Source organism: Chiloscyllium punctatum, chromosome 37 (assembly GCF_047496795.1).
Source record: "Chiloscyllium punctatum isolate Juve2018m chromosome 37, sChiPun1.3, whole genome shotgun sequence".
NCBI lineage: Eukaryota > Metazoa > Chordata > Chondrichthyes > Orectolobiformes > Hemiscylliidae > Chiloscyllium > Chiloscyllium punctatum.
In genome coordinates this window covers 12,489,810-12,778,167 of record NC_092775.1, presented here as the reverse complement: position 1 = coordinate 12,778,167, position 288,358 = coordinate 12,489,810, and the positions used below count along the sequence as shown (strand labels likewise).

The following is a 288,358-nucleotide window of genomic DNA, read 5'->3' as shown; positions in this document are numbered from 1 at the left end:
CATTTACATAAATGATTTGGATGCGAGCATAAGCGGTACAGTTAGTAAGTTTGCAAATGACACCAATATTGGAGGTGTAGTGGACATCGAAGAAGGGTACCTCAGATTACAACAGGATCTTGATCAGATGGGCCAATGGGCCAAGAGGTGGCAGATGGAGTTTAATTCAGATAAATGCGAGGTGCTGCATTTAGGGAAAGCAAATCTTAGCAGGACTTATACAGTTAATGGGAAGGTCCTAGGGAGTGCTGCTGAACAAAGAGACCTTGGCGTGCAGGTTCATAGCTTCTGGAGTTACAGGTGGATAGGATAGTGAAGAAGACATTTGGTATGTTTTCTTTTATTGGTCAGAATATTGAGTACAGGAGTTGGGATGTCATGTTGTGGCTGTACAGGACATTGGTTAGGCCACTGTTGGAATATTGCATGCAATTCTGGCCTCCTTCCTATCGGAAAGATGTTGTGAAACTTGAAAGGGTTCAGAAAAGATTTACAAGGATGTTGCCAGGGTTGGAGGATTTGAGCTACAGGGAGAGGCTGAACAGGCTGGGGCTGTTTTCCCTGGAGCTTCGGAGGCTGAGGGGTGACCTTATCGAGGTTGACCTTATCGGCATGGACAGGTTGGACCGAAGGTTCTGTTTCCATGCTGTACATCTCTATGACTCTATAACTCCCTTATCGAGGCTGAGGGGTGACCTTATTGGCATGGACAGGTTGGACCGAAGGTTCTGTTTCCATGCTGTACATCTCTATGACTCTATAACTCCACTTTCCTGCATTTTCCCAAAATTCTTCAAGCCCTTTGCCAGACAAGAATCTATCCACCATTGCCTTAAAATGCTGCAAAAGACAAATTGACCTTGAAAGAGTTAAATGACATTAAAGGATAACATCCACAAAGGACTGATCCTGGAAAAAGCTAAGTAATGCAGTGGTTATTCTTCAGCTCAACAACATGTAACTAAAGTAGTAAAGTTGACTAACTTCATTTGAGCCTGATGTTTGTGTATGTTAGATATAACATCACTAGATATTAAGTACTATGTAATAAACAGTAACTGCTTATGAAGACTTGACCTACCTGCTAATGAAGACCGTGTGCCATCATCCTTCCTGTCTTGTAAGTAGGATTGGTGGCAGCAAATTTACCCATGATATTTTGATAATTTGGCAACTAACATTAAAAGTCAAAAATATTCAATGACCCCAATTTCCCTGCTGTCTGGGGAACAGCATTCCAAAGACTGTCCACACTTCAGAAGTCAGAAACCTCCCTCATCTTTTTTTTTAGATTATTTACAGTATGGAAACAGGCCCTGACAACAAGTCCACACTGACCCGCCAAAGCGCAACCCACCCAGATCCATTCCTCTACATTTACCCCTTCACCTAACACTACAGGCAATTTAGCATGACCAATTCTCCTTTGTTTTCAGTGAGACACTCCTTATGTGTTCCCTAATTCCAGTCTCCTTCAGTATCCATCCTGTCAGGTCCTTTCACAATCTGATCATTCAGAAGCACAAAGTGTTATTGATGAACCGATCACTGAGCTGACATTAAGAAGATATCACTATTTCTTTCAAAAGCTTACTTATTTGAAAGCAGGAGACAATAGCATTGCTGAAACCAGGGTAACATCAAGGGTGGAACAGTAATTTAGTCATTGCATCGCTGTAGTCTTATCAGACCATAGGGGGTGCTCTCTCATTAGAGAGAGATAAGCAACTAGTGGCGATTTAACCTGAGGGACCACCAGCTCTCAAGTGAGGGAAGGGGTTGAGATGGAGAATCTTGAACCAATGATGGGAATTCAATCCACACTGTTGGCATCACGCTGCACTGTAAACCAACAGAGCCAAACCAATTCCCCTATAATGAAGCAAAAATACGGAGTTAAGAGTTTAATAGTGACTGTATAACCATTGTCAACTGTTGACAGAAAAAGCACAACTTCACTCGTTCTTTGGGGAAGGAAATCTGCCACGCTTTCCTGGTCTGGTCTATGTGTGATTCCAGACCCACGGCAATGAGGTTGACTCTTGAGAGAAAAACATCAATGGCTGGCGAAACTCAGCACGTCTGGCAGTATCTATGGGAATAAAGCAGCGTTTATTTTTGAAGCCTGGTGACTCTCAGTGACTGTTAAGTGCCCTCTGGCTAATTAGGGATGATTTATGTTTAAAGTTGTACTAACTGAAGCACACAATGAAACTGGTTCTTGTAACTAAAATACTTGAGGAAAAATCTGTGATACTCCACGCAGTGTGTCACGTTCGATGAAGGGAATTTCTGCAGCTTGCATCAATTCCTTTTATGGTTAGGGTTGGGATTCTATCACTGTTTAACCTGATATCTCTACCCCTCCCTGCTATTGGCTGTGCTTCAGGTTCTTCCTTCTTATTGTATCCCGCTGCTGTGCTGCCGGAAGAGATCATAGGGGCTTTCCAGGGGGGGGGAAGCCACTTGGGAACGAGTGGCTTTTTAAAAACTGCTCCAGAGTTGGAAACTCGGAAACGGCGAGGGCAACTAGGGACAGAGCGAGACACCATTGCCATTCGACAGCAATGTATTTTAAGGTAATTGTAGAGAAACTGAGCCGCGAGCACACAGACGTAGTTTCTACAGACTGCATCTGAACGTGTCTACTTCTAAATTTTGCTCATTTGTCAGAATTGCTCTCCTCTTAAATAATTTTTCAGACAACTCGTGTTACTAACTTCTTTCATATCCCTGTTAAGTGGGAAAAGAGCAGTGAAAGTTTCTGGAGGTTTTTCAATGCAGTGTTTTGGCAGATCTGTCTCTCGGTTCACTGATTTACTTAAATCACTGGCTCTCTCTTTCTATGGCTAACGAGCCTGCAATAATTTTTATAACAATTTAAAGAAGCTAAACTTTGCAGATGCTGGAAATCTGAACAATGAACACAGTGCTGCGGGTTTTAACATAGAGGGCTGTGTAGGGCTGGCAGTTTCCGTGGAAGCAGAAACAGTTAATATTTCGAGTTCAGTGTGACATATTTCAAGCAGCATTCTTTCTTTTGTCAATATGAGCAAGTGGTTAATTTGATGCCACGTTTTATCTGACTTGTTTTTGGCAGCTGTGGGTCAGGACTGGTGCAGCATTTGCAAGTTCAGGCAGAAGGCTCCCGATACAGATCTTAATAAGAGCCTCAATTTAGTGGAAATCTGGGTCTACCTAACTGAAGATGGGAGCCACTCAACCAATGCCCTCCAGACAAGGAGATCTGCCAGCACCTACCACGTTATTACTGCACCACTCTCTGAACCACCAGGCACCTCCTTGTCAGGGCATATAGAGAGGGCAGCACGAGTATTGGAGGGTCACTCATGTCTAGAGAACATAGAAAACAAACTTTAATATCCATGTCCACTTTTTAGTTTCCTTAATCCATACAAACAAACACAACAGGACCAGCACTAGGCCATTTGGCCCATCAAACCTGCTCTGCCATTTGATCTGATGGTGGCTGAAGCTTCCCTGTTCTGTTGACCCCAAATGCTTGTCAATCAAAATTTCTCTCTAATTCGGCCTCAAAAATACTTTGACCGAACTTTCCCTGCTGTCTAGTGAAGAGTCTTCCAAAGACTAATGACCTTGATATCTTTGTAAAATCTCGGTCACTGTGTCTCACTGCCCATTCTCTCTATCTCACCAACTCTTGGGTCCTACAAGATTAGATGGGATTGTGGTTGACAAAGAGGGGGTTTTAGCAATTTTGAAAGATCTGAAAATAGATAAGACCTCTGTGCCGGATGGGATTTATCCTCAGATTCTCTGGGAAGCTAGAAAGGAGATTGCAGAGCCTTTGACTTCGATCTTTATGTCATCATTATCGACAGGAGTGGTGCCAGAAGGCTGGAGGATAGCAAATGTTGTTCCCTTGTTTAAGAAGGGGAGTCGGAACAATCCTGCTAATTATAGGCCAGTGAGCCTTACTTCGGTTGTGGGTAAGGTGTTGGAAAAGATAGGATTTATAATGACCTGGAAAGGAATAATTTAATTATGGGTTGTCAACACGGTTTTGAGAAAGGTTGGTTGTACCTCACTAACCTTTATTGAGTTCTTCGAGAAGGTGACAAAACAGATGGATGAAGGTAAAGCGGTTGATGTGGTGTATTTGGACTTCAGTAAGGCATTTGATAAGGTTCCACATGGTAGGCCATTGCACAAAATCCGGAGTTTCAGGGTTGAAGGTGATTTAGTGGTTTGGATCAGAAATTGGCTAGCTGAAAGAAGACAGAAGGTGGTGGTTAATGAGAAATGTTCATCCTGGAGCACAGGTACAAGTGATGTGCTGCAAGGATCTGTTTTGGGGCCACTGATGTTTGTCACTTACCCTAAATGATCTGGATGTGGGCATAGAAAGATGGGTTAATAAATTTGTGGATGATATTAAGGTCGGGAGAGTTGTGGATAGTGCCGAAGGATGTTGTGGGTTACAGAGGGACATAGATAAGATGCAGAACTGGGCTGAGAAGTGGCAAATGGAATTTAATGCAGAAAAGTGTGAGGTAGTTCACTTCAGAAGAAATAAAGGAATGCAGAGTACTGGGCTAATTATATAATTCTTGACCGTGTAGATGAATAGAGAGATCTCGATGTCCATGTACATAAATCCCTGAAAGTTGCCACCCAGGTTGATCGGGTTGTTAAGAAGGCATATGGTGTGTTGTTGTTTATTGGTAGGGGGAATGAGTTTAGGGGTCATGTCGTCATGCTTCAATTGTACAGGGGTGTTGCTAACAAAGAGACCTTGGAGTGCAGGTTCATAGCTCCTTGAAAGTGGAGTCGCAGATAGATAGGATAGTGAAGAAGGTGTTTGGTATGCTTTCCTTTATTGTTCAGAGTATTGAGTATAGGAGTTGGGAGGTCATGTTGCGGCTGTACAGGACATTGGTTAGGCCACTGTTGGAATATTGCGTGCAATTCTGGTCTCCTTCCTATCGGAAAGATGTTGTGAAACTTGAAAGGGTTCAGAAAAGATTTACAAGGATGTTGCCAGGGTTGGAGGGTTTCAGCTATAAGGAGAGGCTGAACAGGCTGGGGCTGTTTTCCCTGGAGACTGAGGGGTGACCTGATAGAGGTTTACAAAATTATGAGGGGCATGGATAGCATAAATAGACAAAGTCTTTTCCCTTGGGTCAGGGAGTCCAGAACTAGAGGGCATAGGTTTAGGGTGAGAGGGGAAAGATATAAAAGAGACCTAAGGGGCAACGTTTTCACGCAGAGGGTGGTACGTGTATGGAATGAGCTGCCAGAGGATGTGGTGGAGGCTGGTACAATTGCAATATTGAAGAGGCATTTGGATGGGTATATGAATAGGAAGGGTTTGGAGGGATATGAGCCGGGTGCTGGCAGGTGGGACTAGATTGGGTTGGGATATCTGGTTGGTATGGACGGGTTGGACCGAAGGGTCTGCTTCCATGCTGTACACCACTATGACTCTATGACACTGGTAAGGCCGCTTCTGGAGTATTGTGTACAGTTCTGGTCACCGTGTTATAGGAAGGATGTGGAAGCTTTGGAAAGGGTTCAGAAGAGATTTAGTAGGATGTTGCCTGGTATGGAGGGAAGGCCTTACAAGCAAAGGCTGAGGAAACTGAGGCTGTTTTCACTGGAGAGAAGAAGTTTGAGAGGTGGCTTAATTGAGACATATAAGATAGGGTGGACAGTGAGAGCCTTTTTCTTCAGATGGTGAAGGCTAACACAAGGGAACATAGCTTTAAATTGAGGGGTGATAGATTTTGGACAGATATTAGGGGTAGTTCCTTCACTCAGAGGGTAGGAGGGGTGTGGAACGGCCTGCCTGCAACGGTAGTAGCCTTGACAACAGTAACGGCATTTAAATAGGCATTGGACATACATATGGATAAAAATGGAACGGTGTAGGTTAGATGGACATCAGATTATTTTCACAGGTTGGCGCAACATCGAGGGCTGAAGGACTTATACTGTGCTGTAACGTTCTATATACTATATATTTCCAATCTATTGTCTTACTGTGCTCTCCCTTTAACAATAAATTGTCCTTCACTTCTTCCCCATCTCTTTCACACACTCAAACACATTTTCTCTCTTCTCTCCTGCTGCTAGTGTCTAATAGCAGTAGATGCAGTCCAGGAATTGAGCCATTAAGTTAGGTTGACAATTCACCATAGTACTGCACACCCCCAGTATTATCAGAACTGCCTGCTTTGGCTGTGATAATAAAACCAAGTCTGTCTCTTTAGGTGGGTTTTATAATTCCCGTGGCTTTATTCAAAGAAGAGCATGTGTCTCTGTCTCTCTGTGACCTGGCTAACATTCCACAGTCAGATTCAGATAGGTATTCGTGGAATTGAGTTTGCGGGCTCTTGCTCTGTACAGATTTATAACTGAGCTTGCTTCCAATCAATTGCTACACTTTAAGATTTAGATCTTTCTGTGGATGTAATTGTCCTTTTGATACTATTTCTGTAAAGGAAAGAATTGCAAGTATATAACACCATTTGTACCCACTGGATGTTTCAAAGCACTCTGAAGTACTTTGAAGTATTTTCTTCAGACGTAATGTAGAAAACATGGCAGCCAATTTGCACACCGTATTCCCACCATCAGCAATGTGATGCCAGGTGAACTATATCTTTAATATTAGTTGAGCAACAAACATTGACCAGAATGCTGGTTCCCTGCTCTTCAAAATAACTTTTACATCAACCTGGGAGAACAAATGGATCTTTGTTCCACATGTGCTGATTTCTATCTTTTGGATGATGCGAAAACTGGGTGTGGAAACACTTCTGGATGTCTCAACTTGGATGGCAGTGCATCACTTGGAATTTGAATTGCTGTAGCGACATGTGTGTTGAAGTATGACACCTCCACCATCACCATCCATAGTTCCAATGTTCTTCCCATCATATACTGATTGTTGCTCTCTCACTCTCTGTCTTACCTCTGAGCATTAGCATCTGGAAGGATTTGCAGGTTGATCATAAGAAATAGGAACAGAAGTAGGCTGTTTTGCCCATTGAACATATTCCTTCATTCAGTAGAATCATGGCTGATCCTCATGTTTACTTTTCTGCTCTTTCCCTGTAACCCTTGATCTTCTTGATGGCTCAAGAGTCTATCTATCTATCTCAGCCTTAAATGTACACAAGGACTCTGCCCTGACTCTGTGGCAAGGAGTTCCAAAGACACCCCACCTTCAGAAGATTGATCCTCATCCTGTTTTGTTGTGCGTTGCTTGGCCATCAGGTCTGTAAATGGGACTTGAACTCGAGGCTTCTTGTTCAAAGGCGGGTATGCAACCCAGACAAAACAAAACTGAAAAAAACTGTGGATGCTGGTAATCTGAAAGAAAAACAGAAATTACTGGAGAAAGGTTTAGACCTGAAGTGTTAATTTTGATTTCTCTCCACAGATGCTGCCAGGCTTGCTAAACTTTTCCAGCAATTTCTGTTTCTCTTTCAGATACACTACCCATTGTGCCATGAAACCACCACAGAGTTTGATAGAGTAACATTTTGTAGCTTAGTGTTGAAAGGGACCTAATGTTGATCAAATGTAGAAGCAGGATTCTGGATTAGTGGTGCTGGAAGAGCACAGCAGTTCAGGCAGCATCCAAATAGCTTCGAAATCGATGTTTCGGGCAAAAGCCCTTCATTTTTACCTCGTTTTTACCTTTTTTACCTTTTTACCTCAAATGTAGAAGCAGTCAAGGCAAGGGATTGATATATTTTGGGGGTGTTTGGAAAGTTTGAGTAGGCATTCAATTTGCTCCTGGTAACCATTTCATTATTTAATGTTAATGACTCAACACAGAAGAAATATGTCTGGAAAGGGATGGAGACCGCTTACTATAATCTAAATATTGCTCGGGGTCACTTGTATAACCGCCCTCATTTGCTATATTTAACAGAGTTAGATTTACTAAGATCACATCATAAGGTAATTGGCAACTTCGTCAGTGGTTGAAAAAAAACATGTAAAGAAAATGGTATTGGACTGGAAACAGCCTGGTCACTAGAATTTGAAGGATTGACTTCCAAGTTGAAGGGGAATTTCCTGATTTTTTTTTTTTCTCTTTTTTTATTATGTATTAGCCAGGCTTTTTCAAAAGAGCTTCTGGTCAGAGTTCCTGTGTTTTAGATGAAGTGTAGAAGACATGTTTTGAGGAAGAGCAGCGATGTTCTTGAGACGTTGCTAGTTAATACAGAAGGTTGAATCATGAATCCACGTGCATGTTTGTGGAACCTTGCTATGTATAGTAAGTTGCTACCTTTCACTTTGCTACAGATTAATCTTCCCTAAAGCATTTGGGATATCCTGAGGTCTAGATAAACATGATGACAATGGGAGGTGTTGTTTTTTTTTTGTTTTGCAGTTAGTTATTGATTTTTTTTTTTCACTTTCCCAAGGTTTGGGTTGGAATTGAAAGTCTGATTGCCAGGTTCCTTAATAACCATTAAAGAATAGCAGACATCAGTAAGAATAAGTTTTGGTCATTTGCAATGTGTTTTCACAAATGTACGCCCAGCACAAAAGGCTCCCTGATTTGGAACAGATTGATGTGAAAGAGTCATAAAGAAGTCTGGCCACAGAGTTGTTGGGATGCATTTAATGAGCATGTCTCAGCCCAGTGCGAGGAGGGGATGGGGGTGTTATGGGCCATAGGGCCTGTCAATATACTGCTCCTTGGATGCTGCCTGAACTGCTGTGCTTTTCCAGAATCTGGTTTCCAGCATCTGCAGTCATTGTTTTTACCTAATATCTGGAACAGTTGGTACAAAGTCCCTGAGGACTGAGACAAGCTGAGATCTGCACACTTCAGCCTTCGCCTGTTTGACTGCTCTGCTTTATAGGGTTCGCAATACTGATTGTGTCCTGCAACGACTCCCCCAGCCCCTCCCTCAGTGAAAATTGTGTTCTGGATTACACATTATGAAGTCAAGTCTGGAAACTTTCTGATTTGAGCCAACCACATTGGTAGTCGAATTCCAACTCCCTGTCATTAAGACATGGAAGGACACACTGGGTCCATCAAAGCTGTACCAGCTCACAGTAGAGCAAGCCATTTCCCTGTTCTATCTTGTTAGTTCTGCAAGCTGATTTCCCCCCCTGCTGCCCACTTAAGCTCTTTTTCATATTAGTCTTCACTACCTCCTCTCTCATGGGCAGTGAGTTCTGAGTCACTGCTAATTGTTGTTCTTCCTTGTATTCCTCCTTTTATCTTTCACCCATAATCTGCGTCTCCTTGTCTTTTTACTGTTAGTTAGTGGAAACAGCTTTTCATTGTGTATTTTATCTCATTCTGCCATCGTCTTCAGGAGAAGATGGTAGCATCTTATTTAGAGTTGGGGAGTAGCACCAATACTTCCCAGTCATTGATGACCTGAGCAGTTTGCAGTAAATATACCCTATGTGTTATTCTGCTGTGACATGGTATGTTTCTTCATAAATGGCCTTTTCCTTGTCCCAACTTGTCAAAGATAACATCAATGCTGGGAAGGTTTGCTCACCTGTTTTTCATATTTAATCCCTCGAAAATTGATTTGATGCAAATACATAGCACAGCTGGTGTTAACACCCTTCTGAACACTCGAAGGTACTAGGAAAAGCAGGTTTCCTCTTGTTTAATTACAACATGATGACCAGTTGGATTTAACAAAGAATAGTAAAGCATTCATTAGTTTCTCAGCCTGTCATGATGCCTTTTTTTTTCAAGTTTTAACATGTTTGCTCTAACAATATGGTGCAAAGTCATTGGCAAAAGTCATAATTTCCTTTATTCAAAAAAGAAGTTTTTTGAATATTTTTGTTCTGATAGGCTGCAGGTTCCTAGTTACTGGAACTAATTGTGTTCCTAGCATCTTATATAGGGCTGTGGTGGCCCAGTTGTTATGGTGTTATGCTGGCCAATTAGCGTTTGAACTCAATTGTTACACAATCCTTTTGTGAATCGAATAGAATGCATCTGCTCATTTTGGAGGTGTGTGTTTAGATGAAAATGTAAACAGGAGTCCAAGAAGTTTAGAAACGTACTTTACTCCTACATGGCTTGGCTTGTGCTTGACTCCAATGTTGATTTTGACACTCTTTGTCCCTGAGGGTAACTTGGGATTGTCAGTGTTGGCTGTGTCCCAGGAACAAATAACTTTTATTTTACAAAAACGTATGTTGGCCTGGTCCAGCCCTGACCAACCTGAAATACCTGTCCTGAACCACCAACAACATAAGATGGTGCCACACTCGAGGAGAGTCTGCACCCTGTTTAATGAATTTACTAACATGTACCTGCATCTGTATCTCTGATCTAAAACCAGAAGCGCACACTCTCTGTTATAGACCCCTTTACCTGATGGTGAGAAATTGTGCAGCTTCACAGGATGTGTTCCATCATTACACTGTGTGCCTCCAAGCAAGGAGCACACAAGTTCACACCTGCATTGTCAAATACTGTATACACTCGAGTAATGGTCGAACTTTTTTAAAGTTAAATTTATGGGGTTGACTATTACATGGATACTATTTTTGAGGGGCTGAAATTCATGCCCGTCAAAATTCATACTGTATCGATAGCAGAGGCCCAACCAATCTCTGAACTCAAAGGGAAAAAAGCAACAAATTATGGTAATTCTCAACACCTGGAGGAGAAAACAGCAGCCAGCAGACTGGAAGAGCAGGAAAACAGCAGCCAGCAGACTGGAAGACCAGGAGCAGAGTGGAACAACCAGCCAACTGGAAAGCTGGAGGGGGTCGTGATGGCCAGCACACTGACTCATAAACATTGATCTGTTATTTGTGAAGAACTAGGTTTGACTTTTACATGAGATATATGGAAACTTCCAGGTTATTTGGCCAAATTATAGGGGGTCGACTTTTACTTGAGACCGACTATTACTCGAGTACATACGGTATGTTGAGTTCAGCATGCTGCCAAGGAAGGAACTTTGATTTAAATAGCACCTTTTGGCTGTCCCAAAGTAATTCATTGCAAATTCAACACACTTGTCGCACAGCAAGCTGTGACAAAATTAAAAACACATTTTCAGTGATGTTTCTTTACAGCTATGATGTGGAGGTGCCGGTGCTGGATTGGGATGGACAAAGTCAGAAAGTCACATGACACGAGGTTATAGTCCGACAGGTTTGGCTGAAATCACAAGGGGTGATGAAGGGGCAACGCTCTGAAAGCTTGTGATTTCAGATAAATCTGTTGGACTATAACCTGGTGTCATGTGACTCCTGACTCTTTTTTTTTACAGTCAAACATTGACCAGGACGCCATGGGATCCTCTCTCCCCACTCCCCTCCAAAACAAAGGCATGATTGGATTGTCTGTATTCACCCGGGGAAATTGCTGAGACCTTTAACATCTCGATGGCAATGAACTGGCCAGTGGTTAGTATCGCTGTAATTGTGTGATCTAAGGGCGATTCAGAAATCTGTATGATAGTCCTTTTTTCTTTTTAAGGAGGATTGAGAGGTAAATGGCAGGGAATTTTGAAGTCAAAATTCCAGAGAATGGGATGTGGGTGGTTGAACGGATGGCTGCTAAATGTGGGCTTGAATGATGAGGGAAGAACTGATCTGAGGAGGATAGCTGATGTAATGGAGCCAGAGCGACAGGATTGAACATTATAAGAGCAAATGTGGGGACAAAAATCAGTTATTTTATACAGATATCAAAAATTCAGAAGAATCACCTCGTGAGATGTGACAAGCCAGGACAGTGTTAAATCTGTAGCCTGGCCCACTCGGATAGGTGCAGAATTCCACCTCTGTTTTGGATATGCCTTGTCTATGACTAGCCAGGTTGCATAAGATCTGTTATAGGAATAAGCTGCTGCCACCTCTCTGTCATGTGCTTTCAACACACACTTGCATTTCCTGAGTTCCGATTTGGATCAGTACTTCTCTTGAACCTTAGTAAGATGTTTGGTGATGCTACTGGCAATAAATGGGAGCTGTGTTTGTCTCTTCTCTCGCAGGTGGAATGGGTTGTGTGTCTTGTTCTGCTCTCAAAGGTTCATCTATCCAGCGGAGCCAAGAAACTGTGTGCTGAGCCCTCCAACAAGGAACTCTCATGGAAATTGAACAACCAGGTGCCTCTCTCTGGAGTGAGCAGTGCAAGGCACCTTGAACCCGGGAAAGCATTCAACACGACTCACCAGCACACAGCACAGATAGGCGAAAGGAGCACATCCCCCTGGTCATACAGGTAACTAGCCAAACGTGTGCGGGTGAGGTGGATTGGCCAAGCTAAATTGCTCAGCGTCCAGATAAAAAGCAGACTAGGGTGGGTTAACCATGGGGATTACAGGGGTAGTGGGTGGGTCTGGGTGGGATGCTCTTTGGAAGATCAGTGTGGACACAATGGGCTGAATGGCCCACTTCCACACTGTAGGGGGATTCTGTGCTTGTAATACTCGGCCTTAATCTTTTTGTTTGCAACCTCTGGCAAAGAGACAATATTGGAATTGGCCTGGCACTTTGCAGGATTCATTCATATGATGTTGGCATCAGTAGTAAGGCCCAGTATTTAATGATCGTCCCTTACTATCCTTTTCACAAGATATCGGTGTGTTGCCTTCTTGATAGTCTAGTGGCTTGCCATTCCATAGAGCTAGGAAGTGTCAGCCACACTGCCATGTGAACTACAGCCCTGTATGGGTCAGACAGATTTAGTGACAAGGTTTCCTCACCTTAACAATATTATTGAATCTAGTTATTTCCAATGGTCACCATAAGTTTAGCCAATAATTTAATTTTGTCAGCTTCCTTGGCGAGGTGTGAACCTCTATAGGCATAGCTCAGGGATCACCAGTCTGTTAATGTCACCACAAAGCTACAATTCTCAATGTTCTAGCATGGAGTCAGAAAGACCAGGAACCCCTCCAGTCCAATCTCTGCCCTCTGCAAAAATCAGCTGATTTCAATGGATGGCCAATTTTTTGGGAAGAAGGGAAAGTTAGGAGTGCAGGGACGGGGGAGATACAAGTTGCACGTAGTGCTCCTTTTGGCTGTTTCCTCTCGAGATCCCTCTTGTAAAACGTCCTCAGAAATGTGAAGGTGAGGAGAAGCCAAAAAGCTGAGCAGGTTCACCGGTGATACCAGCGTGCAAAGGTTTAGTAGTCGAGAGTGTGGCGCTGGAAAAGCAGCAGGTCAGGCAGCATTCGAGGAGCAGCGGAATCTACATTTCGGGCAAAAGCCCTTCATCAGGAATGACTCTCAATGAAGGGCTTTTGCCCGAAACATCGACTCTCCTGCTCCTCGGATGCTACCTGGCCTCCTGTGTTTTTCCAGCACCACACTCTTGACTTTAATCTCCAGCATCTGCAGTCCTCACTTTTTTTGCCTGAGAAGGTTTAGTAGCCCAAGCATAATCAAGAATAGTACTTACAAGAGAAATTGATTTAAAAAATAGGACAAAAAAAATTACGTGAGAAGGAGCAACATTTGAGGCTGCTCCACCATTCTAGATCATCTACCATCTAACTCAATGCAGTATTAACTCAATGGCATTGGATGAAATAGCTCTTTCAGGTGGTTGACATGGTTCTCTTACTGTGGTGGAATATTTTGATTGGATTTCACTCCTTGTGTATAATGATAATTGCCCCAAAAAGCCAAGGGGGAGAGGAGGAGTTTTCAAATCAATTGTTGGAATCTGGGATACAGTGCCTGCAAGGATGTTGGAGCACACTCCATTGTAAGTGAGCTACAAGGAAACAGCAAGGCAAGTGGGTCAAACTGGAGAGCTCTTTCAAAGAGCTATCACAAACATATTGGGCTGGCTGAATGGCCTCACGTGCTGTAAAGTATTTACAGTAGCCTACCTAAAAAGGCTACTCAGTCTTTCAATACTTCTCCGGCATTGACATTCCTGAACTTGTACCCAAGGGAATGTCTTCTCCTTTTGGGAAGTCAAAGAGATGCTTTCTACATGACAAAATCCAGCTGAAAGTAGACCGTTCATGCTCTCTTTACAATGGAGGGAACCCATTCAAACAGAGTGGAGCATGTTTCAGTGCAGGCAATTCTCTGGTTGGGGAAGAGAATCTCTTATTCTGAATAAATTCCAGTTTAGACACCCAATAGAAGCCCCACTACAGAAGGAAGCCATTGTGTCAGTGCTTCTTTGTTAAAAGTCAGGAGTCACATGACACCAGGTTAAGGTCCAACAGGTTTATTTGAAATCACAAGCTTTTGGAGCGTTGCTCCTTTGTCAGGTGGACACCCAGGTGCTGCTGCAATTTTTGATTTAAATAATAATCCATTTTGCTGTTATTCCTACCAAAATAAATGACCTCCCACTTACCAACATTGTACTCCATCTGCCAGACTCTTACCCACTCACTTAACTGATCTATATCCCTCTGTAGTCTTTCAGTGTCCTCTGCACACTTTGCCCCCTCTCCCTTCCTTGACAAGAGTCTACTTCTGCCCTTTTTTTAACAAAAGGTCCTACTGCCACCTTTATCAGTTAAAGAATTCCAAAAACGTAGCCCTTCTGTTATGGGGGCAGAGGGAAGAAACGTTACCAAATCTCTCGACTGGATTACTGCTGATTTTGTTTTTAAGCAGTAACTCCTAGTTCTACGTAAGAGGAAACTTGCTCCTCACAACTATCCTGTCAACACAACACCAGATATGTCTCAAACAAGTCATTTCTTGCTTTTTTTAAATTCCTAGTGATACAAGCCTAGCCTGTCCAATCTCTCCCCACGAGACAGCCTGCCTAATCCAGCCATATTCTATGTAATATACTTTTTAAGAAAAACTTCTCTGAACTGTCTCCAATTCATTTGCATCCTTTTTAAACAAGGTGACTGATACTGTGCACAGTATTCCAGATACAGCAACGCTCAATATAATTGAAGCCTAATCTCTCTACTTTGCGTTCATTTGCTGTTGTGATAAATGATAACATGCTATTAACTTTCCTAATTATTTGCTGTACCTGCATAGTAACCTTTAGCACTTGAGAACACGATCATTCTTCTGTATTTCTGGAGCTCTGCAATTTCTCTCTCTCTCCATTTTTAAGTTTTTTTTCTATTCTTCCTGTCAAAATAGACAATTCCTGACTCTGGAAAAAGTAAAATGATGATTTTGATAGAGTAGTTCAAAGTGATGAATGACATTGGTAGCATGACTAAATATAACCATTTCACTAGGAAGAGGGTTGTTAACCAGAGGACGCCAGTTTAAGGTAATTGGCAAAAGAGCCAGAGGGGGAGGTGAGCGTGTTGTTCAGAGTTCAAATGTATTGTTCAAACAGGTGCTGAAAGCGGATTTAAAACCTTTTCAATTAGAGGAATTGGATGAGTGGGAAACCATTGTGGGAAGTGGATATGAAATCTGGGACAAAATTGATAGCTCTTTTCAAAGGCTGACTGGACACATTGGGCAAAAGTGAGGACTGCAGATGCTGGAAACCAGAGTTTAGATCAGAGTGGTGCTGGAAAAGCACAGCAGGTCAGGCAGCATCCGAGGAGCAGGAGAATTGATGTTTCGGGCAAAAGCCCTTCATCAGGAATGGAGGCAGGGAGCCTGCAGAGTGGGGGGAGGGGGAGGAGAAGGTAGCAAAGAATACAATAGGTGAATGGGGGTGGGGATGGAGGTGATAGGTCAGAGGGGAGGGTGGAGTGGGTAGGTGGGAAGGGAGATTGGCAGGTGGGGCAGGTCATGAGGACGGTGCTGAGCCGGAAGGTTGGAACTGGGGTGAGGTGGGGAGAGGGGAAATGAGGAAACTGGTGAAGTCCACATTGAGTTGAAGGCCTGCTCTCTGGACACTGGAGGAGCAGAAATCATGGGCTGTTTGTGAAAGGGGCTGATTTACTAACCACAGTATGGTCATGTATGTGTAGTGTCAGCCTCCAGCAGTGAAGTGGGAAGGTGTGATTTATTTTCAGAAGGTGGAGAACCAACACAACACTCGGGCTGGGCTGGTTTTGCAGGAATTTCTGCTATTACAACATGGATTCTTAAGAGAAAATCAAATAGAACTACCACAGGTTCTCATGGTGCTGTTGGAGCGTGCTTTGAGGATACCCCTCCAGGACCTCCCAATAACTCTCTCCATCTTCAAAACCTTGGGGGTGAGGGGGGGGGTGTGGTGCAGCAAGAGAATGATGACTCCTAATGTGGGAGTCTTTGGCTTGGAGACAGTGAGATGGCTCATTGGGCGAAAACACCTTTGTTCACTTGGAGCAATGGCTGTAGTTTGGGCCCCAAAGTTTCTCTGTTCATTAATAGTTCCTAACCTTTTGTTTTTCCTTCCATTTTTGAGCAAATGAGACTGTACATAAACGGTAGGAAACTAGGCCTCCAAACTCAACGTTTCTGGAGGCTTTTCAAAGTTGTTCACTGGAACAATTCATGCCTGAGGTTGTGAAAATGGTGACAAATATTTCTACAAATGGATGAATGAAGTTAGGCACTCCTCAATCACTGAAACATGAAGTGTGTGGTCTGATCAGTGTTCTGTCGAGTGCTCTGTAAGACAGTGATAGGACTATCACAGTTGGCGTCATTGCATCTCAGCTGGGAAAAGACAGATGTTGGTTAGGAAGAATTGGAGACCATTCAGCCCAATATGCCGCTACTAATGGCTGATCTGTTCTGCAGCTTTGTTTACCATCTTCATTCCATGATTCCTCCTTCTGATGTTGGTTTCAAAAAAAAATGTTTTCAATGGATCTGGCTCCCTCGTCCTCTGAGAAGCGAGTTCAGGATTTCCCCCACTCTTTCAGTGAAGGTGTTCTGAAAAGAGCTAACTTTAATCTTCCACCTTATGGTCACCCACCTGAGGGCATCCAGTTTGTCATTGGCACAGCCACAAAAAATCCTCACTGTGCGCTGATTCTGTTTCAAACCATGACTTTGAAAAAAATGTACCTCTTCCAACCCCTCCACTCGCTATGACCTAAAGCATTGTAACAGTCCAGATTCCATTCACGGTGTGCCAACCTCTTCCTCGGTCATTTTTTTTGTCTTTCCCTTTTTTTCAAACTGCAGAATAAATGAAGATCAAGCACGATACCCGAGGAAGCTAATGGAAGCATACTGCCTGCACAAGGGCTGTCTGGGGCCTGATGGACTGATTGACAACACCGTCATGAGTGTACCCTATCACACAAGTGTCTTGGTGCTGAGGAGGACCCGCAGGTGCAAGCACAAGACCTATATCTACAAACCGGTCCAGGAAAAAATCCCTGTCTTCTGTGTCTGTGTTATGCATAATGTAGCCACTATTTAAATGCAGCAGCCGGAGACCCCAGTAACCTGATTGTAGCGCTCGTTGTCAGTTCCATGAGAAAGTTTTCCTGTAGGCCAGTAATAAAAAGAAATGTGGAATATTTTGATTTATTTTTCTGAAATCCAAGCGTGTGTCTTGTTCTCTTGCTGCAAGCTAGCTCCATGGTTAGGTGGAGGCCAGTACAATTACAACATTTAAAAAAACATTTGGATGAGTATATGAAGAGGAAAGATTTAGAGGGATATGGGCCAAATGCTGGCAAATGGAACTAGATTAGGTTGGGATATCTTGTTGGCGTGGACGAGTTGGAATGAAGGGTCTGTTTCCGTGCTGTACATCTCTTTGACTCTAGAGTCAATAAGGTTCTTTCAGGAAGATTGCTTAAAGCAAAAAACACTATTTAAAGGCTAGAGTTAACAATGCAGTTTGTTGGTAATGATTTTATTAAAAGATCAGTGCCCTTGATATGAATGTTGCTAAGTATATACTAAGCATCCAGAGTTGTTCTTGCGAAGTTGGTAGTGAGCCATCACCATGCATTTTTGCAGTCCCTAATTTCCATTGCATCGTGCTGAAGTAGGGCTAATGATTGAAGGCAAAACATTTCTTTGGTAAGGAAATCATCCCTCAAATCACCGAGTCCCTACAGTGCAGGAGTAGGCTATTCAGCCCATCGAGTCCACACTGACCCTCCAAAGAGTATTCCACTGGGACCCATCCCTGTGACACTACATTTCTCAAGCCAATCCACTTAATCTGTACAACATTGGGCTGTTCGAGGAAACTGGAACACCCAAGCAAAACCCACGCAGTCACGGGGAGAATGTGCAAACTCCACACAGACAGTTGCCTGAGGGTGGAATCGAACCTGCATCCCTGGTGCTGTGTTTCAGCAATGCTAATTACTGAGCCACCATGCCACCCAAAACCTGTCAGAATACCTGCCATGCCTGTTGGAAATAGTTTTTGGCTTGTGTTATGAAACTCCTAGAGTGACTTCAGAAACTGTAAGCAAGAAGATGTCCTGCTGGACCTGTCTATCCTATGTTCCTCTTTGGTGTGTTACAGTTGGTCATCCTTCATCAGCCAGTTAGTTACTGTATTTAACTTCTTTAACATCACCTAAAAACCTATGTATTTAGCACTTTCGGGTTTGAAAGGATGGTGCATTTCCTTTAACTAAAGTCAGGTTTGTATGACAATCAATGTCAGCATTGTGCTAACCATTAGTGAGACACACTTTCAATTCCAGATTTATTAATAGAATTTAGCCACCAGGGTGGTATTTAGATTACTTACAGTGTGGAAACAGGCCCTTCGGCCCAACAAGTCCACACCGCCCTGCCGAATCGCAACCCACCCATACCCTATTCCTGATGAAGGGCTTTTGCCCGAAATGTCGATTTCAAAGCTCCTTGGATGCTGCCTGAACTGCTGTGCTCTTCCAGCACCACTAATCCAGAATCTGGTTTCCAGCATCTGTGGTCATTGTTTTTACCTCATTGATTTTCCCCCTACATTTACCCCTTACCTAACACTATGGGCAATTTAGCATGGCCAATTCACCTTACCTGCACATTTTTGGACTGTGGGAGGAAACCGGAGCACCCGGAGGAAACCCACACAGACACGGGGAGAACATGCAAACTCCTGAGGTGGGAATTGAACCCGGGTCTCTGGTGCTGTGAGGCAGCAGTGCTAGCCACAGCGCCGCCCACAATTTGGACTCCGATCCCGAGAGCATTAGACTGCTTTCCTGGATTACAAACCCAATGCCATTCCTACTATGCCACTGCATCTCTTGGAAAATGTAGAAACATAAAAGGCCGAAGAACTAGGAACAGGAGTAGCCCGTTCAGCCCCTCGAACCTGCTCTACTGTTTAACACAATCATGGCTGATGCCCTCTCGGCCTCAACTCCACTCTCCATAACCCTTCAGCCCATTATTAATTAAAATTCTGTCTATCTCTTCTTTAAATTTACTCAATCTCCCAGATTCCACAGATTCACAATCCTACGAGAGATGTGATTTCTCCTCATCTCCTGTGTTGACCTGCTACCCCTTTTCCTAAAACCATGACCTTTTGTACTGAGCTATTTCTTTGAACCGCTGCAATCCATGCGGTGTAGGTATGTCCACGATATTTCTCTAGAAGGAATTGCAGGATTTTGACCCATTAACACTAAAGGAACAGCATTTCTTTAGGATTTTGGAATCAGGATGGTGTGTGGCTTGGAGGCTTTCTTGCAGATGGTGGTTCTCCCACACACCTTCTGCTCATCCTTCACGGTTTGCAGCTTTGGAAGGTGCTGTCAAGAAGCTTTAGCATGTTGCTAAAGCGTATCCTCCCGACAATACACACTGCTATCAAATGGTTTCAGTGGTGGAGGATGTGAATGTTCAAAGTGGTGGGTGAGGTGCCAATCAAGTAAGCTGTTTGATTTGGCTTGATTTATTGTTGTCACATTTACCAAGATACAGTGAAAAGTGCTGCTTTGCGTGCACTACAGGCAGGTTATACCATACGGAGTGCATCAGGGTAGCAGAACAAAGTGCAGAATCCAGTGTCGAGGATGCGGTGCTGGAAAAGCACAGCAGGTCAGGCAGCATCCGAGAAGCAGGAAAATCGACATTTCAGGCAAAACTCCCTTATCAGGATTCAGGCTTTTGCCCGAAACGTCGATTCTCCTGCTCCTCGGATGCTGCCTGACCAGCTGTGCTTTTCCAGCGCCACTCTCTCGACTCTGATCTCCAGCATCTGCAATCCTCACTTTTGCCTTTCAGAGCACAGTGTCACAGCTCCAGAGAAGGTGATCAACATTAACATCTGTTCAAAAGTCTGATAACAGCTGGGAAGAAGATGTTCTTGAATCTGTTCATATATGTATTCAAACTTTTATATCTTCTGCCCAAAGGAAGAGGATGCAAGAGAGTAAAACTGGGGAGGAAGCGGGAAGTTTAGACAGAGCCAATAGAAGAAAGGCTAGTTTTTGTGATGGCCTGGGCTGGGTTCACAATTTTCTGTAATTTCTTACGGTCTTCGGCAGTTGCCAAACAATGCTGTGATCCATCCAAACAATGCATCTATAAAAACTGGTAAGGGTCATTGTCACTCTGCTGAATGACGTTGCCATAGTAGAGGAGTTGGTGTGTTTGTTTGACTGTAGTATTGATGTGGATGGACCAGGATAGATCTGTGGGTGATATTTACTACGAGGTACTTGAAGCTCTCACCTCAGCACCATTGGTAGAGGTAAGGGCATGTCCTCCACTCCACTTCCTGAAGTCAATGAACAACTCCTTCGTTAATATTGAGGGAGAGCTTACTGTCTTTACACCATGCCACTAAGCTGACTATCTTTCCTATACTTTGTATTGTCATTGTTTGAGATCCGACCCACTACGGTAATGTTCATTAGCAAATTTTTTAATGGAGTAAGAGCTGAATTTGTCCACACAGTCATGGGTTTCCCATTTTTCACTTGGAGGCTCTGTGGCCTCCAGGACTCAAATGGAGTTCAATAATATTAGATCCTGAACATTTTCTCCCATCTCCTTTACTGACCCTCATATCTCAGGTCCTGTCATCACACGGGCTGCTGTTAGCACAACTAACCCATTTCCACCCACTTACGGCCCATATTATCAGCTTTTCCTTGCTTCCAGGCTCACCGTTATCGAGCTCTTTATTTAACTACTGTTCTCTCCCTCTGGGCTCCATCTCCACCAATCCCATACTACCTTCCCCCACCTGCTGTCTTCAGCATTAATACCCTTTTCCTAGCTGCAGTCAGTTCTGATTAAGGGTCACTGGACCAGAAACATTAGCTCAGTTTTGCTCGCTACAGATGCTGCCAGTCTCTCCAGCTATTTCTGTTCTTAGTTTCAGATTTCCAGCATCTGTAGCTCTGCATTTTTTTTTGCAGTTTTGTTTTTGTTTTGTTTCATGCTTTTCATTACATTCCTGACTGTGACTTGCAGATGGTGCTTAGCTTTTTGGTACGAGAAGCTGAATCAATCACAGAATTCAAGCCTCTCCCTGCTCTTATAATCTGGTGTTTATATGTGTTTTGCAAGCTCCCTAATGTTTCTCAGGAAAGGGAATGTGCCATCCTTACCTGGGCTGGCTGACATGTGACTCTAGACCCACAGTAATATAGTTGACTCTCAACTTCCCTTGAAAACTGTCTGGCAAGTCACTCAGTCGTATCAATCACTACAAAACCTCAACAAAGAAATAAAACCAGGTGGATCACCTGGCACTGGAAAAGACAACAGCAGAAACAGCTCTGTAACCCTTGCAAAGTCCTCCACAGGAATATCTTGGGGGCTAGTGCCAAAATTGGGAGAGCTGTCTCACAGACTAGCCAAGCAAAAGTCATACTCATGGAATCATACCTTACAGACAATGTCCCAAACACCACAGTCACCATCCCTGGATGTGTCCTCTCCCACCAGGACATACCCAGCAGAGATAGTGGCACGGTGTTATATAGTCAGGTGGGAGTTGTTCTGGGAGTCCTCAACATTGTCTCTGGACCCTATGAAATCTCACAGCTTCAGGTTTAGTGACAGGAGATGTGCAGGATGCCGATGTTGAAATTTTCTTTACCTTTCCATGTTCGCACATGCCCACTCTTATTTCCCCAAAAATGCCATGCTGTAACCCTCAATCCATGCAGAAGGGTATAGGTGGCCAATAAAAAGAATCTTTGGCCTTTTGGTTCCCAGGAACATTCATAGTTCCATCCTCAACTTCAAGATCACAAATCAGACAACGTTCAAAATAACAAAACAGACAGTGGTGCATTTTACCAGATTTAACAACAATCCCATTGGTAGGAATGAGTGGTAATATTTAGGGATTCTCATTTTAATTTGAAGTGACCTGCCTACTTCAACCTCCAATATATCCCCACTCCTCCAATTCTGGCACTTGGCACACCTTTGATTTTTAATGACTTTATCAAGAAAATTTTCTTGCATTGATGTAAATGCAGTTTAATTTATCTGTCCTACCTTGTTCACTGCTTTGTTCCTGCCTGCCCTGACTGTTTGACTTGCTCCATTTCCCAAGTGCACCAGTCTCAAATTGATGTCTTTCCTCACTATCTCCCTGGATCCCACACCCCCGCCCGACTAGTTTAAATTCTCCTGAGCAGCTCTAGCAAATCTCCCTACCAATTAGTCCCCTTCCAATTCAGGTAGAATCCGTCCTTCTTGTACAGGTCACTTTTACCCCAGAAGAGATTCCAATGATCCAAAAATATGAGCCCTTCTCCCCTGCACCAGCTCCTCAGCCACACATTCATCTGCTCTATCCACCTATTCCTACCCTCAGTAGCTTGTATATTTCCCACAACAACAGCCTTTTAGATCAATTATGTTTTATTTCAGTTCCTACGTGGTCCTGATCACGTTGTTTGAGTGGCACAAGAAACCATTTATAGCAAACACACACACACAGAAATTGCTGGAAAGATTCAGCAGGTTTTTGCAGAGAGGTGCAGAGTTAATGTTTTGAGTCCACTGACCCTTCATCAGAATTGTCAGACCTTTCACGTTTATATCACGCTTTTCACAACCTCACCATGTTTCAGAAGCCATTCAATTCAGATCTTTTGAATTGGGATTACCACTGCAATTGTAAGAATTATGGCAGCCGATTCACACACACCAAGTTCCCACACACGGCAATGTGAGAATTGTCAAGTCGTCTTCTTCCTGATGAAGGGCTCATGCTTGAAACGTTGAATCTCCTGCTCCTCGGATGCTGCCTGGCCTGTTCTGATCTTATTTCCTGATATTTGTTGACAAACAAAATATTGCTTCAAGTCAAAGAGAAGAGGTCCCCTGCCCTATGAAATATTAACAAGGGGGTTAGATTTCATTCACGTAAAAGGTGTTGGTTTAACAACTTATTTAGAAGATGGCATTTCATAGTACAGCACTCCCTCAGAAATGCACAGGGTGTGTCAGCCTAGATTATGTGTTCAAGGTTCTGAAGTTGGGCTTCAGTTCACAATCTGCTACCTCGATGATCAAGATCAGGCCAGTATTCCTGTCCTATTGGTCGTGATATTAGATTAGATTCCCTACAGTGTGGAAACAGGCCCTTCGGCCCAACAAGTCCACACTGACCCTCCGAAGAGTAATCCATCCAGACCCATTTCCCTCTGACTAATGCACCTAATACTATGGTCAATTTAGCATGGCCAGTTCACCTGGCCTGCACATTTTTGGATTGTGGGAGGAAACCGGAGCACCCGGAGAAAACCCACGCAGACACGGGGAGAATGTGTAAACTCCACACAGACAGTCGCCCGAGGCTGAAATTGAACCTGGGGCCCTGGTGCTGTGAGGCAGCAGTGCTAACCACTGAGCCACCATGCTGCCTATGTTTGGGAAAGAGGGTTGACTCCCCAGATAGCTTGATTAAGAGACTATTCTTCACTAGCAATTTGAGAAGCTTATTTTCACATCTCACTTATCACACTGCAACACCCCCCATCACAACTGAAAAAGAAATACACTTGAAATAAAACCAGAAAATGCTGAAGAAACTCAGCAGGTCTGGAAATCTCTGTGGAGGGAGAAACTGAGTTAATGTTTCAAGTCTAGTATTTGGATTGGGTCATACTGGCCTCAAATCGCAATCTCTGTTCCTTTCCCCACAGATGCTGCCAGACCTGCTGAGTTTCTCCAGCACTTAGTGTTTTTATTTCAGGTTTCCATCATCCACAGCATTTGGGTTATAATTAATAAATATATTTATTATGTTGCCATGCAAACCATTAGTCATTCGAGTGACACTAACACAGTGCAATTAGTATAGTCATGCTGAAAACACAATACCTGCCAAATTGATTTTGTATCAGAGTAGGAAAGATCCAGCTGAAAGCCATAAACACATTCAATGGTTTCAGAAATATTAGAAGCAGCACATTGTTGGCATTTCAAGGAAGTAACTTACTAAGCCTCAGGCATCTCACTTGGAGTAATATAAAATTATACCAGAGTCAGACATCCTGAAAGTCTGCAGTACCTAACTCTGGTGTGAGATGGTAGCAGGGAAGGTACAGTAGTTTCTGGGCCTCCAGACAGGGTGGAGTGCATAGCTTTATTATTTCCATTCACACACAGGCTGTTGAGTCTTTATCAGCTTTTCTCTCTCTCTCTCTCTCTCTCTCTCTGAAGGTGTAGCTGTGCGGGTAAACCATTAGAGTCACTCGCACTTTACCTGAAGCATCTAGTTTTGTCAGCATAAAGTGGAATAGTTAATCCTGGCAGGTATACTTTTAAACTCTTTAACCCTCTCAATCCCTTAAATCCTATTGTGAAGAATCCATCCCATTTGGGTGGCTTCCCACAGAAGACAGATCCCTGTTTTAAACGCGAGATATTGGTTTTTCTTCCTCACAAAGTCCAACCAATCTTCCAAATCGGTACCGACAACAGGTATTGCTGGAGAAACTCAGCAGGTCTGGCAGCATCTGTGGAGAGCGAAGCGGGGTTAACCTTTCGGGTCCAGTGACCCTTCTTCAGAACTGGATCCGAAGTAATAAGTCTGCTTTCTCTCTGCACAGATACTGCCAGACCTGCTGAATTTCTCCGGCAATTTTTGCTTTATGTTTCTGATTTCCACCACCCTCAGTTCTTTGGGGAGGCTTTTCTCTTCCAGGCTGGTGGTTAGCCAGTTTCTGCTCTTTCAAAATAATAAACATCGAGCCATGTTTAGACAGCCCTCCGGGGGTGGGGGCATTGTAACAACAACACAACCAAATGGTTCATGGAAACTCCTGAAGAATGAACAGAGACTCATTAAACCAAAGCATCATTATAACATGGCTGTGCACCACATCCTGTGCAGTGCCCACTGGCCTCTATTGTGCTGGGGGATACATAAGACCATAAGACATAGGAGTGGAAGTAAGGCCATTCGGCCCATCGAGTCCACTCCGCCATTCAATCATGGCTGATGCGCATTTCAGCTCCACTTGCCAGCGTTCTCCCCGTAGCCCTTAATTCCTCTAGACAACAAGAACCTATCAATCTCGGCCTTGAAGACATTTAGCGTCCCGGCTTCCACTGCACTCCGTGGCAATGAATTCCACAGGCCCACCACTCTCTGGCTGAAGAAATGTCTCCGCATTTCCGTTCTGAATTGACCCCCTCTAATTCTAAGGCTGTGTCCACGGGTCCTAGTCTCCTCGCCTAACAGAAACAATTTTCTAGCATCCACCTTTTCAAAGCCATGTATTATTTTGTACGTCTCTATTAGATCTCCCCTTAATCTTCTAAACTCCAACGAATACAATCCCAGTATCCTCAGCCGTTCCTCATATGCTAGACCTGTCATTCCAGGGATCATCCGTGTGAATCTCCGCTGGACACGTTCCAGTGCCAGTATGTCCTTCCTGAGGTGTGGGGACCAAAACTGGACACAGTACTCCAAATGGGGCCTAACCAGAGCTTTATAAAGTCTTAGTAGTACATCTCTGCTTTTATAGTTTGCTCCCTCTCCAGGGATACCTGAGTGTGGCTGTAATTGTGAAAGAGGAGCAGGCAGTCAGGAACAATGAGCCCCTCCATGTCCCAATGTTGATGGCCACTTTGGCTAAACTCAGGAGCAGGCCCTTGAGGGGTCTTAGGGGAGGCAATGGCCCAATGGTATTATCTTTGGACTGTTCATCCAGTGAGCCAGATAATAGGTTAGATTAGATTCCCTACACTGTGGAACAGGCCCTTCGGCCCAACAAGTCCACACCGACCCTCTGAAGGGTAACCTACTCAGACCCATTCCCCTACGTTTACCCCTGACTAATGCACCTGACATGATGGCAATTTACCATGGCAAATTCACCTAACCTGCACATTTTTGGATTTTGGGAAGAAACTGGAGCACCCAGAGGAAACCCACGCAGACATGGGGAGAATGTGCAAACTCCACACAAACAGTTGCCCAAGGCAGGAATCGAACCCAGGTTCCTGGCGCTGTGAGGCAGCAGTGCTAACCACTGAGCCACCATGCCACCCCAAACGTTCCGGTGGACCTAGGTTCAAATCCCACCATGACAGATGGTGGAGTTTAAATTCAGGGAAAGAAAATCTGGAATTAAGAGTCGAGTGCTGACCGTGAAACCATTGTTGATTGTTGGAAAAACTCATGTGGTTGATTAATGTCCCTTAGGGAAGGAAACTGCCACCCTTAACTGGTCCGGTCTACATATGACTCCAGACCCACACAATGTGGTTGACTCTTTACTGCCCTCTGGGCAATTAGGGATAGGCAATAAATGCTGCCTAGCCAGCGGCACCCTCATCCCGTGAATAAATTTTAAAAAAGAGTCTCTGTGACTTAGAATCATAGAGTCATACAACATGGAAACAAACCCTTTGGTGTAATCAGTCCATGCCTACCAGTTATCCTAAACTAAACTAGTCTCTCCTCCCTGTGCTTGGCCCATATCCCTCCAAATGTTTCTTATTCATGTACTTACCTAAATGTCTTTTAAATACTATAACTCTACCTGCATCCACCACTTCCTCATGCAATTCATTCCACGCAAGAACCACTCGCTGTGTAAAAAATTGCTGCTCGTGTCCTTTTTTCAATCTTTTTCCTCTCACCTTAAAATTATGTCCCCTTGTTTTGAACTCCCTATCCGAGGGAAAAGACATTTGTCATTCACATTACCTATACCCCTCATGATTTTATAACCCTCTATAAGGTCACCCCTTGACCTCTGACACTTCAGTAAAAAAATCCCACCCTATACAACCTTTCCTTACAACTCAAACCCTCTGGTCCTGGAAACATTTTGGTAAGTCTTTTCTGAATCCTCTCCAGCTTTATAATATCCTTCCTCTAACAGGGAGACCAGAACTGCACAAGTATTCCAGAAGAGGCCTCACCCATGTCCTGTACATCCTCAGCACGACCTCCCAATTCCTATACTCAATAGTCTTTACTTGCCAGCTCGTTTCTCATCTGGATGCAGGGTATTCGGGGAGGGGTTTTTTTTTGTGTACATCAAGCAGTGCTCTGAAAGCTTGTACTTCCAAATAGACCTGTTGGACTATAACCTGGTGTTGAGTGATTTTTAACTATGAGCAGTGAAGTCAGTCCTAGAGATGCCCGGGACATACAGAACCCGCTCCCTTTCTCCACATTCCCCCCCACAATGGCAAATTCAGAAAACCAGTTTAAAAGCCCTCACTGTGGCCCTGATACTCAGCCCTGAGTCGGAGGACCCAGAGTCAGGGGGAAATCTCTTCAGCCCTTCCACCACCGATGCACAGCGGCAGCTGCAAGCGCTATTGACAAGATGCACTGCAATAACCCAGCAGGAATCCTTTGTCAGCTCTTTCTAAATCTGCAGCCACCACCACTTGGAAGAACAAGGGCAGATACAATGGAACAGCATCCCCTCCATGCCATACAGCATCCTGACTTGGAACTATATCTCCATTTCTTCACTGTTGCTGGGTCAAAATGCTAGAACCCTTGTACCATGGATGTCCCTATGGTCTACAGTGCATCAAGTAGGCAACTCACCGCCACCTTCTCAAGGGCAACTCAGGAGCAGCAATAAGTGCCAGTCTAGCCAGCATTGCCTATATCCCATGAAAGATTAAAACATGCACGAATACCCCATGCACAAAGAAAAAAAGATATAGTTCTATAATTTAAATTTCTGCACGGCAGACTAAACTCTACTATGAAAAGCACTCTCATTATATAGTACACTTCCAGACACTTCCTGACAGGTCAAAACCTTTTGACACTACTCGAAGGGTATTGACAAGTTGGATAATTTCTAGGTTTTAAAGCACCGTTTATGTACCATTCTTTTCAGAGTTAACAGCTCCAAAAGGCACCTGATCCCAATCCCAGCTCCCCAATGGTCCTCTGACGCCCACCTCAAAAGGGCATCAAATTCCCCAGCCCCCATTCTTACAAGGATTCCTAGACGCCACTCCCTAAGCTGTCCACGGGCTGACTTGCTGGGCTACTTTAGTTCTCCAAAGGGGTACTTTGGTAACTGAAAAGAACAAAGGATAGACATGCCCTTATCTGGTCTGCTCTCCGTGCTCTGGGTTACAGATACTGGGAATTCCTCATTCCTACTTCACTCCTGGTACCTGGTCATCTCAATGACAAACTGATCCAGGAACTGTGCTTGAGTGAACTCCAGCCCACCCTCCGAAAAAGAGAGATGCTGGGTTCAGGATGGTTCCTGATTTCTTCCAGCATTTTGCCCTGACCAGGGATGGTCTGTGTCATGGCTGAAATTGAGGCCATTGTTAGATCTAGAACAAACAGCAAAGAACACAGAAAATTACAGAAAGAGGCTCTTCATCCCTCCAAACCTGCGCCAATCCAGATCCTCTATCTAAACCTGTCGCCTATTTTCTAAGGATCTGTATCCCTCTGTTCCCTGCCCATTCATGTATCTGCCTAGTTACATCTTAAATGACACTATAGTGCCCACCTCTACCATCTCCGCTAGCAATGCCTTCCAGGTCCCCACCACCCTCTGTGTAAAGAACTTTCCATGCATATCTCCCTTAAACCTTTCCCCTCTCACTTTGAACTTGTGACCCCTAGTAATTGAGTTCCCCCACACTGGGAAAAAGCTTCTTGCTATCCACACTGTTTATACCTCTCATGATTTTGTAGGCCTCAGTCAGGATCCCCCCACCCCCAATCCTAATCTATTCAATCTCTCTTCATAGCTAGCGTCTACAGCCCTACCCCATCAATCAACTTTATCACCTCCTCAAAGAATTCTATTAGGTTTGGAAGACAAGACTTTTCCCGCACAAAACCATGCTGCCTATCATTGATAAGCCCATTTTCTTCCAAATGGGAATAGATCCTATCCCTCAGTAACTTCTCCTCCAGCAGCTTCCCTTCCACTGACGTCAGGCTCACCGGTCTATAATTACCTGGAGTAGCCCTGCTACCCTTCTTAAACAAGGGGACCACATTAGCAACTCACCAGTCCTCTGGGACCTCACCCATGTTCAAGGAAACTGCAAAGATCTCTGCTAAAGCCCCAGCTACTTCCTGTCTCACTTCCCTCAGTAAACTGGGGTAGACCCCATCCGGACCTGGGAATGTGACCACCTTAATGCCTTTTGGAATACCAAAAACTTCCTCCCTCCTTATGCCGTCTTGACCTAGGGTACTCAAAGACCTGTCCCTAATTTCAACATCAGTTTTGTCCCTCTGCTCGGTGAATACCGATGCAAAGTGCTCTTTAAGAATCTCACCCATTTTCTCTGACTCCATGCATAACTTTGCTCCTTTGATCTTGAGTGGGCCAAACCTTTCTCTATTTACTCTCTTGCTCCTTATATATGTAAAAAAAAAGGCTTTGGGATTTTCTTTAACCATGTTTGCTAAAGAAATCTCATGAACCCTTTAGCCCTCTTAATTCCTCATTTCAGATTGGTCCTACATTCCCGATATTCTTTCAAAATTTTGTCTGTCTTCAGTCACCTCGACCTTATGTATTTCCAAGTTTGAATTTGGGGAAAGGTCCAATATCCAGTGTTTCTGGCTGGACAGTATATCTAAGAAGGCTTGCCACTTCACCACCCAATCCTGCTCCCATACCCACATGTCTGTCCTTGGCCTGCTGCAATGTTCCAGTGAAGCTCAATGCAAACTCATCTTCTGACTAGGCACGTTACAGCCTGCCGGCCTCAACATTGAATTCAACAACTTCAGATGATTATCCCATCTTGATCCCTCTGTTTTCATTCTGCTCCGTAATTTTATTTCATTTATTTTATTTATGTTTTTAAAATATTTTTCACTGTTCTGTACCTCTTATTTCTTGAATGTCTCTCTTTCTCTCGCTCCCCACTCTCTCATCACCTTTTTCCTCTCCTCTTCCCCTTTTGCTACCCATCTCCCGTGTTTTCCATGTTGCCTCTGCTTCACCCATCCCCCCATCCCCCACATATTTTATCACACAGCACTGGCTTCAACCTTGGTCATTCACAGCTCCTAATCCCCCTATAATCTCTCTATGCACTGTCATTATCACCTCTTTATTGCTACCTTTGCTTCTGGAGCCATGACTCACCTTCTCTCAACCTAGTATAAATACCTCCCTATTTTTCCCTTTTTTTTTAGCTTTGACAAAGGGTCAGTTAGACTCGAAACGTCAGCTCTTTTCTCTCCTCACAGAGATTTTCTGGCATTTTCTCTGTTGGTTTCAGATTCCAGCATCCGCAGTAATTTGCTTTTATCCAGTGTTTAACCCACTGCCACCTCTCTTCCAGGATTGCCTACCCTGAAGAAGTACTCCTCTTCTCTCCGACAGGATTTTCGTTTGCCTCTCTCCCCCTCTCCATCTCCACTGCTTTCCTTTTCTCTCTTAGTGTTAGACAAGGTATTTACTAATACTGGATTAGTGGTGCTGGAAGAGCACAACAGTTCAGGCAGCATCCAACGCTTGATTTCGCTGCTCATTGGATGCTGCCTGAACTGCTGTGCTCTTCCAGCACCACTAATCCAGTATTTGCTTTCCAGCATCTGCAGTCATTGTTTTTACCTCAGGTATTTACTAAGACTTGCTTCCACAGCCACATTTCCTTCTTCAGTGACTGTCTTCGCCTCTGACTTACTCCACGTGAACTTCAACTCAGATTCCAGCCTGCATGCAGCCTCCAGGATTACAGGTACTTGCACGGTATGCAACATTTTTCCAACTGCTGTTCTCGCCACATCCTAAAAGCCACACTCAGGGCCATGCGCCGCCACATGACAGCACTCGACACCTCTCTCCAGCAGCACCGACTTACTCTCTCTCAACACTGTCCTGGCCCACAGTTTCATTTCATCCTTCGTATTATTCGACGCCTTAACTCCAAACCTTTCCCGTTTCTTGCAGATGTTAAGGAACGCAAGCGTCTACTTCTCATCATCACCCCCTGCCCACCCTCCACCTTCCAACAGTCCCAATCCCTCGAACCCCATCTCTTCCAGCCCCAGCCCTTGCCGTGTGTTCACCATACCCTCTGATCGTCCCCTCTCTGAGGCTGAGCGTGCTGTTCTCAGCAAAGGACTCAGCTTTGTACCCTTCCATCCCCAACTCATTGAATTCCGGGCTCGACATGATGCTGAGCTCTTCTTCTGTCGCCTCCGCCTTCGTGCTCACTTCTTTGGGCAAGAGTCCTTCCCCCGCTCCACAGATCCTTTCACATCCCTCCAACATTCCACCTCTAATTGGACACCCCTGCCAGGACAATTTCCTGCCCTCGATCTTTTCATTGACAATTGTCGACAGGACATTAGCCGCCATAATTTCTCTGCCCCTCTTACCCATTCCAACCTCTCTCCATCCGAACTTTCTGCCCTTTGCTCCCTTAGGTCCAACCCGAACCTTGTCATCAAACCTGCTGACAAAGGGGTTGCTGTTGTCGTCTGGCGTACTGACCTCTATCTCGCAGAGGCTGAGCGCCAACTCTCAGATTCCTCCTCCTACCTCCCCCTGGAGCATGACCACATCACTGAGCATCAAGCCATTGTCTCCAACACCGTGACTGACCTCATTTCCTCTGGATGCCTCCCCCCCCCCCACAGCTTCCAACCTCATAGTCTCCCAATCCCAGACAGCCTGTTTCTACCTTCTCCCCAAAATCCGCAAGAAGGACTGTCCCGGCAGACCCATTGTGTCAGCATGCTCCTGCCCCACTGAACTTATTTCCTCCTACCTTGACTCCATCCTTACTCGTCTGGTTCACTCCCTCCCCACCTACATCCGGGATTCCTCTGATGCTCTGCGACACATTGACAGCTTTCAATTCACAGGCCCTATTCACCGTGGACGTGCAATCTCTTTACACCTCCATCCCACACCAATACGGCTTGAAAGCTCTTCGCTTCTTTCTCAAAAAGAGGCCCGAACAATCTCCATCCACCACCACTCTCCTCCGCCTGGCTGAACTCGTTCTCTCTCTCAACAACTTCTCCTTCAACTCATCCTATTTTCTCCAAATCAAAGGTGTAGCAATGGGTACTCACATGGATCCTACCTATGCCTGCCTTTTCATGGGGTATGTGGAACATTTCTTGTTCCAGGCCTACCTGGGTCCTCTCCTTCAACTGCTTTATCGATACATCGATGACTATTTCGGTGCGGCTTCATGCTCTCGTCCTGACCTGGAAATATTCATAAACTTTACTTCCAGTTTCCATCTCTCCATCACCTTCACCTGGTCCATCTCCGACCCTTGCCTTCCTTTCCTTGACCTTTCTGTCTCCATTTCCAGCAATAGTCTATCCACTAATATCCATTACAAGCCCACTGACTCCCACAGCTGTCTGGACTACAGCCCTTCTCACCCAACGTCCTGTAAGGACTCTATCCCTTTTTCTCGGCTCCTTCTCCTCTGCCGCATTTATTCCGATGAGGCCACTTTCCAAAGTGGTGCTCTTAATATGTGCTCCTTCTTCTCCAACCGTGGCTTCCCAACTACAGTTGTTGACAGGGCTCTCGACAGCGTGCGGTCTATCTCCCGCGCCATGACCCTCACCCCCTCCCTCCCCTCCCAGGACAAGGATGGGGTCCCTCTTATTCTCACCTTTCATCCCACCAGCCTTCACAAGCAAAGAATAATCCTCCGCCATTTTTGTCAACTCCAACACGACGCCACCACTAAACACATCTTCCCTTCCCTCCCCCATCTGCATTCCGCAGAGATCGTTCCCTCCAGGACAACCTAGCCCACTCCTCCATCACACCTAACACCTCTCCCATCACACACAGCACCTTCTCATCACACCTAACACCTCTCCCATCACACACGGCACCTTCCCATCACACCTAACACCTCTCCCATCACACACGGCACCTTCCCATCACACCTAATACCTCTCCCATCACACACGGTACCTTCCCATCACACCTAACACCTCTCCCATCACACCTAACACCTCTCCCATCACACACAGCACCTTCTCATCACACCTAACACCTCTCCCATCACACACGGCACCTTCCCATCACACCTAACACCTCTCCCATCACACACGGCACCTTCCCATCACACCTAATACCTCTCCCATCACACACGGTACCTTCCCATCACACCTAACACCTCTCCCATCACACCTAACACCTCTCCCATCACACCTAACACCTCTCCCATCACACACGGCACCTTCCCATCACACCTAATACCTCTCCCATCACACACGGCACCTTCTCATCACACCTAACACCTCTCCCATCACACACGGCACCTTCTCATCACACCTAACACCTCTCCCATCACACACGGCACCTTCTCATCACACCTAACACCTCTCCCATCACACACGGCACCTTCCCATCACACCTAACACCTCTCCCATCACACACGGCACCTTCCCATCACACCTAATACCTCTCCCATCACACACGGTACCTTCCCATCACACCTAACACCTCTCCCATCACACCTAACACCTCTCCCATCACACCTAACACCTCTCCCATCACACACGGCACCTTCCCATCACACCTAATACCTCTCCCATCACACACGGCACCTTCTCATCACACCTAACACCTCTCCCATCACACACGGTACCTTCCCATCACACCTAACACCTCTCCCATCACACACGGCACCATCCCATCACACCTAACACCTCTCCCATCACACCTAACACCTCTCCCATCACACACGGCACCTTCCCATCACACCTAACACCTCTCCCATCACACACGGCACCTTCTCATCACACCTAACACCTCTCCCATCACACCTAACACCTCTCCCATCACACCTAACACCTCTCCCATCACACACGGCACCTTCCCATGCAATCGCAGAAGGTGCAACACCTGCCCCTTTACCTCTTCCATGCTCACCATCCAAGGCCCCAAACACTCATTTCTGATTAAGCAGTGTTTCACTTGTACCTCTTTCAATTTGATCTATTGCATTCGTTGCTCCCAACATGGTCTCCTCTGTATCAGAGAGACAAAATGCCGACTGAGCACCTTCGGTCTGTACGCAATCAGGTCCCGGACCTTCCTGAGGTTTGTCACTTCACCACCCAATCCTGCTCCCATACCCACATGTCTGTCCTTGGCCTGCTGCAATGTTCCAGTGAAGCTCAACGCAAACTGGAGGAACAGCATCTTCCAACTAGGCACGTTACAGCCTGCTGGCCTCAACATTGAATTCAACAACTTCAGATGATTCCCCCCATCTCGACCCCTCTGTTTTCATTCTGATCCTTAATTTTATTTCATTTATTTTATCTATTTTTAAAAATATTTTTTCACTGTTCTGTACCTCTTATTTCTTGATTGTCTCTCTTTCTCTTGCTCCCCACTGTCTCATCACCTTTTTCCTCTCCTCTTCCCCCTTTGCTACCCTTCTCCCGTGTTTTCCATTTTGCCTCTGCTTCACCCATCAGCCCATCCACCACATATTTTGTCACATATGTGGAGCTTCAACCTTGGTCATTCACAGCTCCTAATCCCCCTATAATCTCTCGATGTACTGTTATTATCACCTCTTTATTGCTACCTTTGCTTCTGGAGCCATGACTCACCTTCTCTCAGCCTAGTATAAATACCTCCCTATTTCTCCCTTTTTTTAGCTTTGACAAAGGGTCAGTTAGACTCGAAACGTCAACTCTTTTCTCTCCTCACAGATGCTACCAGACCTGCTGAGATTTTCCAGCATTTTCTCTTTTGGGTGTACAGTATTCGTCCCTTTCTTTAAGGAAGGATGCAGTGCTTGGGAAATAGCTCAGAAAAGGTTTATGAGATTAATACCAGGAATGGGCAGGAACTCTTATGAGGAAATGTTGGACAGGCCCAGCTTGAAACCACTGGCGTAACTCGATTGGAACATCATGTAAGATCAGGGTGGGTGTTGAAAGGGTGAGCAGAGAAAGATGAGAATGTCGTATTACGGGAGCACACCTTAAAAATAAGGGGCTTTCTCATAGTGTGTTGTGAGACTTTGAAACTCACCCTGAATATTTTCGAGGCAAGAAGAGATAGATTCTTGATAAGTGAGGCAGCAGAAAGGCTGAAATGTGGAGCAGCCATGATGTTATTGAAAGGTTAAGCAGGCTTGATAAGATGATTGGCCCTTACCTGTCTTTCATGTGCATAAATTCCATCAAACACAGTTACCTGTTACACAGCAATGCTGACGAATTGCTGGAACAGGGTAAAGAGGGACACACAGAGGAATGTTTTTTACTTTATTCATCGATGGGAGTTTTACCAATCTTTCATTGATGGCGGTGGACGATTGCCTTCTAGAATTCTAAAATCGATGTTTCAGGCATAAGCCCTTCATCAAATGTCGATTTTCCTGGTCCTTGGATGCTGCCTGACCTGCTGTGCCTTTCCAGCACCACACTCTCCACCTCCTGATGCTGCCTGGCTTACTGTGTTCCCCCAGCCTCCTGCCTGGCCCTCCTGATGCTGCCTGCCTTGCTGTGTTCCCCCAGCCTCCTGCCTGTCCCCCCTGATGCTGCCTGCCTTGCTGTGTTCCTCCAGCCTCCTGCCTGGCCCTCCTGATGCTGCCTGCCTTGCTGTGTTCCCCCAGCCTCCTGCCTGGCCCTCCTGATGCTGCCTGCCTTGCTGTGTTCCCCCAGCCTCCTGCCTGGCCCTCCTGATGCTGCCTGCCTTGCTGTGTTCCTCCAGCCTCCTGCCTGTCCCCCCTGATGCTGCCTGCCTTGCTGTGTTCCCCCAACCTCCTGCCTGTCCCTCCTGATGCTGCCTGCCTTGCTGTGTTCCCCCAGCCTCCTGCCTGTCCCTCCTGATGCTGCCTGACTTGCTGTGTTCTCCCAGCCTCCTGCCTGTCCCTCCTGATGCTGCCTGGCTTACTGTGTTCCCCCAGCCTCCTGCCTGTCCCCCCTGATGCTGCCTGACTTGCTGTGTTCCTCCAGCCTCCTGCCTGTCCCTCCTGATACTGCCTGGCTTACTGTGTTCCCCCAGCCTCCTGCCTGTCCCTCCTGATGCTGCCTGACTTGCTGTGTTCTTCCAGCCTCCTGCCTGTCTACTTCCATAGCCCCTTAAATTAGTGCATTTCTCATCTTAACAATACATTGTTTAACATAATTTCTTCCTCCTTTGCTCATTCCCTTAAAAGTAAATATGGAAGATCAAGATAAACTGTACGTGACCTGTACAAGTAACGTCCTAGAAATTCTTGATTTTGAAATAGCTCTAAACATTAACTTATATTCCATGAGTATCTCAAAGCTGGAGGCTACCTCTGAAATGTAATCACTGCAGTTTAACTGCTCAGAACCAATAATTGGACAATTTAGTGGCTTCCATACTTTGAAGGTGGCAGGAAATTGTCACAGGCTCTTCAAATTAAATGCTTGCTGGAAACAACTCACTCATTCCCAAGCGAAAGTGAGGACTGCAGATGCTGGAGATTAGAGTCAAGAGTGTGGTGCTGGAAAAGCACAGCAGGTCAGGCAGCATTTGAGGAGCAGAAGAATCAACATTTGATGAAGGGCTTTTGCCTGAAACGTCGACTCCCCTGCTCCTCGGATACTGCCTGACCAGCTGTGCTTTTCCAGCACCAATCTCTGGACTCACTCATTGCCAGGAAACTCTTCCAAGTCTCTGACTGCAGCTGCCCACATAGCCACCACAAGGGGGCAACACTCTGCCATGTTCCAAAGAAAGCAATACTGAAAATTTGTTGTTAGCTGTCTGGATCAGAAAAAACACACTTAACTCTGCACAAATTCATGTGTGCGCATTTAAATGAGAACCCTTTTTGCTAATTGGCTTGAATGAGAAAATAATGTACCTCGAAACAATCATGTGAAGTCTAGTAAAATTTGCATAATAAACTAGAACATTCTTGCCTCACGATTTATTATTGGTTTCTGGGAAATCAGTAGCATTAACAAAGCCAGCTAGCTCACTCTCCCATCACTAGCTATCCTCTGGCCTCTTGTATCTCTATGATCTCTACACAGGGATTCATACAGGACAGTGATAGTGTCCCTACCTCTGAGCCAGAAGGCCTGGGTTAAGTCCCACCAGCCCCAGATGCGTGTCATAACATTTCTCAAAGGCCGAGTGGTTCAGTGGTTCGCACTGCCGCCTCACAGATTTGCCAGGTATGAAAGATTGGAGTTATAAAGATAGGCTGGGACTTCTCTTGTGGAGTGTCGGAGTTTGAGAGGCGACCTTCTAGAAGTTTATAAAATAACGAGGAGTATAGGTGGGGATGATGGGAGTTGTCCTTTCCCTCGGATGGGGGCTTTCAAGACTAGCGGGTACATTTTTAAAATGAAAGGAGAGAGATTTAAAAAGAATATGAGGAGCAAATGTTATGACAGAGAGGGTGGATTGTATGTAGAATGAACTTCCACAGGAAGTGGTGGATGTGGGTACAGTTGCAGTGTTTAAAAGATATTTGGATAAGTACATGAATAAGAAATGTTTGGAGGGATATGGGTCAGGAGCAGGCAGCTGGGAGTATTTTAGTTTGGGATTATGTTCTGCGTGGATTGGTTGGACTGGAGGGTTTATTTCCGTGCTGAGTGACTGTACGACTCTATGTGCGGGTTAGGGTGATTAGCTGTGTTAAATTGTCCCGTCATGTTGGGTTAGCCATGGGAAATGCAGGATTACAGAGATGGGGTTGGTCTGGATGGGATAATCTTTGGAGGGACAGTGTGCACTCGATAGGCCGAATGGCCTGCTTCCACACTGTAGAGATCCTATGATTCTACTGTTCATGGGTTTCTAAACCACGGCGACAACTTCATTCACATTGTACCTTCTGGGGGTGGGGGGGGATCGTTATTGACAGAGCAGGGGAACTGCCCTGAAGGTTGGTGTACTGGCAATCTTTGAATCAGACACTGGCACATAATATGAGAGATGACCAAGAAGGTGGGTTTTAAATGTTGCTTAAAAAAAGGTGAAGAGTTTAGGTAGGACATTCCAGAGTTCGTGACTTGGATGGTAAAGGTAAAGTCTTACGAGACTATTAAAGTGAGGGTGGTGGTGGTTTAACCTGAGGGTCACCATGACTCAGGCAAGGGGGAAGGTTGAGAAGGAGAGTCCTTTATGGTAATCTCAACCGTGCAGGAATTGAACCCACACTGTTGATATCAGTCTGCCTCTCAAACTAGCGGTGGTGTTGCTGGCCCAGTAATCTAGAGTTCCAGATGAATGGGGATGTATCCTACATTGGCAGATGGTGAAATCTAAATTCAATTAAAATCTGGGATAAAAAGCTACCCCAATGCCCATGACACTGTCACCTTGATTAAAATCAAATTCTGGGCATTCTGGAAATCCACGAGTGCAGGAGAAACTCAGCAGGTCGGGCAGAGAGAAACACAGCGTTTACGTCTTGAGTCCAGTATGACATTTCTTCAAGGACTGTCAGGAAGCCAACCTGCAAGGCAGCTCCCCTGCTCTGTCAATAGGTGACCCTTTCAGGACCTCAGCCTCCATGTTTGTCACCTGGTTAAAGACAGCAGGCAGGGTGAGAAGGTGGGGAGAGAGAGAGAGACTATCAACACATCAGCAGACCCCACTCCAGCAAGGAACTGTCTGTGGAGTAGAATTAGAATGGCTGAAAGGAAGGTGGAGTGAAATGGCAGTGAGGAAGGGCTGGGTGCTCAGCCTCTTGCCGCTGGGGCACCCTTGGGATCACTGTCCACACTGAGTGGTCAGATTGCCCCTTCACATTGTGGTGGAGTCCTGCTACCCAGCCTTCTCTGAGCATTCAAAGTTCATGTACGACAATGGGGCCACCAAAAGACTCACAAAGTTGTGCTAATTTATCTTCCTGCCGACAACAGATGGAAGAAAGAGGCAAGAGCACTTTGGGGAACTTCCAGGATAATTTCTGCTACTATTTCCCCAGACCTGTTGCTTCAAACCTGTTGCTTTGACTCAGGTTAAATTCCCATTGAAATAACTCTACTGAAGCCAGTACCTGTCATGAAGTCACCCTTTATTTACACATATATAGTCCACTTCACTGACCCAGTTGGCTCAGAGCCAGCTCGTAGAGTGAATAGACTCCTTAACATTCTTGCTTATCTCTGTCAGCCAGGGCTGCCTGGTTAGACCAGGTTAACAGGCCCAATCAGGGAACTCATATTCTATGAGGTCCACTTGCTGACCTTGTTACAATCACTACACCCAGCATTCACTGTGTTTCTCTCTCCACGCATACTGCCAAGCCAGCTGAATATCTTCAGCATTTTCTGCTCTTATTACAGAGCTCCTACGTGCCTCAGTATTTTACTTCTTGAACATAATCCTGGGACAAACAGTGAATCACGGTATTGAGGGATGTGATGGTGATGAAAAGGCAAAGACAGCCGACTTGTTAAGTTCTTTAACATTGTTAAAGTGAATATAACATGCTTCAGAGATGCATAGATATTGGATATTGGATTTCAAACATTTACATCTTCAAAATACCAGTAAAAATGTTCATAATCATTCTCAGGATGTGGGAGCCACTGATAAGACGGTCATGGAGCAACAGGTCATGGGCGGCACGGTGGCACAGTGGTTAGCACTGCTGCCTCACAGTGCCAGAGACCCGGGTTCAATTCCCACCTCAGGCGACTGACTGTGTGGAGTTTGCACATTCTCCCCGTGTCTGCGTGGGTTTCCTCCGGGTGCTCCGGTTTCCTCCCACAGTCCAAAGATGTGCAGGTTAGGTGAATTGGCCATGCTAAATTGCCCGTAGTGTTAGGTAAGGGGTAGATGTAGGGGTATGGGTGGGTTGCGCTTCGGTGGGTCGGTGTGGACTTGTTGGGCTGAAGGGCCTGTTTCCACACTGTAAATAATCTAAAAAAAAAGACCAATTTTATTTTCCCCAAAAGTATTACTGCATAAGAATTGTAGAAGTACATTACAAAATACTTCAAGTCAAACGTTTCAGGAAATGTGATGATATCCAACTTGTCTCCACACAGCATATTCTACACACAAGTTCCTCAATACAATTGTGAAATGATTCATATTTACAATAAGCATTTCAGTTCAGACAGGAATATCACTGGAAATGCAATAGAATTAAACTTGTGTTGGCAGTCTCAAGTTTCCCTTCTGAAGATAAAAGTCAGCTTCCTTCCTGTACTGGGATAGTTGGTGGTGAAAACACTGTATGGTCACTGCTATTGGGAACGTACAGTTGCAACTATGTCAATTTTTAAGCTTTAATAGTTAATCAATTTATTCTATGGAGCATGACAGGTAAACTTGATCGAAACCCTCTGCCACGTGACATAGTTTTAGTTAGACATGTATCTGACAGATGGTGAGACCATATGCTGACTCTTCATACAGTCATAGAGTCATACAGCACGGAAACAGATCCTTCGATCCAACCAGTCCGCGTCGAACATAACCGCAAACTAAACTAGTCCCACCTGCCTACTCCTGGCCCATATTCCTCCAAACCTTTCCTATTCGTATATCCATCCAAATTTCTTTTAAACATTGTAATTATACCTGCATCCACCACTTCCTCAGAAAGTTCATTCCACACACAAACCACCCTCCGTGTAAAAAAAATTTACCTCTTATGTCTTTTTAAAATCTCTCCCTTCTCACCTTAAAGATGTGCCCGTGGTCTTGAAATCCCCCATCCTAGGGAAAAAGACAACTACCAAGAAACTCTATCTGTACCCCTCATTATTTTATAAACTTCTATCCAGTCACCTCTCAACCTCCTGCACTCCAGTGAAAGAAGTCCCAGCCTATCCAGCTTTTCTTTATAACTCAAACCTCCCATACCCAGCACCATCCTGGTAAATCTCTTCTGAACCCTCTCCAGCTTAATAATATCCTTCCTGGATCGTACTGCTGGAAATCTTGTGCTGGTCCTCTAAGTCAGATTTACTTACAGGAGTAATGCAAGGAAAATAGGAACTGCTTTGGATTCAACTGAGATGCTAAGAAGACTGGCATTCAAGGCTGTGACCTTATTCACTGGAGTGAAGGAGGTTGAGATGACCTTATAGAAGTTTATAAAATAATGAGGGGTATAGATAGAGTTTACAGTAGTTATCGTTTCCCTAGGGTGGGGATTTCAAGACTAGGGGACACAATTTTAAGAGGAGAGGGATTTAAAAAAAGACATGAGGGGTAAATCTTTTACACAGAGGGGGGTTTGAGTGTGGAATGAACTTCCTGAGGAAGTGGTGGATGTGGGTACAGTTGCAATATTGAAAAGACATTTGGATAAGTTCATGAATAAGAAAGATTTGTAGGGATATGGGCAGATGGGGCTAGTTTAGTTCGGGATTATGTTCGGCAAGGACTGGTTGGACCAAAGGGTCTGTTTCTGTGCTGTATGGCTCTATGATTCGATGACAAGGAGTATATGAACAAGATTGGTGAGTGGGTTTGAGTGAACAATCATTTGGGTTTGATGACGAAGACTTCCTCCTACTCTATGACTTGGAACTCCCCTTGACTTGATGAGGAAGCCTAAACCATTCCAACTCTCCCTTTCCCACAAAGTCATAATCCTACTGGATCATAGGGTTACTGTCTCACAGGAGAGTGAGAGAGAGAGAGAGAGAGAGATGGCTGGTGGTGGTTTAACCTGAGAGTCACCATGCTTCAGGCGAGGGGTGATGTTGAGAAGGGTGTGAAAACTGAACGCACACTATTGACATCACAAACCAGCCATCCAGCCAACTGAACTGATTGACCCTGTCCCACATGACAAGCTAAGATTAAAAAAGGATTTTGTCTCCCACGATGGACCCCTTCTGGGTCACAGCATTCTTTTCCCCTTTCCATTCGCTTTCAAGAATTCTCCCCACCCTCTCTCTTCCACTTTTCCTTTCCCTTTGTCTCTCACACCTAGTGTCCCCTCCCCTTCCCATCGACAGTCTTTGTCTCCCAACATTCCTGCACTCTCTCCACTCTTCCACCTTAACTGTTCCCTTCTCCCCTCTCTCCACTGCTCTTCCTCCTCCCATCTCCTCCAGCACCTTACTCTCCTTTTCACTTCTCTTCCCTCTCCTGCCCACTCCTTCTCAGTAAAATAGCAACAATTACATTTATGTAGCTATTTTCTGTATTGAAACATCCCAAGACACCTCACAGGAGTATTAGAAAACAGAACACGACACTGTTCGACGTAAAGTGATGTCATGTCAGATGATCAAAAGCTTGATCAAAGAGGGAGGGTTTAAGAAATGGTTGACTGGGAGGGAGTGCAGTATCGTGGAGGAGTGTAGGGGGGGGATTCCAGACCTTGTGCCTATCAGGAACTGGTGATATACATGAGGCCAGAATTAGAGGAATGTCGATACCTAGGAGGGTTACAGAGGTGGAGGAAATTACAGATCGGGAGAGAGGTAAGTTCAGGCAAGGAAATGAAGACAAGCCTGAGAATTTTAACACCATGATGCTGTTGGACAAGTAACCAATGTGGACAGCACACAAAGGGGTGATATTTCTAAGCTGTTATAAGAACCCCTACAGTGTGCAAACAGGCCCTTTGGCCCAACAAGTCCATACTGACCCTCAAAAGAGTAACCTCAACCAGACGTATTCCCCTATTACTCTACATTTACTCCTGACTAATGCACTTAACCTACACATCCCTGAACACTATGGGCAATTTAGCATGGCTAATTCACCCTAACCTGCACATCTCTGGATTGTGGGAGGAAACCAGAGAACTTAGAGGAAACTCACACAGATGCAGGGACATTGCGCAAACTCTACACAGACAGTCACCTGAGATTGGAATCGAACCCAGGTCCCTGGTGCTATTAGGTAGCAGTGCTAACCACTGAGCCACCGTGTCAGGTGATAGTGGAAAGGGTCCCAAGTGAGGCACAGCAGCAGAATTTTTAAAAAACCTCAAGTTTATACAGAGTAGAATGTGGGAGACCAGCCAGGATTGTATTGGAATAGTCACAGCTCGAGGGAACATAGGCACGAAGGAGGGGTTTAGTGGAACCATAAACTGTGATATGGAAAAGGCAGACTTGGTGGTGGTGGTGTGACTATGAGATTGGAAATACATGTCAAGATCAAATGTCACACTAAACCTGAGAGCAGACAAAGCCAGAGTCTGCTTTGGTTACAATGTACCCCGAAATAAACGAGTTTTCCTCTTGGAGGGGTGTGGATGGGAATGGAGGGGTTGCAAGATTATCTTGGCATAACATGCCCAGAAGCAAGACATTAGAGTGAGTGAGTGCCAGTGTGGGCTGACTAGAAGGCAAAAGTGAGGACTGCAGATGTTGGAAATCAGAATTTAGATCAAAGTGGTGCTGGAAAAGCACAGCAGGTCAGGCAGCATCCGAGGAGTAGGAAAATCAACGTTTCAGGTAAAAGCCCTGAAGGGCTTTTGCCTGAAACGTTGATTTTCCTGCTCCTCGGATGCTGCCTGACCTGCTGTACTTTTCCAGCACCACTCTGATCTGAGCTGATTAGAAGGTCTACCGTGGTTCTCCGTGACTCCATCCCAGAAGCTGTCAGGCCTTTTAGCCTTAATTCCTCAAATTCCACCCCATCCCTATAGCCTCACGTTGTCCCCATGCTGACTCAAGGTAAACTCAAGCCTTTGCTCACTCCCCCTACTCTCCATCCTAACTCATTGTCAATACAGGTCACCCATCCACCCCCGTGATGCTTCATACTATTCATGTCACCTCCATTGCCATTCACCTGATATCCACCATGGGCAGATATCAGATGCAGCATAGAGATTGACAAACAGACTTACAACAAGTCCACCTCACCTCTCACTGCTCCACACTGGCTGAAGAATCATTCCTGTTCATTAGGCCCACGCCGTGATGTCTCTCTCTTTCTCTCTCCCATAACCATGACTGAAGCCTGGCTTACCCAGAAAGCAACCAGCTGGTCTGTCAGACTGATTCCAAAAATGAGATGAAAATGGCCATCATGTCTCAGAGAGTGATAGAGTTGTACAGCAAAGAATCAGATCCTTTGGTACAACTTGTCCTAAATTAATATAGTCCCATTTGCCAGCATTTGGCCAATATCCATCTAAACCCTTCCTATTCATGCATCCATCCAGATGCCTTTTGAATGTTGTAATTGTATCTGCCTCCTCTAGCAGCTCATTCCATACACGCACCAGCCTCCACGTGAAAATGGTGCCCCTTAGATCCTTTATAAATCTTTCCCCTCTCACCTTAAACCTATGCACTTTAGATTTGGACTCCCCTACCCTGGGAAATAAATCTTATCTATTTACCTTATCCATACTCCTACTGACAAGTTAATCCTTAAACCCTTACACACACAGACCAAAGTGCACATGCCACTAGTTCAAAAATCAAACTATAAAATAAATTTTAAAATATGCATAAATCACCCTAACCTTACAACTTTACATCATAATAAGCAGTGAAATAAAGCAAGGGCCTGCAGATGCTAAAGATCTGAAACATACACAGAAATTGCTGGAGGAACTCAGCAGGCTCATTATTACTGCTGTGTTGCTATGCCGTTTGGAACACATAGAAAGCTTGTCATGGTGGACGACAAGTCAAGCAAAGGGGGGGGGGCAGCCTTCAGTCAGGAGCCCTGGCACAGCATGGCTAGGACAGTAATAGCACTCCAGGCACTTGGACATGATCAGTCAGGTGTGACGAGAGTCAGTGAGGCTGAGCAGCTGAATCCCAGGCACCTGTCTTGATTCTCTCTGCTTCACTGGGGGCTGTTTACCTCCTGGAATGCTAGGCAGGCTCAATGCTTACATTAAGCAAGGTGGAAATGCATGGTACGGCTGTTCCTGTTGGGGCAGGTGGGGGGTGGGGGGGGGGGGGGGTGGTGAGCGGAGGGTCCCTCAGTGAGCGAATTGGCAGCACAGAGGGCATACAGGGTTCATGGTACAGGGGGTGGACTAGTGAGAGTGAGCGAGGGGAGATGGTGCAAGCAATAATGAGAGTGGGAGAGAGTGAGACTCAGTGGGAGGTGGGGGCAGTGGCAGAGATTGAGTGCATGCGAGGTATCAGAGAGAAGGTGCTTGCACTTACACTGGTGGAGTGAAGAAGGTCATTGACCTTTCAAGCACAGTGCTGGATATTCCTCCAGACATTGAAGCTATACTCCTCAGGGAGGCAATGGCCTAGTGGTATTATGGCTGGGCTGTTAATCCAGAGACCCAGGGAATGTTCTGGGGACCCACCATAGCAGATAGTGTAAGTTGAACTCAGTAAAAACTGGAATTAAGAGTCTAATTAGATAAGATAACATTACAGTGTGGAAACAGGCCCTTCGGCCCAACAAGTCCACACTGACCCGTCGAAGTGCAACCCACCCATACCCCTACATTTACATTTACCCCTTACCTAACACTATGGGCAATTTAGCATGGCCAATTCACCTGACCCAACACATCTTTGGACTGTGGGAGGAAACCGGGGCACCCGGAGGAAACCCACGCAGACACGGGGAGAACGTGCAAACTCCACACAATCAGTCACCTGAGGTGGGAATTGAACCCAGGTCTCTGGCGCTGTGAGGCTGCAGTGCTAACCACTGTGCCACCGTGCCGCCCACTAATGATGGCAGTAAATCCATTGATGATGGTTGGAAAACTCATCTGGTTCACTAATATACTTCAGGGAAGGCCAACGTACGACTCCAGACCCACAGCAATGTGGTTGACTCTTAACTGCCCTCTGGGCAACCAGGAATGAGCAATAAATGCTGGTTTGGCCGGCGATGCCGTCATCCCGTGAATGAATGAAAAAAGACTTCCATGTGTGGGCGGTCAAACCTGGACCAGGTTGGCAGGCTGGGGTATTGTAGATGCTACCCCTGATCCTGGGGGAAAAGACTACCTCCGCTGTGCACCACCCTTATCCAGCAGGAAGTCCAGATCTCTGCCTGTAAAGGAGGCTGCCACATTTCCCTTGTCCACCAAATTTGGGGCTAGATATCAGGAACTGTGCAGGGCAGCCCTGGACAGACAGTGCCTGTCTGGGTGCATAATATCCTTTTAAAGTCAGTACTGGTGCCAAAGTAGGTTGGTCAATCTGGAGATAGGTAGCCCACAGCGACAAGTTGTTCCAGGAATGAAGCATGGTAAGAAGGAGGTAGAATTGGGTGAGAGGGATGCCGTGGAGATGGGTCAAGTTGTTAATGAGTCAAAAGTGAGGACTGCAGATACTGGAAACCAGAGTTTAGATCAGAGTGGTGCTGGAAAAGCACAGCAGGTCAGGCAGCATCCAAGGAGTAGGTTGTTAATGAGCTGATTACGGTAAGATTTGGTGAGAAAATGTGCTGTACCTCACAGAGAGAATCCCTCCAAAACAAAAGCTCCCATGTAACCAAAGGAATGTAAGATTCAGCCCAAAAAATGCCCGTAAATCTTACAGTTAAAGTCTCAAAAGACTTTCCACAGAAACTTTTTAAGAACGAGTGTAATCGCATTCAAACAGAATGCTATGTACAGGGAAATATCACTATCTGAAAGTAGAGCGTCCCTATGAAACCTCACGTAAGCCGAAATGGCGTAAGGCAAAGCAGCATTAATTTATATGGGAACAATTTCGCCTTTTCTCTTAAGAGCGAAAATCCTCTTGGATTTCTTTCAGTTAGCTAAAACAGGTACTAATGCAGGTCTTTCGTAAAAACGAAATGGCGTAAAGTGAACTTTCAAAGAGCAGTGGATACCTGTATTTCCTAACTTGCTGAATCAAGTCAAATGATTAATTCTTGAAACATGTATCGCTCCTACAATGTGGTGTAACTTCCCATTTTGTTTTACAGGAATAATGATTGTTGTATGAGCAAGTCAGGTCACAGTGTTGCTCACAATGAAGGTTACTGCTACCATTGTTTTTAAATGTTAGGAACGACAGGGCGTGCTTGGTATGGCGAATTCGAGGTAAATCACTTCCTGGTCTAACTAGTTGTTAACAAGAGACTGTTTATTGCATTTTAACAACTAGTCACAGGTTATGGTCGACTTATAGAGTCATAGTATCATCGATCACGGAAACAGACCTTTCAGCCCAACTAATCCATGCCGACCAATTTTCCCAAAACTAAGCTAGTCCATTTGCCTGATTTGACCCATCTTCCTCTAATTTTTTCCTATTCAGGTACCTGTCCAAATGTCTTAAATGTTGCAATTGTACCTGCATCAACCATTTCCTCTGTGGGGATTCTTGAGAGAACAGGATGTTAAGTTGTATTGTTTTCTGATCCTGTGCTGTTCTGTTCACAAGTCCAGTCGGAAAGATGTTGTGAAACTTGAAAGGGTTCAGAAAAGATTTACAGGGGTGTTGCCAGGGTTGGAGGATTTGAGCTATAGGGAGAGGCTGAACAGGCTGGGGCTGTTTTCCCTGGGGTGTCGGAGGCTGAGGGGTGACCTTACAGAGGTTTACAAAATTGTGAGGGGCCTGGATAGGGTAAATAGACAAAGTCTTTTCCCTGGGATGGGTTAGTCCAGAACTAGAGGGCATAGGTTTAGGGCGAGAGGGGAAAGATTTAAAAGAGACCTAAGGGGCAACTTTTTCATGCAGGGAGTGGTGTGTATATGGAATGAGCTGCCAGAGGATGTGGTGGAGGCTGGTACAATTACAACATTTAAAAGGCATCTGGATGGGTATATGCATAGGAAGGATTCATTAGAGGGATATGAGTCAAGCACTGGCAAAATGGGACTAGATTAATTTAGGATATCTGATGACATAGACAAATTGGACTGAAGGGTCTGTTTCTGTGCTGAACATCTTTATGACTCTATGACTCTATATCACCATTATATTGGCTTTTGTATCTTCCGCCTGATGGAAGAGGTCAGAAGAAAGTATTACCGGGGTGGGAGGGGTCTTTGATATGTTGGCAACATTTCTGTGGCAACGAGAAGTGTAGATGGAGTCCGTGGATAAGAGGTTGCCTTCCATGATGTTCTGGTCTGTGTTCACAGCTTTCTGAAGACCACATTAGCAAACTGAGGCCTGATAATCAAAATGGAGAAAGTGAGAACTGCAGATGCTGGAGATCAGAGCTGAAAATTAAAATGTCCACATCCAGGACAGCATGCATTGCAAATATCTCATCTAAGCCTCAATGCGTTGTTGTGGTTTGTAGCTCCTTAACAGGTAGCCATTGGGAGAAAGAATCAATGACAATGAGGGACAGCTTTTCATCAAATAAGTATGTGCCCTCATGTTCACAGAGTTTGATGGGCACCAATGGCTCTTGTTATTCTGGTCAGTGGATGGTACAATTCTCACACTTAATACAGAGATCCTCAATGTCTTTGGTGATCCCTGGAAATGACCAGACCCCCTGTGGGGGTTTCAGTCGGTCTGGGTCTCCCTGTGGGGATTTCAGTCAGTCTGGATCTCCCTGTGGGGATTTCAGTCAGTCTGGGTCTCCCTGTGGGAGTTTCAGTCGGTCTGGATCTCTCTGTGAGGATTTCAGTCAGTCTGGATCTCCCTGTGGGGATTTCAGTCGGTCTGGGTCTCCCTGTTGGAGTTTCAGTCGGTCTAGGTCTCCCTGTTGGGGTTTCAGTCGGTCTAGGTCTCCCTGTTGGGGTTTCAGTCGGCCTAGGTCTCCCTGTTGGGGTTTCAGTCGGTCTAGGTCTCCCTGTTGGGGTTTCAGTCGGTCTAGGTCTCCCTGTTGGGGTTTCAGTGGGTCTGGGTCTCCCTGTTGGGGTTTCAGTCGGTCTAGGTCTCCCTGTTGGGGTTTCAGTCGGTCTGGGTCTCCCTGTTGGGGTTTCAGTCGGTCTGGGTCTCCCTGTTGGGGTTTCAGTCGGTCTAGGTCTCCCTGTTGGGGTTTCAGTCGGTCTGGGTCTCCCTGTTGGGGTTTCAGTCGGTCTAGGTCTCCCTGTTGGGGTTTCAGTCGGTCTAGGTCTCCCTGTTGGGGTTTCAGTCAGTCTGGGTCTCCCTGTTGGGGTTTCAGTCGGTCTGGGTCTCCCTGTTGGGGTTTCAGTCGGTCTAGGTCTCCCTGTTGGGGTTTCAGTCGGTCTAGGTCTCCCTGTTGGGGTTTCAGTCGGTCTAGGTCTCCCTGTTGGGGTTTCAGTCGGTCTGGGTCTCCCTGTGGGGGTTTCAGTCGGTCTAGGTCTCCCTGTTGGGGTTTCAGTCGGTCTAGGTCTCCCTGTTGGGGTTTCAGTCGGTCTGGGTCTCCCTGTTGGGGTTTCAGTCGGTCTAGGTCTCCCTGTTGGGGTTTCAGTCGGTCTAGGTCTCCCTGTTGGGGTTTCAGTCGGTCTGGGTCTCCCTGTTGGGGTTTCAGTCGGTCTAGGTCTCCCTGTTGGGGTTTCAGTCGGTCTAGGTCTCCCTGTTGGGGTTTCAGTCGGTCTAGGTCTCCCTGTTGGGGTTTCAGTCGGTCTAGGTCTCCCTGTTGGGGTTTCAGTCGGTCTAGGTCTCCCTGTTGGGGTTTCAGTCGGTCTAGGTCTCCCTGCGGTGTTTCCTCAGCATCATGGTGCGTCTGGCCAGGATTCCAATGATGGGAGAGCCCAGAGCCATGAAATGGACAAAGTAGACATTGTCTTAAATTCTGTTTTCTGAATTTCTCTTTTCTTTATTATACTATCATGGAAGGGCTGTTATTCTGGACTTTTTATTTCTCTATTTGTTTATGTTTCTAATTTAGTACTATGATTTTGTAGTTTTGAAGGTCTGTATTGTTGGACTTTTTATTTCTTTATTTTTCTAATCTGTTTTCCTAAAGAAGTTGTACTCAAGAATCTGTACCTGGGTACATTTGTACTTGAGATGGCACTGTAAGTGGTGACTTTTAAACTTTTCACTGTACTCATGTGAGTATATGTGCCAACTAAGCTATGTGTCAATAAAGCTAATTCAATTAAGGGATGTGGAATCCTCCTGGGTGGGTAGAGACATAAGGGCTTAGTTCTTTCTTCAGTATAATGCTGTCTTTATTATTACACGTCATTTATCCCTTTAAATAATTTAGAACATTACTGTTTAAAGGAATCCCCTCACTTTTGCTGTTTTACCTCTTCCATATTTTGAATCAGATTGAGGTCAGGTATGTCTTTCTACCTGAGTGAGAATTCTTGGTTATGAAGCATGTTTAGATTTTCTGTTTGTTGTCATGTATGCGAGAGTCCCTTGCAGCACAGCTTCAAGCTTAAGTGCTCTGTAACTTGGAGGATGCAGTTGCACTGTTGATATGTTAGACAGCGTTTTATTAACATCAATATCTCACAGTCTCGTTGACGATGGTCTCAGTGCTTAACCTGAAATTCACAAAGTGACCATTGACATTAATATTATCTTGCTGAAATATAAGAACAGGATCTTCTATTTCTCATAAGAATGTTTGGAGTTTCATTTTTGATGTTTTCTTCTGTTGCGTTAAACTATTTGTGCGGATAGCAATTTGATTTCCTGCTTTAGTGCAAGTCTGTTTTTGTGGCTCAGTGGTTAGCATGGCTGCCTCACAGCATCAGGGACCTGGGCTTCATCCCAGCCTTGAGTTTGCATGTTCTCCTCATGGATATCCACCAGGTGGTCCAGTTTCCTCCCAATCCAACGATGTGCAGGCTGAGTGGGTTATCCTTGGGAAATGTGTAGTTACAGGGATAGGGTAGATAGAGGAGGACGGGGGCAGAGTCTGGGATGCTGTTCAGAGGGTTGGTGCAGAATCATTGGGCCGAATGGCCTCTTTCCACACTGTCAGAATTCATGATTCTTTGACTCACTTCTGACCATTCTTTGAAAATGACTACTTGTGTGACAGATAAAGCATTCACTTTCATTAGCTGGGCATTGTTTGAGCTGATGAGGTATCTTTGCTTTGCAATGCTAACAAGGATTTTTAGTGTCTAGTGTCTGTCCTGCCACCATACTAGTTCTCACAATAGTTTTTCCTCGGTGCCAAAATTGATCTTTTCCTCTTAGGGTTGATCTGTGTTGCTGCTTCTGCACTTCTGCTTCACTCACCATCCGAATGGCTTTCTCTCAAGACTGTAATAAATCTGACAAAGACTCATCAACAATACCTAAGTTAATTCGGTCTCTCCCGAATTCTCAGTGGAAGTCACCAGTTACATTTTCCCCCACTAATCCATAAAGATCATTAATGAAGTTTGCAATGGATACTGAATTATTCTATGAATTCATGCTGTTTCAATGATTTTCTTAACTCTTAATTTGAAATATAAGTCCAAGGCTTTCAGGAGTTTCTTCTGGAGGGTTCTTAAATCTTTAGCTTTTCTCTGTTGCTGACTTGTGCTGTATGAGCAGACAACTTAACGCTGAATCTAAAGATCTCACACTGCTTCTCACCATGTAGTATAGGCAGTCAAATCAAATCTGCTGCCTTTCCGTGTTGCATCAGCAGCTACTTACAATGAAGTTGCTGCCACCATTCTATTTAAGTGTAGGGATCTAAGGGTTGTGAAGGAAAACAACTACCTGGTCTTCCTCGAAGTTTATTATAATTAACAAGAGACGGTTTATTGCACATTAGCAATTAATTACAGGTTACGTTGCTACAACACATTGTTATAGATACTTTGAGGAGGATCAGATGTTGGGTCTCATTCGTAGAGATGTACAGCACCCTTCGGTCCAACTTGTCCATGCTGACCAGATATCCCAACCCAATCTAGTCCCACCTGCCAGCACCCGGCCCATATCCCTCCAAACCCTTCCTATTCATATACCCATCCAGATCTCCCATGAGAGCCTAAGCTGTTCCGCCTGCAAGTCCATATAACATCATCATAGTGGGTGGTGTTTACGTCAATCCTGAGAATGAACATTTTCAGCCACACAGTTGGTACAATTGCAACATTTAAAAGGCATTTGGATGGGTATATAAATAGGAATGCAACTGCACAGAAGGCCACAAAACACTTCAAATTTTTACAAATATTTATTTACATATACAACAGAGAGAGAGAGAAAAAAATACAATACCCGATTCAAAGAAGCACTGCATTGAAAGTAACAAAGACACAAAGGTCCATTGCTAATCTTCAATAGTTAGCCACTGCTTTAAAAGAAGCTAGATATAGAACTGTACTTCCAACATAATGTACTGCCCACTCTCCTCATCCAGTTTGTAGCTTGCTTACACTGGAGGTTTTATCCCTTTCTTGTCAGTGGGACAAGGCGCTGGTGTCTTAGAATAAAATCAAAATACTACAAAGTCTGGAGATCTGAAATAAGAACAGCATGGAGCTGGAGAAATACAGCAGGTCTGGCAGTATCTGTGAAGAGAGAAGGTAAGTGAATGTTTCGAGTTTGGTATGACTCTTGATATTTTAGAATGGCCATCTCCATCTTCAGAGACAGCACCTGCTGCAAGGGGTGAACATGGGCAAAGTTTTCCTTTTACTGGATCCTGATGAGCAGGTCACACAGACGATTGCAATGGGCAAACACATACAAACCAGATTTTGGCTTTCCTTTATGTTGAAAGTACCTTCCCTACAGGTTAACCACCGTCCCTTCGACTCAGGGAACAGCTCAGATCAAATTAAGTTTTGGTTTCTCATGAATTTGAGGGCCAAGAGTAAACTTGCAATCAATTACCTCCCCGCTCTTCCTTGCCAGAAGTCTGAGACCACAGCTTCTCGATGCTGACAGTTCTGATCTGTAACGCTTTCTGCAGACACATTGGTGTTAACAATGACTCTTATTTAATTCACCTTAGAATCAGTAGTGACCATGACTTAGAATGTCACAAACACCTGGATTCCACACAAGGGAACTGGATACAGAAACCGAATATTGAACGGGAAATTGTTTCAGAGCGAAGGGAAAAGTCGGAGAATTGGATGGCTCTTACAAAGAGCTGGAACAGGCACATTTGTCAAATGGCCTTCTGTACAGGACTATTTCACTTGGCTAAGCAGGTTTCCCCACACATCAAAGTTACTTGGGCAGGGAGTGGTGGGTTAACTATGGTATGGGTATAGGGTGGGATGCTCTTTGGATGGTTGGTGCTGACTGAATGAGCTGAGTGTATCTATCAGCACGGTAGGGATTCTCTGATTTTACTTCATCTGACTAGTTGCCGGGATACACAGTTGGATATTTTTTATTGCAGATTGAAATGATAACAAACGCGTCCTTAGGGAACTAAGCAGCAATAAGCTATGCCACAAACTGGCAGAGCTAATGTGTTCTTTCTCTGCCCATGTGCTCACAAGCTCAGTTGACTGATAGCTGGGAGAGGTAGCTTGAGGTTAACAGGAATGGGAGACAGCTGCTAGAAGTGTCTATTGCAATGTGGCACAGGGAGTCCTTAAGGGGCATGTGGTGACTGACTGTAAGAGGGTGGGATGGGAGGGGTAAGGAGTGGTGTGGAAGAAAAGGCAATCAAAATCCTGAGGATAGCACAACTACACTATCACCAGAGATTTATTATACGCTCTCTATGAGGCCGGATCTTCACTTTGAAAGCATGTGCAACAGGCAGTCCATTTTACAACTGTTGAAAAGTATTGGAAACAACAAAAGGGAACTATATAAAACAGGCTCCTGACTGGATGCCATTGCATGGGGTCAAGATCGAATTGTGTATGGCTGCAGAGTTCACAAATCACTCATGCCCACTACCAAAATTAAAAAGCTGATATCAAAACCTAAATCTGATTTAGTTTTTGCGATAAAGATGTGAATATCGCTCAATGGTCAAACTCCATTCTCCCCAGGGTTGTAGTTCGAGGCTCTACTACAGCCAATGATGCTACCAGCTTCACCCTACTCCCTGGCATAACCAGGTCACTCAGCAGAACTGTCAACATTACTTATGTTTCAATCATTTGATCACATTTCATTGGCACCAATTTGTATTTTAGCTTGTTTTTAGGATGGGGGGAGCTTTGAGAATTGGCAAACGCTTTGGAGTTCTGGCACTGATTAAAACTCATGGTAAGATATCTGGGCAGGAAGTGCAGTGGAGAATGGCCAGCTGACCATCCAGTTAGTCAGGTTAATTTGCGAATCTTATATTTTTATTCTGAAAATCCAGATTGTATTGATATGATTCATGGATTGGAAGAGGATGGAAATTGAAAGAAAAAAAAACTTGAGAAACCAGAAATTAATTTTGTACAACCTGTAATTACATATTGCACAATTTGGGACAACAAAGTCACCAAACCACAGGCTGATTAATTCTTCACGTTATACCAGCGTAAAATTCATACACCTCTGAGGAAAAAGCAGAAAGGAAACGCTCTGTGGTTTTCCCTCGGGAGAGGATAGCTGTTGTCAGGTTAAAAAGTTCCTGAAACTTCCATCATGTTGTGGGGTTTGGGGAGGATACAAAGATTAGTCAATGTGACTTAATGGAAGAATGTTTTTTGTTAGTATTGCTCACATTGACTTGGCCTACAGGGGCTTAGCTATAGTTGTCATGTTAGCCTTTTAAGAAAAAACATCTACGCCTATGTGTCAAAAGCTGAAGAGATCAACATTTGGGAAAGAGGTGGGAACAGAAGCGATAAATATGGCTTTGGACAATAGTAAATACAGCGCAGAAACAGGACATTCATTCCAACTGCACTAAGCTGGTGTTTAGACTTATTGTGATTGCATTCCCATTAACACCCGCCCCACCTCAGTCTTACTTTCTACTCCTTTTCCTTTCATGTCCTCATCTAGTTTCCTGTTGAAAGCATCAAATTCATTTGCCTCAAGTCCTTCCTGTGGAATTCCACATTCTAACCAATCGTGGAGAGTGAGGAAATGTCTCCTTGGTTCCCTGTTGGATTTGGTTGCACAGTAAAAGAGGCAATATTGAATCAACCCAATTGCTGTCCATCTTTCCTACTTCAAGTTTATAGAAACGAATCAGGAGAGGTGTTGAAGGAAGACTGACCCAGCATTGTATGTTTTACATAGTGCCCAGTCTCCTTCCAATAACCATATGGCAGGCATTAAGAGCAGGAAGCAATTGATGCAGAGAAGCATCCCTCAAGCTATAGACCCTGGTGACAGACTGATGACTGTTCCAGGGAAAAACTAGCCATGGAAATAGCCATAGGCATATTTCCTGTGTTCCTCTTCTGTTATTGAGACATGGGAAAGGTTCTCTCTTCCTCATGATACTTTTATTAAATTCCACTGAAAACAGAGTCCTCTCCCTGATGGTAGGGCAGAACCCTCTGGAATCCACACCTTGAACTGTCTAGTTCATAGATCAACTAAAGGGAGCAGTGTTGAAGGGGAAAGGATTAAAGTGGGAGAGAAGTTTTAAAATATGAAGCAGTTCCTGTGGTCCCAGCTATGTCCTCTCCTCTCCTGGAGATCCTTCACGGCATTTACAGCAATCTGTTTGAGAAATACCGGGTGGTAGTGTAGTGTAGACTATCATCCACTAACGTTAGATGAGTACAAGTCCCACCATGGCAGTTGTGCAAATTAAATTTGACTCATGTAATAAAAATCTGGAATTAAAAATAACTAATAGGAATGGTCCTAGTGAACATGAAACTAACTGACTGCTGGTTCAGTAATTTGCTTTAGAGAAGAAAATCTACCATCGCCACTTGGCTTGGCCTACATGTGACTCCAGATCCACATGAAGGGCTTAACTCTGAACGAGGCATGTGGTTGTATTCAAAATAATGGCTTATCATTGACTTCTCAATGGGCATTAAAGATGGCCTGATTGGCAAAGCTCACATTGAATGAAAATAAAAATGTGTACCCATGGGTTTCAGCAATCTGGTGGTGTCTTCAATAAGACTGGCCCTTTACCTATTTATAATGGATGGAAGTATCATTATCAGAAGCCAAAAAGTGACTAGAAGAGATCTCATTGTAATTCAAACATCTATTTCTAAATGCCCTTAAGTCAATAACAATGGAATTTCACTTCTCCTGACCCCACCTCACCAGTCTGTGCCTGAGAAGATTCCAGAATAAACAGCTAGCTGTTATCTCGGTGTTCCTTTCCTTGGGGGCTACAAGAAAGAGGAATTAAATGAAAGATGGATTACACCTTGAAGGAGTCGGTCAGTCGGTGTGTAGAATGTTAAAGAGAGACAATGACACAGGGATTATCTTTTGGAGAGGGGAGACAAACTGTTGCAAGAAGCTATGCCGACGCTTTCATGACAAGTTCACCTGACAGGCCCTGAGTGCACAGGAAGACAGGAGTTAATTCAACCTGATTACAATCAGAAAATAGGCGATTAAATCGACTGTAGCACAAGCCAATGACACAGAACATTTTTTTTTAAAGAACTGGCAGGGCTTAAATTGCCACATATCAGTTGCATACACAAATTCTTCTTAAATAAAAAAAACATTTAAAAGAAACCCAAAAGAAGATAAAGAATTCAGTAATCACAACACGACAGCTTCACAGAACAAAAAGGGCAGACCTTTAAGGACTGCTTACACTGACGCCAATACTACAATCCTTCACATTAACTGGTCACAAATGAAACAAACACACTGTACTTCTCATTCACTTACAGAGACACACAGCTGAACAGAGGGATTAGATCAATCAGTTTTGTTTTGTTTTTGTAATGAATCCTGAACTATGAGGTTTTGGTTGTTGGCCTAGCACATTAGGCAACCTCCCCTCGACTTTCGGTAAGCCGAAGAGAGAGAGAGTTTGGCTTGGACAGTTTGGTTGTAGAGGATGATAATTTGGTTCAGTTCTCATTTTGGTGGACACACAAGAGTTGTGCAGCTCTAACTGTTCGCTTCCAATCCGATCAAAGTTTGGGATACCCTTTTGTGCTTGGTTTCAGCGAAATCTCTGTCCTCGGCAGGCAAACGTCGCTTCGCGTTTAGAAGTCAAGGGAATCGAGAAGGGGGAAACGAAGGCTCCCAAGTCCTGAAAAGAAACTGTGCCAAGAAAAGGGAATCAAAAATAGCTGTTCTTACACTCTCCATTTCTTGTGAGCAGGGAGCTGGAGTTTTAATTTCTATCTTAGAAAGAAAGGGGATGAATTGTGCTTAGCAAAATAGAAACTGCGAGTTAAAACACAGGATAGGATGGGGAGTGGGGAAATGGACAGACATCATTGATTATCAAAAGGGGGGAGCAGGGACATCACACACAATGGCGGAGCAATACATTTTCACCCGTTCAACTTAGACATTGATTAAGGTCTTCAGGCAGCGATTGCTCTCAATGTAGCAGATAGTAAACGCGATTGTACATTAAAGCTACGGCACAGTGCACAATGGTATCTGGCACTGTAAGGTGGTGACATCGTGTATTTCAGTCCGTACCCTGCTCACTTGCCAGTTTGCTACTTGCTTGTGTGGTTGCCAATTCACCAGGAATTGTAGACTTTTCTCCAGCACACCGCTTTGAGTAACAGAAGGAGACACTGAAAACTTTGGTATGCTTTTCTTCATTTCTGTGAGGACTACTATTTTAAAATCACAGAATTAAAGTTGGGGCAAATGAAATTGAAAGATTGAATCAAATTGGCAAATGGAGACTCTTCTGTGCTTTCCACTTGGAATGGGCAGGCAGTGTACCATGGGAACGGACTTGTTGTACAGTCAATGGCATCAACATAAGGGAAGGATATTGGGTGCCAAGAGGTCATGTGATGAATTCTCCAGGATGCGCTCAAGCAGAGTTGGCAAGAGTGAGCGGAAACTTTGTGACCCCTTGTGGGAGAGTCTCGAACCAGAGGGCATAATCTCAATGAAGGATTGCATGTTTAAGACAGAGGGGAGCAGCCAGTTCTTCCCTCAGAAGTTTGTGAATATGTGGAATTCTTCACCACGGGAGCCTGGTGAGGCTGGGTCACTGAGTATATTCAAGACTGAGAGAGACAGGTTTTTAATAGGTGAGGGAATGAATTGTTATGGGGAAGAGGCAGGAAAGTGGAGTGAATGATTATGAAATCAGATATGATATCACTGATTGGTGATGAAGACTTGATGGTCTGAATGGGTCTACTTACAGTCTTATGGTTGATGGCGATATGAATAGCTCTCCCTGGGTTTCTGTTACACTTTTCTGTTCTGTCAGCTCATGGGTATAGCAGACCCTGGGAGGTAAACCTTCAAATGCCAGACTAACCTTTAACCTCGCTGTACTAAAGAGGGTCAGATCATGCAGTGGACTAAAGGGCAACATTTCTCCCATGCTCATGAAGAAAACCAGTTTACCATTAATCTGTAATCTGTCACTCGGCGCTATATGATCCTGTTCCTCAGATGCTGCCTGACCTGCTGTGCTTTTCCAGCACTGCACTCTTGGCTCTGATCTCCAGCATCTGCAGTGTTCACTTCCTCATGCTCTATGACACAGACTGTAGCAGAACAATCCTGCTTTGCTTTACATAAGCCCAGCAGGGCACATGGGTGCTGCCAACACTCCAAATCCCTCTGGAATCGAGAATCAACTTCTAGGGTATTCCTGGAATCACAGGGGGAGGGGGCACTACTGAAACAGTTTCCCATCCTCAATTTTCTTTCAGTACTTTTTGAGTATTGGGGGTGAGGATGTTGGGGGTTGGGGGGGGGGGGGGAAGGCAAAATCAGGGAAGTCAAAGGCAGGGGTTGAAACCACCAGGAATATATGTAAGCCATGTTGGCTACTTTAAGGTCACGCCTTGGGCTCCACCTCAACACATCAGGATTATTTTTTGTTACAAAATGGAACATAATCGCTGACAAGCTGGGCATCCGCAAGCCTAAGAGATGAACAACAGTCAAATACCCCTCAATCTTATGGGGAGCAATCACAAGGTCATGGTGGGCAAACTCTTATCTTGACACAAACCCTGCAATTTGACCTTTCAGTTCTACCGCCTCGTGGTATCTCAGAAATGCAGCATTATTTATTTAAAGAACACACATTCAGGACTGAGGGAGTCACACTTCGGTTTGAAATAACATTGGAAAAGTTCCACAGCCCAATCCCTGCTGTTCAATGTGCTGCTTGAGCCCTTCAGAGGATCATCGCTTTGTAAGACACAGAGCGATGCTAAAGCCAACAAAACCCTGTAACTCATCTTCCTGGATACACTAATTTGTCCAAAAATACCACACACTTTGAACCATTTTGCAATTAGATAAACAGTGGGACAGCAATTATATGGAGAACTAGCTATTAATAAAAACACTCAGGTGTTACCTGAACCCCTCAAAAATGTCTTAGTCTCTTAAATCGCTCCCAGTTGCCTATTTCTGAGTGGGTACTGCAGTCTGACCCATCAACTGGTTGTCTCCTAGCTCTCATAAGTTAAATGAGATGACTGTCCCTGTATCTTTCTAAGCTTCCATTCACCACATGGTATAATTTGCCAATAGTCAACCACCAGCAAAATGGTACGTCTATCTGCAAAAATGAAAAACAAAGGAGAGACAATCATAGTGTCCAGCTGCATAAAGCCAGTAACTGATCCCCTTTGACTTTGCTCATATACTAGAGACTGTACAGTGCATCAGGTGGACACTGGTTCAGTGGAAGCTAGGAACAACAGCAGTTGTAGAAAATGGAGAGGAAAGTATAGCTGGGCAGGTTTGAATGGTTCTTCTGGGAGATTAGGGTTTGATGCTGAAACAGCAGTCTGATTATCAGTTGGATTCTGGACACTGTCAGCATTGTAGACAGTGGAGCAGGGTACCTGAAGCAGAAAGTGCCACCAGCCATTTGAGGTTTGCAATCTGGCTGGTTGGTACCAGACCAATAAGCAGAAAGCAAGTTGGAACAGTGCATCTGTAGCAACACAAATTCTGGTTTGTGGCGAAATGGATTCCACAATCAGACAGCATTGAATGAATTACGCTTTGGAAACAACAGTGTGACTTTAAGACAGTGGAACACCTGCACGGCTACCACAGAATCCAGATAGTGTTCCCAGAACACCTCAACTCTGAGTGATAGAGGAGCCTTAGAAACAGTGGGCTGCCTCACCCCAATCTACAATGTTCCTTGTGACCAGGTTTATCAATCGTGGGCCAGATTCTTTACTTCTCAAGTCATTCAAAGTCACTGAGGGTCAGCGTCACAAAAGCTGGTTGATGGCTGCCTCTCTTCATCTCTGCTCCCCCGATTACTAGACATGGGGATTAATATTTAAAGTGGTGTGTCTTCAATCCTGTACCTTCATTGAGAGGTCGCCAAATCCTTTCCCACAGGGACACCGTTTCTTGGCCATAACACCACCAGGACCCTCCCAGCGAGAAGTGAAAGAGCGCAAGGGGGAAAGGGAAGGGGAAGGGCTGGCAGACCTGCGAGAATGGGGGCTGGGATGGTGGCAAACCTATCAGAGAGAAGTGGGGAATGGCCTGTAATGTGGGGGGGCGGTGGGGAGAATGTGGCACAAAGACGCAAAATTGAAGAATTCGCACCATTTTCCCGAAACCCGTCGTTTTTTTTAACAAACAGCTGCAGGAGCCCAACTTGAGGTTGGCTCATTTGAGCTGCTCTCTAAACTCTGAAACGTTCAGACGGCCTTGATTCGCTTTGTGTTTTTGCTGCTAGAATAGTAGGCCTCAATCAGTATGGTCATTTGTTGGTTTGTTGGGCTGGGGGGGGCGGGGGGGGGGGGGGGGTGTAGAGAAGAGGAGAAGGGCGGTGTTGCTCGGGGCGACCGAAGAGTGGAGGGATCCTTTGGCCAGCTTGAGTATTTGAGGAGCCACCAATTTCCCAGCAAAAGCTGCACTGAATCCCTTGTCTTGTGTTTCCTTCTGACCTTTTGGGATCAGCAGCAGACCCTCCACCAATGGCCAGTTACTAAACACGTACCAAAAAGGTAGATATCATTGTTAGTTCAGAAACGCCTGCCAAGGGTATCATTCTTTGGCGCAAAACATTAATTTTGTCAGGTATATGTCTAGCTCCGCCTACAGCCAGATAGGAGGGAAAACCAGATACAAGGTGGGCCTCCAGATTTCTAAACCCCCGACAGCGAAGCATCTAAACACACTCTCTCACTTCAACTCTATTTTTGTAAAATTGGACTTCAACAAACAACCTTGTGTGCGCGTGTGCGTGTGTCTGGAGCTTGTCACCATGTGACACAAACTGTCCACTTGCTTTCGGGAGATCACAAAGGAGGTGAGGAGTAACGTCTCGAGAGGTCAGTCGTTACAAAAAGTCATACGAAGAGCAGTTTTACACACACCAAAGCCGACCCAGGCCACCTGCTTCCTTCCCCATCAAGTACACCACCAGAGCAGTCATCAGCCACCGTTGGATCTTTCCGGAGTGTCTCCTTGGGATAGGAACGGAATGGCGTCAGGGAAGAGCAATCAGTGTACAAATCTTTTGTGGGGACAGGAAGACGGGAGATTTCCTTTCACACGTTTCGAAAAGGGATATACAAGTCAAAAGAGAGTCCCTTTACCCCCTTCAAAAACCAGCGACAAACCACATTCTTTTGACATTTCTCTTCGAAGGAATAAGTTCTAATCTCTTGAAAGAGTCCCTTTTTTTTTAAACCAAGAGGTAAAGAGTGTTTCGAGTAAGTAGGATCTGAATTGTTACTCCTCGTCCACTTTGATTGCACAGGTAAATGTTTACATTTTCTTTTCGGACTGCAGAGCAAGACGCAGGATTGTTATGGAGTCAGCAGTGAGTGGGGAGAGACATACAGGAGGACGTTCATGTCCCAGTCCAAAATATTTCTGCAGTCATCTCATAAATGGCAGTGTTTCTGGCCCATGGATACAGCAGCCTGCTTCCTCTGTTGCCAGGAGTCCGACTGTAGATTTTGCTTCTGTGATTTTATTTTTTTTGCTGGCCTACATATCAGTCGAAGCTCTCAAGAGGAGCCTTGAGCCCGAATTGTCTCCCCCTCAATTATGTCTTTTTTTTGAACATTAAAAGGAAAGAAAAGGGTATCTTTAAAAACTGAGGTCTACACCTGATATCGAACTGTGGCCCCAGGTGGGAGTTTCAATTCCAATGTCTCCATTTGACGTGGGGGTGGTGGGGTGGGGGGTGGTGGGGGAGGTCAGAGGTCACGTTACTGCACACTGGCATCTGGAGCAGCCGGTGTGGCCGATCTGGAAGTCACGGTGGACGGGGGTGCCTTCTCCAGAGCTGGGCTCTTCTCGCCTTTGGCGGCCTTTGGACCAGAGCCTCCTGTGGGCACCACTTTGGCCTGAGCGTGCAGGTTCTGGCCGCAGATGCGGTGGTGCTTTTCCCAATCTTTGTGCTGGCAAAAGGAGCCGCAGTAACGGGCCGCATTGCAGCCGCTGCAGGTCTCGCTGGCCTTGCGCCCGCAGTTCCAGCAACTCTGGCAACAACAACAACACGAAGCAGTACGGTTACAACATTTACAAGACATTCGGACAAGTGAAGCGCGGTGGCTCAGTGGTTAGCGCTGCTGCCTCATTGCACCAGGGACCCGGGTTCAATTCCACCCTTGGACGACAGTCTATGTAGAGCTTGCATAAGTTTGGGTTTCCTCTGGGTGCTCGGATTTCCTCCCACAGTCCAAAGATTAGATGGATTGGCCACGCTGAATTGCAGGCATCTGCAGGCTTAGGGGACTATCCATGGGAAATGCAGGGTTACAGGAATAGGGGTGGGAAGTGTGTCCGGGTGGGTTGCTCTTCAGAAGGTTAGTGCGTGCCCGATGGGCTGAATGGCCTGCTTCTACACTGCAGGGATTCTATGAGTCCATAAGTTGGGTGGGAAGACTTGTTACCATGTTGTAAACCTCTATGACAGAGTATGTAGACAGGAAAAGTTGAGAAGGAAACAGGCCAAACACAAGCAAATGGGACTAGTTCAGTTCAGGGAACTTGGTCAGCGTGGACAAGTTGGACTAAATGGTCTGGTTCTGTGCTGTATGACTCTATGATATCAGGGTTAAAGGTCATAGAACATAGAACAGTACAGACTGTTATTAAACAATATTTTGTATGGACATTAATCTGAATAAAATTTTATAAATTAATTTGAAGAGAGGGAATATGGGAAATGAGGTGATGGTGTAGTTGTATGATCACCAGAGTATTAATCCAGAGACCCTGGTAATGTTCGGGGTGGGGTTCTGGTTCAAATCCTGCCATGGCAGCTGATGGAATTTGAATTCAATATAAAAAAAATTAAATGGATAAAGAAATTTTACAAAAACAATTAGGAGTCTAATGATGAATATGAAGCTATCGTTGATGGTCAGAGAAATCCCATCTGGTTCACTAATGTCCTTTAGGGAAGGAAACTGCCATCCTTACCTGGTCTGGTCTACATGTGACTCCAGATCCACACTAATGTGGCTGATTGCCCTCTGGATTTACAGTGATGAATCCACCTTAGTTTCTGGTCAATGGTAATGCACTGGAAACTAATTGTGAGGGGATTCAGTGATGAAGATGACATGGGGCAATGGTTAGATACTTAATCATCCACTCTCTGGGCAAGTAGAGATGGGCAATAAATGCTGGCCTGGCCAGTGACATTCACATCCTGCCCAGCTCAAACTGTGTTTTCTTGCCATGGGTGAAGCCCACGGGTGCTGCTGGGTTAGTCAACTACAACTCTGTTCTCACCTCATGGGGTGGAGGCGCTGATGTTGTACTGAGGTGGACAAGGTCAGACGTCATGCCAGGCTTCACCTGATGAAGGTGCAGCGCTCCGAAAGCTTTCAAATAAACCTGTTGGACTATAACGGAAGGTGTGGTGACTTCTGACCATGGAGGCACGTACATGGGCCAATGATCAGGATCGGGAAGTCTTGGCTGATATATTTGCTCCAGTTGTGCCCTCAAGCCCCTGACATAGTTGAGACCAGCATGAACTAGCCGAGCTGGATGGCACAGTGTGGTGTGAGGTCCAGGTCACAGACCTATCACGCTCACAAGATTCAACTCTACACTTGGGCTACTGAGTCTTGAAACAATCAAGTGTCGGCCAAAAGAGGATTCGCGAATGCTCACCCTGGCACCAACGTGCGCGTGGTCCCAGGAAGGATATGAGAGGGTAGCCTACCTCGCTGGTGTCTTCCTGCTCATTGATGACGGTGAAAGCATCTTCAGCTGCTTGCCGCTTGGCATCTGCTATCTTCTGCTCCATCTTGGCCCTCTCCGCCGTTATCATCTCATACGCTTTCTGCTCGGCCTCGGTTACCGCCTTCTGTAACTGTGACACGGCCTGGCGTTTGACCTCGTTCACTGCCTCCTCTGAACACAGGGTGGGGTGGGGAAGGAACAGACATACAGCTGAATGAGAACAAGCAGGTGCTCAAAATTCATCAGGGGGCTCTGACGAGAATAAATGGGAAGGAACTGTTTCCACTGACAGCGGGGATCGAAGGTAATTATCAATAGAAGTTCAGAGATGGACGGTAAGAGGTTTCAGAGAGTTGTTACATAAGAAATAGGAGCAAGAGCAGGCCATTTGGCCCATCGAGCCTCCTCTGCCTTTCAATGGCTGATCTTTTCAGGGCCTCATTGATGCTCACCATACCCCTTACTTCCTTTACTGTTCAAAAATCTATCGATCTTTACCTTAATAACATCCAACGAGGCAGCCTCAGCTGCTTCACTGGGCAGGGAATTCCACAGATTGACAACCCTTTGGGCGAAGAAGTTCCTCCTTAACTCAGGCCTACATCTCGGAGATAGTGAGATCTGCAGAGGCTGGAGAGTCAGAATCAATAAAGTGTGGCGCTGGAAAAAGCCACATATCAGGTCAGGCAGCATCCGAGAAGCAGGAGGACTGATGAAGGGTCCTGCCTGAAACGTTGACTCTCTTGCTCCTCCGACGCTGCCTGACCTGCTGTGCCTTTTCCAGTGCCACACTCACTCAATCTTCCTAATTACAGCCTGTGATACACTGCCTGAGAACAAGGTGGAACAATACTTTTCAAAAGGGAATTTGATAAATACACCTAGGTTCCTCCTCTGTGAACTGGGAGCTTCCTCGATCTTTCAAAGCCATGTGTGGGGCTTAACCAAAGAGCTGATTCCTACAACACTGGGCGTAACAAGAGGAGCTTGGTAAAAACACTTCTGCATTTGACAAAGAGAGCAATAACTGACGTTTACATAGTACCTTCAATCTAAACAGCATCCCAAGGTGACATATAAATGCATCGAGGCACCATGAGGCAAATGTAAGGAGACGGACAAAATTTGGATTGTTGTTTAAAAAGGCTAGCACAGGCTTGGCAGGTGAAATGTTCTCTTTATATGTTGCTCTGTGTTGGACTGGGCAGGGTTGTGTGGGCGAGGGTCAAAGAGATGCCACTTGTTCTTGGGTGTTATTGGAAGAAGACAGGAGTTTGAGTATTCAAAAAGATTGAAAAGGGCTAACACACTAATGTCAGACACTGGGGATATGTTCCTCTCAAGACTGGAGGGTTTGAGCTAGAGGGAGAGGCTGAATAGGCTAAGACTTTTCTCCCTGGAGTGTCTGAGGCTGAGGGGTGCCCTTTATAGAGGTTTATAAAATCATGAGGGGCATGGATAGGGTAAACAGACAAGGTCTTTTTCCTAGGGTAGGGGTGGCCAAAGCTAGTGGTCATAGAATAAAGGTGAGAGGGGAAAGATTTAAAAGGGACCTGAGGGGTAATCTTTTCATGCAGAAGGTGGTGCATGTACAGAACGAACTGCCAGAAGAATTGGTGGAGGCTGGTACACTTACAACATTTAGAAGTAATTTGGACAGATTAGATTAGATTCCCTACAGTATGGAAACAGGCCCTTCGGCCCAACAACTCCCCACCAACCCTCCAAAGAGCAACCCCCCCAGACCCACCCCCTACATTTACCCCTGACTAATGCACCCAACACTATAGGCAATTCAGCCCAGCCAACTCACCCAACATGCACATCTCTCCGAATGTGGGAGGGAACTGGATAGGTTTAGAGGGATAGGGGCCAAACGTGGACAAATGGGAGCGTTTTGTTTAAGAAATCCTGTTGGCATGTTTCCATTCCATATGATTCTAAATGGACACTTATGTCAGAACACTGGCAGGGTGCTGAGACACTCATTTTGTACGGTGACCTGGAAAGGAAGCCAGGGAGGAGAAATGTTTGCACAGAGTGAGTGTTTCACAGCTGGAATGTATTGCCTGAAATGTGGTGTACCCTGGTTCAATCCAGGCATTTACAAGAGCACTGGATGATGATGAGGGCATGGGGCTATGGAGATTGGCATTGGGTAACATGTTTGAAGATCTGGTGCTGATACAATGGGCCGACCGACCTCATTCTGCTCTGTAACAGATCTGTGACTTTTATTTATACTTCAGTTCTGTTTAAACCTTGCAATATGCTTCCATCCGATGAGAAATAGATAAATGACAGGTGCCCGATGTCATGGTTATTCTTGCAGATGGCACTGCCATGCACAGAGAACTGAATTGCCCAGAAGGTGTCAGGGCAGGGTGACAGTTTCACGTCAGTTCCGCTCCTGGCTGGCAGATGGTGCTTTTCTTCTGCGGGTAATATATAGCGTGACAGTTTCCTTCCTTCTATCCTCTGCTCTTTCTCTCCTCACCTTCCACCTCCCCCACAAAAATGGAACACTGTGCCGTGCACAAAATGCCAAATCCGTGCTCCTCCGGCTGCCAGCTGTCGAGCTTCCCGAATGCCAAAGGAATGACTAAACCGCAAACTCACACTCACTACAAAGCTCTTTCTCATCATCCCCCCTGCTGCTGCCTTTCATAACCCCTCCATCGTTCAGCGGCCTGCTCTCACCTCCTAATACCATGCACCCTCTTTGACCTTTGCTTCATAAGGCAGTTGAGGGCAAAAGCCTGAGATTGCAGGAGAATACACTCGGGCTGATTCAGTGGCAAATGGAATCCAGTCCAGATAAATGTGGGGTGATGCACTTGGGCAGAACAGATAAGGCAAGGGAATACCTGATGACCAGTAGGGAGCACTAAGGATCAGAGGGACCTTGGTGTGTATGTACGCTGCTCCTGTATGGTTTCAAGACTGGTAGATAAAGTGGTAAAGAAGGAGCTGCCTTTATTAGCCCAGGGATAGAGTTTAAGAGCAGGGAGGTGATGTTGGAACTGTTTAGAAACATTGGTTAAGCCACACTGTTTTGGTTCTAATTTGCCACCAAAGCATGTCTTTCGACTGGACTCACCTGTTTTGTGGGGAAGCAGAACAAGCAACAGATTGACTACTTATCGTGAAGCTGGCTGATGATTGATAGACAGCCAAGGAGTCAGGAAAGCTCTCCATATCACCTCTCCTGTTGCTTTTTTTTTGTTTATTCTTGGGGTCTCTTTGGCACAGTGGCTCAGTGGTTAGCACTGCTGCCTCACAGTGCCAGGGACCTGGGTTTAATTTAAGCTTCAGGCAACTGTCTCTTGTGGAGTTTGCACATTCTCCCTGCCTGTTTCTTCGGGTGCTCCAGTTTCCTTCCATAGTCCAAAGATGTGCGGTTGGATGGATTGCCCCATAGTGTGCAAGCTAGGTGTATTATCCGTGGTAAATGCAGGGTTACAGGGATAGGGAGGGGGTCTGGGGCTGGGTGGGAGGGTCATTACAGACTCGATGGACCAAGTGTCCACTATCTGCACTGTAGGGACTCTGTGATTCTATTCCTACCCCTGGCAAGGTCACCGTTTATTGCTGATCCCTGACTAGTTGTTACCTGATAAGGAGCAGCGTTCTGAAGGCTAGTGCATCCAAAGAAACCTGTTGGACTATAACCTGGTATTGTGTAATTCTTCAGATGGTCACGGCCATCAGTTTATCCCATTTTACCATTCCCCAGGTGTGTTGGGTATTTCAGTACAAACCCCCAAACTGCTGTAAATTCACTCAAGTTTGCCTTACCCGCTTTCTTCCAGATCTCATCTGGGACGTAACCCGCTGATGGTCTGTGACCGATCTCCCGATGAAGCTCTGCAGTACAGATACAATTAGGTAGATTCATTGTCCCAGATCCCCGTGACAGAGTTAAACCAGAAAGCAGGATAAAACAGGAAAGTGAAAGGAACCAGCCGATAACTCCCTCCCTTCCCAGTGAAGGGGTGCTTCCAACCCACCAGCTCACTCCTCAGCCTCCCTCAGACAAAAAGCCCAAATTTAGAATTCAAACAGAGGAAAGGTTGGTGCAAAATTGACGAGGTGCCACTGCATTCCTACAGAATAGTTTTCCCTGTGGGTGCAGGGTTATTAAGGGTTACATAATTAAGGTGTGTAGATGGAGGTTAGATGCAAAGAGGTTAATTATTGGTAAGACAGAGTCCAGGTATGCATTTTACCAATCAGACTTTTATTTCAACTCACACTCCACCAATACCCACCCCACTGATGACTTATTCCTCATGTATGTTACATACCTAAATACACCCAGTCACATTCTTACCCAATCATCCTTAATTTACCTATGACCTAGCTCCTGATCCCTCATGACCTCTGGCTTTTCTGCCAGACGTGACTAGATAATAACACGGATGACCCTGGATCTGACTGAGTGATGGACCAGGATTGAAGAGCCACAGCATGTTCCCATCTCTTCAGGAATTGTTGCTCCACTCCTTTGAGAACTCCAGAAGGAGACTATCCCATAGCTGGGAAGTCCTTGCAGCTGCCATTTCTGAGATTTTCAGTCATCCTGCCTTGACAAGGTTGCCTCCCTGAGAGTACTGCCAGAGAAATGGGCTCCCTTCACTGGGAGACCAGGCAGCCATATTAGCTGAGGCATGTTCGAGGAATAAGGTTAGCATGTCAACAGAGAGCACCAGATGGATTACAAGTGGTCGTCACTGGTAGGGGGTTATCCAGACCAAGGGAGCACCTCCCTGTCCAAAGACTGCAAAACCTCTTTTGAGGAAAGGAAGTGGATTGACCCTCTTTCATAGGGATACAAAACTGTCTGGATAGAGTAGGTTTGTGAACCCTGATTGGACAGATTACTGAAGCTGTCACATGACTTCTCATCGCACCCTCACTCTCCCGCTATTGGTTATCCATCAGGTCTGTTTTTAGGTCACGTGACCTTCCCGCAATCAATTGGAAAGCAAATGCACCCCTCATTATTTGATAAGACTGACAATAAAAAAGGAATAAGTTAACTTTATTCTCCACAAAATACTTCTACATTATTTTCAGAGAAAATGCTCCCCCAGATGAACGTAGACATTTTAAAAAATAAATTCATTCACGGGATGTGGGCATCACTGGCTGAGTCAACATTTATTACCCATCCCTATAATCCCAGAGGGCAGTTAAGAGTCAACCATATTGCTCTGGGTCTGGAGTCACATGTCGGCCAGACCAGGTAAGGATGGCAGATTTCTTTCCCTAAAGGACACTAGTGAACCAGATGGGTTTCCCCCAACAATTGGTAACAGATACAATGGTCATCATTAGACTCTTAATTCCAGATATTTATTGAATTCAAATTCCCCCAATTTCCCCGACAGGATTCAAACCTGGGGTCCCCAGAACATTACCCGGGTCTCTGGACTAACAGTCCATTGATAATACCGCCAGGCCATTGCCTATTTTTGAAGAAGGGAAGGGGAATTCTTTTTCTGTAAACCTGCTCAGTATTTAGCCCTCAATGCAGATCATGTAAAGGACCCCCAAATGATCTGGTCATGATCACACTGTTGATTGTGGGCGAGTGCTGTGCACAAGTAGTTCCTGTTTCCAATATTCCAACTGTCTCAGGGAGGAGGTGACATCGCAGGAATGCCACAGGATTGCTAATCCATGAGAAATAGGTTGGAGGGAAAGGCCTGAAGTGTACCAAGCCCTGAATTAGCTTCACTGGGTTAAAGCAGTGAGTGATGGGATCACACAAACAGCGAGAGGTCCAACCTGGCCCTGAGTTGGGTGAATTCAGCGGGGATGACCATGTCAGTTCCACGGTCAGTCCGTAATGGGATTGTGGAGGTGGCGGGCACGGGAACAAACAAGATGGTAAAAGATCAAGGGCAGCATTATCCTAAATATACTTCACCTTAACTGGCACAAGGATGATAACTAATAACACTGCAGGCTCAAAGTGAAAGGGCGCTAGATTTTCTAGCATTAAGATCCCTTGGCTTGATGAGCAAGATCAAATTTACAAAGATATTTAAAATGTGTTTGGCAGCCCTCATTCCAAGTCCTGTGGTTTGTAGGGTTGGAGAAACAGATCAACAGAGTCAACCCATAGTCCACTGGGGGGACACTAAGACCTTTTGCGACAGTGTAAACCAGTGCATTGTGATTCAGTGGTCTCCTTTCCAATTAATCGTGCATTTCCTTAGGAAAGAAAAATCCCAAAAAGAGCTGAGAATGCTGGATATCAGAAATGAAAACAGAAATTGCTAAGAAAACTCAGCAGGTCTGGCAGTGTCTGTGGAGAGAAAAGAGAAAAGTGAGGATCATAGATGCTGGAGAATCAGAGTTGAAAAGTGTGGCATTGGAAAAGCACAGCAGGCCAGGAGCAGGAGAGTTGACATTTCAGGCATCTGTGGAGAGAAAGCAGAGTTAGAGTTTCGACTCCAGTGACCGTTCTTCTGAACTGGAGGAGAAGGGTCACTGGACCTGAAGCAGCAACTCTGTTTTCTCTCACCAGACACTAACAGACTTGCTGTGTTTTCTCAGTAGTTTCTGTTTCCATTTTCTATCCTTTCATTCCCATGCATCGTTATCGTCCATTTCATGCAACCTCGTGCAATCAGACTTATCCGCTCTCATTTCAGATACCTCCCTCTTGGAGCTAGGCCATAATTCTCATTAAAGGCTGAAAACAGCAGCTGAGAGCTAAGGCAGAGAAAGTTCAGTGTTACTCACCAGTCTGAACGGTCTCTGTGTTCCCAGGGCTGAGCTGCCTGAGGTGAGTGCTGCCCCCCTTTCGTACATCCTCTGTGTCATTGTAACGCCTCATCCAGTAGTTTAGCTCCTCTCGGTCAGCTTCTTGGCAACGGCAGAGGACGGCTAGTGAGCGACGAGTCTTCTCCACCATGTCCATGATGCAGTTCAGGAGCTGGAAGGAAAGCGGAGGTTTGTGTTTTTCTCTGCGATCTAGCTCCACCAGTTTTGCTCTGTTTTGGAACGACGAGATAACAGCGAGCTTCCGTTAACTGCAACTCACTTTGGTCCCTGTGCAAACATCTCATCGTCATCAACAGATCCAGACCGGGGGTGCTGCTGAGGAGGAGCCCATTGAACCCAACAATGTGCACCTTTTCCATGGTCATGTCTGCCCTCTGGTGGCCCTGTTGAGGGAGGACACAATATCTACCCATACACCCGGTTTTGCACAACCATTGGACATTGCAGGGGCTAGAGTCTCAGCAACCCTAAAACTACCATTTCATTTGAACTTTCATAGACTCAGAGTCATACAGCACAGAAACAGTCCCTTGGTCCAACCAGTCAATGTTGACCAGACATCCCAAACTAAACTCGTCCCACCTGCCTGCACTTGGCCCATATTCGTCCAAACATTTCTTATTCATGAATTTGTCCAAATATCTTTTAAATGTTGTAACTGTACCCATACCGACCATTTCATCTGGAAGTTCATTCCACACACAAACCATTCCCTGTGTTAAAAAAACGTTGCCCCTCATGTCTTTTTAAAATCTTTCTCCTCTCACCTTAAAAATATGCCCCCAGTCTTCAAATTCCCCCATCCTAAGGAAAAGACACCTGCCATTCACTTAGCTATACCCCTCATGCTTTTATAAGCATCCATAAGATCACCTGTCAACCTCCTACACTCCAGTGAAAAAAGTCCCGGCCGATCCAGCCTCTCCCCAAAACCCAAACCCTCCATTCCCCATCAACCGATTTCCTCTGGGTGCTCTCGTCTCCTCCCACAATCCAAAGATGCGCAGGTCGGGTGAATTGACCCTGCTAAATCACCCACGGTGTTAGGTGCTTTAGTCAGGGGTAAATATACGATAGGGGAATGGGTTTGGATGGTTTACTCTTCGGAGGGGCGGTGTAAACTTGTTGGGCCGAAGGGCCTGTTTCCACACTGTAGAGAATCTAATCTAATCTAACATTCTGGTAAATCTTTACTGAACCCTCTCCAGCTCAATAATATTGTTCCTATTGCAGAGTGACCAGAACTGGACACAACTTTGTGAACTTCTTTACAAGATTTGTTTGACAGTGGCCATTAAAGGGGCTAATACTATTCAATTTTGTTCAATCTGGTGGTTTATTCTTTCAAAATGGATCCTTAAACTTGGCAGAGCAAGTTGATAAAGCAGTTAAAAAAACTTGGGGTTTCAAAAACATTTGGAACATTAAAGACATCATTCTAGAACATAATCAATGGTTAGGCCTCCACTGAACCATTGTGGACAGTTCTGTGGCCCACACTTCAGGGAAAATTGCAATGGATTTTGAAAGACTATAATCTGTAGCATCACTTGACTGTCTCTGAAACCCAGTTTATACTTTAGAAGTACAGGTAAAAATCTCACCAATCAACAAAACTTAATCACCTTCCAGGCTCAGGAACAGTGGTTGAATGTAATACAAACTCCATCTAATTCACGAAGAGCCCTTTAGGGAAAAAAAGTCTGTCACCCTTACTTGGTGCGGCCTGCACATGACTCCAGACCCGCCCACATCAATGTAGTTGAATCTTAACTGCCCTCAGAAATGGCAGAGCAAGCCACTCAGCTCAGAATGGCCCTTGCCAGTGATGCTCACATGCCCCCCGCTCCCTCCCCCTCCCCCAACAGAAAATGATTTACCAGGGAATGCCAGACTTCAATTAAGAGCAGAAATTGGAAACATTTGGACTAGTTTGTCTGGAACAGAAAAGGTGAGCGATGGCAGGAAAGAGGCTTTCAAGATGATGGAAGGTTTTGATCAACAAAGACAAAGAATTCCCTCTGGAGAGTGGGTCAATAACCAGACATCATCGGATTAAAATCATTAGTTAAGAGATCTTCAGTGGAGAGAAAAAGCATTTTCTCTCACGGATATCGAAAGCTTTCCCTGAAAGGGAGGTTGGTGGAACTTGATTCGTAAAGTAATTTGAGATTGGAGCTGACCAAGTATGTGAAGCTTAGGGCTTGTGGGATCAAGAGGAATGGGGTGAAATTGGAAACAGCGTACCATGTTGTATGGTCAGCCACGGTCGTGTTGAATGGCAGAGCAGGCTCAAAGGGCCGAATGGCCTACTTCTGTTTCCTACGTTTCTGTGTGAGGATGAGGATCTCACCGAGTTTCAAGCAGGAGGGATGGATGTGGGGGACAACAGACAAGTGATTTCTCAACAGGTCCAGCAGAGGCACAACTGGCCAAATGGCCTCCGTCTGTGCCATATGTTTTAATGGGCAGGTTTTATTGGCAGGGACCTCCCGGGTGGAAAAGTCGTCAGAAATCACAGGCATTTAACACTCCATGGTGGAGAGGCAACATCATTTGGGTAATAGACCAGAGCTGCAGCACGGGGACACAAGATCAAATCCCACCAATAAATGCAATTGATTAAAAACAGAATTAGGATTGAAAGCTATTCTCAGTGAGAGTGATCATGAAGCTATCATTGGTTGCTATAAAAACACATCAGAATCACTGGAGTCAATTGGAGAAGGAAATCTGCCATTTTAATCTGATCTGGCCTACATGTGACTCCAGACTCAGATCATCAAAATTGCCTCTTAACTGCTTTCAAGGGTGACGACAGATGGGCAACACAAAACTAACTGTAGTGATTAGAACCGGGGGATCTCGTTGACTATGAGATCTTTGATTGGGGTTGTTAACCCAGGCCAATCAGGGAGCCCTGGCTGACAGACAGAACCAGAGGATTTAAAATCTCCTCCATTCAGGGACTGACTCTGAGCTAGCTGACTACAGACAGTACACTGTGTACATTTAAATAAGGGGTGACTTGGTGACAGGGTACCAGCCTCTGTGCAGTCATTTCACTGTCTTTGCTAGCAATGTTCACACCCCCTCCATGAGCAAATACAAATTATTGTGCGGAAAACGGCAAATTCTGGACACGAGAGAGTTAGCTCAGCTAAGGTTCTCATAGCAGGGAGGCGAGATGAGGCGAGGGGGGGGTCCGGAATGTCGGGAGGGTGGGCTGGAGATGATAGAGAAATCAAGAGGTGAAAGAAGAAGTAGGGTGACCCACTGGGCTTTCCGTCCATCCTCGACCTTTCTCTGACTGTCTCAAACTAAAAGCCCAATGGGGAATGAGGGTAAGGGTGGGTGAATGGCCCCACGCCTCGCCAGCTCCAATGGAAAATTGGGGAAAGAATAGAGGCAGATAGCCAGGCCACCCGGAGAATTTCACACTCCTCCCCCAGCCTCTGCAAACCGTCCAATAGGATCGGTAACATCTGTAAAGTTGCTAAGAGAAGGACAAAGAGTAGGAGAAATCAGCACCTACATGATCCAGATGTTTCCATTCCTCAGCCCACTCACGGTCAGTCAGTCGGTGATCGATCATCTCTTCCTGGTACACTGCGCGGGATCCTCCTGTGGAGAAAAAAGGGAAGGATAACGGTCTGGAAGTTGCTGTTATTGAAGTGCCTTCAGACGTGTAAATGAAGGGTGAGTCAATGCTTTGAAGGTTTTGAGTATCCTTCTTCAAAGCTATCGCCAATGTCTCAAATGTTAAACATGAGAAACCTGCGAGGTTAATAGTATCCACCAAAAACCCCTAGAAAGTTAACAGAGTCTACTATGGGAAGTACACTGGAAATCAATCCCACAGTCACCTTGAAAGTTAAAGATTTTAACAACTACGTAGAATTCCCCAGTTTGCCTGTCTCTAGATTCCAGGTTGACAGAAAGTATGGACCAAGTTTTTGTACTTAACAAAAATGACTTTATTACAAGTAATTAGACTCTAGCTTCAGGTAACTGTTGGCAGTTAACTCCACCTTAAAAGACTCCCCCTTACCCACACAGCACAGACTGACAGAAATACACAGAGGAAAGGTGGTGGTTATGGATGATAGGAGGAGGAGGAAGGCAGTTCAGTGGTTCCTATTAGAAACCTTCAGTTTCCTGAAGAAGGGCTTATGCTCGAAACGTCGGTTCTCCTGCTCCTCGGATGCTGCCTGGCCTGCTGTGTTTTTCCAGCACCATACTTTTCAACTCTGGTCTCCAGCATCTGCAGTCCTCACTTTCTCCCAGTGGTTCTTATTCCCAGGGTTGCTGAGTTGAGCCTTGTGCTGGTCAGAATGTTGATTCTCAGTCGTCCTTCTCCGGATGCTTCCGCTGGTTTGCTGGAGGCATAAGGTGACTGGCTCACTTGTACAAGAGTCTCTGGCTTATAATAAAAAGTCACAGCTTATAGCAACTTCAGAAGGAAAGAGAAACTGATTTTCTTCAGGCATTTATCTGCAGAGTACAGAGAAGGAGAGATCCTGGGCTAACACTGGTCTGACCACTTCTATATCTTGTTCACAGCTCCAAGTTGTTCAGCTGCTTAACAACCAATCACAGAGTTGTTTGCAGGCAGATGACCATTGAAATTGATAGCTGGTCACTCGCCCACAAACTAACCAGCTTCTTGTTGCCAAGTAAAGCTCCATTTGTACACAACTCTCAGCTCCAGTTCGTCTGCACACTAAACTTCAATCACAGCTTGGTGGCTCAGTGGTTAGCACTGCTGCCTCACAGCACCAGCGTCCCAGGTTCGATTCCAGCCTGGGGCAACTGTCTGTGTGGAGTTTGCACATTCTCCTCGTGTCTGCGTGGGTTTCCTCCGAGTGCTCCGGTTTCCTCCCACAATCCAAAGATGTGCAGGTCAGGTGAATTGGCCATTCTAAATTGCCCATAGTGTTAGATGCACTCGTCAGAGGGGAAATGGGTCTGGGTGGGTTACTCTTCAGAGGGTTGCTGTGGACTGGTTGGGCCAAAGGGCCTGTTTCCACACTGTAGGGAATTTTAAATAGTTGTGTAAACAATGAACATCAGGTTTACCCACTTTTCAAAACATTTGGGAAACTTTGGTTTTAAAACAGTTCTCTCCCATTTAAGTGTGAAAATAACTCACAAAGAAATAAGAAGACCTGTACACTACATGCAATCTGAATTCATTGGGCATGCATCCTTACTTCAATCGATGAATGTTTGTAAGTCCCATCCTACTCCATTGAGAGCTCTCTTGGACACATTGAAGGTTACCTGGTAAAATCTACAATCCCTCATGGTTGTGTACCGAATCCCGGATGTTTGAAAAGCCGAGGTGATTGTTAACTGGATCCCAAACCAAAGGATGCAACTCGGCATCAATCCTCTTTCTTGATAACAGATTCGTTTACCAAACTATAATCGGCAAAACCAGCCACAGCTGCCATCCATGAAGAACCCAATTCTTCACGGGAACTGATAGCACCGTGCGTTCCTGCCATGATCACCCTGTGCCCATGGGCTCACCGTGATGCCTGTGTCGGTCTCTGTATTCCGGAAGTCTCTGTGGGTCTCTGTACAGGTGGTTGATGGCCACATCGTCCAGGCTGTAGTGCTGGAGGGGAGGAGGGGTTGGATGCAGTTGCCCGTTGGCGGGGTGAGGTATGCCAATGTTTGGGCTGTGGCGCTGGGCAGGGCTGATAGTGCACACCCGCTTTGCTGGAGGGTCTCGGTCAAAACCATTCTCTTTATTCCTGAGGAGATGGGGAGAAAATGTCATCATAAAAATCAAAACTTTCAGGAGAACAGTCCCTCATTCACACACTTATCAAATCACAGAGTCATAGAATCATACTGAACAGAAGAGGCCCTTTGGCCCATCAAGCCTACACTGTCAAAAATACACCACAGTCAGTTCTTCTGTAAAGCGATGGTTGTGTTCTTGTACAACCCCATGTTAGAGCAAAACCGCGCTTTAGAAACAGCGCTTAAAATGTTGGTGCTGTTTTCACGTTCCAGCCAACACGCCTTCAAAGTTCACGCTGTAGAAACAATATCCTCAATTTATCACTCATGTTACAGTGAATTTGCGTTGATGAAATGCACACTATTAACAGAATGACCTGTGCTAGTTAGACTAGTCCTACTTTCCTTCACTAGACTCTTTGCTTTCAATGTTATAACATTTAAAGTGCTCTTCCAAATGTTTTTTTAAGGTTTTATGAGGTTTCCCAACTGAACTACCCTCCCAGATAGTGCACTCCAGATTCCCACCACTCTCTGGCTGAAAAATGTTTTCCTTAAATCCCCTGTAAATCTCCTGCCGCCCAACTTAAAATTGTGCCTCTTTGTTATTGACTGTTCCAAATCTACATGAGGGTAGACATGGCCAGGGTTTAATGTTTGGTCTGAAATACAGTACCTGTGACAGTGCTGCACACCCTCGGCACCACAGTGAAGTGTCAGCCTCACTTCTTTTCTCAGTTCTCCAAGTGGACGCTGAACCCCTGACTCTACGGTGAGAGTGCTACTGCTTAGTCACGGTCGACACGTGAACATGGTTCCACTGCCTTTCCCCGGGTTCTGCTGTGGCTCATGCCACTGTGTCAGAAGGTCATGGGTTCAAGCCCCACTCCACAGAAAGTTCAGCATTTTCCAGACCCATTCAGCAGGTCGAATTATAATCCCTTGGGTGTGGTCCTACCTATTGGTTTGAAAGTTACTGGGAGCTCCCCCCTCCCATTCCTTCAGTGGAAGAGGGAGGGAAATCAACTTTGCACGAGGCCGTCCAACTTGATCAGCTAGAATCCCAGAGGGTCAAAAGCCCACAAGTGGGAGCTGTTGGCCAATCAGGAGCTAAGCCCAAGGCTCATTGTTGGATCTCAGGACACAAAGAAATGGGGTCAGATGGGCTTCAATGGGTAGGGGTGGTTTTCGGTGACCTCTCCAAATGCGAGGCTCTTGATTGGGTATTGAGAGTCTGTCAATGGGACAACTTCCTACCACCTCGGCCTCAGGAGAATCTGATAGGGTCTGCTGTCAGGCTGTGGGGGAACCTGTGTTAAATCCTGGAGCCACCAGTAATTAGCACCAAGTGGCACATTAATGACCCTGATTGGCGTCAGTGTTCCCAGCAAGTGGGATTCCTCCATTGACTTCTTCCTGTTCCCATTTTAATTCGGGACAGTTTTCCCAACCTCAAGAATCAGATGATGCTCCTGGCACATAGCCAGGCCTTCAGGCCCTTTTGGGTGGGGAGCCATTAAATTACACCCACCCTCACCACTGTCGGAGTGCTACACTGTTAAAGCTGCCATCTTTCAGATGAGAAATTGGAACTTTTTCTCTCAGGTGGATGAGAAAGCATTATCTAGGAGAACAATGGGATGATTCTCCTTGATGACCTGGTCAACCAGACCCATAGATTCAATTTACATGAAATCTGTATTCAAACAGAGATAACAGCACCCACTGCTACAGTGCCAACATGGTTACAGACTGGAGTTGTTCTGCAATTGCAAGACCATAGTTTGTCCTCAAGCCTGGACTGTACAGCGGAATACTCTAACGACTTTTGTTTTGACAAAGATAGTCTGTCCGAGTTTGGCAGGCTTGTATTTCTTCTGGCATTTCTGTGCACACCATAGTCATCGCATTGGAATGTCAATCCCTCCCTCATCAGATGCCCACAACCACCCCACCCCCACCACCATCACCACCCTCGTTGGCCCATTGCTCAAACGGCCTGGAGCTGATCCAATCCCACTTAATTCTCTCACCACTTGAAGCAGAGTGGCAGGAAGTATATGAGCAGATCATATAAGGTCTTAACTGTACTGGCTTCACACAACATTTCTTTACAGGACTTGGCAAGTCTGAAAGCTCATGAAACAACATTTATTAATTTACAGTTTTTAAAGCACGTTCTGGGGTCTTTTAAATTAAGTGCTTTCTAGCTATAATGATTGTTTATGAGTAAAAGAGAGAGGTGTCTTCAGGGCAACAGAAATGCCTGTCTTTTGCAATAAAAAGGCAACCAATAAAAACATAAGAGATGTCTTGGCGTCATCACAGAACCCATTTTACTGCCGGAGAATACAATCAGACAATGGTTACAGCACAGGAGGCCATTCAGCCCTTTAAACCCATGCCACCTCCCAGCAAAAGTGAGTCCCACCCACATTCTCATTCCCTGTCTCACTGTAATTTGTCAGCCTTCAGATTCTTATCCAATTGCCTATTCAAAGTCATGACTGAATCTGCCTCCGCCATTCTCCTGGTATCCACATCCTGATTACTCACTGCATCTCCTCATGTGACCTTTTTTTAAACTCTTTTGCCAGTCACATCTGTATATTCCTATAACTGACCATTCTGCCAATGGAGCAGATTTGCACTGTCCACTTTGTTTAGGCCCCTCGCAATTTTGAACACCTTCCCCTCTCCTCCATTGAGCATCACCTCTTTATCCTCATGACTGAAGACCCTCAGCCCTGGAACCTTTCTTGTAAGGTTTTCTCACACCCTCTCAATCTTCCTAAAGTCCGCTGTCCAAACTTGGGACATCCAAAACACCAGGTGGAGCTGTTTTCACTTATACAACCTGTCGCTGAGATCTCCTGGAGAATCACGCTAGACAGGCAGGACAGTTACGCTCACTGCCCATCACCATCTTGCACAATGTGCCCGTTCCCTTCTGGACATCACTCCTCCTTCCCATTGTATTTTAACTCCCGCATGTCTGACCCACCGCGCCCAGGGGTATCCTATCCCCGATCCAGCCGGTTTACCTTTCCGGGCTGTTCCTCTTCCCATTCTCATTGACCTCTAGCAGATCCGTTGAGTTGACAGGGGACGTGGCATTGGCATTGAGCAGGAGGTGTTCATGCTGAGCCAGGTACTGAGCTGGCGTTTGCTTGGCAGAGCGGGCACAGTGCAGTAGTTCCCGCTGCAGCAGTGGCAGGTTGGCCTGGAAAAACAAAAGTCATACACAAGACCTCAGCAACACCTCCATGCATGATCCATTATGCTCCCAATTTCCCCCGCTCACGGTCCCCATGGGCAGCTTTTCTTTTTCCTTGGCTCACCATTATCCATCCTTTCATCCATCTGACTGCTGTTGTCTCTGTCTGGGCTCCATCTCCACTTACCTGCTCATTCCTTTATCCCCTCACCATCCCCAATCTCCAGCACATATACCGCCTTTTCCTAGCTACTCACAGTTTTGAAGAAGGGTCACTATATCCGCAAAGTTAACTCTGTTTTCACTCTATTGATGCTGCCAGACTTGCTAAGTTTCTCCAGCTTTTGTTTCAGACTTCTGGCATCTGTAGTTCATGGTTTTATTATCCATTATTTCTCTAAGTCATTGACTGCAATAACTTGCAGTTACACAGCATCATCCATGCTGTATAATATTCCATGCCACATCACAGTAAAACAGATGATCTGTACATCATCACTTTGCTGTGTGTGGGGGATTGCTGCTTGCAGATTGGCTGCTGCAAGTTCTACATCATAACAGTAGACCAACATCCAGCCAATAAAGTACTTTTAAAAGTGTTTGAAAGGTGCCAGAGAAAGGCAAGCCTTTTTGTTGTTTAGTGTGCTGAATTAATTCCACCCATAAGGTCACCCTTTCATATACCTTGATGCAACAATTTTACAGAATGAAACGTTTTTGTGATCTTGGGCATTGGTTAGGCCACTTTTGGAATACTGCATTCAGTTCTGGTCTCCCTGCTCCAGGAAAGATACTGTTAAACTTGAAAGGGTTCAGAAAAATTTTGCAAGGACGTTGCCAAGGTTGGAGGGTTTGAACTATAGGGAGAGGCTGAATAGGCTGGGGCTGGGGCTGTTTTCCCAGAGCGTCAGAGGCTGAGGGGTGACCTTATAGAGGTTTATAAAATCATGGATAGGGTGAATAGACAAGGTCATTCTCTCAGGGTAAGAGAGTCCAATGAGGTTGTAGTCCAAGAGAGCGTAGGATTAGGGTGAGAGGGGAAAGATTTAAAAGGCAACCTTTTCACACAGAGGGTGGCACATGTATGGAATGAGCTGTCAGAGGAGCTGGTGAAGGTGGATACAATTACAATATTTAAAAGGCATCTGGATGGGTATGTGAATAGGAAAGGTTAAAAGGGATATGGGCCAAATATTGGCAAATGGGACTAGATTAATTTTGGATATTTGGTCAGGACGAGTCGAACTGGAAGGTCTGTTTCTGTGCTGCACATCTCTATGACTCTATGGTACTAAACGCTCACAGACAAACCCTTCCAGCAATGGTATTATCAATCAGTGGAGATAAAATCCCTGGGAGAAAAGGGTCCTTCAATGACAAACTGCGGCTGTGCCATGCAAAGTGGCTGATTAGTGGATGCTTCACACATGCCTCTGTCAACGTGCTATGTTGCCCAACAAGTCTGAACTCCAGCTACAAATCAGCCAACACGATAGAACCAGGATTATGTTTTTGGACACTAGCCCATATTGCCAAGGGGGAGCCAAAGAAAATGAAGGATCTGCCTAAGTGTGTCTTGAGACGACAGTGAAATCTGAAACAAACATATTCCCAGTGACAAGCCAATGAAGTGTGGTAACGTGCAATAAAAAATATCTTCATTTCCCAGGCAACAGGGAGCCAGTTCCCCTTTCTGACTCATTTGGAAAATTTGGATGGGTTTACACAGAATTAAGTCAGATGCACAGCGCTGAAACAAGCCATTTAGCCTAACCAGGCAACACTGTTTCTGGCTACCTGTCTAATACCTCTGTGTGTGATTGAACTTTGTTGATAACACTCCTGTGAAGTGGCTTGGGACAGTTCACCCCATTAAAGGTACTTGATAAATGCAAGATGTTGTTCTGTTCAACGTGAACAGGAAAGATTTGGAGTGATTTGGGTCAGGAACAGGCAGGGGGGACTAGTCGAGTTTGGGATTAGGGTTAGCATGGACTGGTTGGACTGAAGGGTTTGTTTCTGTGCTGTCTGACTCTATGAGCCTTTTCCTGTCCCTCTTTATCACACACGATCAGCATATAAGGTACAGTGACATCATCACAATCCTGGGGGGGGGGGGGCGGCAGCCTAGGTTCAAATCCTGCCTTAGCAGTTGGTAGAATTGGAATTAAGTAATACTTTTTAAAAAAAATCTGGAGTTGAAAATCTTTAAATACTCATCTGGTTCACTTATGCCCTGCTAAGAAAAAAAAAGTCTGTTTTTATCTAGTCTAGACTCCAGACCCACAGCGATTTGGTTGATTCTTAACTTTGGACAATTCGGGATGAGCAAGGAAATCTTGACCTAGCCAGTGATGATGACGTCTCGTGAATAAATTACATATTTATTTCTAAAACAAAAACAGAAATTGCTGGAAAAGCCTAGCAGGCGTGGCAGCATCTGTGGAGAGAAATCAAAGCTAACATTTTTGGCACAGTGACCCTTCCTCAGAACCAGAGGGACATTAACGCTGCGATCCTTACATTCCATTGTTTGGGGGAAAAGGAATAATAAATGGAGTTAGCCCTATCGCAGGCTTTTAACAGAAAAGGTGCTACACAAATGCAAGATTTTGTTCAGCAAATTTCACATGGAGAATGTGCTTTTGGGAGCATTATTTGTGCTTTTAAGTTTGGGCGGAAAATGCTGGAGTATCTGACTGCCTGAAATTTCATAACCCCAACTCGGGACAAGGGTTCCTGAAAACTTTTTGATGAGATTCATTCCCCAAAGAGGGAAGTGAGAAAGAGAAAAAAGATTCTCACAGATGGACAGACACAGTGGCAAACAGACACACACATGCATGCGCAAAGGGAAGACTTTTTAGAACAGAGATATAGAGAAACTTCTTCAGGCAGTGTGGTAGTCTGCAGAATTCACTGCTACAGAAGGCTGTTGAGGCCAGGACATTGAGCATATTTAAGACTGAGATAGATAGGTTCTTGATTGCCATGGATCAAGGGCTATGGAGAGAAGGTGGAAGATTGGGATTGAGAAACTCATCAGCCATGATTGAATGGCAGAGCGGACTCGATGGGCTGAATGGCCTAAATTCTGCTCCGACATCTTATGATCTTACACACCATGCACACAAATACATACACAGACATGAGCACAAAACTACATGCACACAGATATGCACACACATGCACACTGACACATGCACACAGACTCACATGCATATACAAATGCACACAGTCACACAGATATGCATACAGACATGGACATACACGCATACACACAGACTCACACACTAACAGATACACACAAATGCACAGATACATGCACACATGTCCAGACACAGACATTCATGACCACACATGCACATACAGATGCAATCATGCACACACTAATATATCACACATACAGACAGATACAGATACACATTTGCAAACTTAGCTCAAAATCCCATTTTAATAGCCAGACACAGTTTGATATTATGCAAATAACTGCACTCCAGCGAGCTTCCCTTTCTCTTTGGTGAGATCAGAGCAATTAAAGCTGGGTAATGTTGATCGGAATGGGCCGCAAAGTCTTGCTGGTGCTAATGTCAGCAGTGGACCCAGTAATTGAAATGGTTTCCATTAGCTTTGCAGCGAGCAATTTGACATACTGCAGATTGGAATGGGAGTCGGAGGGTTACATTAATGTAATGAAAGGCAGGCTGAAGTGAAGGCAGTTACAGCTGCTTCCTCTCATTGAGGATTCAGCTCAAATATCCAAACACATATGGTCTCTGTCATTTACTTTTCCCTCAGAGGGCGGATGCTATAGCGTTGAGCGAGAAAAAAATCCTCCCGTTCAAATGATTGCCACTAAGTGATATGGAGCCCATATGGTGTGTGATGCTTCTACAAACAAAAAAAAAGGTTGCAGCACGGTTTCAAACTCATGCTCTGCAACAGACATCACCACCACCAGCATCCCCCCTCCCCGTCTCACCAACAACACTCCTCCTCTCCCCCCAGCCTCAGGAGGGCAAGTCCCATGGTAAACATCACTCAGTCAAGACGGTGCTAAAAATCTTGACTGCGGGAATAAAGCAAAAAAAAAGTCCCCACTCCAACAGAAAGTAAAATAAGGTTAAATACCAGGAATAAAAATTGCAAATCGATGAAATGAGGCAGAGAGAAAAAAAAAACAGTAAGAACTGAAGTCGCTTGAGATCAGAAACAAAGGTAGAAATTGCTGGAGAAACTCCGCAGGTTTGGCAGCAGCTGCGGGGAGAGAGAGACAGAGAGAGGGAGACAGAGGGAGAGAGAGAGAGAGAGAGAGAGAGACAGAGGGGGAGAGAGAGAGAGAGACAAACAGACAGACAGACAGACAGAGAGAGAGACAGACAGAGAGAGACAGAGAAACAGAGGGAGAGACACAGAGAGAAATAGACAGGGGGAGAGACAAAGAGAGAGGGAGAGACAGACAGAGACAGAGACAGAGCGCAGAATCAATGTTTTGGGTCCAGAGACCCTTCCTCAGAACGGGCGGTGGCTAGGAAAAAGTTGGTCTTTAAAGATTTTCTTTTCCCCTTAGCTGTCAGACCTGCTGAGTTTTTCCAGCAGTTTCTGATTTTGTTTCAGAAAATGGGAGAAACATCTGGATGCTTCAGACAAGAGATTAGCATTTACTAACTAATAGCGGCTTTGAACCAATGGGTTCTGGTACGATCAGGTACATTTTCACGTGTCACCATTTTCTCTGTATTTAATAAAATGGGATGATTAGAGACACGCACCCCTCCCCACCCCCACCCCCACCCCCACACCCCCCGAGCCTGCTCTGTCTTCCCTAGGATCATTTTCATTTTCCTGCCCTGTTGCCATATCATTCGAATCCCTTTGCAGTCCAAATACCTATTGAGTCTTGAACATTCAACAGTTGGGAGCAGCCACACGTGTCCGAGGTTGAGAATTCCAAAGATCCACAAACCCGTGACATTGAACCTTTCCCCATCTCAATCCAAAATGGCTGATCCCTCATTTTGAAAAGGTGACCCCCCCCCACCAGCCTTCATTCTCCACTCCCTCAGCCAGGAGAGCAAAGAAACTCAGAAAAAGGGAGTGCAAAGTTGGTGATTGGCCGGCGAGAGGTATCATTGAGATTGATTGATTTATAGTCACGTGTACAGTGAAAAGCTTCGTTTATGAGCTGTACAGGCAGATCATAGTAAGCAAGAACGTACAGATCCGAAAGACGTAGACAGAGGTGTTCATTGCACAGGGCGAGATCAGTGTTAGCAAGGTCAACATTACTTAAGGCTAGAGAGATGTAATTAATTAGTAGTTTATATTGAGACACATTTACTGCCAACGCTCTCCTCCCTCCCCGTATCCAGGTTTGGGATCTGACAGAAACACCATGAATGATGCCCCTTTGTAAAGCTCAGGTATCATTTGCAGAGAATTGAAGGGTTGGTACTGTTGAATCCACATCTCTGACTAGATGGATATTCCTTGAAGTTTCATCACATGAACTCTGTCAAGTCATGTGCATCCGCTCCAATACTTCCAAAGTAAATGAAATTAAAAATACCCTCTTGTCCGTTTGCTTGCTGCAGCATTGGAGGAGGTAAACTTGAATTACTGGTCACCCCAGACCAACCATGAATAACTTGGCATCTCTAAGCTCCCCAGAATGATTCTGACATGGGGTACAATGTGACTGGGGAGGGAGGGTGAGGTGGAGGCCTGTGCAACCTTCACAGGGGGCTGTGAAACAAAATTACAGTTGGGACGGAGAAATGATAGAAAGTTCTTTACTATTTTTCTTTCAGACTTCCCTGTGAAACTTCAGATGGGCTTGCTGCGTGCGCCAATGGAGTGGCCAATTGGTCCCAATGGGCAGTAAATGGGGGAATGGCCCAATCCAAGGTCCTCCTAATCCTGACACATCACTGTCTGACTTTAGCGAACTCTTGCATGGATAACAGAGAGCTATGTCCCCACTGTGACCCCATTTCAAGGTTCAGAAGTCGTCCCAACACCTCAGAGGGAAGTGAACGTGGATAGGGGTTTGGAGGCGATGAGAGCAGGCAGTGGGAGCAGGAGCTGTAATAATGTGGGCGGAGCTCCACAGTGGTCTCAGAGTTCACGAGCTCCCGTCCCCACCCCGACTTCTGAGGAGGTCTGCCCTCGATATCCAGTCAGGCACTCTCCCGGAGTAAGTGGTTCAATGGGACACTTACCGGTCCATTGACCCCATTTGGAGTATCATGACAACTCCAGCTGCTACATGAACGCTGTCATTTAGGCAATTCTGCGACATTAATAGAAAGTGTATCGTTTCCACACCTCAAGGGACTAATCAGGTATTTGTCCAGAGACCAAATCTGCAACAGCTCCACTAATGCAGGAGTGAGAGTCACTGTCATGAATTCATTCACTGAGATAAGTCTTTAACATATCAAAAATGCTTAAGACCCTGAAGGCCCTATTCCCCCAGTGACCTCATTAAAGGACTCCTGACTGTTGCAGTCAAAAGATGTCATTGAATTGCCAGTCCACATCACACAGTGCATTCAGCCACCGATTATCATGACACCTTCCTTTTCCAATGACTTACAAGTGGAATATGAACAAAAGCCCTGTAAAGGTGAAGTCATTATTCTTTGAAATATAAATCCCGGCATCCAGTGTCCAGCAGGCATCATCCATTGCAGCAGCTGCAGAACTACTTTTCTTAAACAAACGTAGGAAGTAAAAAGCCAGGAACTTAACCAGGGTGGCTCGAGTTGAGAGTGTGATGCTGGAAAAGCACTGCAGGTCAGGCAGCACCCAAGGAGGAGGAGAATCAACGTTTCTGATGAAGGGCTTATGCCTGAATCATCAATTCTCCTGCTCCTCCGATGCTCCCTGACCTGCTGTGCTTTTCCAGCACCGCACTCTCAACTCTGATCTCCAGCATCTGCAGTCCCCACTTTCTGCTGGCTCAGTGGTTAGCGCTGCTGCCTCACAGCACCAAGGACCTGGGTTCAATTCCACCCTCAGGTGACTCTGCGTGGAGTTTGCATGTTCTCCCCGTGTCTGCGTGGCCTTCCTCCGGGTCCTCCAGTTTCCTCTCCTTCTCCCCAGCCCCACCCTCCTCCCATTTATCTCTCCACCCCCAAGGCTCTCAGCCTCATTCCTGATGAAGGGCTCCCTTGCTCCTCGGATGCTGCCTGACCTGCTGTGCTTTTCCAGCAACACACACTCGACTCTGATCTCCAACATCTGCAGACCTCACTTGCTCTGGTTTCCTCCCAAAATCCAAAGACTGGCAATGCTAAATCGCCTGCAGTGTCTGGGGCTGTGCAGAAATGGAGATAGGGTGGTGGTGGAGTGGGGAGGGGGGGGAGCTGAGATACCCTTCAGACAGACAGGCAGTGCACACTGAATGGCTTCTATCTGCACCCTAGGGACTCTATGCATAAAACTTTAGAGGTTGCATTATTTGAACTGGCCTATTTATGACCCACTGCCTGAAAGAGTTAGTTTGGGTTTTCCCAGTTAAACATTAAACCCATTGAACAGCTGTGCAATGGCTAAATTCAGCAAACCTCACTGTCCTTCCTCATCAGTCCACTTTATGCTTTGAAACAGGTGGATGAAGACAACACAGTGTGTAAAAAAAAGTTATTTCACGCGCAAAGTTCTAGGTGGAGGAGGAGGGGGTTTAGGGGCTCAGGCTTGGGCGTGGTGGCGATAGAAGGTGAGGAGCACTATTGAGGCTGGAGACTGTCACCACCACACAATTCACGCCTTCAAAAATCAAACTTTAGAAGCACAAAATGCTGAGCAATAAAAAAGGAGGGCTAACACCAAGTGGACCTCAAAGATTCAGGACGGCAGCTCACTACCACATTCTCAAGGGGCAACGAGAAATGCTGGCCTCGCCAGTGACACCCACATTGCACAAGTGAAATTTAAAAATGTTACCACCATCAGGTTGGCCTTCCCACAATCCAGTAAAGTTCACTGTCCCTGGACTGAAAAACTCTCCTGCCCAAACAAATCCCAAAAATGGGAAATCACCTTAAAGATGTAGTTTGCCAATCTTCAACAACTGATCAAACATCTCCAGGGATGGCTAACTTTCTACAAGAGAAATCATAGGGGCATTAAAAAGAGAGAGTGAGCTTTTGTTTGAAAAGTTGGCCTTGTTAGTGATAAATGTCTTGGGGAGTTTGAAAAGGTGAGCTGTCGACAATCACCTGAGCTGCTCAGAGACCTGGTGACTGGCGTGGGCAGGTTGTGGGGGTCGGGGAAAGTGGGGGGGGGAACAGGGTTGCTGATGGGGAGGGTAATGACAGGTCAGAAATGATAGGCCCACCTCACTCTGCAGTATCTGCACCGCCCACCTTTGCTCCAGTGGCCCCCATACAGGCCAGGATTCACAGTAGAAACAAATTAACACAGACAAAGAATCCAATGCAGGATGTTCAATGAGCTGATGAAGGGCTTATGCCCAAAGTGTCAATTCTCCTGCTCCTTGGATGCTGCCTGAACTGCTGTGCTTTTCCAGCACAACACTTTTCGACTCTAATCTCCAACATCTGCAGTCCTGCCTTTCTCTGAGCTGCTAACCATGCAGTGTGAGGCTTAACAGAAGCGAGGGATGGTGTGAGAACACTGTGGTTAGGGTCTGGAATGCACTGCCTGTAAACATAGCGGGGGCAGGTTGAACGGAGGTGTTCAAAGAGGGGCATTGGATGGTTACTTGTATAGTAATGGTGTGCGGGGATATGGGGAAAAAGGCAAATGTTTGACATTGGGGGATAGAACCAGTGCAGGCACGATGGGCTAACTGGCCTCACTCATCAGATACAGGTTTTGTGATTCTGTGCTGAGTGCCAAGTGACAATTGACTTTGGAGCAGGAAATGCTGGAGAGATTCCATTGGTCAGACAATGTCCGTGGAGAGTAACCCAAGGGTCATCTCTATAAAATATTGGGGGGGGAGGGGTAGTTTGTGGAGGGATGGGGTGGAGGGGGGCAAGAAGGAGGGAGTGTTCCCCACCCGTTGCCTTGACAGCCAGACAGAGACTCACTGCACCCTCTCTAGGGAGTTCCATTCACTGCTCCCACTTTCCCTCTCAGAGGCTAAGAGCAGGTGGTCGCTGGGATGGAGGACAAAGAGTGGATCCCAGCAGGATTCTCCCCAGTGCAAGGGTCTTCCATGGGGTTGCTGGTCATGCTCCTGACACAGTGACAGGCTGATCCCAGCTGGTTACTGTGGGGCTGAAACAGTGCAGTAGTAGGAGCTGACGGCCAAATCCCACCCTCTCCAACTCGGGTTTAACTTGAGACACAAATGGGGAAGATTTTCAAGCCATATTCCGGGCCTGATTAAATCTATTCCCTCACCTCCCAAATGCACCTTATGAGAGGGTTAGGGATTCTATGCCCCCCCCCCCCCCACCTCAGCATTAACTTGCTTTCTCCAAGTGACAAAAAGGGCTTTTGAGAACATTTAAGACTCACCTAGACAGATTTTTCATCAGTAAGGGAATCGGGGGTTATGTGAAAAGGCAGGAAAGCGGAGTTGAGGATGATCAGACTGAATGGCAGATTAGACATGATGGGCCGAATGGCTACTTCTGTTCCTCCGCTTTGCAGTCTGACTCTGAGTATTCCTACCATTTCCTGTTTCTTTCTCAGATTTCCTACATCTGCCACCCTGTGCCTAGCTACCAGTGACAACTTTCATGGATTTCCCATTCTCTCCCTTCTCCCATTCCCCCTGTCCCGCACCCACACCAGAAGCAAGCTGGGTTCACACAAAACAATGGACGTTCATGAAAACGGAGGAAGACTGCATTACCTTTAAGAATGGAATTACAAAGGGGCGCAGTGGGAAGTTTGTTGCCTCTTGCAGCTTTGAGTGAAACTCTTCAATGGTCACGGTTGAGTTCTGGAAGGGTAGGTAAGAAAATAAAAAAAAAGTGTCAGCTGTGTGTCTGTAAGTGAAGTCATATCCTTAGGGTTTTAACTTTGGTGCAATATTCCAATATAACCGCTCTCTCTCCAAAGACAGTTTTAGGTCCATCAAGAAGTGAGCCTTGTTGAGCTCAACACTTAGGTTTATAAACTACCAGCTAACACAAGTGGGGCAGGCAATGGCATAGAGCTCTTATCATTAGGCTATCAACCCAAAGACCCAGGTAATGCCTGGGAACCCAGGTCCAAATCCTGCCACTATAGATGATGGAATTTGAATTCAGTAAGAATAACCTGAGGTTAAGACTCTAATGATGAAGATTTTGGAAAAAGCCATCTGGTTGACTGATGCCCTTTAGGGAGGGAAATCTGCCACCCTCACCTGGTCTGGCCTACATGTGACTCCAGACGGCACTCTCAACTCCCTCTGGGCAATTAGGGACAGACAACAAATACTGGCCTTGCCAGCAACGAATGCAAAAATAAATTCCACTCTGGAGCCGAACCAATAAGCCTCCAAAACTGACCAAATTAATGTTAACGATTCATTCGATGCTTTCAGGAACTCTTATTAATTCCCAACAATGAAGTGTAACCACAAAAAGAGCCAGATGCAATATTCCATAACACCCCAAACCTATATCACCAACTTGACTGAAATCACACGAGTAACACAAAATAAGATTCACTCGCTCAAAAATCAATTTCCTTGTGTAAAGATTGAGAAAAAACTTTGAATGTCAGCAGGCATACTCACGCTGAGTTACAATAATAAACAACTAGCAAAATAACGTTAGTCACAAACAACATCAGGGTAGACTCAGGTTAATCAGTTGTGTGTTCCCTAGGCGTAAGAGAATTCTGAAGTAATTATTGGTAGACTAAGTAAAGTTTCAATCAACTAAGGAGGCCATATCCACACTGGTCAGAACAATAATGCTGTCATGTTTAAATCAACTAGATTTGACCTCATTGATGAAAAACACCAACTTGGTATAAATAATGAGAGGATAATTTAAGGGAAGTTTCATTTGACCCTATGACAATGATGATGATTGTACCTTCACTGTCGATTGTTCAATGTGATTGCCAATGTGTCCATTCTATCCAGAAGCAGCTCAGAAAGTACATGAAGCATCAGTCAATATAAAAATAGATGTGTAAGTTATATCTTATGTAACATCATAGGGCCAGATATAAAGAGACTCTCTTCAAAACACAGTAAGCAGGACACAAAAATGGACCAAAATGTATCCACTTAGGCACAATACAAATTGACACAATTTAGTTTTCTGTTCACTAAACTGTCACAGCTTGTAACAGAGCATTTTCTATAACCTTTGTAGGCAGTGAAGGGATTAAGCAGCCCAAATCTAGCACAGCAGAGCCCAGTGACAGAGTCAAGGTCACTTGATCAAAGTGCGCCAGTCCCCACCAATGCCTCACTGTGACATTGCTCGGACACCACAAGGTGATAGCTGTTGTGAATTGAAGTTTTCTTAATACGTGCTGAATTTGGGGCTTTGCTCTGTTACTCATGACCTCACCATAACTCAATTCACAGTGGGCAGCGTAGAACAAAGACTTTAAGCTAGTCATTGGCCTGTGTTTTTAGCCATTAGGAAGACCCAAAGCAGAGCAAGTCAGTGGTGAGATGGCTTGTACCCAATCTACACAGGCATTGTCCTTAACCCTAAATTTGTACAGTGCACCTAAAACAGCTCTTAGCCCCCCTGGTGATGTTGACGATTGGGCCGAACTCTAAGGGAAGAAGTTGAGCTGCCATGAGCAGAACAAATCCTTTTCAAGGCGAACACGGGCATTCCTCCTGGACACCTACTCCGAGATTTCTCACCGTCCTACCTTCCTGCACCAGCCGATCCTAACTCCTGACCCATTGTCTGTCCCTCCTCTCTCCTGAGGCTTAGCAGAGGGCCACTGAAGTACAAAGTGCCTTTGGGGCCTTGATAAGTGACAACAGATCCCTCGGAACATGTCAGGCCAGTTTTAGATCTCTCCATCCCAAAGTGTGCTGCTTTGACAAGAGAATTCTGAAGTAATTATTGGTAGATTAAAATTTTAATCAATTAAGGAGGCCATATCAGAACAATAATGCAAATCCCACTCTGATTTCAGGGTAACTGTCTAGGGTTAGGCAGGAAGGAATTTGCAAGGGGATACCTATCAAACAAGGAACTATTCCAAAGAATTAGACAATAATGGGTTATTGAGAAAAGTGCGGAAAGGGGAGAAAAGATAGGGTGTTATGGAGAAACAGAGGGAAAGCAGAGTTGTACAACATGAGAATGGAGTTTGACTTATAAGGAGAGGCTGGATTTCACTTTTTTCCCTGGAGTGTAGGAGGTTGAGGGGTGACCTTTGAGGTTTATAAAACCATGAAGGGGTATAGATATGGTGAATGGCAGGTGTTGTTTCCATAAGGTGAGAGATTTCAAGACTTAGGGCATACTTTTAAGGTGAGAGGGGAAGCTTAAATAAAATGTGAGGGGCAATGTTTTCTACACAGAGAGTAGTTCGTGTGAGGAATGAACTGACAGAGGAAGTGGTGGATGTGGGTACATTTACAATGTATAAAAGACACTTGGGTAAGTACATGAATCAGAAATGTTTGGAAGGATATGGGCCAAGCACAAGCAGATAGGACTAATTTAGTTTGGGATTATAGTTGGCATGGAGTGGTTGGACCAAAAGGTCTGTTTCCGTACTCTATAACATGGATAGCAGCACTGCCAGTGTAGAAACCCAAAAACCAAACTAATAGAATTATACGGTGTTATGACACAAGCTATAAATACAAAAGCAGATGGAACAATGAGTCTAAACCCACAGTTAAAGTCGGGTGTACATTCGGGGTATCACACTCAAGAAGCAATTGACATGGTGTGCGGTTGATTCACTGGGATGCTGCAAAGTTGTCAGTGACCCACAGGAACACAGGCCTGGTCTCTCAGTAAAGACAAGAAGACTGGTGGCAAGTGTATCCATACTTCAGACAAAGGCACATTTGCAAAGAAGGGAACTTCATGGTCATCTCAGCCAGTGCAGGAAGTGAACCTGCACTATTGGTGTCACTCTGCGTCAGACAGCAGCTATCCTGCAAACTGAGCGAGCTGACTCCCGGCCACAAGAGTGCCACATGATGTGGGAAGGTTCATTCTTGGCAATACAAGCGTAGAGAAATGAGCTTAACAAATTAGGGATAATTTACTTTGAACAGAGGAGTTCAGAAAGGAGCTCTTTAAAATGACGAAAGATCAGGACAGGGTAGTTTTCAGTGGTTTAAGAGTTTAGAGGTTGAGGCAATTGATATAAAGATGTATTTAACTCAGGGAATATGGGAACTTTTTCACATGAAGGACTGGGAGGCTGTGGAAGGCAGTTAGAATTAGTCATTCGGGCAGAGTGCATGTCAACATTCAAGATTAGATTAATTAAGTGATCAAAAGGAAAGGAATATTGAGTCAGAGCTGCTGCTTGTAATGAAGGAAGGTAGAGTTGAATGCTCTGTTATTGCTGTGGGTTTTTTTAATATAATTCCATAGCGAGCTGTTTCTTTATAAAATGGAAAAGTTGCAAAAAGCAGGTGAACAAGTTCAGAGTTTCACCTTCAAACTCCATCTTTCGAACTAACACCTTTACCTGTGACCTGCACAAGTTTTTCTTGAGGAAGGATGTGAAGAGTGTTGTGGAACCAAGATGGTCAGTCACAAACAAACTAAACATGCGCATCAGCCATGATTGAATGGCGGAGTGGACTCGATGGGCCGAATGGTCTTACTTCCACTCCTATGTCTTATGGTCTTATGGTCTAAACGGCAGACTAGGTTGCAGAGGGGCTGAATGGCTAACTCTCAACATGGCAGTTGCCTCCCTCGCTCTCACGAGCCTCCGGATGAGACTGTAACTCACCACCAGTGCCAGGACAAGGCTGCGGACTCGCTCCCCGATCTCCGGTGAGATGTCGTTGCCAAATTGCTGCAGGGTGGTCAGAAAGCGCTTCAGTTTGCTGAGCTGGCGGGCACCACAGGTGGCAGGGAGCTGCTGACTGGCGAGAGAGGACGAAGGACCATTGCTGAAGCGTTGAGGTGGGGATGGCACGCCGTTCAGGGCAGGTGGAGAGTGGTCAACGCCATTCGGCACTGTGTATGGGGGGGGAGGGGGGGGGGGGGGGGGGTGGTTGAAGAAAGAAAACCTTGTTAAGACTCCTGAAGGAAGTCATTGCCATTTTCACCTCATTGCATAGCAAAACAGACTTGACGGGTTGTCCCTACACCTCATGGCTTTCAATATTTTAACTCAATCCTTTGAAAATAAACAGGGATCTTGTGGCACAGTGGTCTCTGAGCCAAGAGGCCCACGTTTACATCCCCCACCTCCCCTCAAGTGAGTAACAACTTTGCTGTTTACCTAGATGATATCTATTTGTGGGCGGCACGGTGGCACAGTGGTTAGCACTGCTGCCTCACAGCGCCAGAGACCCTGGTTCAATTCCCGCCTCAGGCGACTCACTGTGTGGAGTTTGCACATTCTCCCTGTGTCTGCGTGGGTTTCCTCCGGGTGCTCCGGTTTCCTCCCACAGTCCAAAGATGTGCAGGGCAGGTGAATTGGCCATGCTAAATTGTCCGTAGTGTTAGGTAAGGGGCAGATGTAGGGGTATGGGTGGGTTGCGCTTCGGCGGGGCGGTGTGGACTTGTTGGGCCGAAGGGCCTGTTTCCACACTGTAAGTAATCTAATCTATTCAAACGTGCCGGGGCTCTTATGTTGTCGTGACAGTTTAACTATCCCCAACGGTCTAGCTTCAACTCCAACCAACTCAATAATCCCGGCGAACAGATTGGTCAGGAATCCCTCTGGTGGAGTGTTACGGTATTTTCGGGTTCCACTTACACATTGCCCAGATGAGGGTCGCGAGGGCACGAAGTTCTTTAAACTGTGGGGTTTTCAAATTTATATTAAAAAAGCATTTACTTTATCCGCAGCAGGAGTTGGGCCTTAAAGGTTGATCAGGTGGGCTGCACCAGCAATTCAATAAATGACAGGAGCTTGAGGAGACCCCACTGCTGTCAGATGGAGCTCCGTCCTGCTGCTGAAAATTGCCAAACAGAGTTTGTAACTGCATAATTCCACCTCATCACTCCACAGAGTCACAACTCTCGGGTCAGGAGGCCCCACTCCATGAGGCCAACTTTCTTTCTGAAATGTTAAGCTGGTGGCACAGTAGAATTTGAACCTGCATCTCCAGAGGATTAGCCTCAGGCTCAGAATTACTAGCCCAGTGATATTACCGCAAGCCCACTCTCTCCCAACCCTTGTTCTGAGGAGCTCTGAACAAAAGCATGATGGACAAAGTTGAAATGGGAGACATGGGTACAGAGGTAAAAAACAAAAAACTATTTCAAAATCACTTGAGAGTTTCCTTTAAATCAATGAATCCCTACAGTGTGGGAGCAGGCCATGGACCCTCTGAAGAGGGTCCTACCAAGACCTGTCCCAGTAACCCTTCATTTCCAATGACTAATCCGTCCTTGGACAATGGGGCAATTTAGCATTGCCCATCCACCTAACCTGGACATCGTCGGAGGAAACGCACACAGATAAGGGGAGAAAGTGCGAACTCCACATGGACAGTCACCCAAGGGTGGGATCAAACCAGGGTCCCTGGCACTGTGAGGCCAGTAAGCCATTGTGCCACCCATGCAGTTATACCTCGCAATGAATGTTGATGAACAGGGGAAGGGATTTTACTGGCTTGAGTTTTAAATGTTCTCTCTTATAGAAATACAGGAGCTGTGCACTAGTTAAAGTTGCAGAGAATTGTTATTCCTGCTATTCTGCCCTCATCGATTTAAACTTGTTCTGTCTTATCTAGGGTTTAAGCAAAGCACGCAGATGAACGATATAATAGACCCCAGAACAACAGGAAATCGAATGTAAGAAACGTAACCCACGTGAGGTCGGGGTGAAGGAGTTTGGCCGAGAATTCCCTTGGTTTCCAGACGGAGGTGGTGGAGGCATGGTCGGGGGTGTGGCTCGAGACTGCACTTTCACATCCACTGGTGACCCCGGCATTGCGGAACGCGTCTTCTCTCCGTTGACTAGAATCACAACAAAAAAATAGAGGGTTTTCTTCAGACCTCAATGTTTGAGATGAGTAAAATCATTGACACAGCTGAGACAATTTTGCACATCACATTGTAGTTCTTTCCCCTTCATTACGCTTACCTGGTGATGCCCCCTCGTGTCATTCACAACATCTCCCCAGTGCAGGGGAGGCAATGACCCAGTAGAACTCTTGCTAGACTATTCATTAGAAACTCAACTAATTAGATTCGCAACAGTGTAGAAACAGGCCATTTGGCCCAACAAGTGCACATCGACCCTTTGAAGAGTAACCCACCCAGACCTGTTTCCCTCTGACTAATGCACCTAGTACTATGGGCAATTTAGCACGGCCAATTCACCTGGCCTGCAGATCTTTGGATTGTGGGAGGAAATCGGAGCACCCGGAGGAAACCCACTCAGACACGGGGAGAATGAGCAAACTCCACACAGACAGTTGACAGAGGCTAGAATCGAACCTAGGGCCCTGGCACTGTGAGGCTGCAGTGCTAGCCTGTTCTTTTTCTCGACTGGGACAACACATCCATCCTAGGATAAGCCAAACAGAGACATATGCGAGAATTCCTAGAAGCATGGCACTCCAACTGGAACTCTATCAGCAAACACATTGACTTGGATCCCATTTACCACCCCCTGAGAAAAAGAATAGGAAATGACAACAACACAAGAAATGATGTCACCACAGGAAATGACATCACCAACCCAAGGAATCCTATGCCATTCCACCAGTGCTTCATCCGGAGGCTCACTGATGATGTTACTTAGTATGATGACGAAACTTCTGAAAACGAACCTTCCAGCTTAGCGAGCAAAACTACACCCAGAACTATGGACAATTGTCAGTGAACAATCCACCTGGTTCTCTAATGCCCTTTGGGGAAAGAACATCTGTCATTCTTACCTGGTCTGGCCTATATGTGACTCCAGACCCACAGCAATATGATTGACTACGAACTGCTCTCTGGACAATTAGCCAGAGAAGCCCACTTCCCGAGTGAATTTTAAAAAAAGGCCATTTGACCCATCATACCTATGCTGTCTTTCTTGTACTATCACTCTCCACATTCCATCTCTTCAGATACTTCATGCCTGGGCTTGGTGTGCCTGAAGATTATTTGACTTCAGGAGGAGGTTTTAGCAGCACAGAGAAAGGCCCTTCAGTCCATCGTGTCTGTGCAGGCCATCAAAGATCTGAGCCTGTGGTTCTACTGACATCCAGCTGGGAGAAGGTGAGGACTGCAGATGCTGTAGATCAGAGCTGAAAAATGTATTGCTGGAAAAGCGCAGCAGGTCAGGCAGCATCCAAGGAGCAGGAGAATCGACGTTTCGGGCATAAGCCCTTCTTATGCCCGAAATGTCGATTCCCCTGCTCCTTGGATGCTGCCTGACCTGCTGCGCTTTTCCGGCAACACATTTTTCAGCTCTGACATCCAGCTGGATCTGGAGGACTTGCCCAGGCTGACGCTCCCTGCGCAGGGAGGCTGACTCACTCCTTTCCAGACAGGGTCAGGAAAACAGAGCATGGCTCAATGTCTGCTCTGCAGTGTTTCTCTTCAGCTACACAGCTTAGGCAAATAAAACCAGTGGCTTGATTTGCAGACTTGAGCAGTAACTCTACACCCAATACTCCAGTGACGTGCCAATGGAGCCTTGCACTATAAAAATATGGTCTTTTGGGTGACATTATAAACAGAAAATCCCAACTGCTCCTTCTTTAGGGGGATGTGCCAGACGCTGTCATGGACCTGCTGGGCTGAATGGCCTCCTCCTGTTCTGTTAAAGATGTGTAATTGCACTTCTTTTGAAAACAAACACAAGGGAACTCCCTATATCCTGGCCAATAATTTTCTGTCAACCAGAAATCGCTAATTCAGATGATCTGATTATTATCGCGTTGCTCTTTGTGCAAGTTTACTGTGTGTAAATTGGCTGCCTTGCTCCCTACAAAATCAGTCAGTTGCAAAGTTGTGAAATGCATTACATAAATGCAGACTTTTGTTAACCCAGTGCAACAGGAGACAATTAGCCTGGAAAAGCTTCAAAGTATGTTCTATGTTCTATGTTCTAAGTAACATCATCACTAGGTTGGTTGCTAAAAAATAAACAAACCTTAGTGTACAACAGGATCTTGATCACATTGGCGCTGAGGAGTGGCAGATGGAGTTTAGTCCAGATAAATGTGAGGTGCTACATTTTGGTGGGGAAAATCACGGCAGGACTTATACACTTAATGTTAAGGTCCTGGGAAGTGTTGCTGAACAAAGAGACCTTGGAGTGCAGGTTCAATGTTCCTTGAAAGTGGAGTCTCAAGTAGATAGGATAGTGAAGAAGGCGTTTGGTAGATTTCCTTTCTTGGTCAATGCACGGAGTCTAGGAGTTGGAAAGTCATGTTGCGGCTGTAGTTGGAAGTCATGTTAGGCCACTTTTGGAACAGTATGCGCAATTCTGGTCTCCCAGCTATAGAAAAGACATTGTGAGACTTGAAAAGGTTCAGAAAAGATTTACAAAAGGATGTTGCCAGGATTTGAGGGCTTGAGCTATAGGGAGAGGCTGAGTAGACTGGGGTTATTTTCCCTGGAGCGTTGTAGGCTGAGGAGTGACCTTATAGAAGTTTATAAAATCATGAAGGGCATGGATAGGGTAAATAGATAAGGTCTTTTCCCCAGGGTAGGGGAGTCCAAAACTACAGAGCATAGGTTTAAGGGAGAGGGGAAAGATTTAAAAAGGTACATAATGGGCAACGTTTTCACACAGAGGGTACTGTGTGTATGGAATGAGCTGCCAGAGGAAGTGGTGGAGGCTGGTACAATTACAACACTAAAATGGCATTTGGAATGGTTACATGAATAGGAAGGATTTAGAGGGATATTCCTAATGAAGAGCTTATGCCCAAAACACCGATTCTCCTGCTGCTTGGATGCTGCCTGACCGACTGTGCTTTTCCAGCACCACACTCTCGACTTAGAGGGATATGGGCCAAATGCTGGCAAATAGGGGGACTGGATTAATTTTGGATATCTGGGTGGCATGGACACATTGGACCAAAGGGTCTGCTTCCATGCTGTGCATCTCTATGACTCTATGGGCGGCACGGTGGCACAGTGGTTAGCACTGCTGCCTCACAGCGCCAGAGACCTGGGTTCAAATCCCACCTCAGGCGACTGTCTGTGTGGAGTTTGCACATTCTCCCAGTGTCTGTGTGGGTTTCCTCCAGGTGCTCCGGTTTCCTCCCACAGTCCAAAGATGTGCAGGTTAGGTGAATTGGCCGTGCTAAATTACCCATAGTGTTAGATGAAGAGGTAAATGGGTCTGGGTGGGTTGCTCTTCGGAGGGTTTGTGTGGACTTGTTGGGCCGAAGGACCTGTTTCCACACTGTAAGTAATCTAATCTAAATGGACCATATGTGACGGACAGGTAAAGGAGGTAATGTTTGGTTCTGCTGTTGGTTTCCTGACTGTAGTAGAGGCAGTGACAGTGAGTAGCTGCATTAATATAGTGGTTTCCTGGAAAGGTCTTGGTCTGTTTTACTCGGTATGTAGTGGTGGAAGGAAGCAAGTGTCAAAACCCTACTTGTGGCATGGTTCCAATTTTAACCTGATGAGGACACCAACAACAGTTGCATTTATATAGTGCCTTGAGGTAGCAAAACATCCTGCTAATGAGGAGAATTACGAAACAACAATTTCACACCAGACTGCAAGAGGAAGCAATAGGACAGGTGACCCAAAGCTCGGTCAGATGTTCGACGGAGTGGTCCAAAGGAGGTGGAGAAGAGGAGCACCTTGGGAAAGGAAGTGTGGATTTTTTGTGCCCGGATATCTGAAGGCACAACCGGTTAATGTTGGGATGATTAAAATCGTGGATGTGCTAAGGGTGGAACTGGGGGGAATATGGAGATTTCAAGAGGGTTGTAAGTCTGGAGGAAGTTGCCGAGGTTTTGGGGAAGGGAGTGAGGGGTCAGACATCAGGGATGAGAGTTTTAAAACTGAGGCGTTGTCAGACGGGTCATCGTTCAACAGGGTCACTCGCAAACAGAACTTGGCACGTAACTGGATTCAGCGCAGAGTTTTGGATGGGACCAAGGAAGGTGCCAGTATATGATTGGAACGGACAGATCATAGAAACCATACGGCATTGGAAATGGACCCCTTCAGCCCAACTCTTCCATCCCAACCAGGTTTCCTAAACTGAATTGGTCCCATTCACCTGCATTTGGCCACACCCCTCTAAACCTTTCCTGTCCATGCAGGATATAAACCAGACCCACAGTCACTGACAGCAATCTCCCCCTGTCTGATATAAACCAGCCCCACAGGATCTATCCAAATATCTTTTAAATGTCATAATTGTACCCACCTCATCTACTTCCTCGTTCCATACACACATCACCCTCTATATGAAAAAGTTACCCCTCCGTTCTCTTTTAAATCTTTCTCCTCTCACTTTAAATTTCTGCCCTCTAGATTTGGATTTCCTTACCCAGGGGGAAGAGCCTTGTCTATTCACCCTATCTTATGTCCCTCATGAAATTATAAACCTCTCTAAGGTCAGCCCTCAGCCTCCTATGCTCCACTGAAAAAAACCATCCCGGCCGATCTAGCCTCTCCTTATAACTCAAACATTCCAATTTCAGTGACATTCCTGGTTAATTGTTTTTGCACCTTTTACAGTTTAATAGCATCCTTCCCATAGCAGGGTGACCAGAATTGCACTTAGTGACAGCCCAGAAAGGGGTTTCAGCAGCAGACAAAAATGGGGACGTTAGATTACCTACGGTGTGGAAGCAGGCCCTTTGGCCCAACAAGTCCACACTGACCCTCCGAAGAAGGACCCACCCAGACCCATTTCCCTCAGACTAATGCACCTAGCATTATGGGCAATTTAGCACGGTCAATTCACCTGACCTGCACATCTTTGGACCGTGGAAGGAAACTGGAGCACCTGGAGGAAAACCACACAGACACGGGGAGAATGTGTAAACGCCAACAGACAGTCACCGAGGCTAGAATCAAACCTGGGACTCTGGTGCTGTGAAACAGCAGTGCTAACCACTGAGCCATCGTGTCAGCTTGGAGAGGGAGCAGAAATATAGGCTGGTTGGTTCACTTATTTTGATGAGCAAGCACAATGTCAATGCAGAAATGACTTCAAACTAAAATCATGTGAAATCGCCTGGCACTATATAAATGCAGGTCACTGCTACTGCATTTTTAAAAAAATTAAACAGCAGAACCCATGTCATGAGCAGCACAAGAACCCAGGACCGTACGGATCTCCCCTTAATGTAACATTTTCCAGATTTGAAAATCTTAGTATAATGAGCTTATCTCATCTTTAATGTACACCAGCTGCTGCCAACTGAAACAAGGACAATCATTTTTCTCCCCCTTAGCTACAGAACAGGAATATTGAAAATTTGCTTAATGCAGTTTAAATTTCTCCGGCGGGTTGCTCAGGGTCCTCTGAGGCTGTGCCTGTGATGGATGACAGCAATGTGCAAGGGACTCATTACGGATTCTGTTTGTGGGCATCGCATGTGAGAACGTGTGGAATTAGTTCAGGGAGTCCCCCGACAACAAACCATCTCCTCCTGACTGACGGCAGTTCAGGTTTCGTCAGTTATCGCATTGCTGTGGAAAGGCAGAGTCAAGTCAAGGGAGCGGCAGAGATTCCTCCAATGACTCCCTGCTAGAGAAAGGATGTTGTGAAACTTGAGAGGGTTTAGAAATGACTTACAAGAACATTGCCAGGGTTGGAGGGTTTGAGCTATAGGGAGAGGCTGAACAGGCTGGGGCTGTTTTCCCTGGAACGTCGGAGGCTGAGGGGTGATCTTATAGAGGTTTATAACATCATGACTATTCACTCTATCCATGCCCCTCATGGTTTTTTTGCCCCTAGGGTAGGGAAGACCAAATGTAGAGGGCATAGGTTTAAGGTTAGGGGGCGAAAATGTAAATGGAACCTAAGGGACAACGTTTTCCACACAGAGGGTGGTGTGTGTATGGAATGAGCTGCCAGAAGAAATGGTGGAGGCTGGTACAATTACAGGATTTAAAAGGCATCTGGATGGGTATGCGAATAGGAAGGATTTAGAGGGATATGGGCCAAATGCTGGCAAACGGAACTAGATTAATTAGAACATCTGGTCAGCATGGACTAGTTGGACCGAAGGGTCTGTTTCTGAGCTGTACATCTCTATGACTCTTATCTGGACAGTCAGGGCAAGGGATATTCAAAGTCAAAGCAGAGAGATTGGAGCACTGTTTTCTGTTCAAAGTAAGGGATGTTGGAGCTGAATTAAAATCTCATTTTGGACGCGATGAATGTACACACGATGTATACTTCCTGAACCAACACAAGAGACAAGTCCCTCTAGGTAGGCTGATCCAGAAGATAAAGTCACATGAAATCCAGTTGGTAAGTTGGATAGAAAATTGGCTGGGTCAGAGAAGAGAAAGTAACTGTGGAGGGGTGTTTTTCTGACTGCAGGCCTGTGACCACTGCTGTTCTACAAGGATCAGTGCTGGGGCCTGTGTAATTTGTAACCTATACAAATGAATTGTATGAAAATATAGGTGGTCTGATTAGAGTCAGAGATGTACAGCACGGAAAGAGTCTGATTAGAAGGCTTGGAGATGACATGGAAATTGGTGGAGGTGTGGATAGTGAGGAAGGTTGTCAAAGGAAGCAGCAGGATATAGATCAGCTGGAAAGTTGGGCAGAGAAATGGCGGGTGGAGTTTAATCCAGCCAAGTGTGAGGTGATGCATTTTGGGTGGTCAAATGCAAGAAGAACGTACATAGCAGGACCCTTAGGAGCGATGACATACAGAGGGATGTTGGGGTGCAAGTCCATTGCTCCCTGAAAATAGCAACACTAGTAGATAAAGGTGGTAAAGAAAGTGTACGGCACACTTGTCTTTATTGGTCAGGGAACAGAGTATAAAAGCTGCCAAGTCATTTTACAGCTGTGTAAAGCTTTAGTTAGGCTGCTTTTGGAGTACAGTGTGCTGTTCTGGCCACCATCCTATAGAAAAGATGTGAAGGCTTTGGAAAGAATGCAGAAGAGGTTTACCAGGATACTGCCTGGATTGGAATGGATTAGCTATCAGGAGAGATTGGTCAAACTGGATTGTTTTCGCAAGAGTGCTGAAGGGTGACCTGATTGAGGTCTATAAAATTGAGAGGCATGGATAGGGTGGATAGTCGGAATCGTTTTCGCAGGGCGGGGATGGGGAATTTAAAGGAGATGTGCAAGTCAAGTTTTTTTTTAAACACAGAGGGTGCCTGGTGCCTGGAATGCACTGCCAGGGGTGGTGGTAGAAGCAGATGCATTAGCAACGTTTAAGAGGCATTTAGACAGACACGTGAATAGACAGGAATAGACAATATTGACCATGTGCAAATTGATGGGATTAGTTTAAAATGGGATCATAGTTACCACAGACATGGTGGGCCAAAGAGCTTTTTCGATGCTAGACTGTTCTATGTGACATTCAGGACAGACACAAAACACTGTATAAATATTCACTTGGTCACTCAGAAGGAAGGTAAGAGGCTGAAAAGAGAGATGTATTGATGAAGCTTTTTCTCGTGCGCTCTTCAGGACAAATGTAAGAATCCCAAATTTCAAACCAACAATAACCTACACATCAGGAGAAAAATGTGTTGATTGGTTGGCAAATTCACTCTGATTGGTCAAGGCATTGTCATGGAGAAAGTAACTGAGAACTATAGGCTCCCTCAAGCTCCCAGGTAATGCAAAGCAAAGGGAAAAGGTTTGAAGAAATTCCCTTTGTTTGCAAAGAATTGACCAGAAACTAAACTGGTCCAGACACAAATATTGTAACTACAAATGGAGGTCAGGGGCCAAGCACTCGTGGACAAGGCACAAGTCAGGTGTGTGATGGGATACTCCCCACTTGCCTGGATGGGAGCAGCTCCAACAATAATCAAAACACTTGACACCATCCAGGACAAAGCAGCACTGCTTGACTGTGTCCAATCTACCATGTTCAATATTTACTCCCTACACCATGTTGCACAGTAGCTGCAGTATCTACCATCAACAAGATGCACTGCAGAAACTACCCAACACTCAACACCTCCTCCTAAACCTGAACTCTCTCTAACACTAGGAGCTTAAGGGGATCAGATAAAGGGAATACTACCAACAGCTGACTTGGAAGTACATCACTGTTCCTTCACTCTTGCTGGTTCAAATTCCTGCAACTCTCACCCTAACAGCACTATGGCTCTCCCTGGATCCCATGACTGCATTGGTTCAAGAAGGCAGCCTACCACCAGTTTCTCGAAGGCAAGAATAAAATGGTTCTGCTTTTTCAGCAACGTTTAATAATCCCATATGCATAAAAGGTGCCATGTTTAGCCTCAGACTGGTACAATTCCCAGAGAACAGAGTGAGGCGGAGGTACTGAACCCTGGATTACCAGTCAGAGAAACAGACACTGAAATATACTAATGCAGTCTGAATGTCAATTGTTTCCTGGGCTCATGTCAATAACACCACCAAACCTCCTTCCACCATGAATGTTTGGCTATTTCTCAGCTCACTGTAAACACAGTGACCCAATTAGCCATCATATGACCCGACCATTCTGTCATTTCATTGGTCCAAACCAAAGCAAATCTGATCCAAGCAACGCAGCAAGGAAATAAACACTGTCACCATTTCACTGACTCATTAACAGATCCCCATCTAATTGGCAGTCCCGAATTCCTTTTCATTGATCAGTCTCAGAGTCGCAGGGTGTGGGTACAGACATACATGAGATGCAACCAAAAAAAGGTGGAGGGTTATTCACACAAAATTGCACTGGGGGCATTCATCCACCAATACTCATGAATTCGGGGCTTCATCGGAGGCACTGATTGTCCTGGGACACATTACCCCGCCAAGGTATGGTCACCTTCATATAGAAATAGAAACAGAAATTACTGGAGAAACACAGCAGGTCTGTCAGAAACCGTGGAGAGAGGAACAGAGTTAACATTTTCAGTCTGATTGGTGGAATGGATCCAATAGGCCAGATGGGCTAGTTCTGCTCCGAGATCTTATGTTCCAGAGAATTTGCATTCAGTTTAAAGAATCTAGTTTTCACAAAACATAAAAGCCGGCATCAGTGAAATGAAGCTTGTCATAAAGAAACCATCTTTCTTTTTGGGTGCGGGGGACCCTAACCAGTTTGGGCCCATGTGTGACCCCAGGGCCACAGCAGTTTGGTTTAACCGGTGCAGTTGGACACCCTCTGGCCCATCAAGGTGGTTCAAAACATTGGCCCACTACCATCTCTCACATCACCAAGGCAATGAGTATGAACCTTGCAAGTGAATCCTCCACTCTAAGTTGGAACTTCATCAGGGGAAGAAAAGCAAAATTAAAGTATTAACCTAGGATATCTGGTCAGCATGATGAGTTGGACCCAAGGGCCTGTCTCTGTGCTGTACAATTCTGTAACTCAGATTAGTTGCACGGGTCCATAGCAACCTGTCTCCCCATTTTTCCTAAATACATTGCCGCAGTCCCAAAGTCAAAATCCTTGCTCCTGGGCACTGTTCAATTTCTCTGACTCTTGCTTTGAGATTGCCAATAAGGTGGAAATTCTTCAAAAAGACAAAACTGCATTCAGGAGTTGAGAAGTGTCATAGGACCCCTACAGTGTGGAAACAGGTCATGTGGCTTAACGGCTCCACAATGACCCTCTGAAGAGTATCGCACCCCTACCCTATTACTCTATATTTATCCCTGACTAATGTACCTAATCTACATATCCCTGAACCCTATGGACAATTTAGCATGACCAATTCACCTAACCTGCACGCCTTTGGGCTGTGGGAGGAAACTGGAGCACCCGGAGGAAACTCACACAGACACGGGGAGAACGTGCAAACCCCACATAGATAGTTGTCAGAGGCTGGAATCGAACCCGGGTCCCTGACGCTGTGAGGCAGCAGTGCTAACTGCTGAGCCGAATGGGGTGGGGTGGTTGCCCAGAAAGTTAATAAACAGGACAGCATATTAAATTCATTCAAGCAGAACTGGACAAGCAACATGGGAATTGTGGGCAGGATTTTACACAACCCACAGGAGCCTGAAATTGAAAGGTGTCTCAATGAGAGGAGATCACAGAAATCGATTCCACTGAAGGAAGGCAGATGGACCAGGGAAGTGGGAGGTCTAAGTCATCCGCTCTGATCCTCAGCCAGTACCTGCACCCAGAGGGGGGAGATGCCATTGCAGGCTGAAGAACAGAAGCTGCCTCAAGATAAAGCAAGTCTCCAAACAATTAAAACAGAGTTGAAAATTTGGACACAGTTGGTCATCATTGTGGAAGATGAACCCGATGTGTGTGTGCGTGCACATGCGTGTGCAAATGAGTGTGCGTGTACAGGTGTGTAGGTAGGGGTTTTTACACTGGGCCTCACTACCCCCCCCAGCCTATCATCTCAACCTCTGGTAGGCTGGGGGGTAGTGAGGCCCAGTGTAAAAACCCCTCCCTACACACCTGTACACGCACACTCATTTCACCTTCAAAAGGGGAGCCCCTCTGCTAGCTGGAGAACCTGGAATCGTCAATGTCCCTCTAGAAGGTGCCTCAAGATTTTCCAACTTTACTCCAAATCCCAAGGTCAAACTTGCCTTGATGGGGCTGGGAAAATTGTGTCAGGTGGGTCTAATCCCACCAGTGCCCATTGTGAATCTGGCCATTTGTGAATGGGCTCCAGATTGGAAAGAAGTGTCACAGTAGATGGCGGATTGCAGCATTACACAATCTATTCACTCAATGGCCTTCAGGGAGGGCAAGGACTTCCACACAAACTGGACTACACATGACTCTAGCCCCATACCCTGTGGTTAAGGTCACACAGGACAATGAAGAATAGTCAGTAAATCCTGTATTGTTCACATCATCCACATCCCCAGAACCAACAGATAAATAAACAGTGCTCCTGGAAATGGGAGACAGCATTGAGCCTCTCTGACTGGGTCTGATGGCATGAGTGAGCACACAAAATATGGCTTCCTCGAGTTCAGGCTCTCTCACATGTGAGAAACTGCACATTAAAACTCACGTGTGAAAACTCACGTCAGAGTCCACGTATGTGAGCGGGTGTGCGAAAACTTGCATGTGAGAATCCATGTGTAAGGGCTTGCACGTGAGAGCCAATGTGTAAGAGTCGTATGTGGGAGCACGTGTGCAAGTTTGTGTGGGAGAGCTCACATGAGTCCATGTGAGAGATTGTGTGTGAGGCCACGTGTAAGAGCCCATAAGTCACACAGTTATTGTGTGAGAGTGTGTGTGAGAGAAAGGGTATGGTAGAGCTCTATTAAAAATGCAATTCGCAAATTTTCTAAATCCTAACCATTCGCAGCATCTCAAACATACCTGGAATAATGGCTGGTCAGAATGAGGAAGAATTGAAGAATGTTTTGCTAGAGGAAATTGGGAAGGAAGATTGATAACTAATGACCAACAGTCTGTCCGACACATGAACATCAGTGACCTACCAACTCCAGACACCATCAGCATGGAGGCATTGGTTACTCAGACCATCCCCACTACTCAGGAATCCCTCTGAAGATTGGCATCTAATACAGAAACCCAACCTTATCAAACTGGCTCTGACTGGTGGCTGATTGCAAAGTAAATACAGACCATCATAGAATCCCTACAGTGTGGAAACAGGCCATTTGGTCCAACAGGTCCACACCAACCATCCAAAGAGTAACCCACCCAGACCCTTTTCCCTACCCTATTACTCTACATTTACCCTTGACTAAAGTACCTAACCTACACATCCCTGGACTCTATGGGCAACTTAGTCTAGCCAATTCACCTAAGCTGCACATCTTTGGACTGTGGGAGGAAACCGGAGCACACGGAGGAAACCCACAGACACGGGGATAATGTGCAAACTCCACACAGACAGTCACCCGAGGTGGGAATCAAAGCTGGGTCCCCAGCGCTGTGAGGCAGCAGTGCTAATCACTGTACCGCCCAGTTAATGAACAATATGGATCAGGAAGATTCTCACTGTATCACTGGCCTGTGCTGAACAAACAATCTTAGCCTGGGCTATGATTACACCTGGTGCATGTGCCCCTGGGCTTGAGGCTGGGTGTTACTATCGCCCCATCACCAAATCACCCATGGGTTTTTTTTTTCCATCTATTAACTACCACCAGTAAATCACCAGTCTTTCCCAATTGACTAATTTACCTCCAAAGTCCATTCAGGGTAATGTGGGCCATCAGAGGTGAGAGAGAGAGGGGCTAGGGGACTAAATCAGAACAGATTTGGAAGGGGTGTTAAAGCACACTACTTACTTCTCTCTAAAGACATCGAGAGTACTGGTAGACACCATGCACTCTCTTCCCAAGGACACTGGTGTGAGTTGTCTATTAGTTGGGTGATAATTAAATGAATTGGGGATTCACATATTTGAAGGAGGTGGTTCCTACGGTACTGTTCCCACCTCAGAGCCAGGAGGCCCAGGTTTAAATCCCACCTGCACCAGAGGTGTGTCACCCTGAACAGATTGGCTAGATGTGCCTATACTTGAAAGTGGGGTCTCTTGTGGCGTAATGGTAGTGTTCCCAGGAGACCTAGATTCAAGCCTGAATGGTTTCAGAGGTATATCACCACATCTCTGAAAAAGATTGATTAGAAATTACCCCGTATTCGGAGGAACAAGCTAAATGTTAGGTCTGTATAAAATGCAATGTGTAACTGCAAACTAAAGTTAACAATGTTTGGGTCAGAACCAATGCCAGGATCAAATGTGCAGGACAGCATGTAAAACAGTCTTGTGTCCGAGTGCACGTGTGTGTGCGCACGCACACCTACATGTAACAGACTGTGCTTATGCACTTCAATGTGCGTGCATAGGTAACACACTTTCTCCTGACTTCATAGCAGGCTGGGACAAGGCTCCTAACAGTGATTTTCCAAGATTTGGAAAGTAAGGTTCAGTAAGAACGTGGATAGACTCTTGAAGCTGGGGGTGGAGGACATAAAGAGAGCCAATAACAACATGCTCCAACTTGAAAGAATCTGGAGGCTGCATTTTCACTTTGAGGTCTGGCCTACACGTGACTCCAGATGCACAGCAATGTGGTTGACTGTCAATTGCCCTCCGTGCAGTTGGACGGGGGGGGGGGTTGACACACAATGAATGATGACCCAACAATGCCTACAAATCAAGAATAAATAATAAAAAACAAAAGCAACTTTTGAATACGTCGGAATTAACCATGAGCCACAGCTGCTGGAGGGATACCCTCCACAGGAAGGCCTGAGGCCTGAAGTGGGTGAACAGGAAATGTCTCCAGGCCTCTTGGTTTGCCGACCCCAGACCCCACCCCCTCCCAGGGCAGCTGGCCCAATCTCTGCCACTTTGGGAGCACACATTCCCCCCCTTCACCCCCACCTGCCACTGTGTGGTGAAATGGTAGTGTTCCCACCTCTGAGCCAGGAGGCCTGGATTCAAGCCTCACTGGTTTCAGAGGTGTGCCAGCACATCTCTGAAAGGGTTTGATCAGAAAGTACCCCATACCAGGAGGAACAAGCTAAAAGACCACCAGCCTTAACAAGAGCAGGTAATTGTTCCAATTCCACATCCAGGAAAATGACCCGTGGGGTGGGGTGGGGGGGTGGGGGGGGAGGTGGATGCTAGGATGGTGCTGCAATCTGTCAAAGCAGTCACATGCCCACCCTTCTCAGTTCTCCCCATATTCGACAGGGTCATATTCGGCAGGGTGGTGGTGGGGGGGGGGGTTTGTTAACATTCAGGCTGTGGATACACAAACACCTTTGTACAGACTCACAAGAGAAACACACGTGCACTCAGTCTAACACACCCACCCACACTTACTGAGGTGCTTTCGCACTCTTGCTCGCCGCCCATCCAGCTATGAGCAGAAGTGGATTCGCTGTCCAACAGCTAATCTTCGCTGGTTTTCTGTTAATCCCTTCCACACTATTGAATCAAAACCCCCAAAGGGACTCTCAACTCCTCCACCACAGAGAGAAACAGCAGGCATCATAATCAGCAGAGCCAGCTGTGACCACAACATTCCAACTGCTAGGTTTCTCAGAATGTCTTCACTATTTCGTTACTGGTAGTCAGGCCGTATCGCTCAACTGTCAAAGCCACATTGACATCGGGCACCTCACTCAGCCAGGGAGAGTCGGGAGTCTGTTTAAGTCAGTCCTTGCACCAATTACTGGTGACACCCATCCAATCCCACCTGGAAACGGTACAAACCAATTTCCAGGTGAGATTCCCGCTTGGGTCTTACTAGGTCGCCATTTTGTGAAGACCCCCTCCACCCCATGCCACAAGAGACAGGTGCTGTGCCGCACTGAGTTGGCCCACCCTGCTCACCACGACAGATCTCGACACCCACTGAGTCAACAGAAGCCAAGACTGAGCCTGTTCCTGATCGCCATCTCAGGATTCTTGCTGGTGTGTGGACGCCAGCTCAAAACAATTCCAAAAAGACCACTAAAACAGAAAAAAAACTGCAGATGCTGGGTATCAAAAAACAAAAACAGAAGTTGCTGGAAAAGCTCAACAGGTCTGGCAGCAACTGGGCAGCGAAATCAGTTAACATTTCAGGTCTCCGGTGACCCTTCCTCAGAATTGCCAGGCAAAAGTTGTTTTTAATGCAGATATAATGGGGCAAGGAGATAAGGAGTAAACAATAGGTGGAGATAGAGCCCAAAGAGAGAGAGGAGAGGCTGAACAGGCTGGGGCTGTTTTCCCTGGAGCGTCGGAGGCTGAGGGGTGACTTTATAGAGGTTTACAAAATTATGAGGGACATGGATAGGAAAAATAGACAAAGTCTTTTCCCTGGGGTCCGGGAGTCCAGAACTAGAGGGCATAGGTTTAGGGTGAGAGGGGAAAGATATGAAAGAGATCTAAGGGGCAACTTTTTCACACAGAAGGTGGTACGTATATGGAATGAGCTGCCAGAGGATGTGGTGGAGGCTGGTACAATTACAACATTTAAGAGGCATTTGGATGGGTATATGAATAGGAAGCGTTTGGAGGGATGTGGGCCGGGTGCTGGCAGGTGGGAGTAGATTGGGTTGGGATATCAGGTCAGCATGGACGGGTTGGACCGAAGGGTCTGTTTCCATACTGTACATCTCTATGACCCAATAACAGTTGGACAGACAAAGAATTGGATAAAAATCAGGCCAGAATGGTGAATAGCTATTAATGATAATTTGTGGCTAACAATGGGTTGTGTGTAATAGCAGACCATGTGATAAAAGGCCTGGGGTGTGGGGGTTGGGGTAAGGACATGGAAAAGCTCAAGCCCAAAAAATTGTTAAACTCAATATTGAGTCCAGAAGGCTGTAGAGTTCCGAAGAGGTGCTGTTCTTCCAGCTTGCGCTGAGCTTTTCTGGAGCCCTACAGCAAGACTGAGATGGACATGTTGACCAGGGAACAGGATGGTGTGTTGAAACTTTAACCCTGATTTCTCTCCCACAGATGCTTCCAGATCTGCTGAGTTTTCCCAGCAATTTCTGCTTTCGTTTCCTCAGTTTGAACAGCACGGCTTCACTCCACCGAGGAAGATCCAGAACGGCTGCCCGTCTCTACGGCAGAGAGACGGAGGGGAAAAGAATCTCACCAATGAAGGTAAAACAATGTCTTCAATGTACGGCAGTGGCGCAGTTAGGGAGCAAGTGTTCCCGCTTTTGTAAAGAGGAGCTAGAACAAAGAGGCGTTGATTTAAAATGATCTGAAAAAGAAGCAAGGGTGAAGTGACGAGAAATATTTTCCCCATAGTGAGGACTAGTCTGGATAGAGGCAGGATCAACAAAGGGCATCAGATAGTAATTTGGATGAATATAATGTGAAAGGGTTTGGGGTTAAAAGCAGGAGATTGGCACTGGGCAACAATGGTCATTTAACGAGTCAATGCAGACATGATGGACTGAAAGGCCTCCTCAAGTGCTTCCATGATTCTGTAATTGTCTTTAAACCCTCCCCCCCTCCCCACCCCCAGCCCAGAGCAGAGATGGTACAGCCATCACCTTATGAACTGCACCACACTGAAGGAAGATTCCCAGCGGGAGCTCAGCAAGAAAGTTATCCCAACGGTGAAATACACGACAAATGGCACAGACTAAAATGTATTCCCTGCAGTATGGCCAGGGGGTGATCTAACAAGAGGTGTTCAAGGCAAGCAAAGGGAGTTGTCAGGGTAGACAAAATAAGAGAAAATCAAAATTAAAACGCAGTTGTTTGGGACGGATGTGAGGAATCAGAAGGTAATGTAAGCATCTCCTCCCAAATCTGGTGAGTCTGGGGGAGGGGAGCCGGTTCAAACTGGGAATGACAGGATTTGGTGGGGGGTGTCGGTGGGTGGGGTGGCTGACTGAGCCACGACAAGCAATTAAAGGATATGATCTGGCTGAATGGCACAGCTACCTCCTCCTATTCCAATAGGACAGACACACACAATGTGTGTGGAGTGCTGCATTTTGCAGTGTAAGTGGGCATTTCACTTTGTACAACACACAGCATAGCACTTTTCGCATTTTCGTAAAAGCAAGTCGTCACGCCCTCTTGTTATCTGTCAGACAATCTGTTTTGAATTGTCTGAACAGCCCGGATTTAACAGGAATTCTTTTTTAAAAAAAACACTTGCGTCATGGCCTCTCATAGACTTTAACCAGATCCTGTGACTCGCCAGCAATTTTGCCACAAGATGTCCACTCTTAATTAAATAGGTTTCTATGGTATTACTCCAACTGGGAGCTAGAGGTCAGACCTTGTTTCGTCTGGTACCTGGGTAATAAGTCACGTTAAAAAGGTTAGTTTTATTGGGTCACATCCTGCTCCTGCCTAAACACAGATGAGCTTGGATAATATTCTGGCTTCTTTAGTCACTATCATAAGAATGCACTTGTATCCTGGATGTGGAATGTCATATTGTAAATAGTAAAACACTTATAATCATATAGAGTGGAACATATTGTTTTGGGACATCTTGAATTTTCATACAAATCTTGTAATATACAAGTCAAAAATTCTTCTCTTTACAAATTTTCTGAATTAAGCACATTTCTGCGGAAGAAATGTCTGTGAGGGAAATCCCTGATTTTAGAACAGTCTCTGGTTCAAATCCTGCCACAGCAGCTGGTAGAATTTGAATTCAATAAAAATCTGGAATTAAGGATCTAATGTTGACCGTTTGAATTGTTGGAAAACCCCATCTGCTTCACTAATGTCCTTTAGGGTTAGAAATCTACCATCCTCATCCTGGTCTGGCCGACATGTGACTCCAGACTCTCAGCAAATGTGGGGTTGACCCATTTCTGGACAATAAATGCCGGCCACATCAACGATAGCCACATCCCACAAATGAACGAAAAGAAAATTAAATGTTTTATTTTAATTCCCAATCTGATTGAACCGGCATCCCAACCTTGAATAGTCCACAAGATGGAACAGAAAGAAAACATTATTTTTTTTAAAAAAAGCTTAGCTGGTAGGGGAGAAGGAAATGGTTCTGTTCGCTGCATTCCCTCCATGGTCCAATTCCCCAATTCCCCGACACCCAATGCCACCTGCCCCCCAATAGATCTCAGAGCCATTTTGGAATGAAGTGAACAACCAAGGTCAATCTTCAATCTGGGGCACTGCCTAATTTGACATTGCTGGTTTAATGGTAAATATCCTGGATGAGGCCTAGTCAAGGCCTAACACGGCACTGGCCTAGGTGGCAGTTTAGGAGAACTCTATTATAATTCTAACGTTCCTGAATATCAAAATATCTTAACAGCTGAGAGAAGGGGTAGAATTGGACTGTCTGTTTAAAAAAAGAAATCCCTGCTAATTATAGAATGTTGGCTGTCTGTTACTGCGAGTGTGTTAGTTTCAAACTGTGGGGAGTTCTGAACAGTCAAATTATCAAAGATGACCATGTGGACTGGAGAGGGAGATAATGGGATTAAGCCTTTAGGAGATGACAACTGAAGAAATATAGGAGCTAATTTCAGGTTATAGCCCAGCCACACGCACGCACAGATAAAGTTCTTCTGCAAAAGATTAACTAAATATACTCAATGAATGTGGAAACAAAAAGAGATAGAGTGTATGCCTGTCTGAAAGGTCATTCTAGGTCAGACTTGAATTCATATGAAAATTACTCTCCTCTGATGAGTTATCCAGATGACAGTAAAGATGAAACAGGGCCCATTAAATAATTCACACTTTAACTGGTTCCAAATTATGAAATGTTTCATTATTTATACAACAGTTTTTTTTTGCAACGAATAGTTAGTAGGCAAATGATGACAGACAGGCAGTGGAGGAACAAGGTTGTGCTTGCGTCAAGTATATCTGCAAAGTGACAGAAATTTTCCCCAAGGATTTCTTTCACTGTCTGAAAAGCATCGGCTTCCTGGCTGGGATATCACTTCACGGGCAACACTTGTTCTCCAAGATGTGAGACAAGTGACCATGATTCATGCTGTCAGCATCTGCGAGTGAAGGCTAACTGATCTTAAAGGCGATCTACAAATGCACGTCAGGGTCCACATGGCATCAAACTACATCCCTTAAACGTTGATGACACCCTTGCCAATCTGCAGTGGGTGTCTTGTACACCTCCTGAATAGCAACAATTTAAATAGCAGCTCCCAGCAGTGGGAGACTGCACCAAATATCAATTCCTATTCTAACCCTGGATCTCGTTGGGCCTTGCATGTATCAAGACCATTGGGTTACTTGCCCAACAACAACTGCATTAGTAACACCACCTGGAGAATCACAGAGCATAGGAGGACATTCACTCCATTGTGCTCATTCCAGCTCTTTCAAAACCATTCAAATAATCCCATGGGCCCCTGTTCTATCTATATAATGTTGCAGATTATTCCTTTTAAAATTTATCTAATTCCCTTTTGATATTTACCAATAATATCCTTTCAGACAGTGCATTCTAGATCACAGTAACTTGCTTCAGAAACGAAATTTATCTTGTCTCAACCCCGTGATGTTCTGCCAACTGCCTCCAATCCATGTCTTTTAGTCACTGACCCTTCCATCCAGTCAGCCCACCCATCCCAACTTAACTGTCAATGATTGCGATCATCTCAACTCAATCTCCCTTTCATCTTATAGGCTGCAAGAATAATCCCAGCTTTCCATTCTCTAAGTAGCAGAACGTCCTCATCCCTGGTCTGCAATGCTCTCACACAATTGGGTATAGTTAAGCCTGGGTTTAGGTAGCTGGCTTGCAGGAAAATGAGTCTGAATTTTAAATGTTGGAACGAAGGTCAAATGTATCCTGCATTCAGGTGACCAATGCACTCCGAGGTGAAAATTCAGACTTTAGCTGTTTCCAGACTCTTGAAATTCTCTGCTCCACTTCTCTCCTCTTAAATCGCCCAGTCACCTGTTTTGTTTGATAATCCTCCCGTGTACCAGAGACCTAGGTTAATGCTCTAGAGACACGAGTTCAAGTCCCAACTGGGCAGCTGGTAGAATTTAAATTCAATTACTAAAAACTGGAATTGGAATCTAGTCTCTGTAAAGTATCCGTGAAAATATGATAGTTGTCATAACAACCCACCCATTGTCTTTTAGGGTTGGGAATCTGCCACTCAGGTGTACTGCTGAGACTGTAGAAGATCAGACCGCGTTTGGAATATTGTGCAGTTTCGGGCCCTGCATGTAAGAAACGGTGTATTGGCATTAGGTAAAAGGTTCACAAGAATGCTCCCAGGGATGAAGAGCTTGTCATATGAGAAGAAGTTGACGACTCTGGGTCTGTACTTGGAGTTCAGAAGGATGAGGGGTATCTGATTGAAATCTGATTATAGAATACAGCAAGGCCTGGATAGGATGGACGTGGAGAAGATGCTTCCATTAGTAGGAGAGACTAGGACCCAAGGGCACAGCCTCAGACGACCCTTTAAGACTGAGATAAGGAGGAATTTCTTCAGCCAGAGGGAGGTAAATCTGTGGAACTCATTCCGCAGAGTGCATTTAAGACAGAGATAGGTAGGTTCTCAATTAGTAAGGGGATCAAAATTACAGGGGAAAAGGCAGGAGATTGGGGTTGAGATATATATCAGCCATGATCAAATGGTGGAGCAGACTTGATGGGCTGTTTGGCTGAACTGGGGCAGCAGGGTGGCTCAGTGGTTAGCAGTGCTGCCTCACAACACTCGGGACCTGGGTTCCATTCCGTGCTTGGGTGACTGTCTGTGTGGAGTTTGCACATTCTTCTTGTGTCTGTGTGGGATTCCTCCGGGTGCTTCGGTTTCTTCCCACAGTCTAATGATGTGCAGGTTAGGTCAATTGGCCACGCTAAATTGTTTACAGCATCCAAGGATGTGCAGGCTAAGTGGATTATGCATAGGAAAATACAGGGATAGGTCATGGGGTGGATCTGGGTGGGATGCTCTTTGGGGGGATGCTGTGGACTCAAATTGTCTGCTTCCACACTGTAGGGAGTCTACATTTCTAATTCAGTTCCTACATCTTATGGTCTTGTGATCCTTACCTGGTCTGGCCTATCCTTGACTCCAACCTGCCAAAGCAATGTGTTTGTGACTCTTAAATGCTCTCTGAAATAGCCCCCACACACCACTCAGCTCAAGGGCAATTAGGGAGAGAGAGCAAATGCTGGCCATGTCAGCAACATCAACATTCCATGAAGGGGTACATAAGAGGGCACTAGATAAGCACAAATAATGAGAATGACTGGGGAAGGCAGGATGGCAGACATAGTGTATAGGGATTTCAGGCAGGTCTTTGAGAAGGTTCCACATGGTAGTTAGACCGCATGGAAAACTGCCCAAGTTGGCAAATTAGATACAAAATTGGCTTGACGGTAGGAAGCAGAGGGTAATAGTAGAAGGATGCTTAACAGATTGGAGGCCTGTGACTAGTGGAGTGCTTCAGGGGTTGGTGCCGGGCCCACTATTGTTTGTTATCAATATCGATGATTTGCATGAGAATGTACAAGGCTTGCTTTGTATGTTTGCTGATGACACAAAAATAGGCGGTATCATGGACAAGGTGAGGAAGGTTATCAAAAATTGCAGCAGGATCTTGATTAGTTGAGGAAGTGGGCTGCGAAATGGCAAATTGAGATTAATATATAAGTGTGAGGTCTTGCATTTTGGAAAGTCAAACCAAGGTAGGAGTTTCATAGTGCATGGTAGTTGAACTTAGGAGTTCAGGTGCATGGTTCTCGAAAAGTGGAGTCAAAGGTAGATTATAGGGCATTGCAGAAGGCTTCTGGCACACTGGTCCTAATCAGTCAGGACACTGAGTATAGAAGTTGGGAAGCTATGTTGCAGTTATACAGGACATTGGTGAGGCAGCACTTGGAGTATTGTGCTCCTTTTGGACACATTGTTATAGGAAGGATGTTATTAAACTGGAAAGAGTGCAGAAGAAATGTACAAGGATGTTGCCAGGACTCAATGGTCTGAGTTATAGGGAGAGATTGGACAAGCCTCTTTTTCTTTAGAGGGTAGGAAACTGAGGGGAGACCTTACAGCAGTGTATAAGATTATGGGTGGCATAGATAGGGTGAATGCACTCAGTCTTTTTCCCAGGGTTGGGGAATCAAGGACTAGAGGGCATCAGTTTAAGGTTAGAGAGGAAAGAATAAAAGGGAACCTGAGGGGTAACGTTTTTTCTTCTTTTTCCTTTTTTTACTCCTGTTGTTTATTTTTTTCCCTTTCTCCTTTCTTCCCCCCACACTACTGCTCAGTGGTAGTGCTTATTTTTCCCCTGCACCGTGTCGTGTGTGTGCAAGGGGCAACTTTATTTTTTACACAGAGGGTGGTACGCATATGGAATGAGCTGCCAGTGGAAGTGGTTGAGGCGGGTAACATTAACAACTTTTAAAAGGCATTTGGACAAATACATGTATAGGAAAGGTTTAGAAGGATATGGTCAGGGAAATGGGGTTAGTGCGCATAGACATTTTGGTCGGAATGGACTAGTTTGGGCCAAAGGGCCTATAACTCTACAACTGGCATTTCTCGGAGCCTCTCTAGGAAGCTCTCTCCATCAGAGTCTTGCCCTGTTTTTCTGACCTGTTTTGGATTAGAGAAAGTCTAGCCTTCAGGGTTATAATACATATGCTTCACTCCTCCCACGCTCAGATTTCAGATGATCCCGAATCCCAATGTAACCAAAATAAACATGGAAGGAAAGGCAGCATCAAATGCCAACCCAGTAGAGCCACTAACAAACCCTTTAATCAGTGCACGGCATCCTGAATTTCAGTCACTTCTCCCTGCGGGCACATCATGTGCACCAGGTGGTTTGAATCGAATCCATTTCCTGAGTAAGAAGGTGCCAGCAAACAGCTGAGGGCCAATGCAGGTGACTCACACAATAACCTGTCATTACTAATTGCACATTTTCCCACCCACATGTCAAAACATTCCCTCCAACCTCGTCTTTTAACCATAAAAAATGGCCAATTGGAAATAATTCATCCTGTCTCCGCAACTCGCCAACTCTGCTCCATTGGCTGTAGCCCGATAGCCTGGAACTGAATTCTACTTCAGGAGACTTATACCAGCTTGATCTCTCTCACAACAGAAATATACATACTCACCCACCAAGATTCAGTTAAGCTGTTAACCTAAAACATTATCCTTTTATTCTTAAACAAAAATAGAAAGTGCCGGAAAAGCTCAGCAGATTTGTGGAGAGAAATCAGTTAACGTTTCGGGTCCATTGACCCTTCCTGAGGACCGACCCTTCCTCCAGACTCTGTTTCTCCTTCCACAGATGCTGCCAGACCTCTGCAATTGCTGTTTCTGTTTCAGATTTCCAGCAACTGCAGTTCTTTTTTTTATCTTTTTATTCTGTGCTGGTGTTCCCGTTGTGCAGTAGGTAGTGTCCCTGCCTCTAAGCCAAAAATGCAGAGCTCACATCCCACTCCATGACTTAATGGCCATCGATGCTGCATTCATAGGGAGATGGAAGCCAAACAGTTTAGAACTGTAAACCTGTAAGTCCTTCTTGCCAATGGGAGACAAGTGAGATTTCTGGTCAGCTATGCAGTGCTGGAGAAGGAACGATGTAATTCTTTCAAATGCACATGATCTGGGGACCACTGCCAAGGTCAACACTGACCGACCACCTCTAATTGGCCTGAAGAGAATGAGTGGTGAGCCGTCATCCTGAGTCACTGCGGTCCAGTTCTGTCTCAGAAAGGTTGTTCCGGAATTTCGATCCAAAAACAATGAATGAATGGTGCAATGGTGAATCAATGGGTAATTCCAAGTCAAGATGCCGTGGGACATTTGGGGGGGTATCTTGCAGTGGATTGCTTTGTCCTGGATGGTGTTGAGTGTTGTTGGACCTGTACCCATCCAGAAAAGTGGGGAGTATTCCATCATGCTCCTGTCTTGTGCCTTGTAGATAGCGGACAGGCTTTGGGGAGTCAGGTGGTGAGTATTCTGTAGTCGCTGACTTGTAGCCATTGTGTTTATGTAGCAGCTCCAATTAGACATCTGGTTAATTTTAACCCAGGATATGAGATTAATGCCCTCGAACATCAAGGGGAGATGTTTAGATTCTCTTTTATTGGAAAGGGCAGTATGAGGCAGAAATATTACTCGTCATTTATCAGATTCAGCCTGAAATGCACATCTTTTCACTTTTGAAAACTGCATTGGAGTTGAGATTCTAAGAACAAATGTAACTCTCTCCTTCCCAAATTAAGAAATAGACTGCATACTGGTCTAAAAAGTGGCCAGGACTTTTATAGGAGGGAGAGCGCAGCAGGTCAGGCAGCATCCAAGGAACAGGAGAATCGACGTTTCGGGCATCAGCCCTTCTTGATGCTCGAAACGTCGATTCTCCTGTTCCTTGGATGCTGCCTGACCTGCTGCGCTTTTCCAGCAACACATTTTCAGCTCTGATCTCCAGCATCTGCAGTCCTCACTTTCTCCGCCTTTTATATAACAATGCTGAGTCTTTTTCTCAGGAGCTTGGGGCCTCTGGAGTTATCTGCTGTAGCAGTTACATTTCTCCTCCAGCGAGTGGATGAACTGGCCACATCAATTCCCAAACGAGAAGGTGGGCAAGCGACTTTGGCCAGGGACACTGCTGTGCTGCAGGTGTCCACAAGGAGGAGCAGCAGCCTAGGATGTCCAGGAGGGCTTTCCCTCAGTCAGGCCCCGCTGCAGGAGACCTGACGAAATCCAAGCTGACAACTCCAGTGCGGTACTGAGGGAGTACTGCACTGTCGGAGGTGCCACCTTTACAATGAGATATTAAGTTGAGCCTAATCTCCATTCCCAGGTGAACACATATTTGATAAGAAACCAGGAGAGTTCTCCCCAATTACCTGGTTAATAGTCATTTCTCAACCAATACTGATGAAACTAACAATCACACATCATCAGGTTATAGGCCAAAAGGTTTAGTTGAAAGTACAAGCTTTCGGAGCACTGCTCCTTCATCAAAGGAGCATTGCTCCAACAAAGGGGCAATACTCTGAAAGCTTGTACTTTCAAATAAACCTTTTGGACTATAACCCTGGTGATGTGTGATTGTTAACTAATCCGACACTCGCACCTCCACAACACTGCTGAAGGAAAAGATTGATGCCCACTCTCATCATTACCTCAGTGCTGTTTGCAGGAGCTTGTTGTAAAAGAACAAGCCACTCACCATCCAGACTTGGAAATATGTCCCCGTTCCTTCAGCGTCACTGGGTCACAATCCCTCCCTCGGGGCACAGGGCGAGGTTAACTAAAGAACATGAATCACAGTCGTTCAAGAAGGCAGCCTTTTCAAGGGGCAACTCGAGAGCAGGGCAATGTGAGCGAGCCAATAAATGACGCCCTCACCTCAGAAGTGAAAACAAAGAAAAATCAACTGATGCATTTCCAACCTTATAGCAGTAAAGTCCAAAATACTTCACTGGGTGTGCAGTGTTTTGCAGCATCCAAAAAGGTGCTACATAAATGCAATAGTTATACTTCTTTCTTGTTGCTATTTGACCACCAGAGTGACTGCACCACCTGGTAAAAGACTTGCTCCCTCTTTCTTGGGGTCTTCCTGGTGACATTCTAATCAGAAATCCACCAGTAGTACCGCAATCCTGTGCTACTCAAAAGGAGAGGGCTCTAATTCCACACCCACCAGCACCAACCCCCACCCCAGCATCCTCACAATCAACAAAGAGATTAACAACAAACGCTCCAAGGGTTCAAACCGAAACAACGTACATGACCGCAGAGACACTGCCGGAATGGTTATGCAACTAGTGCAGGTGTGCTCTATGTCAGAAAGCAGCTTTTCCCCACCCCCACCTTGCTCCCTGTCTCTTTCTCTCTCTCTCACACACACAGACTGCAGTTCACGTCCTGGCCCGCGTCCAGAACACGACAGCTGTGAATTAGGTTGGCACAAGCGCTCAATAAAATAACAACTTGCCTGGATTTTTAAAAAAAACTTGCTCACTCGCTCTCGCAAAATGCAGGCTGCTGTATACCAGGAGTTGGCCAGTGTCCAAGACAGGGCATCTGTGACTTTACACTGGCACAGAATCCTGCCCTGCGTCTCCCCCACACCACACACTCATAAAACTGGCCCGATAAAAGCCTCTCATTAACTTAATAGATTACAAAACCCAAACACTCACGTGCAATACAAACACATCAACAGATTCCAGGGCCTGTAAGTTACCAGCAATGATCCAAAATAATATAAACTGTGGGGGGGGGAGGGAGAAAACTGCCTCTCAATTTATACTCGCCCGAGTTACACTATTGAATGAGATTGTTGAGGGACTGCACCACCCCTATTATTTTGGCCAATATATTAGCTATTCTGCATGAGCAACCACGCAATGAAATGAATGACAGGTTTGATACGATCTGCCATAAATGCAATCCTAAGTTTTGCCTCCAACAGGGTATTTATAGCAGATGAGCTGATACTAATGGTAGCTCCAGTCACATAAGGTCAAGATGTGGCTAATGCAGTACTGAGGGATTTAATAAACTGATATTACAGCTCCAGTACTTATACCTATTACAATTAGAGGCACTGTCATGTGCAGGCTAGCATTGAGTAACTCGATTCCATAATGTACTACTCTTCCCTCAGCATGTCATGCTGCAAGTGGACCTAGTAAGAGAGAGACTGAGAGCCTTATATTATCAGGTTACACGCTACATAATTTTAATTTAAAAATTTCTCTGATTATGGACAATTTACGGCTTTGTACATGGGAAATCGTGTCTCACTAACTTAATTTAGTTTTTTAAAGACGTAACGAAGAGGATTATGAGGGCAGAGCAGTGGATGTGATCTATATAGACTTCAGTAAGATGTTTGACAAGGTTCTGCATGGTAGACTGGTTAACAAGAGTAGATCACAGGGAATACAGGGAGAACTAGCCAATTGGAAGGGAGGAAACAGATGGTGGTGCTGGGAAGGTTGCTTTTCAGACTGGAGGCTTGTGACCAGTGGTGTGCCACAAGGATCGGTGCTGGGTCCATTTAGAAGGGTGGTTAGTAAGTTTGCAGATGACGCCAAAATTGATGGTGTAGTGGACAGCAAAGAAGGTTACCTCAAAGTACAAAGGAGTCTTGATCAAATGGGCTGAGGAGTGGCAGATGGAGTTTAATTTAGATAAATGCGAGGTGCTGATTTTTGGAAAGGCAAATCAGGGCAGGACTTACAGACATAAGGGTGAGGTCTTGGGCAGTGTCACTGAACAAAGAAACCTTGGAGCGCAGGTTCGTAGTTTTTTGAAAGTAGAGTCGCAGGTAGATAGGATAGTGAAGAAGGCTTTTGGTATGCTTTCCTTTATTGGTCAGTGCATTAAGTAGGAGTTGGCAGATCATGTTGTGGCTGTACAGGACACTGGTTATGCCACTTTTGAAATGCTGAAAGTTCTGGTCTCTCAGCTATAGCGAGGATGTTGAGAAACTTGAAAGGATTCAGAAAAGATTTACTGGGATGTTGCCAGGATCAGAGGGTTTGAGCTAGAGGGAGAGGCTGAATAAGCTGGGGCTATTTTCCCTGGAGTGTTGGAGGATGAGAGGTGACCTTATAGGAGTTTAAATAATCATGAAGGGCATGGATAGGGTAAATAGACAAGGTATTTTCCCAGGGTAAGTAAAGTCCAAAACTAGAGGGCATAGGTTTAAGGGAGACGGAAAAGATTTAAAAGGGATCTAAAAAGCAACTTTTTCATGCAGAGAGGGGTACGCGTATGGAATGAGCTGCCAGAGGAAGTGGTGGACACTAATACAATTACAAAATTTAAAAGGCATCTGGATGAGTACATGAATTGGAAAGGTTTAGAGAGATATGGGCCAAGCACTGGCAAATGGGACTAGATTAAGTTAGGATATCTGGTCAGCATGGACAAATTGGACCGAAGGATCTGTTTCTGTGCTGTACATCTCTGTGACTCTATGATATTGTGACAATATAATGAGTCTGTCTCTTCAAAGTGTATTGCATATGAGCAGTGAGATGTTAATCTTTGAGGCTTTTTCAGTTGGTATTTGACTTAAATGCCGTCTGAAATGGCCTGGCAATTAGCTCAGTCTCAGGGATGGGCAATAAATGCTGGTCTAGTCATTCCAGGAAGGAATTAGAGAAGTCTCATTTTTGATAGACAGAGAGATTGCTTCTCCTTGTGGAAGAGTCTAGGACCAGACAGCACCATCTCACAGTAAAACATCACCCTTTTAGAACAGAGGCAAGGAGGGTACTGAATCTGTGGAATTCTTTACCACTGACAGCTGTAGAGATTGGGTTGTTGAGTAGATCAAGATGTAGAGGTGCTGGTGTTGGACTGGGGTGTACAAAGTCAAAAATCACACAACACCAGGTGATAGCCCAACAGGTTTATTTGGAAGCACTAGCTTTCGGAGCGCTGCTCCTTCATCAGGTAACTAGTGGGGCAGGATCATAAGACACAGAATTAATAGCAAAAGATCACAGTGTCAAGCAATTAAAATGATATATTGAACAAACTATATTGTTCGAGTCATTCATTATATCTTTTAATTGCATGACACTGTGATCTTTTACTATAAATTCTGTGTGTTATCATCCTGCCCCACTGGTTGCCAAATGAAGGAGCAGCACTCCGATAGCGAGTATATTCAAGGCTAAGAAAAGACAGATTTAATCCAGGAAGGGAATCAAGGGTTATGGGGGAAAGGCAGGAAAGTGGAGTTGAGGATTATCAGATCAGCTACGATCTCACTGAATGATGGAACAGACTTGATGGGCTGAATGGCCTACTTCTGCTCCTACATCTTATGGTTTGCGAGTCTGATCTCAAGTCCAATTCCAGGATTTGAACTCAAAAGCCTAGATGGACACTCCAGCGCAATGCCAAGGGATACTGCACTGGTGATGGTCTGTTACTGTAATGAGACATAACTTTCCAATTGCCTTTCCCAGGCAAATTATCTAATAGAACAACTTCAAAAGAGGAGTTTTCTTTGATGTTTTTGCTAATATTTAGCCTTTAAACAATACCACAAGAACAGATTATCTGTTCATGATCACATTGCTGTTTGTAGAAACTTGCTTAGCACAAAGAGGCTGCAGTGCTTCCTATATTGCAACAGTGGTTCCATCCTAAGTGCTTCATTGTTTGCAAAACGTTTTGGGACATTGTGAAAGGAATATAAATGTAAGTTTATATGGTCACTCATCTCCTTATGTCCCACACAGCAGTGTTGTCTCTCAGCGTTTGCCATTAAACAATGGACTGGCTTACATTACAGAGACAGTCACAGACAACGAGGGTTTATGGTAGTGCACCTCTAATCATCCAGTGCAGAGAAAGTGAGCTGAAAAAGGTACACATAAATAAATCATAGAGATGTTACACAATCACTTCCAGTCACCTAGCACCTTCAATGTACTAAAGTTCTTTCACAGCAAGGCTTGTCAAATGCAATGCTGATGCTTAGCCACATCAGGCAATATCAGGACATGTCACACACACACACACACACACACGGAGCCAGAACAGCACATCCTTTGTGGATGCACCCCCCACTCCCGAAATCAGTCACGGGAGCAAATTCTAACACTTCCACGCATTCAGTGGAGATAGGAAATAAAACAGCAACATCGTACACACACCAAAGGAGGATATTTGGCCCAATTTGTCTCTGCTGGCTCTTTAAATAATCTTCAATCCTCTCCCCCATTCTTTCCTCATAGCTCTGCGATAACCTTTACTGAAAGTATGTGTTCTTCACTTTTGAAGGTTACAATTGTTAGACAATAGACAATAGATGCAGGAGTAGGCCATTCTATGATCTGTTGCCACCTCTCATTCCAGATCATAGTCACTTCAAGAAGTTTTAATTTTCCCTTAGCTCTTTTGCCAATTATGAATCCTTCAATTATCAACTCTCATTCTGCTCCTTATGCAGCTTATCAAAATACCTCAAACATTTTGAACAGCTTTAGGAAATCTCCTCTCAACCTTCTCTCTCTCTCTCTTTCTCTCTCTCTCGGGTGGAGATCAATCCCACTCACTCGAGTCTCCCTACTTAACTGAAGTGCCTCATGATTGGGACCATTCTGGTAAGCCTCCTCTACACCCACTGCAAGGCATGACATGCTTCCTAAAGCGTCGTTCCCAGAATTAGACACAATGCACCAACTGAAGCTTAACTGTTGATTTATGAACCCTTTTGCATAACTCTAAGCTTTTGTGTTCTCTATTTACAAAGCCATAGGGATTTTAAACATTGTATCAAACAAATGAATGACACATGCCTAGAAGAAATTTGTTTGAGAATGCTTTTGTTTCAGTTGCATCATACTAACGAGGTTAGCTCTCTCTCCCTCTCTAGCTGGAAGGAAATCAATATAATGATTACCCACATGCTTATTTTGATTTTGTTACAAACCTCTTACGGTGTTGACCCTAATCTGTTTCATCCTTCCCCAGCACCTTCTCTCCAACTGATAGCCCACTCAAGTCCCTCCAGCCCCTGCCTCTCTAAGTTCTGGTGTGGTCCTGTATCTTCTATCATGAAGACTGACACAAAGTACTTCTTCAGCTCTTTCACCATTTCTTTGTTTCCCATTATTACTTCTCCATTCTCACTTTCCAGCAGTCCAATGTCTGCTCTTGCCTTTTTCTTACCTTTCATATATCTAAAAAAAACTCTTGCAATCTTCTTTAATATTAATAACTAGCGTACACTCATATGTTTTTGCTTTGAAAGAACAGACTTTGTAATATTTACAATGGTTGACAGCAGTTTGTTTCTTATAAATGGGAGGGCAAAAGTTACTTTTTTAAAATGTACTTAATGTATCAATTTACATTCTTGCTTTGAAAATAACAGTTCACATTTAAGCTCATCCTCAGGCTATGAATGAATATGTCTAGCAGGCCCCTGGAATAATGGTCAATTCAATCTGTGGAGAAAGTGAGGACTGCAGATGCTGGAGATCAGAATCGAGAATGTGGTGCTGGAAAAGCACAGCAGGTCAGGCAGCATCCGAGGAGCAGGAGAATCGACGTTTCGGGCAGGAGCCCTTCATCAGGAATTCAATCTGTAGCACAGCCAGTTTTGGGCCAGCTTTAAGCGTGGTATCTTTTGATAGCAGTGATTACAATATGTAACAGAAACTCAGTTTGTATGGATCATCAGTTGCATTTAAAAGTCTTTTGGATTTCAGGGATGGTTTGGCTGATTTTTGGGTGGATTGTGTATCAGCAACAGAAAGTCTTGCTCGCTTCGCTGATGGTCAAGAGGACCTACTCTTTCATTTCATGATCTCCTAGACCTATCATGTGGTATTTTAATCACCTGAAGTGACTAATTCACAACCACCTTCCCCATTCCTTGACATTGTCTTTCCATTCACATGACAGCGTGGATGAGGACGAGAGAAACTTCTGTGTAAATTTACAACCTATTCTATCCCTTTAGGCAAAGTTTGATTCTCATGTTTTCCAGCTGATTTTTGTACAAGCCCCATCCTTATTAATGTTTATGTACCTACTCAGGAAGTTGGACCATTTTGTTCAATTCAAAGTGATCTGTAAAATGACTGATGCTGAAAATCAGAAACAAAAACAGAAATTACTGGAAAAATTCAGCAGATCAACAGCATCTGTGGAGAGAAAGCAAAGTTAACGTTCGGGTCTGGTGGCACTTCTTCAGAACTCTGTGGGAAGCTAGGGAAATGATTGCTGGGCCTCTTGCTGAGATACTTGTATCATTGATAGTCACAGGTGAGATGCTGGAAGACTGGAGGTTGGCTAACGTGGTGCCACTATTTAAGAAAGGTGGTAAGGACAAGCCAGGGAACTATAAACCAGTGAGCCTGACCTCGGTGGTGGGCAAGTTGTTGGAGGGAATCCTGAGGGACAGGATGTACATGTATTTGGAAAGGCAAGGACTGATTAGGGATAGTCAACATGACTTTGTGCACAGGAAATCATGTCTCACAAACTTGACTGAGTTTTTTGAAGAAGTAACAAAGAGGATTGATGAGGACAGAGCAGTGGAGGTGAGCTATCTGGACTCCAGTAAGGTGTTTGACAAGGTTCCTGATGGGAGACCGGTTGGCAAGGTTAGATCCCATGGAACACAGGGAGTATTAGCCAATTGGATACAGAATTGGCTCAAAGGTGGAAGACAGAGGGTGGTGGTGGAGGGTTGTTTTTCAGACTGGAGGTCTGTGACCAGTGGAGAGCCACAAGGATCGGTGCTGGGTCCACTACTTTTCGTCATTTATATACATGATTTGGATGTGAGCATAAGAGGTACAGTTAGTAAGGTTGCTGATGACACCAAAATTGGAGATGTAGTGGACAGCGAAGAAGGTTACCTCGGATTGCAATGGGATCTTGATCAGATGGGCCAATGGGCTGAGAAGTGGCAGATGGAGTTTAATTTAGATAAATGCGAGATGCTGCATTTTGGGAAAGCAAATCTTAGCAGGCCTTATACACTTAGTGGTAAGGTTCTAGGGAGTGTTGCTGAACGAAGAGACCTTGGAGTGCAGGTTCATAGTTCCTTCAAAGTAGAGTCACAGGTAGATAGGATAGTGAAGAAGGCGTTCGGTATGCTTTCCTTTCTTGGTCAGAGTATTGAGTACAGGAATTGGGAGGTCATGTTGCAGCTGTACAGGAAAATGGTTAAGCATTTTTGGAATACTGTGCGCAATTCTGGTGTCCTTCCTATTGGAAGGATGTTGTGAAACCTGAAAGGGTTCAGAAAAGATTTACAAGGATGTTGCCAGGGTTGGAAGATTTGAGATGTAGGGAGAGGCTGAACAGGCTGGGGCTGTTTTCCCTGGAGCGTCGGAGGCTGAGGGGTTATAGAGATTTATAAAATTATGAGGGACATGGATAAGGTAAATAGGCAAGGTCTTTTCCCTGGGGTGGAGAAGTCCAGAACTAGAGGGCATAGGTTTAGGGCAAGAGGGGGAAGATATAAAAGAGACCTAAGGGGCAACATTTTCACGCAGAGCTTGGTGCGTGTGTGGAATGGGCTGCCAGAGGAAATGGTGAAGGCTGGTACAATTACAACATTTAAGAGCCACTTGGATGGGTATATGAATAGGAAGGGTTTGGAGGGATATGGGCCAAGTGCTGGCAGGTGGGACTAGATTGGGTTGGGATATCTGGTCGGCATGGACGAGTTGGATCGAAGGGTCTATTTCTGTGCTGTACATCTCTGTGACTTTATATGTCATCTTCTCCCCAACCTTCTTGCTTTTTAAGCTGCCCTTTGATGGTTTTTTAAAAAAAAATGATTTCCCAGTCCTCTGGCTTCCCACTAGTTGGATATCATAATTTAAAAAATATACAGGGTGGGGGCAGAGTTGAGAAAACGGTTGAGAATTTGGAATTTGATGCCTCAGAGACCCCTAGTGCTCACCGCCTGCAGCTGCATGTAGACATGACAGAACTGAATGGAGAGTTGTTGGCATAGCCATGGGAAAGATTGATGGGAAGGGCTTGACAAAAATAAATTATCGCAGCAGCTGAAGTCTTCTAGAGAACTGTGCTGAGATTTCTAATAACTCAGGTTAATATGTGCAGCTCATTTATAGCTACAATGGAAGGTAATAATTTAGCTAAATAGTTTTATGGTCAGACTGTCTTCAATCCATTCTATGTACAAGTCACACGTAAAAATCTTTATTGTTCAGCAGCTGACAGCCCTGATCTAGAGAGGCAGCCTATCTCAAGGAATGGCACGAGATTGAGTTTAGAGACTGCAAGAGTGGGATGTTGAAAGGGCTCACTGGTATGGGTATAGTATAGTGTGGTAAGTTAACAGAAGAGTTTACTTGTGACCTCATTCATCCCTAACTGAATACCCTCCTCTGGACCTAGAATCCTCCAAGATTTCTGCACTCCTCAATTTGTTCTCTTTTTATTATTATTCATTCACAGGATGAGGGCGTCATTGGTTAAGCAACAGTCATCACCCACCTCTCATTGCACAGTGGGCAGTTAAGAGCCAACCACATCATTGTGGGTCAGGAGTTACATGTAGAGCAGACTGGGTAAAGACGGCAGTTTCCTTCCTGAAAGGTCATTAGTGAACCAGATGGGTTTTTCTGACAATCGGCAATGGATTCATGTTCATCATTAGACTCTTAATTCCAGATTTTTACTGAATTCAAATTCTACCATTTTCCATGGCGGGATTTGAAGCCATGTTCCCAGAACATTCCCTGGGCCTCTGGGTTAACAGTCCAGCAATATTACTAGTAGGCCATCTCCTGCCCATGTCCAAGTTTTTGGGGACTTTCCCTAAAATCTCCACACGTGATTGGGTATCACATTTTGTCCAATAAAGTGCCTTGGGACATGTGCACAACATTAAAGGTTCCATACGAATGCACGTTGTTGTTGGTATGCTGACCTGGTGGCGCTTCATGTGAAGGCGGGAAGATTCACAGGCACCAAGACTTGAAAGTCGTCAAGAGTGGGGGGGAGGGGGAGAAAGCAAGGTTCCAAAATCTCTGCAGGAGCTGCGAGGGTTAATGCGGCTGTATCTTTCTCGTACAAACTCCAGCACAGGTGGCTCACCAGAATGTTGGTGTTGTCAACACTCAAGTCAGATGGGAGCCTTGACGGACCTTTCAATTCTCACTCATCTCAAGTGTAAAAGCTCATCCCTTTTTTTAAAATACACACTGTTCACACTCTCTCTCTCTCTCTCTCTCTCTCTCTCTGTCTCCCTGAAGGTTTCTGTTGCGTCCAAACTTGAGACACCTTCACCTTGCCCCACCATCGAACTCCTGTGTACAGATGTCAAACTGTCCCTGGGCAGGAAGGGCAGAGGTAAGGGCTGTCTGCGATAACACTCCCCTGACAGATTTGTCACAGCTTTTGTCTTTCAGCTTTTGACTGTGAAAAATGTTTGCCTTTCGGAAGCAGGGAAGGTCGGAGCAGTGGCGGGGGGGGGGGTTGGTGGAGAGGGGTGAGAGAGCTGTTGGGAGGATAGGTAGGCGGTGGGGGGAGGGGAGGAGGTGTAAGACAACAGGAATGACTACAGATGTCAAAATTGGCAGAATGCCACAAAATTAGTGTTGCTAATTCTTTTATATTTCAATTACCCAAACTGCTAAGATTATTTCAAATGAGGAAGCTTCAGTCAATGAACAGCTTCTTTGCATAATGACCTCTGTTTGTACGAAGAGATTTTTAATTTTTCTTCGTTAAAGGGAGAGAGAACATAATGGGCAGAAAATAGATAGGCTAAGACTGTTTTTTTGTCAGCTTACTCTTAACCTAAATGTTCTCACTTTAACTAAATACCTCTGATTTGTTGCGGGGCTAAGATTCCATTACATTGTATCATAGATGCATCAAAGCCAACCTCAGGAAAGAAATGTGACATTTAGACTTTCCACAGCAGCTATTGTTAAGGTCATTTTGAACAAAATGGCCAATGTGATGAGACATAATAGGCAGTTTTACGCCATCAACTAGCAATGACAGGCAACAGGAGTCAAATCTGGCTGAAATCGCTGTCAGGAAATTGTGGGCAGGTTGCTGCAGCCTGGGCTCAGTCCAACACAGAAAAGAACAATATATTTACCAGCTGTGCTGCCCCCCAACACTCAATTCTTTGAGACAGAACTTGTATACAGACCAGCTACTTCCAAAACTGTACCTAGTGGAACTTAAGGTTGGAACTGAAAAGATTTCAGTCTAAAAGACTGGAACATGCAGATTTTGCTTCAGACAGGAGTTTGTTTTATTCAGGAGAATGTGCAGAGGTAAGAGATTCAGCCCATCTAATCCATGCCAGCATTAATGCTTCCTCCTCCTCCCACCCTTCTTCATCTCGCCATAAAATTCTATTCCTTTCTCCTCTTTATTGTTTATCTAAATCACAGAATGGTGCAGAAAGAGGCCCTTTGGTCCATCACGTCTCTCCACTGTGCATCATGCCATTCTCCTTCATATTGTTTTAATTCAAATAATCATTCTGAATGCTTCAACTGAACCTGACTCCACAACACCAGGCAGTGCACTCCAGGACCTAACCACTCGCTGTGTGAGATTTTTCTTTCCCCTCACATCACATTTGGGACCTTTGTAAATTGCTTTACTTCTGTGCCCTCTTGCTCTCACTCCTTGATGAGTGGGAACAGTTTCTCCTTGTTTAATCTATCCAGACTTCTCCTGATGTTGAAAACTTCTATCATCACCTCATAGCCTCCTCCTCTCCCTGGAGAACAGTTCCAACCTCTCCAATTTATCTTCAGAACTGAAGTTTCTCATCTCTGCAACCATGTTTGTCAATCTCTTCTGCACTTTCCCCACTGCAGTCATATCTTTCCTATAGTAAGATGCCCAGACTCTGCACAATACCACAGTGGAGGTCTCACAAGCATCTTGTATCAGTTCAGCATAACCTCCCAGCTCTTGTGCTCTGTGCACCTAGTCATAAATGTCAGGGTAATGTTGGTACTATTGACTGCACTCTCCTGCCACCTTCAATGACCTGTGCACATATTTCTCAGGTTCTTCTGCTCCTGTAACCACTTAAATATTGTACCCCCTCCATATGGATCAGGAAGAAACATAGAAGTAGGCCATTCAACCCCTCGAGCCGGCTCTGTCATTCTAGACTATCTCAATGTCATATATCCTTCAATGTCATTAGTGACTGGAAATTTACCAAAACTCTGTCACATAGTGACTGAGCTTCCACAACCCTCTGGGGTAGGGAATTCCAAAGATTCACTATGTTCTCTGGGTGAAGAAATATTTCCACACCTCAATCCTAAAAAGCTTATCTTTATTCGGAGGTGTTTATCCTCTGGTTCTAGATCCCACTACCAATCCTCTCTAATGTTAACTCTGACTAATTCCCACTGTTCCCTGTGGTCAGGAGTGATTCTCGCCATGGAGAAAGAGGTTTCCATTGAATTTGACTCAGGATCTTTATCGTGACAATCTTACTTTTTTTTGGTGTTGCCTATCCCCCAATGTATCAGTTTCGTTTCATAATACACTGACCACAATAAGGAAGAGAAAGACAAGGTTCAGCTCAGGAAACATCACACAACAGATATACCAAATAAACCAGTATTGCCGATCATCCAGACTCTTCTGCCCCTGTACTTATTTGAACCCATCACCCCTGTGTTCGCTAACCACAAGCAAACATCAACTTCAAACTTCTCGTCCTTGTTTCCAAATCCCTCCCGCTCTTTTATTTCATTGGATTTCGGTGTCACCGACAAGGCCATCATTTGAACACCAACTAGCCACGAAACAACATGACCAGCTATCCTTAGTAGCCACACACGCAGATGACAAGCAACATGAATTCGACTGGAACAACACTACTATTATAGGGCAAGCCAAACAGAGAACAGCCAGGGAATTCCTAGAGGCATGGCACTCATCCACAGATTCTATCAACAAACACATCGACCTGGACCCAATATACCAGCCACTGCAGCGGACAGCTGGAACTGACAACCGGAAGCGGCAGAGACAGGCCACTATAAATGTCGGAGGAAACAGCACAGAAGCGCTTCACAGGAGGCTCCCAAGCACCGAGGATGTCACCTAGACAGGGGACAAAACGTTTTCAACACAAATTCCCAACTCGGCGAATAGAACCACAACATTTGTTGCCTTTCTTGAACTGTTCTTGAATTCAGTGGCTTGGTGGATCAGATTAGAGGGCAGTAACGAGTTAACCAAGTTGCTGTGGGTCTGGAGTCAAATGCATGTAAAGGCCAGCAGCTTTCCTCCCCTGAACAACATTCGTGATCCCAATGGGTTTTTACAACAATTCTAGATTTATCAAATGAATAAATTCCACCTCCCTCCCTGGCAGGATTTGAATCCCTTTTCCTGACAGTGGAAGCCTGAGCTTCTCGATTCCTTGCCCAATGATATTAGCATTCTTCCCTTTTCCCTGTCATCTCCTTGAGTTTCCACACCGCTCTGTGAACTTTATGTTCTTCCAATTTTGGCCCCATGTGGGGCCATAAGCTGGAGGTGATGGACCAGTGGTATTATCACTGGATAGTTCATTCCACAAGGACAGAATGCCCCTGGTGCTCACCTTCCACCCTACAAACCTTCGCATAAACCAAATCATCCGCCGACATTTCCGCCACCTCCAAAAAGACCCCACCACTAGGGATATATTTCCCTCCCCACCCCTTTCTGCCTTCCGCAAAGACCGTTCCCTCCATGACTACCTGGTCAGGTCCACACCCCCCCTATGACCCACCCTCCCATTCTGGCACTTTCCCCTTCCACCACAGGAACTGTAAAACCTGTGCCCACACCTCCTCCCTCACCTCTATCCAAGGCCCTGAAGGAGCCTTCCACATCCATCAAAGTTTTACCTGCACATCCACTAATATCATTTATTGTATCCGTTGCTCCCGATGTGGTCTCCTCTACATTGGGGAGACTGGGCGCCTCCTTGCAGAGCGCTTTAGGGAACATCTCCGAGACACCCGCACCAATCAACCAAACCGCCCCGTGGCCCAACATTTCAACTCCCCTTCCCACTCTGCCGAGGACATGGAGGTCCTGGGCCTCCTTCACCGCCGCTCCCTCACCACCAGACGCCTGGAGGAAGAACACCTCATCTTCCGCCTCGGAACACTTCAACCCCAGGGCATCAATGTGAACTTCAACAGCTTCCTCATTTCCCCTTCCCCCACCTCATCGTAGTTTCAAACTTCCAGTTCAGCACTGTCCCCTTGACTTGTCCGGACTTGTCCGACCTGCCTAGCTCCTTTTCCATCTATCCACTCCACCCTCCCCTCCCTGGCCTATTACCTTCATCTCCTCCCCCACTCACCTATTGTACTCTATGCTACTTTCTCCCCACCCCCACCCTCCTCTAGCTTATCTCTCCACGCTTCAGGCTCTCTGCCTTTATTCCTGACGAAGGGCTTTTGCCTGAAACGTCAATTTTGCTGCTCATTGGATGCTGCCTGAACTGCTGTGCTCTTCCAGCACCACTAATCCAGAATTTGGTTTCCAGCATCTGCAGTTATTGTTTTTACCTAGTTCATTCCAGAGACCCTAGTAATGTCTGGGGGACCTGCGTTCAAACCCCACCACGGCAGATGGTAGAATTGAATTCAATTTTTAAAAGTTTGGAATTCTAATGATGACCATTGTTCATTGCCAATGGTTGGGAAAAAAACCCATCGGGTTCGCAAATGTTCTTTAACGAAGTAAATCTGATGTCCTTATCAGTTCTGGCTTACATGTGACTCGAGACCCACAGCAATATGGATGACTCTCAGTTGCCCTCTTGGCAATTAGGGATGAACAATAAATGCTGGCCTTCTGACTCTAAGCTGGCTGGCCACAGCCAGTATGTACTGTGGGTTTGGTTTGTTTGGGTTTGCTCGTTTGTGGGTAACTGGCTCTTGAGCTTGATGGCCATAGCCAATGTGCCTTGGGTTCCTGACTCTTTAAAGAAAAGAAATAAATGCTGGCCTAACCTGTGAAGCCCTCATCCCATGAATGAATGGAGAAAAAGAGCATCCCAAGTATTAATCGCCAAGCGATTGAAGGATGTTCCTTCAGTCATCAAGACACTGAGCTTGAGGATATCCTGCCGACATCTCTGGAACCTATCACCTCACTGCCTTCCTTTAGGGCACCCCTGAAAACTCTACCTCTTTGACCAAGGCTTTTGGCCATCAGCCCCAGTACTACTTTAAATTATTCCGTGTCCATTTTTGCTATTAAAGTGGCTTGGAAAGATAGATTAGATTACAGGTGCTATACAAATATAAATTGTTAATACATTGAAGTGGATATTTAATGTACGATTTTTATGATTTGATGGATGTTTTACAGCTGCAGGTAGGAGAGCACTTGTACTACGACAACAGAGCAGCTGGGAGGGTGATTGAGGTGGCTCCAGCTGAGAAAATCTCAACTTAAAATATGGAGACCTTCCTCTCTCACCCAGCAATGTGGTTCCACCCTTCAAATTTCCTCACCAGATAGCAGAGTTTCCACATTTAATCCCTGAAGTCAGCAACTTTACAGTGATCCCGTGCACACCAACAAACGAGGGACAATGTAAGTCCATTTTGACTCACATGGCAAGAGTTTCCTCATCACAGTCTAGGCCATTATTCTCTGAGTATCAGCTTTCCTCAACTGCTTCCACAATATCAGGGACAAAAAGTCATTTCCCACAGGTTCAAACAACATTTCATTGACCTGGACCCATTACTTAGGTGGACATTAATAAATAAAGACTTACATTTACATAGTGTCTTCACAACTTGAGGCTGATCCAAATATGGCAGCACGGTGGCACAGTGGTTAGCACTGCTGTCTCACAGCACCTGAGACCCGGGTTCAATTCCCGCCTCAGGTGACTTGACTGTGTGGAGTTTGCACTTTCTCCCTGTGTCTGCGTGGGTTTCCTCCGGGTGCTCCGGTTTCCTCCCACAGTCCAAAGATGTGCAGGCCAGGTGAATTGGCCATGCTAAATTGCCCATAGTGTTAGGTAAGGGGTAAATGTAGGGGCATGGGTGGGTTGCGCTTCGGTGTGGACTTGTTGCGCCGAAGGGCCTGTTTCCACGCTGTAATGTAATGTAATCTAAAAAACATCCTGTTGGCCAATGATATACTTTCAAAGTGCCCACCCTGTTGTAGACCATTTGGCAGACAAGTTGGACACAGAAATCTCCCCGGAATAGTCTTTCAGTAAAATGGGGGGGTGCAATGGCCTAGAGATGTTACCAAGAGATTATTAATCCAGGAAACTCAGCAAATACTCTGGTCACCTGGGTTCAAATCTCAGCATGACAGACGGTGGAGTCTGAATTCAATAAAAATAATCTAGAATTAAAAATCTACTGAAGACCATGCACTGACCACAATAAGAAAAAGAAAGACAAGGTCCAGGTCAGGAAACATCACACAACAGATGTACCAAATAAACCAGTACTGCAAGTTGTCCAGACTCTTCTGCCCCTTTTGTCAGCTGGAGACTCTTTTGTCAATTTAAAAATTGTGGCTGCTCCTTTTTTGGAGGTATTTTCAGCATTGGAGCTGATTTCCATGAATTCTAGCTGCAGTTTTTCTAAGCTGTTGCAGTGATTTGGATCTTTTGGAAAATAAAAGATCAAAACAATGGCACTTTACAAAGGAGGAAAGACAATGGCAGAGGTCACATGGTCAGTGATTCAAACGAGAAAGAAACCCACACTGCTGTCTGACCCAGCAGTGAATCTACACAACTACTGCCTTTGCTGTTTGAGTTCAAGTATCCATTGGAGTTTGTCAAAGAAAAAATTAACAAACAGCAAAATTCATAGCTGACCTTGAAGAAACCTGTGTGGGAGAGCACCCAGCAAGGGTGCAGCTAAATGGATAGTTTTTAAGTGTAATCTTATTGTTCTATCTTTGTAAATCTATAATAGTGAGTGGAGTGGGTTCTGTTTTGGTGCAATGTTTTAGGATATATCTCTTGATTAAATTTTAAAAATATAAAACATAGGAAATAGGTTAGCCTGGAGGAGTGCTTTTCAATAGTAAGACTGTGCTGTTTCTGGGTCTGCAGATTGTTAGGGTGCAAAGATGTGCACTTCCCGTTGGATGTGGGAGATTAGGGAGCGTTCCCATGTTACTGATGATTATATCTGCAGGACATAGGATTCGCTTCGAAAAACACTATCAGGTTGCATGGATTGATTGGAGCGGCAGTTAGAGGCAAAGAGGAATTTACAGGAGCTAGGGGGTGTGATGGATGGCAGTTGCAGGGAGGGAGATAAACTGCAGAGACAGTCAGGTAGATAGGAGACCTCCAAGAAAGGTAGAAGAGGGAGGCAGGTTGTGCTGGAGAATCCTGTGGCTATCCCTATCTTAAACAAGTATGCTGTTTTGGAAAATGTAGGGGGTGATGGACTTTCAGGGGAAAGTAGCATGAACAGCCAAGTTTCTGGTATCGAGACTGGCTCTAATGTAATGAGGGGTACGTCAGGTTCCAAGTGATCGATTGTGATAGGGGACTCTCTAGTCAGAGGCACAGACCAATGTTTCTGCAGCCCACTGTGAGAAATCAGAATGGTGTGTTGCCTCCCTGGTGCCAAGATCCAGGATATCTCAGAGAGAGTGCAGAATATTCACAAAGGGGAGAGGGACCAGCAGGAGGTCATTATATACATTGGAACTAATGACGTAAGAAGAGAAAACGACAAGATTCTGAGAGAATATAGGAAGTTAGGCAGGAATTCAAAAAGGAGGTCCTCGAGGGTAGTAATATCTGGATTACTCTCAGTGTTTCGAGTTAGTGAGGGTAGGAATTGGAGGATAGAGCAGACTAATGCATGGCTGAGGAGCTGGTGCAGGGGAGAAGGATTCACATTTTTGGATCATTGGAATCTCTCCTGGGTTAAAAGTGACCTATACGGTGGGGGGGGGGGGATCCAAGATGGCAGCGACTCAGCAAGTCTGAGTCTATAGTGCTCCTCCCAAGACCTAGGCAAAGTGGGCCACCCTCCTCCACCACACTCACCAAATCAATTAAAAATAGTTTTTACTTAATATAATTAGTGGTTTAGTACTAAATTTAAACAGTTCAGTCTCCTGTAAAAATGACTAGGGTGAAAGGAGCCCGCAGCTCTCAGCAGGCAGGATCCCCTCCCCCACCCTCCCCAGTTGCAGCAGAGGGGTCCGTAGCTGCCCCGGGGGACTTACCTACGGTGGTGAGCCTCGTGGAAATAATCTCCAAACTTGATGCGAAGATCGATGCTTTCATAGAAGAGTCCTGAAGTCGATGGAATTCATTCTCGGCCGCGCTACAAAAGCACAGCCGAGACATTGAAGAAATTGAATGCCGAGTTGGAGGGGGCGGAGCTAAAGGCCGCGACCTCCAAGGCCATTGCAGAATCGGCCGTGGATCGGGTCCGGACTCTCGAGCAGTAAGTCCGGACCTTAGGGAATCACATTGATGACAATGAGAATTGAGGTCATCGAAAAAATATTCGTTTGCTGGGCCTTCCCGAATGGGAAGAAGGCGGCCAGCTTGCAAGGTTCCTTGAACAGTGGCTTCCACAGTTATTGAATCTGGAGGCTGGATCAGGCCAGGTAAGGGTGGAATGGGCCTACCAGGTTACAATACGTGGGCCCGGCTCGAACCAGCGCCCCCGCCCGGTCCTGTTCCGGCTACAGAACTATAAGGTGAGGCAGATGCTCTTGGAAGCCTCCAGAAATCTTGGGAAAGATCCCCAAGCCATGACTTATAAAGGATCCAAGATTATGTTATTTCAGGACTTTTCCCCAGCTCTGGTCCGAAAGAGGAAGGCGTTTGATGAAGCAAAGAAGCGTTTAAGGGATTTAAACATTCAATACTCCTTGCGCTACCCAGCTATGAAGCTTTCGCCATGAAGGGTCCGTGTATAACTTTGGATCACCGGAGAACGCCAAGGAACGTTTGGACTCTCTTAGACAAATTATAAGAGTTAATTGATGTTGTTTTGCCCGACCCCCATCCTGGTCTACCCCCCCCCCCTTTTTTTTTCCCTTTCATTATCTTACTGTTTAATATTATCTCCGGGGGGTGGGAAGAAGGGTTTATTTATTCATCCTTTACTTATTGATTTCCTTCCCCCCCTTTTTTTAATATATATATAGACCAGGGGATCTAGTTAATGTAGATGCGGGGGGGGGGGGGGGAAGGTGTCCTTGGGAGCGGGGTTGTTTTCCCCTGTTATTTTGTATTAATATATTTAATTATTATTTGCTGAGATTGTAATTTTATAGTCATATATGTTCATATATGGTATTAACATTACCAAATATATCCAGGTGTTGGTGTGGGGGGGGGGATGGTGGGGGATAGGGTTCTCACTGTTAGTTCTAGTTCAGTAGTATACTTGAATTGTCTTTATCCTATCGTGGGGTGCCTGGGTCAAGGGTGGGGCACTGGTTGGGAGGGGTTATGATGGGTTTTTTGGAAAGGAACTGATGCCCCCTGGGAATAAGGGGGAAGATCTCTGTTTAAATATGTTTTATACTTTTTTTTACTATTTAGAAATAGTTTTTTTTACTATATTGATCTGAATGTACTAAAGAGTTTTTATTTTTGTGAATTTTATATGCTCTATGCTTGGGATGTTTTGGATAAACATGGGTTTGTGTTGTGATCTGATGTTAACACATTCCGAGCATGTATAGCACTGCTCAATTTATGTGTTATCCGTTGTATTTTTTTTTCTCTTGAGTAATGTAAGAATTTTAATGATACACTCTGGTTAGTTGTAAGTTAGATGAGTAGTTAGCTGAGTTTTGTCTTTTTTTTCTCTCTTGGTATTTCTGTTTTCTTGTTTGATAGATTTTGGTTATTATTTATTTAAGATTTAACTGTATATCAATGTTTATACTTGGGTCTTTTTTTTAGTTTTCTTTTGTAAACTTGTTAAAACATGTTAAAATTTTCAATAAAAAACATTGGCCTCAAAAAAAAAGTGACCTATACAAGAAGAATGGATTGCACCTAAATTGGAAGGGGACTAATACACTGGTAGGGAGATTTGCTCGAGCTGCTTGGGAAAATTTAAACTAGTAATGTGGGTGGGTGGGACCCAGGGAGAAAGTGAGGAAAGAGATCAGTCAGAGACTGGTAAAGTTGGGAAAAGGAGCGAGTCAAACAGTCAGGGCAGGCAGGATCAAAGCAGAGAACGAGGCAGGATAGATAAATTAAATTGCATTTATTTCAATGCAACAGGCCCGACAGGGAAGGTAGATGAACTCAGGGCATGGTTAGGAAGATGGGGCAATTACAGAAACATGACTCAGGGATGGGCAGGACTGGCAGCTTAATGTTCCAGGATACAAATGCTATAGGAAGGATAGAAACGGGAACAAGGGAGGAGGGGGAGTGGTGTTTTTGATAAGGGATGGTATTACTGCTGTACTTAGGGAGGATATTCCTGCGAATACATCCAGGTAAGTTATTTGTGTAGAACTGAGAACTAAGAAAGGGATGATCATCTTATTGGAATTGTACTATAAACCTCCCCAATAGTCAGCAAGAAATTGAGAAACAAATTTGTAAGAAGATCTTAATTATCTCAGAATAATAGGGTGGTTATGGAAGAGGATTTTAATTTTCCAAACATAGACTAGGACTGTCACAGGGTTTAGATGGTCAGGAATTGTTAAGTGTGTACAAGAAAAGTTTCTGATTCAGTATGTGGATGTACCTACTAGAGAAGGTGCAAAACTTGACCTACTCTTGGGAAATAAGGCAGGGCAGGTGACTGAGGTGTCAGTGGGGGAGCACTTTGGGGCCAGTGACCATAATTCTATTAGTTTTAAAATAATTATGGAAGAGGATAGACTGGATCTAAAAGTTAAAGTTCTAAACTAATTTTGACAGTATTAGGCAAGAGCTTTCAAAAATTGATTGGGGATGGAAGTTTGCAGGTAAAGGGACGGCTGGAAAATGGGAAGCCTTCAAAAAAATGAGATAACAAGAGTCCAGAGACAGTATATTCTTGTCAGGGTGAAAGGAAAGGCTGGTAGGTGTTGGGAATGCTGGATGACTAGAGAAACCTGACTAGGGACCTGTTCAGGTGTACCCTAGAATTCTGTGGGAAGCTACGGAAGTGATTGCTGAGATATTTGGATCATCAATAGACACAGGTGAGGTGCAGGAAGACTAGAAGTTGGCTAATGTGGTGCCACTATTTAAGAAAGGTGGTAAGGAAAAGCCAAGGAACTACAGACCAGCGAGCCTGACATCGGTGGTGGGCAAGTTGTTGGAGGGAATCCGGAGGGACAGGATGTACATGTATTTGGAAAAACAAGGACTGATTAGGGAGAGTCAACATGACTTTTTGTGTGGGAAATCTTGTCTCACTAACTTGATTGAGTTTTTTGAAGAAGTAACAAAAAGAATTGATGAGGGCAGAGTGGTGGACATGATCTATTTGGACTTCAATAAGGCATTTGATAAGGTTCCTCAAGGTGAGCAAGATTAGATCACATGGAATACAGGGAGAACTAGCCATTTGGATACAGAACTGGCTCAAAGGTAGAAGACAGAGGGTGGTGGTGGAGGGTTGTTTTTCAGACTGGAGGTCTGTGACCAGTGGAATGCCACAAGGATCGGTGCTGGGTCCACTACTTTTTGTCATTTACATAAATAATTTGGATGTGAGCATAAGAGGTACAGTTAGTAAGTTTGCAGATGACACCAAAATTGGGAGGTGTAGTGGGCAGTGAAGAAAGTTATCTCAGAGTACAATGGAACTGATCTGATGGGCCAATGGGCTGAGAAGTGGCAGATGGAGTTTAATTCAGATAAATGCGAGGTGCTGCATTTTGGGAAGGCAACTCAGAGCATGACTTATAGACATAATAGTAAGGTCACAGGGTGTGTTGCTAAACAAAGAGATCTTGGAGTGTAGGTTCATAGCTCCTTGAAAGTGGAGTCGCAGATAGGTAAAATAGTGAAGAAGGTGTTTGATATGCTTTCCTTTGTTGGTCAGTGCACTGAGTACAGGAGTTGGGAGGTCATGTTGTGGCTGTACAGGATATTGGTTATGCCACTTTTAGAATATTGTGTGCAATTCTGGTCTCCCTGCTATAGGAAGGATGTTGTGAAACTTGAAAGGGTTCAGAAAAGATTTACAAGGATGTTGCCAGGGTTGGAGGGCTTGAGCTATGGGGAGAGGCTGAGTAGTCTGGGGCTGTTTTCCCTGGAGCTTCGGAGGCTGAGGGGTGACCTTACAGAAATTAAAGGAATCATGAGGGGCATGGATATGGTAAGGAGACAAGGTCTTTTCCCTGGGGTGAGGGAATCCAAAACTAAAGGTCATAGGATTAAGGTGAGAGGGGAAAGACTTAAAAGGGACCTAAGGGGCAACTTTTTCACACAGAGGGTGGTGCATGTACGGAATGAGCTGCCAGAGGAAGTGGTGGAGGCTGGTACAATGACAAAATTTAAAAGACATCTGGATGGGTATATGAATAGGAAGGGTTTGGAGGGATATGGGCCAAACACAGGCAAATGAGGCTGGGACATTCAATTTCGGATCTTCGGGGAAATGTGCTCTCAGGCAGACTTTGGGACACAGAACAATGTAGACTTGCCAAGCAGAGGCTGATAGCCATGTTCGGTACTCATGAGGACGGCCTCAACTGGGGTCTTGGATTCATATCACACTGCAGGTGACCCCACCACATGACACACACACACACACACACACACACACACACTTGCACCCTCTCACAGGCATATACTCCCTCACACTCGCGCACGCACACACACAATGTATGGGGTGATTTCGTATTTAGTCATAGTCATAGAGATGTACAACATGGAAACAGATCCTTTGGTCCAACCCGTCCATGCCGACCAGATATCCCAACCCAATCTAGTCCCACCTGCCAGCACACGGCCCATATCCCTCCAAACCCTTCCTATTCATATACCCAGCCAAATGCCTCTTAAATGCTGCAATTGTACCAGCCTCCACCACTTCCTCTGGCAGCTCATTCCATACACGTACCACCCCCTGCGTGAAAAAGTTGCCCCATTGGCCCCTCTCACCCTAAACCTATACCCTCTAGTTCTGGACTCCCCGACCCCAGGGAAAAGACTTTGTCTATTTACTCTATCCATGCCCCTCATAATTTTGTAAACCTCTATAAGGTCACCCCTCAGCCTCCGACACTCCAGGGAAAACAGCCCCAGCCTGTTCAGTCTCTCCCTGTAGCTCAAATCCTCCTAACCTGGGAACATCCTTGTAAATCTTTTCTGAACCATTTGCAGATTTGTATTTGCAGATCTATTCTATTTTGTTCAAAAGGCACACAATCTGTCGACAGTCAGTCAATGTGGCACTTCATATATTCCTACGTTGGAAATAAATCTGACTCCATATACAAACAGACTTGAAACATGGCCTCAAACCTAAAATGCATTGTCTGACTTGAGGTGTCTCCTTTATTCTGATAAAACCTAAAGATATCTTGGGGCAGTGACTTGAAAGAAATTCTGGGATTTACATATGAATTAATTGAAACCTACACTTCCATTCTAACTGATTAAAGACATAATAGCTGCCAAGGTTTGTTCAGTACATTCACATAAGTTGTAAGACTTTTTGATGTTTTACTTATAAATTCTGTGTCTGATGTACTCTCTCTCACTAGCTACCTGAGGAAGGAGCGGGGGCTCTGAAAGCTTGTGGTTTCAAATAAACCTGGTGTCGTGTGACTTTTGAAATAGATTAAGTTAGGATATCTGGTGGGCATGGATGAATTGGACCAAAGGGTCTGGTTTTATGCCATACATCTATATGACTCTATGACTCTATGTTGGGAAAAACCATTCTGGTTCACTAATGTCTTTCAGGGAAGGACAACTACCACCCTCACCTGATCTGGTCTACGTGTAACTCCAGACCCACAGTAATGTAGTTGACTCTCAACTGCTCTCTGAAATAGCTTGAGACAAAAAAACTGTAGATGCTGGAATCCAAAGTAGACAGGCAGGAGGCTGGAAGAACACAGCAAGCCAGGAAGCGTCAGGAGGTGGAGACGTCGACATTTCGGGTGTAACCCTTCTTCAGGACTCTGAAATGGCTTAGCAAGTCACTCTGTTGCATCAAATGCTCAGCATACGGACAGCAGTGGTTCAAGAAGGCAGTTCATCACCACCTTCTGAAGGACAACTAGGGACGGGCAATAAATGCTGGCCCAGCCAGCGATGCCCACATCACATGAGTGAATAAACAAAGGACAGCTCCCACAAACAGCAGTCTGGTCATGATCAAATCTATAGATTTTCTGTGACTGTAGTTGATTATTCTGTCAAACGCCCTTAAGAATCGGATATGTTTCAATGAGATCGCCTCTCATTCTTCTGAACTCCAATAAAGTTCCAAGCTGTTTAGCCTTTGTTCATAAGACAATCCCTCCAGAACAAGGATTATCCCCCGTGAACTTTCTCTGAACCGCCTCCAATCAAAATTAAATGTTTCCTTATATAAGGAAATCAAAACTGCTCACAGTACTCCCACACAGCTGCAGCAATTAGGACAAAATCCCGAGGTAGGCTACTGAGGGGCGATGTCAGGAAAAGGGGAGCAGGAATCAGGAACTCTCTCCTTCAGAATACCGTCAAGGTTGCAATCAAATGAAACATTTCAAAGCGCTGAGTTTTGAGTTTACGTCAGGTGGAGGATATGTGGGATCTTACTGAAGGCTGCCACATTACACAAGTGGCTCACTTCAGGAAAAGTCCTAATTAGCTGGAAAGCACTTTGGGATGTGGAGGCTGTCAAAAGGGCCACACAAACAAAAGTTTATTTACTTCTGTGCTTTGATGATTATAAGCTGGAGATCATCCTGCCCCTGTTCTTACTTGCACCAGCTCTTGTTTCCCTATTGTCCTCCCATGCTCCCTGAGATAGGTTCACTCCCAACCGAACATCATCACTCTAAAATTCTCATCCCGGATTCCCAATCCCGCTTTAGCTCCTGCCTGTAATCCCTCGCAGTTCCCCAACCCTCCGAGATGTGACCACAGGAAGTCGGAGAAGAAGTAGACCATTTGGCCCCTCAAGCCTGCTGCTCTGATTTATAACATCATGGCTGACCTGTTTGTGTTTCCACATTCCCACCTACTCTCAATAACTTTGGATCCCCCTGCCTAACAAGAATCTCCTTTCCTCTGCCTCTAAATTATTCAGTGACCCTCTCTCACCGTTTCCGAGGCAGAGTTCCAAAGTCGTGTAATCTTCGAAGAGAAAAAAAATCCCATTCGTCTTAAAAGGGCAACCACTAATATTATAACAGTGGCTTCTAGTTCTGAACTCTCCCAGAACAGAAAACATTCTTTAACTGTGACAAAGTCGCCTAGACTCAAAACATTAGCTTGCTCTCTCTCCATGGATGCTGCTTGACTCACTGTGATCTCCAACATTTGTTGTTTTCAGTATAGATTCCAGCATCTGCAGTAATTTGCTCCAACATCCTGTTCATCTCCACCTTGTCAAGACCATTTAGAATCTCAAGCATTTTGGGGCAACCTGGTGGCTCAGTGGCTAACGCTGTCGTCTCACAGCACCAGGGATCCAGCTTTGATTCCAGCCTTGGGTGACTGCCTGTGTAGAGTTTGTATGTTCTCTCCATGTCTGCATGGGTTTCCACTGGCTGCTCCGGTTTCCTCCTGCAGTCCGAAGATGTGCAGGTTAGATGGATTGGCCACTGTGCCAATTGCCCACAGTGTCCAGGAATGTGCAAGCTAGGTAGGTTTAGAGGGGTTACAGGGATGACGTGGGTTTGAGTGGGACACTCTACAGCAGGTCAGTGCAGATTCGATGGACCAAACAGCCTGTTTCCATACTGCAGCGATTCTAAATAACCCTCTACTCTTTTACACTCCAGTGGAAACAAGCTCAGCTTGTCCAATCAATCCTCTTAAAATAGCCCCCTCATTCCAAATGTTGATTCGGTAAACCTCCTCTGAATCGTCCTCAATGCATTTGCATCCTTCCTTAAATAAGGAGGCCAAAACTGCACACAGAGTTCAAGATGTGGTCTCACCAATGTCCCGTATGACTAAAGCATAACACCCTTATTTTCAAACCCTCTACTAATGATGGACAACATCTAATTAGCATTTCTCAAATATCTGCATTCAGAGAATTCTAGCCACATTGGCATCCCCGATTTTAATTGCTCCATCACTGGTGGCTAAGCATGAGGTGATATATTTTGGAAGGGCTAATAAGGCAAGGGAGCACATGTTAAATGTGCTCCATAGGACCACAGGAACTACAGAGGATCCAAGGATCAGTAGGGGATTAAGGATCACAAGGAAGGGCAGGAAGCTGGACATGAGATCAGCCATGATCTTAATGATTGGTAGAGCAGGTTCGAGGGGCTGAATAGCCCACTCCTGTTCACATTTCTCTTGAACTTAGGTTTACATGAGCAGACAAGGCAATGGCCCTAACAATCTGGAATTCTCTCCCGCCTTTAAGGAACTCCGTAATACCAACTCGCTCAATGACCTGTCATCGCCCCTAAATACCTTCTTATGTGGCTCACTGTCAAATTTTGTTTGGGACTGCAGCCATTCCAGAAGCAGTTCACTGCCACTTTCTCAAGGGGCAACTAGGGACAGTTAAAGTATATGGGGCCAGCAAGTGATTCCTTAATCCCCATTGATAAAATAAGGAAAATACTCATGTCTAGCGCCTGGGGATGTTTCAGTATATTAAAGGTGTTCCTGTTGTTGTTGTTGTTTTGATGATTCCCCCCCACACCCCTGCCCCCACCCTATCCCGTTTGTGTATCGGATCCTGCATCAGTGTAGTAATTAACCCTATAATTAGCTCTCCTTTCAACAAGAGAAATCCTCAGTCACTGTGGAGGATGCCATTTGGCTCCTTGCCCAGTTCAAACTCTTCCTGGGAACAATGCCAGAGGATGTTAACATTGCAACTGCACACTGTGGGTTCCAGCGGGTGACGTCACCGTGACTGCGAGCAATTGAAGACATAAACAAAGTACAACGTGTGTGTGTTTGAGAGAGAGAGAGAGAGAGAGAGAGAGAGAGAGAGAGAATATGCTCCTGGGAATTGTACACATCCATCTATCTTTCTCTGTTTCACCTCAGCACTCAGGAGATTCTTCACTAGTGCTTTTCCAAGATGGTGTGGGACTGAAAGTGTCCTGGTTATAGAGATGTACAGCACGGAAACAGACCCTTCGGTCCAACCCATCCATGCTGACCAGATATCCTAACCTCATCTAGCCCCAGTGGCCAGCATCTGGCCCATATCCCTCCAAACCCTTCCTATTCACATACCCATCCAGATGCCTTTAAAATGCTGTAATCATTCCAGCCTTCAGCACTTCCTCTGGCAGCCCATTCTATACACACAATACCGTCTGTGTCAAAAAGTTGCCCCTTTTAAATTTTTTCCCTTTCATGCTGGGGGTGTTGGGGGTGCAGAATCTTACACTGCAGGGAAATGCCTGTGCAGACATCAGGTGAGAACAGGATTACTTATGACTGAGATGGTCCCCAGTGAGAGATCAGACTGCTGTCACTCCGCATTGCACATGAAAATTAGCCATGTGGACACATGCTGGCTATGAAACCAAACAGACATGCTCAATTTTTCACAGATGACACTCTTTGTCCTGGTGATCTCCTGGACTGGATTCAATTGCTTAAAGGCACAAGCTCTGCAGTTTGGTGTGGAACTTTGCTGACTATTTCTTGTTTCCTGTCAATCCTGGACTTTTAGTGACTCCCAGGAGGAGGTGCCTGGTCACACTACTAAACACATCATGAATAATAGACTAGCTGGATTCTGACTGCTGGTCAGCTTAGCATTTTTCATAGCATGACAGACTGAGCATGGAAACAGACCCTTCAGTCCAGCTTGTCCATGCTGGCCATGTTCCCAAATTAAACTAGCCCCGCCTGCCTGTATTTGGCCCATATCCCTCCAAACTTTTCCTGTTCATGAACGTACCCAAATGCCTCTTAACCATAACTGTACCTGCATCCACAACTTCCTCAGTTCATTCCACACACGAACCACTCTCTGGGTAAAAAAGTTGCCCCTCATGCAGTAATTCAAGAACGTGTAGGAGGTTTGGCCAGTGAGTTTGCAGATGACACAGAAGTAAGTGATGTGATAAATAGTACAGAGGAAATCCTTAGGTTACAGGACAATATGGACGGGCTGGTCAGACCGTCAGAATAACAGCAAATGGAATTTAATCATGAAAAGTTTGAGGTGATGCATCTTTGGAGGATTAATATGGCAAGGGAGTACATGGCGAATGGTAAGACTATAGGAAATGCAGATGATCAAAGGATAAGGACTGTATGGGTCAGTTGGGGAGTCAAGGATTATGAGAAAGGGTAGGACAGTGGATTTGAGGAGTGTCAGATCAGCCATGATCCTTGTGATTGTCCTGGCTCTAAGGGCCAAACAGTCTACTCCTGTTCCTATTTTCTTATGGACTTATGTTTAGATGAGCACTTAAACTCCAGAGCAGACAAAGCTATTTGCCCAGTACTGGAAATGGGAGTCGAATAAATGGATGCTTGATGACTGGCATTGACATGTTGGGCCGAAAGGCCTTTCTCTGTGCTGAAAAACCCTAAGGTTCTAAACTAGATCCAGAGGAAATTACCTTCAATGAGTGCAAAGTAAGTTAAAGACAGATGAAGATGGGAAGAACAATTCTTTGCTCGTGGAGTTCAGGAGAGTTGGGCAGTTTCAATACAAACAAATCCACAGACATAAAGACTTGAGTAAAAGATATTTATCTCAATGATGACAACAACAACTTTATTTTTATGGAACCTTCTTTGGAGCAAAACATCCCAAGGTACTTCAATGCATACATGTTGTTTTAGTACTGAAGCAGTCCACGTTGCTATGCAGCAAGACCTGGACAACATCCAGGTTTGGAGAGATGAAGAGCTTATACTCGAAATGTCGACTCTCTCTGCTCGGCAGGATGCTGCCTGATTGGCTGTCCTTTTCCAGCACCACATGTTTTGACCACCAACATCCAGGTTTGCGCCAAGTATACACACAGAGGGGGGTGTATATATGGAACACACAATCAGAGGAAGTGGTAGAGGCATTACAATCACAACTTCTAAAAAAACACATTTGGACAGGCTTTTGGACGGGTATATGAATAGGAAGGGTTTGGAGGGATATGAGCCGGGTGCTGGCAAATCGGACTAGATTGGGTTGGGATATCTGGTCGGCATGGACGGGTTGGACCGAAGGGTCTGTTTCCATGCTGTACATCTCTATGACTCTTTGGATAGGTAAGTTTACAGGGTCATGGACCAAAGGCAGGCAAATGGGATGAGTTCAATTTAGGAGACTGGTCGGCATGGACAGGTTGGCCTGTTTCCATGCCGTGTACCTCTATGAGTCTATAACTGTAAGTAAGACTCACGTCACACACGTTCAACACAATGGCCTTTTCCAACAACAGAGAATCCAACCATCACTCCTTCATATTCAATGGCGTTACCATCACTGAATGCCCACTATCGATATCCTGGGGTAACCATTAACCAGAAACCAAAGTGGACTTGCCATATAAATACAATATTACGACAGAAGGTCAGAGGCTAGGAATCTAGTACTGAGTAACTTGCCTCCTGATTCCTTAAAGTCTGTCCATCATCCAGAAGGCCAAAGCCAGGAGTATGATGGGATACTCCCCACTCGCTTGGATAGGTGGAGCTCCAACAACACTCAAGAAAAATGACTTTCCAGGACAAAGCAGCCGCTTGACTGGCATCCTATTCACTACCTTCAACAGTCATGCCCTCGGACCAAAGTGGCAGCAGTGTGTACCATCTACAAGGTGCACTGCAGGAATTCATCAGTGCTCCTTCAACAGCATCGTCCAAACACACAACCTCTATCACCTAGAAAGACAAGAGCAGCAAATGGAAGGGAACACCACTCTGTGCAAGTTCCCCTCCGGCCCACACACCATTCTGACTTGGAAATATATTGCAATTCCTTCTCTATCGCTGGGACAAAATCCTGCAACTCCCTCCCTAAAAGCACTTGTGGGTATCCCTGAAACTAAGGATTTCAGCAGTTCAAGAAGGCAGCTCACCGTCACCTCCTGACGGGAAATTAAAGATGGCAACACCACAGATGTCCAAATCCCTTGACTGCATTTGTTTAAATGCTTCAATGTTCAAGATTTAAAGAACATTGTTATGATAGTGAGAGGGGTACAGGGTGTAGCAGTGTTTTAGGTCCAGATAGATAAAGTAAGGAGCAATGAAAATGGAGGAAAGAAGAAGCCATTATTGGAGCAGTCTAGATGAATTGAACAATTTAAAAAACTAAGGAGGGTAAGGCCATGGAGGAACCTGAAAATTTCAAAACTGAGGCTTTTGTGGACTGGAGGTCAGTAGATCAGCCAGTGTTGGGGTGATGCATCAGCAGAATTTGAACTAATCTTAGGGATTTGGAAAAGGGACTAACCAACCTTTCATGGGATGTGGATGTCTCTGGTAAGACCAACATTTGTAGCCCATGCCAAAGTGTCCTTGAAGTGAGTGGCTTGCTAGGCCATTCCTGAGGACAGCTATGAATTAACCACACTGCTGTGGGTCTGGAGTCACACATAGACCAGATCAGGTAAGGTCAGCAGATTTCTTTCCCTAAAGGACACTAAACAACCAGATAGGATCTCAGAGTAATTGATAATACACACACCATACTCAAGGAGTGAATTATTAATTCAACTTAAATTCTCCCAGCTGTTATGGGATTTGAACTCACACCCCCAGACATTAGCATGGCCAGTGGGTACCTAGTGCAGCAACATTACCACAAACCCCCTGTCACTCCATGAGGCAACACAGCGATGAAGGAAGTCATTCAATTCCAATGCCAGAAGCCACTCTTTCTTGAAGAGCTACTCAATTAAACCTGAACCTTTGCCCTTTCCCAACAACTTGGCAAATCTGGTTTTGTTTTCAACCTTATGCTGATTCACTTTCGAAAAGCTGCCAGTAAATGTGTGTCCACCTTTCAAGCAATACTCCCCTCATCATCAAACGTTGCAGTGGGAGTCAAATCTTCGCATCTCTACTTGGTCTTTCTGCCAACTATTTTGGATGTACCCACTGGTTGCCAACCCTCCTACTAATGGAAGCAATTCCTCCCCAGTAAAATGCTGTACAATTTTATAAATTTCTTTAAATCTCTATGAACAATAAATTATAGTCATGGAATGACATGGTGAGATAATAAGAGCAAATGTTTTTGCCTGAAATCCCCATGTTCTTTAGCTACAGAATTTTTAAAAAACTGCTTAAATGTTTGGCTAACACAAGCAGAGAATAATTTCAGATGCATCAATTATCAGACACCATCATCATCCCACGATCTATAAATGATAATGACCAAATATCCAAGTGGTCTCGTGGGTTAAATATTCAGAAACCAATTCAAGTGTAGTTCTTGTCTGAAACTTCCTTCCCTAATGCATTACTCTTTTGCAATGAGTCTCCAGTGGCTGGTATTTTGATGCAGAAGAATGAACCAGATGCTCTCACTCTTTGGGAGTTCATTCGGCTTTCTTCCTCTTTACCTCAGCAAGGTGAGTGTAGTGGCACTCCGGCAAACAATACCTCGATCTGGTTAGGCTATCCCCCATGACTGAGACATCAACTGTCTCCCCAAACCCCATCTTGCAGCTTCCATTCTTCTTTCTGCTGACTCTGATCTACCCCTGGAATTTCCTATTCCTCCGGTTGTTGACCTGCTGGGATTCTCTTTTTGCTGCCCTAACCCAATGGGAATCCACTGCTCTTAATTGACTGAGAATTCCCTTCTCCTTCCCTGATATATTGGAGACCTCCTTCCTCCAGTTCCCGATTCCCTGGGGATCCCCTTTCTCCTGTGCCTGACCTACAGGGATCTTAGTTTCTCTTGATCCTGGATTCCCTTTCTCCTGCTCCATCACAGGCAACAGAATCTTTCACCACACAACTGTACTCCTGTCAAACTCACTTAATAATCCAGTGTTGTTCTCTGCTCAATTTCAAAAATTAATTCTAAAATCTACCTAGATGTATGTACACACACATATACCATATTTACACAATGGTGCACTTACGTTTACCACAGATATACACACAGCCGCATCCAGACACACAAATATCATGTATGCATAATCTTGCACAGAGGAATATCTCTGTCTCTTTCTATCTCTCTCTTTCACACACACACACACCCACAAATGACATTATCAAAATACAATCAGCAACAAAAAAAAATCATTTTGCAAAATAATGAGCTCCCAGCTACCCCGTTAATGAATTCAATGCTGCAGGACCTCTTCCACAATAAGGGTACCACGTTTACAAACTTCACTCCCTCCCTACCATTGTTTTTCAAGTTGTACAATGCTCACACAAAAATTCAGCATTAAAAAGCACTGGGAGATAATTTAAAAAAAATAAAACATTTCTGAATGGCCCTGCAGCCCGGGATCAGAGCAAAGTGACAGATGGTAAACAGGACCGTACTTTACATTGAAAATGCAAATAGCAGCTCAATGCCTAAACAAAAAGAGGACACCCTCACTCACAATCTGTTGTACTGCAATCAGATTCAATGCAGCAGCACACCTTCTGTCAATCAGCATGGCCTCATTTCACAGACATAGCCATTAAATTAATATTATTAAACAATCCCCTATTCTGTACAGCCGGGTCTGCAGGATATTCCTCCCGACCATCACTTCCCATCTCCACTGTCTTTGTGGGCCATGGCATCGCAAACGATGGTGAATCCCCAGCCCCTCCTCCATCTGGCTATTTGCTACCCAGCGTTGCCTTGCAGTCCAATCACAGAAGATGGCACAGTGCAGACTGTGGTCCACCCAACATCATTGCCAACCACATGTACTTACTGGCACACAATACCCAGGTCGACACTCCTAGGACTGAGGGAGGAACATGCTGCAGCAGGTTTCATCTTCCATCAACAACTTCAGCTTATGCAAGCACCCAGCCTGACTATAAGCATGACACTGCACCACATGAGGAGATATTAAGTCTAAGGAGGTACAAGGAGCAGGAGTAGCCATCCAGCTGCTCGAGCCTGCACTGCCATTCAATAAGATCATGGCTGATCTCTCTCTGGCCTCAGCTCCACTTACCCACCCTCTCACCGTAACCCTTAATTCCTTTACTGTTCAAAAAATTATCTTTCTTAGCTTTAAAAACATTTACTGAAGAAGCCTCAACTACTTCACTGAGCAGGGAATTCCATAGATTCACTATCCTCTGAGTGAAGAAGTTCCTCCTCAACTCAGTCCTAAATCTGCTCCCCCTAATTTTGAGGCAATGCCTCTTGTTCTAGTTTCACCTGCCAGTAGAAACATCCTCCCTGCTTCTATCTCATTCATTCCCTTCATAATTTTATATGTTTCTATAAGATCTCTCTTTGTTCTTCTAAATTCCAATGAACATAAGCCCAGTCTACTAAGTCTCTCCTCATAAGCCAACCCTGTCAACTCTGGAATCAACCTGGTGAATCTCAGATGACCAAAGACTTGATCAAGAAAACCTTCCATCCACTGACTCCATCTACACTTCTCACTGGTTCCAGAAGGCAGCCAACATCAAGGACTCCTCCCACCCTCGTTATAATCTCTCCTAACCTCTCCCGGTTGGCAGAAGACACAAAAGCTTAAACACATGTACCAACAGGTTCAAGAACAGCTATCTCCCTGCTGTTATTAATGGATCTCTCAAATCTAATGTCGATCTTGCTTGCTGTGCACCTTCTCTGCAGCAGTAACCTTGCATTCCTCGCTCTGTTCCATCACCCTGTGATCTTTGTATGGTACCGCCTGCCTGTATAGCACACTCAATGAAACTTTTCGCTGTACCTAGGTACACGTGACAATAATAAATCAAATCTAATCAAAAAAGAAAGGGATGGCCCTTTACTTATGACAGACATGAGGAGCTTTGTTTCTCTCTCAGACGGTAGTCAATTTGTTTACCACAGATGATTGTCATTATGGGGTCATTATGTATATTCAAGGTTGAGACAGATTTTCAATCACTAAGGGAATCAAGGTGTATGGGGTAAAGGCAGAAAAGTGGAGTTGAGGATCTCACTGAATGGTGGAGCAGACTGCAAGGGCTGAAGGACCTCCTTCTGCTCTTGTGACTTATGATCTATAAAGTGGTAACTTTTAAAGAGTGTCTTAAGGTGGAAGGTTGCAGGTTGGGGGAATTATAGGCAACTCAGGGCACAGCCAGCACCAGTGGGACAATTACAATCGGTGATGCACAATAGGCCAGAGTTAGAACAGCATTGATATCTCAGAAGAGATGACAGAGATAGGGAGCAGGGATGCAATGGAAGGAGATGAATTCAAGGGTTAGAATTTTTTAATCTTAACCTTACTTAAGGAGCCATTGTAGGTCAGTGAACACAAAAAAGATGAGAAGGGATTTGGGACTTGCTGCAAATTAAGACATGGACGATAGCGTTTTGGGGAGATAGATTGTGGAAGACCAGCTGGGAATGCCCTCAGATAGTCAAGTCCAGAGGTAAGGAAGGCAGAAAAGAGATTTCCAGCAGCAATAGCCTTATCCAGGATTGAGGTGGAGAAATATGGAAGTGAAACAGGAAGTCTTATTTATAGTATGCATGTGGGGTCATCTAAAAGTCAAATGTCACACTAAGGATGAAATCGAGGTTACTTTGGTGGATGGGAACCAGGCGGGAGCAATGATTAATCTTGCCCTTTTTGAGATGCTAATATCTCCCATCCCAACACTATTAAGAGCAGAAACAGAAAACTGCTGGAGAAACTCAGCAGGTCTGGCAGTGTCTGTGGAAAGAGAAACAGAGTAAATGTTTTGATTCCAGTGATCCTTCTTCAGAACCCTTCTTTCTCCAGCAACTTTTGTTTCAGATTTACAGTGTCCACAGCTCTTTGTTTCATTGCATTATCATTAAAAACCGATTACCCGGTCATGGTCACTTTGCTGTTTGTGGGAGCTTGCTGTGCCGTGCACAAGCTGGCTGCTGCATTTCCCAAACTACAACATTGGCTCCACTTGAAAAGCACTTCATTGGCTTCAAAGCATTTTGTGACATCCTGAGGTTATGAAACCCAGGAACCGTGGAGGGAACAAAAGATGAACTTTGTCCTAATTATTTATTTTTATAATTTCTGTACATAAAATGGTGCTGAATTGTGGCAACTTATACACATCTCACTGTACTTTCATAAATACAGTGACAATAAATTGCTATTCTAGTCTATGTAAATGCAACTTATTTCTTTGTTCTCGGGATCACTGGATCACAATCTTGAGTGTGAGCCCTCGATACGGTTTCACTCAATAATCTAGTGAAATGCAGCCTAAAGCAGCTCTCCTATGACTGTGTAACCCCTCCCCCCCTTTCCATTTTTTTCACTGCAGTCACCTAACCTAACAATTAACCTTCAGCGTTCCATATTGATGACTGCAATAGTAGTTGCGGCTCAGTGATAGCTATCTCATCCTCCCCCCTGGTATAAGCCACAGGTTGCTGGTTCAATTCCCACTCTACAGGCTTCGGACTGGAAGACAATCTGCCAATGAATGTTGGAGGTGTTGCCTTTCAGGTGAGATGGTGAACTAAGACCCATCCCCTAACACAGACCGTGTGAAAGTATCATTGGTGTTACTTCAAAGCAAAGTCAGACAATTGCATCCTGGCCAATATATGTCCCTCAATCAATGATCCAAAAGCTGATGATCACATTGCTATTTGTGGAAATTCTCTATGGAAATTGTGTTCACTGCCATAACAATGATTACACATCAAAAAAGTTAAAAATCACACAACACCAGGTTATAGTCCAACAGGTTTAATTGGAAGCACACTAGCTTTCGGAGCGACGCTCCTTCATCAGGTGATTGTCCTGATGAAGGAGCGGCGCTCCGAAAGCTAGTGTGCTTCCAATTAAACCTGTTGGACTATAACCTGATGTTGTGTGATTTTTAACTTTGTACACCGCAGTCCAACACCGGCATCTCCAAATCATGACATCAAAAAAGCTACATCATTGGCTATAAAACACTTCAAAACGTTGTTGGAGTGACTCAGTGGTTAGCACTGCTGCCTCATAGCACCAGGGATTTGGGTTCAATTCTACCCAAGGGTGACTGTCTGAGTGGAGTCTGTGCATTCTCCCTATATTTGTGTGAATTTCCTCTGGGTACTCTGGTTTCTTCCCAGTCTAAGGATGTGCAGGTTAGGTGGAATGGCCATGCTATAGTGTCCAGGGAAGTGCAGGCTATAGCTGGGTTAGCCATGAAAAATGCAAAGTTACAGGGATGGGGTGGGTCTGAGTGGGATGCTCTGCAGAGGGTCAGTGTGGACTTGATGGGCTGAATAATCTATTTCCATCCTGTAGGGATTCTAAGTGCTATATGAATTCAAGTCTATTTTCCCTCAACTACTGAATGTGGAGATAATTTGTTTGCCCTTCTGTCTGTTTGTCTGCAAACAGTGTGTCTCAGAAATTAATGGATGGACTTTAACAAAACAGATGGGGTAATGGACAGGAAGAACAGATGTAGTTTCTGGTGATAATGTGGAATTAAATCCCGATCCTGCCATGATTTAAAGGAACCATTAACGCTGGGAAATAGAGCAAAATGACTTCTTAAAAATGTATGGGTTGCTAGATTTAAAATTTTATTTTAGAATGCAGTTAATTGCCTAACACACACTCAGCAGATCTGGCAGCACCTGTGAGAAGGGAAGAGAGATCCCATTTCGAGTTCAGCGACCCTTCTTGTTGATTGACTCATTTCCTGTGGTGCAGTTGCCACAGCTGCCAAAATGTGAGCAGAGTTTTCAGATCAGGTTTTTTCCCGGATATATAAAGCCACCACAGTGAGATGGAAGCTCTTGGATGTAGGTTTGCTCGCTGAGCTGGAAGGTTCATATAAAAAAATACTGTGCAAGGACTGTAACAAACACGACATTGGACAAACAGGCAGAAAACTAGCCACCAGGATACATGAACACCAACTAGTCACAAAAAGACATGACTCTCTCTCACGAGTATCCTCATACGGATGAGGAAGGACACCACTTCAACTGGGACTACATATCCATCCTAGGACAAGCCAAACAAAGACACGCAGGAGGATTCCTAAAAGCATGGCATTCCAACCGGAACTCTATCAACAAATACATCGAGTTAGACCCCATCTACCATCACCTGAGAAAAGGAACAGGAAGTGACTTCACCGCAGGAAGTAACATCATCAACCCAAGAAACCCAAAAACATAAATAGAAAGCAAGAATTTTTAGCATTGCTTCGCCTGAGGCCCACTGAAGATGTTACCTAGTAGGGTAACGAAACATCTCGAAATGAACCTTCCAGCTCAGCTAGCAAACCTACAACCTGAGCAAAGACCTACAGAAGCTCTGAATAAAAATAATAATTTTTTTTCAGATTTATCATTAAGAGGACATCAACCAGGTCTCTATAAGCCTCAAAGAAGAGTCTTTATAATGATAATAATGTCGTGTTCGCACACTTAGGTGCTGGTGCTTATAATGAGTACCCAGTTCCCTTGTTTTGTGCACGACTCAGACCAAAAACAGCAGGGACAAGCTAGTATTTGGCCAAGGATTGTATACAGCCCTTGTCAAGCCCCAACCAAGAACATTGTGTTCTGGTTTAGAAACCATAACTTTAGAAAGGATGTAGGCCTAGGGATTAGGGTATAGTGCAGATTCACCAGAAGATACCAAACCTAATAGGATGAATTATGGCAGCAGTTTGTATGAACTTGGTTTACATTTCCTCAAGTATGGAACACTGAGAGATTATTGTACTGATGTACTTAAAATGTTAGAAGGATTTACGGTTTGATAAAATCATGCATAGGGTAAATAGACATGGTCATTTCCCTGGGGTGGGGAGTCCAGAACTAGAGGATATTGGTTTAAAGTGAGAGGGGAAAGATATAAAAGGGAGCTAAGGGGCAACTTTTTCACGTAGAGGGTGGTACGTTTATGGAATGAGCTGCCAGAGGAAGTGGTGGAGGCTGGTACAATTACAACAGTTAAAAGACATCTGGATAGGAAGGGTTTAGAGGGATCTGGGCCAAGTGCTGGCAAATGAGGCTACATTTATTGAGGATATCTGGTCACATGGACAAGTTGGACCAAAGGGTCAGTTTCCTTGCTCTACATCTCTATGATTCTATGACTCTATAAACAAAGGTCATGTATTTCCTCTCACGGTCATTTGGTACACGGAACTTGAGTATCACTGAAAAATATATGTTTTGTTGATACTTCCATCTTATATCCATCAGGGCAACGTACAAGAATAGCGATGTAAGGGAAAGAATGTTTTTATACTGTGTGAGAGTATAATTTGTCAAAACGTTTCACCTTGCACTCATCAGAACGATTCTTGTACTGTATCAACATTTTTAGATTTTTAGATTAGATTAGATTCGATTACTTACAATGTGGAAACGGGCCCTTTGGCCTAGCAGGTCCATACCGACCCGCTGAAGCGCAACCCATCCAGACCCATTCCCCTACATTTACCCCTTCACCTAACACTACGGGCAATTTAGCATATTTTATTCCCCTTAAATTGGTTTTCTTGCAAACTGTCCTGATAGAATCCCTACAGTGCAAAAATAGGTCATTTGACCCAACAAGTCCACAATGACCCTCTGAAGAGTAACCTACCCAGACCCATTCCCCATGAAGAGTTTATGTTCAAAACATGGACTCTCCTGCTCCTTGGATGCTGCCTGACTGGCTGCGCTTTTCCAGCACCACATTCTTCGACTCATTCCCCTAACCTACTACTCTACATTTACCCCGACTAATGCACCTAACCAACACATCCCTGAACATTATAGGCAATTTAGCATGGTCAATTCACCTAAGCTGCACATCTTTGGATTGTGGGAGGAAACCAGAGCACCCAGAGGAATCCCATGCAGACACGGGGAGGATGTAAAAACTCCACGCAGACCGTCACCCGAGGTTGGAATCAAATCCAGGTCCCTGGCACTGTCAGTCGGCAGTGCTAACCACTGAACCACTGTGTCATGAGTGCAAGACAAAAGGTTTTGATAAAATGTGTCCTTTATTCAGCAAAACTTCCTCTTAGAAGCAAAATCCAGGGAAAGATGCCATTTTAAAATTAGAGTTGGCCATTTTGAGGTGAAATCAAAAATAAAATTCACACAAAGAGTAGTAAAAATCTGGAACTCATTTCAAAACTTTGCAAATGCTGCAAAAAATTAAATTTTCTAAATTGAGGTCAATGTTTGACCACTAAAGGAATCGGGAAGATGGAACAAAAGCAGATGAGGTGCAAATCAGCCAGGATCTGAATGAATAAGGTCCATGGTCTTGTTCTTCATTTCTTAAATATTGCCTTCACATTGATGATCCTCCAAAGGATTATTAGAATGAGGAACTCACTATCACATGGAATGGGTGAGGTGAACAATGCAGAGAGGACTGTTAAGGGGACAGGAGATGAACACATGAAGGAGTGAAGAATGGAAGGATATTCTGTTTGGGTTTGATGAAGAGGATACCAGGAAGAACATATAGAACATAAACACCTCCACCATTAGAAACCACTTTGGCTGCCTGGCCTTACTATGAGCTCTACATCTGTGTAACTGGGACACAACCAACAGTGAACAGACACTGCTGGCTTTGCTTTCTTGCCTTCTCCCCTTCACTCAATCTTGTCTTTTACCTAATATGGCTCACTAAGCTTTTTCAACATGCATGACAAGATGGCTCAGTGCTTAGCACAGTTACCTTACAGCACCAGGGACCTGGGTTTGATTCCTGCCTCAGGCCACTGCCTATGTGGAGTTTGTACATGCTCCCTGCATCTGCGTGAGTTTCCTCCAGGTGCTCAAATTTTCTTCCTCAGTCAAAAGGTGTGCAAGTTAGGTCACTTGGCCAGACTAAATTTTCTTATAATGTGCAGGCTAGCTGGATTAGCTACAGACAATGCAGGCTAAGGGGGTGGGTCTAGGCTGGATGCTGTTTGGAGGGCCGGTGTGGACTCGATGGGCTGAATATCCTGCTTCCACACTCCAGGGATTCTATGATATCCCAATTGCTCCCCCCAAAGCAGGAGAGACACCAAATTGGATGGCCAGGAAGTCTATTGGGATTGCCATGAATCTTCCAGTGAGTAAAGAGAGCATTTCGGGAAGTGGGATTGCTCCTGTTTGATGGTGCCTGTCTGTTCATGCTCATTGTAACATCATGGCGAAGAAAGTGAGGAAGAAACATGGCATTGCCCTGCTCATCCTAAATGGAGCACAAAGTGGCTGAGGTCAGGATCACAGGGAGCATCAGAAGACAAGGGCACGTTCCCCAAGCATGTTGTTTTCATGTGTGTTACAACCTGCTCAGGTGACACTGCCATTTTTCACAGTCATCACTTCCACCGATGCCGCCACCCCCACCCCCACCCCCACCACCCCCCGAGTACCTCCAGCCTGTGTTGGCAACCCAATGAATTCAGAATATTCAGAAAGTCTCCCCGGCGTTACTCAGAGAGGACTATTTACACAGGATGGTAATTACAAATTTGCTTGAGCCCAACTATAAAATGTATCGATTTGTTTTAAACAAAAAAAAAGAAAAAAAACATTAAAATATTGAGGAAAAGCAAACATGAAAAGAGATAAAGTGAAATGGGAACATCTGGTAAAAGCAAACAGCTTTTGTTAACAGTCCGCTTGTAATTCTAACATCCAGCCCAGTGATTTTCCAACTGCTAATGGACAATCAAACCCAGGAAAATATTTGCTGTCTCCCATCAAACCCACTCCATTCCCCGTTAAACAACAAAAACATGAAGAAGGCAAAATACAACTGGGAGGAAACCTGCTCACATTCTTCCAACGATCATTCACAGGACATGTACTCCTACATCTTGTGGCCATGCCCATCGTTAGCAAAAAATGTTAACAACCTCAGAGTACTCTTAACCAAACAATACCTTGCACAGCTAGGGGTCTGATCCGGGAAAGATTTGCATTTATATTGTAACCTCACAGCACTTCACATAAAACCAGTCATTTCTGAAAGGCAGTTGCTGGCCATTTAGGCAGGACAGAAAATGGTACAGTACTGAAGGAGGCCATTCAGCCCATCACGTTTTGTGAAAAGTTTAATTATTTTATTCTCCTGCACTTTCCACACAGCCCTGGGGATTTCTGGCTCTTAAAATACTCTGAAATGTCCCCCTATTTGTCACATAGAGTCATCTTAAGTCTCCGTCCTTCTCCAATCGAGATAGGCTCTCTCTAACTGGTTAGCTCAGTTGGCTGGATGGCTGCTTTGCGATGCAGAGTGACGCCAACAGCGTAGATTCATTTCCTGTACTGGCTGAAGTTACCATGAAAGGCTCTCCTTCTCAACCTCTCCACTCGCCTGAGGCACGGTGACTCTCAGATCAAACCACTACCAGTAGTCTCACTCTCTCTCTCATGAAAGAGCAGTCCTATGATCTGGTAAAACTGTTGTGACTTTACCTTTAGAGATGTTTCTTAGGGCTAACGGGATTAAAGTACAAGGGGAGAAAGCAGAAACAGGGTGTTTAGTTTGATGATCATATTGAATGGGGTAGCAGGCTCAGAGGGCTGAATGGCCTACTCCTGCTCCTATTTTCCACGTGCAATTTAGAGCAGGTGGGTGTGAGTTTTGGATTACAGCACCAAATGAGTACAGGTAAGGGCAGGGTCGAGTAATGTTACAGACATAGAGATAGGCAGTCCCGATGGTGGCAGGGATATACAGGAGGGAAGCACATCTCTGGGTCAAGGGCTGTGAAAAGTCTGGCATCAGGGTCTGCAATGGAGAGGGGAGGTCCCAGAGCTTCACGATCACTTCAACTGATTTTTCAAACTGAATTTATAGCAGCTTGAGAACTCAAATATCGACTGTATTGTGGTGGAATGTAAACTCACATACTCGACATCAATAGTCCAGGACCTTGGATTGCTGGCAGAGTAGCACAGACACTGTACTACAGCAACGTACTGGCAGGGGAAAAAAAAGAAAAAGAAACTTTCTGTTAACTACGTAAAGCAAGTGCACTGCCTTCTTTTGATATCTGTAGAATAAGGGAGCAGCGTTGGCACTGTATTGAAATTAATTTGCAAGAATTTGTAGATGCCTTTCATTCATCTTAATCCCTGTAGAATTTCACCCCCTTTTGCAGCGAGATATCAACATAAGTACCAAAATCATTTGGAAAATAATCATGTGATTTTTTTAAATGCATTCATGGACGTCCGCAAGATTATGATACATAGACCAACACGCACTTAGATGGTCACAGTGAAGAATTTTTCTGAAACCATTCCAAGGCTTCACACACACACACAGATGAGGCATATGGCCACCAATTCAGGAAGGAACAGTCAAAGATCAGAATTTTAAATGTAATGGTTGAATTACAAGATGCCAAGATGCACACAGATAGCATGTGAGGGATAGAGGGCATCATAAGTATGGTGGAGTTCGGGGCAGGTTGAAATTACCAGAGAAGAGAAGGTGAAGGAACTAGCAAGCATGGGTGAATCTACTGGTGATGAGGGTTTGGTCAGTAACAGGGTAGAAATAGGTAACATTACAGAGGTAGAAGAAAGAGACATTTAAAAGTGCAAAGCAGTGAGAAAGTAATAGATATTATAGTGGAAGCTTCCTCAGATCAATAACAATTGACAAGATGCTTTGCATTAGAGTCTAGTTTGCTGGAGAACAGGGTAAAGGCCATTAAAGGTCATTGACCTGCTTCCACTAAAACCAAATGATGGAAGTGACATGTTATTCCTTGTACAGTACACACTCAAAAGTAACAACATCAGCAATGTTAAGGGATCTGTGTCATGGCGTCAAGACCATAGACTTGTCAAGGCCACTGTACCTGAATCCACACAGTCACACTCGCCTCTGTTCACTGCTGACTGCGGTACCAACTGAATTGCTACATTGAGAGCAGACAGTGCTGACATAAACACAGCAGGAGTCAGAGGCCTCTAGACTCCATTCCAACCAAAATCACTACCTTTGTTGATTAATAGCAAGGTCAGCACTTTTGACTGTTCAGAGGTGAAACTGAACAAGTTGCATTTATACAGAACTTTTAAGTCATTAAATGTCCCAAAGCACCTCAATGGATTAATTACCGAGCAAAATATGAAACCCAGCCACATATTAGATCAGGGAACCAAAAACTTGATCAACCAGGTAGATTCTAAGGAATGTTATAAAGGACGACAGAGAGTTGGAGTGGTGCAGTGATGGAATTCCAAGGCTTGGTGTCTAAACAATTGCATGCAGGGTCACCAATAGTTAACATTACAATCAGTGTTTACCTCTTCATTGCTATTTGTGGGAGCTTGCTGTGCACAAATTGGCTGCTCTTTCCTACACTACAACTGTGATTCACTTTCAAACTATTCCATTGCCTAATATGAATGAAATTACATAAATAGAAGATATTCTGAATTTCTATTGGGTAGAGGCAGCAGTTTGAGCAACTGTAAAGTAGATGATAGAAAATTAACTTCAATGGAAAAAAGGGGAATTGGTAAATAAACTCTCTATTAATTATTGCTCATATTACACTATTCCACAAAGTCAAGATCCACCACATAATGAGGGCACTGTAGCTCGGTTATGTGAACTTTAAAAATAAAAAGCTTGTATTAGTACAAGTCACCACAGAGTAGCCAGATTATTTGGAAAGAAAGCATCATCCTTTCAGAAAAGAATCTTATCATTATGTGGCTCCAGTGCCCCCATTCCCAGGAGGCAACGGCCTAATGGTTTATTGCTAGACTATTCAACTGGAGACTCAGCTAATGTTCTGGACAGCTGAGTTCAAATCCTGCCAAGACATGAAACCATTGTTGATTGTCATGAAAAAACCCATCTGGTTCACTGATGCCCTTTAGGGAGGGAAATCTGCTGTCTTTACCTGGTCTGGCCTACATGTGACTCAATTGCCTCTGGGCAATTAAGGATGGGGAATAAATTCTGGCCTAGCCAGAAATGCCTCCATAAGGTGAGGTGGGGGGGCAGACAAAGTCTCCAGTTCTAGTGATTGACACTTAACTGCATATAATGGAGAATGTGTGAACAGAAGGGTAGATTAGATTCCCTACAGAATGGAAACAGGCCTTTTGGCCAAACAAGTCCACACCGACCCTCCGAAGAGTAACCCACCCTGACCCTATATTTACCCCTGCCTAATGCACCTAACACTACAGACAATTTAGCATGGTCAATTCACCTGATGTGCACATCTTTGGACTGTGGGAGAAAAGAGCTGAAAATGTGTTGCTGGAAAAGCACAGCAGGTCAGGCAGTATCCAAGGAACAGGAGAATCGACGTTTCGGGCATGAGCCCTTCTTCAGGAATGAGGAAAGTGTGTCCTGCAGGCTAAGATAAAAGGTAGGGAGGAGGGACTTGGGGGAGGGGCGTTAGAAATGTGACAGGTGGAAGGAGGTTAAGGTGAAGGTGATAGGAGGCCAGAGTGGGGGTGGGGGCGGAGAGGTCAGGAAGAAGATTGCAGGTTAGGAAGGCGGTGCTGAGGACTGTGGGAGAAAACCAGAGCACCCGGAGGAAACCCACGCAGACACGGGGAGAACGTGCCAACTCCACACACACAGCTGCCCGAGGCTGGAAGTGAACCCCGGGTCTCTGGTGCTGTGAGGCAGCAGTGCTGACCACTGAGCCACTGTGCTACCCCTCCGCCCTGTGATAGGACTAAGGGAAGTACAGATGGGAGTACATCAGCAAGTGCCTGTTGGGCCAAATGGCCTGTTTCCGAACTGTGTAAGTTCAATGCAATGCCATGTAAAGGGGTTACATGAAGACAGCTATTTTTTCAGGGTCAACACAGAAGGCCCTTTAGTTCTGGCTTTACCCAAACCTTGAGAATGAATTAAATAAAATTTATTGCATTAATGGAGACTATTGCACTTTGCCAGTCATGGAGGTTATAGTCATACAGCAAAGGGTGCATCTAATTCATGTTGACTCATTTAATTAGCAGGTTGACATTCGCACAGTTTTGTATGACCCATGAGATCTAGGATGGATTTAGACTGGAGATTGGAGACAAAGAGTTATGGTCATGGTGACAAGAAAGGCCATTAAATCTTCACTGATTAGCTCTTCTTGATGCTCCTTCAATACAAGAGTGCTGGTCTTCCTGACACTTTGCTCCAAGGCACCTAGTACCTTCTTACCAGCAATGTCTAGATGTATAGGCTACAATTACAGTGATATGAAGTGCATGGACAAACCTCTCTTGACCTGATTAACTCTGCAACAGCCCTCTGACCGGGGGCCACTTCGATTATTAGACCATGAGACAGAGGAACAGAATTAGGCCATTCGGCCATCGGGTCTGCTGTGCCGTTCAGACATGGCTGATATGTTTCTTAACTGAGCTGAAAATGTGTTGCTGGAAAAGCGCAGCAGGTCAGGCAGCATCCAAGGAACAGGAGAATCGACGTTTCGGGCATAAACCCTTCTTCAGGAATGACTGATATGTTTCTTAACCCCATTCTCCTGCCACTTGCCCCAATTGCAACACTCCTCTCTTGCCATTCTCAGGTGGGGCATTACTCTTGGCAGCAAGTCTCATTACCTACTTGACAACAGTCTTTTGAAGAGTTGCAATGTGAAGAATGGAAGAACGAAGGTAATTTGCAGCAACTCTGATACTGCCTGTGGAGTATGATCTAGATGTTGCTGCACGCACTGCAGGAAAGGTTTTCATTGGCTTGTTTAAGCAACTGAAAGCAAGAGCTTGCAAAGGGACATGGCACTGGCTGCTACACAATGCACTGCGTGTTGCCAGAGGAAGTGGTGGAGGCTGGTACAATGGCAAAATTTAAAAGGCATCTGGATGGGTATATGAATAAGAAGGGTTTGGAGGGATATAGGCCGGGTGCTGGCAGGTGGGACTAGATTGGGTTGATTTATCTGGTCGGCATGGACGGGTTGGACCGAAGGGTCTGTTTCCATGCTGTACATCTCTATGACACTATGTTGTTCTAATTAATTCTTCGGCTCAGTCATAAAACACATGAGCTACATGCAGACTACATACTTGGGCAGTAATCTGACTGAGTCTGTGAATGGAGGTGTGTACAGAAAAAATCCATGCTGACAGACCAATGCAGTACTGAGCTGTCAGAGGGGTCTTGTTTTCATTGAAAACCATTACAGCCAGAATGTTACTGGACTGGGGATCCAGAGCATCCCATGTCATAGAGTCATAGAGATGTACAGCATGGAAACAGACCCTTCAGTCCAACCCGTGCATGCTGACCAGATATCCCCACCCAATCTAGTCCCACCTGCCAGCACCTGGCCCATATCCCTCCAAACCCTTCCTATTCATATACCCATCCAAATGCCAGTTTTGGAACTTTGGAAAACAACAACATTTTTGAAAGGGGGAAGAACAGACAAAGGCAGCACATGTCCTTGGGTTGTGGGTTCAAATCTCACCAACACAGCTGGTGAGATTTCAAATTGATTCTTAAACGTTGGGATTGAATACAAATAATAACAATCATAAAGCTATTATGAATTGTTATTAAAACCTGCCTGATTTGCTATAGAGAATGTTGCCTCTCCTAGCTGTTCCAGTTGACTCCAGACCCACAGCAATGTGGTTACTCTTCACTACCCAATGAAATGGGCCAGTCAGTTATTGATTCAATGGTAATTGGGGATGGGCACCAAATGCTGCCAGTTATATTCATGTCCCCTTTTGAAAAGGTGAATAAAAAGATTATCTGAACATTCCCACATTGCTGTTTGTGGGATCTTGCCGTGTACAAAGGTGACTCCATGTTTTCCTCTGAGATACAGTGAGGGCATTCCAAACGGCACCTCAAGCAGAATGCTCGAGGGCATTCTGCGGTTGTGAAAAATGTTTGTAGTACTTGATGCAGAAAGGAGTCCACCTCTGCTCCTCTGTACAACCCAACCCCGAAACAACAGCACAAAAACAAGGGGATCTCCAAATGGGGGCTGACTGGGTTGAACCTACATTCTAGATGAGGGGGCGAGGAGAAAGTCCTCCAGTCTGAGTTGGCAGGGTCTTGAATGTTACAGAGTCAGAGAGATGTACAGCGGGGAAACAGACCCTTCAGTCCAACTCGTCCATGCCAACTAGACATCCAAAATCAGGGATGGGGAACCTGCAGCCTTGTAGGCCATTGTGTGTGGCCTTTTGAATGAATCCAAATTTTGCAGAACAAATCTTTTATTTTTTATTAATATGTTTTTTCATCCTTTATTACTTTTATTTTAATCTTAAAATGAATGTATTTAAAATACCAGAGAGTATAACAAAATTCAACGAAATAATCCTCACAGACTGACCGCCACAATTTTTAAAAATGTGAATTTTGAAGAATATATAATTGAAGTTTCTTGGATGCGGCCTTATTAGATTACAACTAACATAATACGGCCTTCCAACATGTCTCATTTGCCAGCACTTGGCCCATATCCCTGTAAACCCTTAAACTGGTGTAAAAAAGTGTGGCGCTGGAAAAGCACAGCAGATCAGGCAGCATCTGAGGAGCAGGAGAGTCGGGCATTAGCCCTTCATCAGGAACGCCCACTCTTCTGCCTCTGGGAAGCTGCCTGACCTGCTGTATTTTGTCCGGTGCCACTCTTTCTCGACCCTTGCCTCTCCAGTCCTCATTTTCTCCTGGTTGCTAAAGGTAAACGGTGCTCTCGGGGAGTGGGTATGGTGTTGAAAATGTGGAACGTCAGGGTTATGGATGTGGGACTGAAGGCGAGCGCTCCTCAATGAGCCGGCAGGCGGACAATGGAGCGAATGGCCTCCCGTGCTGCGGGTTCTACAGCCGAAGGAGAAAGGGGGAAGGGAATGGGTGGTTCAAGCCCCTCATGGGGGTGGGGGAATGCACGGAGATTACAAAGCATCCAAAGCACCCAGTGTCCTCAGCTTGCTCCCAGAGTCGGTGTCACGGGGACTGACCTGGAATATCACACAGTTCACAATGTGCTCTCTCTCTCTCAAGCAACAGCCAATTCTGGAAGGGAATAAGCTATCACTGACGGGGAAACCCATCCAGTTGGGCCTCTCACTGGACATGCCTGACTAGAAAACTGCAACAATTTGCAAAGGGATCCATCAGTCGCGGGACACCCTCTCTGCTGCCCAGGCAACTGTCTGACACACTGTACCGCCACACACACCTAGCCCCCTGACACCTCGACAAACCCCCCACCCAGCACTCCCTGATGCTGACACACTGCAGGAACGCACCGCTCACAGAGACAGTGAGCAGAGGGAAGGTTCACACAGCCCCATCTAACCACACACAGCTCTGCACAATCACCTTCAATACAAGCTCCTTCAGGCACGGAGCCGCAGAAAGAAAAAAAATTCAAATCCTCGGTAGGATTAAGCTTTCTTCTCCCCACCCCCACCCCCACCATGCATCTACCAAGTGATTAGAATACAGAGAGATTTAATTAGCATCACACTCACACAACACACACAGATACACACAGGCAGGCACACACAGCCACATACAGATATACACACGGTCACATACAGATATACACATAGATACATATAGATATACTGTACACACAGATACAAACGTACACACAGACTCATACAGATATACACACAGATACACAGACACATGCAGATATACACACAGACACATATAGATATACTGTACACACAGATATACAGATACACAGACATATATAGATATACTGTATACACAGATACACAGACATATAGATATACTGTATACAGATACACACAGATATACAGATACACACACATACAGATATACACAGACACATGTAGATATTCTGTATACACAGATACACAGTCACATATAGATAATGCTGTATACAGACACAGATATACTGTACACAGATAAACACACAGACACAAATACACACATATTATACACACATAGATACATGCACAGATATACAGATACACAGACACATACAGATATACACACACAGATATACATACACACACGTACAGACACACAGATAATACACACACAAAACAGCCCGACAACAATGAATAATTTTGAGCACTTTGACAACCTCCGCCATGCAGTCAAATTTGAGACAACTCCGTCGCTATTATTTACGAGCACAGGTAATTGCTGGTAAATTTATACAATTTTTCTTGCACAAAAAGCATTTCGAAACGGCCAGAAGTAGTGGCAGATTCCCGCGGGGAGGACTGCAGACTTAAAGGCTTACCTTTCTCCCCGTCGGATCCCCGAAGGCAGAATGAGCTGCCTTAAAAATGTCAAGATATTCCCCTGAATATCGAGATGTCTGAGGGAGAGAGTCAGTCTTGCTCCTCACCGCTCGCTTTCATTCCTCAATGCGGTCTTGTTACCAGCTTCTCTGTTTTCTGCCTTACATATGCTAAGCATGTGTTCAGTCTCACATCTGTGAGCCATTGAGAAGCAAATAGCAGCCTCTTTTTTAAAAAAAATTCCCCCTTTTCCCTCCCTCCTCCCTGTAAATATTAGGAAGTATAGACCTTGCAGTGCAGATGGAGCCCAGATGGGTCCTGTGTGTGTAGCCGAAGTGACCAGTTTCAGATTCCCCTGTCTTCCTCGTCACAAATACATATCATTCCAAGACCTGGTTGATATGTGATGTCACTAAACACATGCCCCCTTCCATAACGCCTTGGCCAATCAGCCCTGGAGTCTAGACGTTGATTCCTTTAACATATTAACCTCATTTGCAGACAGCATCTTCCTCCTGGCTGCATGAGATACTAGCTCAGCAACAGCAAAAAATGAATGAACTGCTCGAGGACTTCCCATTCTCTCTTGGTCACTGGAGTTTTCTTTTGAACAGACACAAATTGACTCAGTCCAGCTGACGGCTTCGAGGGAGGGCTCTTGGGTTTTGTTTCTGGGGTTGTAAGTATTCAGGCTTTTCGGATTTCAGAAAACATAAATGATTTCCACACACTCCTGCTGCAGATGAGCAGGGAGTCGCAAAGCTAAGTTGAACCCAGGCTCAGTCCCCTGCTCTGCACTGAATCGATGGATTTCAGCCAGGACACTCAGTTTAGATTTTTTTTACAGAACCCCTGACCCTCCTGGTTTTTTTTCTTTTCTCTTTCCCCACACTCCCACCTAACTGCGGTAGTGCTTATTTTTTCCCCAGCACCCATGGTGTGCGTGTGCAGGTGTGAGACACAGTGAGAGACACAAGGTGTACGAATCTTTATTCAATTTCCACCACCAGGAAGATAGGAAACACCCGAGTGGCCAGTGACAAGCACTGCCCTTCACAAAAGGGCAATGCTGTGTGATCAAACAGTGAAGGGGAGGGCAGGGATTAAATCAAAATAGAGTTGGAGGGGGAAATAATGCACTCCACTCCCTGCAGCACCCACCTCTCCCTGAACAACTCCAGGGTGTTGGTGGACACTGCGTGCTCCTTTTCCAAGGATACCCGGGCTCTCACATAACCGGGGAAGAGGGGCAGGCAATCGACCCTAATGACCCCCTCCACAGCCCGCTGCCTGGACCTGTTTATGGCCAGTTTGGCCAGGGACACTCAGTTTAGATGCTGTCAGGAGGGGCGTGGGAAGCCAAACCCTAATTTGTTCTAGGTTTTGACACACAGGGTAAACAGTTTCTGCGTCCATTCCCTGCTTGGGCATTGAATATGCTAAAGGCTCTGTTCCAAATATCCCAATCTCTAGCCACAAACAGACTATTCAGCCCAATCAGACCATTCTGGAATCAGACTTCAATCAATCAGCCTTCCCTCACCCAACTATATCAATATTATTCGCTCCTCCCTTCTCTCTCTTGAGTACGGTTCAGTTGCTAGCAATGTTTATCCCTCTATCAACATCACAAAGACAAATTATCAGATCATGATCGCATTTCTAACTATGGGAATCTACTGTATGGATTCTACGGTGAGGCTCGGCAGTTAGCATTGCTGCCTCACAGTGCTGGGACCTGGGTTCAATTCTATCCTCGGGTGACTATCTATATGAAGTTTGCACATTTTCCCCATGTCAGTGGGTTCCCTCTGGGTGTTCCAATTTCCTCCCACTGTTCAAAGATGAGCAGGTTAGATCTGGGTGGGATGCTCTCCAAAGGATCAGTGCACTCTCAATGGGCTGAATGGCACTGTATCTGCACTGTAGGGATTTTATGTTCAATTCTAACATTGGCTGCCTCGTTTCCCATATTACCACAATGACTACACTTCAAAAATATTTAGTTGGTTTTGCAATATCTGGTGGTCATGCAAGATGCTATAGAAGTCTAAATTATTGAGTCATAGAGATGTACAGCATGGAAACAGACCCTTTGAACATAGAACATAGAACAATACAGCACAGAACAGGCCCTTCGGCCCACGATGTTGTGCCGAACTTCTATCCTAGATTAAGCACCCATCCATGTACCTATCCAAATGCCGCTTAAAGGTCGCCAATGAATCTGACTCTACCACTCCCACGGGCAGCGCATTCCATGCCCCCACCACTCTCTGGGTGAAGAACCCACCCCTGACATCTCCCCTATACCTTCCACCCTTCACCTTAAATTTATGTCCCCTTGTAACACTCTGTTGTACCCGGGGAAAAAGTTTCTGACTGTCTACTCTATCTATTCCTCTGATCATCTTATAAACCTCTATCAAGTCACCCCTCATCCTTCGCCGTTCCAACGAGAAAAGGCCGAGAACTCTCAACCTATCCTCGTACGACCTACTCTCCATTCCAGGCAACATCCTGGTAAATCTTCTCTGCACCCTCTCCAAAGCTTCCACATCTTTCCTAAAGTGAGGCGACCAGAACTGCACACAGTACTCCAAATGTGGCCTAACCAAAGTCCTGTACAGCTGCAACATCACCTCACGACTCTTGAATTCAATCCCTCTGCTAATGAACGATAATACTCCATAGGCCTTCTTACAAACTCTATCCACCTGAGTGGCAACCTTCAAAGATCTATGTACATAGACCCCAAGATCCCTCTGTTCCTCCACCTGACCAAGAACCCTACCATTAACCCTGTATTCCGCATTCTTATTTGTTCTTCCAAAATGGACAACTTCACACTTGGCAGGGTTGAACTCCATCTGCCACTCCTCAGCCCAGCTCTGCATCATATCTAAGTCCCTCTGCAGCCGACAACAGCCCTCCTCACTGTCCACAACTCCACCTATCTTTGTATCATCTGCAAATTTACTGACCCACCCTTCGACTCCCTCATCTAAGTCATTAATAAAAATTACAAACAGCAGAGGACCCAGAACTGATCCCTGCGGAACTCCACTTGTAACTGGACTCCATGCTGAATATTTACCATCTACTACCACTCTCTGACTTCGACCGGTTAGCCAGTTTTCTATCCAATTGGCCAAATTTCCCTCTATCCCATGCCTCCTGACTTTCCGCATAAGCCTACCATGGGGAACCTTATCAAATGCCTTACTAAAATCCATGTACACTACATCCACTGCTCTACCCTCATCCACATGCTTGGTCACCTCCTCGAAGAATTCAATAAGACTTGTAAGGCAAGACCTACCCTTCACAAATCCGTGCTGGCTGTCCCTAATCAAGCAGTGCCGTTCCAGATACTCGTAAATCCTATCCCTCAGTACCCTTTCCATTACTTTGCCTACCACAGAAGTAAGACTAACTGGCCTGTAATTCCCGGGGTTATCCCTATTCCCTTTTTTGAACAGGGGCACAACATTCGCTACTCTCCAGTCCCCTGGTACCACCCCCGTTGCCAGTGAAGACGAGAAGATCATTGCCAACTGTACTGCAATTTCCTCTCTTGCTTCCCACATAATCCTAGGATATATCCCGTCAGGCCCGGGGGACTTGTCTATCCTCAAGTTGTTCAAAATGTCCAACACATCTTCCTTCCTAACAGATATCTCTTCTAGCTTATCAGTCCGTTTCACACTCTCCTCTTCAACAATACAGTCCCTCTCGTTCGTAAATACTGAAGAGAAGTACTTGTTCAAGACCTCTCCTATCTCTTCCGACTCAATACACAGTCTCCCACCACTGTCCTTGATCGGACCTACCCTCGTTCTCGTCATTCTCAGGTTTCTCACATACGCATAGAATGCCTTGGGGTTATCCTTGATCCTATCCGCCAGGGATTTTTCATGCCCTCTCTTAGCTCTCCTAATCCCTTTCTTCAGTCCAACTCGTCCATGCCAACCAGATATCCCAACCTAATCTCGCCCCAATTGCCAGCACCCAGCCCATATCCCTCCAAACCCTTCCTATTCATATACACATCCAGATGCCTTTTAAATGTTGCAATTGTATCGGCCTCCGCCACTTCCTCTGGCAGCTCATTCCATACATGCATCACCCTCTGCATGAAAAAGTTGCCCCTTAGGTCTCTTTTAAATCTTTCCCTTCTCACCCTAAACCTGTGCCCTCTAGTTCTTGTCCCCCACCCCAGGGAAAAGACTTTGTCTATTTACCCTATCCATGCCCCTCATAATTTTGTAAACCTCTATAAGGTCACCCCTCAGCCTCCAGTGCTCCAGGGAAAACAGCCCCAGCCTATTCAGCCTCTCCCTTTAGCTCAAATCTTCCAACCCTGGCAACATCCTTGTAAACCTTTTCTGAACCCTTTCAAGTTTCATAACATTCTTCTGGCAGGAATGAGTCCAAAATTGCATGCCATATTCCAAAAGTGGCCTAACCAATGTCCTGTACACCTGCAACATGACCTCCTAACTCCTGTACTCAATACTCTGACCAATAAAGGAAAGCATACCAAACACTTCTTCACTATCCTATCTACCTGCGACTCCACTTTCAAGGAGCTATGAACCAGCACTCCAAGGTCTCTTTGTTCAGCAACACTCCCTAGGACCTTACCATTAAGTATATAAGTCCTGCTAAGATTTGCTTTCCCAAAATACAGCACCTCACATTTATGTGAATTAAACTCCATCTGCCACTTGTCAGCCCATTGGCCCATCTGATCAAGATCCCGTTGTAATCTGAGGTAACCACCTTTGCTGTCCACTACACCATTGATTTTGGTGTCATCTGCAAACTTACTAACTCTACCTCTTATGCTCACATCCAAATCATTTATATAAATGATGAAAAGCAGTGGACCCAGCACCGATCCTTGTGGCACTCCTCTGGTCACAGAGCTCCAGTCTGAAAAACAACCCTCCACCACCACCCTCTATGTTCTACCATCGAGCCAGTTCTGTATCCAAATGGCTAGTTCTCCCTGTATTGCATGAGATCTGACCTTGCTAACCAATCTCCCATGGGGAACCTTGTCGAACGCTTTACTGAAGTCCATTTAGATCCCATCTACCATTCTGCCCTCATCAATCCTTTTTGTTACTTCTTCAAAAAACTCAGTCAAGTTTGTGAGACATGATTTCCCACGCACAAAGCCATGTTGACTCTCCCTAATCAGTCCTTGCCTTTCCAAATACATGTACATCCTGTCCCTCAGGATTCCCTCCAACAACTTGCCCACCACTGACATCAGGGTCACTGATCTGTAGTTCCCTGGCTTGTGTTTACCACCTTGCTTAAATAGTGGCACCACATTAGCCAACTTCCAGTCTTATTTTTCTAGCTTCCCCTTAATTCCATCGTTACTAGTTATTTTAAACACTCCTTAGGCTCGCAAATTCTCCATTATCACCACCCTTTCAGCAAAGACTTTTTGTCAGAATGCCTGATTTGATTTCTTGGAGACTATCTTATTTTAATGACTTCATCTTTCACTGCCACGTTCGAGATGGTTCATAGATGTGGATCAACATAAAGAAAATCAGGCTAGACTCAGTACTGAGCCACCATTACTTCAAGGATTTAAGAATATTGGGAGCAGAAATGGGTCATTCAATCTCTTTAATTTGCTTGACTATCCAATCGCTGAAGTTTCATTGTTCCATGCTGTTACCCAACCAACTTATCAGTCCTGAAGAATCCAATTGTTCCCTCCATTTCTGGAGTCTCGAGTATCTGGATTTAAGAGGTTACCAGATTGCTAATTACCTTCATACTGCAGACTGACAGCAACAGGGTCTTAAAGTTTCTCATCTTGCACTGATCAGGACTGCGGCAAGAATACAAAATTTCAAAAGAGTACTCTTGCTTCTGTCCTGATGAGTGCCAGATGTAAAGCTTTGACAGAACAGACGTTCTCTTCAGCAAAATTCTGAACTTTGAAAAAAAACGATACCATCACTAATTGGGTCAGCATTTATTGCCCATCCCTAATTATTGCTGAGAAGGTGGTGGCGAACTGCTTTCTTGAACCACTACAGTACAGTTAATACACACTGGTGGGCATTAGGGAGGGGGCTCCAGGATTTTGATCCAGCAGCAGTGAAGGAATGGTGTTATATTTTCAAGTGAGGATGGTGAGTGGATTGTAGGGAACTTGCAGGTTGCGGTGTTCCCATGTATCTGCTGCCCTGACCTCCCTGGCAGCAGATGTTGTGGTTTGGAAAGTGCTTTCAGATAAGTTTTGCTAAGTTACTGCAGTGCATCTTGTAATTGGTACACACTGCTGCCGTTCTGCGGCGAGGGTGGACGGAGTGAATATGCAAAGTGGTGGATTCAGTCTCAATCAAGTGGGCTTGCTTTGCCCTGGAGGGGAGCTGAAATTCCGTGGTGTTGTTGGAGCTGCACCCATCCAGGCAGGTGGGGGTATTCAATCACACTTGTGCCTTGTAGATGGTAGACAGGCTTTGGGGAGTTGGGAGGTGAATTACTCACTGGATAATTCCCACCCTCTGACCTCTTGTATATGGTTGATCCAGTTGAGATTCCAGTTAGAGTGTGTGTGTGTGTGTGTCTGTGTCTGTGTGTGTGTATGTGTGTGTGTGTCTGTGTCTGTGTGTGTGTAAAAGTGTTTACCAGTTCCACTCTTGAACAGCCTAGTTCCTATTTCAAGGCTGGGTCCACTCATCCAGGAATGCTTCCGACTGAACCCTTTTAGACGCTTTGATTTGCTGGCAACTCCATATGCTATATTCCAGGGAGCCTGGAGTCTCAATCCATCTTTGGGAAGAGAGTAGGAGAGGCGGCCAGTGGCTTTGAACGTTCCTGCTCAGCCACAGCTCCAGCCTGGAAAGGTGACGGGACGTGGAGATGTGCCTGTGAAATATCGCACTGCTGAGTTTCTTAGCGAGAAGCTTGCACTGTGTTCACAGCTTAATTTTACACATGAGGAGAGAGCCTCGGGGGAGTAAGAAAGAGCTAGCACAATGGATTTCAACCTTTTTTTTTGGTTAAGGAACCCTAGAATGAAAATCTATAGGACCGTAATCCTTTCTCCCTCCTGCCCTCCCACCATACATATTCTGAAACAAACAAGAAAACAAAGTTGAACAAATGAAAGGAAAAGCAACAATATTTTTTAATATGATTATTTTTCATTAAATACATCTTGAACAAGCTTCCTGGTTCCCTTTCGGAATGGTCCTTAACTTCTGGGACATCCTGATTGAAAAGCAATGAGCTAGCATCATGGGGCTGAATGGCAGCAAAAACTCTATCTTGGCAAAGGAAAGGGGAAACCTCTGGGGGAAGAGGGTCTGGATGGGGAAAGAGAAGACAAATTCGGTTCTAGTTTCAGTCATATTCTTAGGTACTGTTAAACATTTTGCCTGCATATGTCTGCATTTCAATTTAATTCCTTCCTGCTGTCTAGATTTAATACAGGTGTTCAAAATTACAAGGGATCTTGACAGATAGGAGAAAACTTTCCACTGGCAGAACAGCCAGTAACCAGAGGGCACAGATTTGAGATAATTAACAAAAGAACCAACGGTGAGCAGGGGTGGATTTATTTTAACATGACAGTCTGTTTTGATTGAAAAGATCTGTGAAAGTAAATTTGACAATATCTTAATGACAGATTGGTTTTGAAAACCCACCACCAAATCACCTGTTTGATGAACTAAGCGGTTAGCGAGTTTTGAAAAGATTTGTAGCTCAGGTTGAGGTTCTGGATGTAGGTTTGCTCGCTGAGCTACAAGGTTCATTTTCAGACGTTTGTTACCTAGTATGGTGACTAAACGTCTGAAAAAGAGCCTTCCAGCTCTGCGAGCAAACCTACATCCAGAACTAAACAGTGACTTAATTACAAACACTAGCTACCAGGGTCTACAACAGGCAATACGTTATAAATGAGAAGTGGGGATGTGTGGAAAAGATTAGGGGAGTGAGGCTGATTAAATTGAGCTCTTTCAAAGAGCTGGCAGAGGCAGGGTTGGGCTGAATGGTCTGCTTCTGTGCTGTCAGGCTCTATGATGAGCCACCCGACCAGTTGCTTTTGCCCGAAACGTCGATTTCGCTGCTCATTGGATGCTGCCTGAACTGCTGTGCTCTTCCAGCACCACTAATCCAGTAATAGTTCTTGCAACATCACTGCCACCAGAATCAACCATTCTTTAGCATAAACCTTTGAGATAGCATTCACAAAAGCAGCCATAATAATAAAACAAACTGCGGATGCTGGAGATCTAAAACAGGACAGAAATTGCTGGAAAAACTCGGCAAGTCAGGCAGCATCTGCCGGGAGAAAAAGTGGAGTTAATGTTCCGAGTCCAGTGGCTCTTTCTCCAGTTCTCGAAAGGTTAACTCTGCTTTCTGTCTACAGTTGCTGCCTGACCTCCTGAGTTTCTCCAGCCATTTCTGCTTTTGTTGTCGATAACCATGGCTGGTCAATTGTACTTTGCATGTGCATGGGACAGCAATGTTTTTAAGCATCGGGGAAGGCAGTGATGTGAAATGCACACACACAGGTCAAACTTTCACAGTAACTGCACATCCTAGGCATACACTGTCACTTGCTGTGTGATGTACACTGCACTATAAATGTGACAGATTTCTCACTATGAATTAGCTTCAACAGAATTGTTTCAGCTGAATTAGAAACTTCATTCTCACCTTAGGACAAAGGTCATAGGTTCAAACACCTCTCTCGGGTGCAAATATATCGTCTATACAAATCAATGGGGTTGTAATGATGGAGTGCTACATTGTCAGAGGTGCTGCTAGCCCTATCAGAGTGGACATCCAAAACCCAACAGTACTTTCTGAAGCAGAGTAACAGAACTCTTCCCAGTGTTCTTGCCAATATTTATCCCCTGAGCATTTCTAAAAAGAGAGACTAGAAGATTTCGGTCTTGCATCGATCAGGACAAACACAAGAATGCCAAATTTGAAATGATCACAACAATTTATACTGTTGCAGAAAAAGGTGTTGGTTGGACGGCAGGATGACTCAAATTGATTGAGTTGATGGTATGGAGACAGGGGCAGGGAACAGTTGGCTCCTAAGCTGCTGAGTGATTCAAAACAAGAAGGCATAAGAGATATACATATTCCTTTAAATAAAAAACAATAGAACTGCGAATGCTGTAAATCGGAAACAAAGACAGAAGTTGCTGAAAAGATCTGGTAGCACCTGTGAAGAGAAATCAGAGTTAACGTTTCGGGTCCAGTAGCCCTTCCTCACAACTGATGGTAGCTAGGAAAATGTTGGTTTATATGTAGAAGATAGGGTGAGGGGAGGGGATAAGGAGTAAATGATAAGAGGGGGATAGAGCCCAGATAGAGAGAGAAGAACACTTGAACAGACAAAGGAATGGATAACAATCTGGCTGGAAGGGTGAATAGCTGTTAATGGAGACTGTCAGTCGCTAGTAATAGTTAGTGTGTAATGACAGACAATGCGATAGCAAGGCCTGGTGTGTGGGGTAGGGGACTAGGACATGGGGGAGTTCAGGCCCTAAAATTAGTGAACTAGATATTGAGTCTAGAGGGGTGTAGGGTCCCCAAATGGAAAATGAGGTGTTGTTCTTCCAGTTTGCGCTGAGCTTCACTGGAGCACTGCAGTAAGCTTGAGACGGAGATGTTGGCCAGGGAACAGGGTGGTGTATTAAAGTAGCAGGCAACTGGAAGCTCGGGGTCTGTTCTGCAGGCTGAATGTAGAAGGTCTGCAAAGTAGTCACCCAGTCTATGGTTCGTTTCCCCAATTGGATTAGATTCGCTACAGTATGGAAACAGGCCCTTCGGCCCAACTAGTCCATACCGACCCTCCCAAGAGGAGACCCCTCACACTACAGGCAATTTAGCATAACCAATTCACCTGGAGGAAACCAGAGCAAACATGGGGAGAATATGCAAATTCCACACAGTCACCCAAGGCAGGAATCAAACACGGGTCCCTGGTGTTGTGACGCAGCAGTGCTAATCACTGAGCCACCGTGCCAGTTTGTTGTGTATATTACGGATTTGGATATAAATGTTAGAGTTATGATCAGTAAGTTCACAGATAACACAAATATTGGCGGTGTGCTAAAGAGCTGGGATAAAGGCCTTAGGCAACATAGAAACATAGGCAGGACTGCTTAGGTGGACTGAGTGATTGCAAATAGAATTTGATCCTAAAACCTGTGAAGTGATGCACTTGGGAGAGAGTACCTGTTGAATGGTGAGACCATCGGAAATATAGAGAGAGGGACCTTGGTCCACAGATCCTTAAAGTCAGCAGGACAGCATGTAGAGGAGACTACATTATGGTCTCCTTTGTGTGTCCAACTGTTCTCTCTATCTGGGCTCTATCCCCTTCCTATCATTTACTCCTTACCCGCTCCCCCCACCCTATCTTCTACATATAAACCAATATTTTCCTAGCTACCACCAGTTCTGAGGGAGGGTCACCAGACCCAAAACGTTTACTTTGATTTCTCTTCACAGATGCTGCCAGACCTGCTGAGCTTTTCCAACATTTTCCTTTTGTTGAACAAACATACGTTTATAAACGTATGCCTAGCTAGATTACAAAGTTTGACCGATTATATCAAATTGGTTAAATGAAATCAAAGAACTGCTGGCAGTCAACAGAAACAGAAATTGCTGCAGAAACTCAGCAGCTCAGGCAGCATCTGTGGAGAGAAAACAGAGTTAATGTCTTGAATACAGTGACCCATCTCCAGAATCCTTCAAAATGTTAACTCTTTGAGATGGAGAGAAAATAGAGTGTACATTTGGAGGGATTCTGAAGATGGGTCAACGGACTCAAAACATTAACTCCGGTTTCTCCCCATCGCAAATTGTTTGCTGTTTTAATCATTTTGTGCACTCAGGCTATTGTGTAAGAATGTCCAATGGGAGGATCACACCCAACAGCAGACTTTGCTTTGGGGTTTGTCAATGCAGCCTCACTGTGTATAGCCTGAACTCTGCTTATTGCAAACAGTGTCAGAGGTCTCACATCACCAGGTTATAGTCCAACAGGTTTATTTGAAGTCACAAGCTTTTGAAGTGCTGCTCCATCATCAGGTGAAGTCACCTGACAAAGGAGCAGTGCTCCAAAAGCTTGTGATTTCAAATAAACCTGGTGTCGTGTGACTTCTGACCTTGTCCGTCCCAGCCCAACACCAGCACCTCCACAACATTGCAAACAGGAACATGCTATCCCTTAAGTTAACAACTCCATCAAATTTCATTGATGATTGTCAGAGAAGGCTGTGTGTGGAAGGCTGCTCAATTTCCTACGTCTCAGCAGTTAGGTACATTTTTCATTGGCTGTAAAATGCTTTGGAACACCAAGGTCATGCAAGGTGCTGCATAAATGCAAGTCTTTCTTTTAGTGGTGATTTGAATCCAAGAATAGGCTCAACCCTGACTAAATTAGCATCTACAGGAATTTGAGATGCTGGTGATATGGTAATAGAAGTGATTTACATTTCAATAGTGCCTCTCACAGATTGAGGCACATTTTAAAAGCAGCTTCCAGAGTGGAGATAGCGAGGTGAACAATGAGTAGGAAAAACTGAGTCTGTGCAATAGAGGGTGGGGGAATGAGCCCAAATGAAAAAAAAAGAGGAATTTGTGGGTGTCCCTGGCATTATTAATATTAGCAACATGATTTCAAAGAAAGTCATTCTTATTAAGATACAAATACAAATTCAACAATGCTAAAGGGAATTTGTCGCAAACTCTGCCCAGAGACAGTTGCGCCTTTTCAAACACTGCATTAACTTTGATATGGATTACATTTCATTCCACAGTGAATCTGCTGCCTTCACTTGGTCTGTGCTGTTAAATCAATGAGTCAGTGACTGAGGCATGAAAATCATTCCCCAATTTTTCAGTTCTGCTGATCCAAGTACAACACTTTGGGTCAAGTCCATTTATGTCTTTATCTGGGTCAATAAATTTAAACTTGCTCATATTTGCCGTCGCTTTTAACAAGCGTACGAAGAGTTCTCTTTTGCTTACCTCTCTCTCCCAAAGAATTTTAAAATGAAATGAATTGATTGCATATGAAAACCATTAACTGTGTAGGCGTGCAGAGCATCCAGTCTCCTCATTACAGGAAGGATCACTGGAACGCGAAATGTTAACTCTGATATCTCTAGGAGCTGCTCCTTCATCAGGTAGCTGTGGAGCAGGATCCTGCTCCACAGTTACTTGATGAAGGAGCAGCACTCCGAAAGCTAGTACTTCCAAATAAAGCTGTTGGACTATAACGTGGTGTTGTGCGATTTTTAACTTTGCCCACCCCAGTCCAACACTGGCACCTCCACATCCTGATTTCTCTGCCAGACTTATTGAGCTTTTCCAGCAACTTCTGTTTTTGTTGCTCATCACTAATGTGTAAGGGAATGATTTGAGAATTGCATATGAATACATAGGATACTTAAAAATCTAAATAATATATTGAAAGCTATAGAGTTCTGAGGAAAGGTCACTCGACCTGAACCTGATTTCTCTCCACAGATGCTGCCAGACCTGCTGAACCTCTCCAACAATTTCTGTAGAAACAGGCCATTTGGCCCTACCCGAACCATGCTAGTGTTTATGCTCCTCCCAAGCCCCTTCCAAGTCTCGCCCATCTTACCCCATCAACATATTCTTCTGTCCCTCGAATAAAAGCAACATCCTGCAGATGCTGGAAACCAGAAACAAATGCAGAGAACGCTGGAGAGACCCAACAAGTCTGGCAGCATTTGTGGAGAGAACGTGAGAGTCAATGTGTTGAGACTGTTATAATTCTCCTTCAGAGGTCTCCACAGACCTGTTGAGATTCTCCTGCATTCTTCATGCCACATGTTACAAAGGCTCCTTGCAATAGAGAGTTCTGCGTTCTTCCCATTCTCCCTCCAAAGATGTGCAGGTTAGGTGGACTGGCCATCCTAAATTGCCCAAAGTGTCCTACAGTAAAGAGTCCCAGCCTGCTCAATCTTTCCTGATAGGTATCACCTCCCAGTTCTCCATTCTTATTCACTCTGAATACAGCATTGCACAGTTGGCAGTGAATGGAACACAGCAGCGTTTCAACCTCAGGGGGTGACAGTTTGCTTGAAGCATGGCAAGAACAAGTGAACCAGAGTTCTCCTTTTGTTAGATTTTAAATTCACCCCCTACAGTCAAGAAGCCCATTTATTTAGTTAAAAACACAAGCAAGCATCACATTTCAGAGATGTGCTGATGTCTTGAATGTTTATGGGTACTAAGTAACTGAACTAAGCCAAGCCTACCACAGCAGGATCCATGTGTTATAATATGCGTGACATAAGTTGTATGATTTCAGTATTGAACAACAGGCTGAAGGAGAGGTTGTGTTGCATCAGGGATGTCTTCCGCTTAGGGTTACAATACATGCTTTCCCCATTAATTGACAATATGTGTTTCTGCTTGTAGCAATGCACCTATTATAAATGTTGTATCAAGAGACTGCTTTTATCATATTAAATCATTTTATTTTGTCAAGTGGGGCAACAAAGCTGATGGTGTGTTAGAGATGGTAAGTGGCCATGATGCCCACTTTACAACTGTGACTGCACTTCATTGCTTGTTAAGAGCTTTGGAACGTCCTGAGGGCACTACATAAATGAATCTCGTTGTGGTGAGCCACAGAGGCGTGCCATATTTGCGTTCCAGTCACGGGGCCTTGGTTTTTCAAAATCAGGGCTGGAACCCCAGTGCCCAGGGTAATTATGTGTCCCAACCTCTTGATGCAATGCCACCTCTGAATGCAAGTGCACCTACTGGGCAAGGGATGGGCTCAGTGTCCTGTTTGTAGTATTGAGGCAGACTGTGAAGTAGGAGCTGCCTGTGGAGCGACACTGGCAAAGGCAGGCAGTGGCCATGATGGAGACTACCACTGCTCTTCCTGTTCAGGAGAGGAAGCAGCAGCTCAGAGAGCCAGCAGCCTCACCCAGCACAAAAACCAAACAACCAAAGAGAGAGTAAGAGTACAATTCTGCACAAGAGCACTCAGCTCCCAAACCTTTGCAACAAAACAAAAGACCTCCTGCCACACTTGGAACCAAGCAGTTGTGCCTTAATCTGTGACTTCAGGGTTTCCCAAGATGAAAGTTACATTCCTAACCTTCCTGGCTCACTAAAAAAGCTCCTCAAGCAACTTAACAGGCCCTTAATAGGTATGGGGACTCACGGTATCACCTAGGCAACCGCCCGCTTCCCCTACCTGACTCTCTGTTCTCCCTGCGACACAATCAGAAGACACTGAGAATCGTACCTTGATCACCTCCTGACTGCAACGGCAATTAAAAATCCAGTCAATGTCCTTCAACAGAGTAGCACAGTTCACTGAAGGAACAGTATACCAATCCCTCTCCAACAATGGAACTTTCATCTCAAATGGTTTGGTCTATGTGTCACTTTAACCTACAGCCTCACACTAAAGGCTTCAGTCATTCTGTGACAGCACGACTGTTTCTTGACAACCTTGAGCTGGCAAGCGATGGGTAACAAGTACAATCGAGTGAGTGTCGTCCACATCCATGCCATGGAACCTCCTATCAAACAGGTCGATTCTTGATGCACAGATCCTCAGGAAATGAGGCAGAAAGTTCCTAGGGGTAGCAGGATCTAGAGTGCAGGATTTACTTAATTTTTCTTCTGTCTCTGTTGTTGCTCTGCCTTTTCATTAAGAAGTTGTGACTCAAAATGTGATGCAGCTTGATGGACCAGTGGTCACCATTCTAAACAATTGGTAGCGAGCTCATTCCCCTCAGTAGTGTCAAGTTGCCACAATTCAAGGAGAGCTTATGATACTTTTTTTCCTTCTGAGGTATTTGCTTTGTCCTGCCTTGGAAATGGGCCGTATGAGAGTCGGAGATGGAAAGGATAGCACTGGATAAAGCACAGCAGGGCAGGCAGCATCTGAGGAGCAGGAGAGTCAATAATTCAGCCAGGACTCTTCATCAGAAATGTGGAGGGGGTAGGGGCCTGAGAGACAAATAAAGGAGGTGGGGCTGGAGGCGAAGCTAGGTGGGATGGCAATAAATGGAAGTGATTGTGATTGGTCGGAGGGGAATGTGGAGCAGATAGGTGGAGAAGAAGATGGACAGGTAGGTCAGGTCAAGAGGGGGTTGCCAAGATGGCTGAGGAAGAAGACGTGGCTGTAGTAGCAGGACTGCTTCAGGACGTGGTTGAAGAGCTTCAGGGCAGAGTAGATGACCAGGGTTTGAGGGGGGTGCAGTGTTGTGGAGGGAGGAGGAGAACTTCTTCAAGGTGGGCATCCTTGCAAGAGGCTTCCCAGTAAGGTTACAGCAACTGGGAGAAAGTGAGGACTGGAGAGTCAGAATCAAAAAATACGGCGCTGGAAACGCACAGCAGGTCAGGCAGCATCTGAGGAGCAGGAGAGTCAACATTTCAGGCATGAGCCCTTCAAACAAGACCTGACTTTATTTTGGCCTTGCAGACACAGCACCCGGTCTATCAATGTTTACTTTGCCTGAATGGTGGCCATTTCAGCTCATCAAGGATCAATTGCCCTTTGGTATCGATATTAAATGCCATTAGATAGAAAAACTCCTTTACCTCAGCCATCTTGTGTCAAATCTAAACTGACCACCACAGAAATATCTGGGTACAGTTTGCCGAAGACTGCACTATCGCTGCTCACACCACACCAGATTTGCAAATCCCAAAACAGACTCAGCCTTGAATGTTGGCAAAATTCATTATCAACCTACAAGCAACAAACTGAATCCATGTATATCTGATCTCTCCTCAATTTTCTTCGCTTTATAAAGAAGAACCCTGGTTTCTCTGAACTACCTTACAGCAGAAGTCATTCCTCCCTGGAACTGTTCTTGTAAACCTTCTCAAGCAACCTCACATCCATCCTTCTGGACTAAGCAGAACTGGATGCATTACTTCAGCTGTGGCCTAACCAGAGTTTTATACAGGTTCAATTTAACCTCTCTGCGTTTGGCTTTATTTTGGAAGCACGGTGGCTCAGTGGTTAGCACTGCTGCCTCACCGCATCAGGAACCCAGGTTCAATTCCAGCCTCAGGCGACTGTCTGTGTGGAGTTTGCACATTCTCCCCGTGTCTGCGTGGGTTTCCTCCAGGTGCTCCGGTTTCCTCCCACTGTCCGAAGATATGCAGGTTAAATGGATTGGTCATGCTAAATTGGCTATAATGCGCAGGCTAGGTGGATTAGCCATGGGAAATGAAGGGCTATAGGATGGGATCCTCTTCAGAGAGTTGGCATGGACTGAACAGCCTGCTTAGGGATTCTATGAAACCTTCACATTCATTATGTCCTGACACCTTCAAACATCTATGTACAGGAAGCCTTATGTCTCTGCTTACTCTATAGAACAATGTCATGGGAAGTGCACTGTCTTTATCTAGTCCCACTATTCCATGAGTCACAACGTAGATTTGAAAATATTGTACTCAAATTACAATGTGGTCAAGCAATGCTTTCTCTAATCTCAGCTCTGACCAAGGATCACTGGACTTGAAACTTTTAACTCTGTTCTCTCTCCACTGATGCTGCCAGACCTGCTTAGTTTCTCCAGCAGCTCCTGCTTTTGTTATCCTTTCTCTGTATTAGACTTAAGAGTAAAAAGATCCATCAATCAGGTTTCATGAGTCAACACAAAATTGCTGATTTATTGTATAAGTAAAACCACTCAATTAAGCTGCAAATTTGATCAACAAACACAATGTGCCATATGAAAATATAAACCAACACAAAATACCTGAACAAATGCGACAACGTGGCTCAGTGGCTAGCTGATCGCAGCCTCGGGCAACTGTTTGTGTGGAGTTTGCATATTCTCCCTATGTCTGCTCGGGTTTCCTCCAGGTGCTCTGGTTTCCTCCCACAGTCCAGGTTAAGTGAATTGGCCATGCTAAATTGCCCATCGTGTCCAAGGATGTGCAGGCTAGGTGGATTAGTTAGGGGAATGGGTCTGGGTGGGATGCTTTTTGGAGATTGGTGTGAACTTGTTGGGCCTAATGGCCTGTTTCTACCCTGTAGGGATTCTATGATCTTCTAAATACTTGCACACTTCAGGTAAAGAGGGAAAAACAAACTAGTCTGTGCAGAGTTCACTTTAAGAAAAGAAAAACACCAAAGGTGTTCTATTCTTGGAGACAATAGAACAGGACATGGCACATTCCTGATGAAGACCTTATGCTCAAAACGTCAACTGTCCTGCTGCCCAGATGCTGCCTGACTGGCTGTGCTTTTCCAGCACCACACTTTTTGACTCATGGCACAGACTGTGCTGAGGTCAGTCGATTCCGTGTTCTAGCACAAGTCATTATTTGCACAAAGTTGTCTCTCTGCAGTCTTGGCAGGAAGTTTGCTCAGGAAACACAATGTTGAGAAGTTCCTTCAGTCATGCTTCCAGAAAAAACAAATCAGGATTCACCCTGATCTCCTGGAAAAGGGGATTTAAGAAACACGCAAGACAAGTTGAGCAGCTTGTTCTGTAGCAGGCCTTCCTCAGTGGAAACCCTGAACACAAACTCTCGATCTGCAAACACAGTTCTAAGAGAACAGCCATAAAACCCAGTGATAAACAATCAGCTGCTCTCCCTGAAAAAGTGAGTTCAAGTAACCAAAAAAAAGAGTGCCAGTGTATCTTCTCATTGACCTTAAAAGATGATCCAAACACCTCCAAACTGAATCCACATAAAAATGATTAAATATGAAGCAATTTCATAACAGATACTACTTGTTCTTTTATTGCCATTCCCAAAATGCAACACAAGATGTCACAGGAAAAATGGGTAGCAGAACTAAGAAACTCAGGCGGACAATCATTCTGAGCACTGAACATCAACTTGCTTGGTGTCTCTATTTTTTTTGATAGTCTATATTAAAATGAATCGGTGTTAGCAGGGCTGGTATCTATTATCCACCCCTATCTTTCCCAAAGAAGATTGCAGTGGTGACTGTCACCTTGACCTATTTTAGTCCTTGGGGTATAGGGACACCCACAGTGGTGTTAGAAAGGCAGTTTCAGGATTTTGACCCAGTGACAGTGAAGGGATGGCGACATATTTCCAAGTCAGAGAGGTGTGTGCAATTTTGAGGGGAACATGCAGGTGATAATGTTCCCATATATCTACTGCCCTGGTCCTTCTAGCAGGTGTGGGTTTACATGGTGTGTCAAAGGAGGTTTGGCAATTTGCTGTAGTGGCCCTCGAAGATGGTACACACGGCTGCTACCGAGTGTCTGTGGTGGAGGATGTGGATGTTTGTGGGTGTGTGACCAATCAAGCGAGCTGCTTTGTCCTGGATAGTGTTGAGCTTCTTGATTGTTGTTGGGGCTGCACCCATCCAGACAAGCTGGGAGTATTCCATCATATTCCTGACTTGCACCTTGTAGATGGTGGACAGGCTTTATGGAGTGAGATGGTTAGTTACTTGCTATGAAACACACATCTCCAATCATCCAACAGAATTCCAATTATACTTAATTGATGAAGTTTGATGCAACTGAGTGGCCATTGCCAAGGCAGTTAGGAGTCAGTCACGTTATTGTGGGAACGGAGTAACATAACATCCAGACCAAGTTAAGGGCAACACATTCTGTTCCTGAAACGGCATTAAAGAGTCTTTCACGTTTTGTGCAAATCTCATGGAGTCCTAGTCACCAGGATCAATGAGAAGATTTCAATGGATGTAGGTTTGCTCGCTGAGCTGGAAGGTTCATTTTAGCCAGCTCAGTGAGCAAACCTACATCCAGAACCTTAACCTGAGCTACAAATCTTCTCAAAACTCACTAGATTTTAATTCGTGATATAGTAATCAACTGTGCTGAAATGAGGTGAGATTTGAATTTGCAGGCCAAATATGGAGGCCAAATATTCCCTGTAAACATTGCAGTGTAACAAACTAGAAGAATCCAACAAGGTAAAAACAATGACTGCAGATGCTGGAAACCAGATTCTGGATTAGTGGTGCTGGAAGAGCACAGCAGTTCAGGCAGCATTCAAGGAGCTTCGAAATCGATGTTTCGGGCAAAAGCCCTTCAACAGGAATAAAGGCAGAGATCCTGAAGCGTGGAGAGATAAGCTAGAGGAGGGTGGGGTGGGGAGAAAGTGGCATAGAGTACAATCGGTGAGTGGGGGAGGGGATGAAGGTGATAGGTCAAGGAGGAGAGGGTGGAGTGGATAGGTGGAAAAGGAGATAGGCAAGTAGGACAAGTCCGGACAAGTCATGGGGACAGTGCTGAGCTGGAAGTTTGGAACTAGGGTGAGGTGGGAGAAGGGGAAATGAGGAAACTGTTGAAGTCCACATTGATGCCCTGGGGTTGAAGTGTTCCGAGGCGGAAGATGAGGCGTTCTTCCTCCAGGCGTCTGGTGGTGAGGGGGCGGCGGTGAAGGAGGCCCAGGACCTCCATGTCCTCGGCAGAGTGGGAGGGGGAGTTGAAATGTTGGGCCACGGGGCGGTGTGGTTGATTGGTGCGGGTGTCCCGGAGATGTTCCCTAAAGCGCTCTGACAGGCCACTCACAGGTTATTTCCTTTCAGTTAACTTGTGAGGATAGTTGCCCCCCCCAAAAAAAAATGCAAAGGTCCAGCTCTTTAAAACAAATGGGTTGCACACAAAGAAAAAGGTTCAGAAATAGAAAATAAACTAATAGTTACTTTTGTGTTATTTACAAGGTGCTTTTCACAGGCAGCAGACCTCTCCAAGTGCTTTATAGCCAACCAAATGTTGCTGTTTCTGCAGTGTAATCACTGTTGCAATGTGGAAGCTAGTATTATGTTAAAAATCACACAACACCAGGTTATGATCCAGCAGATTTATTTGGAAGGACTAGCCTTTGGCTAATATACACACAGCAAGCTTCCCACAATGGATGTGACAATGACCAGGTAATTGGCTTTTTCCACGCTGATTGAGGACAAATATTGATCAGGACGAGGGGAAGAACTCACTTGTTCTTCTTCAAAGTAGTATGTAGGGATTTTTACCCCCACCCAGGAAGGCAAAACGTGTGTCAATGTCTTATCAAGAGAGAGATAGCACCTCTGACAGTGTAGGTTTCCTTTAGTACTTAAGTATTAAGCTTTGCTCCAAAGTCCTGGAGTGGGACTTCAATTAAGAGGAGACATGGGTCCAGCCCTCTAGATTGCTAGCCAAGGAAAATAACCACACTGCAAAAGATCTTTTAAATGCGAAACTGACTTCGGATGCAACAGCAAGGAAAACTGCAAATATCAATTTAGGTCATCAGAAATGATAGGAATTAGGGAATGATTTGATTTCTTTCCTTGCGGTTGTCATTTTGTTTTGCCAACACCATTTAGTTTTCCCAGCTCCAGGAAATGTGGGATACTGTTGATCTCTTTCCCATGCTTCCAGTTATAAATTCTTGCGACCTGCCCACGTTCTGATAAAGTCATTTACAGAGATTTATGCACGCACAAATCTTCTCCCCTCACCACCATGGTTCCCCCACCCCCTCCGAACCCCTCCCCCACTCCTCAGTCTTGGCCATCAGCTCTCTGATGAAACCATCACTTGAAGAACAAATGGCTGGCAAGCAGGAAGAGACTAAGGCACGGAACGAGCTTCGGCATTCCAATAACTTAGACCCTGGCTCCGCAAAGTCTGGCTTCCCAGCACTGCTGGGAGCTATTAGTGTTTCACCAGCATAGACCCTCCCAGCCCCCACTCCACAACTCCCAGACTGAACTGAAATCTATTCCAGGTCCCGGACTCTCGCTGATCCTCCTACTTTCTCTGCTTTGCGAACAGATTCCTCTGTGTGTTCATCACTGCTCCCCTAAAACAGTGGGGCACAACACTGACATCTTTGAACACTGCCCACCCCCCCACTCACTCTGTGTAAATTTGAAATAAAGAGACACAGGCACTTATACGGCATTTCAGGATAGAATTATAGAATCCCTACAATGCAGAAAGAGGCCATTTGGCCCATTGAGTCTGCATCAACCCTCTGAACTGCCTTCCAGCCAGACCCAACCCTATAACCCCTCAGGGGCTTTTAGAATCATGGAATCCCTACAGTGTGGAAGCAGGTCATTTGGCCCATCAAGTCTACAACAACCCTCTAAAGAGCAACCCGCCCAGATCAAACCCCCTACCCTATCCCTGTAACCCTACATTTTCCATGGTTAAACCACCTAGCTTACACATTCCTGGACACTATGACCAATCCACCCTAACCTGCACATCTTTGGACTGTTGGAGGAAATCAGGGTACTGGAGGAAACCCACGCGGACACAGGGAGAACGTGGAACCTCCACACAGACAGTTGCCAGAAGCTGGAATCGAACCCGGGTCCCAGGCAGCAGTATTAATCATTAAGCGACCCTATCCAAATTGTTCTTCCACCTAATAAACTACATTAATAAAGTGTAATTATTTATATAATATAAAAACACAGGAGCAGATCCATGCATAGCAAGGTTCCACAGTGGTAAAGAGATGCACATTCAAATCATGTTTTGTTTCTAATTCGCCAACCTGACTGATAAATGTTGCCAATTAAGAGAACTAACCTGCTCTCTTCCACATGGTGCCATGGGATATTTCACTTCCACCTGAGAGGGCAAATGGAGCCTATCCGCTCCACCCTCCGCTCCAAACTGTCACCATCAGGCCCCACCTTCATCTACCTATTGCTTTCCAAACTACCTTCCCCCAGCCCCTCCCCTGCCCCCATCTCTCAGCCCCCTTGGCACCACCACTTCCCCTACATTCCTGATGAAGAGCTTATGCTCGAAACGTCGACTCTCCTGCTCCTCAGATGCCGTCTGACCTGCTGTGCTTTTCCAGCGCCACACTTTTTGACTTGACCCCTAACCTCAGATTCAGTGTGTTGCCAATTCAGCCAAAGTTGACATCTACCAATAGCAATGGAAATAGATGAGTGTCAGCAACAGAGCCACCAGCAACAGTATGCCACATCGGAAGATGCATTCAATCACAATGGTGGCAGCTCACACAAGCTGGCAGCACTGTTATTTCATTCAGCTGGTTCCTGGTTGTAAGCTGTGTCCCAGAGAATAGGACTCTTGCCTCTGAAGTACCAGATTCATAAGTTCAAATTTCATCCCAGAGGCTTGAGCACAGAAATCAATACTGACCCACAACTGCAGTCCTCTGTAATGCTGGAGGTGCTGTGCTGAAGTCCTATTTACTCTCTCAGGTGGATGTGACAGATCATCCTGAAGAAGGGCAGATGAAGCATCCCACATGACGTTGCCAAAATCTGTCCTTCAATCAAAACTTTAGAAACGGATGATCTGCTCGTTATCACATTGTTTTGTTTGTGGGATCTTGCTGTACACAAATTATCCCTTGCATGTATATGGACGCTCATTGGCTATAAAGAGCTGAGGGGCATCCCAAGGCTTTGAAAGGTGCTATGTAAGTGCAAGACTGCTTTTACGTTCATGGCTGGCTCTTCCAAGCACCATATATTAAATGCCTGTTTTAAAAAAAATAAAACACCATCTGCAGCTATCATATGTGCTGCTGGCGATCACAAATCACGGTTTTCAGAAACGTGGCGACAAGCAGTTCAAGCAGGGGAGGAAGCAGAATGAAAACAGAAGAGTGGAGAAACTCAGCAGGTCTGGCAGCATCTGTGCTGAGGGAAACAAAATCAATGTTTCCAGTATAGCATGACTCTGCTTCAGTATTTGACACTCATATTGGACTCAAAACCATTAATTCGGTTTCTCTCTGCAAAGGTGCTGCCAGTCCTGGAACCAGACAGTAACAGAGTTACACAGCAGTGAAATGGTTCTTTGGCCCACTATATCTACGCTGACCAACAAATACCAAAGTGCACAAATCCCATTTACTTGCACTGGGTGAATAGCCTACCATTCCTGAGCATTTTAAGTTCTCATCCAGATGCTTCTTAAATGTTGCAGAAGTACCTGGCTCCATCACCCACACAGGCAGCATATTCCATATTTCTATCACCCTCTGGGTGAAAAGTCTTTCTCAGATCTCCTCTAAACCACTTATTCCTCACCTTACACTCACACCCTTCAGCCTTAGACATGTCTGCCGTGGGGAAAGGATCCTCACAAGTTACCCTGACTGTGCCTCTCAGAATGTTGTATACCTGAATCAGATCCCCCTCAGTTCCAAGGAAAATGAACCCAGCCTTTTCCAGTCAGTTTCCATCCCAGATAACATCCTGATGAATCTCCTCCTTACCCTCTCCAATGCAATCAAATCCTCCTGACAGTGGGGTGACCAGAACCGCACACTGTCTGTGGCCTAACTAATATTTTATAAAGTTGTAACAAGATTTCCTTGCTCCTATATTCTGCGCCTCAGCTAATGAAGGCAAGCATCCTGTATGCCTTCTTCACCACCCTGTCTACCTGTGCTGACACCTTCAGGGATCCATCAACTTGAATTTGCTGAGTTTCCCTAGCACTTTTTGTTTTAGATTTCCAGCATCATTAGTATTTAATTCTTTATGAGTTATGTGGCGTGATTGGAGTGGATTTGGGATGGGAACAATTCTGTTGGATGCAAGAAAGAGCTAGCATTTGTATAGCACCTTTCACGACCTCAGGAAATCCCAAAGTATTTTGTAGCCAATGAAATACTTCAGAAATGTTGTATCTGCTGTGGTGGTGGGGCAGTAATTTCCTCCAATTACTTATTGGAAAAGACCAAGCCACTAATGCTGGTTTTGTCTCCAAAAGGATATTTTAAGCTGAAGTGACAATGCTTATGTCATCTCTTGTAACATGAGAAACACAGCTTGGGAAATGTTATATTGATGAATCCAACAGATGTTTAACACATCTGGGTAATATATACAAATATTACATTCTCAGGTACATAAGTGTCTAGATTAACATGAAGCTATTATGTTGCACAAAACAACATGTTTTTTCTAGAGCGCCATGCTCCAAGTGGTCCCAGGATAAGATGGAGAAAGAGATCTTCACTCCACCAGACCACATGCTACGATACAGTGATGATGTCGTGAGCATGTCTCTTAAAGGTACACCGACATATTGACCGGTAGTTTCTGACTCAGAAGTGAGAGATCCACCATTAAGACATCGACTTTGTGCAAACAAAATTCAACAAGATTTTTACAAATTACTTTGATGAAGAGCTGCAAATAGCAAACTGATTTTGTTTTCAGATATATTCCACTTGCTAAAGGTCTTAACTGAAATACCAAGTCTGATGGGGCACATATTCCTCTGATAGAACTTTCCAAACCCACAACCTAGAACTACAACAGCAGCTTACATGTCAAACACACATCATTCCGACTTGGAAACACTGTTCCCTCTAAGTTGTGCAGCTACATGCCACAGTTTTTTTTAAGAGAACCCCTACAGTGTGGAAACAGGCCCTTCGGCCCAACAAATCCACATCGACCCTCCGAAGAGTAACCCACTCAGATCCATTCTTCTACCCTATCATCTACATTTACCCCTGATTAATGCACCTAACCTACACATACCTGAACACTATGGGCAATTTCACATGGCCAATTCACCTAACCTGCACATCTGTGGATTGTGGGAGGAAACCAGAGCACCTGGAGGAAACCCACACAGACATGGGGAGAATGTGCAAACTCCGCACAGACAGTCACCAGAGGCTGGAATTGAACTCGGGTCCCTGGCGCTCTGAGTGCTAACCACTGAAGCACCGATCACTGTGGAGGCCTGTGCAGGAAACATTGCTTGGATCATATCATTATTCCTTCAGTGTCTCTGGATCAAAATCCTGAAATTCCCTCCTTAGCAGCACAGTGGGTGACTCCAACTCCACCCAAGGGTTACAGTGATGCAAGGGGGTAACTCACCATCAATTTCTTCTAAGCAATTAGGAATGGACAATAAATGCTCGCCCTGGCCAGTGATGCCCCCATCCCATATTTGCATTAAAAAATATCTATCAGTGAATTACGGTATTTCTGAGTTGATGTGTTCTAAAGACATGCAAATTAAAAGAGTGAACTTCAAAAATTTCACAAGCATCAGGAAAGCTTTGGAAATAAACTGCAGCCTTAAAACCAAGGCTGACTATTTGCTATTGTATGTAATGCATACCAAATACTTGATTTTTATATTTATGTACATATGTAAAATCATCTCCTTCCTGTTTCTGTGTGGTCTGATCTTGAAGAGGCCTGTGGAGGTCCGATGCTCGAATTAGAGGTTTGATCCTAAATTTCACTGATTCATTATCCAAGTTACAACTATAATTCCAGAAGTACTTTATTAACTGTAAAGGGCTTTGGAACATCCTGGGGTTGTGAAAGGCATTGCAAAACTGCAAACTCTTTCTTGACGTTATTTGAAATTTAAAGTCCTACTCCGAACACCAGAGTGAAATTCCAGTGGAGTACTGAGGGAGTGGCTCGGTGGTTAGCACTGCTGCCTCACAGCACCAGGGATCCAGGTTTGATTCCAGCCTTGGGCGACTGTCTGTGTGATGTTTGCATTTTCTCCCTATGTCTATGTGGGTTTCCTTTGGGTGCTTCGGTTTCCTCCCACAGTGAAAAGATGTGCAGGTCAGGTGGATTGGCCATGCTAAATTGCCCATAGAGTCCAGGAATGTGTAGTTAGGTGTATTAGTCAGGGGTAAATGTAGAGTAATAGAGTCAGGGAATGGGTTTGGGTGGGTTACTCTTCGGAGGATCGGTGTGGACATGTTGGGCCGAAGGGCCTGTTTCCACACTGTAGGGATTCTATGAGTGCTACACAGTCATTGGTAATGTTCTTGGAACCCAAACCAGACGGGAGAGTAGGAAATTGATTTAAATCTTTTCCTTGACTTTACCTTCATTGCAGAATGAAGCTTGATATATAGCTACCTTGTACTCACTAATTCCAATCTTCTCTCTTTGTATTCTTCTGAAAACTCAAAGACAAGATAAAACAAATTATACCACTTTACAAATCACTTTCAACTAAAGGGACACTGTTACAAAAATGAAATCTTCATAGCAGACTGAAAATTTAAATTAAAATCCAGTTGTGGATGGTGAGACTTGAAAGGGCTCAGAAAGAAAATTACAAGGATGTTGCCAGAGTTGGAAGGTTTGAGCTACAGGCAGAGGCTGAATAGATTGGGGCTATTTTCCCTGGAGGTTGAGGGGGTGACCTTATAGAGGTTTATAAGACCATGTGGGGCATGGATGGGGTGAATAGACAAGGTCATTTCCCTGGGGTGGGGGAGACCTAAACTAGAGGGCATAGGCATAAGGTGAGAGGGGAAAGATTTAAAAGGGACCTAAGGGGCAACTTTTTCACATAGAGGACGGTGCATGTATGGAATGAGCTGACAGAGGAAGTGATCGAGGCTGGTACAATTACAACATTTAAAAGACAATTTGATGGGTATATGAATAGGAAGGGTGTGGTGGGATATGGGCCTAATGCTGACAAATGGGACTAGATTAACTTAGGATATTTAGTTGGCATGGATGAGTTGGACCAAAGGGTCAGTTTCCAGGGTGTACATCTCTGTGACTCTAAGTAATTCTGTGATTTTGTAACAAAAGGAAAATGCAATCTTCTGATACGGAAAATCTCATAAGATTCTCTATTCTACCTACTTTCCTCAGAAACCAGAACTACAAGTAAAGGTCTGCAATAGAACATTAAGGCCTTTGAAGTCTGGTTGCTAAGAGGTATGCTTAAAATTAATTGCAGACTATTCAGTACAAGAGTTATCTCAACTGGCCCAATTCTCTCTCTCTCTCTCTCTCACACACACACAAAAACATCCAAAATCTCTCACACATTCACACTCATACACTTACACACATTCATGCACACACACTCACATTAACACAGACACACACACATTAATGCATACACACGCTCATACTAACACAGACACACACACACAAACATATACACACACTTAACCTCACTCACACACAGACCAAGATCAATCTGTCTGGGACCTCCCGTTACCCACCAAACAGCTGAATAAGGCAGAGATTTGTTTTCTATCTCAAAAGCACAAGACTGTGAATCTTTGAAATCTTAATATAGAAACAGGAAATGCTGATCAGTTCTGCTGAAACACCAACTCTGCTTTTCTCTCCATTGCTGCTGCCTGTCCTGCTGAGTATTTCCAGTAACTTTGGTGTTACTTTCCTCTGTGTGTTTTCTCTGTGCAGTTCACAATCCTGCATTGCCAGGAAATATCAGGAACTTATCATGCACAAAGGGAGACCAGGGAAGGAATACAAATCCTTCCTGCTGAGCACTCAACATTTAAAAATAATGTGTATTTTCTTTGCCACGGTCGGTCTACAAAAATATATCTTTACTTCAACAGCCCAGACACCTGTCAACGTTGCTGCTAATTTCAAAGGTGCGCTTTCTGGAGGCTCTGAGCAGATTTCCCACATCGCACCAGAGAGATTCACACACCTGCTTTAACAGATGTCACAGCTGCACAGTGAAGTAACAACACCTGGTTCATCCCAACTGCTGTTTTCAACCTTCCTCCTCCTCCTGCGATGGAATCATAACAAAGGGGAGCTTTGATGGGGCTGTTTTATATATCTAGGGCAAGTCACAATGTGCCTTTCATACTCGGAGCACGTCAAACAGAGAACAGGGGACGGACTCTCAGAATTCGTCCCTTTCTTTTTTCGCTCCTTCTCTGCTCCAGGGACATTTGACTCCCGCTCTGAAGACATCAGGAGTTCAGCTTAAAAAGAACCCCACAAGAATTGTGTTTTAAAAGGAGTAAATGGGTCAAGTGTTGAGTTACAACGTTATACAATTGCCTCTGGGATCTGGGTTAGAAATGCAACTCTGGATCTCTCTCCCAGCACCAAAAGCTCTACAGACACCGTTCCTCTGGATTGCTCCTATCTAGCTTTGGGATATCTCCTTGTTTCCATTATTCATTCACAGGAGGAGGGTGGCGCTGGCTAGGCCAGCATTTACTATCCATCATTAATTACCTAGAGCTCAGTTAAGAGTCAAGTGTTTTGCTCTGGGTCTGGAGTCACATATAGGCCAGACTAGGTAAGGATAGCAGTTTCCTTCCCTAAAGGATACTAATGAACCAGATGGGTTTTTCTAACAATCGACATCATCTTTAGACTCTTAATTCCAGATTTTTATTGAATTCAATTCCTCCATCTACCGTAGCAGGATTCAAAACTGCTCTCCCAGAACCTGGGTCTCTGGATTAACAGTCCAATGAAACTTCCACGAGGTCATCAACTCCCCACTCACCTGCATCATTGATGCCACAGTGGTTTGCCCTGAGCTGAAGGCTGTGGGTTTGGATTCCACTCAATGGGTCAGAGCACTTAAAGGAGGTGCTCACTCCTGTGCAGTGCGGAGAGAGAGCCTACTTTCCTTCAGGCAAGACATTAAACTGAAACCCTGTCCACTCCTCTGGTAAAGGATCCTATGAAATTATCTAGAACAACAGAAGATGCACTCTTTCCCCATGCCCTGGCCAATACCGAACCCCTCGACAGACATTGCAGGAAGACAACGTATCCGGTTGATGACAAGCTACTGTTTCTGGGCTCTTGCTGTGCACCGGTTTGCCTGTCATGTTTACTACATTTGCAACATGTACTTTATCAACCAGAAAGTAATTTTTGACATCAAAATCTCCCTTTTCTCTTTCCACCACACTTGGGACCAGTCAGAGATCATTGGGCAGGAAGGTAGACACAATGGATATTGAGAAAGCAAAACAGAAAGAGGGAAAAGCAAAGTGGCACCAAGTTTCTAAGCAACGAGTCACTAGGATCTTGAATACGCTGCCGGAGAGGCAGATTTCAAAAAGGAATTGGATCATAGGTCATTGGTTAGGCCACTTTTGGAAAACTGCGTGCAATTCCGGTCTCCTTCCTATCGGAAGGATGTTGTGAAACTTGAAAGAGTTCAGAAAAGATTTACAAGGATGTTGCCAGGTTTGGAGGATTTGAGCTACAGGGAGAGGCTGAACAGGCTGGGGCTGTTTTCCCTGGATCATTGGAGGCTGACGGGTTACCTCATAGAGGTTTATAAAATCATGAGGGTCATGGATAGGACAAATAGACAAGGTATTTTCTTTGGGGGTGGGTTCAGAACTAGAGGGCATAGGTTTAGGGTGAGAGGGGAAAGATATAAAAGAGACCTAAGGGGCAACACAGAGGGTGGTACGTGTATGGAATGAGCTGCCAGAGGATGTGGTGGAGGCTGGTACAATTGCAACATTTAAAAGGCATTTGGATGGGTATATGAATAGGAAGGGTTTGGAGGGATATGGGCCGGGTGCTGGCAGGTGGGACTAGATTGGGTTGGGATAGGTGGTCCTCATGGACAAGTTGGACCAACGGATCTGTTACTGTGCTGTACATCTCTATGACTCTATATAAACCATAAGACCACAGAGCAGGATGCCATTCAGCCCCTCTGGTTCTTCTTCACCATCCAATAGGGTGGTATGGTGAACCAGTGGTTAGCATTGCTGCCTAACAGCGCCAGGGACCTGGGTTCAATTCCAGCCTTGAGTGACTGTCTGTGTGGAGTTTACATGTGTCCCTGTGCGTGCGTGGGGTGCTCTGGTTTCCTCCCACAAATGAAACATGTGCAGGTTAGGTGACTTGGCTATGCTAAATTGCCCCATAGTATACAGGAATTTATAGGTTAGGTGCATTAATCAGGGGGAATGTAGAATAATAGGGTAGGGGAATGGGTCTAGCTGGGTTACTCTTCTTGGGAGGGTCAGTGTGGACGTGTTGGGTCTAATGGTCTGTTTCCACATTGTAGAGATTCTACAAAGCATTAGAGGATCATGGCTAATCCAACAATCCTCAGGTTCACTTCCTGCCTTTTCCCTACATCCTTTGATTCCCCGACCGATCAAGAATCTATCTCAGCCTGAAATATACACAATGACTCTGCCCCCACAGCTCTCTGTGGCAAGGAGTTCCAAAGACTCATAACCCTCAGAGAAGAAATTCCTCCTCATCTCAGTCTGAAATAAGTGTGCCCCTTTATTCTGAGACTCTGCTCTCTGGTCCCATGAGGGTAAATATCGCTCAGCATTTACTGTGTCAAGCCCCTGCAGAATGTTTCAACGAGATCACCTCTTTAAACTCCAGTGAGTAGAGTCCCAATCTGTTTAGCCTTTGCTCATAAGACAATCCCTAAATACTGGGGATCATGTCAAGTACATCTGAAGATCAAGAGTGTGCAGGGTTCTGGAGACTGTGTGCAGGGTAGCACTAGAGAAGTGACATAGACACGGTGAACTGTGTGGTCTGATATTAAAATGGTCTCTATCTCCAGTAAAAGAAATCCTTGAAAGCTGGGTTGCTTAGAATGCAGCAAGCAGTTAGTTTTGCTGTTCGGTCACTTCAAGATGAAGGGTTCGATCCTGCTCAGCAAACTCAGCAAAGCAGCAACCGATCACGATACTGAATTGGCCAATCCCCCACCCTTTCTCAGCAATGCAGACTCAGGTTCATACAGTCACACAACACAGACTGAGGCCATTCAGCCCAGCATGCCTGTGCCAGCTCTTTGAAAGAGCAGCTGTCAAATTTATCCTACCATCCCACCCCAGTCCTTCCCAACGGCCCGGACAAATCTTCACTTTAAGTGCACATCCAATCCTCCCCCGGAATTGGATTAGCTGACATTTGCCCTTTACAGTAGGGCATTTCAGGTCATCAATCACCACGTCAACTCAAAACTTGAGGAGGGAAAAGCTTTGCAGGGTTCTGGGGCAAGAGCGGACAAGCAGGGTCAGCTTTCTCAAAGCGGGGGGGCTGAATGGCCTCCTTGTGCACTGTGTGGTTCTGCGTATCCTCCAACCCGTGAGCTCTCTGCCAGTGGACAGGGTTTCTCCCAGTGAACACATGCCCTCCTGTCCAAGGGATGAATGGAGATTCACTACCACAGTCTTGGATTCAGTTCATTCTCTCTGTCTCCAGGATTTATTTCAAGGTTGGCACGGTGAAGTGAAACAGCTAGCGTCTATTCTTACTGTGAGGCTTGTTTTGTGAGGCACTTACACCGACTACAGCAACCCCTCTCTGCTTCCCAGCCCACCCCACACACTCATCCTCAACGACTGACTTGGTTAAAAAAGAAACGTAGCGATGAAAGTTCCCAGGTTTGAGCCTCCAGTCTGCCTGAGTGGAAAGGAAACACCCACATTCTTAGTGAGTGAGTAAAACCATATGCTTATTATCAGCTGCACTTTGACTCAAACCCAAGTCAAACAAGCTTGAAACATCCTCATTCTTGCTGCAACTCGGAAGAATCTGGCTCCTAAAACACATTTCTGATGAAGGGCCTTTGCCCGAAACATCAACTCTCCTGCTCCTCGGATGCTGCCTGACCTGCTGTGCTTTCCCAGCACCACACTCTCGACCCTAGTCTCCAGCATCTGCAGCCCTCACTTTCGCCTCCTATAACACAATAGCCAGCGACATGGTGACTTTATCTCAAAAGACACAATGTAGATGACCGGCAGATGTTCCCTCACACTCCTGTGCAAATACTTGCCAGAGAACCATGGCCACAAGCCCTGGGAAAGATCCAAGGTTTGAAATCTCCATTGATCCCTACCTGCGGGGTTGGGGGAATTGGAATTAGCAGTGGTGGGGGGGGGGGTTTGGGACATTTATACTAATCCTGACTGATCTCCACATTCCCCATTCCTCTTCCCCACCCCAGCCAGCCCCACTCCACCCAAGATTGCTGGCAGCAGCTTTGACCGTGACTACATTGAATTTTATGTGGAGGTGCCAGTGTTGGACTGGGGTGGCCAACACTAAAAATCACACAACACCAGGTTATAGTCCAACAGGTTTATTTGGAAGCACTAACTTTCAGAGCACTGCTCTTTCATCAGATAGCTATGTTGAAGGAGCAGCACTCCGAAAGCTAGTGCTTCTAAATAAACCTGTTGGACTATAACCCGGTGTTGTGTGATTTTTAACTGCATTGAATTTGTACAGGACATCACTTCAGCCACATTGTAAGGGCTGATGTGAAAGCATTTGGGAGAGAGAATCATGACAATAGTTCAGGGATGAGGAAGCCCATAAAGAGAAATTGGAGAAATAGAACATAGAACAATACAGTGCAGAACAGGCCCTTGGTGTTGCACCAACCTGTGAACTATTTTCATCTCGTCCCCCTACACTATCCCAAACTCATCCATATGCTTATCAAAGGATTGTTTAAATCTCCCTAATGTGGCTGGGTTAACTACATTAGCAGGTAGGGCATTCCACGCCCTTACCACTGTCTGTGTAAAGAACCTGCCTCTGACATTGGTCTTAAATCTATCACCCCTCAATTTGTAGTTATGCTCCCTCGTACATGCTGACATTATCATCCTAGGAAAAATACTTTCACTGTCTACCCTATCTAATCCTCTGATCATCTTGTATGTCTCTATCAAATCCCCTCTTAGCCTTCTTCTTTCCAAACAGACCCAAGTCTCTCAGCCTTTCCTCATAAGACCTTCCCTCCAGACCAGGCAACATCCTGGTAAATCTCTTCTGCACCTTTTCTAATGCTTCCACATCCTTCCTGAAATATAGGGACCAGAACTGTACACAATATTCCAAGTGTGACCGCACCAGCGTTTTGAGAGAGTTTTCCTCAGAGAGGGGTGGTCAAGTGGAGATTTGATAGAAGATTTGAGGCAAGAGAGTCTGGGCAAAAGTAGCAAGGGAGAAACTGTTCCTGCAGATGAAGGTATTGAGAGAGCGGGGGATCCAGACTTAATTGTCAAAAGAAACAAAGGCAATATGAGAGCACCTTTGTCACAGAGCGAGTGGCCAGGAATAGAAAGCAGGGTCCAAGACTGTACAGTTTACTTGAGGAATTCAAAAGGGAATTTCTTTTTATATATTCATTCACGGGATGAGGACATCGCTGGCTAGACCAACATTTATTGCCTATCCCTAATTGCCCAAAGTGCAGTTAAGAGTCAATCACATTGCTGGAGTCACATGTAGACCAGACCAGGTAAGGATGGCAGTTTCCTTCCCTAAAGGACATTAAGGGGGAAATGACGGGATTACAACCGTGAGTTGCTTATTTGGAGAATAGGTCTAAGCACCCATGGCCAATAATCCAGAGACTCAGGTAATGTTCTGGGAACCCAGGTTCATATTTTGCCACGGCAGATGGTGGAATTAGAATTCAATAAATACAGAACAACTTTGATTATTCAAACAAGACGGGCGGGGAGTATTTTGTTTGGATAACGTTTTTACGGAATCTTGAGATCTTGTTCGGGTAATCTGAAATTCGGATAACTGATGTTCGGATAAGCAAGGCTGTTCCGTATTTGGAATGAAGAGTCTAATGGTGACCATAAATCCATTGTTGATTGTTGGGAAAAACTCCTCTGGTTCACTAATATTCTTTAGGGAAGGAATCTGCCATCCTTACCTGGTCTGGCCTACATGTGACTCCTGACCCAAAGCAACGTGGTTGACTCTAAATAAGTGCTGGTCTAGCCAGTGACACCCTCATCCTGTGAATGAATGTTTTAAACATTCTGCAAACTCTACGCATGCTCAGAATCAAACCAGGGAACATCTACACCTGTCTTTATCATGTCCAACTCTCATATCAGATGGAGGGCTGAATACAAACATCACCTAGATTATATTACAAGAAATTGTAGATAGGAAGCGATGACATTCTTGATGGTTTATTACTTGGTTTCATTCCTGGTTTGTACCATGTAGTCAGCGATCTGCAGAGTTCCGTCTTCAGACATAATGAGGTGAAATGGGCACTCAATGGAACTACAAGCCTTACTCAAGATTTTTGACTGTCAATTCTGCAAGAGGTTTTCAAACAATATCCAAAGCAGGGATTCCATTAGCAAATGGAGAAATAAGTATACACTTCACAAAACTGAAACTGTGCTGAAAGAGAGACATTTGTTGAAGCTTCAAAGTTTGTACTCATCAGGACACACACACAAGGAAGTCAAAGATCAAACTCTCGCAATAATTTGTACCACAGGAGAAAAGGGGGCTGATTAGTTGACAGGCCAAATATTCAAATTATGCATGTGACATAATCACAACCTCTATCACAATCGGGGCAGAAGAGGTGAAGTGGGAATATTGTTCAGAGTTGTTGGGCTTTTGCACAGAGGATGGCAAATATGGGCAAAAGGTATTCTCACCGGCCAGCAGAGGGGGAGTGCGACCCTGTCAGGCGCTCTGTGTTTCAACTAAGACACTCTCTTCCATGCCTCAGTTGAACCTGCGTCCACCACATTTCCAGGTAGTTTATTCCAAACCCTAACAAAGATTTTTCACACATCACATTCGCTTCTTTGGAAAATTGCTCCAAAGGTCTTCCCTTTGGTTATTGATCCTTCGCTGAGCATTTTTTTACAAATTCATTGACATTGCCAGCACACTGCCACTCCCATTAAGTTCAGGGTTGAAAATGGGCACACCGAAACAAAGACTTGCATTGATATAGCACCTTTCAAGACTAACTCACTGCACTTTCCAGCCAAAGAATTATTTTTGAAGATTAGTCACTCTTACACTAAGAAACCCAGGAGACAGTTTGGGGCAAATGTTCACAAAAATAGCAATATCACAAAATGGTCTTCTGTTTTTGCAATGTTGATAGAGGGATAAGTACTTGCCAGGGCAACTTCCCCGCTCTCTTCAAAGTAGCACGATGGGATCTTTTACATCCACCAGGCAGGCTGATGGGGCTTTCGTTTAACGTCTCACCCAGAGTCATAGAGATGTACAGCAAGGAAACAGACCCTTCGGTCCAACCTGTCCATGCTGACCAGATATCCCAACCCAATCTAGTCCCACCTGTCAGTACCCGGCCCAAATCCCTCCAAACCCTTCCTATTCATATACCCCTCCAGATGCCTTTTAAATGTTGCAATTGTACCAGCCTCCACCACATCCTCTGGCAGCTCATTCCATACACGTACCACCCTCTGTGTGAAAAAGTTGCCCCTTGGGAACTTCGTCCAAACAGTTTCTCCAGGATTAGTTGTGAATTTCATTGTTTGTTAATTTTCCCAGACACACTCCAACGTCCAGCGAAACATGAATTCAAAACAGCAAAGGCAGTAACTGTGCAGGTTCTCTCTCTCTCTCTCCTGCAATGACCTCACCATGTGCTTCCTTTGTCTGCATATAAAACAGTAATTGCTGCTCCTGGAATTCGAGGAAATCACCTCCAACACCTAAAATACCTCAAAGAAAGGAGCAGCTCTTGTAGCCAGAAATTTTTCCCGTCCTCCATCTTGGATTACTCAGAATCCTCAGAGGTAGCCTGTCCTACACTCCCTCTGTATGGCATTGGATTACCAGCCTCGGTCGTGACACCGACCAGATATCCCAACCCAATCTAGTCCCACCTGCCAGCATCCGGCCCATATCCCTCCAAACCTTTCCTATTCATATACCCCTCCAGATGCCTTTTAAATGTTGCAATTGTACCAGCCTCCACCACATCCTCTGGCAGCTCTTTCCATACACGTACCACCCTCTGTGTGAAAAAGTTGCCCCTTGGGTAACTCCGCCCAAACAGTTTCTCCAAGATTTGTTGTGAATTTCACTGTTTGTTAATTTTCCCAGACGCACTCCAACGTCCGCAGCACCTCCCCTGAGGCTTGCTGCCCACACTGCAGCCTATCCACCCCAATCCTCATCTCTCACCACCAATTCCACCCCCCACCCACCCCCCCACCCCCACAACCCCTGCAACCTGCCATCCTCGAAACGGTTGAAGTGTATTTGGATGCACAACTTCCTAGGATTACAGTGGCTAACCTGAGCTCAGGAGAGTTCTCCCCCATTACCTTGCTTGATGCGAGGCACCTCTGCCTTCTGATCTCTGCCTGCTGAAGGCGCACTGGGAGGGTGGGGCCAAATGATGCTGGGCTGTGACGGCTCCTGCAGGTGAATAGTCACCAGACATTTGGGGTCGGTGGGGGGGGTGCGGTGAGGTTGACCACTTGTCTGGAGTCATACGCAAGTGACTGACAGAAGGCGAAGAAAGATAATTTCTTAAAAGAGGTCAGACTTTAAAAACAAAGGGGGGTTTGGGGGCAACAGCAGAGAAAAGCAAAAGGCAAAGTGACTCACAACGGCAGTGGCTGAGGAAGACAATGAATGCAGCCTTGACAACACGAAGAGGAAGCTGCTATCATTATCAGAGATGCTGAGGGATTTTTTTAAAGTGTTTCACAGCAGACACAGCTTCTGTGAGGTGCTTACTCCTGTGCAGCTGTGAGATAAACCAGATTAAGGAGCAGCGCAGAACCAAAACAAGACCCAGAGCTTCCAGCAGCTGATAGCAGCCCAGGAGCTGCGGCCTATGCTGGGCTTCGCTCATGCCTATCAAAAGAATAAGAGCAAGAAGTGCTCACCTGGGGGTCTGGGGTCAAAACACTTTGAGGTTTTCATTTTAAACGTGACCAAACACAGACAACTGACATCCTCTGTAACAAGTGGGCAAAGGGGCAAGGTGTTGGGGGTGGGGGGGCAGGATTAAATCTCCATCCAACAGAGTTTTGCAAAAAAATAATGCACCGTGAAAGGAAAAGAAAATAATCTCGGATAAAGCTGACACCAGCAGCTGTGGGAAGTGCCAGACACAAATGCGGCATTTCTGCAGGAAGCAAACATTTCAAAAACATGTTTCGTTGAAAATGGGGAGTGTTGTGGGTGGGGGGGCGGTGGGGGTATTGAGGTGGATGTAGATAATATCATCAATTTGGATATTAGGCTTTTCACAGGATTGCTCCTGACTGAATCCAGTGGCTCAGTGGTTAGCACTGCTGCTTCATAGCACCAGGGTCCCTGGTTTGATTCCAGCCATGGACAACTGTCTGTATGGAATTTGCACGTTCTCGCTGTGTGGGTTTTCTCCCACAGTCCATATGTATGTAGGCCATGCTAAGTTGCCCATAGTACTAGGTGCATTAGTTGGGGGAAATGGGTCGGTGTGGACTGGTTGGGCCAAAGGGCCTGTTTCTACACTGTAGGTAATCTAATAAAAAATATTTTAATAAATCATACAACACAAGAGGAGGCCAGTTGGTTCTTTGTGCTAGAGCTCTATTCAACATCCAGAGTGGAATGTCAGCGATTGCATGAGAAAAGCTTTTTCACCCAGCCAGCAGTCATGGTATGAAATTGCCCTGCCTGGAAATACAGTGGAGGCAGATTCAGTTGAGGCATTGACAATGATGATTTGGATGGAAATAATGTGCAAGGGTATGGTGAGAACGCACGAGGTAATGATGCTTATTTGAAGAGCTGGGGCAGACTTGATGGGCCAAACGATCTCTTTGTGTGCTGTAACAATTCCGTGCCTCTGAATCGTGCAGTAATGCCACGACAACACTAAATTTTAGCAGCCCTTTAAAGGAGGGAGGAACAATATAACATTACAGGGAGCACTGCATTATGTGTGTCACTGATTTATGGGCAGGCGATGACCTACTGGTTTAATCGTGAGACTATTCATCCAGGCACCCAGGTAATGTTCCGAGGACCTGGGTTTGAAACTCGTCATGAAAGATAGTGGAATTTGTACTCAATAATAATAGTCTATTGTTGACCACGTAACCGATGCTGATTGTCAGCACAAACCTGTCTGATTCTCTAGAATCATGGAATCCCTACAGTGTAGAGGCAGGCCATTTGGCCCGTCAAGTTACACCAACCCTTTAAAGAGTATCCCATCCAGAACCAGCTCCCTACCCTATTCCTATAACCTTGCATTTCCCAAGGCCAATTCACCTAACCCTGTATACCTTTGGACTATAGGAGCAAACCTATGCAGGGCATGGGAAGAACGTGCAAACTCCACACAGTCACCAAAGGGGGATTTGAACCTGGATCCCTGGTAATGTGAGGCAGCAGTGCTAACCACTGAGCCACCATGCTCAGGGAGTGAAAGCTGCCATCCTTATCTGGAGCTGCCATCCTTATCTGGTCTGACCTACATGTGACTCCACACCAATCGCAATATGGTTGACTCTTAACTGACCTCTGGGCAATTAGGGATGGGTTAGTGCTGGTCTAGCTGGTGATGCCCTCATCCCATGAATGAATAAATAAAATAAAACACAGCTAGCACCAACATGGTGGACCAACTCATGCTGGATTATTCTGTGATTATTCACTCTCAGATATTGGTAGAGGGATTGAGTTTCAGAACCACGAGATCATGCTGCAGCTGTACAAAACTCTGGTGTGGCCACATTTGGAGTATTGTGTACAGTTCTAGTCTACAATTGTGGAAGCTTTGAAAAGGATTCAGCGGAGATTTACTAGGATGTTGCCTGGTATGGAGGGAAGGTCTTACGAGGAAAGGCTGAGGGACTTGAGGCTGTTTTCGTTAGAGTGAAGGTTGAGAGGTGACTTAATTGACACTTATAAAATAACCAGAGGGTTAGATAGGTTGGACAGTGACAGCCTTTGTCGTCGGATGGCAATGGCTAGCACAAGGGAACACAGCTTTAAATTGTGGGGTGATAGATATAGGACAGATGTCAGAGATAGTTACTTTACTCAGAGAGTAGTAGGGGCATGGAATGCACTACCTGCAACAGTAGTAGACACGCCAACTTTAAGGGCACTTAAATGGTCATTGGATAGACATGTGGACAAGAATGGAATAGTGTAGGTTAGATGGGCTTCAGATTGGTTCCACAGGTTGGTGCAACATTGAGGGCCGAAGGGCCTGTACTGTGCTGTAATGTTCTCTATGTTCTACATTATTGCCTACCAACACTTTGGATGTGGCATCAACAAGAAGCAAGTCACAGACTCTTTAATCTGTGTACAGTTTTTCTATGTTAATTAACCCTGGGCTTTGCCACAGGGACATTGTACCAAGGCACCTGGGTTTTCACTGCTGCTATGTTACAGAGGGTGATGTGGGTTCCTCTCTGCGTCAAGGCAGATGGGAGCTCGGTTTAATCTCTTGCGCAGAGAACAGGTGGAATGTGCTTTGACTCAATTCCCTAAGCTGTTCCAGACCTCCCAACCTTCTGCTACAGAGAAGACAGTGCAACTGCATAACAAAAGCCAGCTGACAGCTCACACGACTTCACGAGGGAGAGAGAGAGAAAGAGAGAGAGAGAAAGAAAGAGAGAGAGAGAGAAAGAGAGAGAGAGAGAGCTCAGTCATCAGCTGGCCAGGGCTGCAACAAAAAACACACTTAAAAAGAAAATCAGGGCACGACCAGCATTTGTGTAGCACCTCTCTCAGTATCGGGGGCTTCCCAAAGCATTTCACAGCTGATGAACTGCTAGCTGGCATTTTGTCACTGTGGTAATATGGGAAATGAGATCCGCTAGCACAGGCACAGGAAGATCCCAGAGAGACAGCAATGTGATTCTAACCAGAACGTCTGTTCTCATGGTGACAGCTGAGGGATAAATATTAGCCAGCTCTCCCGGAATAACTCCCCCCTTTTTAAAAATTTATCCATGGGATGTGGGTGTCACCAATTAGACTAGGATTTATTGCCCTTCCCTAATTGCCCAGAGGGCAGTTAAGAGTCAACCACATTGCTGTAGGTCTGGAGTCATGTGTAGGCCAGACCAAGTAAGGATGGCAGATTTCCTTCCCTAAAGGACATTAGTGAACCAATTAGACTTTATCCCCTGACAATAGTTTCATGGTCATCATTAGACTCTTATTTCCAGATTATTGTGGAATTCAAATTCCACCCTCTGCCTTAGCAGGATTCAAACCAAGTCGTCAGAACATCAAACTGGATCCCTGAATAATAGTCTAGCAATAATAGTGCTAGGCCAGCAGCATCCCCTGTTTGAGCTTTGCAATCGTTTTATCTGAGAGGACAGACAAGCTCTTGAATTTGTAGCTCATCGAGGGATGGCACCTCTGACAGTGCAGCACTGCCTCAGTAGTGCCTGAGACCTCATAACATTAGAGATGTTCCCTGAGACCGTGAGCCCTGCATCATTCCTGCAACCGTTAGAGAAACTCCTCTGATTCTTTTCTCTTAAGGGATGGTTGCATGACAAGCAAAACCGTCACCTCCCTAGTGCTTGATTAGTGTATTTGGCACTAATTTGTGTATTTGTCATTGATTAGTGTATCTGGCATTGATTAGTGTATTTTTAAAAACTCATTCAAGGGATGAGGATGTATTGGCCAGCACTTATTGCACATCCCTAACTGCCCCATTGCTGTGGGTCTGGAGTCACATGTAGACCAGACCAGGTAAGGATGGCAGATTTCCTGAAGGATCCTAGTGAATCAGATGGATTTATGTGACAGTTGACAGTGGTTACGCATTCACCATGAGACTAGCTTTTTATTCCAGATTTTGTTTGGATTCAAGTTTCACCATTTGTCGTTAACCCATGTCCTGAAGAACTTACCCTGGGATTCAGGATTTACTAATCCAGGTGACAGTAACAATTAGCTAATCAATAACATAAATTGACAACTGCCACATTTCTTTTCATTGTATTCATGGCTCTGACTCCCTCCCAGATCACTTGACATTATAGAGCCCTGAATACCAGGACACATCCACAGGACTCGAAGCATTTTCAGTAGCCTTCACCTCTTTCACTCCCAGCTCCCAGAAAAGATCAGTAAATACTTCTAAGAAGCAAGAAGCCAGACTGTTTTTATTCCTGAACAACCATCACCCTCCACACCCATTGCAATAACACACTTAACCCTCAGGTAACAGTGGGCTACTCTCTGTGCCAGGCCAGCTTAATACACACACACACACACACACACACACACAGAAGCAAACATACATACAAACCTGCACAGACACAACACATACAGACATGCACGCACACAAAAAAAAGATATGTGCACACACACACCAACAAGGATACACATACACACACACACACACACACTACAGGGACCGAATCTGAGTCCTTCCTTCATAACGTGGCCCGATGCCTGACTGGATACTGGCATATTTCCAAACAAAGTATTTCGGATTAACTCAGGTCCTACCTGACCTTTCAGGTGGACACAACAGTTCTCTGGCCGCTATAATTGAAGAAGGGCAGGAGAGATATCCCTGCTGTATGGCAAATATTGGTGCCTCTGTCAACATCAGAAAAGACCTCAATCAGAACCAGGACACAGGAGATGCTGGAAGTCTGCACGAAGAGCGGAAAGTGCTGGAAAAGTTCAGTAGGTCTGGCAGTCTCTGTCGAAAGAGAGACACAGTTGACCTTTACAGTTGGTGACCTCTTGTCAAAAGGGTTCTGATGAAAGATCATCGATCTGAAACGTGAATTATGTCTGTCTCTCTTCACAGATGATGCCAGATCTGCTGCGTTTGTCCAGCATTTTCTGGGTTTTTTTTCCCCACACAGGACATCACTTTGTTCCTGATGGGATTGGCAGCTGCTGTATGTCTGACATTATAACAGCATCTACACGTCAAAAAGCAAATTGTTCACTGTAAGGCGCATTGGGATATCCTGTTGGGGTAACAAGTGCTATAAAAATCCAAGTCTCCCTTGCACACTGAGTGCAGAGAATTGTGAGACTTCAGGTTGACAAGATCTTATCCTCGTCGAAGAGTGTGGTGCTGGAAAAGCATAGCCAGTCAGGCAGCATTCGAGAAGCAGGAGAATCGAGGTTTGGAGCATAAGCTTACGCTCGAAACGTCAACTCTCCTGCTCCTCTGATGCTGCCTGACCTGCTGTGCTTTTCCAGCACCACACTCTTCGAGTCTGATCTCCAGCATCAGCAGTCCTCATTTTCTCCCAAGACCTTAACCTCTATAGTCTTCAAGCAGGGGCAATGAATGCTCACACACCTGAAAAGAATCACAAAATATCAATTTGAGCATCATGCACTTTGCTACTAAACCCTTCCCATCCATCATCTCAATGAATTTTCAGTGTATGCTCCCCTATCCATGGGGAAACACGCTCTAACCCCCCACCAACGGATTATCAGCTAACACATGACAGGAATTTGCCACAGCTCCTTCAACAGCACCTCCCAATCTGCCAACCACTACTAGCTAGAGGGATAAAGGCAGCAGATACGTGTGAACATCACCCTTCACAAATTCTCCAAGTCTTACACCACTCTGACTTGGAAATGTGACAGCCTTTCCCTCAGTGTGCCTGGCTCAAAATCACCAAACTACCTTCCCAACAGCACTGTGGGTGCACCTACACTCTAAGAAGTTCAGTGGTTGAAAAAGGGTCTCACCAGCATCTACTCTCACAGGCAATAGAGGGACAAAAATAAACAAACAAAATAAAAGCAAAAAAAAATTGAAATTAGGAATCTAATGATGACTATGAATGCATTGTCAATTGTTGGAAAAACCCATCTGGTTCACTAACATCCTTTAGGGAAGGAAACTGCCATCCTTACCTCCTGACCTAATGTGACTTGAGACCCACAGCAATGTGGTTGACTCTTAACTGCCCTCTGAGTATTTAGGGATGGGCAATGCTGCCTAGCCAGCGACACCCTCATCCTGTGAATAAATAAAGAAAAATAAGAGGGGCCGGAGAAATACTATTGAAGCACGCAAACTTGAATAAATTACAAAACTGCTTGCTGCTTGGTGTGTCAAAATTAGCTATTTGTTCTTTCAACTGACCCCAGCTATCAAAACATTATGGAGAAGGACAAGAGTATCACAGTCCATCAAACATTCCTGACTAGTTTACCTCAAGAGTTCTCTGGTGAAAGATTAAGGTGTGCATTGACAGACAGATGGGAACTAAACTGAAGGCCAATGCAAAAAGGCTAACAATTTCTTCTCATAGACCATTTCAGTCATGGTGAGAAAATTAAAAGCATGGCATTTCTATCTCAGAACCAGTACAATGACGTATTGCGTAAAAGGAAGGGTGTTTTTGTGAGGAAAGAGTTGGAGCAGAACAAATTCCTTTTTGATTGGAATATAGCATGAGAAGAAAAAATATGCAGCAAGTTGTTATCCGGAATGCACAGTTTGAAAGAACTGTGGAAGCAACTGGTGATAGGGATTTCCAAAACAGAACTGGATAACAACCTGAAGGGAAATAAACTGTAAGGCTCAGGGGAAAAGGAGCTAAAAGGATATGTGGGTCAAATTGGATAACCCTACAGTGTAGAAACAGGCCCTTCAGCCCGAGTCCACACCAACCCTCCATAAAGTAATCCACTCAGACCCATTCCCCTACTATCCTTTTTTACATTTGACCTATGCATTCCTGAACACTAAGGGCAATTTAGCATGGCCAATTTACCTAACCTGCATATCTTTGGACTGTGGGAGGAAACCAGAGCACCCCACGCACACACAGGGACACATGTAAACTCCACACAGACAGTTGCCCAAGGCTGGAAGTGAACCCAGGTCCCTGGTGCTGTGAGGCAGCAGTGCTAACCACCGAGCCATCGTGTAGCTTCAAACAGCTTCCAGCACATAAAGGATGGCTGACTATCCTCCTTCTGTGCTGTACGATTCTATGGCTTGTTTTACTTTTAAAGGGAGATTGTAGTGATTGGAACGAAGGCTAGGTGGATCCCATTGACTATAAGATTCTTGATTGGGGTTGTTACGCTAGGCCAATCAGGGAGCCCTAGCTGACAGATACAAACAGGAGATTCTAAATTTTAAAAAAAGGAGATTCAGAGATGTTGCTGATCACATTCTCAACTCTTGTGAAGGTTTAGCATTCAGCTTCAAGCACAGACTTCACATGATGTGTGCAGATGTTCACCTCAAGTCTGATACAAATAACTGCTACTTACAGAACCTGTGCAAAACCTAAATTCCAACGCAGTGACAATCTCTTTGCAGATACATATAGTTGTGCTATTCTGTAACAATTCAACTTGCTCAAGGCCAGCCATGTTGAATTATAATGGCCTCCATTCCTGGCCCAGAGCAACTCTCCACGCAGCACCTCAAGGTGTATCAGACACCTCACTGTCTGACTACCCAACTGATTAATATTTCCATAAGATGCATTCATCATTACGGTCTAAATTTGACCAGTGCTCCCTTAGCATTCACACTCTACAGGGCCACATATGAGGGCAGTTAGGAATCAACCACATTGCTGGAGGCTGGAATCACATGTAGGCCAGACCGGGTGAGAATGGCAGATTTCCTTCCTGAAAGGACTCAGATATGTTTTTATGACAACTAACAATAGCTTCACAGTCACCATCACTGAGACCAGGTTAATATTCCAGATTAATTTGTTGCATTTAAAATTCCACCAGCTGCTATGGTAGGGCTTAAATCAGTATCCCCAGAGCATTAGCCGTGGTATCTGGTATCACAGTCCACAGACATTATCACTCCACCACTCCCTGGTCACTAATTCTTGCTGAACGCAACCTTTTGCGGATCTGAGGGTAATTTTCAACCAGTTTTGTGATTCCTCCACTCTATCTCGGTCAGAAAGGGCTCATGTTTCCATCTCCATCACATCACCCATTAATGTATCTGACTACCCAATTAATATTCCCAGGAGGTGCGCAATTGGTCAGGGTCTAAGTTTTGACCAGTGCTTCCCACGCATCCACACCCTGGTACAAATCAATAGGTGCCACTGAATCGCCTATTTGTGTTTACTTGTGTTTAAAGGTAACCTTGAGACGAGATGCTACACACAGCATATATCAGAAAGGCATTCTGACACCCAGCAGGACACTGAGGTAGGTGACTAAAGACTTAAGTCAAAGAGATAGATTCTAAGGAGCTTCTTATAAACGAGACATAGGCACTTGGCTTTAAGAAGGGAATTCCTGAGCGTCAGCCTGAAGCAGCTGAAGGCTATTTCCCAATTGTCTCCTCAACATCTCGGGCATGTCTGCACAGGCCTGTGGAAACTACACCATGTCTCTGGCCTCTACGGAGTGAATCTAAATGATATAACATCAATCTTTCCGATGTCTAAAAGTAACAGCAGCAGCAGCAATCTGATCCAAACCAAAATGTCCCTTCGCAGCAATACCCCAGCAGTAACTTGTAGTCTATTGTGAGCCATTGTACACCAGACTAAGGAAGAACAGCAGAGGAGATATCCCAGAGTCGTGACTGATATCAATCACTGAGTGTCGCTAAATATTCGGCATGTCCATAAGGACCCTCACCAACGTTTATAGTTGCACCTAAGAATGTACTGTATTTGGGTGTGTCATGGCCTGGTGTGGCAACTGCGCTGCCCAGGACCATAAGAAACTACAGAAAGTTGTGAACACAGCCCAGACCATCACAAAAGCCAACCTCCCATTCACGGACTCCATCTATACTTCCCGTTGCCGTGGAAAGGCTACCAGACGTTATGAAAGACCCGTCCCACCCTGGCAATACTCTCTTCCAACCTCGTCCATCTGGCAGAAGACAGAAACTTGAACACACGCACCAACAGGTTGAAGAAAAGCCTTTTCCCTGCCATTTTTAGACTTCTGAATGGACGTTTCTAATCTGAAACCTAATATTGATCTTGCTTTTGTGCAACTCCTGTATCCCTTGTATGCCTCACTCTGCCTAAACACCCAATGATCTGTGTGACCTTGTTTGTTATGATCCGCCTGGTCTGCTCACAAAACAAAACTTTTCATTGTACTTAGGTACATGTGACAATAATCCATCAAAACAATCAAAAAAAATCTTGTCATTTTGCTCATTTTGAGGGCTTGCAAATTTTCTGCCATGCTTTTTTGACCAGTGGTCAACAAACATCTTAAACCACTGTGACCCCACTTTGAGGTTTGAAAACTGTCACGACTCTTCAGCAAGAACTTTACTGGCAAGGCTAGGGGACAGACAAGAGAATGGGGGAGTTTGTTAGGGTGACATAATTTGGCCAAAGCTCGCCTTCAGACCTTATATCCCTAAAACTTGAACCCATGACTGTGCTTGTGATTCCAACCCTCACTCTGGGGAGCCCCTGGATAATACTTTAAAAGTACTTTGTCAAACGTGAAGAATTTTGGGAAGTCACGGTGCCACATAAATGCAAGTTTACTCCTCCCTTCTGTTTTCTAGCGGGGGGCTATGTATTGCTGACTTTGGCGTTGCCACGCAGGTGGGCAAAGTATTTGCGGTACACTGTAAACGCTCACACACAGTTTTTAAAAAAGTGCTACAGGGAAATAGCTGCCAACATCACACCAGCAGTCAGAAAACATCTGCAGGCTGCCTCAGCTCACCATGTGTCCGGTCAGTCTACAAGGTGGCTTTCATTGGGGCCACCCAGCATTCCAGGATATTGGAGTAGAGTAGAATCCTGTTAAATGCATACAGCGACAAGAATCTCTGCTGGGGGCCATGCAAGGGCACTCTCATTCACAAGCATGGACAGCAAGGGGCCCATTACTGTCGTCTCGAGTGGCCTGGGGGAGGGGAACGCACTCCCTTTTCCTCCAGACAGACAGCGAGTTGTTATTATTACGGAGCTGACTACAGCAGGGCTATAGGCAGTACTGTTTGTAAAAGGATGTGACAGCATTAATATATCTACCTATCAGGGAAAGATAAATCAGGGGGATTTTCTAAATGGTGAGGAACAAGGGACTGTAGAGGAGCAATGAGATTTGGACATCCAAGCAGACAAATCATTTAAAGCTTGCGGCCAGGTACAAAAAGCAATCAAAATGGCTAATGGAATGTTTGCCTTCATCTCAAGAGGGTTAGAATACAAAAGGAAGAGATGTCACAGTTAAAGCAGGTTGTTTGTACCTCAACTGAGGTACTGCTTTCAACTGCAGGCACCTCGGTGTCAAAAAGATATCTTGGCTTGGATGGGGTGCACAGCAAATTTATCAAAATGATACAAGGCTGTAAGCATTAAATGGAGGACAGACTGCGCAAACTTGGTTTGTATCCCCTTGAATACTGCAGACTGAAGGCTGATCTGGCTGAACTGTTTAAGACGTTAAAGGGGATTCAATAGGGTCTATGCAGTGAAACCACTTTCCCTGGTGTGAGAATCAGGAATGATGGCTGTAATCTCGCAGATTGGGCTGGGCCATTTAGAAGTGGCATCGAGAGGCCCTTTGACGCAAAAAAACCCGTCAAAATCTGGAACATTCTTCCCCAAAATGCTGCAGCTGCTGGAGCAAATGAAGCTATTGAGACTGGAATAAATAGAACTTTGTTCGAACAGGGTATTAAGGAGCAAAAGCAGGTACATGGAATGGAGGAAGGCATCAATTATGCACTTGAATGATGAAGCATGTTCTAAGCACTGAGGGGCCTTTTCCGACGTTCCTCAAATATATCAGTCGTTCTCTGTGTAAAGCATACCATTACTGACAGTGTATATAAACATAGAATCATTGACACATATAGCATGGAAATAGATCCTTTGGTCCAACCAGTCCATGTTGATCATAAGCACAAACTAAACCAGTTCCACCTCCCTGCTCCTGACTCATATCCCTCCAAACCTTTCCTATTCATGTATTTATCTACGTGTCTTTTAAATGTTGTAACTGTACCCGCATCCACCACTTCCTCAGGAAGTTCATTCCACACGCGAACTACCCTCTGTGTAAAACATTTGCCCCTCATATCTTTTTAAAACCTCTCTCCCCTCACCTTAAAAATCTGCCGCAAGTCTTGAAATCCCCCATCCTCGGGACAGACAATTACTATCACCCTATCTATACCCCTCATGATTTTATAAGCCTCCCTAAATGTCACTCTCAACCTCCTATGCTCCAGTGAAAATAGTGCCAGTTTTCCCTTATAACTCAAATCATCCATACCCAGCCACAGCCTGCTAAGTCTCTTCTGAACCCTCTTTAGCTGAGTAATATCCTTCCTATAACAGATACTGGTAGTGTGCTAACAAGATGCCGCACTGGTACTGATCCACCAGAAACAGCCAAAAGGCTTATCTCTATTTGCTGGCATTAACTCTGTTCTTTATTCTTCCATGCGATGTAGGCATTGTTGAGGGGGCCAGCATTTGGTGCCCATTTCTAATTGCCCTTTGACCTGAATGGTTTGTCAGGGGCCAGTTAAGAGTCAACCGCATTGCTGAGAGTCTAGAGTCACATGCAAGCCAGACTGGGCAAGAACAGCAGATTTCCCTTCCTGAAGTATATTAGTGACCCTGATTGATTTTTATGACAATTGATCATACCTTCACAGTCACTATCACCAAGACCAGGTTTATTCTCCATCAGTTGCTGTGCTAAGACTTAAACCCTGGAGTTTGGCGTGATATTTGGTTTCCTAATTGTTATCGGTCTTCCTGCTGAAGTTAAATGTGGGTCTGTTCAGTTACCAGACACACACCCTGCCTTATGCCTCAAATGCATGTAAATATAATCTGGTTCATGTAAGAGATGCTTTTGGTTTGTTTCGATAGAGTCAAACTCCAAAGTTTGTTTGTTTCCTTGTACAGAACCAAACTGTGTCTTTGACTTTATATACACTGTACATGTAAAGAATGTTTTAATGAATAAAGTGTATTTTAAGTTCTCTTAAAAAGTTTAGTTTCCCAGTCCACTGACATTACCATCTCCCTCCCTGATCATTAACTCTTGCTGAACACAACCATTTATAGACTTGAGGGTAATACTGGACCTGAAGTTGAGTCTTGTGATCCCGCGCACTCTGTCAGAATGGCCACCAACTTCTAGCTTTTTTACATCACCCCATGTCAGTTCCTCTGCTGCCCTTCCCTAGTGCCTGCCATGGTGCCGTTACCTAACACTCTCAAATCTACATCGGACAGATCGTAGTTTATGTCTCTCTCCAGATACCTGGCCCCAGAATCTAGGCTGGAACATTGGCCCACCTTGCCTACCTGAATGGCTTTTTAAAAAAGACCATAGAAAGCAAGATGTATTAGGATCCACAAGCTGAAAATTCAGCTTTCCAATCCAAATATGTGATAAACTGCCAAGCATCACTGGCATAATTTGAATATATAATAAAGAAAATACATGTATTATATTTAGCATCAATTTAAAAAAAACACTAAATAGATCTAACTTAGAATTGTGTGTTTTGGACTATTGTTCGTCTTATTAGATGGCAAAGTCACTATTAAAACAAACCTTAATTTAAGGAGAATTAAGACAATTTTGTTTCAGTTACAGAGTCCTATGATTAAAAATAGGAAATAATAAACCATTAAAAATGTTTCACGTGCCAAAGGCATTGCCTATTATCATGGTGTATCCACTCAAACAGATTTATTGATAGCACAGTATTTTAAGCTGCTGTTTGAGGAATAAGGCAGTCCTCCCATGACCTTGATCAACATTCGCCTCCCAAGCAACACCACTAAAACAGATCTAGCCATTTATTTCAATCTACTGTCTGCAAATTAGCTGCCAAGTATATGACCACATTGCAATAACTAACCACTCCTCGAATGTTGGTCAAAGGCTGTGTAGGGTCTTGAAACCACCTGAGGTCAGTTCCTTCCTCAATTTTGCTTCAGCCCTTTTGAGATTGGGCTCCCATCTTCCACCCTCGAAATTGTCCTTTAGGGAAGGATTTTGGATTTGGTGCTGGAAGTGCACAGTAGTTCAGGCAGCACCCGAGGAGCAGCAAAATTGACGTTTCGGGCAAAAGCCCTTCATCAGGAATGAAGGCAGTGAGCCTGAAGCGTGGAGAGATAAGCTAGAGGAGGGTGGGGGTGGGGTGAAAGTAGCACAGAGTACAATAAGTGAGTGGGGGAGGGGATGAAGGTGATAGATCAAGGAGGAGAGGGTGGTGTGGATAGGTGGAAAAGGAGATAGGCAGGTAGGACAAGTCATGGGGACAGTGCTGAGCTGGAAGTTTGGAACTACGGTGAGGTGAGGGAAGGGGAAATGAGGAAACTGTTGAAGTCCACATTGATGCCCTGGGGTTCAAGTGTTCCGAGGCGGAAGATGAGGCGTTCTTCCTCCAGGCGTCTGGTGGTGAGGGAGCGGCGGTGAAGGAGGCCCAGGACCTCCATGTCCTCGGCAGAGTGGGAGGGGGAGTTCAAATGTTGGACCACGGGGCGGTGTGGTTGATTGGTGCGGGTGTCCCAGAGATGTTCCCTAAAGCGCTCTGCTAGGAGGCATCCAGTCTCCCCAATGTAGAGGAGACCGCATCGGGAGCAACAGATGCAATAAATGATATTAGTGGATGTGCAGGTAAAACTTTGACGGATGTGGAAGGCTCCTTTAAGGCCTTGGATGGAGGTGTGGGAGGAGGTGTGGGCGCAGGTTTTGCAGTTCCTGTAGTGGCAGGGGAAAGTGCCAGGATGGGAGGGTGGGTTGTAGGGGGGCGTGGACCTGACCAGGTAGTCACGGAGGGAACGGTCTTTGAACGCCTCATCTTCCGCCTCGGAACACTTCAACCCCAGAGCATCAATGTGGACTTCAACAGTTTCCTCATTTCCCCTTTCCCCACCTCACCCTAGTTCCAAACTTCCAGCTCAGCACTGTCCCCATGATTTGTCCGGACTTGTCCTACCTGCCTATCTCCTTTTCCACCTATCCACTCCACCCTCTCCTCCCTGACCTATCACCTTCATCCCTTCCCCCACTCACCCATTGTACTCTATGCTACTTTCTCCCCACCCCCACCCTCCTCTAGCTTATCTCTCCACGCTTCAGGCTCACTGCCTTTATTCCTGATGAAGGGCTTCTGCTGCTCCTTGGATGCTGCCTGAACTGCTGTGCTCTTCCAGCACCACTAATCCAGAATCTGGTTTCCAGCATCTGCAGTCATTGTTTTTACCTTTAGGGAAGGAAACCTGCCTTCTTTAGCCAGTCCAGCTCATGTGTGACATGAGATCAGCAGCATTGTGTTTGGTTCCTGATAGTCCTCTGCAAATGGCCTGGCAAGCGTTGCAGTTAAGGGCATCTGGGCGGCAGCAACAAATGCAGCAACACTCATATCACAGAAACCAATAAAAAACGCAAACTCAGAAGTTAAAGAAAAGCTTCCATTTATATAGCACTTCTCATGATCACTGGAGTTCTTAAAACACTTTGCATCCTGTGAACTATTTTGATTTTTGTTCAGAAAAGATTTACAAGCATGTTGCCAGGACTGGAGGTATTGAGCTGCATGGAGAGGCTGAACAGCTGGGGCTGTTTTCCCTGAAGCATTGGAGGCTGAGGGGTGACCTTATAAAGGTTTATAAAATCTAAGGCAGACTTCAGGTAACAACACAAAGTGGCCGAGCAGAGACTGATAACCAAGTTCGGAACCTATGAGGAGGGCCTCAAACGGGACCCTGGGTTCAGGTCACACAACAGGTGACCCCACTGCACTACAAACACACACAAACACACACACACTCCTACAGACACAACCACACACACACATTCCTACAGACCCACACACACACTCGCTCACAAACACATACACCTACAGACACAGCCACACACACACTCCTACAGACCCACACACACACTCACTCACAAACACATACACCTACACACACAGCCACACACACACATTCCTACAGACCCACACACACACTCGCTCACAAACACATACACCTACAGACACAGCCACACACACACATTCCTACAGACCCACACACACACTCACTCACAAACACATACACCTACAGACACAACCACACACACACATTCCTACAGACCCACACACACACTCACTCACAAACACATACACCTACAGACACAGCCACACAAACACATTCCTACAGACCCACACACACACTCACTCACAAACACATACACCTACAGACACAGCCACACACACACTCCTACAGACCCACACAAACACTCCTACAGACCCATACACACACTCCTACAGACACAGCCACACACACACACTCCTACAGACTCACACACCCACTCCTACAGACCCACACACACACACACTCCTACAGACCCATACACTCACTCCTACAGACCCACACACACACACGTCTACAGACCCACACACACACTCCTACAGACCCATAAACTCTCTCCTATACACAAACTCTCTCAAATACACCCCCTCCCTGCACACACCCACCCATATGCACACACGCACAGATCTAAAGTTTGTGGGGTGAATTTGTACTTGCAGGATTACATTTTATTTTGCTCAAAAACTGCATGAATCCATATGAGATTCTGTAAATCCCTTTTTTAGATTAGAATCAGTCTGAACACTGGGGCACAGACAGTCTCACACAGGGGACCTCACACCTTCAATGCATTATGTGGACGAACCCATTGTTAAAGTTCACTTGAGAATGTAACTTTAAGAAAGTTCTGGGATTTACATATGAAAGAACTGAAACCAACAGGCCCATTCTAAAAACTGAGAGACTTAACAAACAATCAAGGTATTTTTCAATATATAATTTCAGTTACATCACACTGAAAACTTTTACTACAAACTCCTATACTCCACAACCACCTGACGAAGGAGCAGTGCTCCAAAAGCTAGTGCTTCCAAATAAATCTATTGAACTATAACTTGGTGTTTTGTGATTTTAACTTAGCACACCCCAGTCCAACACCGGCACCTCCAAATTATGTTTATCATAGAAACTGTACTGTTCCTCACTCTGTATATACATGATATTGCACTGTGTCTATGTTTATCAAAGATATTATACTGTCCCTAACCCTGTATATACCCGATAGTGCACTGTAACTATGTTTAGGAGAAAGTGAGGACTGCAGATGCTGGAGACCAGAGTTGAAAAGTGTGGTGCTGGAAAAGCGCGGCAGGCCAAGCAGCATCCAAGGAGCAGGAGAATCGACGTTTCAGGCATAAGCCCTTCTTCAGGCGCTTTTCCATCACCACACTTTTCAACTCTGGTCTCCAGCATCTGCAGTCCTCACTTTCTCCTGGTTGATCTTAACCTACTGCGAATCCTCTTGCAAGGATGCCTACTTTGAAGAAGCTCTCCTCTTCCCTCTACAAGGATCTCAGTGAGTATCCTGAAGAAGGGCTTATGCCCGAAACGTCGATTCTCCTGCTCCTCGGATGCTGGCTGGCCTGCTGCGCTTTTCCAGCATCACACTTTTCAACTCTGTAACTATGTTTATCAAAGTTGTTGTACTGTTCCTCACCCTGCATATACCCGATATTGCACTGTGACCATATTTATCAAAGTTATTGTACTGTTCCTCACCCTGCATATACCCGATATTGCACTGTGATCAGATTTATCAAAGTTGTTGTACTGTTCCTCACCCTGCATATACCCGAAATTGCACTGTGATCAGATTTATCAAAGTTATTGTACTGTTCCTTACCCTGTATATACCCGATATTGCACTGTGACTATGTTTATCAAAGTTATTGTACTGTTCCTCACCTTATAAATAACAGATATAGCATTATTTCTAAACTTTGTATACAACAGATTTTGAATGATTCCAGACTCTGGAAATACCAGATATTACACCATTGTTGACCATGTGTGTAAGCCATACCACAGGGTCCTCTAGATTATTCATAACAATTACATAGCATACTGATTATCAATTAGCAATTGCCAGCCGGGATCTGTACGAAGCAAGCAAAACAAGTTCAAGAGCAACTGGTGCAAATGAACAATGAGCGTAGAACAAAGATTCTGTACTGTGTGTTTTCATTCGGCAACTGCAAGAAAACTGACGGGGAATTCTACTCGAACCATTTTGAGATGTCTTTAAGAAACGAACTGGAGTAAAATTACAAATGGTTGCAACTGCTATTGCTTTGACTTGCACTATACATTTTTAAAAAACACGCACACAGACAAGGATCACAACCCGAGTCCTGGGAAAGCCACTCAACTAAATGGGCTGAGAACCAACAACACCACAGCCCCCACAACCCCATCTGTCACATCGCCCAAGGACACAATAACACAATAACTACGTTTAGCATCAACACATTGGCTCCGATGAAAGTTACAGCGAGACCCCCTCCCAACCCCCCTCCCAGCAACCGGCACCCTCTGTTTCAACAATTACTTTATAAGGCAAATTAATAAAACTGAGTGTATTCTTAACGTGTCGCTTTGGACAGCATTTTGGACAGGAAAGTTTACCCTCCTCGTCCTCTCCCACCCCCTAACCCTTTCCCATTGGAACTGAACAAAGACAAAAGTGCCCCCTCGAAGCAGCTGAACGGAGTGGACTTGCTGGAAGGTCAGTACTTACCCTGATAGGAGCCAGAAATTCCCACCATTTCCAATCGAGTTGGGCAAAGTTTCGGAGCGAAAGACACCGAGAGTTCCGACCAGGGATCTTAAAAAATAATTTAAAAAAAACAAAGATCCACTTTGGCTCACAGGAGCTGGGTGAAGATTTCCTCCTGCCTTTTCTGCGTGTCTGTCTGTGGGTGCTGCACTGAAGAAGCTGGCTCCTCGTGTCTGATCGATTGACCAGCCCCTGAATGGAAATGGAGCAAGATCAGACTTCAAACGCACAGACTCAGCCAATGCATGCAGCAAGGAGGGCTGTAACACACACAGATTCCCCCCCCCACCGCCCCCTTCACTCTGCACCAGTTGAACGCACGGCCAAGTTAGCAGACACAGCTCAGATTGCGTCTCCTATCCCGCCCCACTTTCCCCAACTCTCCATCTCCTGGCACAGCTCGTTGAGAAAGGAGCCGAGGATTCTTTTTTTGTTCCATCTAAGCAAGTACTTTTTTTTAAATGCAACAGCCCAGAAGTCAGCGGCCGAGACAAAACAAAAACCCAAACCCGCTGCCTTCCTCATCGTCTTCACACTCTTTTTAAAAGTTCTGTCCTCTGGTCGACAGCAGTCCAGGGAAAACTTCAGCGAAGGAACTGCATTCATGTAGCACCTTTCACAACTTCAGAACGATCCTCTTTTCTTGTGCGGTCTGGCGTCAAATTAGATTTGGTTCCGAGGCAGACTGATCGAGGAGTCAAAGTCAAGTCCGGTTTAGATTAGACAGTAACGCAATTTATTATATAATTACATAATATAATTTAACACCAAATATGGCGATACGTGGATATTCATGGTAACATAAAAAAAGGACGATAAAACCATATGATATAGGAGCGGAATTAGGCCATTCGGCCCATCGATTCTGTTCTGCCATTTTATCATGACTGATACCAAAGCCAGACACATTCATCCCCATTATCTTTCATCCTCTCAATTAATAACCTATCCATCTATGTCCTAAATACACTCTAGTCTTTTGTGTTATGAGGAGGAGGAGTCGGGCCTGTTCCACTATTCAATAAGTCAAGGCTGAACTGATTGTAACCTCAAATCAACAAGTGCTCATGTAGGTCTTCCACTCCAGACTGTTACAACCTACTGGGGATTTCCAAGGACTACTGTGTATTCTAACTGCCCAGACTGTGCTAGTTTTACCTAGTGAGGTGCAGCTGTGTGACATCATCACAAGTTGGCGCCAGGGTCCTGAAGCAAGTACGCGATATTCCTAAACACATTTTGCAGCCAATTAAGTACTTTTGAAATGGAGAAGTTCTGGGAAAAGTGGAGAGTACAGCAGCCAATTTGTGCATAGGGAGCTCCCCCAAATAAGCATGTGATAATGATCCAGATAATCTACTGTGGACAGGATTTTACAGAACTACATGGTCACGAGCTAAAAATTCAGATGTGGGCCACACATCCCCCAGACAGCAACGCATACTGAAGTACTGTGAAAAGCTTTGTTTACAACCTGTACAGGCAGATCATAGTAAGCAAGGGCACACAGAGCAAAGAATTTAGAAGGAGGTGTACAGGTAACAGTGTATAGGGATCAACATTAGCTAGTTAATCCTGTCAGTAGTGCCAATTGGTTCAAACGGCATTTCTGACTTTCTTATCACACCTCAGGAAGCTGACAGCCAACTGGATGGCCAGCAACACTAGTTACCCAGCATCACAATTGGCAAGTAACTTTTGTGCCAGGCAAATGCCAGGCTATGATCATCTCCAATAAGAGACAATCTAAGCATGCCCTTTGACATTTAACGGTGTTACTATCACTGAATCTCCCACTATCAACATCCTGGGGTTTATCATTGACCAGAAACTCAACTGGATTCGCCACATAAACACAGTGGCTACAAGAGCAGGTCAGAGGTTAGGAATACTGTGGCAAGTAACTCACCTCCTGACTCCCAAAAGCATGTCCACCATCTACAAAGCACAAGTCAGGAGTGTGGTGGAATGTTCCCACTTGCCTGGATGAGTACAGCTCCAACAGTATTCAAGAAGCTTGACACTGTCCAGGAGACAGCAGTCCACTTGATTGGCACCACATCCATAAGCATCGACACTCTCCATCACCAATGCTGAGTAGCGTCAGTGTGTACTAGCCACATGATGCACTGCAGACATTCACCAAGGATTCTTAGTTCCTTCCAAATCCATGACCACTTCACTATAGTAGGACAAGGGCAACAGATATGTGGAACACCACCATCTGCAAGCCACTCAACATCCTCACTTGGAAACATATTGGTGTTCCTTAAATTCCACTGGGTCAAAATCCTAAAATTCCCTCTGTCAGGGCATTGTGGGTTAACCTATAGCAGAGGGACTGCATTAGTTCAGGAAAGCAGCTCACCACTACCTCCTCAAGGGCAACCAGGGACAGTCAATAAGTGGTGGCCCAGCCAGCAATACCCACTCGCCTCTGCAGAATAATGACTTGGAGGGCAACCCGTTGAAGATGCTAGGGGATCTCTTACCTTTCAGTCCTGACAACAGCCCACGCAACTAAATCTGCCAGACAAGCCAAATAGCACTCTCAGCTGAACATAAAATATTGAATAGGGCAAGATGAGGTCCTTAGTTGAACATTTATGCCTCTGACAGTCCCTGTAAAATTTCAGATTTGTTACAGGCAAGTGGGTGCATGACAGGAAGACCAATTGTTGAATTTTGTGTGTTCCCTATCTTCAAACCCACTGCTGTTGTTGTGTACACTCCAGCTTGCGATGTTGTTCAATGAATTAATTTTGGTCAAGACTCTGGGCAAACCTTCCCTGCTCTTCTCCAATCCAATGCCACGGAGTCATTGGCGGGAAACAGGGTCTCACAATTAGCTTCTAAGCTGAAAGAATAGCACCTCCACCAGGACAGGACATGCTCAGTACTGCACTGGACACCAATGAATCTGCTTCTTTGGCCATGATTGAGGGAGAAAGTGGATCAGAAGAACAAGAGAAGGCCAGTCAGCTCTGTGAGCTTGCTCCACCATTCAGTTAGAGCAGGGCTGATCTGTGCCTCACTATCGTTTACCCATCTTTGCTCCTTAAAAGGTGATACCCTCAATCACAAAGAATCTTTCAACCTCAATCTTGAAAATTTCAATTGCACCAACATACCATATACTTTGTGATGGGGCTGGTTCACAGAACCCCAAATCTTCACACCCCTTTGTGTGAAAGAATGCTTCCTGATCTCTCTCATGGCCTGTCTCTCATCTGAAGATTACGCTCACTTAATGTGGTTTCCCCAACGAGAAGAAATAACTTCTCTATTCTCATAGAGTCATAGAGATGCGCAGCATGGAAACAGACCCTTCAGTCCAACCTGTCCATGCCGACCAGATATCCCAACCCTATCTAGTCCCACCTGCCAGTACCCGGCCCATATCCCTCCAAACCCTTCCTATTCATATACCCATCCAAATGCCTCTTAAATGTTGTAATTGTACCAGCCTCCACCACATCCTCTGGCAGCTCATTCCATACACGTACCACCCTCTGCCTGAAAACGTTGCCCCTTAGGTCTCTTTTATATCTTTACCCTCTCACCTTAAACCTATGCCCTCCAGCTCTTGATTCCCCCACCCCAGGGAAAAGACTTTTTCTATTTATCCTATCCAAGCCCCTCATAATTTTGTAAACCTCTATAAGGTCACCCCTCAGCCTCCAACGCTCCAGGGAAAACAGCCCCAGCCTGTTCAGCCTCTCCCTGCAGCTCAAATCCTCCAACCCTGGCAACATCCTTGTAAATCTTTTCTGAACCCTTTCAAGTTTCACAACGTCTTTCCGACAGGAAGGAGACCAGAACTGCATGCAATATTCTTACCCTAATGAAACCCTATCTCTGTGGTTCAGTGGTTAGAATTGCTGCCTCACAGTGCCAGGAATCCAAATTCAATTCCAGCCTCAAGCAACTGTCTTTGTGGAGTTTGCACATTCTCAGTGTGCATGGGTTGCTCTTGGTGCTTCAGTTTTCTCCCACAGTCCAAAGATGTGCAGGTTAGGTGGATTGGTTATGCTAAATTGTCCATAAGAATAATAGAGTGGCTATAGTAGGGAAATTTAACTTTCCAAACATAGACTGGGACTGCCATAGTGTTAAGGGTTTAGATGGAGAGGAATTTATTAAGTGTGTACAAGAAAATTTTCTGATTCAGTATGTCAATGTACCTACTAGAGAAGGTGCAAAACTTGACCTACTCTTGGGAAGCAAGGCAGGACAGGTGATTGGGGTGTCAGTGGAGGAACACCTTGGGGCCAACGACCATAATTCTATTAGATTTAAAATAGTGATGGAAAAGGACAGACCAGATCTAAAAGGTGAAGTTCTAAATTGGAGGAAGGCCAATTTTGACGGTATTAGGCAAGAACTTTCAAAAGCTAATTGGGCGCAGATGTTTGCAGGTAAAGGTATGGCTGGAAAATGCGAAGCCTTCAGAAATGAGATAATGAGAGTCCAGAGAAAGTATATTCCTGTTAGGGTGAAAGGAAAGGCTGGTAGGTACAGGGAATTCTGGATTAGTGGTGCTGGAAGAGCACAGCAGTTCAGGCAGCATCCAAGGAGCTTCCAAGGCAGCTTGGATGCTGCCTGAACTGCTGTGCTCTTCCATCACCACTAACCCAGAATCTGGTTTCCAGCATCTGCAGTCATTATTTTTACCTCAGGTATAGGGAATGCTGGACGACTAAAGAAATTGAGGATTTGTTTAAGGAAAAGAAGGAAGCATATGTCAGGTATAGACAGGATAGATCGAGTGAATCCTTAGAAGATATAAAGACAGTAGGAGTATACTTAAGAGAGAAATCAGGAGGGCAAAAAGGGGACATGAGATAGCTTTGGCAAATAGAATTAAGGAGAATCCAAAGGGATTTTACAAATACATTAAGGACAAAAGGGTAACTAGGGAGAGAATAGGGCCCCTCAAAGACCAGCTAGGTGGCCTTTATGTGGAGCCGCAGGAGATGGGGCAGATACTAAATGAATATTTTGCATCAGTATTTACTGTGGAAAAGGACATGGAAGATATAGACTGTAGGGAAATAAATGGTGACACCTTGCAAAATGTCCAGATTACAGAGGAGGAAGTGCTGAATGTCTGGAAAAGCATACAAGTGGATAAATCCCCAGGACTTGATCAGGTGTACCCCAGGACTCTGTGGGAAGCTAGAGAAGTGATTGCTGGGCTTCTTATTGAGATATTTGGATCAACGATAGTCACAGATGAGGTGCCAGAAGACGAGAGGTTGGCAAACGTGGTGCGACTGTTTAAGAAGGGTGGTAAGGGCAAGTCAGGGAACTATAGACCGGTGAGCCTGACCTCAGTGGTGGGCAAGTTGTTGAAGGGAATCCTGAGGGACAGGATATAAATATATTTGGAAAGGCAAGGACTGATTAGAGATAGTCAAAGTGGCTTTGTGTGTGGGAAATCATGTCTCACAAACTTGATTGAGTTTTTTGAAGAAGTAACAAAGAGGATTGATGAGGGCAGAGTAGTAGATGTGATCTATATGGACTTCAATAAGGCGTTCAACAAGGTTCCCCATGGGAGCTTGGTAAGCAAGGTTAGATCTCACGGAGTACAGGGAGAACTAGCCATTTGGATACAGAACTAGCTCAAAGGTAGAAGACAGAGGGTGGTGGTGGAGGGTTGTTTTTCAGACTGAAGGCCTGTGACCAGTGGAGTGCCACAAGGATCGGTGCTGGGTCCATTACTTTTTGTCATTTATATAAATGATTTGGATGTGAGCGCAAGAGGTATGGTTAGTAAGTTTGCTGATGACACCAAAATTGGAGGTGGACAGCAAAGAAGATCACCTTAGATTTCAACGGGATCTTGATCAGATGGGCCAATGGGCTGAGAAGTGGCAGATGGAGTTTAATTCAGATAAATGTGAGGATGCTGCATTTTGGGAAAGCAAATCTTAGTAGGACTTATACACTTAATGGTAAGGTCCAGGGAGTGTTGCTGAACAAAGAGACCTTGGAGTGCAGGTTCATAGCTCCTTGAAAGTGGAGTCGCAGGTAGATAGGATAGTGAAGAAGGCATTTGATATGCTTTCCTTTATTGGTCAGAGCATTGAGTACAGGAGCTGGGTGGTCATGTTGCGGCTGTACAGGACATTGGTTAGGCCACTGTTGGAATATTGTGTGCAATTCTGGACTCCTTCCTATCAGAAAGATGTTGTGAAACTTGAAAGGTTTAAGAAAAGATTTACAAGGACATTGCCAGGGTTGGAGGATTTGAGCTACAGGGAGAGGCTGAACAGGCTGGGGCTGTTTTCCCTGGAGCGTCGGAGGCTGAGGGGTGACCTTATACAGGTTTATAAAATCATGAGGGACATGGATAGGATAAATAGAAAAAGTCTTTTCCCTGGGGTGGGGGAATCAAGAGCTAGAGGGCATAGGTTTAAGGTGAGAGGGGAAAGATATAAAAAGTCCTAAGAGGCAACCTTTTCAGGCAGAGGGTGGTACGTGTATGGAATGAGCTGCCAGAGGATGTGGTGGAGGCTGGTACAATTGCAACATTTAAGAGGCATTTGGATGGGTATATGAATAGGAAGGGTTTGGAGGGATATGGGCCAGGTGCTGGCAGGTGGGACTAGATTGGCTTGGGATATCTGGTCGGCATGGACGAGTTGGACCGAAGGGTCTGGTTCCGTGCTGTACATCTCTATGACTCTATGACTAGTGCCCAGGGATGTATAGCCATAGGGAATGTAGAGTTAGGGTGGGGAGGGGTAGGAGTGGGTCTGGGTGGGATGCAGTTCAGAGAGCTGGTGTGGATGTGATGGGCTGAATGGCCTGCTTCCCTATTATAGGGGATTCTATGAAACTGTTTATTATCTGAAAAGTCTTGTTTAGATCACAATTGTCGTTGCAATTTATCTCTTTATGCCTAGGACAGGATATATTCCATTGTCCACATCCTTAACTTATGCAAAGTCCTATTTATTTATCACCTTGTACTCACTGACACATATCAGCTCCCAGTCAAGTAACCTTAAGGTTAGGAGATCCTATCCATGGCCATCATACCTTTAATAATATTCAGTATCTGTATGTGAAACAGTACTCAAGAAGGAGTACTGATGACTGTGCATTTTAAAGTATCATTTCTCCAGCTTTGTATTCCAACCTCATCATAAAATCATAGAATTCCTACAGTGCAGATAGAGGTCATTCAGCCCATTAAGTCTGTACCACCTTGAATTAAATATTAACATTTGACTACCCATTTGATTACTTTTATTACTTTTACAGATGTAAGGGAATGGTCCTGAGTAGAGTCATAGAGATGAACAGCACAGATTAAACTCTGCTGTTCCTAATCTTTCTCAAACTTAGAAAATGCTCCAATTTATCATTCTTGCATGTCTCATTCTGCCCCCATATTCAACTCTATCTATCGCAGTTCTGCTCACTTACATCCTTTTGTAACTTCCTCCTCCTGTCTACACAACCTATTCTTCCCTGTTACTGTCATCTGCAAATTTGGAGATATCTTCATTTAAGTCACTATTGTTAAAGGATAAGGCAACATGGCACATATATCAGAGGTACATTACTTGGCAACTCCCACTAATCAGATAATGTTCCTCTTATATCCAATATCCTGCTACTCAGAATATGAACCACTCTATGACACAGGCCAATTTTTTTCTATTAATAGCAAATAGCCCCAGATTAATTCACAGCTCTCTGTGAACAGTGCAGCATGGGACATTCTAACACCTGTAAACATGTGGTCATCCTAGACTCCATTGTTCACCTCCTTAACTCATGCCAAGTCCCAGTTATCTCTTACATTGGAGCAGCTCCCTGTCAAGTAACTCTACAACTTAAAAAGTCATCTCCTCTATATGCTCACTTTTCTGTATTTCTATAACTTCGAAAATATCTGCACCCTCTAATTCCGACCTCTTAGAGTCATAGTCATAGAGCTGTGCAGCTCGGAAACAGACCCTTCAGTCCGGCTCGTCCATGCCGAGCAGATATCCTAAATTAATCTAGTCCCATTTGTCAGCACTTGACCCATATCTGTCTAAATCCTTCCTATTCATTTTCTCATTTACTCATTTATTCATTTACTCATTCAGATGCCTTTTAAAAGTTGCAATTGTATCATCCTCCATCACTTCCTCTGGCAGCTCATTCCATACATGCACCACCCTCTGCATGAAAAGAATTGCACCTTAAGTCCCTTTTAAATCTTTCCCCTCTCACTTTAAACCTATCACCTCTAGCTCTGGACCACCTCACCCCATGGAAAAGACCTTGTCTATTTACCATACTCATACCCCTCTAGTTTTATAAATCTTGATAAGGTTACCCCTCAGCCTCTGACACTCCAGCCACAGGCCCAGCCAATTTAGCTCTCCCTATAGCTCAAACCCTCCATCCCTGGCAGTGTTCTTGTAAATGTTCTTGTGCATCTTCAATGTTATTTGCTCTGCTGTTGAAAGCTGATCCTTCAGTTGTCTGGGACCTAAGTTCCAGAATTCCCTTGCTGGAACTCTCTACTTTGCTGTCCTCCCTTATGACAGTCCTTAAAATCTATTTTGATTACCAAGCTTTTTGTCATCTGTCCTAATGTCACAATATTTGGCCAAAAGTCAAATTTAGTTTTATAATGCTCATGACTTTGGACATTTAATCAGGTATGCAGGTGGTAAGATCTATATCAAATCAGATTGTTTCAAACAGCATGTCTCTTCAGCTGCTTGCAATGGGGAAGGTACGGGACTGCAGCCTACCAGCCTGTGCTTGCAAAACACGAAGCACAGCGTCCAATGTTAGATGTGGTTCTGCAAATGGATAACATTTCACTCAACAGTCCTGAGTGAGCTGTGAATTACACTGAAAAACAATTTATGATTGGCAATCGTGCTCACAGAACAATTGTGTGCTCGAAGCTACATACGTCTAACATAGAGCTCTTTGCAGTCAAAAACACCTACACACATTGCACATTCAAACTGAACAAAATAGGCAATTGCCACTTCCTACTTCCTTTCACAGGGCAAAGTCTTGCCCAATCAATCAAACTGCCTGGTTTATGTTTGAACAAGAATTGGCAGTTAAGTGTCAGTCATCATCTAACTGGTGCATTCTCCTTGGCAAGGCCTTGACCATCAGAGTCCCCTTTGGAAACAATTAGCACAAACTTCTCAGAGAGTATAAAAATGTTGCTTCCTTTTACATTGGCAAATATCCTGATAGATACCAGAAGGAAAGCTTAAACAAAATGCTTTTTATTCCCAGCAATACTCAAGTTCTATGCTTCCCAACAAAGTTGCATTATGTTAATACTGCTATATAAATGAAAATCATTGTTGTTGTCATTATTGTTGCTTTGTAAGTACAAAAACAAATGGACAAGACCTTGCTTTAATATAGAAATTGCTGGGAAGGCTCAGCAGGTCTTTGACCCAAAACATTAACTGTGATTTCTCTCCACAGATGCTGCCAGACCTGCTAAGCTTTTCCAGCAACTTCTGTTTTTGTTTTTGATTTACAGCATCTGCAGTACTTTCGGTTTTTACCTTGTTTTAATATTGCGTGCTAAAACCTGTGGCAATATAGCTGTTGCACAGCAGTATCTAGTTAATGGATGGAAATGCCCTCTCAGAGTCGCACTTTAAATTCATTTGCACATTTTCCAAAATGCTTCATGTGAATTTTAGATTACTTACAGTGTGGAAACAGGCCCTTCGGCCCAACAAGTCCACACCAACCCGCCGAAGCACAACTGACCCATACCTCTACATTTACCCCTTCACCTCTCAGTCTTGCACTCAATTTAAAGTGGGGTGGCATGGTAGCACAGTGGTTTGCACTGATGTCTCACAGCACCAGGGGTCTAGGTTTAATTCCAGCCACAGGTGACTGCCTGTATGGAGCTTGTATGTTAGATTAGATTACTTACAGCGTGGAAACAGGCCCTTTGGCCCAACAAGTCCACACTGCCCCGCCGAAGCGCAACCCACCCATACCCCTACATTTACCCCTTACCTAACACTATGGGCAATTTAGCATGGCCAATTCACCTGACCTGCACATCTTTGGACTGTGGGAGGAAACCGGAGCACCCGGAGGAAACCCACGCAGACACGGGGAGAATGTGCAAACTCCACACAGTCAGTCGCCTGAGTCAGGAATTGAACCCGGGTCTCTGGCGCTGTGAGGCAGCAGTGCTAACCACTGTGCCACTGTGCCGCCCAATCTGGAGCATGAAGTGCAATTCTGGGCATGGGCTGTCAACAGAAGGATATCAATGCACAGGAGAGAGACAGGAGAGTATACAAACAATTGTTGACTTGGGAAACTTCAATTTTAGGTTTGGATGAGAGAAGTAGGGGCTGTTGGAGAGGAAAAAGGGAAGGGGAGGTTTGACACCAGTTCTCAAAGTCATGTAAGATATGGATGGAATAGATCGAGAGAAGCTGTTCCCTCCTGTAAAAGGCTTGAGAATGAGATGGCACCAATGTAAAGTGATTTGCAAACGTAGCAAATAAGAGGTGAGAAAATCTTCTTCAAACAATGAGTGGTTCAGGTCTGGAATGCAATGCCTGGAAGATTGATGGAGGCAAGTTCAATTAGATGATTATTTAAACAGAAACCATATACAAGACTTACAGGCAAAAAGCATTGTTATAATCCACATTGGAAGAGTTGGTGCAAATATAATGGGCTGAACAAGCTCCTCCTGCACTGGAACACAATCTGTAATTCTGAAAAATCGGTTCCTGCCTGATTTCCAATTCGATTATTTTTAAATTCATTCATTGGGTGTGGGTAATACCGGCTAGGCCAGCATTTATTACACATTCCCAATTGCCCAAAGGTCAATTAAAAATCAACATATTGCTGTGATTCTGGAGTCTCACATGTAGACCAGGTAAGGACAGTAGTTTCCTTCATTGAAGGACATTAGTGATGTAGATTTAGTTTTAACCCACTCTGGCAGTCTGTCATAGTGTAAGTTAACTCCAGATTTTTAAAATTGGATCCAAATTTCACCATCGGCCACAGTGGGATATGAACCCAGGTCCCCAAAATGGTAGATGGCTCTCTGGATTAATAGCCCAGTAATAATGCCACAAGACCACTGCCACCTCCTAACAGGCAGGGCTCTTGAGAGACAGTAGTTAGATAGAAACTCTTGGCCTAGAATCTGAAGTGATGGAGAGCAAATTCTCTCTCCTTCTTAGGTGCATTTAATCAGAAAGCTTGGAATTTGATGGAATCTGGAAAAATGACCCTAACCCATTACTGCTCTTTCTGGAATGCCACTAACTCAGGGTTTCCCAACAGCAACAGCAATCTGCATTTCTGTACCACCTTTGCCAAAGTAAAAAAGCCCAAGTGCTTCACTGGAATGTGAGCGAGCAAAGTTTAACACTGAAATGCAGAAGGAGATATTCAGTCAGGTGACTAAAACTTTGGCCAAAGAGGGAGGCTTTAAGGAGTATCCTTAAAGGAAAGACGGGTAGAGAGCCAAGTTGGTTTCCAAAGCTTGGCGCATGATCACTCATATTTTGGAAATTATGGGAGGTCATTGCTATAATTGTTTTGGCATTTAATCAGTAATCCAAAGCCTCAGCTAAATACTCTTCGGACATGGATTCAAATCCCACCATGGCAGATGGTGAAAATTCAATAAAATCTGGGATTTAAACCTGATCTAATAGTCACTATTGCTGTTTTTTTTAAAAAACTGGTTCCCTCATGCACTTGGGTGAAGAAAATTTGCAGTCCTTCCCATACCTGGTCTGGCTTGCATGTGACTCCAGATAACACAGCAATGTGGTTGATTCCTATCTGCCCTTTGGAATGGTCTGGTGAGACAATCAGTTCCAGGGTAATTAGGGATGGGAAACAATTACTGGTCACGATAAGAGAGCCCACATCCCTTCAAAAATAAAGAAATAAACTTAAAATAGGGAATGAGAAAGAGATCAGATGTAGGAAAGTCTTGGAGGATTATGGAACTTACAGACATTGGGAGGGGGTGGGATAACTAAGCTATGGTGGTGGGACACAAGCTGAAGGGGCTGTTATATAATTCAAAAAATCTTGCATTTATATAGCACCTTTCACAGTCTCTAAGTGCTTTAACAGCAATTGGACACCTCTGAAGGGCAGTCAGATAGAAGATGCACAGCTGCATAAATTTTCACTTTTTAACTTACACAGAAATATTGGATTAGAATGATATTTTCATTGCAGGTTTAATTTTGTGGTTGAGGTTATGTGACAAACTAAATTCTTGGATGTCAATACTGACAACTCAGAGTGTGGATTAGTAATTCACAGTTTGAAGCATTTCGAGATCTTTGGACAGCTTTTCAGAAATTGCCAGAATTTCACCTCCAATGTATTTTTAAAGGGATTCTCTCTATTCTTAATTTCACCATTTTCCTCCCTCCAACATTTAATTTTTAAATATATGAATAAGCGCTTCCTTTATTTAGTGTACATGCATAACATCTCATTTTGAACCCATTGGAAAACAGCTAAATTGTGTACTTCATTAGCCTTCTAGTTCCATTTTTATTCTTATTAAACTAGCTGGGTTCGTTTTTGCTCACATTCATTTTTGGCCAGACTTCTGGGACTGCAGTAAGTGCCATCTGTCATCAGCAAATCCTTGTCCCATCTGGACAAAGCTCAGCATAACAGACAAGTGTCGATATAGCACAGCTTGCCCTGGAACACAGGTCCTTGTACCTGTTGTGGTTCAGGGCTGTGTTTTACACAACTTCATCTCTGAGCCACAGCATTGTGGTTCAAGACTAGCTTTGCACTTTGGAAACATAATCCAGGCTGACACTCTTCCCCCACAACACCCTAGTTCTAAACTTCCAGCTCAGTAACTGTCCCCATAACTTGTCTGGACTTGTCCTACCTGGCTATCTCCTTTTCCACCTATCCACTCCACCCTCCTCCCTGAACTATCACCTTCATCCCCTCCCCCACTCACCCATTGTACTCTTTGCTACTTTCTCCCCACCCCCACCCTCCTCTAGCTTATCTCTCCACGCTTCAGGCTCACTGCCTTTATTCCTGATGAAGGGCTTTTGCCCGAAAAGTCGATTTCAAAGCTACTTGGATGCTGCCTGAACTGCTGTGCTCTTCCAGCACCACTAATCCACTTCCAGTGTAGTGCTGAGGGAAAGCTATGCACGGAGTACAACAAGGCCACTCAGCCCTCCAGCCTGTTCCACCATTCAATGGGCTCATGGCTGATCTGTGGCCTAACTCCATATTCCTTAGTAGCTTTGCTAAACAAAAATTTATCTATCTCAGATTTAAAATCAACAACAACTTGCCCATAGTATCCAGGGATCTACAGGCAAGGTGGATTAGCCACGGGAAATGCAGGGTTACAGGGATAGGGTTGGGGGTTTGGGTGGGATACTTTTTAGGGGTTTGGTGTGGACTCAATGGGCCAAATGGCCTGTTACCCACATGTAGGGATTCTATGATTCTACAAACTGATTCAACATCCACTGCCATTGGCAGAAGGGAGCTCCAAATACCTACTGCCTTCCATGTGTAGAAAGTATTTCCTTGTATCTCTCCTGAATAGTCTGGCCCTAATTCACGGGCTTTGCCCCAGTTCTAGAATCTAGCCTGTGGGAATAGTTTATCTTTAGCTACTCTGTCTTTTCCTGTTAATATCTCAATATCAGATCACCCTTTACCTTTCTAAATTCTAGAGAAAACAGGCCTAACGTGTGGAATCTCTCCTCATAACCTAACTTTGGAAGTCCAGGTATGTTGTTGGAGGCCCTCCCTTTTGGATAAGACAATAAACCAAGGCACCAGCCTCCATCACAGGCAGGGGCGAAAGATTGTCAGCGCATTTCTCTGAAAAGGCACATGGCCAATATTCATCCTTTAGCAAACATCAGTAAAACAGATTCTGTGGATATTATCACATTGAATTTATGGAATCTGCGCTGCACAAATTGATAGCCACACTTCCTTCTGAGAACAGTCAGTGTATGAAGGTTGGCTGTTGAATACTGAAAGGTGCTAAGTAAATGGAATTTTTTCCATCTGATGAAGGAGCAGTGCTCCGAAAACTAGTGCTTCCAGGTAAACCTCTTGGACAAGAACAGGTGATTTTTTTTAAACTTTGTAGATGCCAATCCAACACTGGCATCTCCAATTCATGGAATGTTTTTGTTTCACACACACACACACACACACACACACACACACACCTGTTCCATCTACTTAACAATAGTTTGATTCAACATGTATAGCTGCAGTAAACCTTGGCAAAGGGGTAAACACATCTCTTTCTGAACCTGTCAATAACGAACACTTACCTCAACAGCAGCTTTCACAACCTGAGGCCATTTCTGAGACCACTGCAGCTCATTAGTATGTTTGAAATGCAGTCATTGCTGTAATGGAGCAAACATGGGCTTGTTTTCAGTTACAGACTACGAGCTAGTATCTCACCCAACTGGTTAATTTCACAAGTGAGGCCTCAGCAAACTTTTATCAGGTGAATAATCATTCCAAGCCCAAGCCAATTACAAAAAAAGCTTTTGTTGTCACCTTTCAAGCACGGGGCGACAATATGTTTCTGGGGTTGGAGGAGCTGGGTGTGGTGCAGAGAAGGAGCAGGCTAAAATAAGGACAAATGCATATCTTGTTTCTTTCTTTAAAAAAGCAACTTGCCTTGTGGACAGGAGATGATGCAAAGTGGGATCTTGAACTGAGTGTGTGATTTTGACAAAGCCAACAATCTGCCTTGTGAGAAATGTTTATCATATGTCTTAAAACAAGTTAGAAGCATGAACATTCTACTAAAGCTGTTGTAGTACTAGTGAGACAGAGCTCCCTTTGAGAGCATGCATTAAGAAGTCATGAATCCAGCAGTCTATTGATCTTATGTCTATAGGGACCTGCCCTCTCTCCACTTCTGCACCCACCTACCACTAGGTTGCCACCTGTTACCATCCCCTCCCCAAATAGTATGGCCTGCTCGGGACACAGATGTTCACTAACAATAATAAATTAACACCCACTTACATGGGTTATTGCCTTAAGGCAGGACAAAAGTAAACCTATTAACAAAGTTTACCTATTGACGCCTAGCCCTTGAATCTCTCATGAGGTCTAGGGATGAGCTAAGAGCTAAATTGGCAGTGATGAAACAACCTGAGAACTCAAATTCATTGAGAACTAATTTGTTCTTTGTTTTCCATTTCCTCATCCTCTGTTCAGGACTCCCCCCACTGCCTTTCATCTTTTACAAAAACACAAAGTACTGGAGAAACTCAGCAGCTCTGGCAGCATCTGGGGAAAGAGAGAAACAGAGTTAACATTTCGGGTCCAGTGACCAGTCTTACACTTAATGTCTTTTATCTTTTGTTTCTTTAATTAATGTAATGGCTTCTTTTTATTACTTGACGGAGATGATGCGATTACAAGAGTTAACTTATTGAACGGCCCAACAATAAATACGCAAATACATCCTCATTGTTTTCCCCTGCCCGATTTACCTATTATTAGGCTCGTATATCTTTCAGTGTTCAATCCTGGAGAAATGTTTGTTCCAATCCGTCTGCACATGTTTAAATGTGGGTCTTGTGCTTTCAGCTCTTTCTGTCTCAGTCACACCTTTTCAAAAAATATATCTTCTGAACGTTGAGTCAAATGCAGCCAATCACTTGTCAGCAACTACAATAATGGGGCACACAGCTGGGTCACAATGTTCAAGAATAATCTGCGAGCACTCTTTAAATATAAATTTTTCATAAAGATACAGGAGTAGAGTGGTATTGTCACTGGACTAGTAATTCAGAGCGAGACATGTGGCAATCATCTGGGGATGTGAATTCAATTCCTTCTCCAACAGCTTATGGAAATTATGATCAATTAATTCAAATAAAAAATCTGGAATTAACAACTAGCACCAGTTGGAGGGATTACAACATAGTTACACAATAATGATATCTGGACTTCAGAGGATAAGTTTAGAGGGAAGATTTTTCTGCTTTCTCAAGAATTTAAAAGGTTAAGGGGTGAACTGATTGGAGTCTTAAAGATATTAACGGGAAAAGACAGGGCAGGTAAAGATAAATTGTTTCCATTGGTTGGCGATTATAGATCTAGGTGCCATAGTCTGAGAATTAGGGCCAACCGTTTCGGGTAGATGTTAGGAAACACGTCTACACACAAAAGATGGTAGATGTTTGAAATTCTCTTCCACAATTTGCAGTGGATTCTGGATCAGCTGTTCATTTTAAATCTGAGATGAATACATTTTTGCTAAGCAAAGGAATATGGGCCAAAAGCAGGTATATGGAGTTATCCACAGACCAGCCACAATCTCATTGAAAGGGGAAACAGGATTAAGGGGCTGATTGGTCTGCTCCTCTTCCTGTGTGATAGTGACTGTGGAACAATCGTTGAATATCACAAAAGGCCACCTGGTTCAATGATGTCCTTTAGGGAAAGAATCCCAGTGTAGCATACCCACGTCAGTGCAATTGATTCTTAACTACCCTCAAAAATACCTCAGCAAGTAATTCAACTCACAGGCAATTAGGGATGGGCAGGTGCTGGCCTTACTTGTAATATTGTCTTCACATTTTAAAAAATGGGGAAAAATAGATAGCTCCATTAGCACCGCACCAACATGCATTTCTATTGTAGAATTGCTTTGGCGCAGATTCATCCCATCATGTCTGCATCAGCTCTCTGAATAAGCATCATCGTTGGTTCCATTCTCCTGCCTTTGCCTCTTTTCAAATAATCATCTCATCCCTTTCTGAATACCTTGATTCAATCTGACTCCTCCACATTTCCTGGTGATACATTCCAGACTCACACCACTCGCTGCATAAATACGTTTTCCCTCATTTCATTTTTTGCTTCTTTTGCCAATCACTTTAAATCTCTGCCCTCTCATTATCAACAAATGGGAACATTTTTAGCCTATTTACTCTGTCCAGACCACTCATAATTATGAATACATCAATCAGATCACCTCTCAGCTTTGTCTTTAATGAAAACAGTCCCTCTCCAATCCATCTTTATAACTGACATTTATCATCCCTGAAACCATTCTTGTGAACCTCTTCCACACGCTCTCTAACGCCTTCACATCCTTCCTAAAGTGTGGGGCCAGAAGTGGGCACAATGTTCTAGCTGAAGCCAAATTAGTCTCTTACACAAAGTCAGCATAACCTCCTTTCTCATGATCTCCATGCCTCCATTAATAAAGCCCAGGATGCGGTGTGCTTTATTAATTACTCGTTCCACCTTTAATGCCAGTTTTAATTGCTTATGCACATATACCTCTCAGTCTTGCACTCAATTTAAAGTAGGGTGGCATGGTAGCACAGTGGTTTGCACTGATGTCTCACAGCACCAGGTGCCTAGGTTTAATTCCAGCCACGGGTGACTGCCTGTATGGAGCTTGTATGTTGTCTGTGAGAGTTTCCTCTGAGTCCCCCAGTTTCCTCCCAAAGCCTAAAGGTATGCAGGTTAGGAGGATTGCCCATGGGTTACATGGATAGGGTGGGATACTCTTTGGAGGGGCATTGCAAACTTGATAGATTGAATGGCCTCTATCTGTACTGTAGGGATGCTATGGACTTTGTACCCTTTAATGATGTATAGTGTCTTTCATACAGTGAAACAACCCATTATAAAGTAAATGATTACATCAGCATTGTCTGTGTGAGGGAGCAAGTAGAGGAGATGCAGACTTTATATTGCTAGAGGTTCAAATATTTAAAGATGATAGTTTGCTAACTGGCTATTCTGATTGCTTTTTGCCAAAAGGTGAATTTTAAGAGACAGCTAAATTGATTTGACTGTTATACTTTTGAGAATCAGATGTCATATTGAATAGTGGAGTAGACTTGAGAAGCCTGTTGTATGTAGTGGCACCAACCACTGGTAGTTTCTTGTCAGGGTTAGAGTGCTATCATCCATGCTCCCTTCCAGACAGTTTCTAATCTACCTGTTCAGAAATGTAAGTGGTGCATAAGTTGTTGGAGGGGATTCTGAAGGACAGGATTTACATGTATTTACATGACTTACAATTCGTATCTCACTAGCTTGATGATGGTTTTTGAAGAGGTGACAAAGATGATTGATGAAGGAAGAGCAGTAGACATTATCTGTATGGACGTCAGTAAGGCGTTTGGCAAGGTTCCACATGGGAGACTGGTTAGCAAGGTTAGATCACATGGAATCCAGGGGAGCTAGCTAATTAGATACAAAAGTGGCTTGATGGTAGGAGACAGAGGGTGGTGGTAGAGTTTATATTTTTGTATTGGAGACCTGTGACCAGCAGTGTGCCACAAGTATCAGCGCTGGATCCACCGCTTTTCATCATTTATATAAATGACTTGGATGTGACCATAGGAGATGTGGTTCATGGTGGTGCAGTGAAAAAGACTGTCTTAGATACAATGGGTCCTTGATCAGATGGCAAAATGGGTCGAGGAGTGACAATTTAGATAAATGTGAAGTTTTGCATTGTGGTGAGTCAAATCAGGGCAGATCTTACACACTTAATGGAAAGATCCTGGGAAGTGTTTTCAAACAAAGAGACCTAGGGATGCAGATTCATAATTCCTTGAAAGTGGAGTCACAGGTAGACAGGACAGTGAAGAAGGCATTTGGCATGCTTGCCTTTATTGGTCAGTGCATTGAGTATAGGAGTTGGGAGGTCATGTTAGACCACTTTGGTCTCCCTGCTATAGGAAATATGTTGTTAAACTTGAAAGGGTTCAGAAAAGATTTACAAGAATGTTGCTGGGATTGAAGGTTTTGAGTGATAGGGAGAGGCTGAATAGGCTAGGGTTTTATTCCCTGGAGCATCAGAGGCTTAGGGGTGACCCCTTGTGGTTTATAAAATCATGAGGGACATGGATATGGGGTGAATAGCAAGGTCTTTTTCCTAGGGTAGGGGAGTCCACACCAGAGGGCATAGATTTGAGGTGGGAAGGGAAAGATTTAAAAGGGACTGAAGTGGTAACGTTTTTATACAGAGGGTGTTACGTGTATGAAACAAGTTGAGGCAGATACAATTACAACATTTAATAGGCATCAGGATGGAAACATAAATAGGAAGGGTTTAGAGGGTTATGGGCCAAGTGCTAACAAATGGGATTAGATCAGTTTAGGATATATGGCCAGTATGGGTGAGTTGGACCGAAGGGTATGTTTCCTTGCTATATAACTGTATGACCTCTGGAGCAGGTGGACTTGAACCTGGACCTCCTAACTCAGATAAAGGAACACTACAACTGCACCACAAAAACCACCTTTGTTCTACACCTGCCTTTTCAGAATGTTATGATAAGTTCAAGACCTGGGTGACTTGAACCCAGGCCTTCTGGCCCACAGGTAGGGACACCAGCACTGCACCATCTTCTACACTGAGTTTAAGGGCCTATTTAATTACCATTGGTAGAGAATAGACCATGACTGAGTCTTAATAAGAAGAGGAACCTGTCTTATACATGATGTAGTTTATTCATAGAGTCAAACAGCATGGAAACAGACCCTTCAGTCCAGCTCACCCACGCCAACCATGTTCCCAAACTAAACTAGTTCCACCTGCCTGCATTTGGCCCATATCCCTCCAAACCTTTCCTATTCAGGAACTTATCCAAATGTTGCAACTGTACTCGTATCCACCATGTCCTCTGGCAGTTCATTCCACACACAAACCATTCCCTGGGTAAAAAGGTTGCCCCTCACACAGTAATTCAAGAATGTGTAGGAGGTTTGATCAGTAAATTTGCAGATGACACAGAAATAGGTGATGTGATAAACAGCACAGAGGAAATCCTTAGGTTACAGGATAATATGGACGGGCTGGTCAGAAGGACAGAATATTGGCAAATGGAATTTAATCATGAAAAGGATTACGGGAAATGGCAGGAAAGTGAATGTGAGGAGTGTTGGATCCTAATTAGTGTGCTTTGAGAAGATTTGTAGCTCAGGTTGAGGTTCTGGATGTAAGTTTGCTCGCTGAGCTGGAAGGTTTGTTTTCAGACGTTTTGTCACCATACTAGGTAACATCATCAGTGAGCCTCCGGTGAAGCAATGGTGGTATGACCTGCTTTTTATTCATATGTTTAGGTTTCCTTGGGTTGGTGACATGATTTCCTGTGGTGATGTCTCAGGGGGTGGTAAGTGGGATCCAAGTCAATGTGTTTGTTGATAGACTTCCTGTTGGAATGCCATGCTTCTAGGAATTCTCGTGTATGTCTCTAATTGGCTTGTCCTAGGATGGATGTGTTGGCTCAGTCGAAGTGGTGTCCTTCCTCATCTGTGTATAAGGATACTAGTGAGAGAGGGTCATGTCTTTTTGTGGCTAGTTGATGTTCATTTATCCTGGTGGCTAGTTTTCTGCCTGTTTGTCCAATGTAGTGTTTGTTACAGTTCTTGCATGGTATTTTGTAAATGACATTAGTTTTGCTTGCTTTTATATTGGGTCTTTCAAGTTTACTAGCTGCTGATTTAGTGTGTTAGTGGGTTTGTGGGCACCATAATGCCAAGAGGCCTGAGTAATCTGGCAGTCATTTCCGAGATGTCTTTGATATAGGGGAGAGTGGCTAGGGTTTCTGGATGCGTTTTGTCTGCTTGTTTGGGTTTGTGGCTGAGAAATCAGCGGGCTGTGTTCATTGGGTACTTGTTCTTTTTCAGTACACTGCACAGGTGTACAGTTCTAGATCTGAACTGTTCCTTGCGTGAAGATGCTTTCTCTCACCTCCCATTTACTTCTTTGTGAATCAGTTTAAATCTGCACCCTCCCGTTTTTGATCCTTTTAAAGGTGGGAGCATTTCTCACCGTCTACTCTGTCAAGATCACTCAGATTTTGAAAGCTTCAATAAAATCTCCTCTTGGCCTTCTTCAATCCAAGACTGCCGATTTCCCCGATCTACCTTCTTAAGTTTTTCATTTCTGGAACCACTCATGTAGACATCTTCTGCACTCTTTCCAATGAGTTCACATCTTTCCTGAAGAGTGCGCAGCTGAGGTCTAACTGATATATGTTCAATGTGGATTCCTTGCTCTCAAACCCTCTGCCCTTATTAGTAAAGTCCAGGAGGCTGAATGGTCTATTGACCACACTGTCTACTCACTTCTATTCTTGAGAGAGCTAAATGCCATATAAATGCACTGGAAAGATATTGGAAATAAAAGAGATAAGTTACGAGGAGAGGTTGCGTGGATTATTGTCTGCACTTCCTCAACTATGACTCATGATCTAATTGAGATGTCAAAGGCAATTAGAGGAATGGAGAGGGTACAAAAAAAAAGTTCTGTTCTCTGCAGAGCAGGACAGTCTAATCTTAAAATTAGAACTAAATCATTCAGATTGAAGCTGTACTTTTTAACAGTGAGGATTGCAGAATCCTGGACCCTTTCTCTGCCAAATATCTGGAGGCTCAAGCAAAATTTCAAAGCTGAGGTTGAGAGAGATGGCTTTGGAAAGCCCAGGATTACAGGATCAAGTAAGGTGAATGGAGTTTGAAATTTCTCCACAGAGGTCGGTATCCCGTCACCAAGTCCCCCTTTATTTACATGTGGAGAGTCCTTGGCACTGATACAGCTCCCTCAGAGTCAGCTCTCAGACTGAACACAATGTCTGACACTCCTGTTCTTATCTGTCAGCCAGGGCTCCCTGATTGAACCAGATTAACAGACCCAGTTACGGAACTCAGGTTGTTTGAGATCAACCTGGGTCACCTTGTTACAAACACTACAGAGTCAAGATAGAGCTCAACCATGGTCTTATTAAAGAGTGGAGCTTGGAGGCTGAATGTCCTAGCCTTTTCTGGGCCTCATAAGCAATAGCCTGGAAAAAGAAAAGAAAACGCGATAGTCATTTACAGTCATAGAATTTATACTTTGCAGAAATTAGCCAAGTTTAACACTTGGTCTGCTGGATTCGATGACCTGAGCTCAGAAGGCAGATCAAAGGGTCTCAACAATGGAGAGGAAGTTAACCAGGATTTCAGATCCTGATTGTTATCAATAACTCACGGAACTGGAAAAATACATGGCCAAATAAACAAACCTTACGGATTTCAAATATTAATCTCCACTCATAGACAAATGAAAGGCTCCACGTATATGACAACTGTCACAGTGTATCCGGATTGGTGAAATGTATATCAAAGATAGATTGCACTCTGAAACATGGTTGCTGTTGTCTGGGACATTTTTTTGAGGTTGACACCAGGTATTGTCTGGTCTACTACTGCAATAATATCACGTGTTTAACGTTGCTGTTTACTGAGCTCCTTCTCTAGGCCAGGTGTGTTTAATCGAGTAAATATGATAATTAACAAATGAAACAAAACACCCTGTCCAGATGGACTGCCATATGTCGGCTTTTGTGTCCTGTTATCAGTCCAGATACAGCAGGTTCATCCACTGGCACAGATCAGTCTTTTGAAGATCTCTCCCCAGTCTTCACCCCACAATCCCCACAGTTTCTTCTCTCTTCTGAACACGCAGGTAGACAGGAGTCAGGTTCAAAGTGTGTGTGTCTCCTTTCCACGTTTTGCATGGGTTTTGTTCTCATATCCTGGTGAGCACTACAATGGAGCTTATCCACACAGGCAGACATGTACTCTCATCCTTACACCTGCCTGCAACGCACAGGCACACACAGTCCCATCTGCACACATACACCTGTATGAGCACACATTCACAGCCAAACACACTTGTGTAATCACGCACACACACACACTCATCCACACAATTGCTCACATTTCATGCTGCACTCCCATGCCAAACACACACAAGTGCTTGTGATACCATAGTTCTTAGTTACTGGACTTGATGATCTATTGAAACAACTTCTAATCTGACTGTGGCAGTTTGTGAATTGAATTCTGCTAATTAAATAAATCTGGAATTAAAAACTTCGACCCTTACTGATGAGAATATCCGACTTTGTAATAAATGCAGATAGTTCAACAAAGCCCTCAGCTCTTGCAAAGAGCTAGTACAGACACAGCAGCTGCTTGGCCTTTTCATGCCTTAACCATTCTATAATTCAGTGTTAAGTTTGTTATTCTTACACAGTCCAAAATATATGTGACTTCAGACCCATAGCAATTTGGTTGACCTTAACTGCCCTCTGATTATAGAATCCATTATTAAGGGTGAGATTGCAGAATAATTGGAAGTGTATGGTAAAATAGGGCAGAGTGAGCTAATGAGCAAGTTAGACAAAGGAGTGACAGTGGACATGACCACTCTGGATTTTCAGAAGGCCTTTGACAAGGTGCTGTACAGGAGGCTGCTAAATAAGATACAAGCCCGGGGTTTGAGAGGCAAAGTACTGGCATCGATAGAGGATTGGCTGACCGGCAGAAGGCAGAGAGTAGGGAAAAAGGGAATTTTTTCAGGATGGTAGCGTGTGACTCATTGGGTTCTGCAGAGGTCAGTGTTGACTCCAGAACTATTCACTCTATATATTAATGATCTGGACAAAGGAATTGAGGGCATTGTTGCTAAATGTGAATAGAATTAGATTTATTGTCACATGCATTCACATCGGTATAGTGAAAAGTTTACACACACTTACAGTGCTATCTTAGGTATAAAGTTAGTGACAGAATCTTAGTTGCAAAGCAGAAAAATTAAGAAAACAAAGTTTGAAAGTTAAGCATTACAGTCCTTCTTACTAAAGAGTAGAAAAACAAAGAAACACAGATAACAGTTCAACACCACAACCCATAAGCACCTGGCCATTGCTGGGCTCGCAAGGGTTCGGCCTTCCCACTCCAGGCCTGACCTTGCCCCCACCTCTGATCCATGCCTCAGCCCAGTCTACCTACATCAGCTCTCACCACCGCTCAGGATGACTGCCATTGACATCTCTTGCCATCATGTTGGCCTCTCTCTCCCTCCCTGACATTTGCCCTCAAATGACGAGAAATGTAGCTTCCGTGAGGAGCGGCCCCACTTTTCACCCTCTGCAAGTGATACAAAGGCAGGTGGAGGGACAGGTAGTGCTGAGGAAGTGGGAAGGTTGCAGAAGGGCTTGGACAGGCTTGGAGAGTGGGCAAGAAGTGGCAGATGGAATAAAATGCGGGGAAGTGTGATGCTATGCACTTTGGCAGGAAGAATGGAAGCAATAGACTATTTTCTAAACAGGGAAAGGCTTTGGAAATCTGAAGCACAAAGGGACATGGGAGCACTAATTCAGGATTCTCTTAAGGTAAACATGCTGGTGCAGTCGGCAGTTAAGAAGGCAAATGCAATGTTAGCATTAATTTCAAGATGACTAGAATATAAGAGCAGAGGTGTACAGCTGAGGTTGTATAAGGTTGTGGTCAGTCTGCAATTGGAATATTGTGAGCAGGTTTGAGCCCCGTATCTAAGGAAGATTGTGCTGGAGTTTGAGGGGGTCCAGAGGAGGCTCAGAAAATAATCCCAGAGATTAAGGGTTTATGATATGAGGAGCAGTGGAGAACTCTGGGGTCTGTACTTGTCGGAGTTTAGAAGGATGCGGGGAATCTGATTGAAACATAGAGAACACTGAGAGGCCTGGTTAGAGTGGACATGGAGAAGATGTTTCCACTAGTAAGAGAGACTAGGACCCGAGGGTACATCCTCAGAATGAAGGGATGACACTTTTACAATTAAGGTGAGGAGGAATTTCTTCTGCCTGAAGATGGTGAATCTGTGAAACTCATTGCTGTAGAAGGCAGTGCAGATGAAGTCATTGAGTGTATGGAAGACATAGATAGGTCCTTGTTTGGTAAGGGATCAAAGCTTATGGGGAGAGAGCTGGAGAATGGGGTTGAGAAATATCTGCCACGATCAAATGGTGGAGCAGACTCAAGGCTGAATGGCCTAATTCAGCTTCTATATCTTATGGACCTATGATTGAGCTCGCAAGACCTGAAGGTAGTTCACCACCATTTTATCAAGGATAAATAGAAAGAGTGATAAATACTTGCACCTCCAACAACACCACACACCATGGATGAATTTTTTTAAAAAACACACGATCTCAGGTAGAGTCTGCTAGATGTTTATCTGCCCTTAGTCTGGGAGCTCTGTATAATTTTCTAATCTCAGTTCCAGTTATCTGAAAGAAATGGAAGCCTTACATTTCATTGAGGCTTTATGAATTTGGGACATTCCCAACTGGGTCATGAAGTGTGGTCAGCCTTCTTTATCAGAAGTGAGAAGCCACTCACCCCCTGAACCACACTTAACCAGGATACTGCCTCTGGCTCAGTTAAATTTTGGATGAAGCATTTACTCAGTGGGGCCATGAAGGTTAATTCCTAGGGGCATGATCCTCTGTCCTTTCCATTTCCCAAATCATAACCTCTGCTGTTAGAAATGTACATTTAGGAAGGTATCTGAAAGTGTGTTCGAGTTCTGAAGCTCGTCATATCTAGCGCTGGTGTCCTGACCCAGCTAATTAATTTATTTATAACTGGTCTCCCTGCTTATCCTGAGCTGGGCTAATAATTTCTCCAGTTTTCCGGTCTACTTGTTGCCTTTATATCTCTTCATGAGCCATGTAATCAAACATTGTCAACAAAGACCCAGCAAGGGGACATTACACAGTGACTGGGAGCAGCTAGTACTCAATATAGTGAACTGGAATAAGTGCTAATGTAACAGAGGCATGTACTTACATTGGAGGCAGTTCTGAGCAGGTTCATTCGGTTGATGATGTCTGTGGATGTAAATCTAGTGTCTGTTTGGGTAGCAACTCTGGAATGTCACCACTCCGGGTGTCAAAGAGGTTTCAAAGGAAGAAATATACTACAAACTGCACTGTAATCCCCTGTGGGTGTCTCAGATTGTTTACTTTCTCCTTATTTTTCTTTTTCCTGTGGCTTTCCCATCCTATCTCCACTTTTTTTTTGTCTCTTTTATTTGACCCTCACACTTCCTTTCTCTGCCTTTCTCTTTAATTCTCTTTCACTCTTTCTCCTTCCACCTCAAGTTCTGATCTGTTTAATCCTTGCCTTTGCCGCCCCAATCTTTTCCTCTCTGTTATTCCATCTTTCTCACATAGCTGTTAGCAGCTCCTTGTATCTTACACCCACCTCAGACAGCACCATCTGCCTCCTTTGCTTCTGCGGGGGCTAGTGGTATTCTAAACCTTTCTCCGTGTGGCAATTCACAGTTCAAAGGTGCTCTCTTGCTGCTTTGCAGTGATCCAAGGTTCCTGCCTTGTCATGACTAAAATTAACAAGCTCGCGTTGCAATTAATTCAAAAAATAGTCAAATGATTAGCCAAGTCAAAACGCAAAGAGTCATTGCATCCCATTGTGACTTCTTTTGTCCACTATTTAATTCTCTGTATCTTCACACTGCAATCAAATGCATCAACAAACACTGAAACATATATATTGCAGACACAGATAAGGCTCAAGGTCATATATGTTGGCCATGGTTCAGCTGGAAACATTATGGTTGCTGCTTTTCCTCATTCCAGAGACTTCAACAATTAATTATGTGCCTTTAACATCATAAAATGTCCTGAGGCACTTCACAGAAACGTTCGATAGCAAAATTTGACACGAGCCTCATTAAGAAGATATTAAGTCAGATAGAGTCATAGAGTCATAGAGCACAGGAACAAACCCTTTGGTCCAACTAGTCCCCATTCACAAACTGAACAAGCTCCACTAGCTTGCGTTTGGGCCATATCCCTCCAAACCTTTCCTATTCATGCACTTATCCAGATGTCTTTTAAATGTTGTAACCGTACCCACATCCACCACTGGTAATACGTTCCACACACTAATCACTCTCCGTGTCCCCTTTAAAACTTTCTCCTCTCACCTTAACAATATGCCCCCTAGTCTTGGATTCCCCATCCTAAGGAAAAGAACCTTGCTATTGACATTACCTACGTCTCTCATGATTTTATAAACCTCAATATGGATGATCAAAAGCTTTGTCAAAGAGGTATGCTTTAAGGAGTGTGTTAATGTAGAAATGTGAGATAGAGAGGCAGAGAAGTGTGGGGAGAGCCCAGGCAACTGAAAATACAATAATCAGTGGTGGAAAATTCTCATTGAGGATGGTCAAGGGGTCAGAGTTAGAGGAGCACACATATGTCTCGGGATTGCAAGAGATCACAGTGATATACAAGGGGTGGCTCAGTGGTTAGCACTGCTGCCTCACATCGCCAGGAATTGAGGTTCAATTCCAGCCTCAGGCAACTGTCTGTGTGGAGTTTGCACATTCTCCCCATATCTGTGTGGGCTTCCTCTGGGTGCTCTGGTTTCTTTCCACAGTCCAAAGATGTGCAGGTTATGTGGATTGGCCACACTAAATTGTCCATCATGTTCAGGGAAGATCAAAGCCAAACTGTTTTTGGGGCTTGTGGGTGCATTAGTCAGGGGTAAATATAAAGTAGGGGAATTGATCTGGGTGGGATTCTCTTTGGAAAATTGAGCCAAAGGGTGTGTTTCCACACTGTAGGGATTCCGTTCTACAGGGGTAGACCATGGAGGGGTTTGAAAACAAGCTTGAGAATTGTGAAATCAAGAAAATCAATGGGTGGCAGAGAATGGGACTAAGTGTGAGTTAATACACAGGAAACAGAGTTTTGGATGACCTTTAATGTATTGAGGATAGAATGAGGCCTAAAATACATTGATGTAGTTGTGCCTAAAGGTAACAGGTATGGCTGAGAGTTTCAGCAAGAAACAAACCAGGTCAGAGATATGATTTGGAGATGCCGGCGTTGGACTGGAGTGTACAAAGTTAAAAATCACATAACACCAAGTTATAGTCCAACAGGTTTAGTTGGAAGCACTAGCTTTCAGAGCACCACTCCTTCATCAGATGGTTGTGGCACAACCACCTGATGAAGGAGCAGCGCTCCGAAAGCTAGTGCTTCCAATTAAACCTGTTGGATTACAACCAGGTGTTGTGTGATTTTTAACTAGGTCCGAGATAGACAGGGGAGATTGTGTGGAAATTGCTGGCTTTAGCGATAGTGAAAATATATGGCTGGAAGCTTAACCCAGATTGAAATATGATATCAAGATTGCAAACAGATTAGTCCAAACTGGGACAATTTCCAGGAACATGGTGGAGTCAGTAGGTGGGGAATGGAGTTTGTTATAAATCCCAAAAACAATTTGGCTTTGATTTTCCCTATCTCTAATTGAAGGGAAGCTCTCTTCATCCAGTACTGGGTCAGACAGGTAATCAGGGATGAAGAGAGGTGGTGGGTGGTAAAGCTGAATATCATGAACTGCAGTGTTCAATTAGCCATGGTGGGGCAGGAAAATGGGCTGAATGCCTACTTCTGTTCCTATGTTCAATGCCCATGTGAAAACAAACACAGTGTTTTCAGATGCTATCACTGATGGACTGTCTATTGATGAGAAATAGAAGGGGCCCTTGGGCCACACCAGATGTCATGGCACTGGGCTAGAAAGCGAAGCCATTGACTGTGACTCCTCTGGCAATGAAGAGATGGACAAGAATAGGTGAGAGCAGTGCTGAGAAGCTGGAAGGCAGTGGAGAGGGAGGGATTGGAAGAGAGTGGTACGGTCAGCTATGTGAAAGACCACAGACAGACCGAGAAGTACAAGAAAGGACAATTTACCTCAGTGTGTAAGCAGCTTTAATATGAGGCATTTTGATTACATGGCTAGGGTGGAAGATGCCAAGCTGAAGTTAAGAGTCATTATAGCAGGTGACACAAAGAAATATGTTTGAGAAGGTTTTAAAGAGTGGATAGAGCTGTGGAAAGAGTAGGGATTTGGAAAGGGAATTTAAAGAGGGAAAAGCTATGAAGGCCAAAGAGAATTGAAGCAAAGTGGAGGATATCGTGGTTGGAAGAGTGTGGAGAGTGTTGAACTGGAGCATGACGCCTTGGACAAGGAAGTCCCTCCTTCATTTATCATCTCAGTTCGGGTCACCTTTAGTTTTCTCCAATTCCCTCATATCTAATGACAGCATTGTTCAGCTCTTGTGAGTACAGTACTGGTTAAATGAGAAAATGGATTGAAGAAAAGGGTGACTTGAAGTTCATTATATAAAACTGCTGAAGCAGCAGAGGGAGCCGCAGGCCAGAGTGTGGAGACATCTTGGAAACTGACCCCCTGCAGTTTCCCATATTGCACTTTCAAAAGGAAATGTTTAATTGACCATGGCACCAAACAACACTTCACTTAAAGGCCCTCAGGCAGAAACATTAAGGGGTGCTTAAAACTAATTAAATGCCACATTCTGTAGATTAAGATAATCCATGTATGAACTTTACCATTATTCCCTCCCTCCCTCGCCAAAGATATTAGTTTCAAGGTTCTGCTTAAAGGGGCACTTTGTCTTTTCCAAGTTTTTAAAGAGAAGAACATGCAATAATGTTTGGTGATAGGATGGTGTAATCATGTCAGAAAGCATGCTTACATAACACTTCAAACCTGTAAATTCACTGTAAAAACATCTGGTGTAGATGCAGTGCTACATTCTGTGAGTAAACGCACCTCTGACGCCTGAAGGTTGAGGGTTCGAGACGCATTGCTCACTCCAGAAATCTGAGGATGTAATCCAAGCTGATACTTCAGAGCAATATTGAAGAGGTACCATACTGTGCAGATGAGATAATGAACTGAAGTCACATTTTATTCTCTTGAATTGACATCAAGTATGTACTGATATAACTTTGAAGAAGAACAACCAGGTCTCCTGGTCAATATTTATCCCTCAAAGACTAACACTTCAAAAACGGATATTCTTTATTTTCCCATGGTTTGTGATAGATGGTTTAGTGCAATTTGGCCACAACATTTTCCACATTACTATAATAACTACACTTAAGGGTGTTTTTTGAGGACCTGGGTCATGATAGGTTCTATCTAAATTCAAGTTATTCCTTAATTGCCATCTGACAAAGACAGTATGCCTGTCATATTGCATAGAACAGGCCTCCTCTCCCATTTTACTTAGATCAACACAATACTTCACAAATCCCTCACCCATTCTCTCTCACCTCCTATCAGTCATCCAATCCACTTTCAATCCCACTGCACTGGCAAGCAAAGATAAAGAAAAACAAATACAAAACTCATGCACCCTCTTAGCTTGGCTTTTTTACTCACTAATTCACATTACGTGAGCAAAGAAAAGAAAAAGAATTAGAATTAGTATTAAGATTATTGTCACATGCACTCACATGAGTGCAGTGAGGAGTTTACAAGTTGCCATTTATGGCACCATCTGAGGTACAAAGGTACCTAGGTACAGATTTTTAAGTGCAAATACTCAGGAAAATTTAGAAAAGTTAAAAAATAAAATGTCCAGCTTTATAGACCTTCATGCTATCTTACATCCAAAAGTACAAAATCATAGGATTAAATTGGGAAAATAAAGAAATGAAAATTTCAGGATGATAGTCATACCAACCCAGTCCACACTGGCAGCTACCCATCAGACTGTGCTGGACCTTACCTCCAGCCCACACTGACACCTACCGACCAGGCTGCACTGGGCCTTACCTCCAGCCCACACTGACACCTACCGACCAGGCTGCACTGGGCCTTACCTCCAGCCCACACTGACACCTACCCACCAGGCTGCGCTGGGCCTTACCTCCAGCCCACACTGACACCTACCCACCAGGCTGCGCTGGGCCTTACCTCCCGCCCACACTGACACCTACCCACCAGACTGCACTGGGCCTTACCTCCCGTCCACACTGACACCTACCCACCAGGCTGCACTGGGCCTTACCTCCAGCCCACACTGACACCTACCCACCAGACTGCACTGGGCCTTACCTCCCGTCCACACTGACACCTACCCACCAGACTGCACTGGGCCTTACCTCCAGCCCACACTGACACCTACCCACCAGACTGCACTGGGCCTTACCTCCCGTCCACACTGACACCTACCCACCAGACTGCGCTGGGCCTTACCACCCGTCCACACTGACACCTACCCACCAGACTGCACTGGGCCTTACCACCCGTCCACACTGACACCTACCCACCAGACTGCACTGGGCCTTACCTCCAGCCCACACTGACACCTACCCACCAGACTGCACTGGGCCTTACCTCCCATCCACACTGACACCTACCCACCAGACTGTGCTGGGCCTTACCTCCCGTCCACACTGACACCTACCCACCAGACTGTGCTGGGCCTTACCTCCAGCCCACACTGACACCTACCCATCAGACTGTGCTGGACCTTACCTCCAGCCCACACTGACACCTGCCGACCAGACTGCACTGGGCCTTACCTCCTGTCCACACTGACACCTACCCACCAGACTGCACTGGGCCTTACCTCCAGCCCACACTGACACCTACCCATCAGACTGTGCTGGACCTTACCTCCAGCCTCACAGCGCCTGAGACCCGGGTTCAATTCCCACCTCAGGCGACTAACTGTGTGGAGTTTGCACGTTCTCCCCGTGTCTGCGTGGGTTTCCTCCGGGTGCTCCGGTTTCCTCCCACAGTCCAAAGATGTGCAGGCCAGGTGAATTGGCCATGCTAAATTGCCCATAGTGTTAGGTAAGGGGTAAATGTAGATGTAGGGGTATGGGTGGGTTACGCTTCGGCGGGGCGGTGTGGACTTGTTGGGCCGAAGGGCCTGTTTCCACACTGTAAGTAATCTAATCATCTAATCTAATCTACCCACCAGACTGCTCTGGGCCTTACCTTCAGTCCACACTGACACCTACTCACCAGACTGCACTGGGCCTTACCTCCAGTCCACACTGACATCCACCCACCAGACAGCGCTGGGCCTTACCTCTAGTCCACACTGACACCCACCCACCAGACAGTGCTGAGCCTTACCTCCAGTCCATGCCAGGTTTCACCTTGAGGCTCTCATGTCCAGGAGCAGATGCAGGAAATCTGAAATACAAACAGGAAATGCTGGAGAAATTCAGCAGTCCAGGCAGCATCTGCAGAGAGAGATAGAAAGGGAGAGATGTGTACACATTTAGATTGTTTGTGATAGAAGGCTCCTGAAGAAAAGCCATCAATGTGAAACACTAACTGTGTTCCACTCTCTCTGTGCGTGTGTATACTGCAATTTCCAGCCCGATGCAGGAAGCTTGAGATTTCTTCCTTGACCCTGGATCATGGCTAAATTTGGTGTTTCCTAACCCTGGAGTTGACTGAGGATCTATCTACCCTCTGATTTGTTTCTTCAGCAGAGCTTAATTTGGATAAACGTGTTGAGCCATCAGATGTTGCTGCAACTTTACTTCCATCACTCCCTAAATTAGAACTGCCTTCCCTGCACTTTCCTTCCTTTAGTGTCTCCCAGCCCCTCTTTGTGTTGGCCCAAGCTACAAACAGTAACATCCACTAGCCATAGTTTCTGACCGCTCCATTGTGCGCCCACCAGGAAGGTCCGACATTCTTGATCTCTCCCCTCACCTGAGGGGTCAGTGACCCTCAGGTTAAACACACCTCCAGTCGTCCCTCTCCAAAGAGCAAGAGAGAGGCCCTTTGGTCCTCTGTGACTGTAGAGGCTATGTGGCTTCGTGCCACCATTCTTACTGAACACAGACAGTGACTAATGATCACTTACTATATTGCAGTAGAGACTGTGGCATTGTGGGAATGTCACGGAACTTGTCAGTCAGGCTAGCCAACACCGCACCTGATGGAATTAAATTAATTTAGTAAATCTGGAATTAAAAGCCACTCTCGGGAACTGATTTGTTACAAACCCATCTGATTCACAAATGTCCTTTAAGGCAGCGCATCTGTAATGGCCTGGCCTACATGATACTCCAAACTGAGAGCAACGTGGTTGACTCTTAACTGTCCTCTAAATAGCCCAACAAGCCACTATGTTCAAGGGCAACTAGCCCTTGGACAACTAACACAGGCTTTGACATTGATAAGGTTTCACAGCTGAGGCATTTTGTCTCATGCAGTGTGACATTTCTCAAGAAGGAGACAATGTCTGCCAACCAGAAAATTGGCTAACATTCCCCAGGGTAGGGAGGATGGGACTCTCTGCTCATGGGGTGCACTGACTTTGCACATGTGAGAGATGAGGCCTTTATGAAGTGCAGTCTCACTTGTGGCTCAGTTATTAGCCAGTCAAAACTCCCCACACAGTACTGAGGGAGTGTCACATAGTCTGAGGTGCCAACTTTCAGATGAAGGATTAAAAATCTGCTCCTCAGGCGAAAGTGAAATATCATTCTGAAGAAGAACACAAGGATACGCCCCAGCCTTAAATAACATAAAAATATAAAGAGGGAAATAAATGCAAGGTGTTTGGGATAAGCAGAAGTACAGCATGAAGATTCATGATCAGATTGATTGGCAGAGCAGACTTGAAGGGTCAAACAGCTTATGCCTGCTCCTAGTTTGGTTGTTTCTGAAACAGATTATTTGCCCATCATCACTGCTGTTTGTGGGAACTTGCCGTGGTCACATCTGCTGCTGCGTTTCCGACATTGACAACAGTGAGAACAGTACATGGCAGAAATTCTTCATCACTGGGCCCTCAGGTTGGACGAAGCACAACAATAAACACTTGGCCCTCCTTCAATGCAGCAAGCACGCTCCTCAGCCACTTGAGCAGAGTGCAGTCAGGCAGAAATCCATGGCTGGGACCTTTTCCGAATGTGTGGGAATAATTTCTCCCTTTTCTGGGGCTGACTCAGTGCATGAGGAGCTGACGGGCTGTGGGGGCGGGGGGGGTGGAGAACGATTTAAACTGCCTCTGTAAGGAATAACATCACCTGAAGACTCGCTGGTCAGATGTGAAAATACTTGACCAGATGGGATGACTTGTCTCATTGACGTGTGACCTCCAATCTCCCCCAACAATCCTCACCCCAACCCCCACAAGTGTCTCCCTCCACCCATCTGTCATTTATCATGGCTAAAAGCAGATTTCCCTTCAGGCGACTGTAGATGAACTCACACAGACAGAGGGCAGAGACGAGCCAGGGCAGCTGGGGGGTGGGGTGCTCTATCCAGCAAGACAGACAGACAGCCCATCTTCCGTCTGACCATGTGGGGCAGGTGGGGACAGAGGAATGGGAGGGGAGGGGAAAAAAAGCCAAATAATGATCACGCAACATGTTGCCTGGCTTGGAACAGGTGCCGTACACAAAAGGGAAACCTCGGATAGAGGCAGACGAGTAAACGCTGATGTTCCAACTCTGCAGACTGCTGAGGGTTTTTCATTGTGCAGCAGCTCCATACTGGGCATGTGTGCAGACATCAGCAAGATCGACAGAAGGAAGCGAAATGAAAATATCTGTATCCATCTCGGGCTCGGTTTGAATCAGGACTCTGACAGGGAAGGTGAAAGGGCACACGGGCTGCTGCCAGAATGAAATTGATATCTGATTTTTTTGTGTGTGTGTGGTGCTTGAGGGAATTGTTTCATTTTAAGTTTTAGTTTTGCAGCAGTGTTCCAGCGAAATTTCAAAGCACGCTTGGCTCTTTGCTGATATAATCCCCAAGGCTCTTTTATACTGAATGTACAACACAGAAACAGGCCACTCAGCCTGACAGGTCTGTGCTAGTGCTCATGCTCCCACAAGGAGTCTCCTTCATCTCTTTATTCTGGTAATGTTTTCAGATCCCATGCACATCAGCTAAGCTCAGGCAGAAAGCAGATGAGTGGGATTTTACTTTGCCAACCCCATCCTTAGAGTCAATCTTTATTTAATATATCGCATGAGCACCTCACCCTCTCACCCCCCTTTCCCTTCCTATGAAAGTGGATGTGTGACACGATTTAAAAAGGACACTAGTTCCATCACTGCATGCTGTGAGCCTTTCTTAGCTGAGGTACTGAATGAAAGAGCTGGGAGGTTTTGCATAAAACACACAGGTCAGGCTGCAGTTGGAGTACTGCATCCAGTTCTGGTCACTGCACTTTGCAATTGTACAAGAGAGATGGTCCACCGGGAGGTTGACATGGGCTGCAAAATTTGAGTGATGAGATAGATTAAAGTTATTTTCTCTGGAGTGCAGAGGAGAAACAAATTAAATTATGAGTGCTCTCCTTAGTGTGGAGAAAAAAATTCTATTCCCGAGGTGATATGGATTTACACTAAGAATTGAAAGCTTTAGAGTGGGTTCAAGAGAAATCTTCTCACCCATAAGGTGGTGGGGATCTGGAACTCACTCCCTCTGGTGGCAGTAGACATTCAAAAGTGTTACTGTCACTGAATCCCCTGTTATCAACAGCCTGGGGTTTGCCACTGACCAGGAACTCAACCGGTCTGGCCACATAAACACGGTGGCTACAAGAGCAGGTCAGAGGCTAGGAATATTGCCACATGTAACTGTGCTCCTGACTCCCCAAAGCCTGTCTACCATTTAGGAGGCACAAGTCGGGAGTGTGATGGAATACTCCCCACTTGCCTGGATGAGTGCAGCTCCATCAGCACTCAAGAAGCTTGATGCCATTCAGGACAGATCAGCGTGCTTGATTGGCTCCACATCCACCATTGATGCTCAGTAGCGGCAGTGTGGACTATCTACAAGATTCACTGCAGAAAATCACCAGATACCAAGGCAGAACCTTCCAGAACCACAACCATTTCCATCTAGAAGTGTTTTCTATGATTCTGTGTGAGCATTGACAATTCATTCAGTAATAAAATTGGACTTCTCATGTATTCCTACCACATCTGGTATTAATTTGTGTATTGAGATAAGTTTTTTAACACTTCCCTAATTCCACTAGTCCAGACTGAAGATGAATAGACACATAATAAATAGGGAATCAGACTAGGCATTGTCTGCTCTAGTGTTACACTGGCCAGTACTATGACCTACAGGACCTTATGTTTAATAGTCCTCAACTCATTGCAAACCCCTTTCCTCAAACAGTTAAAGAACAGTTACCAGACTTACAAGAAGAAAATTCAGTACTGCATCAGAACTCAAATGAGAGAGGAGAAAGAGCAAGAGTATGGAATTAATTTGATGGCTCTTTTAAAGAGGTAGTATTGACTCACTAGGCTGAATAGCGTTCTCTTGTCATTCTATGATTTTGGGCAGTTGGGTCAGGATTTGGGTTTCTTTCTCTCTCCCTTGAAATGGCCCTGTCTTATGCATGTACCATTATGAATGGGAGGAGGATGATGAGGGTGTGTAAGACCCCTCCTGGAGTAATCATGGTTTAGCTCTGGATTGACTCTCTCAGCTTATAGAATTGGTTTTAGAGAGTACAGTTTGTGCTTCTGGTTCCTGGTAGCTGGGAAGAGCTGAGAAGACAGACATTGATGGTGTCCATCCAGGGTCTTAGCATATCCTTTAGGGTCCATGTGTTCACTTGGTGATATCAAGCTTGTCCTCAGAGCTACCTGCTTTGACCTTTCCACTGCCAACATCAAAGGTGCACTACAGTTGGCCAATGTTCATCCAACATCCAAAATCAGAAGAACAGAAATTTCCTCCAGCTCAATATTGGGAAGAACAAAGACTTGGTTGTTGATCCCTGCTCTGTTCCCTAGCTACCAACACATCCCTTCCCCTGGCATGAGTCTAAGACTGAACCAGCCTCCTCTCAAACAAGGAGACATATTTAATCCGGAGATGAGCTTCACACCTCATCTCTGCACCATCACTAAGACTCCATGTATTTCTAGCACTGCACCATTGTCTCATCTCATTTGATGCTGAAACCCTGCCTCAGAATCCTCTGGCTGGCTATACCAAGATCCCCTCGCTGTACTGAGATCCCGTCACTGTACCAAGACCCCCTGACTGTACCAAGACCTCCTCACTGTACCGAGATCCCGTCACTGTACTGAGACCCCCTCACTGTACCAAGAGTCCCTGACTGCCCCAGAATCCCCAGACTGACTGCACCGAGATGCCCAACTACACTGAGACCCCCTGTGTTGAGACTTCTGACAGTACTGAGACCCCTGACCGCACCAAAACCCCCCGACTGACTGCACCAAGACCCTTGATTGAGTGTACCGAGACCCCTGACTGTACCAAAACCCCCTGAATGACTGCTCTGAGACCCACTGACTGTACTGAGACCCCTGATTCAGTGTACTGAGAGTCCCTGACTCACACCTCATGCCCCTGGACTGACTGTACCAAGAGCCTCAGGCTGATTGCACTGATTCCCCCTGAATGGACCAAGATTCCTGACTGTGCTGAGAGTCCTGAGTAATTGCCGAGCCCCCCTTGACCCAACTAAGGATTATACCCCTTTGACTTTGAGGACACTGGTTATTGCACATGCTGTATGTTTGTTGTGCCCAATGTAGATGGGCGATTAATGCAGCATGATGCCAAGCAGCAACATGTCCAACTCCTGAATGTTCACCACTGAGAAGCAAAACAAGTCTGCGCTAAAAGGCACATCAATGTGAGCATTAAAGGTTGGGCTGAGGGGACCAACTGCAAAAAGACAAGCCATTGCAGGGTTTGCATCCAACTGGGCTCAAGGTGAGTGAGAGTGAGTGAGCAGCTCTGAGATACAGTCCGGTAAAATCCATGAGCTGGCTGTCAGTCCATGTGTGCATTGTGTCCATGTAGCAGCATTGCAATGATAAGCACCTTTGTGCTCTACAATACACTGCTGAAGCATGGAAGAATTGTAAATGGACTGGAGATGTGCCCTGATGATAGGACAAGGACAATACTGATACAGATGAGGTGCCAATGTCCGTGCTTTCAATCTCTAGTGTACACCCTGCGATGTGGATGCTGGGCGTCCACAATGGATATCCAGATGAACTGGAATAATTGGATACCCGCTCACAATTTCACACCGGGCATTCTTCACAGCTAATTTCCATCCAACAGTTGGGACAATGGGAGCCAAGAACAAAACAAAGTTACAGCTCAAGTTCAAGCCTGGACCGATCCTGATTCTCCATCTAAACCTGTCGCCTATTTTCTAGGGATTGCTATCCAGCTATTCCCTGTCCATTCACGTATCTCTCCAGATACATCTCATCCAACATATGAATGAAGAATGTTTGAGCAGTAATGAGGGTGCTAATGAGCATTAATCCTCATTAATAGGCTTCTCACTCACTGATCACGAGTGAAGAGCTCACCTTGACGTCCGGCATTTGGTTGGAAAATGCAACTTGACATTCTCGACATTGAGAAGGCCCTCACTCTACATCTCACACAACTCCCCAAATTTCTCACCAGAACCCACTTTGGTCAGGGCCTAGGAAGATTCCATCTTTAATATTCAAAACGAAAAGCCTGCCTGAATTATTCCATTTCACATTGGGATGCCTCAGGAAAACAACTGCTCACTAACAGCCAAGTACTGAGAGCAAGGCTGACCTCAAAAGGATTCAAGATTTAACAAGGATATCCTGTACAAATAAAACCATCAAACAATTACTGAGCTGATCTAAGTCAGCAACTGTTGAAAGATCCTGTATTATCTCTGGGCCATGTGGTGAAAGGGAGACTTTATTGCAGATGATGACAGAAACCACACCCTTTCCTTACTGACTCAACCAATCCCTCCCTGACAGTTTGCTTCAGAATTCCCTGTTCTAAGAAAGACATTGGCTGTAACCTAACTCACATCAAGTTCCATTCATCCGTAACCGATATAGTAACTCAGAGAATCACAAGACAGTTTAGAACATGGACTGATATGAATAGGAATGGTGTAGATGGATATGGGCCAAGTGCTGGCAAATTGGACTAGACTAGGTTGGGATATCTGTTCGGCATGGATGAGTTGGACCGAAGGGTCTGTTTCCATACTGTACATCTCTATGACTATGACTCTATGACTCTCTGCTCACATTGGCTCTCAGTCAAGCAACATCTTGATCTTAAAATTATATTGGGAGAAAGTGAGGACTGCAGATGCTGGATGTCAGAGTCGAGAGTGTGGTGCTGGAAAAGCACAGCAGGTCAGGCAGCATCTGAGAAGTAGGGGATCTCCTGCTCCTCGGCTGTTGCCTGACCTGCTGTTCTTTTCCAGCACCACAGTCTCGATTTAAATTTATATTCCTTGTTTTTAAATCTCTCCAAGACCCCCTTCCCCCTCCCTACCTCTGTAATCTCTTCAAACCCAGGGCACTTCAAGTTAATCCCACTCCTCCAAATCTGACTCATGAGCATTCTCACATCTAATTGTTCCAATAACTGGTGACTGTACTTTCAGCTGTCTGGGTCTCAGACTCTAGAATTCCATTCCTATACCTTTCCCTTTCTCCTTCACATTATTCCTCACAATCTACCTCTTCGATCAAGCCTTTGGATGTTGGAACAGATACCTCCCTTTGTGGCTCAGCTAGTGTTTTACAATGTTCCTATGAAACACTTTGACATGTTTCATTAATGTTCAAGCACTCTATAAATGTGAATGTACAATTATAGGTGTTGGCCATTCAACCTCTCTCTGTGGCTCCACCATTCAACAAGTTCACAGTGGATTTGATTGTGACCTTAGTTCCACATTCCCATCATTGAAAACCATTAACTCCCTTGTTAGTCAAGAAACCATTTACCTCCTTAAAAATATTCAGTGACACCTCCGCCACCCCACAACCTCAAAGGCTCTCTGGAGAAGGGCAGCACAGTGGCTCAGTGGTTAGCACTGCTACCTCACAGCACCAGGGATCTAGGTTCAATTCCACCCTTGGATGTCTGTCTAACTGGAGTTTGCACATGCTCCCTGTGTCTGTGTGGGTTTCTTCCCACAGTCCAAAGCTGTGCAGGCTAGCTGAATTGGCCATGCTAAATTGCCCATGGCATCCAGGGATGTTTAGGTTAGGTGCATTAGCTCAGGATAAAAGTAGGGGAATGGGTCTGGATGGGATACAGTTTGGAGGATTAGTGTGGACTTGTTGGGCCAAATGGCTTGTTTCCACACTGTAGGGATTCTGTGAATTCCTGTGAGAGTTGCAAAGACTCATGACCCTTTGGGAGAGGGAAAAAAACCTGCTCATCTCAGCCTTAAATGGGAGACTCCTGACTTTGAAATGGTGCTCCTTAATTCCAGTCTCTCCCACAGAGAGGGGAGCACGTTTTAAGCATTCACTCTGTCAAATCCCCTCAGGATCAAATACATCTCAATAACATTACAAGCACATGCTGTTGTTAGAGCAACTGCAAATTAAGATGAGACACTCTCTCTCTCTCTCGCTGCTCCACTTGTTGCATTCATAAGATTCCAGGTCCCACACGTGTGTGCTAGAGACACTGAGGCCAAATTGGAGACCATTTCAAGAGAAGAAGCTGCAAAGAAACAGGGAAATGTTGGTATTAATTAAGCTGGTTCTTGGCTGGTAAGCTGGCACTATGAATTGGCCATGGGTAGGGAGGGGGTAGAGGATGGGGGTGTGTGATGGGAAACCGAGTGGTCTATGAGGATTGCCACTCCCCATTACTATCTGACCATACCATCTGAAAATACACTAGGAAAGTGGCAGGCAGCATTGGGATTGACACCAATGTGAGGTAGTCTTCAGCACCTTTGGCTCACCAACTGGCATGGAAATCCCAGCATGAGTGAGGAAAACAGAGGACGAGGGAAAAATCAGGGAAGCTATCTAAAACCCTTCAGTCGGTATTGCAAATGGACTTATACCTCAGCTAACAATGATACACTCTTCTATATTCACTGTCAGCAGTAATCCTGGCAGTGAAGTGTCTCCTCAGCTGAGTCCCAGCTAATACCTGGGAGAGATGCCATCTGATTCAGCGCTAATTAATTGTGGTGCATGCTAAGCATCTTCCTTCTCCTCTGTTACCTAAACAATGCTGCATCTTAAATGCTATCACCTGCAACTGTCTGGTTTCCATGGCAATTGCAGATCTGTGAGGTCTCACTTCAGTATGAGGCCAGCTGCCAGTTATTTTGGAATTCACATACACGAGAGGATCCCATGCTGCCTTAAAGGGATTTCAACCTCTTACAATCAAAGGCTGTTTATTAGTCATAATATGCTCATTATTTGAAACCGAAGCCTCACTTACTATTACATCTTGCATTACCTAATACCCGAGCTGTACAGCATGCTATGCTTTGGGTTCCAGGCAAAGTTCAATCGGTTATAATGAAGGTGCTATTCTCTCTCGACTGTCAGCTGTGCAATACTCTCGTCAGTGAGTTCAAAAGTCATGGATTCCTGTCCCACTCCAGAGATGTGAGCATTGGAACTGGGACCGACGCTCCACTTTAGCACTGAGGAAGCCCCCTGAGTTGTTACAGGGGTTAGCATGGTTCGGATGAGAAATGTAACCGAGGGTGATGTGCACACGGTCAGATTGTGACTGTGAGCTTGCTGCGTGCAAACTTGCTGCAAAAAAAGCCCCAGGAGAGTGGGTCCTCTTCAATTAGCTGCAAAACACTTTGGGACATCCTGTCAATGTGAAATTGCTGGAAATGATTCAAGTCTTTCTGTGGCGTGATTGACACATGCAAGCAAAGAGCAAAAGCAGGCCATTCAGCCCATCGAGCCTGTTCTGTCTGTGTATTGGACTCTTTTATCATCAACCTTGGTTTTTGTGTTTATGACAAGGGAGAGCGTTTCAGATGTGTTAATAGGTTATATGAATAGCCCTCTGTGGTTCTGATCAATTTTAATGTGGAGTTTTTAGAAAACTCCAAACACCAATCCTAATTATCCTGCGTTGCCACGACAACTGTGATCAAGCTGTAACCTCAAATCCGCATTCCCACCCACCCCAATAACATTTCATCCTGCAATTTAACGGGAATCTATCCCCGAGGAGAAAGTGAGGACTGCAGATACTGGAGATTAGAGTTGGGAGTGAGGTGCTGGAAAAGCACAGCAGGTCAGGCAGCATCTAAGAATCTATTCCCCCTCTGCCTTTCCACCATTTGAAGGTTCTGCTTCCACAACCTTTTCAGAAAGAGATTACTAAGCATGACTGAGAAATAAAAATTTGGATCACCTATGTTTCAAATGGGCAGGGCTTATGCCCAAAACGTCAACTCTCCTGCTCCTCGGATGCTGCCTGACCTGCTGGGCATTTCCAGCACCACACTCTTCGACTCTGACCTCCAGCATCTACAGACCTCACTTTCTCCTGGCCCCTTTCTTTGAGCCTAATTCAAGACTGGCCTCTAAATAAAAAACATCTATTCCACACCTGACTTGTGAGGACCCCCTCAGGATCTTTTATGCTTAAATCAAATCATGTTTTACTTTTCTAAGTTCCACCAGGTACTGTCTGACCTTGCTTCATCAGACAACCCAACCATTCCGGGTGTGAGGAGGAAGTGCGGACTGCAGATGCTGGAGAGTCAGAGTCAAAACGTGCGGTGCTGGAAAAGCACAGCCGCTCAGCCATGATCCGAGGAGCAGGAGAGTTGACGTTTCAGGCATAAGCCCTTCATAACGTCGACTCTCCTGCTCCTCAGATGCTGCCTGACCGGCTGTACTTTTCCAGCACCGCACGTTCCAGGTATTAGACTGGTAAACCATCTGGGTACTCACAGGTATTCACATTCTGATGCCTACACCAAGGCTTGACTGTTTCCACCGAGACTATTTTGATCCTGCCTCCTTCTGCTCAATCCAGTTGTACCTCTGGAGTCTTGGAGCAATCTTTGTCTGGATTTGTGTATCTAAGGCATTGAGCAGCTGACCTTCTCTGCCAGAGGAGCCCCCTGACCAGATGGGGCCAACCTCAGCCAATGGGCCTGGACACTCATTGGCACTCCCCTAATTATATCGCTGCAGGGTTTTGCGAGAGTTCTCCAGTGGAGGATTTCATTGACAGACCAGTACTGAACCTAGACTGGCCCTCATTCCCAATATTAATGCCAGTTCAACATTTCCAAGCTCTTGAAACAGGAAGAGGTGCTCCCAGATTCCTGTTGCCATTTCCTACCAGAAGGAATCGAGGAGGTATGGAGTTGAAAAGTGTGGCACTGGAAAAGCACAGCAGGTCAGGCAGCATCCAATGAGCAGGAGAGTCGACGTTTCAGGCAAGAGTCCTTCATCAGGAATGTGGCGGGGAAGGGGGCTGACAGATAAATAGGAGGGTGGGGGTGGGGGGAGGGAAGGTAGCTGGGTAGGTGATAGGTAGATGCAGGCTGGGGATGATGGTAATAGTTTGGAGTGGAGGATGGAACGAATTGGTGGGAAGGAAGATGGGCAGGTAGAACAATTCAAGAGGGCAGTGCTGTGTTGGAGGATCAGATCTGGGATGAGGTGAGGTGAGTGGAGTTGACAAAACTGGTGAAGTTGACATTGATGCCATGTGGTTGGAGAGTCCCAAGGCAGAAGATGAGGCTTTCTTCCTGCAGTTGTCACGTGGCTTGGATTTGGCGATGGAGAAGGCCCAGGACTTGTAGGTCCTTGGTGGAGTGGGAGGGGTAGTTGAAGTGTTCAGCCACAGGGCAGTGGGGCTGTTTGGTGCATGTGTCCCAGAGATGTTCTCTGACACATTCCATGAGTTGGCATCCTATCTCCCCAATGTAGAGAAGACCACATGGAGGGCAATGGATGCAGAAGGTTAGGTGTTTGGATGTGCAGGAAAATCTCTGCCAGATGTGGAAAGATCCTTTTGGTTTGCCAAGCTGGGAAGTTGGTTTGCAAATGTTTCATCACCTTTCTAGGTGACATCTTCAGTGCTGTGGAGCCTCCTGTGAAGCACTCTGTCAGTTGGAATTTATTTGGTTTCGTTCCCATTGCTAGGTTGCAGGTTCTGGTGGCTTGTTGCAGTGGTTGGTATATTGAGTCTAGGTCACTATGTTTATTAATGCAGTTTGTGGATGAGTGCCATGTCTCTGGAAATTCTCTGGCTGTCCTCTGTTTGGCTTGTCCTATTGTTGTTGTGTTGTCACAGTCAAATTTTTACACAAACCAGGAATTGAGTATATTTAAAACAGAGATAAGTGAATTCTTGATTGCCAAGGGAGTCAAAGGTTATGGAGAGAAACCAGGAAATGGAGTTGAAAAACCTTTCAGCGATTATTGAATGGCAGAGCAGATTCGATGGGCTGAATGACCTAATTTCTGCTCCTATGTCTTATGGTATTATGGTCAGGGGGTAGAACAAGTTGTCAGCATGGCCTGAAATAGGGACACAGTTTAAATAGAAGGGGTCTCCCAAGGATGCAGTTCTGAAGGAGTTTCTTCTCTGGGAAAGTCATGAGCCTTTTGAACTCTTCCTCAGAGAGCAACAGAGGCTGGATTATTGAATACATTTAAGGCTGAAATAGATTCTTGAGTACCAAGTGAGTTATATGTTACTGGGAGCTGAAAGCAACCTGGAGTAGAGACAACAATTGGATTAAGGGTGATCTTATTGAATGGCCTACTCTTGCTCCTAATTCCTATGTTCACACAGAAATTACTTCTTTCTTCAGTTTATCCCAAATGGACGACAGCATCACAGAATAGCCATGGCATAGAAGAAGCTTAAAAATGTGTTGCTGGAAAAGCGCAGCAGGTCAGGCTGCATCAAAGGAGCAGGAGAATCAATGTTTCGGGCATAAGCCCTTCTTCAGGAATCTCATGGCATAGAAGAAGTCCATTCAGCCCATTATGTCTACACTGATTCTATCACCGAGTGCCACATTTTCCCCATATCCCTGAACGTCATTTCCATCCCAAAAAACATCCAATGCCCTCTTGAACGTGCCTCGGTTGAACGTGCCTCGGTTGAACGTGCCTCAGTTGAACGTGCCTCAGTTGAACGTGCCTCCTCTGCATTTCTGGGCAGTACTTTCCAGACCGTGACTACTCATTGGGTGAAAAGGTTGGTTTCCTCAGATCATCTTGCTTTGTCTGCACAGCGCTTTAAGTCTACGCCCTCTAGTTCTTTTTTTCTTTTTCAAGAGGAAAGAGCTTCTCTCTATTTACTTTATCCAGTCCACTCATGATTTTTAAAGCCTCCAGAAAATTCCCTCTCAGCCTTTTTCTGCCCAAGTCCCAACTTTTTCAGTCTTTCCTCATCACTGCAGTTTCTCATTCTTAGGACTGTGCTGATAAGTCGCTTCCCCTCTCTCTCCAAAGCATTCTCATCTTTCCTGTATTGTGATGCTCACAACTATACCAACCATGCAACAAGGAGAAAGTGAGGACTGCAGATGCTTCAGATCAGAGTCAAAGAGTGTGGTGCTGGAAAAGCACAGCAGGTCAGGCAGCATCCGAGGAGCAGAAGAGTCAGTATTTTGGGCAAAAGCCCTTCATCAGGATGATGAAGGGCTTGTGCCCGAAACATTAACTCTCCTGCTCCTCGGATGCTGTCTGACTGGCTCTGCTTTTCCAGCACCACATCTCAACTATACAACAAGAATCATTAAAACTGAGGAAGGGTCATTGAACTGGAAATGCTAACTCTGATTTCTCTCCATACATGCTGCCAGATCTGCTTTGCATTTCCAGCAATTTCTGTTTTTGTTTCAAATTTACAGCATCCTTTGTTCTTTCATTTTTTGTTTGTTAAAACTGTCATTCGATTGTTTACTTAAAGTTAAGACTGGGTACGTGCACTGTCATCTGGGAGGCCCTATAGAGAGGTCTGACCTTTGGGACTGCTGCTGTATTCTAGCTACGTAGTCTTGGACGAAAACATTACATCCTGCCTCACAGGGGAAATGTTAGTCAGCAGTTTAAGAGACCTGACCTTATTGTTTGTGCGTGCACACCACATTATAGCAGCAGATACCACACAGCCTGCATGGAAATTAGCATTATCTGTGTAGCCACAACAAAACTGGCACCATGTGTTCAAGTGCACAAACTGTGCAAGCTAAAACAATAGTTTAAGGGTCGTTGGTACTGAGGATTAGGGATCTCCAGAAAGTGACAATGAGCTTGTGCCATATCTGACAGGAATGTGACTAGAAGCTAACTGAGACAAATGGAAAGAAAGGCATACATTTTTATAGCACCACTCACCACGTTCCAAAGCACGTCTTAGCCAATGAATTCCTTTTGGATTGTACTATCTTTACAAGGTACTGTGTAGACTTCTGAACCCCACTTTACAAAAATGAGATAGAAGACTTGGGATCTTGCGACACACTGATATTGTCCCTATCTCTAGGCCAAACAGCCCAAGTTCAAGTCCCATCTGGTCCAGAAGCATGTTATAACATGTCTCTGACCAGGAAAAATCCAAAACAAACACAAAGAATGCTGGAGAAACACCTTTCAAGGAAGAGTTACATGATGTTTGCAGGGCTAAAGGAATCAAAGGGTATGGGGAGAAGGCAGAAACAAGATATAGAGTTAGATGATCAGCCATGATGATATTGAATGGCCAAGCTAGCTCAAAAGGCTGAAGGACCTATTCCTGTAACTATCTTCTACCTTTCTATGTAATTCAGCAGTTCTGAACAAGAGTCATCCTGGGTTTGAAGCATTATCTCGCTTTCTCTTTTCATAAATGCTGCCAGACCTTCTGAGTTTCTCCAGCATTCTCTTGCAAAAACTTGATTAGAAATATCTATGGGAGAAAGTGAGGACTGCAGATGCTGGAGATCAGAGCTGAAAATGTGTTGCTGGAAAAACGCAGCAGGTCAGGCAGCATCCGAGGAACAGGAGAATCGGCGTTTCAGGCATGAGCCCTTCTTCAGGAAACGGAAGGAGAGCTCATGCCCGAAATGTCGATTCTCCTGCTCCTTGGATGCTGCCTGACCTGCTGCGCTTTTCCAGCAACACATTTTCAGCTCTAGAAATATCTATGGGCAACCTGGAGGAAAGGCACACCAGGATAGTTACAGAACTGGTGATAGGTGATACCTGTCAAGAAAGATTCAGCATGTTGGGGCTCCTGAATCCCTTAAAAAAGGAGGACATGGCTGTCTTTATAAGGGTTTTAACAGATTCAAAATAAATAAGTTGATTCCTTCTGTGGTTGGAGTCAGAAATAGAAGTCCTCAATAAATGTCTTTGAGGGTAGGAAATCTGCTTTCTCGACCTACTTTGACCTACATGTGACTCTGGGCCTATAGGTTGTGGTTGACACTTGAATAGCTCCAGGGACATCTAGGAATGAACAACAGATGCCAACAACACATACATTTCACAGAAAGATAAAGAAACAAATAAGGTGCTGGGCTAAGAATAGTCTGTTTCCATGCTGTTAAGCTCATTTGATACATAACAAGCTCCCCCCAAACAGCAATGAGTTGATGGATGGATAACCTCCTTTTGTGATGTTAATTGAGGGATAACAATTGGTCAGGACAATAGGGAATATCTCCCCTGCTCTTGTTCAAAGTAGTGCCGTGGGAATCTATGATATTAACCAGAGTGACAAGAGTAGCAGATGCATATTGCCCTTCAAGCCTCAAACTATCTTGAGTTGGAATTATATCGTCATTCCTTAACTGTCGCTGAGTCAAAATCCTGGAACTTCCTTCCTAACAGCCCTGTGGGGATCTCTGTGGGCAGCAGCAGTTCAAGAAGTGGCTCATCACGACCTTGTCAAGGACAGCTAGGTCTGGGCAATAAATATTGACCTTTTGCAAGGTTTGTAGCTCAGGTTGAGATTTAGGGTGTAGGTTTGCTCGCTGAGCTGTAGGTTTGATATCCAGATGTTTCATTACCTGGCTAGGTAACATCATCAGTGGTGACCTCCAAGTGAAGCGAAGCTGTTGACAACAGCTTCGCTTCACTTGGAGGTCGCCACTGATGATGTTACCTAGCCAGGTAATGAAACATCTGGATATCAAACCTACAGCTCAGCGAGCAAACCTACACCCTAAATATTGACCTTTTATTTGTAGTCAGGTGTGGGCATCATTGGAAGCACCAGAATTTATTACCCATTCTTAATTACCCCTTGATCTGGATGCGTTGCTAGGGCCTTCCCAGGGAACAGTTCAGAATCAATCTCATTGTTGTGGTCTGGAGTCAGGCCAGACCAGGTAAGAACAACAGTCTTCCTTCCCTGAAGGACATTAGTGTATGGGATGGGACTTGCTAGCCGTGAAGAGAGGTTGAATAGGTTAGGTTTCTTTTCATTAGAAAAAAAGAGATTGAGGGGGGACCTGATTGAGGTTTACAAAATCATGAAGGGTATAGTCAGGGTGGGTAGAGACAAGCTTTTTCCCAGGGTGAAGGATTCAATAACGAGAGGTCACGCTTTCAAGGTGAGAGGTGGAAAGTTTAAGGAGGATACACACGGCAAGTACTTCACACAGAGGGTGGTGGGCGTCTGGAACGCGTTGCCAGCAGAGGTGGTAGAGGCAGGCACGGTAGATTCATTTAAGATGTGTCTGGACAGATGCATGAGTCGGTGGGGAGCAGAGGGGTACAGATGCTTAGGAATTGGGCGACAGGTTTAGACAGAAAATTTGGATCGGCTCAGGCTTGGAGGGCCGAAGGGCCTGTTCCTGGGCTGTAACTTTTCTTTGTTGTTTGTTCTTTTCTCAATAATCAATAGTTGTTACACCTCAGCTTCTTTATTTATTTACCATTTGCCGTGTAGGGATTCAACCCCATGCCCTCAGAGCTCATATTGAGGTTCTACAGGACATTGGTGAGGCCTCTTCTGGAATACTGTGTCCAGTTTTGGTAGTCCCATTATAGGAAGGATATTATTAAGCTGGAAAAGGTTCAAAAGAAGTTTACCAGGATGTTGCCAGGAATAGAAGGTTTGAGTTATAAGGAAAGATTAGATGGGCCGTGACCCTTTTCACTAGTGTAGGAGGTTGAGCGGTCACCTCATAGAGGTTTATAAAATCATGAGGGGTATAGATCACACGTCTTTTCCCTAGGGTGGGGGGTTTCAAGACTGGGGGGCATGTTTTTAAGTTGAGGGGAGAAAGATTTTTTAAAAAGACATGAGGCAATTCTTTTACACAGAGAGTGCTTCATGTGGAATGAACTTCCAGAGGAGGTGGTAGGTGTGGGTACAGTTACAACATTAAAAGATTAAAAATCACACAACACCAGGTTATAGTCCAACAGGTTTAATTGGAAGCACACTAGCTTTCGGAGCGACGCTCCTTCATCAGATGATTGTCTCCAAATCATGAACATTAAAAGACATTTGGATAGCTACATGAATTGGAAATGTTTAGGGGGGATATGGACCAAAAGCAGGAAAGTGGGCTTAGTTTAATTTGGGATTATAGGTGGCATGGTCTGTTGGACCAAAGGGTCTGTTTCTGTGCTGTATGGCTCTATGGCTCTAAAACATCAGTCAGGGATACTAGGTGACTAGCCCAGTGACATTACCTATACATCACTGCTTCCCCCATGAGTGAATAAAAACAATTATGGAAAAGCAATTAAAGCTGGCTTAGCCAGCAATGTTCATATCCCGTGAACAAATGGGAAAGAAAATACACCCAGCTGAGACAGCAGACAGGGGCTAGGTTTAATCTCTCATCTGAAAATTTGCTGATAGTGCAGCACCTCTTCAGTACTGCACTAAAGTGTCAGCCCTAATAATGTGCTGTATTCTCTTGAGTGAGGCTGGGTTTCACAGGCATCCAACTCTGAGACAAGAGAGATACCCCCATCTGCCCCCACCACCAAACCTTGGCTAAATTGGAAATATTTGATGAGCTCCAGACTGACCATCAGTCCTGAGGGGGTGAGGATTTTATTGAAACTTCCTTTAGTGTGAACTGAAAGCTTAGAATAAATTTAACATTGTAACCTCACCTTTTCTGATTTCTTTCAGTCAAATGTTTACAAAGATTTTATTGTGTGCAGGAAGCTATGGTTTTATTGGGGGGGGAGAGGGGGAGAGTCATTTTGGTGTGTGGCCAGTCTTTTTTGAGCTCAAACATTTGCTTTTCCCAATTAAGCTTTCAGGAAATGATGGACCTATTTGCAGTTTCATGTTCAGACTGCTCAAAAATATGTTTTACTGGAAGATTAATTTAATATTTTGATGAGCAGAGGGTGTTGCCATGGTTACTGTGGCTGGTGGTGATTGCAACGACACAGTCAACGTTCTTCACTGCATGGTGCCCATGGTAACGAAGAATTTTCAGAAACAGTGTTGGGGTGGTCTTGGGGTGGGGGTGGGGGTGGGGGTTGCAGCAGGGTTAACGTGGGAGAGGTGCTAACTTCAGACTAGGCCTCAGTCAGGTAATCAAAGGAACCTTGACTTCATCTGTCCTGACAGGCAAGGATGAATGCAAGAGAGTAAAAGAGACAGTATAGCAAAACCAAAGACATGGGGTAGTTGTTGACCTTGTGGCGTTAGCTTTGGGCCATTAACCCAGAGACCCAAGCCATGTTCTGGGGACCTGGGTTCGAATCCTGCCATGGTAGAATTTAAATTCAATAATTACCTGGAACTAAGAGTCTAATGATGACCATGGACCCACTGCTGATCGCCAAGAAAATCCCCATTGGGTTCAGTAATGCCCTTTATAGAAGGAAATCTGCCTTCTTTACCGTGAGTGCCAGGTCGAGTACTCAGCAGCGTCTTCCGCCATGATCAACTGGGCCAAGTGTTCCAGACTACTGGTCGGTCCGTGGCGGGTGGACTCTCTGCCGGAGGAGTTACGGGGGTTCAGCTGGAGTACCTACCATCTCCTCTACCTGGGGGTCTACCTCAGCCCCGCTGAGGAATCCTGGCCGGCCAACTGGCAGGAGCTGGAGGCCAAAGTCTCGGCTCACCTAGGCCGCTGGACAGGACTGCTCCGAGTACTATCTTACAGGAGTCGAGTGCTGGTCATAAACCAGCTGATGGCCGCCATGCTGTGGTACCGGCTGGTCGCTTTGGTCCCGCCTCCTGGCTTTGTCGCTGACATCTAGAGAACGTTGGTCGACTTCTTCTGGGACAAAAAGATGCTCTGGGTCGCCGCGCAGGTTCTGAGTCTCCCTATTGAGGAGGGCGGTCAGTCGCTGGTGTGCGTCCGCACCCAGGTCGCGACGTTCCGCCTTCAGACCTTGCGGCGATACCTTTACGTCGAGCCTCCTCCTAGGTGGTGCGCCCTGGCGACGTATTTTTTCCGCCAGGTGCGTAACCTCAACTACGACACGCAGCTCCTGTTCGTCGACTGTGACGGTTTGGAGGTCGCCCTCAAGGTGCTGCCTGTCTTTTACCAGGACCTGATCACTGTCTGGAACATGGTCGAATCGCGTCGCGCCTACCCTCCGGCTGGAGTAGCGGCTGTCGTCAGGGAGCCGTTGCTCAGGAATCCGCACCTCCGTACTCGCGGGTTCGAGTGGCTGTCGGAGGGGAGGGCCGTGGCGGCGAGGGCGACCAGGGTCGGGGATGTGCTGGGTGCCGGGGGCCTGGGCTGGACGCTGCCGCAGGACATAGCGAGCAGGGCAGCGGTAGACGTCCGGTACGTGGCCACCGCCATCCGACGCCTTAAAACGGCGGTGCTCGGACCCGACGTAGTGCACCAGTTGGAGGACGCTCAGGTGTGCGGTGGGATCCCGTCTGCGCTCACCCGGCCCGGACGGAATTTCACATTGGCCCCAAGGTCCCGTACTTCCCGCGGGAGCCTGTGCCCCACAACCTGAGACGCCTCTGGAATTTTAATTTTGTTCCCTTCCAGGGGGTAAAAAGGCGGGCCCTGTATCGACTGCTGCTGCACACCGTCCACCTCTTCTCCCTCATCCACCGTCCGGACACGCCTTGGCGTGCCCATTTGCCACCGGGCGGTGGGGATCCCCAGTGGAGGGCTCTCTACGCGGGAGTCCTCCCCCTTTCTCTCGGGGATCTGGGGTGGAGGGTGCTGCACGCAGCAGTCCCCTGCAACCGCAGGTTGCGGTGGTTCACGGACTCCCAGCCCAACTGCTTGTCCTGTGGCGCTGTGGAGTCCGTGGACCATGTATATATTGGGTGTGGGCGTTTGCACTCCCTTTTTGATTTTCTTAAAAACGTCCTCCTCTGCTTTTGTTTGCACTGCAGTCCCACGCTCCTGATCTTCGGGCACCCGGTACGGAGGGGGGAGGGCAGGTCCGAAGACCTCCTCGTGGGTCTGCTCCTGGGCCTGGCCAAACTGTCCATCAACAGGTCCAGGCAGCGGGCCGTGGAGGGGGTCGTTAGGGCCGACTGCCTGCCCCTCTTCCGGGGTTACGTTAGAGCCCGGGTGTCCTTGGAGAAGGAGCATGCGGTGTCCACCGACACCCTGGAGTTGTTCAGGGAGAGGTGGGCGCCGCAGGGAGTGGAGTGCATTATTTCCCCCTCCAACTCTATTTTGATTTAGTCCCTACCCTCCCCTTCACTGTTTGATCACACAGCATTGCCCTTTTGTGAAGGACAGTGCTTGTCACTGGCCACTCGGGTGTTTCCTATCTTCCTGGTGGTGGAAATTGAATAAAGATTCGCGCACCTTGTGTCTTTCACTGTGTCTCACACCTGCACACACACACACCATGGGTGCTGGGGAAAAATAAGCACTACCGCAGTTAGGCGGGAGTGTGGGGGTAATAGAAAAAAAAGAGAAAAAAAATAAACAGGAGTGTTAGGGGTTCTGCTCACTCTGAGAGCTGGCTCTGAGGGAGCTGGATCGAAAAAAAAATTAACTGGCGTGCCCCTGATCTTTGGGCACCCAGTGCGGAAGAGAGAGGGTAGGTCAGAGCATCTCCTCGTGGGTCTGCTCCTGGGCCTGGCCAAACTGGCCATAAATTGGTCCAGGCAGTGGGCCGTGGAGGGAATCATTAGGGCTGACTGCCTGCCCCTCTTCCGGGGTTACGTTAGAGCCCGGGTGTCCTTGGAGAAGGAGCACGCGGTGTCCACCAACACCCTGGAGTTGTTCAGGGAGAGGTGGGCGCCGCAGGGAGTGGAGTGCATTATTTCCCCCTCCAACTCTATTTTGATTTAGTCCCTGCCCTCCCCTTCACTGTTTGATCACATAGCATTGCCCTTTGATGTGAAGGGCAGTGCTTGTCACTGGCCACTCGGGTGTTTCTTTTCTTCCTGGTGGTGGAAATTGAATAAAGATTTGTAAACCTGTTGTCTTTCACTGTGTCTCACACCTTAAAAAGATTTACAGGAGTGTCAGAGATTCTGTTAAATCTGAGCGCTGGCACTGGGGGAGCTGGATCAGTGTCAAGGACTCCCCACGAGTAGATAAAGGGTGACTTGATGATGGGATACCAGCCCCTGTGGACTTATGCCAAGGAAGAATTTGGAAAAGTTGGGGCTGAGCAATAGGACAAATTTTTAATTCTTTGAAAGAGCTAGTATGGACAAGATGGATCAAATAGCATGTATTCTTTCATTTTATAATTTTGTGCTTGTAATCGTTACTTAAATTAAACTATGCAAGAAATAAAAGACATGCAATGGCATCTATCATAAATAGCAAGACTATGACCCTCAGCATAGTCAATCCTACTTTCTCAGTAGGTTACTTGAGGGAATAAATATATTACCATGAGACCTTAGTTTGTAATACAGACAATTTGGGTTATTTCACCTTTTTGTCCTGTCGCTACCACCACTGCACAGTGATCAGCAGCCATTAGATGAGTTACCAATTTCATATCTTGAAAATTGTTTAGTGTAGACATGTTGCCAAAGCTGAAGCTCATCAGGACAAATGCAAGAATGCCAAATTTCAAGCTATTCCAATAGTTGATACTTCTTTAGTATGTTAGTGTTAAGATAAATCAACTTAAGTAGAACTGTCCATGTAGAACTTCAAGGCTTAGACCCAGAGGGATTGAGGTGATAGAGGTCACAGAGTATCTGTACTGGCTTTACATGTGGAGCACAGATCCAGGTCCATTTAATGTTTAGGAGAAAAATGTAATTATCTCAAGGAAAGTTATAAACATTTATTTTAATACCATGCTACATGTTTAAAAATAGACAGGACAATGATGCAGAAACATCAGATCAGACGGTAAAATATTGAAGAGTCTGGAATGATATAATCTTAACTGGTCGCAAAGAATAAGGTTAATGTGAGAGGGATCCTGGGCTTCGCAATATTATTAGCTTGAAATGATCCAGACCATTGCTTATTACAGAGACACATTGAAGCTTTTGTCTTTGCACTCATCAGGATGAATACAACAAAGCCAAATTTCAAATGATTGCAACAATTTATGTCACAGGATACGAGGGTGAAGATTTGTTGTCAAGTCAAATATGATGACTGCCGTATCGCCATGGAGAAAGCAAATGGAAACTATCAGCTTCCCAAGCACCCGGGTATTGACAGCAATTAAGGCATGAACAAATTCCTCCTGTTTGCAGAAGATGGGTCTCTGCTACAAATGTATGCAGATTCTAGCAAGCATAAATGAGCCATGTTCCAAGCTCAAATGATTATCTAAAATTGGCTGTTCATTTTGTTATTTTTACACTCAGGAATCTTCAGCAAGTGCTGCCCTATCAAAGAATTAAAGGTAACAACAAATGTTTTGTTCTGTGTTTTGCGAGCATGGGCTGATTGAGCAAGGTCTGTACTCTGCTGAAACAATCTGAAGGAGCACTCTGTTTAATTCATCAGTTAATTATAAGGATATACAGCCACCCATCTGACATTGCACCACCACTGAAATGGATACATGACGTTGCTCCATTGAATCATGGGCAGTTTTAAACTGAAGGCAGGGTTCTGTTTGTGTAATCACTGCTAGCAGCATATGTTCTTCAAATTTTTGAGATACTTTACCTTTTGAGATAATTTCAGGGAGGCTGGGCACTTTTTAAGATCTGAATAAAGGGTATTTCGTCCATTTGAGAACTTGCATGGGCCATATTAACGATAGAACACAGAACAAAAAGCAATACAGCACAGTACAGGCCCTTCGGCCCTCAATGTTGCACCGACCTGTGAAACCAATCTGAAGACCATCTAACCTACACTATTCCATTATCATCCATATATTTATCCAATGACCATTTAAATGTCCTTAAAGTTGGCAAGTCTACTACTGTTGCAGACATGGCATTCCACATTCTTATCACTCTGAGTAAAGAAGCTACCTCTGACATCTGTCCTATATCTATCACCCCTCAATTTAAAGCTATGTCCCCTCATGCTAGCCATCACCATCCAAGGAAAAAGGCTCTCATTGTCCACCCTCTGATCATCTTACATGTCTCTATCAAGTCACCTCAATGGTCTGATCAGAGAAGCCATTGTCCAGCAAGATAGCTTTGGCATGTTCTGTTTCTGAATTGAGCTTGCAAGATGAGCCAATACCAATTTAGAAAATTGCTGATAATGTCAATCATCTCCTGTACTATCGGAAAGATGTTGTGAAACTTGAAAGGGTTCAGAAAAGATTTACAAGGATGTTGCTGGGCTTGGAGGGTTTGAGCTACAGGGAGAGGCTGAACAGGCTGGGGCTGTTTTCCCTGGAGTGTCGGAGGCTGAGGGGTGACCTTATGAGGGGCATGAATAGGGTAAATAGGCAAAGTCTTTTCCCTGGGGTCGGGGAGTCCAGAACTAGAGGACGTAGATTTAGGGTGAGAGGGAAAAGATATAAAAGAGACCTAAGGGGCAACTTTTTCACGCAGATGTATGGAATGTACGTGTATGGAATGAGCTGCCAGAGAATGCGGTAGAGGCCGGTACAATTACAACATTTAAAAGGCATTTGAATGGGTATATGAATAGGAAGGGTTTGGAGGGATATAGGCCGGGTGTTGGCAGGTGGGATGAAATTGGGTTGGGATATCTGGTCGGCATGGACAGGTTGGATGTCTCCATATGGCATGAGACTGAATAGCTTGCAACCATTATATTAACCAGTGAAGGTGGGCTTGCAGTAGATGGTACTGGGGAACACTTTGGTGGATTGCTAAATCAGCACCTCAAGAAAAGATTGCTCCATCTGAATGACTGCAGATGCTGGAAACCAGATTCTGGATTAGTGGTTCTGGAAGAGCACAGCAGTTCAGGCAGCATCCGAGGAACAGTAAAATCGACGTTTCGGGCAAAAGCCCTTCATCAGGAATAAAGACTTGCCAACTTTAAGGACATTTAAATGGTCATTGGATAAATATATGGATGATAATGGAATAGTGTAGGTTAGATAGTCTTCAGATTGGTTTCACAGGTCGGTGCAACATCGAGGGCCGAAGGGCCTGTACTGTGCTGTATTGCTCTTTGTTCTGTGTTCTATTGTTATTCCTGATGAAGGGCTTTTGCCCGAAATGTGAATTAGATTGTGGGAGGGATACCAGGCCAGTTCCTCGATCAGCCCCACTTGTGTACTCTGACACTCAACTTGGAAACATCTCCATTTTACAATTCTCGTCCTTTTTTAAAAAATCCCTGCCTGATATCATCTTGCCCTATTTCTTTAACCCTCTCTGTTCCACAGCCCTCCAAGACCTTGGTGCTCCTCAAATTTTATCTTTAATAATAATAGCTACTTTCATACGGCACTGTTACAGTCATAGATCTGTACAGTATGGAGAAAGACCCTTTGGTCCAACTCTTTGATGTTGACCAGATATCTTAATTAATCTAGTTCCCATTTGTCAGCATTTAGCCTGTATCTCTCTCAACCCTCCCTATTCATATACCCATCCAGCTGCCTTTTAAATGTTGTAACTGTACCAGCCTCCACCCCTTCCATGATTTTATAAACCTCTATAAGGTCACCCCTTAGCCTCCTATGCTCCCGGGAAAACAACCCCAGCCTATTCAGACTCTCCCTATAGCTCAAAATCTCCAACTCTGGCAACATCCTTGTAAATCTTTTTTGAACCCTTTCAAGTTTCACCATATCTTTCATATATCACAGAGGATTGCAGTATCCCAACAGTGGCCTAACCAATGTCCTGTACAGCCACAACATGACTTTTAGATTAGATTAGATTACTTACAGTGTGGAAACAGGCCCTTCGGCCCAACAAGTCCACACTGCCCCGCCGAAGCGCAACCCACCCATACCCCTACATCTACCCCTTACCTAACACTACGGGCAATTTAGCATGGCCAATTCACCTGACCTGCACATCTTTGGACTGTGGGAGGAAACCGGAGCACCCGGAGGAAACCCACGCAGACACGGGGAGAATGTGCAAACTCCACACAGTCAGTCGCCTGAGGCGGGAATTGAACCCGGGTCTCTGGCGCTGTGAGGCAGCAGTGCTAACCACTGTGCCACCGTGCCGCCCCAACCACTGTGCCACCGTGCCGCCCCCAACTCTGGTATTTAATGCACCGACCAATAAAGGAAAGCATACCAAATGCCTTCTTCATCATCCTATCTACCTGCGATTCTACTTTTAAGTTATTAAAAGTCCAGGTGTCCTATTTCCTACAGCCAGTGATTCACTGATATTCATTGCTCCATCATTAGAGGCTGTGCCTTCAGCTACCAAAGCTCTGACATGCCCTCCCCAATCACTCTACCTCCCTAACCACCTTGAAAACACTCCGTAAAACCTATCTCTTCTAAAAGGCTTTGCTTGCCCAGTGTGCCTCAATGTGAAATGTTGTTTCATAACACTCCCTTAAAGCACCTTGGGGACGTTTTATGACGTTGAAGGTTCTACGTAAATGCATGCTGGATTTCATGTTGCAGTTTGATATGTAAGTAAGCACTTTAGCCTTACCCGATCATAGGGGCTGCTCTCAGATTAGAGAGAGATGACTGACAGGGGTTAAACTCAACTAGGCGAGAGTGAGGACTGCAGATGCTGGTGATTAGAGTCGAGAATGTGGTGCTGGAAAAGCACAGCAGGTCAGGCAGCATTTGAGGAGCAGGAAAATCAACGTTTTGGGCAAAAGCCCTTCATCAGGAATGGTGGTTAGCCTGGTGGTCGCCATTCCTCAGGTGAGGGGAAAGATTGAGGAGGACAGTTCTTCATGGTAACTTCAGTTGGTGCAGGGATTGTAACCCACGCTGGTGACATCATGCTTTATTGCAAACCTGAGCTAACCAATACCCACAATAAGTGAACCTAACCTGCTGTAGTTCTAAATGCCAATTGGAATCTTGTACAATGCAAGCCAATGAGCCATAGTGATCAGGAAGGTTCCCAGATCTTGCTGGTCTCGCTAATCAAAACTTTGAGCTGCATTTTAGGTAAGGAATGACCAGATTCAGCTCATCTGAGTGGGACAACTGACTCAGATGTCCAGTTCTAACTCAAGAACAGATCTTCAGTATAGGAGCAAATTACTGCAGATGCTGGAATCTGTACTGAAAATAACAAATGCTGGAGATCACAGCAAGTCAGGCAGCATCTGTGGAGAGCGAGCAAGTTAACGTTTTGAGACTCAATGACTCTTCATTTCAGCACTTCACTTCAGCTCTGATGCAGAGTCATGGGTGGCATGGTGGCTCAGTGGTTAGCACTGCTGCTTCACAGCACCAGGGACCCGGGTTCGATTCCAACCTCAGGTGACTGTGTGAGATGCATGTTCTCCCCGTGTCTGCATGGGTTTCCTCCTGCAATCACAAAGATGTGCAGGTCAAGGTGAATTGGCCATACTAAATTGCCTGTAGTGTTATGTGCATTAGTCAGGGGTAAATGTGGGGAATGGGTCTGGGTGGGTTACTCTTTGGAGGTCGGTGTGGACTTGTTGGGCCAAAGGGCCTGTTTCCATGCTGTAGAGAATATAATCTAGACTTGAGACATTAGCTTGCCTCTCAGATCTTCAGGCTGTTTGGCTTAACTCTTACAAGGCATCCTAATCCTGCCTATTACCTAATACATCGTCTGGTTGTGTTTCGAAAGAACTTATTGCACTCCTGTCCTCAATGCTTCCTGAACTGATATCGAAAGCTGTGCATGAGTCTTCTATGCCATCTCGTGTTGCTAGGGAGTTCTTTCTCGGGCCCATGACCTAACAACATGTGCATAAAACCAGTATGAGGTGAGATTAGAAATTTCTGCGCCATCACCTACAAAATGGGAGACATCCAGCCCCCTCTGGTGGTAGAGTCGGTTGATTACAAGTAGCCCAGTTTTTCTCAACTCTCCTTATTCTCCCCCAAATTGGTCTTCTTTCAGGAGAATGGTTCTACGGCCACATTCAACCCACCGAGTAACCCAGATATCCATCAACCATGAGCTACAGTGACTATTGGCAAACCAATTTAACCTTTGGAGCCAAGCCATCCATTACCTTAACACTGATATCCCCAGATCACCCCAACAGGGGTCAGTGGATAGTGTTCTTCTCTGAAGGTGGTGGAAATAGAGAGGACGAGTGATTACAAACAAAAGGGCACTAGAGGGCGCTGCCACAAGGGTAGAACAGGGAATGGGACTGAGTAGATTGCTCTTGCAGAGAACCACAAGGAATTGATGGGCTCAATGGCCTCCTTCTGTGCTGCAGTGACTCTGACTCTGTGGCACAGCCGTGCCTAGGAGTTCTGAGTTCAGTCTGAGCTGAATCGGGATAAACTAGGCATTAAACCCAGGCCCTTTTACACTCTCTATTGACCTGATGTTCAACAATAGCTTGGATTTATACACAATTGATTGATCTATTGGGCGGCATCCATGTAGCACCGCATTATTGAAGGGTGCTCCCCCTCTGATACCACCCTTGCCATAAAAGATACAGACTTTTGGACACGGGCAGTACAACAATAAGTGACATCATGCTATTCGACCATGAGAGTCACCACTGGCTGAGCCTGTCCTCATGTAGACCCGTCCGCAAGTGCTGCATTTCTAATGGGGCTGGGATGGGCTCAGGTCAGTGATTCCAATGTTAATTTGTTTGTTCTTTCATACAGAGCTACAGGCAAAAACCATGAAAAGATAGCATTTATCGTGACCAACTGAAACCTCAAAGGGCTTTACAGACAATGAAATTTTTACAGCCACTGTGGCAATGTAGGGAACACAATCGCCAAACACAATCACAACAGCAACATCCCATAAACAGTAATGTGATCGTAACCAAGTAATCTGTCTTTGTGATGTGGTCTAAGTGATAACTATGGCCCAGGATACTGGAGGGATCTCTTCTGCTCTTCTTCGAAATGGGATCTTTTATGTCCACTGAGGAGGCAGACAGAGTCTTAATGTAATGTCTCATCCAAGAGATAACACCTCCAGCAGTGGAGCACTCCCTCAGCGCTAATCACCTGATGTTTATGCTCGAAGCCTGGAACAAGTTTTGTACCAGAGGTGAAGGTACACTCGATATGCTCCCTAAACTCAATGATCAAACATCCCTCCAGTCGTCAGATCTGGAAGCTTGAGTGCTCTGTACAAGTAGATACCAGATGGAAAAAAATAACAGGGAAACCCTTAAGATAACAAGTTAAAAAAAAGGTCTTTACTGAGAGGATTTGAGAAGCAGTGACATTTCGCTGCAATTGTGTACAGTTTTGGTCTCCTTATCTGAGGAAGGATGTCCTGGCTATGGAGGGAGTTTGTTAAAAAAATCATTTGCAGGATGAGGGCATCAATGGCTAGGCAGCATTTATTGCCTATCCCTAATTGTCCTGTGAAGAGTGGGTCTGGAGTTGCATGGAAGCCAGACCAGGTAATAACGTCAGTTCTTTCCCAAAAGGGCATTAGTGAACCCGATAGGTTTTTCCGACAATCAATAATGGATTCATGGTTCATTATTAAACTCTTAATTCCAATTTAAAAAAAATTGAATTCAAATTCCACTTCCTTTCAAAGCAGGATTTGAAGCCCAGTCCCCAGAACATTACCTTGTCATAGTCATAGAGTCATAGGCCACTGCCAAGGGTAACAGAGATTGATCCTGGGAAGGCAGGACAGACATACGAAGAGAGACTGGATCAGTTAGGGCTATATGTCACTGGAGTTTAAAAGAAGGTGGTGGGGCTATCTCATAGAAACTGATAAAATTCTAACAGGTCCAAATAGGGTAAACACAGGAAAGATGTTCACAATGAATGGGGAGTCCAGAATCAGGGTCACAGTGTAAGAATCGAGCGTAGGCCATGTAGGACCCAGATAAGGGGAAATGTGTTCACCCAGAGAGCGGTGAACCTGTGGAATTCTTAGCCACAGAAAGCAGTTGAGGCCAAAACATTGAATGTTTTCAACAGAAAGTTAGATGTAGTTCTTACGATTAAGGGGATTGAAGGTTATGGGGAGAAGGTGGGAACAGGGGACTGAGTTTGATGATCATATTGAATGGTAATGCGGGCTCGAAGGGCTGAACGGCCTACTCCTGCTCCTATTTTCTATATTTGCATTTTAAGAAAATTAGCAATTGGGGTCATCGATGAGGAAAGAAACAAGAGAGAGAGCCAGAGAGAAAGCAGTTTGCCCAATTGCCTCCTACCATCTGCTGTTTACAGTCAAGGTTGTTCTGTGAGGCTGTTGTTTCTCATTGAGGAGCAGCTGCCTATCAGTTCTTACACAACAGGGTGAGTGGGCGGCTTCTAGCCATCAGCGTCAGGTCCTCGGTGTTGTTCCCTAATGATGAAGATGGAATTCTGATTGACTAATCAAATATTCAGCTCATTATTTGTGCAGAAAAGGTCATGGAATTTGCAAGTTGCTGCAGCAAGCGTTAACCCTTTCAGATCCTGTGTCAGACTGCAATCGCAGGCTGCCGTCCACCTTCTGAGGTAAACCATTGCTTTCATGCTCAGTCACTGGACTACTCAACATGAACTGCCTTATTTCCACTTGCCCTTAGTCAGAAAGCTTCAGCCTTGCAGACCCACTCCATAGATTTGAGCTTGGAGTTGCAGCTCACACTCAGACTGAAAGAGGCTTTCTTTCAGCCAGTCACTTGAGGATTTACTGGGACTTGCTTCCACTATGACTCAATGTGTTCGGCGATGGCTACAAAGACCAAATTGCAGTCTGCTGACTCTTCCCACTTCAGGGCAGATGGTGATTTAAAGGTTGTGGAGATGATTAGTTGAGAAATTTGCTCACCTCGATTTTGCCTCTGTGCCTCACCAAAGAGGTCTCCTAAAGGGTTTGGTATCTTCCCAAATTAGACAATGACCCTTCTTCATTAAAAACAAAATCCTGCGAATGCTGGAAACCTGAAATAAAACAAAGAAAGTGCTGGGGAAACTCAGCAGGTCTGACAGTGTCTGTGGAGAGAGAAACAGAGTTAATGTTTTGACTCTTCTTCAGATCTGAAGACTAACATAAATAACTAGCTACCTGACGAAGGAACAAATAAATCTGTTGGACTATAACCTGATGCTGTGTGATTTTTAACTTTGTCCACCCCAGTCCAACACCAGCATCTCCACATAAATAATATCTGTGTCATGTCTGTCTTTGTGTGTCTGTATGTGAGGAGTGCAAGCAGAATTTTAAAAGGTTAGAATTTAAGTTGGAGAGATACAAATTGGAAATTCTTATCTTCAAACTGCCATTGGGTAAAGACAAGTTGTTCATAATGAATTGCTATTTTCTTGTTAACTGCAGAAACCTGGTGAGTGTTTTCTTTTAACCTGGGTTCATCACTCGGGGGAAAGTGGAGACTTTGGTTGGTTTGACTAAATCTTTTCACATTTGTGACAGCTCCGGGAACAGTAGAATTTGATTTCCAGTGCACAGGCCCAGGGAAGCATCACCCTCTGACATGGAGAGGGGATCCACTCAGTTCAAGAGCAGTCAGTGATGGGAGAGAAATACAGACCTTTCCACATCCCACGAATGAATGAAGTAAAGAATAATACAGCAGGTAAAATGATCCGAGGACCCGGGTCTTGATTGCTATCCAGTGATCTTTCTTAGAGTGGATGCAAGTAAGACAGTATGTCCTGCTGAGCCTCAGAGCTTTATCTCACAGAGGGAGAATGTAAAAACATGAGAGGATACACTAGATCTGAGAAAGAGCTTGACTCAAGTGTTGAATATAGAACCGCCCTGCGGTTTCTCCCCCCTGAGGAGATGATACCTATGTCCCACTCAATGTTGGTCATGATGAAGAAAGGACATATTCCGGGTTAATATTGCCTTGCAGAGGGATCAGAGTTGGTTGTACATGAACCACAGAAAGTTATTATGCGGATACTGCAAGCAATTAGGAAGGCAAATGGTTTTATTTTATTTCAAAAATATACTTTATTCATAAAATAATTTGATGGTCTGTACAGTTAGTCATGCCATACATACGTAAACATTTGCATACAGAGATCAGAATTTATCATTTGAATATACAGGTCTGTATGTTTATCAATCATATGTCCATATATTTAGCTGAGGCGTCAGCAGAGCCCAAAAGACTGCGTGGGCCCCCTGTTTAGGAAGGAAAATGGTATGTTAATCTTCATGGAAAGAAGGTGGATTATTATGCAAGATGGCTTGCTGCATTTTTACATAGGACCTTGGTGAGACCACAACTGAGTACTGTGGACAATATCCTTATGTAAGAGGAATATACTTGACGTCGTTAAGGGGAACGTTTACTGGATTAAATTCTGAGATGAGAGGTGCATCCTATGTGGAGACATCAAGGGATGGAATATTCTGCACTCGCCTGGATGGTTGTAGCTCTAACAAAACTCAAGAACCTCGAAACCATTCAGAACCAACAGCCCATTTAATTGGAACCACATTCAATGCATACTCCCTCCCCTAACCACATACAGATGGGAGAGGTGTGTAGCATTTACAGAATGTGGTGTAGTAATTCACCCAGGCTCCAACGACTGCACTTTCTAAATCTATCACTTCTACCACTTAGAAGGACAATGGCAGCAGACACCAGGGAACATCACCAATTGCAAGTTCCCCTCCAAGTCACTCACCATCCTGACTTGGAAATAGATCTCTGTCCCTTCACTGTTGCTGGGTCCACACTATGGAATTCACCTCCCAACAATGAACACGTTAAGCGATGCCACTCGGAGGGTTTAGTCAGTATGTGGGCACAATGAATTCCACGTCCAGAAACCACTACCACACTCAGACCTTGGAGATCCGGGTAGTGGCAGAAAAAAATAGAAGGAACACAGCTTTATAACCGTTGCGTGTGTATGTGTGTACCTACACTTGATGGACTGCAGTGTTGCAAAAGGGTGGCTCACCACCACTTTCTCATGATGATAATTAGGGATGGGCAATAAATGTGGGGCTACCAGTGAATACCCACATCCCATGGTGGAATAAAGAAAAATAGAATGAATAGGAAGGGTTTAGATTAGATTCCCTACAGGGTGGAAACAGGCCCTTCAGCCCAACAAGTCCACCCTCCAATCAGTAACCCACCCAGACCCCTGCCTAATGCACCTAACACCATGGCCAATTCACCTAACCTGCATATCTTTGGAATGTGGGAGGAAACCGGAGCACCCAGACGAAACCCACGCAGACACAGGGAGAATGTGCAAACTCCACACAGACAGTCACCCAAGGCTGGAATCGAACCTGGGACCCTGGTGCTGTAAGGTAGAATGTTAACCACTGAGCCACCGTACCACCCTCTCATAAATCCTCAAGAATTTGGAAGAATGAACAGAGAGTCCCTTTGAAGCATTAAGAGAGGCTGATGACAATCCTGCCCTTCCCAAGTTCCACATACGTGAACGCTCAGGATGGCAGATGGAGAACCATCAGCTGAGACCCTCTAGTTCATTTGTTCCTGGAGTGCTGAGGTTGCTGGCTGGTGCCCATCCTTAATCACTTGCCACCTTCCTGTATGGTTGCAGTCCTTTCTGGTGCAGGCACCCCTACAGTCCAGGCTTTCTTGTAGCAGTTCAATAAACTGAAAGGTCTGTCAGGGCATCTCAGAGGCAACTGAGAGTCAAACCACATTGCTGTGGGTCTGGAGGTATTTGTAGGACAGACCGGGTAAGGATGACAAATTTACTTCCCTAAAGGATTTTAGTGAACCAGACGCAAAAATCTGCTTCGTCCCATACCGACAGAACTTAACTCTTTTATTGCAAGTTAATTTATTATGAGACCATAAGAAATAGGAGCAGGAGTCAGC

General features: G+C 45.0%; 2 protein-coding genes across 10 annotated transcripts; one reads left to right on the top strand and one right to left on the bottom strand.

The window, feature by feature from the left end:
• Nucleotides 1-2,380: 2,380 nt before the first annotated feature.
• LOC140462872 (interleukin-17D-like) lies at nt 2,381-17,382 on the top strand. The gene is made up of 3 exons (XM_072556284.1): nt 2,381-2,579; nt 12,000-12,229; nt 17,032-17,382. Exons 1-3 carry the CDS (start codon nt 2,568-2,570, stop codon nt 17,270-17,272), a joined length of 483 nt encoding a protein of 160 aa, XP_072412385.1. The 5' UTR covers nt 2,381-2,567; the 3' UTR covers nt 17,273-17,382.
• A 34,727-nt stretch (nt 17,383-52,109) lies between these two features.
• LOC140462871 (protein CBFA2T2-like) lies at nt 52,110-223,920 on the bottom strand. 9 transcript variants are annotated; one of them, XR_011954550.1, is made up of 12 exons: nt 223,600-223,918; nt 95,846-95,992; nt 93,807-94,036; nt 89,761-89,850; nt 79,753-79,931; nt 76,490-76,716; nt 74,490-74,578; nt 70,913-71,105; nt 67,955-68,023; nt 64,137-64,327; nt 61,171-62,436; nt 52,110-57,067 (listed from the first exon to the last, which is right to left on the bottom strand). XR_011954550.1 is itself a non-coding variant. In XM_072556278.1 (12 exons), exons 3-12 carry the CDS (start codon nt 95,964-95,966, stop codon nt 62,164-62,166), a joined length of 1,662 nt encoding a protein of 553 aa, XP_072412379.1. In that variant the 5' UTR covers nt 95,967-95,992; nt 162,114-162,185; nt 223,600-223,919; the 3' UTR covers nt 52,110-62,163. The 9 variants fall into 9 exon arrangements, 8 of the variants coding, with proteins under 8 accessions (XP_072412379.1, XP_072412378.1, XP_072412380.1 ...); XM_072556278.1 differs by adding an exon at nt 162,114-162,185 and having other exon boundaries at nt 52,110-62,436; nt 223,600-223,919; XM_072556277.1 differs by adding an exon at nt 162,118-162,185 and having other exon boundaries at nt 52,110-62,436; nt 223,600-223,919.
• Nucleotides 223,921-288,358: the final 64,438 nt, after the last annotated feature.

Coding starts and splice junctions, on each gene's coding strand:
- LOC140462872 (XM_072556284.1), top strand. Junction 12,230..17,031: donor ACATCCCCCTGGTCATACAG/GTAACTAGCCAA, acceptor TTCAAACTGCAG/AATAAATGAAGATCAAGCAC.
- LOC140462871 (XM_072556275.1), bottom strand. CDS start 223,627: ATGGTGGGAATTTCTGGCTCCTATCAGG. Junction 64,328..67,954: donor TGAGATCTGGAAGAAAGCGG/GTAAGGCAAACT, acceptor CCCTGTGTTCAG/AGGAGGCAGTGAACGAGGTC. Junction 62,437..64,136: donor AGCAGGAAGACACCAGCGAG/GTAGGCTACCCT, acceptor TGTTGTTGCCAG/AGTTGCTGGAACTGCGGGCG.